At 41.0% G+C, this 277,896-nt stretch overlaps 17 protein-coding genes, 1 long non-coding RNA gene and 1 other non-coding gene across 23 annotated transcripts; 4 read left to right on the forward strand and 15 right to left on the reverse strand.

Annotated features, from left to right (window-relative positions):
- Positions 1-7,639: 7,639 nt before the first annotated feature.
- On the reverse strand, positions 7,640-20,717 carry atp6ap1lb (ATPase H+ transporting accessory protein 1 like b). Its single transcript, XM_051426260.1, has 7 exons — positions 20,489-20,717; positions 13,132-13,169; positions 12,462-12,544; positions 10,854-11,092; positions 10,489-10,539; positions 10,094-10,337; positions 7,640-9,736 (listed from the first exon to the last, which is right to left on the reverse strand). The coding sequence occupies exons 1-7, from the start codon at positions 20,623-20,625 to the stop codon at positions 9,500-9,502; spliced, it is 1,029 nt and encodes a 342-aa protein (XP_051282220.1). The 5' UTR covers positions 20,626-20,717; the 3' UTR covers positions 7,640-9,499.
- A 2,857-nt stretch (positions 20,718-23,574) lies between these two features.
- Positions 23,575-31,857, reverse strand: b4galt3 (UDP-Gal:betaGlcNAc beta 1,4- galactosyltransferase, polypeptide 3). The gene is made up of 8 exons (XM_051426240.1): positions 31,555-31,857; positions 30,866-30,959; positions 30,217-30,783; positions 29,846-30,081; positions 28,979-29,169; positions 28,765-28,887; positions 27,725-27,829; positions 23,575-26,887 (listed from the first exon to the last, which is right to left on the reverse strand). Exons 3-8 carry the CDS (start codon positions 30,497-30,499, stop codon positions 26,530-26,532), a joined length of 1,296 nt encoding a protein of 431 aa, XP_051282200.1. The 5' UTR covers positions 30,500-30,783; positions 30,866-30,959; positions 31,555-31,857; the 3' UTR covers positions 23,575-26,529.
- Positions 31,858-33,382: 1,525 nt separating this feature from the next.
- bgnb (biglycan b) lies at positions 33,383-48,055 on the reverse strand. Its single transcript, XM_051426257.1, has 8 exons — positions 47,802-48,055; positions 40,565-40,829; positions 37,546-37,658; positions 36,685-36,898; positions 36,425-36,535; positions 35,651-35,744; positions 34,950-35,088; positions 33,383-34,853 (listed from the first exon to the last, which is right to left on the reverse strand). The coding sequence occupies exons 2-8, from the start codon at positions 40,812-40,814 to the stop codon at positions 34,656-34,658; spliced, it is 1,119 nt and encodes a 372-aa protein (XP_051282217.1). The 5' UTR covers positions 40,815-40,829; positions 47,802-48,055; the 3' UTR covers positions 33,383-34,655.
- Positions 48,056-52,767: 4,712 nt separating this feature from the next.
- si:dkey-32e6.6 (extracellular matrix protein 2) lies at positions 52,768-68,034 on the reverse strand. The gene is made up of 10 exons (XM_051426221.1): positions 67,470-68,034; positions 67,150-67,304; positions 66,820-67,014; positions 66,445-66,715; positions 65,977-66,092; positions 64,148-64,280; positions 63,907-64,064; positions 63,646-63,785; positions 55,566-55,892; positions 52,768-54,620 (listed from the first exon to the last, which is right to left on the reverse strand). Exons 1-10 carry the CDS (start codon positions 67,675-67,677, stop codon positions 54,443-54,445), a joined length of 1,881 nt encoding a protein of 626 aa, XP_051282181.1. The 5' UTR covers positions 67,678-68,034; the 3' UTR covers positions 52,768-54,442.
- A 1,514-nt stretch (positions 68,035-69,548) lies between these two features.
- On the reverse strand, positions 69,549-77,274 carry tktb (transketolase b). The gene is made up of 14 exons (XM_051426219.1): positions 77,016-77,274; positions 74,737-74,854; positions 74,515-74,628; positions 74,281-74,378; positions 73,342-73,533; positions 72,810-72,937; positions 72,510-72,706; positions 72,172-72,336; positions 71,722-71,878; positions 71,505-71,635; positions 71,332-71,415; positions 71,150-71,246; positions 70,841-70,960; positions 69,549-70,507 (listed from the first exon to the last, which is right to left on the reverse strand). Exons 1-14 carry the CDS (start codon positions 77,120-77,122, stop codon positions 70,335-70,337), a joined length of 1,881 nt encoding a protein of 626 aa, XP_051282179.1. The 5' UTR covers positions 77,123-77,274; the 3' UTR covers positions 69,549-70,334.
- Positions 77,275-77,992: 718 nt separating this feature from the next.
- lrrc23 (leucine rich repeat containing 23) lies at positions 77,993-81,230 on the reverse strand. The gene is made up of 8 exons (XM_051426264.1): positions 81,083-81,230; positions 80,079-80,188; positions 79,819-79,939; positions 79,571-79,712; positions 79,213-79,340; positions 78,646-78,782; positions 78,342-78,546; positions 77,993-78,254 (listed from the first exon to the last, which is right to left on the reverse strand). Exons 1-8 carry the CDS (start codon positions 81,164-81,166, stop codon positions 78,222-78,224), a joined length of 960 nt encoding a protein of 319 aa, XP_051282224.1. The 5' UTR covers positions 81,167-81,230; the 3' UTR covers positions 77,993-78,221.
- Positions 81,231-81,748: 518 nt separating this feature from the next.
- On the reverse strand, positions 81,749-91,749 carry rbm10 (RNA binding motif protein 10). Its single transcript, XM_051426203.1, has 23 exons — positions 91,525-91,749; positions 90,975-91,055; positions 90,335-90,878; positions 90,085-90,255; positions 89,911-89,980; positions 88,340-88,413; positions 87,287-87,373; positions 87,072-87,132; positions 86,800-86,958; positions 86,350-86,510; positions 86,067-86,164; positions 85,708-85,795; positions 85,384-85,588; positions 85,158-85,267; positions 84,978-85,059; positions 84,561-84,652; positions 84,257-84,445; positions 83,718-83,912; positions 83,456-83,512; positions 83,114-83,308; positions 82,866-82,913; positions 82,723-82,778; positions 81,749-82,523 (listed from the first exon to the last, which is right to left on the reverse strand). Exons 2-23 carry the CDS (start codon positions 90,989-90,991, stop codon positions 82,433-82,435), a joined length of 2,850 nt encoding a protein of 949 aa, XP_051282163.1. The 5' UTR covers positions 90,992-91,055; positions 91,525-91,749; the 3' UTR covers positions 81,749-82,432.
- A 98-nt stretch (positions 91,750-91,847) lies between these two features.
- Positions 91,848-96,014, reverse strand: LOC127377935 (rho-related GTP-binding protein RhoA-C). The gene is made up of 5 exons (XM_051426274.1): positions 95,939-96,014; positions 95,155-95,310; positions 94,083-94,203; positions 93,839-93,969; positions 91,848-93,747 (listed from the first exon to the last, which is right to left on the reverse strand). The coding sequence occupies exons 1-5, from the start codon at positions 96,011-96,013 to the stop codon at positions 93,574-93,576; spliced, it is 657 nt and encodes a 218-aa protein (XP_051282234.1). The 5' UTR covers position 96,014; the 3' UTR covers positions 91,848-93,573.
- A 200-nt stretch (positions 96,015-96,214) lies between these two features.
- Positions 96,215-102,396, reverse strand: usp21 (ubiquitin specific peptidase 21). Of its 2 annotated transcripts, XM_051426245.1 has the most exons (12): positions 102,202-102,396; positions 101,382-101,582; positions 100,873-100,929; positions 100,628-100,745; positions 100,417-100,531; positions 99,438-99,557; positions 99,269-99,333; positions 98,983-99,170; positions 98,011-98,089; positions 97,804-97,911; positions 97,263-97,377; positions 96,215-97,097 (listed from the first exon to the last, which is right to left on the reverse strand). In XM_051426245.1, the coding sequence occupies exons 2-12, from the start codon at positions 101,535-101,537 to the stop codon at positions 96,995-96,997; spliced, it is 1,224 nt and encodes a 407-aa protein (XP_051282205.1). In that variant the 5' UTR covers positions 101,538-101,582; positions 102,202-102,396; the 3' UTR covers positions 96,215-96,994. The 2 variants fall into 2 exon arrangements, with proteins under 2 accessions (XP_051282205.1, XP_051282204.1); XM_051426244.1 differs by having other exon boundaries at positions 101,382-102,396.
- A 107-nt stretch (positions 102,397-102,503) lies between these two features.
- arhgef3l (Rho guanine nucleotide exchange factor (GEF) 3, like) lies at positions 102,504-108,725 on the reverse strand. The gene is made up of 13 exons (XM_051426234.1): positions 108,499-108,725; positions 108,031-108,079; positions 107,859-107,909; positions 107,175-107,231; positions 106,940-107,047; positions 106,693-106,851; positions 106,328-106,390; positions 106,092-106,188; positions 105,492-105,568; positions 105,033-105,290; positions 103,954-104,124; positions 103,421-103,610; positions 102,504-103,049 (listed from the first exon to the last, which is right to left on the reverse strand). The coding sequence occupies exons 1-13, from the start codon at positions 108,534-108,536 to the stop codon at positions 102,811-102,813; spliced, it is 1,557 nt and encodes a 518-aa protein (XP_051282194.1). The 5' UTR covers positions 108,537-108,725; the 3' UTR covers positions 102,504-102,810.
- Positions 108,726-109,163: 438 nt separating this feature from the next.
- uba1 (ubiquitin-like modifier activating enzyme 1) lies at positions 109,164-124,101 on the reverse strand. 2 transcript variants are annotated; one of them, XM_051426201.1, is made up of 26 exons: positions 123,896-124,101; positions 120,544-120,660; positions 120,404-120,462; positions 120,110-120,278; positions 118,603-118,737; positions 118,394-118,500; positions 118,209-118,299; positions 117,220-117,352; positions 117,035-117,132; positions 116,738-116,884; positions 116,337-116,513; positions 115,973-116,080; positions 115,780-115,860; positions 115,223-115,375; positions 114,455-114,620; positions 114,132-114,328; positions 113,811-113,875; positions 113,268-113,463; positions 112,388-112,462; positions 112,099-112,288; positions 111,840-111,925; positions 111,618-111,710; positions 111,217-111,408; positions 110,702-110,803; positions 110,509-110,609; positions 109,164-110,405 (listed from the first exon to the last, which is right to left on the reverse strand). In XM_051426201.1, the coding sequence occupies exons 2-26, from the start codon at positions 120,658-120,660 to the stop codon at positions 110,270-110,272; spliced, it is 3,174 nt and encodes a 1,057-aa protein (XP_051282161.1). In that variant the 5' UTR covers positions 123,896-124,101; the 3' UTR covers positions 109,164-110,269. The 2 variants fall into 2 exon arrangements, with proteins under 2 accessions (XP_051282161.1, XP_051282160.1); XM_051426200.1 differs by lacking the exon at positions 123,896-124,101 and adding an exon at positions 122,170-122,394.
- On the reverse strand, positions 110,941-111,061 carry LOC127378182 (small nucleolar RNA U6-53/MBII-28). The gene has a single exon (XR_007887881.1). It is a non-coding gene; the product is annotated as a small nucleolar RNA U6-53/MBII-28 (small nucleolar RNA).
- Positions 124,102-124,525: 424 nt separating the features above from the next.
- On the reverse strand, positions 124,526-159,435 carry camkvl (CaM kinase-like vesicle-associated, like). Of its 2 annotated transcripts, XM_051426204.1 has the most exons (12): positions 159,171-159,435; positions 154,055-154,107; positions 134,100-134,206; positions 132,850-132,981; positions 132,436-132,510; positions 131,415-131,553; positions 130,319-130,439; positions 129,584-129,659; positions 129,280-129,416; positions 128,973-129,051; positions 128,792-128,879; positions 124,526-127,175 (listed from the first exon to the last, which is right to left on the reverse strand). In XM_051426204.1, the coding sequence occupies exons 2-12, from the start codon at positions 154,091-154,093 to the stop codon at positions 125,688-125,690; spliced, it is 2,481 nt and encodes an 826-aa protein (XP_051282164.1). In that variant the 5' UTR covers positions 154,094-154,107; positions 159,171-159,435; the 3' UTR covers positions 124,526-125,687. The 2 variants fall into 2 exon arrangements, with proteins under 2 accessions (XP_051282164.1, XP_051282166.1); XM_051426206.1 differs by lacking the exon at positions 154,055-154,107 and having other exon boundaries at positions 159,171-159,434.
- An 11,500-nt stretch (positions 159,436-170,935) lies between these two features.
- On the forward strand, positions 170,936-172,581 carry LOC127377940 (thyrotropin subunit beta-like). The gene is made up of 2 exons (XM_051426281.1): positions 170,936-171,533; positions 171,903-172,581. Exons 1-2 carry the CDS (start codon positions 171,372-171,374, stop codon positions 172,179-172,181), a joined length of 441 nt encoding a protein of 146 aa, XP_051282241.1. The 5' UTR covers positions 170,936-171,371; the 3' UTR covers positions 172,182-172,581.
- An 85-nt stretch (positions 172,582-172,666) lies between these two features.
- On the forward strand, positions 172,667-178,076 carry LOC127377928 (mitochondrial glutamate carrier 1-like). Its single transcript, XM_051426262.1, has 10 exons — positions 172,667-172,794; positions 173,538-173,647; positions 174,135-174,260; positions 174,692-174,747; positions 175,306-175,396; positions 175,482-175,597; positions 175,705-175,900; positions 176,000-176,157; positions 176,304-176,379; positions 176,469-178,076. Exons 2-10 carry the CDS (start codon positions 173,625-173,627, stop codon positions 176,626-176,628), a joined length of 1,002 nt encoding a protein of 333 aa, XP_051282222.1. The 5' UTR covers positions 172,667-172,794; positions 173,538-173,624; the 3' UTR covers positions 176,629-178,076.
- Positions 178,077-179,405: 1,329 nt separating this feature from the next.
- LOC127377936 (tetraspanin-2-like) lies at positions 179,406-193,106 on the reverse strand. Its single transcript, XM_051426275.1, has 8 exons — positions 192,888-193,106; positions 185,606-185,708; positions 183,005-183,102; positions 182,812-182,886; positions 182,648-182,731; positions 182,383-182,439; positions 182,154-182,237; positions 179,406-182,066 (listed from the first exon to the last, which is right to left on the reverse strand). Exons 1-8 carry the CDS (start codon positions 192,954-192,956, stop codon positions 182,001-182,003), a joined length of 636 nt encoding a protein of 211 aa, XP_051282235.1. The 5' UTR covers positions 192,957-193,106; the 3' UTR covers positions 179,406-182,000.
- Positions 193,107-197,976: 4,870 nt separating this feature from the next.
- Positions 197,977-218,138, reverse strand: ngfa (nerve growth factor a (beta polypeptide)). Of its 2 annotated transcripts, XM_051426266.1 has the most exons (4): positions 217,940-218,138; positions 204,393-204,455; positions 200,009-200,116; positions 197,977-199,313 (listed from the first exon to the last, which is right to left on the reverse strand). In XM_051426266.1, exon 4 carries the CDS (start codon positions 199,300-199,302, stop codon positions 198,412-198,414), a length of 891 nt encoding a protein of 296 aa, XP_051282226.1. In that variant the 5' UTR covers positions 199,303-199,313; positions 200,009-200,116; positions 204,393-204,455; positions 217,940-218,138; the 3' UTR covers positions 197,977-198,411. The 2 variants fall into 2 exon arrangements, with proteins under 2 accessions (XP_051282226.1, XP_051282225.1); XM_051426265.1 differs by lacking the exon at positions 204,393-204,455.
- An 8,200-nt stretch (positions 218,139-226,338) lies between these two features.
- LOC127377943 (uncharacterized) lies at positions 226,339-228,575 on the forward strand. Its single transcript, XR_007887789.1, has 3 exons — positions 226,339-226,776; positions 227,085-227,203; positions 227,980-228,575. It is a non-coding gene; the product is annotated as an uncharacterized LOC127377943 (long non-coding RNA).
- Positions 228,576-266,339: 37,764 nt separating this feature from the next.
- LOC127377908 (potassium voltage-gated channel subfamily A member 3) lies at positions 266,340-273,551 on the forward strand. The gene is made up of 3 exons (XM_051426222.1): positions 266,340-270,523; positions 272,436-272,512; positions 272,650-273,551. Exon 1 carries the CDS (start codon positions 267,344-267,346, stop codon positions 269,213-269,215), a length of 1,872 nt encoding a protein of 623 aa, XP_051282182.1. The 5' UTR covers positions 266,340-267,343; the 3' UTR covers positions 269,216-270,523; positions 272,436-272,512; positions 272,650-273,551.
- The last annotated feature ends 4,345 nt before the right edge of the window (positions 273,552-277,896 follow it).

Raw genomic sequence — 277,896 nt, forward strand, 5'->3', positions numbered from 1 at the left:
CCTACTTGGATAAATGGTGCAAGAGACTATCAATCATGGCTGATGTTCCCATTTTCTCTAAAACTTTAAGACATTTGAGAATATCTGCATAGCTGGCCTAAGGCATAAGCAGAATACAGTTAGCAGCTGCTTAGGGCTCCAAAGCCTCCAACAACAGATTTTAAACTTGAAGTCCTCTATTCAGTTTTTTAAATAATTTAGGCATTTCAATTAATAATCTTTTTTACTGTTTTATATTTGTACTTTACTGAACAGATATTTCTCGGTTAAATCACTTCCTGCTTAGGAACCCAGTTGCTTGGGCCATGTTTAGATTGGAAGTCTTTTCATGAAACACATTGGTTTCTTCAAGCAGTGTAGCTGTGAAACAAGCACTTACTCAAAAAGTCTGTATAATATCTCAATACTTTAATATTCCTGATAACGACAAAGTAGTTTTATTTGTGAGCTCTTCTTCAAGGAACGTCTAAAGTGTTCACCCTATTTGAAGGTGGAAAGTAGTAAAATAAAAGAGACATGCAAAGCTGAAATATTAGATTTTAACTAACAATAATCCTTTAATTTGTATCAATGCATACTAAATATCACACATTCCAAAAATGATCAATTTCAACAAGAACATTTTAAGTGGAGTTTTCTCAGCTAAAGACGGAGTTACATGGGCGTTTAGGAGTAGCTCATCAGCAGTGCTGTACACAGGGTTTTAAAAATACCAAGGTCCAAAAATTAACTTGCTAGGGGGCATGCATCAAAGCATCAAAGTAAGTTCTTTTTATGCAAATATTCCACAAGTTTTATTGTATTAGCCCTTGGAAAAAATACCTCTGTTATCTCAGTGGTGGAAACGGTCAGGCTCACCAGAGGTGGCAGCATGCAATAAGAAGTAATGGTATGTGGACAAACATAAGTGCCAGTACTCAGTACCCGTGGGTACTGCTCCATTTCAGGCATTGATCCCAAGAACGCTGATTAAATGAACCAGTAAGTAAGTAAAAGTAAGGACAAGCTCCTGTACAGCAGACAGACTGGGAGGAGATGTAGATCTGCACGGTCCTGCATATGGTACCCTTCTTACAAACAGTCACAAGTGAAAGAATGAAACAGCTTGTTCAGCAAAATAATAGAAGAAAAGTGGGAAATGAAGAGGGGAAGATATCCTGTGAAAAGCAGGAGAAGAGAGTGAAATGAGCGCTTCAGGGTTTCTTAAAGATGAATTTGTCATCGAAAAAAATCTACAGAATGGGATGCATATTAGTGAACATAATTGTGTTTAAAAGCAATTATACACCAGTCATTTCCTTTGCTCAGAGATTAGAATCAGAACATTGAGCCATTTATGAAAGAGAAATGAGCTTCTGAAAGACTGCAAGTCCCATAATGGCCAACGAAAGTGTGGTAATGGTGATCAACTACACAGTAGTTGACACATCATCATGAAACCAAGAAGTACTAGCATGTCCTTTTGTTGAGACCAGGGATATGTGCCTTCTATGTGATTCAAAACTAAGTTACTTGTGTGGTCAGACAGTCATCGTACCTTTACCTGTGAACCATGCTGAGCATAAAGGGAGGATGGTCGGCAGACAATCACACTGACCATGATCTTCACGTACTGTAAAGGTGACCAGATACAGTTCCCCATCACCAAACTGTGTGGCAGCTACAAGAACCTCAATTAGCCAAGTAATTAGGTCATATATCAAAACAATTAAGCGCCTGGGTGAGGAGGGACAAAATGGTCAGAGAGGAGATGAAAGAAGCAGAAGAAAAAGAGGGTGGATAGAGTTTAATGAGAAAAGCAGAAAAACAAGGATGTATAGGGAAATGAAAAAACAATGTTGGAGTTGGAGAACAAAGGTAGGAAGGAAAGGAAGAGAGAGACTGGAAGAGACAGGAGGAAGTCGTTTGATTTTAAACGGCTAAAGCATAAATGAGAGAAAGAAGGTACGAAAGAAAGACAGGCCAAAACGAAAGCAGCTGAACCACAGTACAACAGAGGTATTTGTCAGGCCATAAAATCTGGTGTTTAGAGCGTGTCTAGTTGGTAATCAGTGAGTGTCACCCTGGCGTCAGTTCAGCATGGCTCTATACACTTGTGGTTTTCCGAGGAAATGCAAGAGCCAGGCTGACTTCTCCGCTATCTCACAGTGCACGCTGATAACACAGACAAATATTTTGCACATATTTTTGCACGACTTTTCATCTTGCTACTCTTTTGTTTTTCTCGGCATTAAAAACTGCAATAAGGATTAAGCGAGTCAAATATTTTAAAGAATCTGATGCACATTGAGTAACTTTTACAACAAATGTTCTAACTTTTTCAACAACAGAGAAAAAGATATTCCAAACACGCAATAGAGCACTGCAATAGGTCAGAAGGCACTAGGATGTCAGTGTGTCACTCTCATAATATGTTTGTGTACATATGCAGGCATTCGTTTTCCCGTTTTTGTCATGTCTGCCCCACTGGTCTCCTGAGGGCCAAAGCATCTCACAGCTTCCACTTTTACACCGTGTCCTCACATCGGGGTTATGTATATATGCAAAGCAAGCTGGGTAAACAAACAGAAAGAGGGGACTGCGCTGTGTGTATGAGAGATATACACATACACACACATCTTAAACGACAGTAATACTAAAAGCACTATGACAACATGCATAATTAAAAGCACTCTACCTAAAAATAGAAGGGTCGGGGGGAGAGGAGGGAGATAGAAACAAGAGATGAATGAGAAATGAGAGAAAGACAGAGCGGGGTAACGGAGGGCTGAGGGATGTCCACGGCAATAACAAATTGTGTGGCTAGTCTGACTTTTGCATTAAGGAGTAAACTTGTCAATTTTCTTTTCCATCTTCAAACGAACAGTGTGAAATGACTCAAGCAGCTGTCTGATTGCCTGAAAGAAAAGACTTGATGGGAGAGGTGGCTTCATTATGAGGAAAAAAAATAACAGGCAGCCGACAAAGACGTCTGGGATATTTGCATTATTTTGTGTAGCAGATTAAAAGTGGCGCTAAAGTGCTTTACATTCACAACATGTTCACAATTGATTTGCCCAAAGCATGCCATTCCATTTTACATTCCCTGGCCACTTCAATTAAAGAAAAAACACCTTGCTGTTACAAGTTCTCTCCTTACCCCCAATATTCTCTGACTCTCCTTTATTCCCCCACTCCCTCCCTCCCATCATCAGCTTATTTCAGATATGCAATCTCCTTTTTATCTTTTTCTTGTGTCTCGTTGGCCGTGCCTCAGTGCACCTTATTAAAATGTATATTTTCAAATCATTCTTCAAAGGCGAACTGTTTGCCTAGAGAACCAGAGCCATGCCTCATGTTACAGGAAATTACACTGAGACTGAGCAGAACCAGATAGCCCACCTCTTTCTTGCTGTCTGCTTTCTCTCTATTGGTTTGGCAACACTGAGCGACATGGCTGCGAATCAAGGGACAAAACACTGTATACTTTCAGTCATTATATCAGTTTATCATTGTTTTGTCAGATTCTGAAACACAGCCCAAGCACAACTGTCAGAGCCTTTTATAACAGCAAATGTTTATCTCCACAGCACTCAATCTGTATACAAAAACCAAAACAAATATACACATATCTATAAAACGACCAAGCACATCTTTAAACAAAATGATTGAGTTACTGTAGAGCAGCACATACAGTAGGGAAACTCCTCTGATCCTCCCTTGGACTGTTTATTTGTTTAGCCCAGGCTGTCTTGTTGATAACAAACTCATTTGCAATGATAACATGCCCAAGAGGCTAAAATGAGGCCATTCGCTGCGGCTGTGCTGATAGACGATGAGGAACTCGGAGGCTGTGATTGGCTTAACTGTGATGTTCAATTAATAGTCAACTCACCGAGTCCTAACGTACATCAAAGTGCCCCATTGGGCCAAATCAGTGATTGACAGTGCTGAATAATCCCCGGCACGGATGGGCTGAGCAATATTATCTCAAACTATTTACCACAGTGGATACGCCAAACAAGGAATATAAAAAAGAGAAATGGAATAACTGAAAGGGTTGAAGAATAAAAGAGGAAGAGTGCAGTTTTAGGCGTCTGCCAGTATTATTTTAAACAGGATGCCCCGGCCAGCTGCACAAAAAGCGCGTGAACGCGGATTCCTAAAAAGCTCCAACTTTACCCACCTACCATCTTTAGTGTCCTTCCCATCGCTTGTGCTCCCAGAATGCAAAGCAGCTTAGACAGTGGGACCCCGTCACAGTTTGGCTGCAACAAAGGAGTTGTGCGGAGTACCCTGCAGGCCTGTGCTTTCTGCCTGGCAGCTTTACATATAAAACAGGCAGGCCTATCTGTCTCTGCACAGGCTGCGGCCACAAAGTCCGAATCCCCAGCTTGGAACACTCTGAGGATCCTCGCTGTGGAGTTCTGCACAGGGAGAGATTAACAACAAACACTAAACATGACTCTTGTGTCCGTGTCTCAGAGAAGGAGGGAAACCATGGATCACGGAGGAAAAGTTTGGTCGAATAGTCTCCAGTTTCACTGTCAGTACAAAGAATCATTGCCCCTGTCGTTCAAAGCTGTTGTTAAATCTTCTTCTCCTTCAAAGTTTTTGTACACTATTAGTTCAATTTGATATGAAGCTTCTGAGCTGTCATGTTGCAAGCGGCAGCCGTTCAATTTGAGACAGAGTTTTAGTCACGTCACAAGTTATTGGCGCTGGCCATGGTACTCTCTGCAGCAAATGAAATACATCTGAATTCTGTCTTTATTTGGGCTTTTCATAATTTGTCACAGTAGATGCAAATCTTAATGTATTATAATTCATTTATCAGGAGTTACAACATATCCAGAGGTGGCCAACAGGAACTGTGACACAAGCAAACACTGACATCTACAGCATGTTATATGAAGTTACACTTTCTAAGTACAGATGTGACAGGATGTAATTATTTCAGGTACATTCGAAGCCTATGTGTTTAATCATGACTGGTTGAGAAACAGACAAAATGCAAATCAGACTCTTCTGATAATTTAGCCAAAATATATATGGTAAAGAAAGGACTGGACCATGACAGGGTGGAAAACACACAGCAGGTGTATCTGTTATTGTATGGCTTCTGTACTAAAGTACTATATCTGATGTTGAATTATTAAATAAAATAAAACACACAACAAACAGCATAAAAACAACAGGCCCTACTGTATCTGGAGAATATCCATCACACAGTGTCATAGTTACATTACTGAATAGCTATCCTGACCTCTAGTGGATGTATTATAAAATTACATCCTCAATGCATTCATCAGTTTCTCAAAAGCAATCACAACCATCCTTGTTCTGTTCCACTGTATCGGTGAGCAACTTGACGTGTACTACGTGTTTACAATACACCTGTATAACCTTGACAGACACAACAACAAATAAGTTACCCCAGAAAATGACTATTTCTGTTTCTCTGAAGTGTAAAACGAAGAAGTTCACATATTTGATAATTATATAGCCTCATTATTTGCATTAAACTATAGGCCATAGGACATTTCAGTGCTTTGGTCCACAGCAATATCAACCAGACCTGCTATATTGATCATTCAAGGTATCTAAAGGATCAATCCTAATAGTTTTCTGGTGAACCCCTGATCATCTATTCAGCACCAACCAAGACCAAAGCCTCCAATGTGAGAACACTTTTCATACTGTATACCCCCTGATATTTACTCTGTACACAATCCATCAAACACTAATGACCAGATTTCCATGAACTTTGCTGGAAGGGTATTCAAAATATCAGGCACACCAAACAATTATGTTACATTGATCACAATACATAAACGAAAAACAACACAGTTGACCACCTGAACACACCATACATTGCAGCAGTGGCTCCCAACCTGGGGATGGCCTAAGGTCATACACCGTAGGCCTATATCTCAGCATTTTAATCATTTCTGTGAATAAAACTAAATGAGATAATCCGTGTAGATGGTGGTTTAAAAAAAATTAAAATACATAATACAGGCAGAGGATTGTATAACACGGGAAAACTCATCTCTGATCCATATTCACAAGAAATAATCTGAATTCTTCCAAATCACTTGTTTTACACAAACCTGCTGCAGTTATTGTGTTCACTATTTGGGTTCATTGTACATTGTTTATCATGTATAGAATATTAAATATCAATAAACTTACTCACTTAGGGATCAACATACTTGTTACTTACAGAAATATAACCTAATATAGGCCTAATCTGTTAGTACTGAACATCAAAACTTTAAAAAAAAAGAAGACTTTCAACACCTTTATGACCTGTAAGATTCTGTGAGGTGATTAGAAATGTAAGTCTAAGATTGGGTTGGTAATAGGCAGGCTGTTTTGGGAAATACTCCATCACCCCAGGTATATATAATCTTAATAAATAAATAAATAAATAAATACTTTATCCGCTGTTTGACCAACAGGTCAGTTATAAAACATCTTGACGGGCCAACTGACGGCGTGCTGAGGTCACAAACTATCCTAATGCTTACGTTAGCAAGAAAGCACTGTGGGGTAGACACACCATTCAACTTCCTACAAAACTTGGGCGGACGAGTGGTTAACTATTTAGCTAAGAGGACACAAAAAGTGTCTAGCTGTAAGTATGATAACTCTGGGGTCACCTGGTAAGCGTCTTCCTCGTCTTTTGCCGCCTCTGCTCACTTCCGGCCTCTGTCAACTGAAGGCTTGAGGGAAACAATCTTCCAAACAAAGGCAGCAAACATTTCATCCCCCAGAAAATGTCAAAATAACGGAGCCTACTGTACTTATTAACTGTAATGTAATTCTGAATATTTAATGGAAAAACAAAGCACGTTACTAAAATGCGTTAGTAGACTGTGTACAGATGACATGAACCTAGATGCTATGACCCCTTTCAGCCACTAGGTGTCACTGTTGAAGCATGTCTGATTGGGTAAAGAAGGGCGTTCAAAATCCAATTACGACTTTGCCTTCTTGAGTTTTGCGTTGCTGTGAATGACACTGCTGTCTTGACTACTGTTTGCGATGACAGTATTTAAGGATTAACATGGCGGTGGCTCAGTGTTTGTATGTGGTGTCATGTAAGCCTTGGATACCAGCAGTCAGATTCAAACTTATCCGTAGATAGTTATTGCAAACTCTAGGGACAGGTATGACATTGAATAAGGTGAGTATATTAGTCTCAACTCCTTGAAAATCCAATTTGGTAATAAAACCATGTGTAGGTGAAACTGTAACTGCAACTCTGTGAGAGCATCTTATGACCAGCAGGAGATAAATTGTGGTTCTGGTTTGAGATACAACTTATCATATGGCCATGATTACCTATGAGGTATGCATGCAAGTGTTAGATTGGACAGGTGCCGCTGGGTAAACTGTCCTAGTCAGGGGTGGTGACATTTTAGGTCAGAGAGAGGTGAGAGCAGATGGCACTCAGGAGGTGAGACAGAGCTGGCAGAAGGGCTGGACACAGGATTGGAAAGCTGTGGGTCAAGTAACGATTAACAACATGATCAAATTTTTTGGGAACTGCATTATGCAATTAAAACAGGTTTGGTATTGGTTTGATTGTAAATAAAAATGTGCTCCTGTATGCACTGCAAAACAACTACTTAACATATAAACACAGCAGACCTTTTCCTCTGAATATCATTTATTGTTCAATCTACATCAGTCGGTTCTTGGACAAACCGCCTCCGCTCATTTCATAGTTTGTAGGATACATTTATGACCAAAGAACACATTTCACACTGCTACAGATTGACAGAACTGCCATATCGAATGTTAAGATATCTATTTACTGTCATGCTGAGTGTTTTTATCAGTAGTAATGACTCACTGATGCTGTTACTGCTGCTAGTGTGGCTTCTGGCATAATAATGGCATCTATAAGTCCCGGTGGGTGGACGGCATTCCATAGTATCGTCCTTCTATGGTAGGAATTTGTACTGTAATTTACAGTTAGATGAGACTGGACCTTACATTGTCTGGCCCAGCTTAAAACAAAAAGACAGACGGTGTAATATGTTAATACTTTGTAGAAAAAATCATATGCATTGATACTTTCACCAATCCTCATAGCACAATGTCTTACTTGTACCTATCTTTATTAGTTGTGCAATAGTTGAAGATAGTAAACAGCTATGATCGTATAGAGATCTTAATGTATCTACAGCTTTGTATATCCTTTTGGTTATGAGGATTAGCATAGTCATCCTGTACCTAATAGTATTTCATGATTACATTGTATATAAAAAAAAGACCTCCGCAGAGTGACACTTCTGTACATGTATGTATTTTTGTTTTGTACATAGCTGTAACAATTAGCTTTCATTTTCACATTGTCTCACTCTGTCTCTCACCATATTTTATGGCAACTCCTTTGTAGCTTCACTTTGGCAGTCAAACCCAGTGGTGTGGATGGAGGACCCATGGCCTCCCTTGTCCAAACGCTTGACTCTCAGAGAGCCAAGTCATCGCAAGACCCGCATTCCTGCCATGCCCTCAGACGGGCAGTCTTGTGCAGCATAGTTCCTTGTATAGTCTTTGATAGTTTGTTGTTAGTGCTTTCGCAGCTAACCAATGTTGTGCTAGTTTGTAGAACCCCCCTTTGTCTGGCTGGTCTGTAAAAGGCCGTTTCACAGTTAAGTCCCAAGCAGCAGTCTTGTTCAGGGGCGGGGTGAGAGACGCCAGAGGCTCTGAAGGGCCAGTGGTGCTGGTCCATTCACTCCAGCCAGATGCTAGACCAGTGGTTCCCAATATTTCCCTTTGCATACTCTCAAAAGCTTTTCAAGCTCCTTCTACTTTGTGCCATTTCGTTATTTTATTTAAAGCTGCAAGTCATGCAAGACTCTCTGTAATCCTTATTATTAGGAAACACTGTGCTAGCCCAGATTGACCAGCCTTTTATGGCATGCAGCTAATACGGCTATTTCAGTTATAAAACTGGCTGTTTGAAGTATATATTTCTTGCAGCAGTATTAGACAAAGTACACTGTAATGAAAGCTTGAAAGACAATGTGTGTGATGGAAGCTTGTAATATGACACTTGTGAGCATACGTATAATCGGGAGCATCTGATGTTAGCTGTATTAGCTACAGGTGCTAGCCTTTTGTGGTTTTAATGGCTGACTGGGGTAAAGGCCTGTAAATGCTGTTGCCCTTCAGGGCCCCGGGTCTGTCCTTGACCTTTGACATTAGGATCATGAACCATCTCCCAGGGAGAGGCTTGAACATCCAGAGGCCTTATTCAAAATATGGATGCCAAGATGCAGGTCAATGAGGAAAAAGTATCCAACCACGGTCTGCATTTACTTAAAGTAGTTAAGACTTAAAAGGTTTTCATATGAACAGGCAAAGTTGTCATTTTGTTGAACAAATATTCTGTGGAGGATACTTTTTCACTCTTGTATTCACCTGCACTCCCCTCAGCTATGCTTCTCAGCTTTCTCTCTCCCTCTCTCCCCCTGTCGTCCTCCAGCTCTTCTTTTTTCCTTCACAGGCTGTTCTTGTCTGGCAACTCAGCCTCTGGACTACGGGGAAAGTAGACGGTGGCTTTGTGCTCCTCATAGCGGTCGATGTGCTTGAGGTGTACCACCATGTGCAGGGCATAGGCTAAGACGAGGAGCAGGATCAAAGATGTCACCAAGCCCATCAGGATGGCCGGCGTCAGGAAAGTGGCACAGTCACTGGCCGACGCAAACTTGTCTGACTGCACATTGAAGGCCTGGATCTGTAAGAATACAGAGAGAAGGCGGAAAGATGAGATTAGACTAAACTAAAGAGGACAACTGGCTCTTACTGGGCTTACCAGGCACAGCGACACTGGGCAGATGGACAGGTTGAGACAGCCTAGCAGATGGCTAACTGTGTACAGACAGATTGACAGACTGCCAAACAGACGGTAAACAGATAGACTGACTGACTGACAGCCAAACAGGCGTAACACAAAAGGAAATAGCTGGCAAACATACAGACACATGCACACACGTAGAAAGAAAGGGGGAAAGGCTATGATATAACAGTGAATGTGCAGACATAACTAGAAGAGTTACACAATGAGGGCTGCGGCGCTTGTGCAATAGTGTACCTGGAAATCAGTGAAAGTGATGTGCCAGTTAGCAGATGTGTCAGTGTGGGAGCTGGGCACTAGCAGGGTGTCATATTTGTGCAGGCTGCTGACGTGCTGGCAATGGTAGGATGAGGTGGCAGGAGCGTAGACCTCGCTGGCGTTGAATGTAGCCTCCTGGGTCCAGTTGTAGTGGATGTGAACACTGTCTAGTGTGAACCAGTTTTGACCAGCTGCCTCATAAAAAGTGTTCGACATCTGAAGCCTGACAAAGAGACAATGCAGATAGTTACATGCACAGTGTCCACACAGGTGCACTTCTAAAACATCAATGGATTGCTCAGTGAGGTAAATGAAACATTTTAAGTAGATATAGATAAAATATTATAATATATAAGTAAGCATGCGGTTTTTACCTGATTACTAGACCTCGCAAGTCCTCGATATCACCAAACCTTAATGAAAGCCTGTGGCAAAACAACCACAAATATTAAAACATCTAATTTAACACAAATAGCAAATATTAAACTATTACTCTCTTCTAGATATATTACTTTACGTAGAATATGTTAATTCAAGTTCTGGGTCTAATAGAAAATAGTATCAACCTATACTGATGCCTTGGCTGATGCCGTGGCTGTATATGTAGATAAGTGAGCATATATTTTTCACACCATGTGTCCATCCTGTCTTGTAATGCATGTACAACAAGTCACTAAAAACCAAAACAAATGAATAAAAGTTTTACTTCTGACCCTGTCTGTTCACAGGTTTGACTTACGTAGCTTTCTCCTTGGTGCAGATGGAGCCTTTAGTGTCTACAGGTGAGCTGGGATTAAAGACCCTCTCAGTCAGGTCAATAAAGGTATGGTTCCTGTAGCGGATTGCCAGGCGCTTTGCCTTGAACAGAATGCAGGTCTTCCCATTATAAGACACACTCAGTGGGCCATAAGGCCCCATCAGAGACTGGAGCAGCTTCCTCTTACTGTGAGACATCCCTGGCTGATGCCAGTTAAAAGGCTGTAAACACACGAAGAAAGGAATTAAACACATGAGACATTAAGAAACTGCAGTGAACTGGCAAATAAAGTGTGGGCAGCAGCAGTTTTGCATTCTTTGACTGCCCTCTAGAGGGCAATCAGATTCTTTTTCAAAAACATATGTACTCGAACTCATACTCATAAGCTGTGTGCTCAGGGGCTGGATACTACAAAAGGCACATGTCCTAAAGGTTCCTCCTTAAATAAAAGTATTTTTAAGTAACATCACAAAGACCAAAACAACAACAAGTTAATCACCAGGAAGTTAACCTCACATGGCTAAAATGTGTAAAGACCAGTCATAAACTGCATACAAGTAGCAGAATTGGTTAGCTTTCAGGCTAGAAAATGTAGGCTTTGGATGATCCAGCCGTACACAGCCGTAGAGACCATACATTCAGGTTATCCCATTCCTTAATATATGCAGCCATTTCAGTTAGACCTTTCCTCTTCTATAACATGCGTCCGTACAATCTGTTTGTCACCTCTTTATTATTCTACACAACTGATCCAAAGTGAGCTTGTCTTGGTGCACAACCTACTGTTCCTCCCACTTATGCATGCTATGTTATTTCATTTCAAAGTGCAATTTAAAAAACCTTTCTTTTGAGTTTGTCATTCAGACCATAAAATGTCAGTAATGTGTTTGAGTTCAGTGCTCCAATCACCACTGAACCTCAAATGAGGGATGAGCAGTGTTCTCTTCTCCGTAGAAGACAGGAGCTTTCTGAATTTGCATTTAATAGTGGGGTAGCTGTTAGACTGCATTCCTGCACTGTGCAGATAGAGACTGCCCCCTCTAGCTGTTTAATCTCTGTGCTCAAAGGCCACATCTCATTGGAGGGCATTTGGGCTAATCCAGCACTGTTTTACACGACATGCAAGTGGCAGCCACAGTGGTTTTTGTTTGTTTTAATGGGAAATATTGTGAGGTATGGTAACTGAGATGACAATCTAAAACACATTTAAAAGCTAAGGTACTAAATAGAGTAGCTGTGGAGAGGTTAGTGCAAGTAAATGGTTAATCTTCAGTACATGAAAGAACTGTAACTGCGCCTGGATGCATTCGCTGATACAGCATATAGTTTCACAGAATTTTCAGTCAGAGTGGTCCTACATGTGTGTATGGCAAGGATGTTTTACCTCTAGTGACTGTGAGACCAACAGTATTCCCACATCCAAGGTCGAGCAGTGTGTCTAAGTGAGTATGCTCTGTTTTGTTTGAATGCGTCCCAGTGTGTGTGTGTGTGTGTGTGTGTGTGTGTTTTTATGTACAGATAAAGAAAGAGGGTGAGATAGATGGCGGAGATAGGGAGGGAGGGAGGGAGGGAGGAAGAGCGAGTGTATACCTGCAGTATTCTCCTGAGTGGGTTTTCATCTTCAGGCGTCAAAATAACCTCTTCACTTTCTAAGCCGTACCCACCATCTTGACCTGAAAACACGTACACAGTACACACATTACTGCACCGTGAAAGATTATATCAGTATACATATTAAGCTGATTGCAATGCTGCATTGCAGATTGCAACATAATCATAAAAGTTCAGCCGATTCCACACATGCTACACAGACACACACACGCACACACATAGGCACAACAAGATCCTGCGTACGCTCAGGCTCCTATCTATTTCCAGTTGTTTTGCGTCATCACAGTGACTCATCAGCAGTCTATCTCACAGTTACGGTAGTATTGTTCAGTGTTTACAAATACTGCTCATCTTGTTCCAGCAACATATGATTTGCAATCATATAATTTAAAGGAATGTCTCCATCATTTTATCTGCCTTTTTCTCAAAGGGCCTAAATATAGCCACACATCTGAATGCCACTGAGGTGTATGGATCTCACACACGCCACACTTCAAAATCTGTTTAGTATTACAAGGCAGCAAAGATGTCTCCAGCATTAGGAATGAAATGCATTTGTCAGGACTATCTATCCAACACATCAGCATCAAAATTAACATGACAGGTTTGATTGAATCAGGCCTTGTGTCACAGTAGATTTGTTACTTACTAGATGTGACTCTCGTTGCTTGTTTGGGGTTCTCTTTGCTGTGGAAAAGACAGAAGACACAATAAGATCTTGTGATTGCAATATGCAGGAAAATGTTGAAGGTTTTTCCTTTTTGGGGGGATAATGCTCCATAATATGTACAGGATGCTTATTTAGCATTTTTCCTTGAACAGTAAAGTTCATTGTCTACTGATGCAGATGCAGCAGACAAGGACAAATACAGATTTGCAGTTTAAATATAAAAATACCTCTAAGAATACAATATAATGTAATGTTGAATTTTATAGATATTTTTTGATAAAGTCAGTGTTTGTATGTTTAGTCAAAATAATTATACCCAATTGCATACACATTTTATGCAACATACTAGCAAACGTATGTGCTACTTCTTAACTTATGTGCAGACTTATTAAGTTACAAATTTGGGATCATAGATGATGCGTAAAAACTTGTATAGACAGTGCACAGCTGATGAGCACTCTAACTAAAAATACTTTGCCCATAGAATTTTATTACCAGTTCACAAAGTAATATAGGTTTGTTTGGCGTCTCTGTTACAGGAAGCTCTTTGTGTAGTGTGTTGCTTTCACTAAACCAATCTTTTAGGTATAGGGCTGACCTAAATAGTGCGAAGGGGGGACAGAGGACAAAGCACTTCCTTTTGCTTCACGTGTTTGCCCTAGCTGTTGTGCTCTCAGTCTAACTAAACCCAGCATAGCCTTGGACTAATTAAAGCTTAGCCTGATCCTTTTAACTGTCTAATCAAAGACGTAATACGCCAGCAATGGGCTTACAGAGCGACGCTGACATGGCCAGTTTTGCTTGTTGTGTAGTCTACCCAGTGCCCTGACTCTGTGGTCCGTCCTTGTCCGTCCCTAGTGATATTCTGGACTAGCTTACTAATCTCCACACAACAGCCAGTTATAACAGACTTGTGAAAGGTTTAAACCTGTAGGACTAGGAGCATGACAACTAGCGTGCGTCTATCGTGTGACATCACCAGGCATTACTTAAGTCTGTTTGTTTCGGTCACCAGTATTTGAAATCATTTTATGAATTGCAGCACAACAAAAGCAAGTCTGTAAAGACGTTCATCTGTGACTGATAGTGTCTTTGTTATCTGTAGTTGAATAGTAATGCTGTGATCTTGTAGGAAAAGCCTTTTAAGAAGATACACAAGATAGGATGACCTGAATATTTATACTAAATTTAAACACACAAAAGCCGGTCAATAGCTGTAACTACTGTTGTCAAGGACTGTTCACACTTTTGTTAGATGGTGAACCAGACACCAGTGGAACTACCCCATATACTGCTCCAACTTACATTTTTAAAGGGGTTAGAAATGGCAATTCAGCTGCTTAAAATTGACCAAAAATCTATCTTTTTACTACATTACTTCTTATTTGTACTAGTCATAGGACACAGATTTGTTAGGGGAGAGCAATCGCAGTTTGTAACATTATTAGGCCTGTTCAAATTTAAATTTGGTGGTTGCAAGAAAGTTACATTCTCATTAAGCTGTAGTCAGTGTCCTATTCTTCTTTCCATGATCATGTGAAGGGAGCATGGGGCTATGAATCTTAGGACATTTATTTTTTCATTTGCCTCTTATGCTCAAAATCTCAACTGGATTTTGGCCAGCAAGCAAATGAATGATGGACCTTTTCATGTCACTATGACATTTTCCCTGATTGGCTCAGGGGCCATATTGTTGGCTCATTCATCCATGCCATCCATGGATGCCATGCACAATATCTCAAACACAGCTTGTTCTAGGATGGCCAGTGTGATTAAAGATCAAACTGAGGTGAGCCGACCTGTGCAGCAGCTAACAAATGAAAAGGTATTAGTAGGTCCCATGTCTGATAGTTTTAGGCTAGAATGCCAGGCATATCAGTACCAGCAGCCTGGAGCAGTTATCTACCCGTCTGGTGCAGTTTCCACCTGGGCAATATTGTGTAGTTTAGTGCCAAATGGATTAGGATTAGTGGTAAGCACAGGCCAGGTCCACTGGAACCCAAATATGGAGAGGCGAAGGCCCTGAACAAGATGAAGAGATTAAAGCCTGATGTCAGAGCCGACGGCACTCTGGACAGTTCAAGTGCTAATTTATACGTCTGAACTGACCTCTGAAATTGTGACTTACTGATCACCAATCTAGTAAATTTGAACTTTGAGCCTAGGCATTACTGTCAGGTTAAGTTCCCCTGGCTGAATTTAGCAGAGGGTTATGGTTAGGGTTATTTAGTTACATTCGTGTAACTGGTATCCCCTAGTGAAATACTGTATAATCAAAGAAAAACATGTACTTTCCGTCTTTATTATAAGCCTTTGTGACTTATTTCTTTGACCTATATTCATTGAATGTATTACATTGGGTTTCCACCAGTATTTTGTTTGGGTCTTTTTAGAAATATTGTTAATAAAAATAGGTTGCTGATATTTTTTCCATAAAAGTGATGTCATACACAGGATCACAATCGGCAGTAATACAACCTCATGGTATGCAACATGTAGCAGGCTACTCTTTTGTTGTAAAGCATTGATTTTGACTTTGTTTCAGGTCACCTGTCACACAGCTGGAGAGTTATCAAGGGACAGCTGATGATGTCTGTGGAATGTCAGTGTGTAGGTGATCAGCAGGGAGATACTATGCTGTCATTTCCTGTATACGAGCTCTTCACCCTACATACTGGTGTGTTTGGGCAGGTGCCATCTCCGACGTCAGCGTCATGATTGGCTCCCTGGAATTTGTTTGTGTTTGTGTGAGCACATGGTCATGAGATATATGAACTTGCTTGTGTGTAATGTCTGCATCTACTATTTCACGGGTAATAATATGACAGTTTACTTATATGATAAATCCAAATATTTACATTCGCCCAGGTGAATGCTGGGTAAGCATGTTTGTATATGAAAGAGCTGCCAAAAGTACTATGCCTTTGGCAGCTGGGAGTTGTGACTGAAACCTCAGTAGCATGGCAGATACTTGGACGCTGCTCACTTATCACCTGCACTGATATGTGAAACCTTACGGGTCTTATAACAACATAAAGGTTAAAACCCCCCAAGACACAATTCCATGTCTGATTTACATATTTATGAATCCATGCTAACAGCACGCAGCTACGGTCCGCGATTAACAACTGTTTGTGCCACTGCAAACAAGCTGCATATGCGCCCCCTCCCCTCCCCTCACTCCAGCCCATCCCAAACACAAGTGAATAAGCACTCCTTCCTCTGCACCTACCCAGGCCTCAGCTGGCTGAAAGGAGCCAGAGGAGTCTGTGCAAGCATGAGTGTGTGAGTGCTAACTAAAGCCCAGTCGTTTGTTCCTGTGCCAGTTTCGCGAGGTCAGCAACCCAGAACTGCTGCGGCCTCGTCATTGGCTCAGCCTGTCACACGGTGCCTGGGTGCTGAACAGGCCCTTTATATAATCAAAGCCACGCCAGAGCCACTCCTTGGCTCACCTCCCTCCCTCCCGCATATATGCTTAAATATGTTTGCACTCAAGTGTATAAACATGTACCTACACTTAACATATGTCCAAATTAACAGTATGAGATTAACCTGAATGCATTATGATGATTGTTAGCCTGCTATGATGACAATTACTTTTAGATAAGTAAGTCTTGCTTTTAAATATTTACGACAATGAGAATCATCTGTGCAACTGATGGTATCTCGATCAATACATTTTCTATATTCACTGGACGTCCTTATTCAAGCACGTAGATGGAAAGCTGATTACCATCCCTCATCTGTGCCTCTGCTGTGTACTGCTGAGCAGAGAGAAGGTGTGGTACCTGCTCCCCAAACTTGTAAACAAATCCTCTTCGCCAATGCTACCATAGAGTGCTGAGCCACTGCACTCAGACTCTTTGTGAACTAGAATCAACCCATCCGAGCCTCTACATCCTACTACAGGAATACAGTGTTGGAAAGAGATGTTTGTTGGTTTGTTGGGTACAGTTGTTAACTATTTTGTATGTGGTTCATTTAGCTCACTGTAAACTACATTACAAGAACACAAAGGTAGCAATTGACTGGACCTTTTAGCCATTAGATTTTGGTTTCTCACCCTAGAACCATTGTCACTGTGTATATCAATAGTGTATCAGACTACAATGATGTGTTCTTGTACTCATATTTCCTTATATTATGCCTACATGAAATTTCAAACCAAGCTATGATAGTATTTCACAATGTACAGGGTAAACTACTTATGCAAAGTAATGTTAATCTCCATAAGAGTATTATTTTGGGGTATATGTAAAGTATATTCTAATTTCATTCATTAAAAAGTACTCAGTGGCTGTTAATTATTGTGTCTGTGACACATAAGACAAACATGTCTTGATCCCACACAGTGCAGGTGCTGACCTATTAATAGATTTATTAGAGCAGATTAAGCTTTAGGAATTTACGAAGATGCCACTCAGAGCCCTGCTGCCATTTCAGTGTAGCTTTGATTGAAGCTTTGAATTTGACCTCAGGTACTAAAGTTGTCTAAATCTTCCTACACCTCAGTGCTGGTGTGTACACCCTGAATTATGACTCATGACTGCATTCAAACTGAGAATTGCACACATATACTCATGATTATTTGCCTTTGACTTCTCACTCTGTTTGGTTTCTGAATGTGTGCAACATAAACAGTGTACGAAAAGTTACTTTATGAAGTTCATATGTGAATGCTGCTAAAGTTTTGGGGTAACCCTTTAATCTTTCTTGGAAAGGGGATCACTGCTCTATCTTCCACTTGAAATCCAATGCTTTGACTTCTAATCTGTGTCTATATTTGCGGCACTTGGTCAGTGTTTAACAGTTTTAAGAAAGATTTAAGTTCATGTTATTTTCAATTATGTTCATATATCATACACTGTGACAGAAAAACAACAAATATGGAGCAGATATGTTTGCAAGAGCATCTTTTACTTGTTACCTGCTGTTCCTAAATCCTACCAGCGTTTTTATTTTCAGAATTCCACTTGATTATATTGTAGTTTGAAAATGAATGAATGTTAATATGGAAAGATGCACAATCTTTGTACTGGTCTAATTGTGCTGACACCATTTAGTCTTTGTAAACACGTCAGTGGCCATTTTTTATTAAATAGTGTGAATGATGATGTCATTTGTAGCAACTCTAGGAATTAGATCATATTTAATTGACCTGTGTAAATGTCTGCCAGGTTAACTAAACACTGGTTTTCATTGAATGTTGTTTTTATTGTTGATAAAACATGTGACTTGTAGGCTATATATAAAACGTGATTAGTTTTTATATTTTATTCTGCTTTTTAAATCCTGCACCTTACTCATTTTCTGTTGACATGTTTTGCAATGAAAAGCTTGGAACAGCATTTTTTTTTCCATTTGCAAACAACTATAAATTACAGTTGCAAAATCTTATCTTGCAGTAGTTTTCCCTCTTATTTTCTATCTTCGCCTGTGACTCAGTCCAGATGAGTGAAGAGATATTTTCCAAAATTACAGTTTAGTCCCCAAACCCCTAATCTGTACCCATATTTGGACAATATTTATTTTCAGATGAAATGTTTTATGCTTAGATTGTTTTATAAATATTGCTACCATAGAGATTATTACAGTTATATAAAAATGTGTAAACGTGGTCAAATTTGTCGAATTATTTTCTGACCTTTGTTCTGCAGTTAGTTTTAAACATTGAAAAGTCCACTGAAGAGACATCACTATTTCTAAAATGTACTTCTAACACATTTCCTTGAATGTATTTGAATGATGATGAATGGGGTCGTTGAGGCAGAAAAATATGTAATCATCCAGTAGGTCCTTTCTGGCCAATACTTTTAATAATTTTGTAAAGCTCTTGGCGGTAAATCTTGGTTGAGATCTATTTTTGTCATAGTACTACACATTTCAGTTGCCACAGAAAATCACGCTTACTGAACAATTTCTCTTCATTAACTTCCTGCAACCCCACGTCTATTTGCAGCAGAGCCTTCTAACTCACTGTACCTTTCCTTCTGCATCTCCAGCCGATGTTATGCACCCTACAAGGCCTTTGAAATGAAAGCCATGAAAGGCTGCTCTTATATAACAGCATCTTGGAGTGTGTCAGAGCTGAGAACGGAGCTGCGACTGGGGACGGCAACTGTTACGTTGCAGAGTTACGTACAAAGTTTGATTCAGGGAATGGGTTCAAAACCCCAGGAGAGCCATTCTCTGTCAGGGTGACTGCAGTGAAAAGTTAAGATAGGGATCTGTCAGGGTTTCACAAACACTAGATTGAGTTCGAATGAGAGCAATCCCGTGAGACTTTGTATATTGAATTCTAAATCCAAGTTATCTGTGCCCTATAGCCTTGCAAACGTGTGTACAGATAAGATGAATAAAAGCATGACAATAATCTTTAATTCCCCAAAGTGTATTACTGTCCTGAAAGTGCAATAACAAGGCAAATCGTTTCAATAATGATTAAAGAGCATTGTGTAAGAAGCTGCAGCATGTTATGGCATTGAAGCATTTGCGCTATAGAGGATTGTGTGAGCCACCATGCATGGCATAGTTTCAAGAGCCTTACATGGCTTTGGCAAAATATTATTGCCTTGATGTCTGTAAGCAGACAGGAACTGGTGCTAGCAAAGGCCCTGGCTGCCGGCTCTGTCCCGTCCCTGTGACACTGTTGTGAGTGCCCCCAGGTTTGAAACCTGAATATTTTATCCAGACTTGACCTGCAGGACTGCATGTGCATTATGCAGACATGGCTGGCTAGAATTCCCTTCTCCACTATTTCTCTCTCTCTCTCTCTCTCTCTCTCTCTCTCTCTCTCTCTCTCTCTCTCTCTCTCTCTCTCTCTCTCTCCCTCTCTCTCTCTCTCTCAATGACTGCATCAGTAAACAGACCCTAACAGACCATCCCTGATGCATCCTCTCCTCTCCACCTTGTCCCATCCTTGTTTACCTTCCCTCCGTGCTGCTCCCCGTCTTCTATCCTCTCTCCTTTCCTCTCTCTCTCTGTACCTCTCCTGCAGGCCCACTGCCCCAGCCTTATTTAGCTCCCTTCTGCCAGACCAACACTACTGTACAGAGACAACAGCCCCATCCGTGATCGATGAGCAGCGTCTGATGCAGTCCCCAAGACTGAGACAAACAAAGCCTTGCAGCTCAGCTCTCTCTGATACAACAACACTGCCCCCATTCACGATTTGTGATACACCCATGGTGCGATGGGGAGAAGAGAAGGGAGGCAAAGTAGAGAAAGAAAGACCCTATGAGAGCACATCAGCATCCCAGCATCCCTGCATGCATCTCCCCGTTACCCCCCCCCGTTACCCCTCCTCTGTTCCCAGCCATAGAGAGGATGGATTTACCTTCTGTCCAGGATTTCAGGCACTTCTTCATAGGTGAGTCCTGGCTGCAGCTCGTCGTCCTCAGTGAAGGAGAGGCCAGGCCGGCTGAGAGCAGACAGCAAGGCGAGGGAGCAGAGGAGGAATGCGTGTGCAGCCATTGAGACAATGAAAGGAGACTGCCGCTGGTTGAGCTCCGCTTCATAATCTGCTCTCCTAGCAGTGCCTGGCTCCCAGCTCCTCTGACTGGCAGCCACCGCAGCCAATCAGTGGCAAGCAGAGCCGATCAGCGTGCGTCACAGTCCCCTTGCTGCACCCTCCCTCCTCCTCTCCCCTCCCTCCCGCCCTACTCCCTTCCTCTGTCATCCTCCCTCTGCCTCTCTCACTCTGCTCACCCTCCCACATCCACTCCTGTGCTCTCTATCTTCTCTTCCTCTCTTCCATGCACACATAGCCGCAGGCAAGCCCTAAGTATAGACAGCAGCTCATTCTTTTTCATAACCCAGCTCATCATACCTATGGTACCTACAGAAAAAAACACTCACAAACACATGTAGACACACACATACTCACACATGTATCCACAGACACGTTGGCACACACGCTTGCACGCACTCTGTCACAGGAGCAGGCTCACAGACACACACACACACACACACACACACACCTCTGTGGAAAATCACCTGGGAATGTCAAGGTCAGATCCTGGAGGAGGACAGGAGGATGTTGACATGACTTTAGGTGGCCACAATAAAAAAAAAAAACGGAGCCATGACTGCATGACCTAGATCTCCAGTGTGCTGCCACAATAGCAGAATTAATTCACTTGATCTATGTGTTGTTGTGAGCACTGAGAGGGCCTGCGGCTGAGGAAATTGTCCACTGAGGCTGCAAATATGGATGACAGGAACAGCTGAGCAGCCGTGGGATGAGACGGGAATGAGGGTCCAACCCTGACGACCCGGACGGCTGATCCCATTTCCTCCTCATTATTTAGCCCCCATGCGTGTGATGCCTCAGGATCTTGATACATCCTTTCATTTCTTTATTTCCATACCCGCTGATGTGATGATTTTCAGAGCAGAACATTAAGAGTGGTTATATAATCAAATGTTGTGACCTACTATCATGGATATTCACATTGATGCAATGATTCACACAAAAAGAGAGACGGCAGAGCAAAATGTGAGATTCCTCCCATCGTTCCTCTGTCATAAATCAGACTTTAAATTTCCTTTACATAGAAAGGTGTATCAGATAGGTGTGTCAGTGGTAAATACATGACAGTCTTTAAACAGTATGTAAGTTATCTGTTTTGTCGTTGAGATTTAATAGCTCTCATAGAAATGCACTCACACATATATACATAATAGATATATACACATACATGGTATTAGTATTTTGAGCATATTTGTTGCCCTGTTGCCATGACATATTTATTTTGTTTGGAAATGGATGCAGACTTTAGGTAAAGTGAACAATGCCAGGTGTCTCAACAATATTCCTTTGTAATAATTACCTGCCTGTGGGCCAGCATTTAAGTAGATAATGTATCTTGAAGCAATTATATCTCATCCATTTCACTGTGTCTATTTCTGTGTAACTAATATGCTGCATTATATGAGTATCCTTGTTTATATATACAGTATATAATTCTGTGTGTGTGTGTGTGTGTGTGTGTGTGTGTGTGTGTGTGTGTGTGTGTGTGTGTGTGTGTGTGTGTGTGTGTGTGTGTGTGTGTGTGTGTGTGTGTGTGTGAGCTCAGAGCACTGAAGTAATCCCGAGGGCATGAGAGGTCAGCTGTGTCTCCTAGGCCATACAGTAACAGGAGGTGACTAAAGGCTGTCTCAGCCCTCTGCGTCTGCCTGCCACGGTCACTTCAGAAGGCCAGTGTGTCAGTCTACTGGAGGGAAAGTGCAAACTAGACTGTCACTGCTGCCGTCACAGAGTGACAGCATCACAGGACAACCACAGAAAGACGTCCAGGTGTGATGACTTTAAAAGAAGATATTAAACTATGATGTCTCATTACATTAGGTCCAACCCCACAATGCTGGATACACTTCAGTATGGGTGGGTGGTTAGTATAGACAGTTAATGTCACAATTATCATGTAATTAAACTTTTGTCTCTTATTACATGCTGTTTAAGAACATGGGGTAACAATCATTCAGCTATTAGTGAAAGTGAGACTTAAAATAGGAAATAACTCACTTACAGATGAAAAGTTGAAAGTAGCTTATGATGGCTGACGTTAGCTAACTTGATAAATTGCTGCCTTTATGACTTTCCAATATTTGTGCTACTGTTACACATTTACTATTACATTTACTATTATCCCATCATTGTCACCTGTGGCCACGATGGTTGCTGTTCAACTCAAGTTACATAATCTATCTTTAAGCAATGTATTTTTCCTGAAGAAATTGTATTCAAAATAACAGGAAAATGTGTTAGTATTATCAGCTGCAATCGACCAACAGCGTCAACAGTATACTACATTTGTGAAGCTTGCAGATTTTGTTGAGTCTATCAGGGGTGTTATTTCATCTCTATGGTCCTATTTTGAGGCTGTAGTGTGTGTTGGCGTTGCACTGAGATCGGTTGTAAGGTGCTCTTTTTTGTTCACCCAGTTTATGAGATTGTGTTTTGCCCTCTCTTGGTGAGTCATACAGCATTTTAGATTACGAAACAGATCGAACGTACAGAGCTGGGGGTCACTGTCTATTTATAGGTATGATCTCATATCCAACTTTTTAATCCTGCTCTTTATGCCCACGTAGAACACTGGGGCCTGCAATACATGGGGTGATGTAACAGGTTAGTGCAGTTTTTGATTGCTCTACAGCATGTGTTGATGATGATATATGGCTGCTAATCTACCAGCTAGCATGAGCATCTGATCTCTACAGCGTTAAAGCTGTGGCAGTATTAATCAAAATGCTAAAGCCTGTATTCATTAAGAGGCCTCGAGTGTTGTGGGGGAGTAAGTGCATCGCTGTAAGTATTTATAGTACAGTGTATATTCAAATATGTGTTGCTCCACATTCATGTCATTGCATAAATGTGTTTGGTAAGGCTGGTCATGATAGAAAATGTGGAAAGAGACATTTTATGATTATGTGTTTTTATTGGTAGATATACGTATTTGCTTTCTGTCATAACACTGTCCATCCTAGTTCACTGCTTCTGTTGCCTTTTTTTGATGACCTTGCTCTCTACACACACACGAACACACACACACACACACACACACACACACACACACAATTTTTCATCTTCAAGACCAATGAGGCAACATATGATGACAACAGTTATCATCGTATGATACAAATATCATGGCCCTTTCATTATAAGTGATGTAATGTATTAATTACATCTCATTTACCGACACATAAACATCCCATCTTTCTAGTGAGGTGGTTCTTGGCAGTCACAAACATTTCTCAATCGTGTTTAATAAGGATAAAATCATGATCAAATGACCTCTTTAAATTAAAAAATTTTACTAAGAAGTTCCAATCCTGTTTACTGAATTTGCATTCAACTACACAGTATATATTTCCAACATTTATGCGAAAAACATCCTTTATAAAAACTAGCCTATTTATTAAATATAGAACAATCTCCAGGTAAGCACAGTTTGCTGATTAATCTGCTGAGATTACATAACATCCTTAAAAGCTTTCAGTTTGTCACTGCTTCATGTCATACAGGCGTTGTCCCAGGCAATACGATACATGGAGGATATATTATCTATTGATATGCAACTAAATTATTATGTAGTATAAAGAAGAAACTATACCTAATTTCTCAGTGAACTCTGTCAAGACAATCTGTGTGTACAGCACTCTTTGTTTGAAACAGTTAATAGTTTATCATAAATAAACGTAGACTCCTTCTATAAAACTATATCCATTCATAAAACACTCACCGTGTAGTTTTTGGTTCTATTGACAAGTAAAATTGCTCTACACCTTTAAGCTTGCAGGATCAATCATGTGACACTACGCAAACGAAAAACCCTCCACACAGAGCAATGCAAAGATTTGATTGGCTGAAACCTGTGAATGGCCAACATTAATGATTAACATTCATGTCACAACACTGCAGTTTCATTCAGTCCTTGGATCGTTCTTGGCTGGCGCTATGCCAGACTGTGCCACTTGAGGGCGCTCACATATAACCCAGAAGTATGCCTTCTTTCCTCCAGTAATATGGGCTTATTTCATGAGGCACGATGTTAACATAGGAAACATGGAGATATAGTATAAAGGGATAATAATCTGCTCTACAGTGGAGAAACACATACGCACTTAGCTCTATCAGTGACTCAATAAATAAATAATAAATTAAGTACATTCAAATTAGCATACATAATACATTACCACACCAGAAAAGTAGTGTTACAGTATGTCATTCTTCAAGAACATTAATTATACAGTTAACCGTTTCCCTAGTCAAATAGCAGCAAGAAATCTTATGCCCAACGAGTGATCAGATTTGAGTCCCTGTCCACAAAATAAGCTCACCTGTTAAACTCTCCCTCCACAAAAACTAGGATGAAAACTCAAAATAATACATTCCAAATGGCTGATATGGGGGGAAAAAAAGAAATGAAGTCACTTTTAGATCATAGAAGTAGATGATAAATGGATCTGTCAACACAAATTACCCACATGCATGTGCTAATTTGGCAGCCCTCAGAATAAAATTATATAATTTTCTAATATACACGTTTCCTTCTTTCTCTGCCTGCTTTCCTTCAAGACACACATTCTAGTGAATGACAGACAAGGAGAGGCAGACATTCTTATAGCTTTCAGATGCACCGGGGTCTTTCATAATACACAGAAAGACGTCAGGCCTTCTAGTAAAAAGCTGACCTAGATCTATACACAGTGCTTTATCGTAACTATAACCTTTTTTATTATTAAAACACAATCTGAAACTGGCAAATGTGTTGTCACGTGCCTACAATATTGTCTGCAAGTTTGCTTTTTTTCCATACCTGACTAATCCAAAAGAAAAATAATAAAATCACAGATAATATCAGAAGCACAGGTCTATCCATGTATTGAGAGTATAGTCGAACTAGACAACAACTATCATGCCAAGTCTATGTTTATCTGACAGGTGTAAAGATAGTCATGATAATATTTCCTCACTTTGTTATGTGTTTGGATACAAAGTTATCTTCCCATATGATTTGATTGTCTAGAAACAAAATGTCAGAGAGAGAGAGGCACCAGACTGTAAGGAAGGACGCGTAAAACAAACCAGTAAACAAATAAAGAAGTCTCTCTATATAAATATAAACTCTAAAATTGTCTGATAACTATGGAGCCAGTCAGCGCTTGATCAATGCACACAAATATAAAACGGCAGTCCTGGAACAAATCTTTTGTTCTGATCTCGGATCAACTTTAACCTCCCTGCTTTCTAATACTTGCTGCAACGCAGGAGAGGTAAAATGAACCCCAGGTCAGCGTCTAGAAGCAACTCTACCAGCTATACCAGTCTATAAAATGCGCATAAAAGAGAGAAGGCACAGAAACACAAACCCACCGTGGAGTGGGGTGGACTGACAGCAGCAGTTTTTTTGGGAGCAAACTGGATGAAGCTGCAGGTCTGCTGGCAGCAGATGGGTTGCTTACAACTTGCGATGTCTGGAAAAGAGCAGAGATTTATATATTTGCTGTCTCATTTTCATTTAGTTTGTTTTTGACCTCTATGTGGGTATGACTGAGTCCTTCATTCTTCTCCTGGCCCCAAACTGGTCGTGAGCTGGACCTCAGACTTGTTGTCTGTGACTAGAGCCAGAGTCACATTCAGCGGATGACAAACCAAGAGGTGACTCAGTCGTGTTCCTGAATGCACCCCTGTAGACAAAAGTGGCTTCTTTATTGGATCTATTGCATAACTGTCCCTAACCTGCACTGAGCATGAGCATTTACGTCCCACAACTACGCTGCTTTCCTTCATTTTGTCTTTCAGATCAAAACAAAGGTAGAAGCCACTTTATGCTACAGATGTGATGCAGTCTTTTTATTATAGACCTGATCCTATTTCATCACACCTGTCTTCTTCTGTGTTGTCTGATTCGCTGCCTTTGACTGGGCTGGTTCTGTCTTTTCACCAACTGGCTTCACAACAGTCAAATTTGCCGCCACAGGCCCTTTGCTCTCTTGCCCCTTCTCCTGTTTGGCTGGGCCTCCGGTCTTGCTGGTGCTGTGGTGGTGGACAGGGGTTGTTGTTTTCAAGTGGATGGGTGCTTTCCCCGGGGGCAGACGGGGGTCTTCTCCAATGTTGACGGTGAGGTTGGTGTAAAGAGGCTCCAGCTCTTTGGAAAGGAGGTCGTAGGTCAGAGAGTTGAGGCCGTCAGAGCGCCAGTTGAGTCTGGTCCTCTTCAGAAGGTCGAATCTAGAAAGACAAACATAATATCACTGTGTGTGTGTCAAAATATGAGGCTAGGAAACTGTTAGCTTAGCTTAGCATAAAGACTGGAGGCAGGTGGGAACAGCTAGCCTGGCTTTGTCCTGGAGTTTCTGCTTAAAGTCACTGTGCCCAGAGATAAATAACCCCAGCACATAAACCCTGTAAAAGCAAAACATGTCATTTCTACACTTTAGCACTTTTATACAGATTTTTAGATTAAGTGAGCTCTAGAGGTGCAGGTAGACGGGTCTTTTGTTACCTTTTGACGGAGCCAGGTTAGCTGTTTCCACCTGTTTCCAGTCTCTATGCTAAGCTAATCTAACAGACAGATATGTAGCATTGATCTTCTCATCTGATTCTCTGCAAGAAAGAAATGTCAAATTATTCCTTTAACGATACCATGTGAAAAAGACCTCTCCGTAAAAGTTAATAATGTGAATAAATGTGATTTGTGGCGCTGCAGCTGATTTACAGGCGCTTGTTTTTATAATCAATAATATGTTTCTGAAGCATCATGGACGAGGAAATTGTGTTTTTCTAATCTGAAAACAAATGCCAACACCACATCATAGTATGTAAATGAAAAAGAAATAGCCATAATTTAAAACTCAACATGTGACGGGTTGGAAGATAGGACAGGTTGGGGCAAAAAGGGGAAGACAACATAATTCTGATGCTTGTCCCCAGCAATGGAAGTGTTAGTGGTACAAAGTAAGTGTTTATGTGTGAAAATACTTCATCATTCAAAAATATATCCCCACAAAAAGTGTGAAAAATGTCCCTACATCATTTTCGTGTGTTTGAGAGTGTGTCTATCTGTACCTGCGTGGGTTTTGCTCATTGCCTCTGTCTCCTTTATGCTTGATCATCTTGTAATGACCAATGGCCACTGGAGGGCGCATGATCTTCATGCCAGACAGACGTACTCTGGATAGGCAGCACACAACAGGAGTCAACAGGAACAGCAGATTCTCATTCTCAGGCATTAAACTGGAAAACTAGACTCAGAGGATAATATTAGATCAAAAAAGCCTGGCACTTTACTATCCATTTTATTTTCTACAGCTTAAAACAACAGCAATTCTCAATCTGAGTAGATCTAGCCTCTAAGGGATTAATTTAAAACCATAAAAAGAAAGAAAACAAACAGAATTATGGGTGATGTATGAGAATAACACACCTTTATGGCTCATAGGTGGTAAAAAAAACCCACTGTGGTTCCCTTTTTCCATCTCTGATGCTTCTGTACCACCCTTATCTAAGTCAATCAAAACATAATGTGATAGATGTAGTTTAGTATATGATATATTTTAGGTTGCAACATGCACAAAAGTCAGTCTTACAGAACATAGGGAATAAATATTCTTGTAGTTTTGCCTCATGTAATAATTAGTGCAAGCTTTTTCTTGTTCCATTCAGTTTCTCTCACAACAGATTGGCAAATGCTAGAAGAGTCAGAGAGTGGAGAGAGAGGACCGCAGCACAGAATGTGATGGGCCTGAAAACTTTTAAGCACGCAGTCCAGCCCACAGCTGTGATCTAGTCCATGCAAACATACTCACTGAGCCCACTCCAAGAGATACACAGCAAAGCCACAGCAGTGGGAGGGGACGTGAAGATGAAAGATGAAAGATGAAAGATGATGTTAGGATGCATAAAATAAAAGTCAAAGAAAAGTAAAACATGTGGTACCGAAACAGTAAACACGAGAAATAAGATGAATCAGTAAAAAAAAGAGGATAAAGAAGAAGAAGAAGCGGAGATGCTGAAATGGGCATGCATGTAGTTCGGATGCTGAACACATGTATATCTCACATGCTGACACGCAGGATGTGGACCTCTGCGCCATTCACCCTCCTTACCTGGCAGCAATGTCATCATCCTCTCCGCCCCAGCCCCAGTACTGGTTAGGGAAGCCATTCATCTTCATGTACTGGTCCGGTGTCACTGCAGACACTCCACCAAAATACTGTGGGTACGGCAGCCTGGGAGGGTGAAATCGCCAGTGTGCAATCTTAAAAGTAAAGCCTCAGCACAATACGTCCATCCACGCACACATACACACCGTGCTTCTACCTGTATCTGAACTTGTCCATGGCCACAGACAGGTGTGTGGGAAACTGCTTGTGGCAGGTGTAGGTGTTGTGGTCGTTCTCAGGCAGCAGGTCAACATCATGAAGGAAGATGCAGCTCCAGTCTTCATCTCTGAGGGCCTCCCGCACCCCAACGTTCAGCAGCTTGGCTCGGTTAAAAGTACCGTTCCCCCACTGAAGTTAGAAACAGAGACAGATGTTAAAGGTCCATTGTGTAGGAGTTAGTGGCATCTAGCGGTGTAGTTACAGATTGCAAATTCCTCGCTTCACCCTCCCCTTCCATGTGCAGAGGAGAACCTATGGTGGACACAAAGTGCACGAAAAAAACCCAAACGGGCCTTTCTACTGCCAGTGTTTAGTTTTTTACATTCTGGGCTACTGTAGAAAAAAAATGCTCATTCTAAGGTAACAAACATAAGCATAACAACATGTTTATGTTGTTATGGGTGAACTGACCCTTTAAATCAGATGTTTGCCTCACTTCATTATTATATTCTGTATAACAGTATTAAACCAGTATATCTGGTACTGTACACCAATAATACAAAGGTGTTACAGCCACTATTATACAGTAATATACCAGTATTACACAATGATAAACTAGTTATATATATACATGAAATACACCAAACAAATAATACTTTAGTAGTACCAAAATATTACAATATTCATATACTGATAATACATTAGTATTATGTAATAATATAAAGTAGTTATACACTGGTAATATACCATAACAGTGTTAGACTGGTATTGTTACAGCATTAACACCATTATTATTACATAATGCTACTATTATCCTTGGAATATTTACACATGTAACACACCAGTTTTACACTCATAACCTAACCTGCTGTACTATATAGATGCTGTAGTGGATCTGTTGTCTTTGCAAGAAGGGGTGAAGGTGGTAGAGGAGGGCACGGAGATGAGTCTGCCGGTTCCGGTATGGTACCACTATCGCTGTGTGGTGGCGGGGTTCACAGTCTGGAGGTCGGTAGCGTCCGCCCGGCAACACCAACGGATTCCTCTGTCTGATCTCCTCCAGAGACAGAGGAGAGGAAAGATGGACAGACACAGGTCCGACTGGAGGAAAGAAATGGAAATTGATTGATTGACAAACAGCTTAGCAAAATCCCACACAGCTGTTCAAAGAGCATTTTACTGTATATGTATATGTTGCATAGAACAGCACACATTTAACCCCTCTGACTCTCTCACCCAGCAGTGGGGAGGGGATCTGGCAGTCTCTCAGCGGCGGTCCCGTGGCAGGGGGTCCAGTGCCAGAGTTGCGAGGCGGGGGAGGCGGAACTCCCAGATGACTGAGGTTGGTATAGACGTCATGAGGTCGGGAGTAATCAAACTCCGGCTCTGTGGTGTGCACCAGGACAGACACCAGGCCTCTGAAGCCCCCGAGGGAGAAATAGAGAACAAAGGCAAACTGGAAGCCCACCAGCAGGGCTAGTGTGCACGGGGAGTCCAGAGAGCGCCCAAAGCACGCCATAATAACGGGAGATTGTAGAGGTACAGTGAAATTCAATGTGGGGGAAATGGATGGGAGGAATGGGAGGAGAGATGTGTGGGGGAGGAAGAAAGCGGGCAGCTGGATGATGAGAGTGGAGGAAGAGGTGGGAAATGAGCAAGGAGAAGCAAAAGGAGAGGAGGGGAAGGAGGCAGCGCTGAGTGCAGACTCAGGCGTACAGGAGGGGGGCGTCCATCTGTAGGAATGGATAGCAGTGGTGGTGAAGCTCAGTCAGCACTGCCATCACCTCCTGACCACGGACGTCACTGAGAAGGAAGAAGAACGTTAGTTTATTTCATATATTGCTTATTATTATTATTGCATTACTTCAGTCTAAATGTAGGTTACCTGGATTTGCAAGGGCCTAACTAAAACCTGTCCTGGGCCAGGAAGGGCTCACTCCACATCTCTCCTCCTCTTCCTCCTTTCATCCTCAAACTTTCTGTTATTAAAAAAAAAGACTTGAATGAGTAGCAGCACAGCAGCAGATCTGTCTCAGCACGACTGTGTAGTCTACTGTAAGCTAAAAATAAGCTGGGGAATGACAAGCAGCTACAAACAAATGTCATGTTTGCTTCTTTATTTAGAAGGGCTTATTTTCAGCACTGACATTTCCATGGGGCATGCATGGGAAGAGACGCTTATGCCTGCAGATCTATTAATCCAACATCCCAGTTCCCTGTTAGCCCCAACAGTGCTACTGCAATGGACTGGATGCATCACTGGAGCTTAATTTTGTCAGACAGGAAACTCAAATTCATTCAAAAATAGATCAGCGTAGAGCAGGAACAACGGTTATCAGTACAGAAAGCCTTCAATCCAGATGATTAGCCTATCAGCATCCATCGTTAGGGCCTGTGTGTGTGTGTGGGGGGGGTGCAGGCTATCCTATCCTGTAGCTCCAATGTTTACATTTATTCGACAGGATCACTGGCTACAAGATTTATCCTCCTGCAACAAAGAGTGTTTCCTAATTTGCAGTTATTGTTGTTTTAATTAGAGGCTCCATGCGAGCTCTGCAGCACCAGCCGACTCACCAGCACATCCCTGCGACGTTTCAAATCCAGCCCCCGGCTTCCTCCGAGCGTCGACGGGCCGCCGCCACCGAGGAGTAGACGCGATGGACCAAAAGATACCGGGTGTTTCTTGGGGTTTTTTTTGCTGATGCTGGTCGCTCTTCCTCCCTCTCCTCCTCCTAATCTCTCATCCGATGCGAAATGTCTCCGTGGCTGCTTAAAGACCGCTGCAAACGCCTTCACACGCAAGAGCATCGCCGCATATCCGTCCGGTGTCAACACGGGCAAGTGCGCTCTGCCTCATCGCTGTATCATTGAATCAGATGGGCTGGGGCGCACGGCGGTGACGCGCCAAGCGGCATATTTGAAAATGAAATGATAGTTTTGACTCTGATTGATGAACGAACCAAAACTTGACCACACACAGTAAACGCCGATTAAAACGCTGGATGCAGTTATAAAAAAACAAAAAACGCTTGTGTGGATGTTGGATCGGCCATTATACAGCAAAATGTATTTTCTTTTAAGATATTGAGTGCGTTTATATGTGATCTAATATAAAAGGTTTTTACACTCCAGGTTTCTGATCATCTGTGTGCAGATGTGTCATAATGTCTCACCATCTCAGCCACATCTCAGCCTAAAAAACCTGTTTATTGCCACATTGCGTTTACATGCACACTAGTATCCTGCTAATACTGTCCTACTATATTCTGGATATTGAACATGAAAACCTGATTATTCATAATTTATATCCCTGTAGAAACCAGGATAAGGTGTTTACATGTCACAGTATCCTAGCTTCTAGGTTTCTCAAAACCTAGATTAGGTTTTATCCAGGTTTCTCAGACCAGGATATTAATGTAACCCTGACACTCCAAAAAACTTCAAACCCCATTTAGATCCACAACCTCCAATACAAAACTGCTTAAAAGGTCTAATTATGGAGTTAATAATATTAAACGTCAGCTGAATCAAAATGTTCATCAGAATTATAATGATTAATGTGCAGTCTGACTTATTACAATATCAGACTACATGATCTACATTATTTTAGTCTGCATGTTGATATGTGAATGTATATCATTTTGTCAGTGTGAAAATGTTCTGTAGTAGGCAGTGGGACTACTTTTTTTAAAAACATGTTTTTGTTTTCCTGTGCAGATTCATGAAGGAGAATTTTCTGTAGATTCCTCCTTCACTTTGCCATTCTTTTCTCTCTCTCTCTCTCTCTCTCTCTCTCTCTCTCTCTCTCTGTGTGTGTGTGTGCGTGTGTGCGTGTTCATCTGTGTTGAAGATAGTCTTGTGCAAAAGCACCACACAGAAGAGCTGTGGGAAAGAGCATGAAATTGTGGGCTTGAATCCAGCGCTGCAGAGACAAAGAAATCTCACAATACCGCGGGATGTAGTAAAGTAGTTGTGGCTAAAAACAATTCTGACACAAAAGCACATACAAAACTCTAAAAACCACAGAACATCAATTAAACACCGGTACATTTTTATGATTTTCATAAATTAAAAAGGCTTCTAGTCGAGATAAGTCACTGTTGAAGAAGCAAGAACTATTTTGACTTTATTTTCCCTTTAAAGATATCAGATGAAATTCTCTTATTGAAAATGATTTAAAATTCAGGACATTTTAAGGCATTTTAAGTACCTGATGACACCCTGCCCACAGTATCAAAATTATATTAACTATGTTTACCATTCCGGATTTGGGAGAATTCCACCTCCCAAAATCCCCTACAAAAGTTTAAAGGACCAGTTTTTGTCATACATTGAATGTAATCTGAACTTGTTTATATATGTTTGTATTATAAATTGTAAATTATAAAGTGTGGACTCAAACTTCCTCTACACAAAGTGATATTTCTTCTTTATTTCTCACACAGCATCCAACCCAGGGGCATCAGTTGTTCTCTGGCTTTATGCAGCAGGCTAAAAATGTCTTTATTCACATGCAGCAGTGGCTTGTCAGATTACAGAACAGGGACAGGACAGAATACTTATTGCTAGAGTAGTTCCACATAGGTCTACCAACATAAACAGCCTAAGCCTCCAATAACCCTGAAGCAGATAAAGCATAACAGAAAAACTGTGCAAAACAATGCATCAACACTAGTATTGTTTGTAGCACTACATAAAAACACTGCCCTCATTGTCTCAAAGCAAAGCGGATGTGTGTTTTCTCTAAATGACTCAGTGTCCCCTCAAGGAATACTGTTTTAAAGTATCATACAGACAGCATAATATTAGTCAAGGCACAGAATAGACTCCTTACACAGGCAGGCTGGTGGTTCAGGTCCCTCAGATCAATTAGAAAAGATGATGATGATGATGAATACCTGTTGCCGTTTTATCAATCAACTGCCATGATATATACAGAAAAGTTTGAACTGGTTAACTTGAATAATAGTTTAAACTTTTTGAGCAATTGTTTTTGTGTCTGTTAATGGTGGGAAATAGCCCCAAATCTGTGACTAGTTGTTTATTAATACAGTATAATTTAATCACAGAGTTCAGGGCTAAATGGCTTCGGACCAGTGAAATGTGATGCATCTCCCAGATCAGCACACACAGAAAGTCATACAGAGCACCTTTTCTATGTATATATATAAAAAAAAATCTATAATGCATTGCTTTTCTATTTAATCATGATCTTGAAGTGTTAATAAAACAAAAAATGACTTCTATCACAATAAGCACTATTGTGTAAAAAAAATGGAATGAAATGCTTCACAGGTTTTCAGTACTCATTTTTTCATCGGTTTAGGCTTGGGGAAAAACACTCTTCTCAGACAGTCTCATCCATTTCAGATGGTAAAACCTTCAAAACCTTCAATTGAAAAATGTGAAAACTCAGGTGAAGTACTGCAAGCGCTTTGCTTTCCACTCCCTTCAAGTTATGTGATTGTATTTCTCACTTCTCTTTCTATTTAATCAATGTATTGCCCATCATCTCCATCCTCTCTCCAATAATGATAATAATAATAATTATAATAATAACCTCAAATATGCAATCCTTTCCCTCTATCTCTCAAGTTTTTTATTATTTAAATTATCTGCTGCTCCTCCTCCATCCTCTTCCCCTCACTCTCTCCACCTCTCAGTATCCCCTTTCTTTACTTTTTGTAGTTGCCAAACTGAATGGCCAGCCGGTCGCTGACACAGCGGAACGTGGCAGGCTGCACCTCCCAGTAGTTGACAGGGTTAGCAAACAGGCTAATGCCGTTATAGAATGTCCTCTTCATCCCAAACCCTCGAGGGCAGAAGGCATCCACACCCACCTGGTTGATGTTGTTGGAATGGAGGTACACCACCTGGAAAGCAGGAGTGGCGACGGAGAGGGTGAGTAGAGCGTCGTGTTAGATATTCAGTCTCAGATGGCAAACAAAATGTGTGCAAGTTAGACTCACCTGTAGGTATTTCATATCTGGGAGGCCTTTGGGAACACGAGTGAGGCGGTTGTTGTCCAGATGTAGCTCTCTCAATCTGGGGAGGTAAGACAGACTGCCGTTCTCTATGTTACGGATATGGTTATAGCCAAGGCCCAACCTGGAAAAAGTAAGACAAGGAGAGAGACGTGAAATAGGCAGAAATTAGGCCGCTGCATGGTACATTAAGCTTAACCGTTTTACTAGTGTGAACTGGGGTAAATTCCCTGATAAATATCATTGCAACAAAAGGACATTAAGCAACATGAGGATTAGTGCCTCTGCAGCCTGCCAATACTCCTGTGACTATAAATAACCACATTATAGATTAGAGGTGTGATAAGGGAACAGAGAAGACAAGAATAACTTTTCCTACTATAACAAGTCAAAATATCTGCTGTGAAAAGGCCTAAGAGAAACCAATTTAAGGTATTTGTCGAAAAGTTTTCTCTCTACATTAGATGAGAGGGAGAGACTGCTATTATGACTAGAGTGGGAAAGCCCACACAAGCACAAACTATCATTTATCCTGCTATTTCTTATGGCATGTCAATGTAGTTCATATTATTACCCCTGAGGGGCACTGCTGACTGGAAATGAAAAACTCAGATAAGCAAATCCCTCGGGGTGCAAGAAATTAGTTTTGGTTAGTAATGAGTATGATGTTGAAGCTTTAAAGATACCTGTACAGGTTTTTGTAGCGGCTCAGGTCCTCCAGTTCCACAGCCTGGATCTCGTTGTGGTCCAGGTGAAGCTCATGGAGACTGTCTGGGAGATCTGAAAGAACACCATACCTCCACTTTAGTGTGAGATTGGATTTTGTCAATTTTTGTGTCCTATACCCCGTTGCCCTTTTTTTCCTGTATTGACCCTTTGGATTCTAATTAGAGGTATTTAAAGGAATAGCCATTTTGTGGAATGCGTCAGTTCTTAGAGTTAGAAGAGAAGATTGGTAGCATTGTTGTCTGTCAGTAACAGTAAATATAATAGCGGCCAATTAGCCTAGCTTAGCATAAATACTGGAAACAGGGTGATACAGCTAGCCTGTCCTTTCCAAAGGTTTTAACATTATGCATACCAGAACCTCTAATACTCACACATTGTATGTTGTTTGTTTAATGCATACAAAAGTGTAAAAATGACAATTTGTGGTTTTACGGTTGGATACATGTCGGACTATTTCTTGGGTGGGGACAGCAGTTGCCAGGCAGCCGGCGAAGACATCATTGTATGGATTAAACAAACAAATTACCTGTGGACAAAGCCAGCAAGTGGTTTCCCTTTGATTCTACTCTTTGTGCAAAGCAAATTGGCTGCTGGCTTCATATTTACAGACACGAAAGAGGTATCAATCTTCTCATCTCAGTGAATAAGAATATTTCCCAAAATGCTGAAGGTAGTCTCAAACAGTGTGATGCCCCATTGGAAATGTGTTAACCACACAGATGGCTTGTTACCTTTTGGCACCCCAGTAAGTTTGGCCTCTGATATACGCAGATAATTTAGTTTCAATCCCTTGAAGGCTCCAGGCTCAAAACCGCTGTTATGGATGGGGTTTGCTCCCATTTCTGCAAGATGAAGGGGATATTTGTGGCATGAAATAAAATACAGTCTCTTTAATCTTCAAAATCCAATGCCAATGCTATACAGTGGCAAAAGCAGTGGTGAGCACCACCGAATATAGCCTGAATTGGTTGAAGTCATCAGCGTTTCTGACCTATGCAGTTCATGGTGCCCAGCCCTGAGAAGGCTCCAGCTGCCACTTTCTTGATGCGGTTCTCGTGGATCCTCATCTCAACCAGAGAGGCAGGCAAGTTCTTGGGGATAGTGGTCAGCAAATTCTTGGAGAAGTAGAGCTTCTGCATGTGCTTCAAAGGCACGAATGCTCTGGGGTGGACTTTGGAAATAAGGTTATTCCTCAGAGACAAACCCTGAAAAACAATAGTAATCATGGAGAGGCAAAATTCAACACTCACTTTATTTGATTTGTGTGAAAACATCAGTCAGAAAATGAAAAGAAAGTGAAAATAATACCCAGAATGCACAAGAGCTTGTGTTTGCGTCTTCTGTCTCTACTGAATGTGTTTAAGTAAATTAAAACAGATCTAGGAACAGTTCACTGCACTCCAGACTGTCTCTCCACCTGCGCTGGCTGAAAGATGGAGACAGATGTAGGCTACAGTAAACAGACCCTAATAGAGATGCTATTGTATAATGTCATGTTGGGAGTTTCCTCTGCTGCCAGACTTAATATTGCTCTTGGTCAGCGCTCTTAAATGCTGGTCAGGAGTGAGCAAAGTTGTTCTGCTAAGAGAGGCAAGGATTTGAGCTTGAATACTCGCATTTGACTTTGGGCTCAAACTTAATACAATTAAAGCTCTCAGAGCAAAGGGCGGTGGAGGGCAAAAAAGAAAGGAAATGAACCTCTAAATCCCAGAGGAAACGGAGGTTTATAATGATATTTCACTCTACCAAAGCCAATACAAGCTGAGCTGAATCGGTTACACATCCTTGAGAGGTGCTTATCTTATGCTGAGAGGGACATTATGAATGTGACCAGCCTGTGTGTGTCTCTTACATATAAGTTAGTGAGGCCTTTGAAGTCATCCTCTTTGAGCTCAGTGATACGGTTGTTCTGCAGGTCCAGGAACTTGGTGTCCCGAGGAATATTCTTTGGCACCTCGGTCAGACCTGAGGAGAAAACCAATAAAAACACAGAGGGGAATCATACTCCATTAAATTCTTCCATGGATGACTGTGAACCAACACCCTAAAAAGCTGTTTGCTTTCAATGGGCAAACTCTTAGGACATCTTAGTCAGACATAGACCTTGGAAAATAAATAGTCACTGGGTTTTTTAAAACCTCCATCAGGCCTAAAAATGAACCCAATCACACTCCCACACAATCTCAAATGAGCACGTTGGGGCTCCTCGTCTATTATTTTAATGAGTGGTGAACATAGACACAACCATGTAGGTCACACGTCAACGCAGCACATAACTAACACTTTGGGACTGACAAAGACATGGACACACGTGCACTCTCACACACACACAAATGCAAATTCCCCTCACACCAGATGGGGACACCAGATGTGTTTCCCATCTGGTTTCCATTTGACAGAAGTCACAAAGGATGTGACTTAAACACCATGAGCAAAGTAAAAGGGAGACAAGGGGCACAACCCTGGCACACACAAACAGAGACATACTGGCTGTGTGTGTTAATGTGTGAGCGCTGAAGCTGTCATTACATGTGGAAACAAAAGTGTCCTAATTCTTTGTGACAGAAACACCTGCTACGAAGCAGCGAAAATGTGCAGTTAGCAACGTCAGTGACAAGCATAAACACCAAAAGCTGTTATGGTTAGTGTTTTTTATGAGTATTGTTTACTAAGCAGTAAATGCACAAAGTACTAAAAATGGGTTACAACAAGTGGATAGCGTTAAGAAATACACCTGCATTATTCCCCTCAGTGATCTCTCTGGAAAAATGACTCAGCACACGCACAAACACAGCAACCAGTGATCATTAACAAGACCACATCACAGAGCCACGTGGACAAGCACATCAGATGTGGTCAATGGCGCAGACAGGCCACGGTAAGCGAAGCTCGACCTCATCTGGAGCACGACCATGATGCAACCAGACTTGCTGGTGAAAGCGCCAGCTGTCCCACTGGGATCCAGTTTGCCACCAACCACATCTGACCCACAGGACTCTACCCAGAGCTGTCCATCTAGAGTTAAATTTAGATATATGGCTTTGGCTGTACTGTGCCACACCCTCTGTGTCACCACACAGGATCAAACCCTCAGCAGCTCCCTCTTACATTCAGCTCAAACCACGTCCTCGCAGTGCTGGGAGATCTGGAACTTTATAGCATAGCTTGATCCAAGAAATAAGCTTTTTGCCTTCAGGGAGCAAAGATACATTCATTAAAGTTACGGATGAAAGCTCAAGTTCCAATTATAAACCAAACTCAGTCTCTATGATTTACTTTTCTCAAATGTGATGAAGTTATTACAGCTGCTGTGAGAGAAATAGGACCTCAGAAAGTGCGGAATGTTACCAGGTGGATTCATGTGGTAGGAAATTTTTACCTTCCAGTCAACACCTGCAGCTTTCGACATGCATCCTGCCAGCTGGAAACCTTAAAATTTATATGCCTGCATCAAATGTAACAGACATGATAAACAGACCTGAAAAAACTTTCACCAACATCCTCATTAACTGAATCCCTTAACCCACTAAACCCCAAACCACAGCGCTTCACCATATCGGCCACAAATCTCAAAGCCTGTACCGCAAACTGACAAAACTAGCACCCTCTTAAACCCCAGCGCCCCTTCAACACAAATACCCGACATCATGCTGGGATGCTCTCTGAGAGGAGACAGACGCCACCGCTAAAATACATCTGCTCTAAATAAGCACTTGACATCTCGGAAATTATACGCTTCCACATTTACCCTCTGCAGAAAGACCAGGGACAGTAAATATATAGAGCCTGTAAAATGATGATTCGACAAAACCATTATGTCTAAACACAGACAGCTTATTAGAGTTATATAGCTAGTATAATGTGAGGAATCTTTATATCCACAAATACAACTGGATGCAGTTTCTTTGGTCCTGCGAGAATAAACAGAGGAAGAATAGCATGCACTTACAATATCCACAGGAAATTGTAGCGTATGCTTGTATGGAAACATGACTAAAATTAAGACAAAGACAGACTGTAAAAGCATCATGGAAATCATATTTTGATCATATGCAATGTTGATGTGTCAAGAAATAGCTGACTATTTTTATATGCTTGTCACTTCACTACAATAGCTTTATGTTTTTTTAGTGTAACTCATCACTGTGATTATTTGACATTCTCACGTCCTTATTTTTATTCAAAAACACCTCATCTGTACACATTAACACAACGTCTATCTGTTATCATCCTGTCCTTTTAATCATCTCCTTTATCTTAAACCTGTTTAAACTAACCCATCCTCCCCTCCATCCTCCTCCTCCTCCTCCTCCTCCTCCTCCTGTTTTGGCTTTCCTATTAAACATCCTTTCCACGTCCCAAAAACAACATGAAACAGTTCCTTTAAAGACAGTGAGGAAATTATAAACTTTTCATCTCCTCCCTTGAAAAGTGTCCCTTTTTTCATCCACTACTATGTCTTTCTCTCTCCCTCTCTTTCCGTCTGTCTTATTTTCTCTTCCTCCTTCCTTCTCCTGACTCAGTCTTCTCCACTCAAACCATCTCTCCCTTCCTTTCCCACCCAGTACACAAAGTCTGGGACACAAAATCCCTCAAAGACATGCCTCTCCTTGTCAAAATACACCAGCATTATCCCCGAGGAAGAAATTCCCCTCTTAGATAATACACCAAAGGGAGACTTTATTCTCTGGAGCTATCAAAGTCATAAAAGGCTTCGGGTCATGCTCACTCATTTGCTTTCCCTTCTGAACTTCTCCATACACACACATATTTAGAAATGATGACAAAGCATCACAGACATGCGTTTCTCTCTCTCTTTCTCTCCCTTTCTCTCTCTCTCTCTCTCTGTCATTTCACACACTTCCACTGACCGAGGTCAGAACACTGGACGACGCTGCGCTGACAGTGGCAGCCGAAGGGGCACATGTGTGTGTCAGGGGAGGGGATCTCCTCCACGGCTGAGCCTTCTTCCTCGTCCCTCATCATCGTCATCATCCCGCCGCTGTCCATGCTGTCCATGGCGAAATCCCAGAAGCCTTTCTGCTCAAAGGGCAGGGCCGAGGATGGGGAGAGGAGCCGGACCACGCATAGAAACAGCAGGAGGGAGCAATGTGGCAACATCTTTAACTTACACACCTGAGGAAACAAAAGGAGGAAGGAGAGCAGCTTTATTGTATATGAATGTTTACACTCAGTTGGTTTATTATACAATAAGCTAAAACTAGTGCAGTCTAATACAACAGCAGGACAATAAATCCTACATTCATGAAAGCTATAATGTTCAGTTTTTGTTGAAACAGTTTCATAGAGGTGTTGATTCAACTTTATAGTCATTTGGATGTATTTTGTTCAACCCCTTGAGAGTAGAAAGGAACAGTCATATGCACATGTCACATGTCTAAATGTCTGTGATAAATGTAAGGAAAGGAAGTGTATGAGCAAGGCTCAGTCAAAGCAGGTGACTGCACACATATCCCCAGATTCATGTGCATCAGTGGATATTTGGCATATTTACATGGCAGCATTATTACTTATTGTTTTATTTTATAGAGGAGCCTTGTGTTGAAATCTAGTTTGAAGAGCTTTATTATTATATTGTGCTTACGTGGCGCATATTCTTGAACAGAACTGTGTTTAACCCAAATGTCCTCATACTGACAGACACACAGAAAACCTGGGACCAGGTAGTTCTATTCCAGCATAAAAGTATACTGGTTGGTTTTTAGGGTAAATAATGAATAATGATGCTGCTATGTATTGTCTGTTCTTCTGTGTGCACTGTACTTAATGGGAACATGTGGGCATCAGAGTTAATACACAATGCGCAGAGAGTAGGAGGTGTGTGTGTGTGTGTGTGTGTGTGTGCGCGGTGTGGGGTGTCAACAGGGATCCAAAAGCAAACTTTTGCACAGGTTAATCCAGCCGTGTGCATGAGGGCTCTAAATTCATAGCTAAGGATAATGGATGATAAATGGACATTGAAATATTGTGAAATGGTCTGCTTATCCTTAATTACAAAGCACTACTGTTTATACCACACCTCACAGGCAGACCAGGAGCTGGAGGCTGGTGAGGAGAAATGAACTCATACCCCCAGGGAAATTTGCCAAGACTCGACTCTGGGAATGAAAGTCACTTAAACCACACTGACAAAATGTCACTGTCTGCTTCCCGCACACCGTTCTAAAGAGAGCATGTCTCTTCTCACTGGCCAATCAGATAGTCTAGAGGACATCACCTCAGCGGTGGAAAACTTTATTCCTACAACCAAGCAGTCAAACAAAGCCACCATTCATGTAGAGGGGAAACTGGGTGTGCAAATGCAAGTGCCTGTCTGTGTGCATGTACGTGTTTGAATGAGTATGCATGTCATGAAACACAGACTCCATGATGTCATAGCTGTGCACACACACACACGCACACACACACACACACACACACACACACACACACACACACACACACACACACACACACACTGCTAATTGAGGTCACCAGACATGTGAGCATATGTGTCTGTGTTTGTTTCCTTCCTTTATCCTGCCTGCACTGACCTAACTAAGACTCACACGCCCACTCAACAGAAAATCTAATTCCTAGAAAAACAAACTATTACCAGGCCAATTGATTCTTACCGCAGGAAATTGTGACCCTTGACTGAAGCTAATCCTATGAAGTCCAGTCCTACACGGGACCTTGGGGTGACCTAAAACCCTTTAATCTTTAACCCTGTTGTGTTAATTTCTTCTCTGATCCCTCAGCTCAGTAATCCTACAGCTGGAAAGTCTTGCTGCCAATGGTTAGCATGCAAATGGACTTTCCAGGGAAGTTTGAGGATCCTGTAGCAACTTGATCGTGCTCTCAGAAGAGAAGCAAAAGCAAATTTAGGCTGTCAGCATTTTCTGGACTGAGAGATAGACAATAGAGAAAAAGAAAGAGGGTGGGAGAGGGGGGGAATAACACAATAATAAATTAAAGTTGTCTTAGGGTTGGGTTTTTTTTGATATAATGGGAATTTGTACTATACTTCAAATATGACATAACATTTAATATCTCTTAACTTGAATCTTTATTTTGTCTCTTTGTGTGTTGCTTACTCCTTCTCCTAAATAGGACACCAGTCAAACACTTGATCTTGATCTCTGCCCTGCCTTTTTCACCTAATGTCCAAGGATATTTCTGGTAGCGCTGACTGTTCACAAGACTTTGAATGGCTTAGAAGGGAGACTACAATAATAAAGCTTGTGAGGGGGGTTTCAGGGGCTTTTTAATGTTGGGGGAAATGCTTCTCATTCCACATTTCATGAAAAAAATGTTCTCTAAACTGATACTGCCTTAACAAAAACACTCCACAAAGGAATGTGGTCAGAGTACATACATCACAGAGTGTGTGGGTGATGAATTAACAACACATGCTTATCAATTCAACTTCAAGACTTGCTGACTATTCCTAACCTCACATACAAACTGGGTTTAGAGTCCTGAATTATTTAAGACTATGCATGAGAAAAGGATCCATTTTCAGTCTGTTAAAGTTGCTTATGCAATCCACTGCAAGTGTTTTGCTCTATTCAAAGAAATAAAAGTATTATTTAGGGACATTAAAAAAAAGAAAAAAGGAAAAAGTAAAACAAAGAGCCTGTGCATGATGTGGACCTGGTCTGGGAGCATGAATAACTGGCCCCTGCAGTCTGCTCTCAGCAATAAAAATAGCTGCCAAATTATACCATTTTGCAGAAAAGAAAAAACACCACTAGCCTTGGCTTGGCCAGAAGAATGCAGCCAAAAGGACATAGCGAGGGCATATATGGTCAGCATCACACAATGACACGCAACACACAAAAGAACTGGGATACACACATTTTTTATACACCTACAATTTCTGCAGCTTTTTTTTTTTTTTATTTGCAACATTATGGGAGGTATAACAAGTATATATTGTAAATCTAAAAATGTGGCACCCAAGCTCTCGTCTGTGGAGCCATTTTTCATCCGTCCAACCAGTGATTTGTCAGCCATTTGCAGAGATGTGGTAGTGGATGGAGATTTGCAGACAGAGGTGTTGGATGATGGACGAGGGAGAAAAAAAAAGGGAGACAGGAACAAGAACAGCCTATCATCATCCAGGAATGACGTGTAAGGCTACTATAAACACAACATGACGATAAGACTAAACTACATCCCACAGTCAAGCTGCCTCTCTGACTCTAATAACCACTTTTATCTGGCCCTGGTGTGTGTACATATGGATTCCTCTCCTCTCCCTACAGTTAAGCTGTGAGCCATCAAACATCCGGTCTGATACGACAACAAACCGGAGGCTTCAATCTTAATTGTTATTGCCTCCGCTCTCCTCCCATCCAAAGGCCAAGAGTGGTTTAACGGATGGATGGTCGGGTGGCTATTCTCGTCTCGCTCACTGTGTTTGTCTCCAAGGTGCTGTGTGCTGTCCTGGGGGGGGGGCAGACAGAGAGACACCCCAGTAAAAATTTCAATTTAAATTTTGGTTCAAATTTACATAGCATCAGTGTCTGTTCTGTTCAAAAATCTTGCAAAACGCCTCCCGAGAAAAGTGGAGGCCGTTATAGCTGCAGATTAATGCCAATGCTTTTGAAATAATCTAGGTGTAATGCAGAGTTGTCCACATACTTTTGGCCATACAATCTTGCTTGTCCTACCTCAGTCTCATCTTAACATTGAATGAGATGGAGGCTTTTCTATCGTCTGCAGCAGCAATGATTACTTTCCTTCAGTCAAAAACAAAGAAGAGAAGAAACAGGAGGAAATTCCCTGTCTGTGTCAAAGGTGTGTCAGCTCATGTGAATCTCTCTCTCTCACACACACACACACACACACACACGCACACATAAACATGCTCATAATATAATTGTCTGAACCTCTGAAGGAGGTTGAAGCTGTCATAACAGGCACCAGAAGACACTTTTATTAAGATAAGAATTCCAGTAGTTTACGATTGGATTTGAAAGGTGAAAATAGGATTAGGGAAGACACAGATATGAGACAGGGTTCAGGGATGGCTATATGGATGGACCGATGCTGACTGCCAATAAAAGGCAGCAGTGTTTCTGAAAGCACCATCTGGTGAACACTCCATCCTACAAGTGTATCAGTTGTTTGAGTTTCCCACACCCGGTGTCTGAGATTAGCTTTGCATTTCCTATATGCACTATCCATCAAGTGGTGGGTACTTGTCAGCCATCACATCCACCGCAATTACTTTGAAGTGACGGGAGTTCCCACAAAGCATCCTTTTCCCTTGTCAAGCTATACAAACATATATTTAAGCTATATGCTCTCTGTATTGCCAAGAATAATCATCTACTCAAGATACTACACACAGTGTTTGGTCTCCCATGACCGCAGACGGGAGAAAGGCAATCAATGTTACCTCCCACCAAGACAGACACACACATCCCCTATTTTCTCTTGACTTATACAAATTGCTGCCACCTTTTCTCCACAGAGAAAGTTTTAATTGTTGACTGTAAAGTGTAAAATCATCAAATTATATATGCACACCACCTATTTCTTATTCACAGCTGCTGTTCTTGTCTGCCAATGCTGAAACCTTTTGGCATCGCCAAAGCCGGCAATGCCAAAATCCATTAAGCCTCTCAATATTGATCAAGACATAAAATGCTGCCTCATTTTGTCTTCGCATTCATATTTCGGAGCACATCAGCTCTGCTCTTCAGACTGTGGCAGTTGTGTGAACAGAGTTAAGGTGGGGCAGAGAGCTTACCAAAAGTGCCAGCTGGCACCACAACGTCGGTGTATTGGCTGCCGCCACGTCAACACTCAGTGTTGATTAGCATCACATGGTAGCTCAAAGTGATCAGAGTGCTGACTGAGCACAAAATATTTGACATGGCTTAGTATTGTGTTTCAGAGAATAAATCAAATTTTGGCAGGCGTTGCTCAATGGGATATTCATTTGTTTTCAGTTAAGAGTTTCATGTTTTTTTCCCAACCCATCATGTTATTCAAAGCAGGATCCAAGCAGCAATAAACTCTGACACCTAAAAAAAACACAAATGTAAAACTCACACAAATGTTTGCTTGTGGAAATGCAAGCTGGCCCAAACACATACTCACATGTACACATACAGTACTTAAACCCTCTATTTTGGTCTCAAAATCTGAAGTTCCACCTCCAAAATGATCTGGTCATTTGGCTGACCTCCCTCATTTCCTTGTGCCATGTCTCCTTCCTTCACCACACGTGAACACACAGACTGATAGGCACACACACACACACACACACACACACACACGCACACACGCACACACACAACCCAAATTCATGTACTCTTTAGACAGTAGAAGTTAGTGCTAGGCGGGTCTGGTAGGAGCATTCGGGTGGAGTTAACTGCCCCAGTGGCTGTAATTTGGTGACTGCTATCCCTAAAAAAAGGAACTGTTTGGCAGCTTCTCTGTTGCCGCCAAGCTTGGATGTGGTGGCAAGCTGCTCAACACTGCAGAGACGAAGCCTAACCAGAGAGGAACAGAGAGCAAAGCAATACAGGAAAACAAAAAAGGGCCAGATCAGTCAACATCTGACCTGAGGATCTGTGCCTGTGGGCAGATGAGCCTCATTCAAAGTATGTGGAGTATTCCAGAGATTGTGCCAGTTATAAGTGGGCTATGAATAGAGACTGTAAACAATGGCTGCTTTTTGAAAAACCAAAATGGAACAATCAGCAAAATTTTATTGGCAAAACATGGCAAAGACAAAATTTCCAGAGCCTGAATTTAAGTCTGACTTGAATTAAAAATTGTAAGAGTGAGGGAACATTTGACCACCGATTTGGCTGAACTGTAACTGATCAATGAGGGTACAAAGAACTCATCCCCCTTGGAACTTGAACAAGTTGTTTTATAAAACACAGACAGGAGGATGGACAGACAGGCAGAACAGACAGACTGGCAGGTGCAGGGTGGTCAACCCACAGGCTGGCTAATAGGCAGGCAGGCTAGAAGGTCAGGAAATAGACAGATTTAGACCATCATTTTGCCTGTCTGACCATTGACTCCACAGTCAGAAGCTCTCTTTGTACGGTAAGGTGACTCAGTTAACTACACTCGTACAATTGGCTCATACATGGTAGTTACGCATTGACTGGACAAGAAGTCATGAGCACAAGACAGAATGGGGCCAGAGATGGAGAAAAAAAGGACTGTATATTTGTTTGCATTATATTATGTGACAAAATATAACACTGCGAGGAAAAGAGCAGGCTATAATAATGTTCCTGCCAAATAAAGTTTCTCAGGCCACAGTTCTCTCAACACATTTCAATCTGAACACTGTGTGTGTGTGTGTGTGTGTGTGTGTGTGTGTGTGTGTGTGTGTGTGTGTGTGTGTGTGTGTGTTTGTGTGTGCAGAGGCTGAATTTGAGGGTAGTGCAGCCTGTGTACCAGAAGGGGTTGATTGGCACGTCTCACTATAATTATTCTTCCTAAATGATGATGCAGGGATGGACGTAAAAGACCCGCTATAAATGCCCTGTGTTACATTCCCAGTCTGATTAGAGCACAAGGGTGCATTGATTTGAGGGCGAAGTAAAAGGAAGGAACGGTTTTGCTTAAATTATTATCTCATCCACTAATGATAGCGCCAATCGCACATCCTGTGGAGAGTCGTTGCGCCATCTAGTGTAACCCTGGAGTACGAGCTGATCGAAATATCCCAGCATCAGATGCGCCATGCGCCAAAAGATGTAACAGGTTGTATGGATAATATACTTAATATAATAATCGAGAGGGGGGGAAAAACAAATAAATAACTTTTGACAGGTTATGTGGTGCAAAATATGTGTGAACAACATGACAACTTTAACTGAAAGTATAAAAGTTAAAATAAAGTCAATCAAAGTGCAAGTGTGAACTGTAGAGTTTGAAATCTACTAAAATCTAAATGATATGATGATATAAGTACAGTGTAAAAGTTTCTATAGGTCACATAGCCTAAACTTTATAATTCCTCATGCACACCTAGTGTTTGTATAAAATAATACTTATATAATATATGAAATAAACAAGTTGCCCCTGAATAGCACACATAATAAAATAACCGATCTCCCCTACCTTATGGACAGAAATTAGATATTAATTCCAAATTCCAAAAATAGTAGATTGAAGGGTGTTTTTCTCCCTCTGAGCGTCAGATTATCCTGAAGACTGTTGTCTTATATTTTCATCACATTTAGGGATTATTGCAGTATTTCCCCGAGGTCCTCTGACATCCAGCCGCAGCTCCTCCGCCACCGTGTGCCACTGCGAACCGTGTCAGGGTACCGTGTGTGCTCGTTCCAGTCCAAACCGAGGAAATGACTGCGAGCCGGGGGGGTCAAGCCCATAAAGTTAACAAGCCAGCCTCCTTTCTCCACTTTTTGTATGGAGAAAAGAAGAGGAAGAGGAGGAGGAGGAGGAGGAGGAGGAGGAGAAGGAGGAGGAGGAGGAGGAGGAGGAGAGGTACAGTACTTTTGTACTATTATAGCTGCAGTAATATGAGTTGTGTTACTTAAACTTAGTGGCACTCTTATGATAAAAGTGGCATCATAATATCATAGAAAACGTTATAAATGGGCTTATAGGAAGGACATAATATGTATTCATATTATGAATAGTCTAAATATTATGACAATAATATATTTTAAAAAAATTATATTTCATTACATTATTTGGTGTTATTTGGTGCATCCATAACTTATCCATGTATCCATATGTTTCCTAAAGAAGAAGAAAGAGAAGGAGGCGATGCTCTGTGTTTGAACTTTGTCTTAGAGGTCTGTAATTAATCGCTTTTGAAGACAATCTGGATAAAAGACATTGTAATTCTAGTACTGCCACTTAAAACACAAGCTAAAACATGGCATTGTCTGAAACATCTCAGCACTACAGTGCAATTGCAACATACAGTAGTACCATGGGGACCCACGGTAAGCCGATATTGTGGCTCCTGTAATGAAATCTTAAAGTTAAGAGCAACAGTAATGTTTCTTTAACATTCAACACATTTCAGTGGCATTAAAGGTCCAGTGTGTAACATGTAGGAGGCTCTATTGGCAGAAATGGAATATAATATATATGTTTTCATTAGTGTATAATCACCCGAATATAGGAATCATTGTTTTTCTTTTACCTAAAAATTAGTCATTTTAATCTCCAGATGTCATGTGTCGCCTTCCATGGAGTCAGCCATGTTTCTACACTAGCCCAGAAGGGAGAAACCAAACACTGTTTTGAGATAGGGGATTTTTTTTCTCATTTCGCAGCCACTGTAGTTTCTACTTCACACTTGGAAGCAGAGGGCGAAGCAAGTGAGTGGCAATCTGCAATAGATGAGAGCAGCCATAGGTCTCTTTCTTGTCTTCAGAATGACCACGCCCCCTTTTGGGTGAAACAGGAGCTGTAAAAGTGCCTAGTGGTAGGCTACTATATCTAAAAGCTTCTGCATCGCATTTTGCACATCAAACAGTAACAAAAAAAAAACTGTTTACGACTTTCTTTACTTCCCCAAAAAATGAAGGACAGTAAAAGAAGAGATGAAGAGTGGCTTTTAGCCATCTGCTGAGAGGATAAAGATGGTCAACTGTGGGACAGTTAATATCTGTTTGTGGCAAACAATGATGTTACTAAGTAAAGGACCTTTGTGCCGATTGTAACTGTGATGGTGGAACTAAAGTTTTTAATGTGAAAAAATACCATAAAACACTATTTGAATGGAGTTTGGGGGGCGCCCTGATAGCTCACCTAGTAGAGCCTGTGCCCCATGTACCAAGGCTGTGTCCTTGCTACAGCAGCCCAGGGTTTGAATCCAACCTGTGGCCCCCTTCCTAGGTATCATCGCCTCTCTCTCCCCCCTTTCCTGTCACTCTTTAGCTGACACTATCAATTAAAAGCAATAAAAGCCCCTAAAAAATTACAAAAAGAAATAAAAAAGAATGGAGAGTGGTTTGACAGTCTGGAGCAGAAGATCTTTTAACCTTAATAGTTCACATAAACTCAGCTGAGCAAGGTAGGAAATGGAGCTAAAACATGTTTTCCACTTCTGTTGGCTCGTCACTTAATAAACACAAACGGTGGTTCCGCTTCGCCACAGCGATGTAATTAGTTTACAGTAACATAACATTGGACAGACGACCAATCAGAAAAATAAAAAGTCTCACCGACAGAAACAATGTCAGATGTCAGAAATATGTGATTCAGTGAGGTAGTTGTGTATATCAGGTCTGTCAGTTTGATGGAGGCAGACTGGGCAGACCCTATTCAACACAATTGTTGAGGTAATGACATAAGATACTTGTTTGGCTTGCTGGCAAAAAGATTCTGGCTCCAAATAGTAATAATAATAAAAGTGATACGGTATTCTTATTTTATGCAATTAAATCGGCAAAGACTTCAGAGCTTGCATTTACCGCCAGTCAAATTAGAGGGGCTGCTTTTATTCAAAAGGGGGCAGGGGCTTGACTCAAGGCCAAAGTACCCAGATGGGCTGCTTTCATCTATTACCCTGCTAGATGCTACTAAATCCCAAACGCTGGACCTTTAAAACAGGTGGTAACACTTTATTTGAAAGGGTGCGCATGAGACAGACATGACACCTCCATAACCATGACGTGATACCTGTGAACATGAAGTCTTTATGAATGTTGTGAAGTGTCATTCATTTTCAATAGGGGTTAGGTTAGGTTTGATTAATTGACCAAAAGACACTTAATGAAACCCCAGTCATAAATATTTATAAAGATTCCTTCAATGTTATGATGGTGTAATATCAGTTTTATGTGCACCCCTTCAAATAAAGTGTTACCAAACAGGTTCTCCCCAGGACCTTTTTCTCCCAACATCACCTTAGTGACCAGGAGGTTTTGGAGGGTAAACCTACATAAAAATGTATTTAACTACCATTTTAATTTCTAGAAAATATTGTTGATGTACTTATTATGATGACAGAGATCGTAATGCTGTATATTTATTGCATACGTCCAAATTATTAACACACTGTTGGTCTGTAAGCCTAGAAAGACTCCCGGGTCATATTTCGTAAAGAGTTTTAGGGACCATCACATCACACACACTAACTTTAGTACTGGGAGAGAACATGGCGATACCACTAAGCTCTACCAAAATCATGCCGAAAACGTATTTCTAGCACTGTCATTATAAAACGTATGATTTTGTGTCTTCTCACGGTTTTCTATTAAATTTTGTTCTGGCAGGATGAAGTGTTTTTCTCACTGACTCTGATTTCCTCTCCGTATTGCCAGCACCCAGAGCGAGGCAGCGAGTTTGGCAAGCCACACCATCTGGGAACTTTTCCGACCCTATGCAAAATCAGCCCCACACAGACGTTTGTAGTTGTCTACACATTATCCTTGAGCTCTGCTGCTTCGGGAGCTTCAAATCCTAATCGCTTTCCTTATCATCTATATCAATATGAGAGGAGACTGACACTCCTGCCTGTCTTTTTATATGCATGTCATATGCCTTTCTTTCTTTCTTTCTTTCTTTCAAAGAGTGCCGTATCCACAGTAGTGGAGAAGGCATGCAGACCAGATCAATGCCCTGTAGGGGTGTTGGCAGGGAATAGAGTTTTGATAAAGGTCTTTGCAGATAACATTCCTCCCTTCTCTGCTTCCTCTCTCTCTCTCTCGGTTTTTAGATTCAGTCTTTCTCTCTGGTTCTCACTCTTTATTTCTCTGTCTACCCGTCGCTCCCTCTCTCTCTCTCGCTGTGGTTCAGTTGATTATGGTGTTGGTCTGTAGCTGGAGGGCTTGGCATCCAAATTAAACTCTTTTTGTCCTACGAGTGTTCAGCTAACGTGTCTCTAGAGATTAGCACACCCACTCGTTAGCTCTTGCGTAGGTGCTGCCATGCAGTTAATGTGTGTGTGCCTTCCTGTGCAGAAAGAGGAGAATAATATTAACCAAAGAGTTGTTTCTGTGTTTTTGGATTTGGAAGTCAGCCCAATAAAAATGTACTTCTTAGTCCTTAAAGTTGCCAGCTATCAAGGATGAGCACACCAAGGCTGATGGCCGAGTAGTTAGTTCTCCTACACACTGCAGGAAGAACATTGTTGTTGACCCCAAATAGTTGACCCTTAACACTGGAACCCATTATCATGTTCTAACAAAGGAAATGTCCTCTTTCTCCTTGCCTCTCTTTATCTGCTTGTGATGCCCATTTGACTCAGGAAAAGAAATTCTTTAACTGTTTTTCTCTGTGTGTACTGGTGCTTTTTATTTTATCAGCCAGCACTCCCCCGCTCCTCCAATAACAAACACAGGAAGCTGCTGTCGCCGGGTAGAACAGACAGAACATGGGAGAATAAAAGCACTACACCGCTCTACGGTCAACCTCTTACACACGGGCTCTGGCCTCAGCTCGACGGGATGCGAAACATCTGTTGGGAGTGATGGGATGTCGGTTTAACAGTTTGGTCATGTCACATGCAATATGATGGACGTCAGTGAAGTGGCAAATCTGTTAAATTTGAAGATGTGAAGGCATGATGGGAAACTGCAAAAAGAGGACTGATGAGTTTGGCTGTTTTTGTGCAGAGTTTCGGTTCTGCCTCTACGTGTAGGAACTGCAGTATAAATGTGAATGTGGAGTTTCTTAGACAGTAATGTGCTGTTTGTAAAATGACTGTACAATTATGGAGACTGCACCACATGCACAAGACTGAAAGCAGAAATCTAACATGTGATTACACGCCCAGGCTGAGAGAGTGAGACGTATAAAAACGCGCGTGTTCATATCACGTATTCAGACCATGCATGGTCTCTGTGCTCTCACAATCTTGTTCACTTTGTGTTTGCCTCTTAATAACCCAGCTCCATTCTCTCTCTTATTTACGGTCTATCTCTCTCTGCCTCAGTCCTTCTCCCTCCCTCTCTTGTAACTGTAGCGTTTGCAGGGGACCTTCTGTTCTTCATTTAGAGCCGCAGAAAACACTGCTTGCTGTGCAAAACTCATACCTGGAGCCAGCTAGTCACCAGAGCAAGTGCACTGTCTGTAAATAACGACTTCACACACTGAGCACGACTCAACATTTTATCATTTTAATTATATTCATTAGTCTAAGTGATATACTGTAAAGTCTAGGCCTATTGTGTCTTTGCATGGGCGGTTTAACCGATTAAAGAGACTACTTCAACAGTGAATTGCTCGCACTTGCATCAGCTCTCATAAAATATTTAGTTTGTAGTTTGTTTTTTCTGTGAGACTGCAAATACAGATATTATGTTTGTCGCAGCAGGATTTGGTGTAAAGTAGCTGACTACATTGTGAATCAAGGCAAGTTTCTGGGTAATAATACAGAATGGGAGGAATAAAAAGAGAGGGAGTTGATGTTTCAGAGAAAACAATAACTAGAGTGCAACAGGGTTTTGCTTTTTCCTCGGGCTCTGTTATGTTATCATCAGGATGGTACCTAGCCCAGAAATGTTATAGACAACAAGGCTCTCATTCACACCACACTCGTACCACAGAGCTCCAAGCATCTCTGAAGGGGCCCGAGATCATAGATATGTTGAGACAGAAGAATGGTGCATTGTTAGCTGATTTTGTACTTAGCTGTGCAGGAGGAGGTGAGAGAGAAAGGGCATAGGGAGAGGGATAAAGATGGGCAGTCAGATACAATACTGGCAATAGATACACAAAATGAGAATGAGAGAACATTTAGAAGTCATTTCGTCAATGAGGTTGGAAAGACACCAGAGCTCCAGTGCCTTTAGTTCCTGGGAAACAGGAAAAGGGCTCTGAACACAGCCCTCTGCCTTCCTGCATTCTCTGTTTTGAATCTCCTTTCCTGTCACTAGCTTTGTCTTATTGGACTCAACTAGACATGAACTGCTGCTCTTCTCATCTTTCACTGATCGGCTTTAGAACAATCCCTGTATTGTGTGTTAAAAGTCAGCTTGTTGTTTGTCCCATAACCCCACTCTGCGCTAACATGTTCCTCGCCTTCTTCCCTCCTGCTAACCCAAATACTGGGCTGCCCTGCTTCTCTCACGCACACATACCTGCACCCCAATCACTGTACATAATCCTACAGTGTCTGACGTCACCTCTACATGTTTGGAGGCCCTGACTGAGGCCCCCCCTAATAGTCAGAGTGACTCTGTATTTTTACTGAGCGGCTGGTGGTGGATGTTTATGTTGGACCTCATCTGGTGATAGAGAACCTGCGTGATGTTTATATTTTCCTTCCTAATGGGCCTCTGAGGTTCACACTGTGTCACCAGACATTTTCATTTTCTCTCAGGGACCCCCATGCTGCAGTCCCAAGATCTGACTGCTTCATGACCCGTCGTATCTCTGTCACATTTCTACTTACCCTGATTAAAGACTCCTACAAGCCCTAGACTTAGACTAGAGACATGGGTTAATCCATTTCAGTCTTAATTTTCTCAAAAGTATCTCTTTAATACCTTATACTTAATGAAAAGACAGATTTTTGCGCAGATCAAGATTGCACTTAAATGATCTTTTTACACTTCCAGGAGCATTTTATATGATTAGTTCCATTACAGTGTATATTAGACATTTGCCTTAATACATTAAAAAAAGCATTACAGTCATTTTCCTAATCAAAGACAATATGAGAAGGAAAATGATGGGTTTGGAGATGATAAAATGATAGCACTGACTGACTTTTTTCGGAGCTTTTCATGAGGATGCACATGCATATATTGTGGGTATGTGTCTGTCTGTGTGGTCTACTGGTCGTATGAGTAACCCTGCTGTGGGTACAGGACCAGTCCCTGAGCATCAGCGAGACAGGAGAAGGCATTTGGGGGAATCCTCTCCACATCCAGCAGATTATTTTCCAAATGGATCGAAGCCAAGGTGGAGCCAGAATTACGAGGGTGGCACACTCCCCATTTCCTCAGCAGCCTGCAACCACAACATACAGACACATACATTAAGACATACTACATCTTGAGGTTCACATCTGTGGGTCTGAGTGAAATGTATCAACAGCTATTGGACGGACTGACATAAAATTTTCTTCACACATTCATGTCTCCCCCCCAGGATGAATTGCAATAACTCATTTCAATGGTGGTGCCCTTCCCTCTAGCACCATCATCACATCAAAATTTAAATTTGTCCAATATTTTGGGTAATGTCTGAATACCTGCTAAACAAATGAAATGGGGTACCCAGGCCTAGTGGTTAAGATGCAAACCATATAATAACAATGCTGACAATCTGATTACAACTGGGGACTTTTCTGCATCATACCCCACTCTCACCTGGGACTTCCCATTGACGTACAGTCATTATGAGCATGTTAACATGCTAAAATTAGCATTTAGCTCAAAGTATAGTAGACTGAAGAGTAGACTCTTGTTGAGATCTCTCCTTTGTCTTTCATATGAGAATAATACTTCTCATGTTCATTTTAACTTAGCAATGTGATTGTATTTCAGGAAATCTCCCAAGTAAGGAAATCAACCTTCTAACACTTGATGTTCATTAATTGCTTTGGTCACCAGTCTAATTGTGTTACATTAAAGGGGACACAGAGTCTGGAACAGTTCACAGAAAGTAATTGGAAATGTTTGTGAAAACATTTGTAACTGTTTTCATATCTATACTGATGAGGACTATTGTGGAAATGTTGGTTAGAATAAATTAATTTCCATAAGACACTGAATGTGGCACAATATATTCTTTGCTTCTTTGCCAAGCTCCTTAGAGTAATTACCAAAGGGAGCTGCACTAGCAGAACTAATGCTATTAGGACAGGATTGGCTAACAAGCAAAATAGCATTTAGCTTATCCCTGCATTACGAAAATCACATTAAACTGACTTTATGGAAAGTGTGATTCTACCTGATCTGGTTGTTGTCCAGCCTCAGCACCTGCAGGTTCTTAAACTGTCGAACACAGCGAGGTACATCCTCCAAACGATTGTTGTCCAGTAAAAGCTCACTCAGTGAGCGGTATGTTCCGACAAAAGAGACTCTTTCCATACCCTCATTTCTCAAGTCATTGTGGGATAAGCAGAGGGACTGTAGGCCGGGCCGCAGGTGACGGAACGCAAAGGCGGGGATGTAACTAATGTTGTTGTGTTGGAGGGTCAGATTACGGAGACAGCGAGGCAAATTCATTGGGACAGAGGTTAATTGGTTGTAGGAGAGGTCCAAGGCTTCCAGTGACCTGAGGGGACACAGAATAGTCATGAATCTCAGTCAGATATCTGCAAGGAAATCAAAATGATGTGTTCAATGAGTTCAGTAGCAGTCTGTTGGACAGTTGCTTGATGCACAACTTTGGTCCGGACTGAAATATCTCAACTATTAAATGGATTTCCATGGGATTAACTCCAGACATGCATAGTGTCCAGGTGATAAATTACACTGAATCTGTCGATCCCGATAAGTTTTTTACTTATCCTGAGAAATATTTCAGTATGTACTGGATGGACTGGCACAAAATGTGATAAATTGTAAGAACTTTGGTGATCCCCTGACTTTTCATCCAGCACCATAATCAGGTCAAAATTACTTGTGGACAAAATAACAGCTCAATGAATGCATTCCCATCAGCCTCAGCTGTAGTGTTTAGTGCTGTAAAATGTTAACATGCCAACATGCTAACCTGGAGATCATGGTAATGTTACACTTAAATGTATTAATGGATACCCACTTCCTGCATGTTTTATAGCTGGTGGACTCCTGCATAGCGCTGTTGGGGACTCTGCGAGTCAAGAGTGCAGAGTGGGAGGCTAGGCTGCAGGGGAGAAAATAATGGGGCCTGGCGGGTACACAGTGGAAGAGAGCATGGCAGTTTGAGGGGAAATTTGTGGCTGAGTGGCGGATAAATGGGGGGGAGAGATTTCAGGGGTCTGGGGCGAAGTTGGAGTACAGGGGGTTCTATGTTTTTGTTGGAAGATCCCTCACAGCTGTTGTGAGTTTACAGCACAGCTCACAGCAGGGGAGGAACCTAATTTCCTGTCCTTCCACCATTCATAGACCACACTGAACAGCCAATGGGCCCAGAAGACCCTAAGGTGGCCAGCCAATGACCACACAATGAAGTGAAATACGGACCAATGGGGAGAGAGAGAGTGAAGGGTTATGGATGTCGGAGACGCTTGGACCAGCATCTGTTTGACCGATGTTCAGTGCCTCAGCATTTCTTCTACTCGTAAAGGTGACTTACAGTAAGACCCCTGCATTAACTCTCCTCCCTTGAACTTTACAACTTCTAGGTTACATTAATCATTGGTGTTTTCGTGGGGTTAGGGTTTCCATGTGATAGATAGATGATGTGTGACAATGAGAAGGGGTTAAAATCCCTAAATCAATCAAAATGTTGGTACATTAAGCAATGTCTAATCATTTGTCAGTATCACAGGCAAGGTCATGGTTAACTAGAGTCCTCCTTCCCCGAGTTCGATCAAGCAAGGTGAGGTTGGTTACATGCTTTCTGTTTAACAGAGGTGTCATAAAACATCACATTAATACAACCATAAATGTTTTACTGAAAACAAAGTTAAGACACAGGGGAGGGAAGACAGTGACAGATTTAACTCAAAACACACAAGCCAACACTGAGAACACAGCAGGCTTTTTGTTTTAACTGTACGTGTTGTGGGAGTTATAGATTGCTATGAAAATGTGGTTTCTGTTTGAAATTGTATCGCTCCATCCATTTCTCAGGACCAGTTCAGACCAGTTGTTTGCTGCTGATTTGTATTCCAAATCTTTGCCAGGGAGCTCAGCAGCAGTCCGCCGCTGCTTAGAGCTCCACATGGTATTAATGAGCGCAGGGACACACAGTCCTCTCTTCTCAGAGTCCTCCACCCTCTACACTCCCACCCACTGGCACCTACACACATACGCACACACCAACACACGTGTATATGCAACATGACATGAAGAAGAAACACTAACACATGCACAAAGAAATATGCATGTTCATAGACGAACACAAACGTATGAATCTGAAAACGCAAATTCACAAATAGATAATACATACTGAAGATTTAAATACAAATAAAACACAGCGAACACGCACTCTCTTTCCAGGGTTAATTTATTACTTCATTTCTGAAGCATTTATAGAGGCAAACAGCGCTTACATAAAAACCAAATGTGCTTGTGTGCACAATAGTGTAAGTGTCCATGTTTTTGTGCAAAGCATGGCCAGGAGTAATCAAGCTGATGGCCTGCTCATCCTCAGGGTGATGGGTTCTAATGGGAACCAGTACACAGAACGGTTAGTCTTGCTCTCCCAAACACAGATACAGAAGCACAAGTACAACAGTTACATATACACACAGTTCAATCTGTGCTGAGCCCACTGTGCCAGAACTACACAAGCTGGCTTATGCACTTGGTAACCTGGCCAGGATGGGTAATGTAGCCAGGCAGAGCAGCTGTGCTAAGCAGGCTAGACAGGCCAAGACTGAACTTTAAGAAAAACGGAATGATGGATGGATGATGGCAGGACGTGGCTTCAGCTACATCACGTCATTATGGTGCAGATTTCTGTCACTTTTTTCACATCTTTTCACACAATTTGTCACATCTGTTGAAAACAGACTGAAGCACATTGTGATAAAATCAAGCACAGAACATGTCACATATTTACTGCTGTGGTACATAGAGTTGTGAATACTGTTTATATGTAGTGAGATAGTGATATCTATATTTTATATAGATATAGACATACAAATAGTTTCTGATCCAACTCACATTCTCCACCCAGAGCTCTTTCAGGGTTCCCCAGAGCAGGGTTTGGCCTTATAAACATTAATTCGTGCCTATGTCCATTATGATTCTCATCTCAAACAGGTAATGTAGGATGGTGGCCATGTGGGTGGTGCGATATGCAATATATTGTATTTGTGTGTATTTATATGTACAAACTGTGACATGTAAGCTGCGTTGTTGAGATGTTGACGCTTGTTGCTGACTCAGCATTCACAACCATGTTCTTCTACTTTTTCTTCCATGTTTTTTTTAGCACTTAACTACTTCCACATTTTTCAATGTAGAAACTTCATTCAGACTTTTCTCATTGATCCCTATTTAATCCATATGGAGGATTCTCAGTTTTTCATGATTTTTCAACTCTTAACTACTCATTCATACTTTCAGCTAGAAAGTTCATTCGAACTCTCAAATATTCCACATCTTTCAGACATTCTAGCTATTATTAGACTTCCAACCCCTTTAAAACTACAAAATATTCAACTTATTTTAAAAACAAAAGTTACAATGGAATTCAATGAGAAAATTCTTCAAACCCACTCATCTTCAACCTCTTCCCACAAATTCATACACTGACATAGAAACTCCATTCAAACTTTTCCATTAGTGTGTATTCCGCGGAATGTTCAGAGCAAGAGTGGGTGACATCATCACTAGAGTGGACAGACAATTTGAAATCGTCTAAAAAAATGAGTAGCTATTAAACTTGCTCTCAGAACCATAATTTTCACTCCACATACATGATTTGTTCAACAAAACATAGGAAACTTTGTTGTGTATGTGGTCGCAGACATGAACTGTGGAAGCAGACGGAGTTACAGTTTTGTCTTTATGAGCTTTCAAACGACAGGAGCAACCATTTACTTCCATTATAAGATGGGAGAAGAAATTTCAGAGGTGAAGCAGAAACAGCTACTTCTTCCGACAGCTAGTGTGGTCACATTTTTAACCCTACAGACACAAATCTCAGACCATGTGGTGAGCAGGCTCTCGTCTCGCGGATAGTATCTCCATTTCGGTGATAGGAGTTACGGTCTGGGCCGTGGAAGCACAAACACAAGAGGTGTGCCTCAGCTAAAATCTCTATTTAATGAAGCATCTTAAGCCAGGAGACACACAGAGCAGGCAGCATCACCATGGCAACACACAGCTGATTGGGATGAGCTAATTAACCCAGTTTAACAGCAAAGAGAGAGACAGACAGACAGACAGACAGACAGAAGTATTCATCAAGTTTTTAACTAAATTCAAATGTTCTAATATTCAAGATCTTGACCACATTTAGTCAACTTTTCAGTTCCTTTCGAAGCAATTTGATTCTTTCTCACTTGTCTAACTACTTTTCATAGTGTTCAAACTCCGTTCTAAACTTTGTCAATTTATGTCTAATCATTCTGTTGGAAACAATATTAAACCTTATGAGATATATTCATGTTATTAGTCCCATTCATAGTTTCTTTTAACAGTTTTCCAACTACAATAGTCCTTTCAGTTACTTCCAACAAATTAGAGCCAGTGATTCAGTATATTGACAGGCCTTCAACACCCCAACAAATCTTCCACCTTTAACAGATTATTAATATCATTCAACTTTTAGAGCCAGCAATTCAGCGTACTGTAAACTGTTCAACGGATCTTCAAATATTCCACAAACACTTTCAAAGCCAGCGGTTCAGCATGGCGTCAGCATTCACACCCTCAATTGCTTCAGAAACTGCATTCTCTAGAACTGTATTCTCATTTTTCTACAATGCAGCATGTTGGGTTTTTTTTTAATATTCTGTGGAACTGGAGGATGGAGTCCAAAACCGATTTCCCTACGGGGACATTACAAGTATATCCTATCCTAGACTAGAAACACTGCCAATCCAAATATAATGTAACCAAAGAGGAGACATTTAAATGAAAGCCAAAGATCACTTAATTAAAGTTATGAGGCTTTAAGCATAGTTGGTGTGTTGTTGTGTGGTCGTGTGTGCATGTGTGCTCGTTCTCCAATTTATGCAAGTGTATTACAAAATCAATTTGTGCTGGCCCAAAGATGAAAGCGCTTTCGTAACAAGTCCTATCGGGCGCTGACACGTCATAACATAACACTACAGACACATATTTGGTGTGATGTTCACTGAACTTGTGCCTACATGCAGTCAGTCTGAGCCTGCAGCAATGATAAATCGACACGAAGATCCACTATAAAAACAGCCTTTCTCCCAAGATAACAACTAATAAAAAACAAATATTAAAATTAAAAATTATTCAGGCTCAGCCCAAACTACTATCTATTTATCCACAAAAGAAAATAAGACACTACTGTGTCAGTTATTAATTAATGCTCTCAGTGTAGTTTTTCTGGATAATCTTTAAACTAGTGACACATTTATGAGGCTATTTAGGCCTATGTTAAGCTGCAGAACACCCTGTAGTATTAGGTAATATAGGCAGAAAGTCCAGATTACGATCATTTTCCCAATAAAAATGTTTGATGGCATAAAATAAAAAATACAATTTAAAACATATTACCCATGAAATACTATAATCTTTTTTTATGTAGCTTTAATCCATGGATGTAATTCAAAACATGTTCTGGTTGTGTCAGTAAACATGTGGAGTTTGGCATCAGGTCTGTTGGGCTGGCAGCAGTGATGTGATCACTGTTACGCTTTGATCGACTGGAGGAAGAGCGGATATGGAAGCACGTAAGACTATTATTTGAGCTGACAAGTTTATAATGAAGAGCCAGGAGAAGACAGCAAACAGGCATGTGTGTGTCTTAGTGTGTGTGTGTGTGTGTGTGTGTGTGTGTGTGTGTGTGTGTGTGTCTATAGGGGCAGGGGGGTTTGTTTGTTTTTACATTTGCATCTGTTTGTTCAGAGATGAAAGCTGCTAGTTTTTCCCTTGAGGGATAGTTTTCATGTACAGTATTATGAGCAAAATGCCCCTTGTGATAGTTTTCATGATATATTTCATTATTTAATCATTATTACTGATACTTTATTGTATAAGCAGCATTTTATTGTCATAATCAGTTGAGGGAAACTACTACATTTCTATGTTATATTTGAGTGGAAATAAGTTTATTTTTGTACGTAAAATCTTTATAACAAGTAACGATGAAGATGAAGTGGAGTAAAAAGTATAGTAATTCCCTCTGAAATGTAATGGAGCCCAAGTATAAAGTACCATATAATGGTAATAGTCAAGTAAAGTACAAGAACATAAAAACTGGTTGTTAAGCATGTGTGTATGTTTAACATGAGGTCCACACATTGGCAGCAATTGTAAACACACCCAGAGGGACACAAAATAAAGACAGATCGGGGATAGATTCACTGAGTAAATAAAATGGATCTGGGAAAAAGAAAATCCAATTATCTATATTATATTAGCTTATAATAAATGTATCTAAACACAAATACACAATACTGACCATAGATGAGACATATTAACAAGGTAGATAATGAGGTGAAATGCTGGCAGTCAGCCTGGGTCCAAACTGCTTCTCCCCAGCTCCCTGTAACCTCCAGTATCCTCCACAGTAGCTTCCAATCACTGAACCCCAGCAGGAGGCTACCATAACACAGACTCCATGACATGGAACAGAGACGCTCCACTAACCAGAACCAGCACACTGCAGCTTATTTTATCATTAACCAATTTATTCTTCATTCTGTTTCTCAATTTTCACTAAATCCCTCTTTGTCTGTTTCTCCACACACTTTATACACACAGCTACATGATGAATACAGTTCTCCACAAGCAGTTCAATGTGGATTTAATTATTAAAGGTCTGCAGAATAACATATCATCCGGTTTATGGGGAGGAGTCTTGTTTTAGGCCACTTGGGACTCGCAAATGACCTTTATGGTATCATCTCCTGCTGTGTTGGCAGAGTTCAGGTCCAGTTGAGCGTGTCCGCACTCTGTTGTCTATGTGGTGCTGAAGGAGGCTTTTAAAATAGAGGACCAGCTAATAAGCCTGCAGTGCCAATGGGAAGACTGGTGCTCTCACCACTAATGAGGTCAAGTGTCAGATGTGGAACGAAGGCTAGAGAGCAGCCTAGCTGAATCTTCTCCATTTTAGCTTCACTCAAAGTCTTTCTTTTTTCTGTCCCTTTTTGAATAATGTGTTGTATTTTAATGAATTATATCTGTCATACAGTGCAATCCAAAGTTTCTACAATTGCCCTTTCCTGTCTCTCTTTCTTTCACATTTTCTTTTCCTCAGCGTTCCATGACGCTCCCACCGTGGTTCACAAGGATCCCAGGGAGCAAAGAAAAAACCCACTGGAATTCACTATATTTAAACAACAGTAACACACACAACACACACACACACACACACACACACACACACATCGAGACCTACTTGCACAAACACACCCATACAGTTGCCCTTGAGCTCTCCCTGACATGCCTGCTCATCTAAGTACACAAGGTCAGCTGTCATAACTTCTGTGATATGTGTGCATGCGTGCTGGGTGAGTGTGTGTGTGTGTGTGTGTGTGTGTGTGTGTGTGTGTGTGTGTGTGTGTGTGTGTCTGTGTGTGTCTGTGTGTCTGTGTGTGTGTGTGTGTGTGTGTGTGTGTGTGAGAGAGAGAGAGAGAGAGAGAAGAAAAAATAAAGAATAGGAAAATAGAAAAAGAATTATGATTGCTTGTGAATCAGTCAAGACATTGAAATAAACATGATAAAGGAGCTACAGGAACTCATCTGAATTGTGTGTGTGTGTGTGTGTGTGTGTGTGTGTGTGTTAATGTTAGTGCTCACAATCCCAAACAACACTAGTCTACCCTCTTGTGGCCGACAAAGGAACTGCAGAACATTAGGGTTTTTTTAAAGGTCCACTGTCTGACATGTAACAGGATCTATTGGCAGAAATTGAATATAATATACATTGTGTTTCTTTTTTTTTCATTAGTGTATAAAAATATTTTTAAAAAAGTGAAAATATATTTCTTTCATTACCTTAGAATGAGCCGTTTTTATCTACAAAAGGAGCGGGTCCTCTTCTACAGAGTCCGCCATGTTGAACTGCCATGTTTCTACAGTAGCCCTGAACAGACAAACCGAACACTGGATATAGACGGGGCCTTTTATGTTTTTTGTGAGTCTCATGGCCACCTGAGTTTCTCCTGTCACTAAATCCTACCCACTGGTCCTTTAAATCAATAGCTGTGGATGAATGGACATACTTGAGCCGGGTCCAGGCGTGGGTGCCGATGCCTTGCTCATGCAGCAGGTTGTGACTCAGGTCCAGCACTCTCAAATGGACGCAGCCCCTCAGAGCTTCATCTGTCACTTCCTCAATCAGATTCATATTCATCTCCAGCTCCTATATGAAAAGACAGGGATGTCTGACATTGGCCCTCAAGATAATTTTGCCTTTTAGTGGATCCTGACATTTAAGGGGGAGGATTTTCCCTACAGGCTTCAGTAAAGTGATATCAGTGCACCTGAAGAGAGGGAGGAAGGCCCAGAGGGAGGGAACTGAAGCGGTTGTTGTCCAGCTGGAGGTCCAGAAGTCTCTCTAGGGGTCGGAAGGCTAGTGGCGACACACTTCCCTCATGGAGAGTATTCTCCTCCAGCTCCAGATTCAACAGGTTCATCAAACCTAGAGAGGAAACCTAAATAATATTATCATTATTTTCATACAAGACACTTCTCGTCTCCCGTGTACACAGACATATGTCCTACCTTTGAAACAGTGAGGGGTGAGGGTAGTGAGCTTGTTGTTGTTAATCTTGAGCTCCTCCAGAGATGGCGGCAGTGCTGGGATCCTGGTCAGCTGGTTGCCATCTAGGTTCAGCTTCTTCAGAAAGGTCAGATTCTACATGGCACGCAGCAAAAAAGAGGGATGAACAGGCAGGATAAGATAAAACAGACAAACTGGATACTGGTCTCGAAATCCATAATTTTCTGTCCCGACTTACCAAGCAGGACACAATCACAGAGTTCACAGAAATACACCAAATGGGAGAATCTGAGCATCTCTTCCATGTCATCTATCATGTTGTATTTTTAGAAAAGCCACTCTGTGTGGCTCTTCAGTGAAAGCTGCTGCGGTCGATGTGTGTCAAGTAAAAGCAGTGGACTGAATCTTGTGCAGTATCCCTCCAGCCAGTCCATCAGTCCTCTGTCATTACCGGGATGTGAGGACAAAATGAAGAAAAATCTTCCCCTAAAAATAATTTCCTTTAATTCTCCACATCATTGGCTGCAGCTGTTTTCCAACAGGTCTGTCCAGCCAATACTGTGAGAGTATGCTGATGGTGGCGTGTAATGATTGGTCAGAGTGTGGTAGGCTGCCTCAGTGTGGTCAGGATCCGTGTTTGGCCTGTGGTCATTTAGAGGTTAGACCAGAAGTTATTCTTAGAGTTAAGATTAGTTAATGCAATTTTCAGCACTCTTTTATTACTGTAATGATACAGGATGCAACCTGCTTTTTATTTTAATTAGATGCAAAGTGACTTATAAAACTGGCCTGTAACTCACAAACTCACTCATTCACGTTAGGCAGCAGATTCTCCTCAAGGGGGAGTTTTTTGGCTCGATATTAGACCGATTCTGCACGTGCTAACATACGCCACCTAAAGGAAAGAAAACTAATAGCAACTGCAGATTAGACCTGCTGGTGTAGACACTAGTGTTGCCTCCTACTGGCAAAGAAATATCTGCTGCAGTTCTAACATTTGCGCCACCTGCAGGCAATGGGCTTTACTGCAGCGGTTATTTTTTATTGTTTCTATTTGTTTTTGTTTTTCTGTGTGTTCATTATTGTGTCGCTGTAACCACCAGTGGTCATTTAACACTCAATTAAATACTCAAAATACAAATACAATATTGTTATTATTATTATTATCATCATCATTATGGATGTTATTATTCCCATCATCATTGTTTTAATTGTCACCATCATCACTATCATTAGTCATTTTTCTAGTATTATAGCTGTTATTGATCAGATTGTTATTGTTGTTGCTATGCATCTCGATCTCAGTCTTTCTCTCTCTCTTCTTCTCTTTTTTTCCTTTTGGCCTCTCTGCCTCTACTGTTTGTTTTTTTCTCTTTTAGACAAATAAAGTCTAGTTAGGACCTTTTCTTTCCAGTTCTAGAGGAGAAAAGACACATGATGACAGTATTTATAGGAAAATAGGCTCAAGTTATCATTATATGTTGCAAGTATAAATATAAATGTAAAAGTAGAAAAAGAAACAAGCACACACACACAAGGAGAGCAGGCTGGGCTGGTACTTCAGGTCTGGAACTGCAGGTTTGAATAGCTCTGCAGTAAGGCGATTAAATTATATTCTTTGTGAATTTGTATAACATGGCCCCCAGAGAACAGGTAGAGCAAGAACAGGTATCCCTCAATTGAACCCTAACACAGTAGCAGGGTGTAAACCAACTTTATGTAATGTACTTGCAGATGAGAGTTACACTGGAATGCTGAGACTGACAGGGAAGAAGCGGTCAGCTGTGTTAGTTGGTGATTAATAACATGCACACAGAGCAGAGTTACTCACAGACAGTGGGTTTTGGCTGAAGGAATCATCAGCCAGTTGGTTTTTGCTCAGGTCCAGCGTGTCCAGGTTCAGCAGACCAGAGAAATCTTCTGGAGCAATGACTCTGATGTTGTTCTCTTTAAAGATAAATCAAGTACGCGTAGAGGAAGTATATAATATGGCTTGTAAAGTTTGTTTGTTGTCGATGTAAATAATATAATCAGTTAAATGTGTCATTATCTTGACCTATACTGTTTGTGCCAAATACTGTTAGGACAAGTGATTGTAACAGAAAACTACCAATAAACCTAAATGTATAATTGTAAAAAAAAAAAAAAAAAAAAAAAAAAAGGCCAATTACAGCCACTGGCAACCTTAATAAATAAGATTTATTACTAAAGTCATCTTACTCCTATTTTGTACCATACTACTAAGCACAAACACCACACTACCACTCCACAACATACACACACACAAACACACACACACCTGCCATGTCCAGGTTTGTGGCCATCAGGTTGTGGATGATTGGCAGGTGAGTCATGCCGATGCCCCTGCAGCTGATTTCTCTGTCCGCAGTCTGACACCCGCTGAGAGGAGACTCTGTAAAGCCGGAGTGTGTTTCTGTTTGATTGTTGGGAGACTCAGTTGCTTCTTCTTCTTCTTCTTCTTCTTCTTCTTCTTCTTCTTCTTCTTCTTCTTCTTCTTCTTCTTCTTCTTCTTCTTCTTCCTCCTCCTCTTCTTCTTCTTCTTCCTCTTCCTGACACAGAAAATTTTAAAATAATTACTCAACAGAAAATTGCTTCATAAACTCAACTGGGTGATTGAAAACAAAGCATCCTTATTTTTACAAAAAATGTAAACCTCTTCCTCCTCTTCATCATCATCATCATCATCGTCGTCGTCATCATCTTCATCCTCCTCCTCTTGTGCTTTCCCTTGATCCATCAGCCGCCGCTTTTCAGCATGCAGCTCCTTGAGTACAGCCATGAGAGCGCCGGCATCCTCCGCTCCTTTTCCACGCTTCCTCCAGCCCATCAGGGGTTGCCCCAACCCTGCCTACAATAAGCAGCAGGAAGTCACATACATGATCCACCAAAGGAGTGAACTAGCATTGTCTTAGACCACAGTATGACATGGGTGAAATATAAATATTGATTTCAGTATTCATTATATCAGAATCATATCCCATACTATTCTATATGCATTGGACTCCACTGTAGCTGCATGCTTCCTCTTCCCCCAGGCACCTCTCTTTCTTCTACCAGCCTCCAGCTTCCCGAAATCAACTCCTCGATGTCCCCTCTCCTCCTCTGCCTCCATGTGAAGAAGCTCATCCTCACTCTCTTCTTCACCAATCATAAGCAGAGCAGAAACAGTTTTAAAAAGTTAGTTTTTCACTCTGTTGTATAAGCTAAATAACTTCAAACCTTTTAAGTCATTAAGACACTTAATAGCCAATAATCATGCAGCAAAAAAAAACAGGCAGCATTTGAAAGACAAAAACATCTTACCAGCAGGGATGGCTGCACTTGAAATGTTTAACAAGATCACTCGCGTATCAATTCCTGGTGGATGAATGGCTGCTGTTTTTAATTCACGTGTCTCAAATGATGTGTCTTCCAAGTATGCATCCATGTCCCGTAAAGAGTTTAGGATTTGTCCTGATAAAACTGTGCCACACAGACAAATGAACATGATACATGTCCATAGCATCTGCATGGCTGGATATTCACTCAATTTAAGCTGCTTCAGTTGGTGAGAGAAGTCCAAAATGTTTAGATGTTCAAGGCCGAACTGAGGACGAAACCAATCCACAGAAAGTGCGGACAGTTATGCCCAAGGATAGAAACTCTGAGTTGCAGTCAAATGAGAGGATACATCTCCAGAAAGCCCTAGAATTTGAGATTACGAACACTTGTATGAAAGCTGTGGTGCAGTATCTCCGTTGTACTACACAATATTGCACTTGCCCCTGACTCAGAGTGAATGTTGAAATGAAGAAAGAGCAAGAGGTTGGGAATAAGTATCTAGGAGGCGGAGAGGTAAAAAAAATAAACTCTCACATTGTTAATAAAGGCCCTAGTTCATCGTACCATGAAATAAACAGACCCGCCTATCGTGCTCCTCCTTGTCTCCTCACCCTTTCATAACTGTCTGCTAACACAGGGTGGAAGGCAGATATTTGTGGAGGACATGAGAGACAGACAGGGAGCAAAAGATAGTAACTGGAACACAATAAGTTTCATACGCCTGTGATAGATTCTAGGTGGAGACAATTTGTGATCCACTGTCAGTTGTGTGTTTTTCTCTCTGACTGGATCAGACTGATCTTGGACATTTTCCAACAAGAGACAAGGTTGGTAGACAGTTCAGGTCGGAGACAACCTCGTTTGGCCGAACTCCAGTAGCATCTATGTATGAAAACCAACAGGACCACTGAGAAATGAACAATGAGCCTGTCTTTACATTCTGTACATACATACTGTCTGGATACACAGACACTGTTACGCTTACACGTGTAGTCTGGGGTGTGTAAGCAGCAGACTCACTGCTCAGCTAAGCAGGTGCCACTGGCTGGAGTGTTGAGCCAAACTGGGATTTTCGCTGTGGGGTGAAACCTGCTGACGGCCCCTCTTTATTTGCTCAGTAACCACACATACACCCACTAAATCTGTCAACGTGTGTGTGCATGTTGTCATGTTCCAGACAACAGCGTCTGTGATTAACAAGAACCATTGATGTGATCGTTTCTGATCAAACGTCTGTATTTATTGTTGGATGGTTTTGTTCTGATGCTCAGCTGATGAGACGGACCAGCAGTAGAAACCAGACATATCCCAAATGGCACGTCGGACAACTTAACACTAAACACTGAAACACGGGTACTGGTGTCTTCTTCCAAGATAAACAGTCATGTGTCCAAAGACTATTCATTTAAATCTTGACAGGAACATGCAGTAATCCACTGACCGCATTCATCCCCTACCTGAACCGCAGTCTAACAGATGAACTGTTTCCACTGCAGAGAATGGTTAATATTCATCCAACATAAATAACCCAGTCACTAGTTAGGAAAAAACCCACTCACTTTTTACCATCTCTTCTGAGCTGTCTCTGCCGTCGTAGTACAATTATGCTACTGTTTTTTCACTCAGAATGAAAGTGTCCTAGACAGTCCACCACTGCCAGCTCTACAACATGTAGCAAATATTCAATTAAAGTAAAACAAGAGCCCACAGCCAGACACAAGCAGCTCTGAGACTGTTCATTGTTGGTACAGTTGTACACTAATATTTGTACCAAATTTCACAGAACTACATCTGAAAGTCATCAAGACATTTCACTAAAAACCAAAAATGTTAAAACGTATAATGGTGCTAGAGTGAAAGTCTTGTTGTCAGAGAACAGCTCTACAATAACTGGTGCCAATCCATATAGTAGGCGTTGAGGTATTTTACTGGTCAAGTGAAAATGATGCCTGCTGATTGCACTAGAACAAAAGTCAGAGGATAACATCCTTTTGGGTGTCATGAGAGGAATGAATTGCTACCATAGAACCACAAAAATAAAACATAAAAACACGCCAATGCTAACTGGGTTAATTATTTTTTTTATTCAGCACGTCACAGCAATAACAGGATGACACCGGTGACCTGGAATGCCATTAACACTTTGTGATGCCCATGCGGCGAGGAATCATTAGAGGAACACTCAAGCAGTTCATAACTGAAAATGGGTTTAACTTTTCACACTTGGTCTGAAGGAAACGGTTCTCTACCACACTAAAGAGAGCAATAAGAGCTGTGACTGAACACAAAAAAAAAAAAAAAAAAGTGATCTAGTACATTGGATGTATGACAAACAGTAACAGTGCTTCTTTATGAATGCCAGCCAAGTGAGAAGACATGGGGCACGGTTGTAAGGAATGTAAAAGGAGAAATGATCATTGGGATGCGGAATAGAAGATGTGGACTGATGGTTCATAATGGACCAGAACCTAGAGGGGCTGCTGGTAAGGCAGGTTTTAAATGAAACTCAACTTAACACATTTAAGTATTCAGTGATGGTTTTTGTCTGAGCCATTTTTAAGAGACAGTTTTGAAAACACAAGGATACAAGAAAGGAATGTTGCAGAAGGACAGTAGAGGGTACTAAAAAGGTGCATACGGGGTAGTAATATTAACACTACAGGCTTTGACACCACCGCACTCCTATTCCCATCTCTCACCTGTGATAATAATGATAGGGTTAGTACACTACACTTGAGTCAAAGCCACAAGATGGCACTTGAGCACAGAAGTTCACAGGTCTTCACGTGGTCGTGCCAGGTAGCTGCAGGTGGAGCAGAAAGTTGAGTTGTGATGCAGCAGGGCAGCTTAGTTTGCAAAGGTCTGACGCACAGCGTCGGCAATGTGCTTGGCGCTGATGCCGAACATGTCGAGCAGCTCTTGGGGCTTTCCACTTCGGGGAACACCGCTCACTGCAAGCCGGGTCACAACAATGCCGGGCTCCTCGCCCACTGCTGACAGCACTGCTTCACCGAGACCACCTAGACAGAAGAGACAGACCAGAGGCCAACAATGCATCAGTTTTCAGCACATCCACAAAGCAGGAACCAGTTTGAAACACCAGGAAATTACATGAGATGGCCTCTTATTGGACCCTGGCAGATTTGTGGGGGGGACAAAAAAACAAAACAAAAACACACTTAAAATTTCACTACTGGTGGTCAATCTGTAGCACTTGAAGTGTTTATACAATTATGGTCTCTGGTGTACTCCGAAGAATCAAAGCCTGGCAACTCTAAAACCTCTCAGCACATAACCGGGGAACCCTGCAACAGCACACACACACACAAGCACAAAAACAGAAAACAACCCACCCTCCTTGTAGTGGTCCTCCACAGTGATGATCTTTCCCCCTGTGGCTCTGGCACTGGCAAGAATGGTAGAGGCGTCCAGGGGCTTGATGGTGAACGGGTCAATCACACGGATGTTCTTCCCTATAGGAATTCATTAGGAAATTAGTCATTTGGAAATGTTCATTGGGCCATACTAACAAACTGAGCAACTAAGGACTCCATAATTCTCCCTTGAATTACAAAAAAATAAAATGAAAAGTTGTGGATGGTGGCTACAAAATGTAGGCCTCAATATTTACATCTAGCCACTAGAGGGCAATGTGAGCTTACCTTCACTGGCCAACATATCAGCAGCAGCAAGGGCCTCATGCAGAGTAATACCAGCTCCAACCACAGTCACATGATCTTTGTCAGACTGGCGAACCACCTGGTGAAGGAGACATTTATCTATTTATCAATTTTTCTTGGTATACAAGATTAGCATGTTTATAATCATGGTAATGCTAATTTACCTTGGCTACGCCCACTTCAAACTTCTCATCTGGAGAGTAGAGGACCGCAGTTTCTGGTCTGCTGGTACGGATGAAACAGATACCCTGAGAAACAGTGAGGAGTTAAGAGTGTTACTCCCCCATCGCTGTGAAGACAACTTGCTGCACAAACTTCCACAACGTGGCCTACCAACCTTTGTGTTGGCCGCTAGCTCAATAGCTCTCTCCGCGGACACTGCTTCACTGGGGTAAAACACAGTGCATGTTGGGATAGCGCGGAACATGGCCAAGTCCTCTAGGGCCATCTGAGAAGGGCCGTCCTCACCTGAAGGCAAAGTAAGATCAGTCAGGGAATGGGGTGCACTTAATCTGCCCTTTAGGGAAAGAGTGACGCTTCAGCAGAGAGCTTACCGATGGAGACTCCGCAGTGGGACCCTACCAGGTTGACGTTTGACTGGGAGATGGCTCCCATGCGGATCTGGTCATAAGCTCTGGAGAAGAAGGCCGCAAACGTGCTGGCAAATGAAACCGTGCGGTCACGGGTGGCACAGCCAATGGCTACTCCTACCTGCAGCAGCAAGGAAAGACATCAGAAATATGGGTTAGTCTTCATGACAGCGGAGGTGACTAATCTGCTCACAAGTGACATGCAGCAGTGAGAGGCTGGGATTACTGTGCTAGAGAATGAATAGTAACAGATTAGACCAATTTGGAGCAGATTATGAGAATAGAGTTCATCCCTCTTTCATAACTTGGAGTTAATCCTGTCTGACTTTTGTAACTTAAAAATAAAAAAGGGGAAAAAAAAAAAAAAAAAGGAGGCTACAGCTTTTAAATAACCCATGAAGAAATATTACGCACCATGTTCTGTTCAGCGATGAAGCACTCAATGTAGCGTTCAGGGAAGGCCTTCTTGAAGGTCTCTGAGAAGGTGGAGTTTTTGGTGTCTCCATCCAGGGCCACCACTCTCTTGCTCGACTGGCCCAGCTTGGCCAGTGCCACACCATATGCACGCCTTGTTGCCATCTGACAGAGCAAAAAGGAAAAGAGTGTAAGTAAAGACAGTTTAACAAGGTAGATAAAGACATCTTAAAGTGCTGATATCAGTATGAGGAGAGGCAACCACCCACCAAGCAAACAAGAGACTTATGCTAAAACATGCTTCAAGTGTCCCTAAAAAGGAAAACAAAAACAAGTACCTTGTCTCCAATTTTGTATGCTGGGGGTGAAGACAGGGTGATGGGGCTGAGGTCGGCAGGTGCTGTGTCATCTTCAGGCATCTCAGGGGACAGGCTCTTATTGGGGACCTGGATCTGAGCCTGTAGGTCCTTCAGGACGTCACCCACCCTGTCCTTGGGGATGGGCTTTCCATGCCAGTTATCCAGATCCTCAATATCTACAGACAAGGTATGAAAAGCTCTCAATCAACTCACAGGACAGAAGAATAAAATAGTTCAGTAAATATAAAAATATTTCACCATGTGAAAAACCGCACTTACTTTTGAGTCCTTTGCCCTTGAATGTCTTCGCAACAATGCAAGTGGGTTTGCCCTTGACCTGCTTAGCCTGCCAGAAAGCTTTGCACAGCTCCTCCACATCATGTCCATCCACAACGTATGTGTTCCACCTACACAAGACATGGCTCGATTTTAACAGCATGTCACACAGTACAACAAATATTAACCCAAAACATGGGACGTATTAACTTGCTAACATATCAGGCATCAAACTTATTAACTGTGTGATGGGAGCAGCAGTAGAAGGGTCAATAGGCTTCAGGAGGATAGAGAAAAAGAAAACAGAAAGCATGTGAAAAAGATGCCTGAGAGATGGCCAAATGAAACTTCAACCCAAGAAGTTTGACAGTAAGATAAGACAATACTAAACCCCATAGAAACAGCTTTTGAAATAATAGGTCGACCTTGATTAGATACAAATACAATAAAAAAAAAGGGGTTACCATAAGATCAAAGTGTTTACTAGGATATTAGACAAAAGTGGAGCAATGGAAAGTCAACGTTTTGTACTGACCCAAAGCCTTCACAGCGCTTGCGGTAGGTCTCCATGTCATGCTTCAGGGGTGCCGCCTCACTCTGACCGAGCCGATTGACATCCATGATAGCCACCAAGTTGTCCAGCTGGTAGTAGGAGGCAAAGGCCATGGCCTCCCACACTGAGCCCTCTGAACATTCTCCATCACCCATCATGCAGTATACACGGTAGCTACAACACAATGTAGAAAGGGGGGGAAAAAATGGGGAATATTAGTGTTGTTGCTCTAAACAATGAGGCACGCAATGGTTGAGGTGGACTACTCAAAAAGGAAAAAAAGGTTGGATCATAAGACGAGAATCCTTATACTTACAATACAGGATACTTTACTGGAAGCAATGATTCATTATGTCTTTAAACTTATATTAGAGTTGGAAATTAACAGTTGCATCCTGTTGCCTTCAAAAACAAAGATTCAAAGAGATTTTAATTTGTAAAGTTTATACCCCTTTAGTGCCCCTATACATATGACTATGTGAGGTATAAACTACCTTAAATTCCTGGGGGACTCCTTAGAATCAACAGAATTATTGGCAATGAATATTCAATATTCCATGAATCATTCAGTAATACTTCCACTATCTTGACTAGTACTCTGTTGCAGCAATGCAAACACCTTTTGACCTCACTCCCTGGCTGAAGCCTGCAGTAATTTAAATCAATTACAACTACACTTCTCCCGATTTAGCCATCAGACACATTACGGTGCATCAGGCTCTACATTAAAAAGAAAGTAGCTCTCTGCCAACAGGTCAAGACATTACACAATTATTAAACACTGATTTGAACAGAGACCCCTGCCTTCAAAAAGGACGTTCTTCAGACTAATGACGAAGACAGAAACTGTACAAAAATGTTCCAGATTATATACCAGTTTTAAAAAGCGATAATGAATCCACACAGTTTTTGTAAACATACCTGGATTTGTCAAAGTGTTTGCCAGTGTAGGCCATCCCACAGGCAGCACCGAGACCCTGACCCAGAGATCCTGTAGCCACATCAACAAATTCCAGTTTCTGGTGGATAGGACAAAGGGCGAAAAAAAATGAACAAATATACATTCTACATTTAAAAAGTGACATGTACATCATATTCTGTCTGTTCTCCAGGGAAGCAGCAACACCAGAAAGGATCTCTGGATTTTTGACTTACTGGTGTGGGGTGGCCCTCCAGCTCACAGTCAATCTTGCGCAGGTTGAGCAGATCAGACTCCTTCACAAAACCTGCCTCTGCCCAGGCGGCATACAGGATAGGTGCAGCATGGCCCTAGAGACAGGCGGGAGAAAATCTTTATAGACAACGACATTACCAAATCTCAAGTGCCCAGACAAACTAAAGACTATCTACACATCTCATAAACAAAGAAATGCCGACCTTTGAGAGCACAAAGCGGTCGTTACACTGGTTGCGAGGGTCATCTGCTTTATAACGCATGGTGTTGAAGAAGAGCACGGACATGAGCTCTGCAGCGCTGCAGCATGATGTGGGGTGACTGAGGAGAGAAAAAAAAATGAAATAAGAACTTAAGTCACAGTAGAGACGCCATTATTTAAAAAATAAAATACATTCACACACCGTGCACATACATGCATGTGTTTGTACATTCAGGAATCCTTGCACTTTGTTTTAGTTTGAAAATAAAACCACTGAAGTATCAGTCATTCCAGGAGAACCATTCCAAGGGATAAATTTGTCCTATCTTTTGGGATTAGGAATATCACGAATCAGTAGATTGTTAATCTGCAACATGACCACATCAGTTATGTTACCACACTTCAGAAAACCTAAAAAACAAAACTAAAAACAATAAGCAAACTTGTGAAACTGTTAGTTGCTGCATAGTGGTCCAAGTATTGTAATAGACATGTTTAGAAATCCCACGTTACTCAACAGCATCTCAGCTTCCCTATGTGGGTTAAGTTACAAATGGCATCATTTAAAACCATGCTAGAAACACAGTTATCTTATTCAAACATACATCATGGTCACTGTTATTTAAAAACAAAAAAAAAAAAACCTAGTGCCTTGTTTACCCATTATCCTTTTGCTGAGCGATAACCTGCTGAGAAATAAACTGTAGTAAATTCATGAAAACCATAACAATGCAATCAGATGCTCAAGTGTAATGTTCCATAACCATCAAATAATGAGGAACAACGTGTGTTGAGAGTAGGGTGTCAAAACTCAAAGACACCCTTTGTTAAGGGGAGGCGGTAGTATCAGAACATCAGATGCCGGATAGCCATGGGCATTCAGGACAGAACCCATCCACTTCCTTGTCAGTTGACACAAGGAAGTGACAAATGGGGTTTGAAAACAAACCTTTATTTTGGGAGGTTGCAACTTGCCTCACGGCTGAGATTACATAAAACCGGATTTTCTGGAAGGATGCATTTCAAATACAATGAAAGTTTGTTTGTAACTATGTGGACAGTCTAAATGTAAAATTCTAGCCAGGTGATTGACAGATAACACAACGTAAAATGTTGTAGCATTTCAGTTCGTATTTAACAAACATGCTTATTTATTTTTGTTCTGGTTCAGATTCTGGACGTCCCCCCCAAAAAAGGTATATTATATTTATATTATATTATAGTTATATAGATATTTTGCATGAATTGTTTTCTTTGACAAGCTAAAAAAAAAAACAGTTAAAACCTTGTAGTCCACAGCAGTCCTCCCTGCTGCACAGATAAGACTGATGGTGCATGTGACAGAAGCATACAAAACGCATTTCAAATTAAAAACCTTTCTGATTCTTGCTGTGTAAACTTCGGTTTTAAGTTATGTACACATGTATTGACCTAATCGTAACCCTGACAGTAGGAAGACAAGGAAGGGGGGGAATGGCAGCAAGAATAATCTCTAGATCACATAAACTATAACCTGTCGAGGAGGAAACTGTGTAAACCATTTCCCGCTTGGACATTGCGTCAAGATACAGGTGACATTTCCTCCAGTGAGGAGGAAGACGGCAGGTTGCTTCTGGCAGTTATGATGAAACAATGCCACAGGTGGCGCTTTTGATGGCTCTCTCACTTGACACAGATTTTTTTTCTCCTTCCAGAGATCATCTCTCAACCGGTGTACATTGTGTACATTTTAAGATGCAGCTGCAACTTTAAAATCGGCGCGTCAAACCGACCACGAGATTCATCTTCTGGCGTGATCATGTGATTTCTTCTTGTTAGCTAGCAAAAGCAGCTCGTTGCTAATTAAGTTTCATTAAGCGACTACACCAATCAGAGCTATTATACAGAATGAATTACCAGCTAGCTTCCACTGACTTTAGCGACCAACTAACGTTACATACAGGCGCTGCAGTTTGTTTTAACTTATGTCAACGTCTTAAACACACACACACACACACACACACACACACACACACACACACACACACACACTGTTAGCTTATGCTAATCTGAGGAACTGTACACTCGACTCACAAAGCAACTTCTAACGTTTATGTAACGGTTGCTCGGCATTAGCTTAACGTCCACACCGCGTGAACACAATCTGCAGCACGTGCAACCGGGCCCCGCAGGTAAAAACGTGCGTGTGCTACAGTGAGGTTACAACCTGTGCCACATTTTCGTCCTATGGAGCCGACTTATAGTTAATAGTTCCGTCTAACATAACTTTGAATGACTTACCCAGAGTTAGAGGCGCACGTCGCCTTGATGGAGTGAATCCTGAGCTTGTTAGCGATGTCTTTCAGCCCCTGCAGGGTCTTCTCGTCGGGCTTGTGGTAGCTAGTCATGGTTTCTGGGTTATTTAGTGAGAATAACGACCGCTTCAATGGTTAATTTTGGTTATTTCAGTCACACAAGTCGTTTCCAGGTGTCGTAAGTTCAATGCTGCGCCACGCCGCTGCTAGCTGCCCGGTGAAAGTACAACCGAGGAGGAGGAGGAAGGACAGAGGATGGGGACTTATGTCTCTTCACAGCCACTCCCACCCAAGTTAATCCAATCATTTGCAGGGACATTATGGAGTTAAGTTGCGCAGGAGATGTTGCTTTCACAAATCCTGTTCAGCTCATGAAAGATAAAAATCTTATCATTGTAAATGATCAAATCTCTAATACATTGACATATGCAATACAATGTATAGAAATGTAGTTTTATGGCTCTGTTATGAATTTAATACAACGACAGAAATTGCATTCAGCACTTTTAACAATAGTGAGTAAGACTAAGAATAAAATGTTCAACCTAGTCAGTGAAATGGGTAGTTGACTTCCTGGTTGTGGCAACATTATAATGGTGAGGTGGAAATGGTTTTGACAACTTCAAACTATGTCTGACTACTAATGATCAGAATTAATTATACTATATGATATAATGTGCATAACTGGCCCTTAGGTGGACACCATAAGGTAACTGCACTGTTTCCCCACACACATACAGCTCATGTCACTGTCCCTTTAAAGCTACAGCTGGATGGCTGCCAATAGGGAAATGCCGCCTGCCGATTTTGCCCTCTCATTCTTACTCAGGGAAACACAGGACAGTTTGGCCAGAAACACAAGGTTCAATACTCCCTCATTTCTTATTCCTTAGTCACTGACACACTGTTTTGTAACGCCAGCTAATCACCTGCATTTGTACATGCCAACAGACGAATCAGAAATAACATTTTCATTTCATTTTATTGTTGACAAAAATAGATAATTGGTTTAAGAACATGACTTATGTACAAATGTATGTATGACACAAAGTGCATCCTACAAGTGAGGTGTATCTCTATCAACATATACATTACGTTTCATTAAACCAATCACAGTCACCCACCTATACACACCAGGCCTGTATTTTCAAGGAAGTAAAACACTTCCTCATTTGTTCCATCATTATAGATCTTAGGGCTCAGATATTTCCTCCTCTCTAAGTTCCTGAAATGAAATACATGACATTAGGACAAAGGAGCAGCTTTTGTCTGACCATGCCACACAGAGAATTAAGATGTTCCTCATCTTTACCTTGATTCTCTCCTGGGCCTCAACCCTCTCCTCAGGGGAGATGGGATCTTTTTCAAGTCGCTCCAGTTGTGGCAGGAGAATCAGTACACTCAGCCGGTAGTCTGTCGTTTCCACCAGAGGATTCTCAGAAAGCACCAAAGCTCGCAGCGTTTTTGACAAAAACCGGAGGCATTGCAGGGCATTCTCATCTAGGATGGCATTGCCTCTAAGACGGAGACATAAGTGTGTTCAGTGTTTTACTGAATTAAATGATGGGAACCACCACTGCGGCTCTCATCTCTCCTTTTGTGATTCAACTGTGTACCTGAGGTTGAGATATTGGAGACACTTCATGTTGGGGCTGAGGCCATCCAGAGAGTCTAGCTGGTTTTCTCGAAGGTGAAGGGTGGTGAGGCGCTCTAACTTCTCTAAACCCTCCAGACGTTTGATTGCATTTTGGGCCTGAATGGAGGGCAAGAATAGTTACAGGAGGCCTGATCTCTGGGTCATTTCATGGGTATTAAAGGACCAGTGTGTAGGATTTAGTGGCATGTAGCGGTGAGGTTGGAGGTTGCAACAAACTGATTACAGCTTGCTTGTCAAGTGTGTAGGTGGCCGTAAAACTTGTGCAACATGTGAAAGGCCCTCTTCAAGTGTTTGGTTTGTCTGTTGTGGGCTTCTGTAGAAACAAGGTGGTTCAACATGCTGGACTCTTTAGAAGAGGGCCCACGAAATGAAAAAAACACTTTTAATTATAATTAAACACTAATAAAACATACCTATGCATATTATATTCCACTACTGCCAATGGATCCTCCTAAATGTTACACACTGAACCTTTAATAATGGCATTAATGGATCAGCCTCTACCAAATCATGGTACTTTTATTACCAAATATAATTGCCGTAGGTTTGGAAGGTTGATGCCATCAGTGGTGTCCAACTGGTTTCCTCTCAGCTCTAGAGTTACCAGGTTGGCAAAACAGCCGCTCTGAAGATTAACTCTCTGAATACCGTTACCTGCCAGAGAGGTTTAAAACATCCTGTCAAGGCCTTATTCCAAATAATACATTAGGAACCAGATATTTGATTTTATGTCTTGTTATCACTTCTCTAAATTCAAATACCAGTGGTAGTTCCTCATTTGCCTGACATCACTTAAGGAAACTCCAGAGTAGCTTAATACATTATCAGTCATTCACATGGTATCATAAAAACCACTTATCCTGACATAAAACCAGCAGACCAACCTGTAAGATTCAGACTCTCCAAGGAAGGACCGACCAGCCCATCCAGGTCTGTTAGCCGGTTCACTGCCATACTCAACCACTGCAAGTAGGGTAACTGAGAGAAAGGTTGCCCTTTGAAGTATGCCACAGCATTATTGTCAACCTACAGAAGACAAGTTTCATTCAAGATTTACCACCAGTTAGTGTGAATGATATTGACAGCCCCAGAGATGTCCTTTTCTAAATGAGTAAATACGAGAGCTCCTTGCCTTCAGCCAGAGCAGCTGGGTCAGAGATGCCAGAGGAGAAAGATCAGTGAGGTGGTTGTTGGATAAATCCAGAAAACGTATGTGAATGAAACTGCTGATTGCAGCGATGTCATTCAGTCCTCTGAGGAGTAAAAGTGATGACAAAGGGTAAATTAGTATAAAATCAAAGACATAGCCACAATTAAAGGAGCATAAGCTGAACTTCAAGTTACAGAGCAAAGGCTGACAATTTGCTTTGAGTATATTTTTTGCCCCCTTACTTGTCTTTTAGGTCCAGTTTGACAAATGCATGTCCAAGTCCATTTCCTGTTCGGCACAGTAGTGAGAGTCCCTGACCTATGGTTTCTTGGGTCAAATGGCAAACCTGGACCTGTGAGATGGAACATATCAAAGGATTATTTTAGTCTGAATTATTGGTAGTATTAACTCAAAGGAGATTACTACAGGACCTCACCAATGTTTCTGTACGGGACCCAGCCCAAACAGTAGCCACCCGTGGAACTTTTTTGCCATAAAAGTGGAGCCTCACATGTAGAACATACTGTGAATTACTTACAAATTATGCTAACTCTAAACTTAAATGCCCATAATCTGAAGTTTTTTTTATTGTTTGTGGGTTTTTGGGAGCAAAATGCAGCTGTCAGGGGCAAAACAGTGGTTCGGTTTTAGGATTAGATAATGCAATCCCCCTTCCAGACACCCCATTTTTTCCTTAAATGTCATACTCCCAACTAACATATAATGCATTTTGTGACAATTTTTGAGACCTGAAGACTTCTGGGACCTTAAAGCCAAAGGAGGAGTGCGAGGGAATCAAGACTTGACCAAATCATGACCTTACTTATGATTAAGATAGGTCAGTGGTTTTCAAATTGGGGTCCATGGGGTGCAAAGCAAAAGAGAATCATTTATTTTCACTATAAGGACAAAATGTATGACTATTTTGGTCATGGGTTTAATACACTTTATGTCATGAATCATCTTAAAGGAAAAATCCTTTCTAATGGGGGACCCTGGAACAAAAAGTGGTTTAATTTGTGTCAGTTCATTGATGTGAAAGAGTTTAAAAAACCACTGTGGTAGGTAATGGGTTGAGACCAGGGATTTTAATGGGAAAGGGAGTGACTTTAATCACTCCACCTGTATAAACCTGTCCCCTGTGGTAATAGGCTGCACTACTGTAAAACAAGTGGGGCGAACACAGCTACTGCCATCGTGGTCGATATTTATTCAGAAGTAGTCTCCCACGTAATCTAAGTTATACCTTCTCGTCCTCTCCGACTCCCTGGTGGGCTTCTTCCTCTCCCTCTACATCCGACAAGACCACGTCTTCATCCATCTCGGACATCCTGGTCGGTTTGGCCAGTAGCGGTACGTTAGCTGTTAGCTGTTTGTTAGCGGGTTAAACTAATAATGGTTAACTGACTAGCGTTAGGTGAGCTAGTTAGGCTAGTAACGTTACTAACGTTAGTTACTTTAGGACGGTTGCCAGGCCTGCCGAGTTGCAGTAGCTAGCTAAGCTGTTCAGCTGAGTTAAGCTTCGTAACTTTACATTACAACCAGTATAAAGACCAACCAACATTAACTCACCACGTAAACTAAAGCAGTAACGTTAGCTAGTGTTTACTCTTTGATAAAGCTGACTGCAGTTTGTGTCTGACGATCCCCACGAGCAAACCGCGTTTGTGGTTGTTGTCATGGAAACTCATCAGCAGCAGGACAACTTGCAGGACAATCAAATGCGCTTTGTAAGAGCTGTACAATGTCTGCAGGTCAAGATGTTGCATTACACACCTCGCAGCAAGAGTTACATTATATTCCTCTTTTTTTTAACCACCGTTTTGCAAAAACACAGCTTTGGAAATTTCAAGTTAAATGTTGAAATATTAGCTACAGTTTACCGGCTTGCCCATACAAGACATCAGTCGTAGAGATTGCAGAAAATGTGTTATTCTGAATTAATTTACATGAGCTTGATGAAACAGTCACATTATTGAACACATACAGAAATAAAAAATAACTTTCTCCAGACATAACTATGTATTACATTGTGAATTCATACCTGCAATATGACAAACGGAGTCACTTTTCATCTACACACTAGTATTAGTGTGGCTCTGTACAGTTCATGAGGGCACAGTCTCTATTTAAAATGTATACACAGTTCATGCCCAGATCAGTCATTCACTGAATGACATGGCATATAGCATTAAATTAAAAAAACTCTATGGTGCATAGACATTAATATTAGAAAATCCCATTTGCTGCCATAAAGACCTATAACTGATCTTTCATTTTCCTACAGCAAATGTTTCCCAACCACATAAAGCTTGTTTATCACTCACACACACACGCTCTAAAGCAAGTGAAAACTCAAAACTGCATCATTCAGGAATAAAGCAAAAAAAGTGCATTCTGTGCAATATCCTGACATCCACTGCTACAGGATCAGTTCATATGAGTGTATTACCACTGTTGAGGTAATTGTAATGTCAAACCAAAATTAAGAGATTTATCTTTAGATATCTACACAATGTTAATGGTGAAGTGTTGCGTGCTAGGCTTCGTCATTGTCCTTTCTGGGTCAGGATGTTGAGACTTCAGGGTGACTTGATCACTCCACTTGCATATTGCGCAATAGAAGCCCCTTTTTCACTCCTCCCTGCAACATCCTGGCACCAAGACTAGTGCCTGTGATCCCATCACTAAAGAGACAAAAAGAGAATAAAACAATGTTGAAAATAAAGAAAATCACCATAAATAGCTCTCTATACAACCCTGATTTAAACAGTACATGAGGAACAATGCATGGTAGTATCCAATATTTTATAAATGAGCACTTCGGCACACCAAACACCGTCAACATGTAGAGTCTTGTTTGTTTGTTACTTTACTGTTGCTTACATTGGGTTAAACCTCCTCTTCTTAGGATCAGGAGTTTCAGGTCCATCAGAAAGTCTCTGCAACCAAAACAATGAAATCAATATTAACTGCATTCAATAACAAAATACCCAACTCCTACAGTCCAACTCTGAGGCTTGACCAACCTCTTTTCCTGCAGCTTCCTGCTGGACTCTTCTTTGTTCCAAGTTTTGCTGAGGGTAGACAGGTTTAGACATGATTACAAGAGGAATGAAATAAGGCTGCAACTGTGTCATTTATAGACACCTTTTAGATAACATATAGTAAAGAATGCATGAGACAATAAAAAAAATAAAAATACAGCCAGGAGTGAACACGTATTCCATATCCTTTATACAATGTAATACTATATTCAAAACGTTTTTATAACTACCTTATGTAGCTCAGAGAGCTGTTGGTGCCTGATGAGGGCCTCCTTGCTGGGGAACTGCCTCCTACACAGCAGACAGGCCAGTTTAACCCAGTCTGTCATTCTCCCTTCCCTCTCATCTCTCTCGCCTCCTTCTTCTTCGCTGTCAGTTTCTCCACTGTAGGCTGGGACCAGGCCCAACTGCTGAGGTGGGGAACGCTATAGAAAAAATATCAAAGATCGAGGAGTAAAAAGACACATAAATAATGATAGTATGCTTGAAAACATGCTTGTAACATCCTCTCTAAAAAGAAATCAGACAAACACAGATACATAACAAGCAGATCACTGTGACCAGGCCCTTACCTCTGCACTTTGTCGGATCTGGTCAAGAAACATCTGAGGCCGTTCAGACAGTGCCCCCTGCAGGACAGAAAAGCAAAATCAGTGGGATCACCAGGTCACTTAACAAGACCTCATCTTGCACTAGACAAGTGGTTATAGGTGCTTAAGTAAGAGTCCTCTGGTTGATGGACACCCCCCTCCCCAGCCACTATGATACCCTGCTGCCCTGAAGGTGCACAAGTGTTTATAGCTGAGCATGTGTGTCTGTGTAAGGGTCATGCACCTTTTTCTCCAGAACAGCATAGCCTGCGTCAGCACTAGCAGATTCTCGGCGGTCATCTAGGCGACTGTGGCCAGGTGCCCTAGTGTATCCAGGTGGCAGCACTGTGGAGCCGACAGCAGGGGAGGAGGAGACAGAACGCATGTTCTCCTTCTGTCTATTGAGACTCTTCGCCCAGCGCTCCATATCTTTGGCAATCTATTAATGTAAACCCCAAGAGATTCAAGTTAGGCATTTAAATTGACTGAACACAGGAAGATTTACAATTTTGAAATGTTGTTTTCCCAAGGGTGGCACAATATAAACAACACATGTACAACATAATGCATTAGCCCTTCAATAAATACTACCTTGGTGAAGTTTACATTTAAAATGTTTTGCTGAGAATGTGTAAGAGGTGTTAAATAACTACAGTAAATTTGGCCATACTATATTAATACTGAACGGAACTGTAGAATGTGTGTACAGGGGTGTTGAATCATACATACTGAAAGAGTTGGTCAAATGTCAGTACTTGAACTTGTATCTAGCATGTAGAGTACCTGTTGAGCAGTTTTATTCTTGGGTTTGTCTTTTTTCTCCTTGCTGCCAGGGGAAGCAAACAGTGAGTCTGAAGGGGCTGCACTCATGGGAGCACCTTCTGCGTTTGACTGGTCAGTAGCAGCAGGAATGTAGGTTTGCTTCTCTCCATCCCAGTACATGTACTGCTGAGTGTGAGGGTTGTAGTAGTACTGCAAAGAGGAGTGGCACACAAAACTAGAGTGAAATGCTGAATAAGAGAACACAAGGAAAAAGGAATTTCAAAAACTGTAGGCTTTATTATTTAGGTCACAGTACACTCTTTACCTGGGAGTTGGGGTCATAGTAGAGTCCTGTGAGTGGGTCGTAATAGTAGCCAGAGCTTTCGTCATAATGGTATGTGGACACATCTGGCACAGCTACAGTCATAGACAAAGGACATTTACCTCAAGTTTAGTGTCGCATTTAAATATTTAACTAACCATCAAAGATTAGACTGACCATTAATCAGCAGAATCATGATTCATACACATTCAAATGAGGACAGAATTAACACTTAGCAGTGACAGGTTTGTTAAGTTTGTAAGAGTGGCCTGACTAACACGTCTGTCAGAAAGCATCTATTTGCAGCTATTAGTGAAGATGTTAATTCAATGCTTTTTTAAAGTAAATTCTTATTTCTTAAAGTTGTTTTTGCCCTCCCCATTTGGGGTTGAATGCCACACTAGATACACAAAGCCTTACGGTATTGCTGAAGCTCGTGTTCAGTGCCCGGGGTAGCAGGTTGGCTGGGAGCAGCTGGTTGTGGTTTTCCCACTATCTCAACCTGTGGAGAGACAGAACTCTTAAAAACAAGAAAGTAATGGCATAAAACAATGCGAGAATACAAGGGTCAAAGAAGAAAATTAAACAGTAATATTGTACCTGTGTGACTGATGTGGTGGTAGCTGTGGTAATGAGAGCTGTCTGTGTATGAGTGAGAGGTTGCTGCACAACTGCTGATCCAGATGTCACTGCCTCAGATAAAAGGGCAGCTGCACGGGGGCAAGCACACAAACGGGTGGCTTGAGTTCTACTGCAGTTCAAGTTCATACAGCAATATAGATCATATGGGTAATATGTTCTGTATACTGGCATATGTGACACCAACCTGAGGCTGCTCCTCCTGCGTATGCCCCCATCAGGACTGCCCCTGCACCAGGCAAAGCGGAAACCCTGGCATCAACCTGGGTTTTGAAAGTCGTGCCGTCTAGCCCAGAGTATTCATTTCCTTCCTGACCGTAAGTTACTGCTGCCCCCTGCTGATACACTGCTGAATCTGTACTCTGGCCTCCACCTGATCCATTCTGAGTGGTCTGGGAATGAAAAGACTTTTAAAACTGAGGCAAAAACACAGTACAAGTACAATCATAAAAAGATGAGTTGCACCCTCGTGTTTTCTTTGCTGTACTGAGTAGTCATTCAGACATGTTACCTGCGTGACAGCCCATTGTGCAGCAGCTATAGCTGTGCTGGCTACTGTAGCAGCACTCACTCTGCTGCCATCCGTCAGGAACACATCACTAGCATGGAAAAGAGGTACAGAGAAGGTTTAAGTGGGTTTCTGGTGACATTTATTTGTGATGCTAGAATGTAACAGTCACTATTTTTAAGCTACTAATTTGTTTTAGGTATTCCAAAGCTGATTCATTTTATTCACATAACCAATATGAGTTTCAATGTGACATTTTGATTGCTGATTCGGACCTACAATATTATTATTGGTGCGATAGCAATGATGTACAGTACTCTTGTGTTTTCTTTGTGGCCAAGTTTGGGTGTGGGAGTGTTTACCGTTTGGAGCCTTTGGCAAACTCCACCACAATAGTTTTCCCGTCAATAGAGAGAGCTGGCTGGAGCGCCTGCAAGATCTGGAGCAGTTGAGATGCCTCCTGTTGATAAAACATACAGAGACCTGTGAGTTAGTGTGGGTGCATTTGTGTTTAATTGCCTATGTGTGTATGTTTTGCTATTTTAAATTGGAATACAGTTTTAGTTAAATATTGGTGAATCACAATTCTTAAAAACATCTGTCTGCACTTATGCATGTGTGTGTTGGTCTCATCATGTTTCTCACCACTATGGTAGAGAGCTGTAGAAAGGCAAAACCCCTGTTGAGATGTGTGTGCTTGTCCTTGATTAGGCGAACATTCGAAGGGGAGAGAGTGGCAAATGGTGCCAAAGCAGATAAAATGGCTTCCAATGAAGTATGCGGACCAAGATTTCTTAGTATCAGAGCTGGTGGAGGAGAGGATGAGAGAATAGTATAATTAACAATTCAGGTACCAGGTAATACAACCCCTTCTGGGTTTGCAAGCTATAGCTAGGTAACCAAAAACTGTTTAAAAACATGATTTAAGTGTATTTTTCATTATCTATAATAAGCAATACTTTCCAAAAGTATACGTAATTCAAACCCATACATAACAATTAAAAACAAAAAAAAGAAAGGTTATGTAAAAAGTAGGTCTGTCCTAACAGAAGAAGAGATTGCCATGGTGGGAAAAATGTGAAGAAATGGACTTACTATCATTGGCAACATCTGCCTGCTGTGTGGCCTGTCCTGGGTTGACAGTAGGGCCAGAAGAGTGGTAGGGTGCTGGCAAGGGCAATAAGCCCTGGGCTCCCTCTTTTTGAAGACCAATGGGCAAATCCCTCTGCAACTGGGGCAACTTTAGCTCAGCCTCTGGGGAAAGACAACATGTCACTTTCTTATTTATTTATAGGGCGATAGAGAACTTGTGTTATTGTAAAAGGGAGAATAGTTGTGATATTTACAGTAGATGGGTTAAACTTTACCTGATTTAGGCACACTGCATTTGAAGCACTTCTCTCTCCGTTTAAAGTTTTGCACACCACACTGTTGAAATGTTACATGACCTAATGTTAAAAGAATGTGCTACTACAGTGACTGATATACATGCATACACAACGCACATACAAATTTAGATTTTCAATGTAAGCATGCCACATAAAGCAAAACACACACACACACACACACACACACACACAACCTTGTTGCAGAGCCAGTCCTCATTGGCACGCGGTTTTGGGTCGCTGTAGTGCATCGACACTCTTTGTCCCAGAATCAGCAGCACACCCTGAAAGAAAAAGAAAGACAGGGAGGGGGAACAAAGAATGATTATCAGCAATAATTAGGCCACACATGCCAGAGAAAGGCCTCATCTCACAAGAGATGAGAGAGAATGAAAGGGACGAGAGGGAGAGGGAGAGGGGGACAGAGAGAAAGAGAGTAGAACTGAGGCTGAAAGAAAGAGGACACCAGAGAATTGCAACCTTCAGCTTTAGGAAATTGGGACGGACTGTGATGGTGTATGTGTAGTGTGTGGGTGTTCATTTTTAAAGGACACAATGTGTTTTGTTCAATTGTGTCATCCCTCCCCCCTTAAGGGGAAACCTTTTCACAGTTTTCCACACATCCCATCCCATCCCATCCCACTGTCACCACCTTCGCCCCCCAAATAGACAATAGCTCCATCCTAAAGATATAATAATGGTAGATGACCCAGATATGAAAGGTTCAAAAAACAAGAAAATGAAGTACTATAGTTGCTCTGATTCAACATACAATAGACCATGTGAGAAATTATATTCACACTGTCATACTATCCCAGAGGTGGTACTGTAGACTTAGGAGAGAGAGTGAGAGCATGTCACTGGAGAAAGAGGAGTCCTCTATAAAAAAAGAGGAGCTTGTTTTGGACAAATGATGAGCAAATGTGAGTGGGAGGGTCCAGTTATGAAAACTATGTCGTTGGGCCCCAGACAGACAGACATCAGCATGAAGTAACATGAATTTGCCTGTTTGTGGAATTCTGTATAAGTAGAAAGAAAAGATTAAATTTCCTTCGAAGTATAAAAACTTACCTACCTACCTCGGGGACAAAAAATATTTCTCCACTCTGTATGTCTATACCATACTGGAATGCATTGTGTGCGACAGGGCATGATGTGACTGTACATTTGTCCTGATATTAACCCATATGTCCCATTGTATGTGTATATACATATATGTGTGTATGTGTGTCTGTGTAGGGGAGAGTGACCTGGTTGGTCTCCATCCAGCGGGTGGCCTCCTGTATGACATTAAACTCGACGAAGGCGAATCCTCGGCTCTGACCTGGACACCGCCCAGCGCCATGGTAACCGAACAACAACAACAACAACAACATAACAACAACGCAGTGAGGGGTTAGTGCTTCATGTCCAGAGGAGAGAGAGAGACCCTGTATCAGCACTAATGAAATAAATCATTGCTTCCTCTCTCCCTTGGATATAACACACTTGAAGTGGAGAGCCACTGTCAAATTCTCTGCAAGGGTGGGAGGATGCAATGTCAAGTATCTCAACAGGGTCAAGGAAAGAGCGAGAGAGAGGGAGAATCCTACCCACTCATCAGTTTGAGTCTGAGCTCTTTGACTTTGAATGATGAAGCACCCAGGCAGAACACACACACACACACACACACACACACACCACACACACACACACACACACACACACACACACACACACACACACACACACACACACACACACACACACACACACACACACACACATCCCTGCTACTCTGAAAGTCAGAGTGCAGTCTGAACTATGTAGCACTGTGGTGGAATGCCTCATCTTAAACAACACTCCATATCCTGTCCATGCATTACTGTAACTGATTGGCAAAACATTATATAACATATTTAAAAAAACTTTTTTTAAACAACACTGTGCATTATATCACAAGGAGTGTAATCACAAAAGCATTTAAACATTTCAAACTGAGAGTGACTTGTCCTAAAAACAGAGAAACAATGATGAGAAAGACAGAGCAGTGCGGGGGACTGTAAGTGTGCCTGAGTCAGATAGGCACACCTTACAGACAACCAGTGAGTTAGCAAAGGGGTAGGGGGCAGTGAGACAATGGCCTTAATGGGAACCCTTAAGAAAAAGACGAGCTTTTCTGACTGGTTTGGATGATGCTTGAGAGGTAGCTGCACTGCACACTTATATCCCAACACTCACACATTCAAATATAGCTACAGTGACAAACACAAACACATTCTGCTTCCCGCTGCTAATTTCTCAGCTGACACTGTTAGTTTGTGAGCATTGTTCATCTACTCAGACACATGTCACTTCAAGATGGATGAGGCAGAATCATGAAAGGATAAAAGACATAAACAGAGCCAAGGTGAAAAGGAAAAATAAAAGCCATGGAGTGAAGATCTATGCATGAATTCTTGTCTAATGAGAAAATATGGATAGCTCTCCATTAAAGCATGCATGGATGTTTTGCTGTAGGCACTAGTGAGAATTCAGACACCAGCAGACCAAAGAATCAAAGCAGGAATCTAAGCAAAAGCCTGTGTGAGTATATAAATATGTGTTCTTTGCATCAGCTATCTATCCCGCTGTCAGAGAATGGAGAAAGACAGTGACAGGAAAAGAGAAGAAAAGGGAGGACGCTTATTAATAAGAGAGAGAAGAATGAGCAGCAGGGAAAGTCACCTGAAAGAGCCATGAAAATGAAAGGGCTGGTAATGGATGAGTGTGACACAAAGAGCGAAAGGGAGTAAAGAGTAAAGAACAGAAAACAAATTTTGGGCAATGGACAAGTTCTCACCTGAAGATTTGTTCCTCATGAGGCGAACCTCTCTCGGCTGGATTCCCTGCTCCTGAAGTTGTGCTCGGATCTATGAAAATGGAGGCGTTATTGCCATTTAAGCCTTCCAACAACAAGACCCATGCATCATCAGACCGCTGTAGAGACAAACTTGTCCGGGAGACATACACTTACCTCATTGGCTGTGGCATTGGGTGGCAGCATGCGAAGCATTATGATGTTGCTCGGCCTCTGGTTCTGGTCTAGATCTGCACGGTAGTCCTGGTCCCTCTGATCCAACTCCTCAAGGGACAGGTCTGGACCAGTGCTCCCGCAGCTATGCTCCTCTGCCGCCATTTGAAAAGCCTGCATAGAACAGTCACAAATTAGCAACAACAAAATAAAATTGTAGCAGCTATATAAAGATGTACTTGTTATGGCTTACCCTCCTCTTCATCGCGCCACGAGAGAACCGGTCTTCCTCTCTCTGTCTCACCGTATTGTATTCCATCTGTTCAGAATGTGCGCCATCACGACCCCAGTTGCCATCCCTACTCCCTGAATGAGGGGCACTGTTATCAGGAAAGCCCCTTCCAGCTTTCCCCCGACCCCTTTCCTGCAGGCCAGTCCGTAACGGCTCAAACTCCCGCCGGGATCCTTCCTCCTCTCTCTGGAGCATGGGGAGGGCTAGATCAGGCTGTGACTGAGAGCAAGGGGGCCACAGGAGCCCTTTCCCCTCACGCCCCATGTCCCCTCGCCCATCTCCCCTCTGGTGAAACCCTGGTCGGTCTTGGAGATGACCTGGTGAGAAGTCACGGACACCAAGTGGTTGCTCGTCACGGCCGTAGGGTCTGTCCCCCTCTGCTCTGACATCATATCCTGTTCCTGCCTCCTCATCCTCTTGGCCATAGCCTCGGTAGTCCATGTCCCGAAAGTTGTGATCATTGTGGGTGTTGCCATAGCGACCTGTGCGATCACCTCGCCCACCCCTGCTCACCATGAAAGTCAATGTTAGGGACTTGTGTTGACACATGGCACATCTTTATGGGGGGAGGGGGGAGGTGTAACATTAAAGTTTAACTCACCTCCGCTCATAGTCCATGCTGATCCACTGACTCTGCTCCTGGTCTCTGTTGTTTTACTATGTGGTTACAGCATTAGATACCCTGTAAGCACATCAGCACTTTACTCTTTTTGCAGTGTACACATACCTTGTCTTTAAGAAACAGAGGCAAACTACTTTTCGGTGGGGGTGGGGGGGGGAACCCAGAGGCAGGCTGCATTGTCTTAGTTTTGTCACCAGGTTAGCAGCATTTCTGAATACTGCAGACTTCTCCAACTTTGCATGATATCCCCTTTATCACTGCTTTACAAACTACTCACCAAAAGCTAGAGATAAACAGAGGCACGGCCCTGCATCACTAATAAACATGTGCGTACGCGGTGCACATGCTCATCCTTGCAAATCCAAAAAGGAGTATTCAACAATGACGTGTGGCGGTCATCTCGGTTAGCGGGCAAGCTAACTATTTTAGCCTGAGGTTGGCTAGCTAGTGCAGGCAGAGAGACGCTGCCTCCGCACGGCTGTCAAAACACAACAACTACAGTTGTATGTGAAATAAGACAAACACTTACCAGTGCCACATGTAACCAAAAAGTAGTTCTTTAAATGTCACGTTGAAGCCTAGCTGAGAAGGGTGTTTTATTTTTCAGTGGAACCAAGTGTAAAATGGCCACAGTAAGACAACATTTCAGAGTGGGCGGGACCAATACCTGACTCTGGTCTGTGATTGGTGCTTGGAGTGCGAACACGTAAATGTCGACGATGATTGGTCCAGACAAACGGCCAACCCGAAACTAGTGGCCCATCAACTGGGAGGACATGTGAGGCATTTTACTTGATGCGTTTATGTCATCTTATCAAATATAAAAATCATAGAATCAGATATTTTGACGGGTTATGTATGAGTGTTTTTATTTGGGGAAAAAGGGTAAATTAATGCCAGAAACATAGGGGAGACAGTCGTAATTATTAATGAATGAATGGACCAAAGAACACATAAATACCTTACAACAGAAAACCCTAATATCAGCTTTATTTGGGGGAAAAAAAAAAAAATCCAGATATCCTAATAAGTCACAGTACAAAAAAAAGAGAGAGAGAGAGAAAAGAAACAGCTGTAGCAGCCCACCCCCAAAACTTTCCAGTCTTGCACCCCAAGCTTGACCTTCAATTAATTAAACAAAACAATACTACGGTTACAATTTATCATTTAACTGACATAGGCTGATCATAACAGCAGGATTAAGTAAAATGATTAAAATATACAAAGGAAATTAGAGACATCAACAATAAAAAGTTATAGTACAATAATGACAGAATCATTAAAGGGGGGATGGGGAGAGTTGAGTAAAAGGCAAACTTGAAATACACATCAATAACATGTCCTTACAAAGCCTTGTAGGACATACAGTACATAATGGACATTATAGTAATAAGATAAGCCCATCATCTATCTGAAAGAATATTCAACTTATCAACTACACCACTCATGATTTGACCCACTGATTAACACGATCAAATGAATCTCTGGTACACAAAAAAAAAAAAAAAAAGGTCCTAAAAACTTATATGTTTAACCTGATTGTGCCTCTAGGTATAGTACAATGTCTTCCAGTAAATGAAGGTTTCTGTCACTCTGAGTAGCTGTTAATTCCATTACCCATTTGAGCCATAAAATGTGGCCATCAGGGGTAACTTTGGCATGGAAACAAGGGGTTAGGTCAGTGACGCAGAAGGCCTTTCCATGCATACAGTACGTAGACACATATGTTAATACACTCCCACACAAATATACACACATTCACTGCATGCAGACCTGCACTGGGAAAACAAACCACCATACAGTTGCACACTCGCACGCACACACACACACACACACACACACACACACACGCACGCACGCACACACACTTAAGTACAGGTAAGTAATTCGGTATGGGAAAATATCTCATACAATCTAGTTTAGGCATACCCCTGCATAGTGCCTGAGTCAGAATATGGGCCTGAAGGAGCCAAGCCAATGACAGGGAGAAAGCATTCATAAATGTGATGTGTGGACACTACAAATGACAAAATAATACCCCATCTAAGTTATGAATCCCTACCCCACAACTTACTCTTCTCGACCACTGCTCTCAAGGCACTACATGTAGGCGATACTGTGTAAAATTCACTTAGACATGGTCTTAATTCAAACCTATTGTATATTTATGTCTTTTTTCTTACTTTCCCTCTCTCAGGTCCCCAGTGTCTTTGGCCTGATGAGGACATTTTCTCTCCAATCATTCCAATCATGGCACATTTCATGTTTCAGTTTACATCTATGCAACTTCAAATCACCCCCCCCCACCACTTGCCCTACAGACGTAAAGATTTGAAAGTTTTCAATAGACGTAAGAAAAATGGCACAAAACCTAATGTACAGACCAAGGACCAAGGTGTAGAAGCCTATCAAATCGTTTAAGACCTGCTTTAATTTGCTAAGGATAATTGGGTGATCAGAAATTAAGCATCCGCAAAACTTTTCAGGGCCCTCCTCAATATTCTCCCCCTATGTCAAAACTCAGTGGAAACTGCCCTCTCCATCTGTGCTTGACGGCAGCTCCTTCTTCTCCCAGAACCTATAACAGAAGGCAGGGGGACTTCTTGACACGTTTCTTGGCCTGCAGTGCTGCCCTAGTCGCCATCTCAAAGACTTCCCTCACGCCATCTTTGGTTTTGGCAGAACACTCTTGGTAGCCGTAGGCACTGATGCGGTTCGCCATCTCTTTGCCATCTTCACATTTAACTGGCTCCTGGAGACACATGTCAGAGAGAGATCAACATTTTGACACGTACACCAACAAATGTGCACATACAAGCATGTTTTGACCAAAAAAAACTGACCTGTTTCATTTTGGCAAGCTCTCGTCTGGTGTGCTCATCGTTGCGCAGATCTTTTTTATTGCCCACCAGGATGATGGGAACATTTGGACAGAAGTGTTTCACTTCAGGTGTCCACTTTTCAGGAATATTCTCTACAGTGAGTGGAGGGAAAGAATGAGCAATTAGCAAACTATATCAACATATATCTATTTCACAATCACAAGGTGTTCAATACATAGTGGAGTGATTGTTGCAAAGACAATACCTAAACTGTCAGGGCTGTCTACTGAGAAGCACATGAGAATAACATCAGTGTCAGGATAGGAGAGAGGCCTCAGTCTGTCATAGTCTTCTTGGCCTGCTGTATCCCAAAGTGCTAGCTCTACCTGAAAAGAGAGAGAGAGATAGGTACATCATGTAAGGATGAATGCTAGATAATTAATATTATTTACATACATCTGAGCATTTAAGTTACATTATTGTACTTTTGTACTGCTGTTATACTCAATATCGATACCTATCACTGTATATATGCATGTTTAGAAAAATCATGTCTAGTTGATTGACAGAAATAATTTTGGAAAAAGTTATTTCAGAGCAGAAATGATTAATTGATTATGCAATTAGATAGATACAGAAATTAGATACAGAATTAATCCGCTAGTATTCTGATGATTTAATAAATGTAGTAATTTTTTAAGTAAAAGAAAGAAGAGAGAAATTAACTGTTCCACCTCACCAAATATAAATATTTGCTGATTTGCCTCTATGATAATAAACTAAATATCTTTGAGTTTTGTACCACAGGTAGGACAAAGCATGCAATGTGAAGTAGTGCAACAACGATTAGTCGATTGTCAATTCACAAGTAAATTAACTATTCTGACTATGAATTAATCATTTAAATAATCTTTTCAAGCATAAATTTCAAGCATGTGATAGTTTCAAATGTGAGTGTCAGTGTCCCGCATTATAGTAAAGTGAGTCTCTTGGGCTTTGGACTGTTGGTCAAAAAAAAACAAGACGTCTGATGACTTCACCTTAGGCTGTAGGAGATTCTGATACGCATTTTCACAATTATTTTTTGGTCTTCTACAGATTCAGGGATTTATCCAGAAAAATATTTAGCTGAATAATGAAAATAATTGTTGGTTGCGTCCCCATCCCTAATCTCTGGGGAAATTATGAGGACTTTTTAAAAAAATTTTTATAAGACATACAACAACTTATACAACGTGATAAGTATGTATAATTACGTTAAAACTATTATAACCAGGCCCCCGTACAGTGTACAGTGCCCCTAGTTTGCAGCCAGTGTTCTGTGTTTTGTGTCTCACCTGTTTCCCATCCACTTCAATGTCTGCCACATAGTTCTCAAACACAGTGGGGACGTAGACCTCTGGGAACTGGTCCTTACTGAAGACGATGAGCAGACAGGTCTTCCCACATGCACCATCCCCAACTATCACCAACTTCTTCCTGATAGCAGCCATCTGTAGAGAAGATCATACTTTAACACAAGGTTATCACAAGTCACTACTCTCCACTAATAATACATCCAAACAGGGGTTTTACTAAGAGTGCACTGATGTACAATCAGGATGAATAAAACTTTTTAAACTTGATGATGCAATTACAATGCGTGCTATGCTTCAACAACAAGTCGTCGTCGTCGTCGTCCCCCCCCCCAACCCTAAATTTACACATAATGTTAGAAGTAACTCAGCAGCTCAGACAACGTTACTGCCACTAGCACACCGGCTTCCTTATATCTCAGTTTCATTACAAAGATCCTGGTGAACGACACAAATCTAAACCAAAAACGACGCGTCTGGCAAACAGGGAGGCTGCCTCCTCGGAGGTAAAGGGTGTAAACATATAACATTTCCGTGCTGTGTTCCCATTCCTGCTCAAAGGCTGTGCAGTGTAGTCCGGGCCTGTCAAACCAGCTAACATTAAGCTAGCAAGAGAGCTAACGGTGTTTGCCCTGGTTTGGATTACTGTCACTCAGGGTTTTCTCTCTGAAATGGTAACAACAGCATTCACCGCACTACCGTGATACTTCTGTGGCTGAGACAAGAAACGGCGTAAAGTTTAAACGCTATAGCTGAATATGATTACCGCTTGATGTTTCTGTGTCCGCCTTTCTCCTCTTCCTGACCGACTGGAAAAACTCCGCCCACCGCTCACACGCATGCGCACAATAACGTAATTTGCCAACAGGCTGCTGCACCTTTTTTTTTTTTTTACCTTATCAAATATCTTTATATCCTTATCTGAAATATGAGCTATGAATACAGTTGTATCATTTATTACATATTCACAAGAGTGAAATATATGAGACAATACCACGACAATAATAATCATAATAATAAAGTCATTAACCCCATTAAAAGCTCAACTTCAGACAGTTTTACATTGATCTTTTATTGACTCTTTCACATATCAGTAACACAATACATTACATTGTGTAATTTGTCCATATGTACAACAGAAGTAGACACATGTAGAAAAAAAAATACATACATATATTAATATATACATACACATTATAATTCAGTTAGAGGTAAATCATAGCCCATTTTAATATTTTCAAGTTTCATGGTTTACTGTCCATGGGGAAGGAGATTAAGATAAAAAGACAGCATAGATATAGGCTACAGATAATTATATCTCAAATGAAAGGTTTAAAGATTAAATGTAGTCAGAGAATCAGGTGAATAAGTTCTATAAGTTACAAGTTCACAATTGAGTCATGAAATGTTTCCTTATTTCTATTCCACCCAGCATTTGTTTTTGTTTATATGGGTTTAAGTTAGCAAGCATGAATCACTTGTCTTAAGAGTTCTGCATCATGTGCAAGTACACTACTCACTCCTGCTTGAGGACTTGGGCACAGAGACTCTTAAGACTCTGCTGAGACTACCTCAGTCTGAGCTGTCTCACCTCTCCCACTGAGACTCTTCAAAAGCATCTCCATTATTTAGGAGGGAGAGATGAGCTCTTCAAGTCCACTTAAAGTGAGCATAGCTTCTCTCTTCTCCTCCTCAGAGTTTATTTGAGCTCACTGAGAAGTTCATAGGTGGCAGAGTTAGAGCACTGCTGCTTCTATTTGTTTCTATGGTCACTGGAGGTAAAGTTGCTCTGATTGGCTGCCTGGCTCAGCCAGTCTCTGATCTATTTCCTGACGGCGGTGGTTGTGGTGGTGCTGTTGCTGCGCTGGTAGAACAGCACATAGGCTTGATTGGTCTGAAGCTGGTTCTCTGAGACTGGAGTCACACTGTAGGTGGGTAGATGGAGAGTAATCATTAGGAACAGCTTCAGGTTTGTATAGAAAGCAGCTCAATACAGATGACCCATAGTCACAGAAGGCTTTTAGAAAAGACTGTCTATGACATGCAGTTGGCAGGGCATTGAACACAAAATGACTTAGATGCAGTCTCACCTGGAGTCATTGTAGAAGCACCAACCATTTTCATCTGAACAGCAGGCTGTGTAGTGACCCATGTTCACCGTCCCAGTGTGGTTACATATTGCGTATAAATCATACAGAACTGGACCTGTGGGGACATAGTAGTACAGCTGGAGACCTTTCCTCACAATAGTTCACATCTCTTTCTCCCAATGTCTCTTGTTTTGCTCAATTGTCAATTGTTTAAAATAAAAGGCTATTAAATAAAAGCTTTTAAATTAATTATATTATATAGTACTCAATACTGGTGTCAAAAGGTTAAAAGAGTTACTTTCACCTATGGATGACCCCTTTTATTTCTTTTGAAGGTGGCTGTGACAAGCCCCTTGTTTTTTAACCTTTCCTGCTTATTTATTATTTCAACATTTCACTGTATTCCTTTTGCCAAAAATAAATTAAACGTCTCACAGTAACACACTAAAGCACGCATGCAAAAGGAGATAATGTACAAAAGGAGGAATAAATGAGAAATGCACAAGGACAAACTGAAGAAAGAAAGGTTTGTTTGTGTTACCAGAGTCGACGGGTCCGTAGGGTCCAAGGTCCAGGTTAGTGAGTGGGAAGGACACATACACTGTGCTTTTACTGATAGACCACCGTGACATTGTAAAACGATTTAGATCTGACGGAGACTGTTAAGCATCATCATAACATCCTGCACAAAAATACATCAGTCGCTGATAAGGTTAATACACTAAGTTAAAGCTGTTGCCAAGGATACGGATCACAATAACCTGGGGAAACCTCTGGATGGACAGTCGCTTGGTGCACTCTGTATGCCTGTTACACCTCTCACACATCTGAAACACACACACATCATAACATCCTTAAAACACTTGCAAATACACAGGATCCATTGTAGGTAGCTAGTAAAAAAAAAAGGTTAATGGGATGAATTAAAACAGCTGGAATATTGAGGAACTCTTGTTATTTAACTCTGTATTACAGTTTTCCGTGTTTATACATTGTAATATTGTTTGGGGTGCTACTAAGTCATTTTACCTTAACAAGACACTTTTAATTCAGAAGAAGATTTTAATTATTCATAACGTTTTTAATGTATGTTTAAGTATTTCTTTGTGTCCAACAGTCTTCCTGACATAATTTCTCAGACCTTCATTTCTCTGTCTACAAGACTCAAATTAAAAAACAGCTAATTTACAGTGCCATATAACCGTTTATTTTTATTTTATCTTGTCATTGACTGTAAGTTATATATTTTATGTTTCTTTTATCTGCTTTGTTTCCTTTGTCTGGCATTGTCTGATGTTTATGATTATATTTTGTGTTGGTAGGACACTTTAAAAGACCTTTGGCTTCCTTCCTCCTCTGCACATATTTATTGATGCTCTGTTACTGTATTTATTATATCATTATCTTTAAATTGTGCAACGAAGTAAGAAAGATAAAAAGAAAACCCCTAACTACTTGAGTGTCTTTGCAGTCGGCTGCGGGAACAGTGAATAATGTTTAGTGTCGGCAGTGGGCATTTACAATAACTGTCTGTTTACAACAAACATATAAACATGGAATGATTTAAATAAATAGAAATAAAATATATAGGTTACGGCTGGATACAAAATTCAGTTCTGGACTCAAAAACAGTGTCCATGTTATTGACCTTTGACCCTAAAGTTAGAGACACATATTGATATATCACAATGCATTATTTTTGCACTCTGTGTTAACTCACTGGTGAATTCTCCTTGACCAGTTTCTCCTCCTGAGAGAAGAGGTCCAGGCACTGCCTCAGCGTGACCTCCCCAGTAAAGCTCCTCTTGGGTATGGGCAGCGACAGATCGCAGAACACGTCGAATGTGTTGGAGTAGTGGGAGCACACTGAGCAATGCAGCGAGCTCCGCAGCTGGCCTGAGAACAGGTCTGTGAGAAGGGTGGCAAGAATGATCAGTGGTTGCCCTCGTTGAACTTATGATACAGATGAGACTGACGGATCACCGTGACTGGACTGCTCTCCTCACCTACTATCCTGCTGTCATCTCTCTCCAAGTGCTTCTTCCACATGGCAGCTGCCTCTTCCGAAATCCTAAGGGAGGATGAGAGATGAGGGAAAGAGAGAGAACAAAATGTGGTCACATGAAGGACATCAAGGTTTTGACGATAGAATCTTTTCCACATCAACATACACACCTAAATCTGGCAAATTTTTGTTCGGGCTCCTTCCCTGTTCGTCGAACGTAGGGTCTGCGGTTGATTTCTGTGTGCAGCTTGTCCAATAGGAACCTGAGGAACTCCTGTGCATCCTGTTGACTGGGTTAAACACAGATATACAGGGAGAATTCTTCTTCATGTTACCGTTCCAGGCAACTATTTCTATTTCTAAGTCTCAACTTCAAAACCAAAAAGCAGCATCTGTACTGGTGGCAAAGTAGAAAACTAACTGAAATTATTTAGAGATAATCTCTAAATATACACACAATATCCAGTTAACATGGAATACAAGGTCAGGGACAAAAAACAATTATGATGTACAAACAGATCCAATTTACCAAAACAATTTCAGTGAAAGGTTAGAAGCAATCACACCGAGTACTACAGATCCTCTAAAATTGGCTTTAATTCTCCCAAAGTTTCAGTTCTGACAATTTCAGGTCCTTCTGTACATTATTCCAGGAAGAAGTGGCAGCACATTTAAAAGCATGTTTTCCAAGTTTTGTTCTAACTCTGGGAACCAACATCTGTAGAATATTGAGAGAGGGCAGGCCATATTTTGGTATACACAAAGATAAGAAGGAAGAGATTTATATATAAAAGCCAACCACTGAGAGAGTATGCAGATAATAAAACATAAGGCACAAGTTGCAGAAGTGGATATTGTGTTACATTGCATATATAGCATATTGTCTAAAAATCTCTCTGCCTTCATAAATATGCAAAGTAACTCGTGTTTGACTTTGCACAGCAGTGATTTTGCTTGCACAAAAGTCTCATGCATGCTTTTTCCTTGAGGAAAAGATGAACATCATCTACACTACTATTTTTTGTTTTTTAGGGGCCAAAAACATTTGGTGTCTGAATTAATACTGTTTTAGGTTAAAAATACCTCAATCAACATCACATCAATATAACAGGCGATTCCAAATATTTGAAGGGTAATGCGTATTCTCACCTGTAACCACTGAAATAAGGCACCGCTTCTTTAAAGAGATTGTAAAACTGTCTTGGATTTACAACTGTGTCTCCTTCATTTTCATCCCAAAGGCCTGACAGAACCTGAGAGAAAGCTGGCACAGGAAGACAAGGAACAATGAGAAAAGATAAAAACATAACATGGGAGGAATAATGGGAAGAGGAGGGAACAGCAGGAGAGAGGAACATACTCTCCATGAGCTTAGCATCCTCTTTGGAGAACTTCTCCTGCTTGTAGAGCTTGAGGAGGCAGTAGTCCCGCAGGCCACGCGTGTGAGACAAACACTGGACTATTGCATTCAGGAAACACTAAGTTGAAGATAAAGTGTAGGGGAAAGTGAGCATGTTTCTTCAAAAAAAACATATTCTGGTAATTATGGAAGTATTTCTTTAAAGGACTTTGCTTAAAGCGCATCCTGCATCATTAGACACTTACTGTGTTACCAATGTTTCTAAGGCCAACCCTTCCACTTCCTACGGTGAGCTGCTCTTTCTGGAAAACAAAGACAACACAGGAAGCTATTGACCCGAACATCTGCAAGCCTCTTTCGGTTTGTGTACACACGTGCATGTGTGCCCTACTATTTGACCCCTGGCTGTGTCTGTACGACATGATACTGTCCGTCTTAACCCCACCATGTCAGTGTGTGTCCAGCATTGGTAGGACAGATTTAGCCTTCTTATGTCATTAACATAACAAGGGAGGCTAAAAGGAGGTCAGCCTCAAGCATTCATCCTATTAGAGACCAAGGAGTGCTGACAGGTGCTTAAACACGTGTGTGTTGATGTGTACTCTCCTTTAATTCCGATTTCCCTGTCTGTGTTAATGTTGTTTCATGAGTGTCCTGTAACTTCCACATTAAGAACAAAAAGGCTTAAAGGCTACCGGACTAGATGATCTGAGCATAAATTAAAGGTTTATATACAATGTTGAGTTTTGCACACCTCGTGATCAGTGACCAGAAGCAGCCCCATCAGGGAGGTGTAGAGGACAGACTGGGAGATGTCGGCCGTCTCTCTCTGCAGGCCGTTATGAGACACCAAGGTCCGACACAGGGCCTCACAAGAGCCCTCCCCGTTGACGCCACTGGCTCCAGGCATCCTATTTTACTGGTAAACCCTCAGAAGTGTCTACCAAAAGGGGTCCTGAGACAGATAGAAGGTCTTCCAAGTAAATGAAAGCCAGGTGGTTTGCAGGCTCAGACTGGGTAGGTTCAGTTTTTCACATGCAGGGTTAAAGGTGAGCTTTCTGACAGAGAGAAAGAGTCCTCTTTTTTTCTAAACGCAGCAGATGAAAAAGTATTATCCTCTGTTTCCAGGAAAATATCATTCACAGCTGAAGGAAAAAGAACAGGATTCATTTGTGAATGAGCATCCCCTTAACGTAATTCCTTATCTTGAACAGATCGAGTTGATCCACTCTCTCTTGTAATTACAGCATGCGGAGCCGCTCGGAAAGTCAAGGTCTGACAGAGATCTCAGTGAATCCAGACATTAACAAATTAGCTTGACAGCACATGTTTACAAAAAGAGATGTTTTTTTGAGGCCTTACTTAGTGTTCATTAATTAAAGAATCAAGTATATAACCTGTAAAACAGAACTAGCCAATCTCCCAACCAATGTTCTTAGCTGTTATCAAACCCTAATCTATATAGACTTATTGCCGTTTTGTGCAGGTAAAGGGTAAAAATCTAAGGTTAGTTTGCAAATAATGCCATGCAAATATTGTAGCATTAGCAAATAAACACAGCGGCTTGGACTCACCTTATCACTTGGTCACTCTATCTGTGGACAAACTGTCCCAACCAAACTGTTCCCATCACCTGCTGAGCTGTTAAAAATGCATAAGGGGACGTCTACTGTTTCACTGTGTGTCTGTAGGCTAGAACTGAAAGTCTACCTCTCTCCTTTGCCCTGTCACTGGTGTCAGAAAGAGAAAGGGAGAGGGAGAGAGAGAGAAAGGGGGAGAGAGGGAGGGAGGATAATCATCACTAATCTTTTCTTTCTAGATCTTGTTGGCTATACTTAGACTTGTCTTTGTGTACTTGGCCATGAGTACCTCAACAAACTTTCAAGTGTCAGTTTATTAAAAAAAAAAAAAAAAACAGTAACAATGAAAACATTTTACACAGTACATTCACATTCAGTAATACTGTTCCCAAGATACACAGTACACATCACAACAATCACACAGTCCATCACCATCAAATGCAAGAACGTAAAATTATCCAACTAGGAAATGATATGTGTGTCTAAGCACAATTGTCTTTCAGAGATAGTCCATATTTAATTTTCTCCAATGTCAATGTACATTTATAGACATCTATAGTGTCTATAGACACTCCCCAGGCCTCCTGATGATCAGTCTAACAGTCAGCGACTGGTATGGTCTGCCATTTCTGTGTCCGAGCTGAGGCTGAGCTCGGCCATGTGATAGAGGGCGGGATCAGTGTGAGGGGAGAGCTGGGACTGACCCATCCTATCTCGCGACTGGACAATGGCCTGGCGCAGACAAGTGATCCACTGCTGCTTGCTGAAGGAGTCGTTGGCCTGCAGGCTGTAAGGGTGAAATTTGGAGCGCCCTCTGCTGCTCACACGGAAACAGTTCCTCACTGGGAGATGGAGAGACAGAGAGAGGAAGGGAATACATTGAGTGAAAGCAAGGTTGTGAATTTCACTTCAACTTATTGGGTGGCATGGCAATGCTTTCTCTCAATTGAAGTCTAAATTTAACTCCTTCATCCCTTATTTCACCAGCAGACGTGTAACAAAAAGTATAAATAAACCTAAACCATAAATGCTGGTCATGTATGCATTAATAAAGTATGTATACATTACTGTTTGTAATGGGTGCTTTTCACCTCACATTATTTAAAAAAATAAATAAAATAATCTAAATTAATTGTTAGCTGTAGCCCTATACCACTGAGTCCATATAATGTAGCAACTAATACAACATTTATATGCTGTATGTAGATGTTACCTTTATCGTTTCCAGTAAAGGCTCCCCTGAAGGTGCCGCCTCCACCAGCCTCCCCATCTGGGATCTCCTCCAGATTTAACAAGGCATTGGGTAGAGGCTGTCTGTACACATTGAACACCTGACCTCCATCTTTGTCCTCCGTCGGTCTGCTAAGCACCAAAGCCAGCTCAAACAGGAAGACATGCAGACGCTGACAGACGAGACAGGAACACACAAAGTCAGAGATATGGCTTCATGAGACTATTTATAACAAGACAATCATCTATTATTCAGATATTACAGTAACATCTTTGTTGGGATTACAACAAAAACAGCCCTTTCTATATGTGACAATTAGGATACAAGGAGATGATACAAAGTGCATTTTCAAAATACAGCTCATAAAAAGGGCCTAAGATCAAAATTTAGGACAGAGAGGAGCAAAGGTCTGTAAGTATATGGATCCACCCTGTCTTGGAGGACATGACCCCAGTCAGCTGAGATACAAACAAATCAACACTACTCAAAGGTCAATGACAACAGAGATTCACTACCTGGCCCTTGTTGTTCTTGAGCTCTCCGTGGCAGTAGAGGAAGCGGGACTGCTGGATCTCTGGTAGTCTCTGACTCTCTTCGAGGTAGCAAAGACCCCGCCTGTAGAACTGACACTCCGCCTCACCTGTTTTCTGGTTCACCTGTGCAACGATGCTCTGGATCTCCTCCAACTGAACAGAACCAAAGTGTTATACAGCATTAATGTATTGTATCTGGCATTTTGGTGATGAACAAAGTGGCACATCTGCTCCAACTGAGATCTTGGAGAGTTGAAATTAAATTTCTGGGCTGAGTTCTGAATAGAATACAACCCATACTGAATAGGTAAAATGTAAATGAACACATGAAGTATGTTTAGCATGACAACATCCTGTCCTACGTGAGCCTTTGATAAAACAATGATCTCTTGCTGCCATTTGGAGGCGCCAATGTGCAAACTATTATAGAATTAAAAAGGAAATATTAGGTGAAGCCAAATGTCTGGGCTGCCCATGATTGCAGACTGATGTATTTCATAATAAGGGAGAGGAAAAGAGTGTGAGAGAGTAACCTATAAAACTTTTAAAAACTTAGATATTTATTCACTACTGACTGACGATATTTCACACATGCATACCAGTCCTATGGGTTAATTATCTTGATTTTTGTGTATAAACCACAGATTATAGATTAGACAGACAACTGTTGGTTTTGATGCTACAAAGAAAAATCTGTACCACCTACAAGATAAGAAAAGAAAAGAAAATAACTGAATGAGAAGCAACAAATAATCTGATGTTTTACTGTGTATATGAAACATTAGCAGTTAGCAGCAACTATCTAAATATCTAAACCAGCAGACTCTTAAGGCATCATTTAGAAAAGCACTCAGGGATAAGAATTACAGGGTGCAGTTGTGGCGTTTGTTTTAACCATTTCAACAGGCCCCTTGCAGACTCGGGCATGTCACACTGTGTAATACTAAAGGCTGCAAGGCCGGAGGGTTAAGTAAGTGTATGTCAAAAGGAGAGTGTATGTGTGTGTATTCATGTTCACATTTGTATGCACATGTACATGAATGTGTAGGAAACAAACTCACAGCGTCAGGCAATGTGTCCTCATCCGGGTGGTCTGGAGGTGTGCACTTCTGTATCTCTTTCAACAGAAGGGGGTATTTGACTAAACGGCTCCGAGGGAGATCCAAGAAGTTCCACAGGTCCAGTTTCCTGCTGAATGAAGACTCCTGACACAGGCGCAGAAAGTGCTCCACTCTTTTCTCGTGCTTTTTCTGGTCCAGCAGGGCTTTAGCCCCCACCTGGTTACAGCAGTATGTAATATAGGCCTCCAGGCAAGGGAACTGTGGGGGGGAAGAGGCAGTGGAGCAAAGGAGTCAAATAAAGTCTGATAAAAGCAGAGATGCACACAGATTGAACTCTGCAATGCTGGTTTGGAGAGGAACATACTAGAGTAAATACAGGAACTGCAGAGAGACATAGTGGGTTGTGCTCTTTTATGTGCCTTTCTCTCAGGCTCTCTTGGTTTTCATGGACATACTCACCCAGTTCATCAGCGTAGGCCCCACCTCTCCGACTGTCTTCTCTGATCCTCTCAGCCGCTCAAGACGACCCAGAAGATCTGGTACGAAACAAAAACAGCAGAGTCAAACGGACTGAATCCTCCTTGATTTTTGCTCACTGAACGCAAGTGTTACTAGAGCTCAAAGACAGGGATGGCACATTCAACTCATTCAACTTCCTTTACTCAAAAAAGACATGGCATCAGCAAACTCTCAGTTAAAACATGGAAACTTAAATTAACCAACATTGTCCTTGTGTAGGTTTACACACCTGCTTTCAGAGCAGAATCAAAATTAATATCACTACATCAATTATATATACTATATATCACCATATGGCAAATTCTATTTTCTAGGTTAATGCAGTGAACTGTTAGACATTTAATCACAGACAATGCAAACCTCATGACTCATTTAGAAATATTTGAATTTATTTAGAATTCTTCAACAATTCTCCACCAAAAGTCACCATATTATAACATTTAATTATCACTCTGTTTGCCTTATACAAGATAAGGAAATGAGGGGGTTCTGTTGAAGCATTAAAGTGGAGGTTGCGTGCAAAGCAGAGAGGTGGTTTACCTTCATGGAGAGGAATGAGAGAGTCCAGTGTACCAAAGATCTGTCCAAGCTCACTCTCTGTCATGATATCCAACTTCAGCATGGGCTCATAGTACACCTGGTGGCACGCAGCAAAGGTACGGAACAAGTGTGTCAGCATGTGAAATGGGCATGAGGAAGTGGAAAGACACTTTCAAATATATTCGACTTTCATCAGAAGACTTTGGTAATAGTGGTGGTGTTGAGTGGAAAAGTACCTTCTTGACCAGACTGAGGTCATCAATGAGTTGCCTCTCTCCCTGAGTCAGCTCATAGATCACCTGCAGAATGACACAAAATTACTCAAAAATGGGACATGTGAACACCAACATGTGGTTAAAGACACACACTCGCATTTAAAGTAAAATACACAGATGAGCTCTCACAGCTGATTGTTTAATAAAGGAAGTTGAGCTGTGCCAGCTCACATCCTCTTTCATAATCGCTGTATAGAGCTGCTTCACAGAAATAGAGTAGTCACCCTGCTCACACAGCATCCACTGCCCCACAGCTTGACCCACAAACCCCAAAACACATTGTGTTATGTTTTTAATGTAGCTGAATTAAACCTAGCGAGCAGCACCTCTTGACGTTTTATCTCCTTTGCAGTGAGGTCATGACTCTCCACCGTGTCACTCCAGCACTGGCTGTTACGCCGACGGGGAAACGATGAGGCCTTTGTGCGTGAGCGCAGGGGGGCCGGGGGCAAAGGTCGAGCCTCTGTGCGAAAACTGATAGACCGCTGTGAAAAGAGCAGAGTGGTTAAACGTCCGCATGCAAAAGTAATTTGTAAGACAGAGGTGTGTGAGTGTACTTTGTGCAACTGTTACCGAAATGGACTGTCCGATGCGTTTCAGAGCGGGGGTCTTCACTGGGGTTATAACACCTGTTAGGCTGTTGGACTTCGTCACAGGTTTGACCCTTTTATTACTGGGCTCCTAAAACGAAATCAACCATAAAACTTAAGAATCAAACTACTTTTTTAAATTTTTTACATTACGACTTTTACATCACAAGACTTGCTGAACACACATCTGGGCCTCGGGCAAAAGAAGAACACCCCACCTCTGAATCCTTTGTGTGGTCGGACATCATTTCACCCTCCTCATCTTCCTCCTCATCCTGATAAAACAGCATTTAGCAAAGTTAGAGGTGAAGTTAGAGACATGAAAGAGCTGAGGAAAGTGGAAAGAGAGTGATGGTGAGATGGTGAGATGTTGCACGGTGCAGATCTCTCATTTCCTGTGTGACACTTTCAAAGAGGAAGAAGGTTGAAACTGTGCTTCTGTAGTAAAATACAAGATGTCTGCCTGTTTTTGCCACACTAACCACATCAGCTGTATATTCAGTGTAGTAACAGAGTGAGATGTATTTAAATACCGGCAATAAAAATGTATCTATAATGATGATAATAACATACGTGAAATGCTGGCAGTAAAAAGTAACTATTCATGATAATAATACACACAATGAAGATGGCAACAAAACAAACACAAAAAAACTTAAGTGAAAAATCACAGTGGGTGAAATTTGGCAGGATGTCACATTAAAAAAAAGACTGATTTAAAGTTTTGTGCGCACAGAGAGCTTCTGTGGCTACACAGCTGAATATGGTGTTCATGTCTGTCGCCAGCTCTGCACTCAGTTTTGTGGTCACAAAGGTAAGGTTGACTAACTTCCGTTAGTCACATAGAGACATGAATTTGAAGAAGAGGCACTGGAACACAGACTTTAATCTTTTATGCTCACCTCTATGATTCTGATCACAGGCTCAGGGGCCGGGTCTTGTTTTCTCTTCTTCTAAAAGCAGAAATGTATGTGAAAGTGAGTTTCTTGTTTGTTTGGGTTTTTTTTTTATGAGAGTGCCCACATAGATTTTTTGTAAAAAGTTTTTTTAAATAAAGTAGATGGTGTGACTTACCCCAGCATGGTCATAGGCGATGGAGTGTGTCTCTCCTGGCGCCATAGACCTAAAAAGGGCAAAATTGTTAAAGACTGCAAAAGAAAACAATCATATACAGTTATGCTTTTTTTTTCTTCTTTTACTTGAGATAAATGTAAAAACACCCTAAGGAGCTCAATGGAATCCTGTTAGTTTGTGTCTAAATGACTAATTTGACAGTTTCTCTTTGGTTCCAAGTTACATAAAAGTATCTTTTCACAGAAAGGTGAAGGTTTGATTATTTTGTACTTATAATATCAAAGGGTTAAGTTTTACCACCCTGATGCCAAATGTGTACCAACTTTAAATACCATTCATCAAGATATTTAAGTATAATTGATAGTATAGTATAATTGTCTAATGGTAATCCCTGCCCCAGTCAGCTTTAAATGGCATTGTGAGGCACACAAGGTAGAAACTTAATGATACATATAAAAGCCATCATACCAGGAAGTCCTCGTTTGACCAGTCTCCTCCACTTCCATCTTTTCTTTGTCTTCAGTGCATCTTTATGGAAACATTACACATTCTCAAAATGAGAAAGGTTGAAATAATCCAAATTCACACTGGTGTTTTGTCCGTTTCAGCAACACACAGCGAGTTGTTTGCAGGGAGCTTGTCAGAGTTCAGTGCACTCCTTCCTCCTCACTTTCTTCCTCATCTCACAATCGACCACATCCTTTAGAGTTGCACATACACATGTATCCGCTCTTCTCAGAGGAGGACCCAAAACTCAACTTATCACTCAAAGCTCTCAACTGATCGAACTTTTTTACTCTTTATTTTGCAGACCAAACGAACTGACTGAACTAATCAAAAGGATGTATTAATGTAACAGGAAAGTGTTCATTAAGTGCCCTTTTCTTATCTTGCACTCTGCATTAAAAAAAAAAAAAAAAAAAAAAAAAAGTGACACCTAATTAGGGTTTTCATTGTAACTTCACAAGTGGGCGTTTAGCTGAATCAGGCTTCCCGGATATGCTCTATAATGAAGCAGCAAGAGGCAGGTTAGACAGGAAAACCATTATTTATGACACTTTGCTTCAGCGACCTATTTAACCAGATGTGCAATTATATTTTTCAATAAAGTCAAATAACCACACAAAGTCAGGTATGTTTTTACATGTTTATTCACTATCACACTAAGTGCTCCCATTTCAAGATACATCTCATTGCCTTGTTCTTATACTGTAATGTCATTTGGAGTTAACAAAGTAGAAAGAAGACAGTTTATGATCTACAAGGTGTGCCAAAACTTTGTCCATCCCCCGCCCCCCCAAAAAAATAAAATAGTAATTAACAAAACACATGAAATATAAAGAAAATAAAAGAGAAAACTGATGTCATGTGCAAGAGCCCCACCAAAGCCACAAAGTGCTGGATGAGGTGGGTGCAGGGGTGCCTCAAACCGGCAAGGGTTGCTTCTTCTGCCCGGTTTGAGATACTCCGATTATTTTCCAGTCAGGAGAGGCTGTAGACTCAGATTTAGGCTTTGTCTTCAGGTGCTTGTACAGTTTCAAATTTAGGGTCTTGGGTAGAATTAAGGGCAGTGATATGACCTGGGGGCAAAATGGATTCTCAATACATCTGTAACTATTTCTGGGATTCTTGGCTTCTTTTATTTAATGAGGTGGATCTTAAAAAACAAAAAACACAACAAACAGAAGAAAAAAACAACATTAATGTGGGACCAGGTCTACGAGACAGGGGTTCGAGGAGGGAAGAGAGCAAGTAGAGTGGAGGGGAGACAGTTTGCTGGATTAAAAATCCCTCCTTTAGTGCTAATGGATAGTACGAGTGTGAGGATGTTTCAGAGGGACACTAGCTGGGCTATTGAGTGCCAAGAGAACACTAAGGCTTAGAATTAAGCGGAGAGGTTCTGCTACTGAGAAACTTCAGGAGGTCCAGTATACATGCTCCCTTCCTCCTGTGACACCCCTGTTCCCACAGCCGAGCACCAACTGGATCCCTAAACACACATACAGGTATCCTTAAATCAGCTTACTGGGGCTATGTACACTCAGGCACAGGTTTACACAAACCACAGGCCTAAAAAAAAACAAAAAACTGATTGATCCAATAGAGCTGACCTGGATCAACCAACCCCACCCCCCAATCCCCACCTCAACTCCTCACTAAGAACAACCACCCCGTCCCTACCCCCCCCTCCCCCTCCCCTGCAATCCCAACCCTCTTGTGGGCGGGTACAGTGTGGAGCTCAGCGGATGGTGTATCTGACATAGGGCACTTCCACGTCTTCGTCTGACAAGTCGTTACAGCATAGCTCAAACACCAGGGCTTTCACATGCTTGCCCAGCTTCTTTTTGGACACCTTAGTCACAATCTCCGTCATCCTACAGGAAATACAGAACAATACCATTATGACGATTATTAAAACACACCCTTAAATTTTATGTGTTAAAGAAGGAGGCATGCAAATGTGAACAATATACTCACGGCAGGTCCAGTCTCTCTTTGAGTTTGGCAGCAGGCATGAAGAAGGAATAGAGCATGGACACTCCCTGAGAAAGCATAGTGATCTCCAACTTATGCTCGTTCTGATGAAGAACAGGGGAGAACAAAATGTGGTTAGTTGCATGCCAGAAACCACATGGTGGAAAAGTGAAGTGGGGAGTTGATGAGAACTTACTTTAAAGTAGTCCAGGAACTGTCGGAGTGTCATCTCCTCCCCATTGGGCTGCAACCCTGTGACCTCGAAGCGATCCCACAACGACCAATCAATTTCATAGTACTGCAAAAACAAATTAAGAGCAAGGGTTAATGATAAGGGTCAGTCGCAGAGAGATGTCACATTGAGCACCCAGTTATTGTTGCTCTTTGTTAAAAAAAACACATTAACAGCAGGGCACAAGTAATTAAATGATGTTTTCTCCTCAGCACACACTGATAACATCAGTGTGAGAAGGTGAGTTGAACTCACTTGCACCCAGGCAGACAAACTGTGTCTACCTGGTGCATCAGTATTAGCATGGCTGGATCATCATTGGAGCTCAAAACATCTAATGACCACATTTGGGTCGCCTTTTAGGGAGGACACTTGACATGTTGGCTAAACATTTTCCTACAGCGGGGACACATTATGTGTCATCCTTTTGGACATCTAAGCAGCTCAAAACAAGCACTGCCACACGTGGAGCTACTCACCTTGTGTCGGGGAGCAGCGATGGGCTCAGAGAAGGCAAAGAAAGGCAGGGCCAAGTTCATGAAGCCATTCTTGAATGTCTCCAGCTTCTTGTGTCCTTGGACAATTTTGATAAGCTCCAGGCACACCAGGCCCACCACTGCGGCCGTGGTAGTGGCGATGGCAGGAATGATCTTGCCAGCTATCAGTTTGCTCTGGATTGGATGGTGAGAAGTAATGAAAGAAGAAAAGGATTTAAATTATTTTAAGGACTAGAACACATATGTAAAATAAATGTAGTAAAATATAATACGGAGTTTGGCTTGAAAGATTTCTTGCCAGAGAGCTACAGAATTTGCCATGAATGATCATGAGTCTGCAAGTCATTTCACTTAAAGTTAAAGTCTAAAAGGTTTTTCCCCACCTTGTGTCTGTCTGTGGGGGGAATGTCGTAGTTCTCTGCTCTCAGGTTGGATGCTGCTACAATGAAGTCCATGTGGAAGTTGGTGTCATCATCCTATTAATAGAGAGCCCACCACAATCACACAAATGGGACTACAATCAGTGCACGTTGATGTTATCTTGAGGACTAACAGCATAGTTGAGATAATTGCACAGAAATTTTGATAGGAAGAGGTGCGTGTACCTTCTCAAAGTCAATGGGGCTGAGTTTGAACTGGGAAGAATCAGCGGGAGGAAGTTGGGTCTTCAGTTCCTCCAGTCTGGAATCATCTATATACAAAGAGATCAGTTTTACATGTGTCAGCAGCATTAATAATTACCCATAATGAAGTTTTAACAATACATTATTCACATAAACACTATCTGAAGATCTAAAAAAAAAAAAAACCCTTGATTTATGACTTGAATGCTTTGTTGTACGAGAACAAATTTGCCAATCTTACCAACAGAGGAATTGCTATTCTGCAGGTCCTGATCAGACACGTGAATTTTAACCCCTGAACGAGGGGTAAATTGAGGCACCTTGACATCCTGCAAGATCTTGACCACACCTGCACGATCGGTGCTGCCTGGCACACCGTATGTCTGGGCATACAAGTTGGCTGCTGCCAATACATAGTCCATGTGCAGCTCCTACAAAAGAGCACCTTTGTCATTATCTTGAGTGGACAGATGAATTCAGAGCAGACAGTTGTCAAGGAAGTTAACATAACACAATTAACCCAGACTTACATTGCTAGTGCTGAAGTCTAGAGGGTGAGGACACCTCTTTGGGCCGGACCAGAAGGGGGCACCAGAGCTGGTGAGCTGAGACACACAAATAAATTAAAACCTTAGGACCACTAAATAACATTAAATATACATTTTATAATGATTGTAACAATTATCTTCACTTTGGGATGTATTTGGGCATTGTATGCCTTTATTCGATTGCCAATTACCGAAAAATGAAAGGAGATGACTGACAAGCAACAAATGCATTACATTAGCAGCATCTCAAGGAAAAAAGCAGAGCCAGTCAATCAACTATTTTGAAAGAAGTAAAAGGGCAGGAAAGCACCCATGACAGATCACTAGTCTATTTGCAGGCCAAAAGCCCTATTAGTACCATGGTGTCATCACTATTTCACAACAGCCATAATTCTAAAACACATAGCTTTATAACATGTGCAGTAGGCTGGAGATTTTGTGATGTATTAATGCAGATGGTGTTTTCTATCATTCCTTAAAGAATTTGGGTAAACTCAGTCTCTCAGCTGCAGCAGAGTCATGCATTCAATCTCCTCCAACACCTAGTTATTTCATTGTCATACAATTCAAACTGCAAGAGCAATGCTTAGGCATTGTTTAGAGCTTAACACACCTTAATCACCATGTTGGCTATGCCTCAGAGTCTATTACAGACAGCTGGGTTGAAATGAATAGGTAGCAAGAAGTTATGTGAAAATAAAACAGACAAATTATAATAGAACTAAAAAAAAAAAACAACGAAAGTCAAACCACTAACAATTCAATGTCGTGAATCCATATGAAAACATGGCGAAAACCCCAGAACAGACAGTAAGCATTCCACGACAACTGATATTCATCATGCAGTGAGCTGAATATGTACCTGATCTGGGGGGAAGTTGTGCAGTAGCTGGCGGATGTTGTTGCTGTACTGGCACTGCCAGTGATTGCGTGCCCAGGCTACACAGTCGGCCCAGCTGTGGGGGCAGTCTGTGACAAGACTCTTGTAAACAGCCTCCAGGACCTCCACAGGCTGAGCTCCGGGAAGTTTCAGAGTACGCTCCATGAACTTTGGATCTCTGCAAGGACAACGATAAAGCTTATAATCCGGTTTAAAAACATGTAAGAGCTGTCACTTTCTGTCCATCTGTTCATCACCCAGCAGTGTCAGTCAGTTAACCGTTTTAAGCATGGGATTTTGTTTCATCTAGGTTTAAATACAGTCTGTAAATACTTGAAGACCATCACCAGCTCCAACTATTAAATGAAGTGTCAAAAGTAGTGATTGTCTGTAAGCTTATTAATGCAAAACAGAAGTAATTTAGCCAATCTGAACAACTTTCATGATGAAAAAAAGCATGCCATATGTATCGTGACTACAGTGATGCAACATGGTTTCTTTAGAATGACAGGGAAGGCAACTCACGTGAGGTACTGCATGGCATTCTCTGGTGGCTGTTTGAATAATCCCTCAAACTCATCACGGGCCCACTGAACAGAAGACATTATTGAGAACAGGTCAATTACAATACTCTCAATTAACTACATCAAGTACAGTATGCATCTAAAACAAAACTATTTCAGAGTGAGGTAGTGCCATTAGACACAAAATACAGAATCCATTTTTACCAAAAGCTGTTACAACATGACATTTGTGTTCTAGTAAAAAACACAAAAGATTTAACATTATTTTGAATGTGGTCATATTACAAATTGCTCACCCCTGTGCATTTGCGCGCCTACTGACCTGCAGTGTGTGTTCAATGGCATTTGGAAAGTTCTTGAGGGTACAGATGGGGATGGACTTCTCAGGTGGGTCTTGGCTGGAGCTGTATGACTCTGTGAGGAACGGGATCACAACCTGGACATTGCCTTTGGTACCCAGAGTACCAGACTCCAGTAAGGGTTTACGGTAGTACACACACCTCCGATCCATGTACATACCTACACAATGGGCACAAACACAAGGCAGAGGACAGAGCTCACATAAAGAGGGAGATGCATTTGTTTTTCTAGTAAGTAAACACTGTTAAAAAGATTTATAGTAGTTGAAATATCTGCGTCTCTTACGTGCATCAACATTGTCAAGTGCATTGGCCACTCCATCAAGGCTTTCAAAGAAGTCGTCGTCATAGACTCTCTCTGTGTCAGGACCCACCCTGTTCTGGTGACCCGTGATTCTGATTGAGGGGTTCATCTGCTTCACTGCAGCGGCAGCTGTGTCACTCTTCATTTTCTGTTACCACATACAAATTATATTAATATTTATCATTTTAATGTTCTAATCCAATGCTAACACATGGAATTTCAAGAAGCAGAAAACTGGTATAGTGCTGAAACTTGTTGACAGATTTTTGTGAGACATCTACACAAAAATATGGTTTGTGCAGGATGTGTCGTCCTTAATATTAAAAAAGGTACCTTCAATAAAGACAATAATTGCAGCCTACCACACTAATGTCGGTTCCTCTGACCACAATTCTTTTGGAACATAATGGCCTTGAATAGACTGAGGCAAAAATGTTCATGTAACAATAACAGTGTTCCAATATCAATCTGTACTTTGAAATGTCAGTGTATTTAATTTATTACAGCATGAAAGAAACACACTAATACATCAACAATGAGCCATAATGACCTAAGGCATTCTGTTTCCTCCATCTAAATGTTGTACCATGACACCATCCATCATCAGCATTTGGATCAAATGCACTCAGCAGTTACAATGAACTGGAAATCCATTTGCATCACTGCTCGGAAATATCAAATTCAATCAATAAATGGCCAAATTACGTTCCCATCTACAAATAGACATGAATGAGTAAAATTAATACTGACCGTCACGTCTGAGGGTCTGAAAAGGAACTGTCTGTTGAGATTGGATTTCTCTATGGTGTCCATGTCTGTCACAATGACCTCACCCTCTCCACCTGCCAGTCCAATCATGGCAAAGTTTTTCAACAGCTCACAGCCAATGGCACCTGCTCCGACCTGGAATGATAAAACCTCTCTGTGACTAGAGCTTCCAAGTTGTACCGTATGTTCTGCGTTAAGACACCATTTAAGAAAAAAAAAAAACATCCATTCGTAGTGGTCAGTAGAGAAATACAAGCTAACAAAAGCATGCCTGCAGTACACCAAGTCAAAATTATTTTAATGTGGCAATGTTAGAGAAATGCAACTGTTGAAGGATAAGGCTGGGCAGGTTATGTTTTTACTGACAAAACAGAAAGAAAAACAGTGTCTGTTATTTTTCTGTCTCTGAATGCTTCTCCACCCAATTTAGTTTGTTCACAATATGAAAAATATAGAATTTCACTAGACTTATCCTCTAAATCTCCCTTAGCAACAGGGTGCCAGAGGAGGTGCTGGAAAGTTTTCTATGGCCGACTCACCAGGAAGTAGCGCTGTTTGCCAAGAATTTCCTGCAGCTTGGAACCAAACACTGCAATCTGCCCATCATATCGACAGTTCCTCTGGGAGGAAAAGGGAGATAGAAAAACAGGTTTAACACAGTTGTTTGTTGCCATCATGTGCGTCTGTCTTCAGTATTCAACATTCAGTTCAGAATTTGCAATGAAAACCTACAGGGGCACACTCTTCCTCTGTGAGTATGACTCCTTCCTCTTCAGCCAGGCACTCCAGGGCATCAAAGTACAGCCACTGCATTATGGGCATGAATTTTCCTGTGCATGCCTAAAAGAACAAAGCATGTAAAAAATGTAAATCAGCATTTATGACAGAAAGGTTGATTAGGTTTGAAAAGGTTAGTGCAGTACATCTTCAAACATCTAATCACAGATAACAGTAACACCATAAAGAAACTGATAACCCATTTCTTACCACAGTAATTTACCCAAAGCTGACTCAAAACATTAATTAAAAAAAACAAACAGTCATACAGATGATACTGTAGGACTGATTTAACATCAACACACAGTGTACCACTGACCTTCATCACTTCCTGTGCAGCCAGACCCCCGATGAAGGCATTGACAGGGGCCAGGTCACCAGCAGCAACAAATGACAATTTTTTGAGAAGAGCTTCATCCAACTGTTCCAATTTGGCTGACCCCGTCTGGGCATCGTTCACCTCTTTGACCAACGTCAGTAGCTCCTCACCATCAGCCTGGAAGATAAATTAAAAAATGTTAATGTACATTTTTCCCTGCAGTGTTGCACAATTGTTCATAAGGGAATTCTACAGTAGTTTTAGTTTTTGCACGTAATGAAAAGGGCTACAGTTAAATAGAAGCTAATGTTTCCAAATGATACGACTAGTGAGACTCATAAAAGTGATCCATAATCATTAAATCAAATCACAGTAATTTCAAGCCACTGAGGTATTTATACCTGGCTCCAAGGTACAGGAAGGTGGTTGTGTTTCTTCTGGAAGGCATGGATAGCCTGGAAGCCCACATGCAGCTGTCCCGGGCGCTCGAATTTTGCAAAGTCTGTCATCACGAACTCTGGCTCAGCCAAAGAGGAAGAGATGGATTTCTGCAAAAGAAAAAGCAAACAAGATAATGAGGTTGGGCTACACATTAAAATTTTGCACTGGAAAGAAAAATCGCTAATGTGGTGAAACCAGTTTTGTAGTGAGCTTAGACATGATGGCAATATTGCGGTGAGGGGGAGGCAGTCACTTACAAAAGCAATCTTCTTGGGCATCTTGACTTGGGAGACAATTCCTCCTCTTACATAATCTGTAAAGCCAGCTGTGTCACAGATGCTGAAGGTGTAGGGACCTGGACAGAGACAGAGTCATCAGTTTATAACAGTGATTACCACACAAATCAAAACTTGTCTTTTCCAAAACGGAAAACAGGTCTTACCCAGAACTTTAATTTCCACAGGCTGGCAGCCATTGAGCTCGGTCATACCCTGAATCTCAGTAAAGGTGACATAGTCTCCACTCTCAAAGCCATGGCGAGCCTCATCCAGACATGTCACAACCCCTTGACTGTCCTGGAAAAACCAAGAGAGTTTGGTGATTTAGTGCCAAAAGGATATCCAGGGTTGCCACTCTTTAAGAAATCTTTTTACAGGACCTTTCCAAGACATTTTCCAAGTGTTTCTATTGACAATACTGGACATCACTTGCAAACAAATGGTCATATAATTTACCAGTTGGCCCAGTATTGACACAATTAAACCCCAGTTGTATTCCTAATTTTTCAATGATGCGGGGTTTATGAGGAAGTGTCTCGTGCCGATCCCCTCAGCATATAGGTATTCGGCTGTTCGTCACAGCAGATATTTCTACTGCAGTCTCAGTGGAGCGGAGCCACGGTCTCCAGGGAATTTACTACAGATTACTACAGTTTTCCTCTAACGCAACATTTGTTCACAGCCCATAAGAAACAGTTCAAAAATAGATTATATTTTACAAACATTAAAAAAAAGTAAAAAGTGAAAGTGTTACACATACAATTAGCTTTGTGTGCTATGCATGTAATTTTCAAACCACAAAAATGTTGCATTTGTTTATTAATAGGCTGTATGCATGTAGATATGACCGCCTATAGCATTCCTACTGGGCTTCTCTGAGAATTCAGATTGCGGCTACATAAAATCATAGACTTCAAAACAGTAAAGATCGCTGCAAGTCCGTTCCACTTTGTGTCTGTAGTCTCAATCTCAGATTGACAATGTGACTATTTCATTTTAATCAATTTCCAGATGTATCCATGACTGGAAAACTAGTCTCCAAATGCCCAGGTTTCCCAGGACATGTGAAAACCGTTCCATCTTTAAGCTTTACCTTAATCCTAAAAGAAAAAAATTCTTTGAAAAACATTCTGGGACAGACGTAAAGACCAACCTTGGTGATCATGGAAATCATGGCACTCAGGGGCTGCTCTCCGTTAGTGTCGTACACTATCATCTCCTCACCAAAGTCACAAAAAAGTTGGCTACAAAACAGAACACATGAACATAAATGTTACACACTGACAAGTGGCTACACACTCCATTTGAGCCATAAATGAACAAGGGTGAGAATCTTACCCAAACAGACCACGTGTGTCTGCGATGATCAGCTTGATTCCTTTGCTGTGGCAGAACTCTCCAACATGCTGCTGCTCTTCCAGATCGGAGTTAGTCAGCACCACCACCTAGGTTGCAAAAAGAGACAAATTTAAACACCAATTTTTCTATCCTTTCTGAAAGTTGAATGAGAGTGGGAAACATCTTCTTAGTCTCTACGTAAGGCATACCTGGAACTTGGTCAGGTAGTCTTCAGCGAGGGCTCCAGTATAGGCGGTCACCGGGACATAGTTGTTGAGTTCGGCCAAACGGTGCTGGCTCACCTCCGCTCTGTTCTTCCCCAGGTCATCCTCACGCAGGTAAAACTAACCACATAAAAATACATACCATGTCAGGAATGGATACTAAAATCAAACAATAACTTCAGCTACTAGTGGATGAATGCCAAATATGGCAATAAAAAAGGAAAATAGACACCTTATCAGCACACCTAAAAATAAATCTGAAAATGCCATTGTGTGAAAACAAAGTTAAAACAACTTCTGACCATACTATAGTTATCATTTTGGATAAATTGCTCATCCATACTGAATTACGAAAACACAAAGACAGCATCAATATTCTAATCTCATCTTTCAGTTGGCTGACAAATTGGGGTTATCACAGCCATAATTCAGAAAGCAAAGAGTGACCAAGAATTTTGTCACACTACTGGGTCTCAGCAGTTTCAATCTCTGTCCTGTCACAGCCTAATCTATCAATTAATCATTTAGTATTTTAATATAGCCAAAACACTTTTAGTAGTCTGCTATACTGACATTCAAATGAGCAATCAAAGAGTTGGAGGTTACAGACAGTTTTTGTCCTCACAATTCTGCTGCACAATATCCGATCATGTCTGTGCAGGAATATGTCATTATTTTATAAACTGCAAAACAGGTTTATCCAGCTAGCAAATATTTCTGAACACCTTTTTCCAGATGTAATATCACTGGCTTAGTGTGGAAGAAAGGCCAAATTGGGAGGAAGAGAAGGTTTCAAATTCTAGCCTAGTGTGGACATTGCCTGAGATTCAGTGGTTGATTAAAGGCCACCACCTATAAAAGATGGATGACATGTCAAGGGGCAGAAATATAAATAGGCTATTTAATTCAGCTTGACGAAGTGAGGACACTGGGGGAAATGCCAGTGGTTGAAATAGAAATGTTTTAGAGCACAAGGTTAAAGTCAGACTGTCGCAAATGAAGAGTACACAAGGCTCTGGTCACAATCCTACAAATCTACAAAAAAAAAGTCTCTGCTGAGCCACCTGACTTAACAACCTGAGCTGTATTCACACATGTATCTGCCCGGCCTTAAATAGACACATCAGAATTCAGGGTCTGGGTCTGATAGACCTAAACAATCTCTCCAGTGTAATGATGTCCTAAAACAGGCTTTAGCTCTACTATGATTATGACCAAGGGAGAGGCCACCCACTGATAAATCTGGGTCAACCAATGGTTAGCAAGGTTGGGGGTTGTTGCAGTTCTTTTTGGATGGCAACAATACAACACAACGTGTGACTCATAAGAGAGCCACTGTGCACTTTGGAATCAGGCTAAAGATGCTGGAACACCAGATAAATCTCCAATAAAGTAAGTTGGCTGAGTGAACCAATGTCTGTATGACGGAATTAAAATAAATAAAATCATTGTACTAGTGTAAATGGGGACATCTGTGCATGCGTTTACACACCTGAGAGGAGAGATCTCTCCATTCTGCAACTCCTTGGTCGTGCACAGTGACACTTCTAACTCCTCCCAGGATGACGTTCTTGGCAATCTCCACTCCCAGACCTCTCATACCAGAGATGAGGACATTGGAGTTCTGCATGCGCTTCATAGCCTCATGGCCCAACACATAACTACAGGAGGAGAAAAAGCATCATCAGCTTAACTAGGCATTCTTTAACAATTGGTCCAATAATAAATACTGAAGTTTGGTATTTTTTCCTTTATTAGGACAAAAAAAAAAACAACTACGGCTTACAGCTGTCTGGAGTAGAGGCCTTCATCGATCTCAGCATCATTGCCATTCTTAGCCATGCCCTAGAAAGACACAACAGGGGTTACAATCAGTTTATGTTAAGTTTTACCAAATGTATAGAGTGTATAAATGTTAGTGCTTACGTTGGCAGGTGTGTGGGACAGATCAGTTCTGACAGAGTTAGAGGAGGAGCAGTGGGATCCCGTCTTCGTCTCTGTGTCTGACAAGCGACGCTTCTTGGACAGCGGCGAGCTGGACATCTGTGCATCAACAAACACTGTTAAAGACTGGTCATGTAAGGCACAACAAGATACCCTGTGTCAACCCAACAATTTCCCTTTAGAAGTTTATAAAAATGTTTTTATAGTGGATAACATAAAAGGAAGTCTAAAAGCTTCAACAATTAAATGATGTAGACAGAGGCAACACATTGATTACATGCTTGCATTTCATGTAAATGTTTTCAAAGACAATGGCTTCAAATTCAGATTCAAATAAGTGAAAACTATATAATTCAATGCTATGGTTCCATCATGTTGAGCATTCAAGCTAAATGCTACTGAATCCCCTTAATGTTGAGAGGATTTCTAGTCTAGGAAGCAGCTGGGCTGGCTGCAGGCCAAACACAAATCTGCTAGAAAACGAACTGCCTGGGAAGAGACATGAATAGCAGCATTATCAGTTCTTTTCATGCTCAGAGACAGCGCTGGCTTGTTTATGTACTTCTATTGTTTATTATACCGGTATTTAAGGACCGCCAGCATCCTTTCAACAAAAAGAGCTGAATCATTAAAACTTCACTGCGGTAAAGTGAGCAACACCTCACGGTAGCTTGCAGGTGTGGACACACTGACCACACAAAGCCGCTGGAGCTATTTTCGCTATGAAGAAACAAAAGGGCGTTTATAAGGAGAAATAAAAAAAATGTTTGGTTTTTTAAAATTGTTGATCGTGATTAACGGGAAAAAAATCCGGCCAAACGCAGCCACCCCGAGAAGTGAAACAGGCCGCAGTATCTCGCACACATTCCCACCCCACGACAAACATGATCCGCCACAATTTCCGCATCCAATGCAGCTAACTTACCAGCGTCCTCGAAGTCAACCGTAAACGTATATAAACCTTCATACAACTTCAAATGATTAAATTAGTCGGGCCCAGTCTTAAATAGCGTTATAACAGGCTAAAAATAACAATTTCACTGCAACCTGAACGGTCGCTGTTCGTCAAAAAGGAAAACGAAGGCATCCGGCATGATACAGCAAAGCACCGAGCCACCCGGTCAGTACTGTTAACTGTAGTTCATTTGCACAACCTAATCCATAGCTGGTAACAAATCACACCAAAGCTCGCAACCTTTACGAAAAGGTGGCTCAAATATCAGTTAACCACACCAAGAGGAAACCGATTAAGTAGGTTGCGTGCCACTAATCAGTTAAGTGATTTGGCAAGTGGACAGAGTGGAAACATTAATAACTTAGGAGGCAAGAAAACACCAGCCAGCCAGCCGATCCATTAGCAGCTCGGCCTAGGCCTGTATGCGGAACACAACTTTACAAGCTAGCAGCTGTAGCTATGTGCAACCTGCTCGCAAAAGAGAGCAACGGGTTTATTTTGACAACCAGCTATCACAGCTCCTCTACTTATGCGGCTTAATGTTACAGCACCAAACAAAAGACACCGTCTAACTTTGACGCTCAATATAAACGATTTTTACGAATGAAAGACTAGCCCTTACACTCGTGCTCCATTGATATCTCTTTCCTTACCAATAATCCTTCTCAGTCCCTTCCCAATGCGAACCCGCTCCTCTCCCGCAGTGTCTAGATGTCAGTAATATCGATGGTAGTAAATTCGACGGTTCGTACAAAAGAAAGAAACGCGATGCGGGATTGGGATGGTCTGCACTATATTGTCGAGTCACTATGTCGTTGTGCTGAGAGTCTCTTCTATGTAATTGCGTTGCTGGCTTTGCGACTGCAGACGGGAACAAAACCAAAATGGCAGATGGGGAGAAAGGGGCGGAGGAGCTGTGACGCATGGGCTAAAATATTCAACAGGAAAGGGTGGCTGCGAGCATGCTGCTCCGCCAGGAGCTCAGCTCATTGGCTGCTCAGACGAATCCAATGCGCTTTCATCCCGCCCCCTTGCTACCAGAAGATGCATGCCATGTATATTACTGTACAATGAACTACAGGAGCTCCAGCTATCCGTGTAAAAAACCTAACAATTATTCTAAAAAAAAAAAACCCAAAAAACCCGCACATAATAAGCCTGACACAAGTGCGAGAGAGAAAAGTTGAAAGTACGGACTATTGTGATTTTTCTTTTTAAAGTATAGACTCGTCTACCGGTGCTGAATGAAAACAGCATCTTTGTTCCAGTGCTTGCGAAAAGTCGTCTCGCTGTGGAGCTCAACTTCACACCAAACTTTCACCAGACATGCCACAAAGCATTATCAAATGAAATAACACACTCTCGGGTGTAATTTAATTGCATATATTCTCACTGCGACGCCAAATGAGGTTTGAAGATGCACTTTTCCCTGAGTTCAGCAAAACATCCCTAGTCAAGGCTGATGGTGCTTGTAATGGTAACTTAAGACAGGTACAACATTAGGTAGGCTATTTTGCTGGCTATAGTGATGCTGAGCGTCTGGGCCCTCAGTCACATTGAGGTTAGGGGTGAGCATTCCTTGCAGAGGAGGAGTATTGGGGGAGGGGGTGCCTGGCAAATGACAAAGGCCCAGGAAAGAGTGGGCCGCATATTCTCGGGTACACATGTCGAGGGGATCCCCATTCTCATCCTCTTGCTGCAAAATGATAAAAAAAACAAACAACAACACCTCTATTTCCCCCCCCACTCAATCTGAGCTGTAACGCACGAATATCATTCATGTCACGTTAACAGACTCCCCAACTTGACCATCTGAGAGGAGACACTAACGTTAGCCAACATCACGTTACTGTGGTAACATCGATTACCGTGCTATCGTTAACGTTCACCAAAACGCATCTATCGAGTTGAAATACTGCCAGCAGATCGTAGCAAACGTTGCGTGATGCAAGTTAGCTAGTGTCTCCCTCTTAACATTGCGTCCATCTTAACGTGTGTGTTTGTAGCCAACTAGCCTTTAAGCTACCGTTAACATTATTTATCACAGAACATTAATTAACTCAGCATTCTCGTGCACATAAAATGTGCAAATGCGTTAACGTTAACAGTTACGCGACAGTAGCTTGTTAGCTACGGCTAGCTGAGGTGGCCAGCTGAAATGGTTACGATAGCCGACGGCAACTAACGTTAACGAGTACCAATAACGCAGATCAAACGACTGCGTAGTTGTTAGCTTGTGTGCGCTAGCTTTCAAGCTATCTAGCCACCCAACGACTTTTTCCTACTTGTGCCGCTATGTGAGCTAACTAGCTACCGTTAGCCAACTAGCTCAGGCTAACATTACCCAGACTGGAGCTTACACAAGTGTACAGAACTTACCACATCCGATATTACTCGGCCTGATCTGTAGTATTAAAATCGGCTTGTATTTAAGCAAGAAAACCTAACAAACAACGTGACAATTCAACACTGCCGTTGATTGCAAACTGAAAAGTATGTCAGGGTGGCGGGCTCTGTGTGAGTTTTTCCGCTGGACGGTTGCCTGCCCGGCTGTTCCCGAACCGTTTCCCCTCACTCTATTTCAGTTGAAAGCAAAGCAAAGCAGCAACATGTGCACGTTACAGGCACAACCATCCTCCTGGTCCAGAGGGTTCGCCAAAAAGTGAATCTTATTGATTTATCGTAGGTACATGTTGTTATTCATCTTTATTGTTCAACCGCACCACTTTGAAGGTAATACGTATTGATTTCTACGCGACTACGCAGTTTAATCGTATGTTAACAGTTTAGAGCGGAGAATAATTTCTGCACCCCCGCGCCTTCTCACGTATAGACTAATCCGAAGGTCACGGAGGGCCAGATGGGATTTGTAGGCATGGCGTGATAATATAAAATCTCTGCGAGAAATGATTGGATGATGTTTCTTTCAGAACTAAAACTAAGAAAGCATATTTGTAATTTAATTCATATCAAAGAGAAAATAGTTTTTACCACTGACACAACTCGAAATCTTGCTGGATTTTGTTCTTTTATTGAAAGACTTGCAAACAGAGCACAGTTTACATATGGACAGAATAGTGTTTGTTTAGACTTGTTCAGGAGAAAATCACAGAACCTGGTATTACATAGAAAGCAGAATGACATTTAGAGAGACTTTTTTTTACATTTCAAAAAGGAGCAAATATAGACAGCACTGTCCAATTTACAGTACCAAATGAATGTGTCAACAAAACTGGAAAATGCAAACAAACGTTCTGGGCAAAACTTTTGGAGATCTTTGAAAAAAAAGAAGAGGTGTGTGTGTGTGTGTGTGTGTGTGTGTGTGTGTGTGTGTGTGTGTGTGTTACTGCAAAGCCTTTATACATTATCTTGTATATTAAGTTTTGTCTCCAGCCCTCCGACAGGTGTGGTGCAACTCACAAGAAGTGACAATTCAAATTTAAATACACTATATAATAAAACAAATATCTCCAGCAATCTCCAGCAGCCAATGGAAAGGCTAGATCAGTTAAGTTTCACACATTTCTGTACAACTGTGTGACTATAAGCTCATGATTTTGCAGCTTTGCTATGGAATAGCTACATAAATAAATAAAAGGAATGGAAAATAATGAAATGGGATGAGCTCACTTAAAATAAATGTCAGTTTGGATATGAGGAAGTTTACAATATGGGAGTAGAGCAAGAATTAGGAATCCAGTTCTTTGTATGTATTTACATTTAGTAGGGAATAATGCAAATAATAACACTTCCTCAGCTGTTAACTCTCACTAATAGCTGTTCCTTGTGTAGATTCATATTTCACATACTGCGTTACGTGCTTGGATTCGAGTATGAGGAGGTTGTATGGTGAGCATTCATGCGCAGAATCTGGATTTGAGATGCAAAAAAACCCCCAAAACGTTTGAGATCTTTCTTTTGGCAGCTGTCATACAGGGAAATACAGTGCACTAGTCCCCCTACAATCCGGTCATGAGTATTTGAATGCCATAGGGAGACTTCTCTATACCGGTATTCTCAATATGAACACACATCCAAACCAAACGACAATGTATGGTTACTTTTCTTCTTAGGAGCAAGTGGATGATACTTCTGGGTGTCTTTTAACCCTCAAGTTTAAACTATAATTCCAGCGTTCCAGGTGTTGTGTATTGCATCCTGCACACCTGCTTCAGAGACCCCTGCCCATCCCAGCTCTGGGTGACTGGCCGGAACGAGCAGCATCCCTGTCTTCCTGCTCTCCTGCAGCCTGGGGTGAGGACTGTGTGGGTGGGGAGGGTGGGGGGTAGGAAGGAGGCGGGATAGTAAGGCGAGGTAGAGACGGCAGCGCAGGCCTGGGAGAAGTTGGAAGAGGCGGAGGGGTGACCGAGGTCGCAGTTGAGGAGTGTTGTGAGGAGCGTGCACGGGAAGTGGCAGGTGAGGCGTGTGTGCTCCGGGCACGTGGTGGCTCAGCCGGGCAGTCACTGATTTGCTCTAGCAGTGAAGGCATGTCTCCCTCAATCTTCTCCAGCACGGCAGCCATTTGCTTTTCTATCTGCTCAATCACACTGTCCATTTGCCAGTCGCTTGTGGAGCTGCCACCTCCTCCATGCTGTAGCCCAGTACCGTACATGCCTATCCCTCCTCCACTCGTATACAGGGAGCTATACGGACTCCCATAGCTCCCTGCCATCCCCATCCCTACTGTGCCAACTTCTGGGCTGTATGGTGTGGCATGACGGCCCAAACTAGCAGAGCTGCCTACTGCATAACAACCCTGTCCTGTTGTAGGACCTGCCCTTGCTATGCTGAACTCAGCACTGTGTCTGTCGGTTCTCCTGGAATCCCTATCCCTTCTACCCACAGGGCTAGCATCCTCCCGTAGCCTAACTCCTAGTCCTACATCCACCCCAGCTGCAGGCCCAACTGCTGGGGTGACTGATGTTGCCACTGACCTCTCTGCCACTGCTTCAGGTAATTGTGTCTGACACCAGCTTCCGTCAGTCTCATCCTTCTGCTCCCTCTGCGTGGTTGGCCTCTTATCTGGTGAGGCGGTTGCAGCAGTAGAGCCTGTGGGTGGAGGGCCATGGAGCGTTGCAGCCATCTTACGTTTGCTGCTTGGATCAGGGCAAGTGGATGTGTGTTTCCGGTCAAGGTTAGAGCCTGAAGAACCATCTGACAACTTGGAGGCGTCAGGTGTCATCATGGGGCACGGTTTGGTTTCTGGAACAACTTTATTTTGACCGAAATTGGCAGCCATTTTCCTGGTTCCATCACCTGCTGCTTTCTTTGTACTAACCTTATCAGGCTGCTCCTGTGCGAGTTTGGGGGCTGCATTTGATTGGCTTTGCTGACAGAGAGGCTCTTGAATATCTGATGGGGAAGTTCCTACAGATGGGCCTATGTTCATCTTGGTCTCATCCGGTTTTTCTCCAACCTTACCCCTCCCCTCATCCTGGTCCATACCTGGTGGTGTATTTTCAACAGTAACCTCTAAAGACACACTACTTGACGTTATCCCTCCATCACTTGTCCCCTTGTCTCCCTCATCACTTGTCCCCTGGGACACACCCCCTTCACCATCTCCTGCCTCTTCACTGCCCTGAACCTCGGCTGAACTGTCAATCAGTGCCTCTGAATTCTTCAATCGTTGCATGAAGGTGGTGACACGGATCGCTTTCTGCAAAACAGACATAGGAAGAAAAAGGAGAAAAGGATAGTGGTGTAAAAAGAATTAGATTTACAGTATGCTGGGTTTTTTTTCAACACCCATATTGACTTGTTTCCCTAAAAGAAAAAAAAACTTTGATACTATATTTGGTTATGGCAAAGCATAAAATATAAGCCTCGAAGACAAGCATTTGACGAAAAGCCTGTCAAGGCACCATGATTTAGCATCATCATACTAAGCGCTGAGATGTGGTTTGTGCGAAGTGAACAGTGCAGTAAGATTAGTGCCAGTTGTTTACTTCCAGGAGGCTATGACATATTGTACCCTGGTTTAAATCAATCTCAAGACTCACTCCCCAAGCCACTCCTTAACTGCTTGTTGACTGGAAAAGGTAAGTGAACAGATATGTGTAAATCTCCTTTCCATTCTTTCTTACACCCATCTGACTCCTTTTGATCTGCAAACACTGAAGGAGTTAGGGGAAATGTGTGAGCTTAGAAGTTGTTTCTAAACCAGGGAATTGATACTCTGGAAGTGAAAAGCCATTTGAACACAGAAATGTCACTGAATACAACATGGCTTGACTGAGCAGCTTCTGTATAGCTTCAAGTATGACTTGAATGTAACACTGAAGAACAGTATGGGTCGATGAGCCAGGATTCACGTAAGAGGAATGACAGAGGGCCTTATAGTTCAAATCACTGCAGGTCATCAGTCCACAGTGGCCTATATCCCCTATATCCTTTCCATTTCTCCCCCTCCTTATCTACACAAATATAAAAACTAGACAAGCAATGAGCAAACCCTCTTCCCTGATCATTGCTGATAATTATCTTGTTTTTACCAATCTGGTTTCATAGACTAGTGCAGATGAGGAGTAAGAAAGGAGCAGAGCGGGCCACTTTGAACATCTGGGTCTAATCCAATGAAGAAAAGTGGGGCAGAGTGGATGGATCTCTTCTGGGACAGGCAGAGTGACAGTGGGCAGGAACAGAGCTTATGAGGAGAGTTTCACCAGCCCAAACATGATCAATACATCTCAAGGCTGACCGAGGTTTAACTGGAAGTGTTTCCTGATTGGCTGTGACTTTTATAGACAACTTCAGCAATTGAAACCTCCTTTTAATTCAAGAGGATGTTCCTCCATTAGAAAGATGTTTTGTTATTGAATCATGCCAGAGTGAAGGTGAGTTTCTGCCCATGCTGCTCTGTCCTTCCACTCTCCCTCATAATGAACTACAATACCTTCAACTCCTGGGAACCACATGGGGAAAGAGAGAAGAGGGTTATAACTGTTACTTATGTGGTTAAGTCGGCCTTGCCATCTCGACTTCCTCCATCTCGGTCTTCTGCAACCACACCCCAAGGACTTCCTTATGATCATCACCATATCATTCGTACATTTTAAACATCTCTGCAGAATTGTATACTGAGCTAAAGCACATTATGTGTGATCAATATTACAAATAAATTCATAATCACAATTGTCATTTCTCCTGTAGCCATCTTTATTATTGGCAACAGCCCTCATCCTGTTTTTCTTCCTTTTCCTCTGCTGCTTACTTAGCTATATTATAGCCAATTTCATTTCATGCCACAGAAAGAGAGTGAGAGTGAATCCATACCCGCCATTTGGCCTTTGCAAAGTTCTTCTCAAACTGGGCGCACACACCGTCCTTTAAGTTCTTCTCTGATGCACCATTTCCCGCAATCCTGGCACAGGTGACAGATAGCATACAAATGAGTACAAGCCTTTTAGATGTGTTCCAAATGTTTGTGCTCTTGTGGTTATTTGCACACAATTACCATTCATGCCAAAGTGCATCCTGCGCAGTGATTCTTAACATCTGGTCCACCTCCATGAGTCGACAGACAAGCTCCTTAGCTGAGAGAGAGAGAGAGAGACAGTGAAGACAAAAGGTCAATTCAAGTGGCATCATCTAGAAGAGGAAAATCAGGTATCAATAAGTAGTCTAAAAAAAATCAAAAATCATGGATGACAATAAACATTAGGTTGTGAAGAGACATTTTCTGATTACCAACACACTAAATGCTTCATGCTATTGAAAATTCAACTGGGTATTTATTGCCATCGTGTGGTGGAGCTAAGTACCTGCAGGTGAAATATCATCCCAGTAAGGAGAATCAAACTCAAAGTCACCAGCAACAATGCGACAGAAGATTATGCGATTATGTAGATCTGTGTTCTCCTCCTCTGTCTCATCATAAAAAGGAGGGTTACCTGATAAGCTGCAAAAAGGGGAACATTCATAAAGAGAACAGAGGATAGGGAAGTTATTTCAAAACCACAAAAATAACTCATTATGAATCAAACGAAGCAATTATTCCGCTACAGCTCAGTTTGTAATGCCCTGCTTGTTGAATTATAGCTTTGGTAATTACTGATGGAGACTCACAGTATGAACATAATGACACCCACAGCCCAACAGTCTACAGGACGACCATATCGGTGACGAGCCACCACTTCAGGAGCTGAGAGACAGGAAAGACAAAGAGAAAGAGTGAGAGTAAGAGAGATTCAAATGACTTCAGTTTTCATTTATAAACCATCATGCCACATTCATAATTCTACCCTGCACACAAGAGCTCCCTTTTGTACTCTCTCCTTCTCTCATTCATTTTCCGCCAGGGCCTCTGTTCCATTTCCTTATTTATTTGTCTAATTACTCAGTTCAGCATTATGAATAACTGTCCTGACCTTTCACTGGAGAGAACCAGGCCAAAGCACAGTTCTGCACTCCAAGTCGCCCTCGCATAAGTCTCACAGAGAGCCGAGAGAAGTGCGAGACAGTACACAGGAGATCAGTGGATATGAAAAGAGAGGAGGAGTGGGAGGACGAGGAGGAGGAGGGCGAGAGTTAGGTGCTTTCAATTCTGTGTATGTGTTTCACTGGTTTTCATGTCTGCTTTTCCCTATAACAGTTTACCTCTGACAGATTATGATCTTCAAAGGCAGAAGGAAGTAAAGAACTCAAAAAGGTAAAGCATGCCTGCAGGGCTATCTTCACAACAGAAGGTAAAGCTAATGGAAGGGCGTAGAAGGGGATGAGAGACAGAGAACCACGGAGGAGTAAGGGTATATACAGTATAAAAACAGAACCACAAATAGTGGTGAACAAAGAACATCCTACCCAGATATTCTGGTGTTCCACAAGGCTCGGTGATGGGTCCGTTCTCAAACCTGGACAGGTAGAAATCTCGCAGAACTACTTTGTTGTGATTGTTTTCTGTGTAGTACATCAGGTTTTCAAGCTAAACAAAATGACAGACAGTATAAGTATCCTCATACAAATGCACACAGAGTGAAGCCCTATTATATTCAGACCATCATTACAGATTATTACTTAAGTACATTGTATTATTGGAGCCTGTGGGAGTATTTGTTTTTTCTAAATCAATGTTATTATAGTTTATGTTCAGGCCAAAGTGTGTTCTTTTGTTTGACTTGGCTCAAAGACACATTTCCCTTTGGGGACCATAAAATTAAAGGTGGAAGTTCAAGTTTATTTGTTGTGAACAGAGGAGTGAGGTCAAGATGATAACAAGTCTCTAAAGTACAAACTTTCAGCAAGTAGTAATGGGTCATCAGATAAATCATTAACAGTAATAACAGTCATACTGTTATATGTCTTAAAAATAATAATATGTAATTTCTTAACAATGAAGGGTACAAAAGTGTGTATATTGGCCCCCCTTTATGAATTAATTTCTATTTCTACACTGATCTGAAAATGTAATTTTCATTCAGTTTCATGGGGTCACAGGATATTGTCCAGACCATATAGACCAAAAGACAATATCAGCTTCTACCAGTAGGGGGAGTCTGAAGCACAAGATATGCTGTAATTCCATCCTAATGGGTTGATAATAAGGGCTAAAGATATGAATCTGTCTGCATGTGTGTGTGTATCACTAGAGAGTGCATTAAGCCATAAAGACAGTGTTTATTCCCTTGCTAAAATGTTATCAAATGTTGAGTCATTAACTGAGATGACAATGAGTGCAATGCTTTTATGTCTCCATAGAGATTCTTCTAGACTATATACTGGAAATTGCTTTCTGGGGTGTGACGGCACTAACTCTGTAAATGTTTTTGTCACAATGCTTACTGTATTTTTAGTGGTAAGTCCCCTGTCTTCTTAAATCTGTTCATGGTAATGGCACTCACTGCACACACACAGCCACACATGCCATAATGTAGGGAGAGGGAGAAACCAGAGTGTGTACCTTGAGGTTCCTGTGAACTATGTTGAGGGAGTGTAAGTACGCTACAGCCTCCAGGACTTGTCTGATGACATTGGAGGCGTCTCTCTCTGTGTAATTCCCTTGGTCCAGAATCCAGTCGAACACATCCCCTCCTGTGGCACTGCATGCAGTCAAACACATCAGCAGACACGTCACAAAATCTGCTAATAAAAATTAATGCAAGTTGGTGTCACTGTTAACCACATGTTGCAACAAAATAATTTACTTTGAGCTTTCAGTAACACAGTTATCAAAAGCCCTGTGCTCTTGTTTTATTGTTCATTAGTAAGGCAATCTGCTTCAACAGGCCTAAAGCTAGCACTGCTGAGCAATTAACAATTAGAGTTTGGTCATTACTCTAAAGGACTTGGTTAACTTCCGAGAGAGTATAAATGAAGGGTGTGATCACATATCGCCCTCAGCAAGAGGACTATTGCCTGGGCAAAAGTGTGAGCTGTGAACAGACACCAACACATACACAGACTGATGCACACACACACACACACACACACACACACACACACACACACACATACACACACACACACACGACCGCAATCACTTTGAGTGCAGTTTGTCTCTCTGTAGTTCAGTAACAGAAGGGAACTACTTCACTCAGCTTCAATCAATGTTTTTGCTTTCAAATAAAGTTGCAAATGTTGAAACTGCACTCGTCTCAAGTGACGCAGATTGGGCCCGCTTTGGCGTATCGATCCCGAGCTCTCTGTAGAGACCCTATAAAGTAGTGCTTCAGGAGCACTGAGTAATGTTGAGTGTTACTAAGAGCAAATATCTCATAAAATCTAACACCTTCCTCTGTTGCTTAGGGGAGCAACAGAGCACACAGTAATAAGAGGGTAGACTCAACCCCTACCCTCTAGCTGATGGATTTGTGTGTGTTAAGGTACATGACGGCACATACACAATTAAGACACACACATTGATACATATTGTCTGGAGTGCTTACACAAGAAAGACAAATAGCGATAAATGAAACACTCACAGTTCCTGGATGATGAAGTACTCTTTCCGGGTCTCAAACGTGTCTATCAACTGAAGGATGTTTGGATGGTTGACCCTGGAACAGCAAAAAGGATTCACAGGCTGTAACCTTACAAGAGTGAAGGGTCTCAAATGCAATTGAAAGGTGCTAACCATTCTCTGACTTTTGAATTGTCTTATCTACAAAGACGACTATGTGGGGGCGTAAATCTCTTCAGCTAGGCAGATACTTCAAAAACAGTGCAAAGCAGAAGTTACAAACATCTGACCTTACATTATTAACCGGGGGATATTGTACGGACTGTGTTACTGGAAGTATGATCAGAAATGTCAAACAAGAAAACATTCTCTCCGTCTCTCCGCCTCTCTCAACCACTCAATCATACACCCATCTGTCCATGGACTGACTGCGTACAATTTCAGGATCATGATTTCGTTCTTGGCAGCCTTGCGGACTTTCCTGCCGTCTTTCTTGAGGAATTTCTTGCAGACAAACACCTTGTCTGTTTGTCGGTCCTTAGCCAGGCACAGCTCGCAGAACTCCTTCCTACACAAGAAAAAAAAAAATAGACAGACAGAAAGATGAAGGCAGAAAAGGCAAATATAATCAAAGAAGAGTGCCAAACAAGTGTGGATGCTTTCAAGAGGCGCAGCATAATATTCAAATTAGGGAGACAAAGTACACTGACTGTTTTGGTGAAATACAGTGAAATAATTTAATAGGGAGTAGAGTTGTTCTAAAATGGGTCTATTGCTGCCATCACCTGGTTTTGAACCTTTGGGGCATTCAGTCCTTCACCCAAATGGATTCTGAGAAGCTGCATGATGCAAAATTAAACTACAACTTTTTAACTTTTTAAATACTATCAGAAGATTCAATGAACATTTTTATGAAAATAAAATACAAAGCAATGACCACGCATTTTTATCTTTATAACCTTTATCTTCCTTGTTTCCTTTCTTTCTAAAATGAAAACGAGCACATATACAGCAAATGTGTGCACTTAATTCTGACTTAGTGTGTGTGTGTGTGTGTGTGTGTGTGTGTGTGTGTGTGTGTGTGTGTGTGTGTGTTATATAAAAGATGAGCAGAAATCTCTGAGGCCAGATGCTGATGTTGCCATATGGCCTCTTATACTGATTAGTGTGTGTGTGTGTGTGTGTGTGTGTGTGTGTGTGTGTGTGTGTGTGTGGTGTTTGTGTGTGCCTTCAATGTGTCAAGGAGAGGTGTTCAGGGAAAGAAAACGGCCAGTATTTGGCCATTCAAGCAGCAGAGTGATTTTCACAGCTCTTTGAAAATATGTCCAAAAGATTTTTTTTAGGCATGACTTAGAATATTTAAACTGAATAAAATACAGACCTTCCAACAGTGTGTTGGAATGGATGAATGGATCAAAAAATATACAGACAATTGGTTGAAATTTAAAAATGTGTCTCTGTCTGTCTGTTACACACTAGCCTCATGCTATTACCTTCTGTCATTTCTTCAGTGAGACTGTTTGATATGCCAAACCAAATCTGCAGGGGAAATGGGTCCAATTCAATTTGAAATAATTCATGAAGACAATAAAGACCGTTTGGGAATACTGGAATGTGCCCATGAATTCTACATGGGAGAGGGGGGGTGGCAACAGTGATGCATGCATTAAGCTTTATGGTACTTACGCTCGGAGAACCTGTCCAATCTCATATTTGTCCGTGACATCAGACATGCTATCATAAGTCCGCCCATCCCGCAGGGCAAGGCACCCAAATGGCATGACGGCATTCACCTAAGAAGTAAAGAAAAAGACGTTTCAATTGTACTACAAAGGGGAAAATAAAGCATAAATTATTTTGATGAAACCTTTAGGTAACAGACAGATGAAGGGATTTCAGAGCAGCATGGACGGGCATGTTAAAGAGGAAAAGAGGTACTGATGAAACATTTTGAAAGCCTCTAGTGGTTGAAGTCAAAGACACCAAGGGAGTGTCATTACTATTAGCCTTAAAAAAAAAAAATACAGTACACTGGAGAACAACAGATACAGCCAAGTCAACTTCTGAAATGAATCTGGATTCAAACGCTTCTGGCAGCCTGGTTGCGTGCCAGCCTTGTCAACAGATACTAAGCTACCCACTAAGCTTCTCTCTACTCTGCTAAAGTCTGCAGATTCTGTGCAACGTCTGTCAAGTTCAAGCTAAACTTTATTTATAAAGGGCAGTATCTCTGTGTCCCTAAAGCAGCTGGCTTCTCTAGCAATCACTGGAGCCCCCGAGTAACACTGACAGCACTGGGTTTTAATGACAGGAAAATTAGTTTTTTGTCTGTAGTCCACATGTATGTGTGTGTGTGTGTATGTGTAAGTTTTGGATTTATCTTCTGATCTAGATCAGTAGTTCATGACCTTTTAAACTTGCTCACTCAGAATGACTTTTAAACTCTTTAACCTCATACTAACTCTCACTGTTAGCATGGTGCCTGAAAATACACTTCACAAGGGGAAAAAACATCCACTCCAAGGATTACGTATAGTATATATATATGAATAGATATATGTTCTTCACGATTACATTCTTTCTATCATGTCCACCCTAAAATAGCTTGTGACCCCACAGGAGGTCCCAAACGCCCAGGTAGAAAATCAAGGATGTAGATAGTGAATCAGCAATCAATATACCATCTCACCACAGTCCTCAGGCAATCCTCACCCACATCCTTTAACACTCCATCTACTGTAGGAGACAGATTTCCCGAAAGCTTCAGCCATCTATCCTCAAGATCCTTTCTCCTCTCCTAAATACCTGACAAAACCTAATCTTGTTGGATGATTCATTTCTATTGTTTGGACTTTCTCTTAGTGGAGTTTAGTTTCTACCTATAGTTTATCTTATGTCTCTGTGGGGCTTGGGACCAGATCAGGACGTTTCCATGGAATTGACCAAGTCAGGAAATATGTGAAAGGAGGGAATAGGACATTTGAGAAGGAGCTTTTATTAATGTGAGTAATATCAGAGGCAGCTAGTAATGCTGTGACGATGGCTTCAGGGTTGTGTGTAAGTGGGGGAGAGAGACAGAAGAATAAAGGAAATGGAGAATATGATGTGAGTACAAGAACAGAAAGACAATAAAAACCCTCAGAGGTAATGACATTTTACGGGTGCTAATTTAGGATTAAGGAATGAATATCAGTGATGTAAATCCTCACTCTCTCTCTTTTTCTCTCTCTCTATGTGTGTGTGTGTGTGTGTGTGTGTGTGTGTGTGTGTGTGTGTATGTAGCATCGCCATTGTAGATGATAGGGCCAGAAGTGCTTCTGATCTATGGTGGAGGCGGGGCTGGAGAATACTGTGTAATCCCAGCGCTGGCCCTAATCTTTAATCTGTACCCCTAATCCAGAGCGCTGGTATACACTGTATGTGTGTATGTGCGTGCATGTATGACTGTGTGTGTAAGCAAGTGCAAAAGTTGATGCGGACATGTCACATGTGTGCAGTTATGAGTTCGAGCAGAAGGATGTGTGTTTGTGCAATTGTACATGTGTGTCCATATGTGCGACCTTGTGCGAGCATAATGCCCCAGTGAGACCAAGTGGAATTTAGTGGTGGATTGAAAAGGCCTAGTTTTGCCAGGAGATTATGTAAGCACAACAACATTCCCATAACAAGGTCCAGGACAGTGAAGGTGAAGGCCAGCTTAATGTGAATGGCGCACATCCATCCCTGTGGGAACACAGCGTCCCCACTGAAATGTAGTAACAACTGCTAAACAACAAATGTCATTTGTCAGCAAGGGTCAGCAGATACACTCACCAATAACTTAATGATATGATACAGCATGAGCATTGTGGCTCTCTGTCCCTGCTGCCCAGTTTGTACAGTCCCAAATCTCCACTGTTAATGCTCTCAATTGTAAAAGCTCACCATATAGGCCACAGTTGATTTTCCAAACATCAGCAGTAACCTGAGAACAAGGTGACTGAATGCATATTTAAAGGTCTAGTGGGTAACATTGTGGATGACCTTAAGGCAGAAATGGAATACAATATTCATAGGTATGTTTTCATTAGTGTAAATCTTTTCTGGCAGTTTGCAGACACCATAGTGAGGGAGTTTCAATCTGCCACTACATTGTAAATTGCCACTAAATCCTACACACTAGATCATAAAAGTCCTGTCACTGGTGTCAACTTTTTAACAAACTTTTCCTCCTGTCTCTCCGCAGTCAAGGTTAGTATAACTTTAGTTCTACTTCTCTTTTTAATATTAATTCCCCGAAGGCTTGAAAGGTTGCTGTGTTCATAAGGTCAGGTTTGAAGATGAGTTTATGGTCTGTCCTTTCTTTTAGATGTGTTTTCCATCTTCTCTTGTGTACTGGTGATTGTTGTCTTTCCCTTGAAAACTCAGATGCCTTAAAAACACCATACCTGCAGAATACTGAGTCAGTATACGAACGTTGAAGTTGACGGAGAGTAGGAGGCGATACAGGAGGATATGAGAAGCAAGGAGATGAGAAGGGAAGAGTGGGAAAGATTTGAGATGAGGAAAGAGGTGAGAAACAATGGGAAGAGAAAAGCAAGGAGAAAGGCACACTGTGACTAAGTGAAAAGGTGGATAGAGAAAATAGTGTACATGAGAACAAAGTGTACAACACAGAGCTGCAGAGGCAGATTGAGAGTACCTCTCAACCTCACGGCTTCACAACTATGTGCGTGTGAATGTTTGCACAGGTGAACGTGTGTGTGTCTGTATGCGAAGTGGGTGCACGTAGGTATGTGTCAACAGGCTATGTGTGATAATTTGCTGTATGACTCATGTTTATGAGCATTTGAAGGGCTGTCCCCAAAGTCAGAAAGCACTTGAAGGCATGCTGACAGGGAAAACTCTCTGCAAAACAAATTCATAGTACGCAGTCTGAATGTCTGCTGGATTAGTGAAGGTGGCATAATATCAGACACCAAATCAGCACCAGCACAGATCTCATAGCAGATCACAGCTGCTTTGAATCAACAATACTTGGCACTGTGCTCTGGGTGTTTGGACATTTCAACGGCAGAAATTCTTAATCTTTTCATAACACAATTTTTAAAATTTCTGTATCCCTATCCTTCTTTTTCATCTGTCCATTTTAAAGCTACAAACTGCAACTTTCCGCATATTCATGCCATGCAAATATGAGGTGTCATGTTTGTTAAGTTGTTTCATTCTTAGTGAAACTTTCACTGTATTTCTAAAATGATGAAGTATCTCCAACCAGTAAATATGCTGTTTTTACTGCTTAGTCAAATTACCGGTAGGCAAATATATCGTTTCAGGGTGAAAAAAATTAACCCCATTACACAGATAGAGCAAACATGATAGATTTCAGATTTAAAAACAGAGTTCATGTTTATGTCACTCAGCTTAAATCTTTGATCCATTTAAAGCTGTACTGTAAAAAAAAAAAAAAAGACCAAATGAGCTTTTTGCATTTTGTCCTCCCATTCCACCCTTAAAGGGAGTGAGGATGTCAAATTTAAATATTCACAAAATGAGTCGGTGTTTTTGAATGTGCAGGTACCTGTTTGTCAATGATTACCCATGTCATGTCATTGTGGGTCGCATCTGATCATAGAAGACACATTAAATAACAAAAGTAAAATTCTGCTCATATTGCTATTAAGTGTCAAAAGCGGTGCAGACAACTGGTCGCTCTGACATGATGAAACAAAACTGAAATGATTCATTTGTTTAACTCCTACAATTTGAATAAAAATATGTGTATGCTGGAATGCTGTTATGCAATACAAAATTAAGAATTATTGACAAAACATTATTCGTAGTACATTTTCCTTATGCCTTTGAAATGCACACCCATTACCACACGTGGGCACATGCAGACTCAGGTGTGAAGGCACACTGAGCTATCCGAGACATCACACTCTATCTTCGTTCCTTAAATCAAATTGCTAGTGCATGTCTGCATGTGTCTGAGTGTGTCTGTGTGTGTCTGTGTGCTTGTTCACAAGTGTTGTGTTTAGGCTGCAGCAAGGCTCAGAAATGAATCAAATGGAATAGAATATCTTTTTATCAGCTCAGAGGGGAAGTATTTCAGAGGTTCGTGGCGTCAAGGTTATTCTAAGAAAATCTGCTATTTACTGGCACAATCTCCTTAGCCACCCTCACTATTAAGCCCATGCTCCATCCAACAGGGGAAAAATAAAGAGAAAAATGGTGCATTTTGCAGCTCATCACTAAATACAATATGAATGACACACTGAAGAAAAGCAGCCTGTCACAGTTTATGTTCTGTGTGACAAGCTGCTGGGACTAGTTTGGCTTTTGATGCGCCCTCATTTACAGAAAGCCCAGAATAATTGCAAATGTATGTTATGTAAATATTTCATCAACTACTGTGCGGAGCCGCTTTTGCTGTCTTTGAGTCTTTCTGTGTTGTCAGTCAAGTGGTTAGGTGTGTCAGTGTGTCCTTGTCACTGTCGTACAGATGCAGCACAGCGATAAATCAGCAACATTGTCATTATCAGCATCACCACGACACAAATCCTGATGTCTGCACAATGTGATTAACTGATACCGCATCGGCTTTGTTAAGAGGTGACACTAGATCTATGGTATGATAGGATAAACTACAACAAGATGTGTGTAAAAAAAAATTATATATATACTATCAAGTATGTCAGTGTTTTCCTCAGGAGCAGCTGACCTCAGGTTATGTCTGCCTGTGTGAACAAGAGATGACAGGCTGTGCATGTCAGACTTCACGTGAGCACCAACCAGAGTTACACACGTGTACACACACACGCACACACACTACCTCCACGAAGAGCATGCATGTGCATCCATACATGTACATTTTATACAGCTCAGTGCACGTCACTATATGAGTGTCCCTGTGTGACAGAGAAGCACGCTGAATATATGTGTCCCTCATTAATGTCACTCCACCTATATCACAGCAGCATGGACACAGGTGTGTGCTTCCTCCCTTTCTTTCTTTTTTTTGTTCCCCCTCCTGCACCTTTCCCTGCCTCTGCATGGCTTTCATCTCATCATTTTGCCCTTGCCCGTCCCTGTTTCAGTAACTCTTATCCAAAAGGTTTAATCATGCCAATTCCTCACGGAGACAGAAGAGAAGAACATCAGGGGTGATGACTGATGTGGCAACCCCTGATGTTCTAACTGTTCAAACACTAATGGGCATAACACAGAGGAAGACTGTGGACATGTTAACCATTCCTGCACTCTACAGCCACTAATCCTACTGCACTAGCCCCTTGGCGTGTGTATGTGTGAGAAAGTAAATTATGAATATATATTTAAGAGACACTAACACATATACACACACCTTCAGTATAACGGAAGGGAATGGTCTGAGTGCCAAAGGCCCTCTTAGGGGTAATTAAGCCCACCATTACCATCCGCTTTCCCACCTTTAATAAGATTAGCAACAATATTTGCACACATATTTGCTCTCACCTTGATAATTATTCGTGTGCAAATCAGTGTGTCTTTTCATCTGTGTATAACAAGACGTGACAGTTGAAGCCTGTTCCTTATTGATCAATCAAAACCACTCATGATTTACTTGACTTAACACATAGAAAAACATGGCCAAAATTGACTTTTTACTTTAGAGCTAAAGGTTTCAGATTTCATTAGATTCACAACCTTATGTAAGAACTGCACTGGGTGTAGTTAGGAAAAAATAACACAATGAATATTCTAGACACAGCTGAAAGCCCTTTCATGTTGTCATTAATATAATTTGGCCAACAAAACTTATTTCCAGAAAGGATATAATGACATTAAGCAGAAATCAGTCCACTGATTCCTACTGAGCTCATCGCCTGATGATGTATGTGTGTTCGATATTGAGTGGAGCACGCAGACGCCCGAGGTTGGTCCCAGGCCTTATCAGAATGCTGTGACTGTGAAAGTGGGGCAGATAAAGGAGTGGTGAGGACGTGACAGAGTACACAGGAGAGAGGAGCTGAGAGAGATGAAGAGGAGAAGCAGATGAAGGGCCAATTATCAGCATTACTGTGCTTGTTAAAATCAAGTGTACTAAAGGATGCAAGGGTGAGAAAGAGGGTGAATGGATTACCATCCTAAATACATAGAAACATACACAAAAAGTACAATATTAAAGAGTTACGCATGAGTGGTTCCCATGTAATGGCTAGTGTGTGTGTGTGTGTGTGTGTGTGTGTGTGTGTTCCATCGATACCCATTACATCTGCTTCTTCCACTGAGTCCCCAGTATGGGGTCTTCTCCAAGCTTGTTATAAACACTAATTCCCTTATTGCTCAAAGAGCGGCTCTCATCTAAGGCCTGTGTGTGTGTGTGACTGCGAGGCATACACAAGGCCAGAAACAGGCTTAATAAGGAAATGCACTAATGAAAATTCATCACATCTGCCCAGAGAGAGAAAGAGAAAGAGAGAGCGAGATCCGTTTCCAAATGCAGACACATATAAAATCTACCTAAATTTATGTAGTCTCACACACACACACACACACACACACACACACACACACACACACACACACACACTCCTCACACACATGAATATACAGTATTGCCTTATTCTGAATAATACTGTTGGCTTCATCTGCTTCTAAACCTTACACTCTGTCAGAATACTTCCTTCCTCACCTTTTCACTGCCCCCCCTTCTTGCTCCCCTCCTGCGTGTCCTCTGTTTCCTGTCCCCTCATTAGGGAGAGTGGATCTGTGCAGGTCTTGCACAGTAAGTGTGTCCTCAGGGAGAAGGGCCACAGAGTGCCTTTTTTTTTGGACATACGTGTGTGTGTATGTGTGTCTGCAGCTTACGTAGAATGATGCAATGTCTGGCTGACAGGCTTGCTCTTTCTGACACCAGAATAGCCCGAGGCGAGACCTGCAGGCACATACATACACACTGTATGCATACAATACACAGACTGAATGATGGATAGTGTGCGGTTTTTGTGAGTGTGTGTGATTAACTTTTTGACTAAATCTAGGACTGTGCAGATAAGTTGGATTTACACTCATACGTACATAATTGCACAGACGGAGGCAGAAACAAGCATTTTTTCTCTCCAAGCTGGATGTAAATTCAAAATAGAAAATCTAATGGGGCTCAAAATGATCACGACTGAGAGAGAGAGAGAGAGAGAGAGAGAGAGAGAGAGAGAGAGATGGGAAGGAGAAACGGAAGACAGTCATAAATATATTACATAAATCTGTTGCATAAAGCATATACAGTACATGCATTTACATGTTTAGAGCATTTCTCTCCCATACTGTAGAAATATTTATGAACGATAGCATGTGGTCTCTTTCTCTTTCCCTCCTTTCACTCTAACATGTGGTTTTGTTCTGTTTCCTTGTTGTCCTGCCTTGCCTGTCTTACACTGTCTATCCTGTACAGTAAAAGCCATCTATTTGCACAGATCCCTACCTCCACACACCCTCCGTTTACTTATCCTGTAATGGTTTGTCCTCAACATGAGGATCAGATGGAAGAATTTAAGGCTGAAGGTTGCTACCTACTTAAATGCCAAATCAGCTATTAAAAAAATTCACAAATATAAACAATAAGTTTAAAGGAGTATTATAACTGATCACAATTCCAAATATAAGCCAGTTTTACGCTAGTGGTTACTAATCTTACTGAACATTTGATGTAGTACCTTTTACATTCTCTGAAAATATATCAGATTTAGTTCTAGTGCTGAAGACTACTGAGAGTCTACTGCCATCGGCACAGCGCTCACAATAACAATGCTAACATGTTGATATTTTCAAGTACCATTCATCATTTAGAATATTAGCATGCTAACATTTGCAACAACAACAAGTGCAGCCGAGGCCAATGGAAATGTTTTTAGTATTGCAGTATTGTTTAGTCTTAAAGTTTTTGACAAATAAACATGTTGAACTGATGACAGTGCTAGAAAAGTTAAGGGATCACCAAAGCGTCGATCCGATAGTTTTCGACACATTTAAAACCGCAAATGTCGACCTGCTGGTGACACACAAGAAAAAGTCACCAAAGTCAGTATGATTAATCCTCAGGGGACCATGAATGTCTGTACAACATTTCCTGCACATCCATGGCTATTGAGATATTTCAGTCTGGACCAAAGTGGTAGATAAAGTGACAGACAAATACTAATGTGCCAATCAACCTTAGAATGACGGGAGGCTCAAATGCTTTGCTCGGATTTTTGGTATTAGACATTACATTTGGACCAAGGATTATCATGACGCATTGATCACCTATTTGCTTTGACCAGTGGCAAAATAGTTTGTATCTGATTGACTCACAACCAAAAAAGTATTACTGTATACAAACAGGGAGTGAATGGAATAAAGGTATCAATCTAATACCATTTAATACCATGAGCCTGACACAAATCCCACATTTGTGAAGCTTCTAATGATCAGTTTTCCTTGAGGCTGTGTCAGAGAGGTGTTGATTTAACTTTATTTTTGAGGCCATAGTTTTTGTTGCAACAATCAACATTGATTGATTGATTGATTGATTGATTGATTAATGGATTAAACTGAAGGCTGTAACTGATGTTGTGTCGCAACCACAGGATATTACTTAGATGTAAAAGAAAAGGGTACCAAATATTTTGTTCTCAAATTGAATGTTAGGGGAAAGGGACTATCCAATAAAACAGTAAGGCTACTGTGTAGAACATTATATTGTATAACTTTGTACATGTGTTACAGGTGTTATTGTGTCCACATCCTGTATATGAACAACACTAATCATTGTTGAACTGTGAGCACATGTGCCCTCAGAGAATTGTGTTATTCTGCGTGGAGCAAGGAACCAGTGTACAGTACAACAGTGAATTTAATGAAATTAACAATCAATACGTTCCATTATTTTTAAGCCTGTATAACCCCAAGTGTGTAATAGCACAGCTTTCGATGCTTAACCGATCTTTCCGTGGATGTCTGCTACTGACTGAAGCAGCTTTGTCCTGTGCTGTCTCTTGCAGCAGCCAGCCTTTTGTTTGAGTTTTTTTCCTTGGCAGTTTGTCTTTTTGACTATGTTTACAATAATGTGGATTAAACCGAAAACACAACATTCTCTCTTGATTTTGGACGTAAAAAAATCCCTACTAAGCTGGCATCTTCTATCCCTGGAAATTAAGATTTCTGAAAATACCCTCCCGTGTGGGATTTGAAATTGCCAGCCTTGTGCTATAATGAGGATGGGGTAAAAAAAAGCGTTTTGAAAATGTTGATATGCAATTGTCAGCTTGTAAACCTGACATTAATGTAGCCATAGCATGTCTGCTTACAAACAATGTTTAGGTGCCACCTTGCTGTTGTCTCCAGTTATCTCTTTTTTAGTCAGTTAGTCCATCAGTTTCACCCAGAAATTATCATTATCCCTGGACAACAGGTCGTCATTTTGACTATCAATCACAAATCAGTGTTTCAAACTTGCAGTCATTTGATAAAGTGTGTGACTTTAAATATCTTGTTTGTTGTTGTTGTTATACTCAGTTTGCACTTAAAGCAAATTTAAAAACAGAAGACAATCCGATCTCTGAAGCTACAAATATATTACTGACTGTGATTTATTTATGCTTATACCACTATGCTTCCTCTTCATCCTGATGTATCTCTAGAGCGTGTCAGGAAAACAATGCTGCTCTTTCTCATTTGTCTTTATTGTGAATAAATATTGTATTTATACAACATACACAAGTAAACAAAAAACACACAAAAAATAATATTTCACGCTTCACTCACGCATGCAGATTTGGAAAAATAGACATGCAAAAAGTTTGTGGTGCAGAAACAATTGCCATGCCAGGCAGACACGACCATGGCTCACGTGTCAAATGTAAAACCACTGAATTAAACGGCTCTTGTCTGCTCTGTCACACGCTCACCTCACACACAATGCAACATACATGGCAGACATAGGAGGTGAGGACAGAGAGATGGAGGAAATTAAATGTTGCTAATGTTTCAAAAGTTAGAGATCAGTATAAAATATTCAGAGGATATGTGATACTCTGGGGAAGAAATGTAGAAAGCTGTGAAGGCTGTGTCTAGTGTGTGTGTGTGAGAGAGTGTATCTGTGTTTGTGACTGAGGGGTCAGTGGAGAGAAACAACATTCGTTGTCAAGTAGTCTCCAGAAATCTCCAGCATGGTGTTGAAGAGTGTGTGTGCACACAAATACACTCACACATACTAGGGAAGAACACAATCTATCAGTGACTTAAAATGCAGCTCCCTTCAGCACCATGAGCTGATGCTACTGTGTGTGTGTGTGTGTGTGTGTGTGTTCAGGGGGCACTTTTGGTTACACTTCATCCACTTTCAGATGATTGAGAAACACTCATGTGGAGGGAGAACTCACTCACACACACAAACGCACATGCACTCTGTTCACTTTCTATGTCACACACATACAGACCCACTAATGCACCTACCCACGATCCACCTACACACACACACACACACACACACACACACACACACACACACACACACACACACACACTTGTGCAAATTCAAATGGTTTGCCCTCTCTGGGGAATAAATTAAACTGTAAAACCTTCTTTCCCAGCATCCATTTGTGTGTGTGTGTGTGTGTGTGTGTGTGTGTGTGTGCGTGTGTGTGTGTGTGTGTCCATGCACACCTGAATTTGTGAGTGTGTATCTCCATTGATCACGACTGCATTAATTCATTCCTTTTGTGGCCAAACATGGCCTTTAGACACACCGCGCAGAGTGCCTCTCCAAAAACCCAGACTTCAATTGAGAGGCTCAATCCACACCTCAGTTTGCATGCACACACACACACACACACACACACACACACACACACACACACACACACACGTAAACAAAGTAAGAGATACATACAGACGCACACACAGACACAAGCTTTCACAGCTCGTGACACGCTGTCATTTAACCCTCTAGCGCTGTATGGCTAATCGGCAGCAAAGAAAACTCAACCGTCTCCCCTCTTTTACTCCATTCCTTCACTTAACATTCACAGCAAACCTCTCTCTCTCTTTTGTTTAGTCTGTATGTTACACCTCCGCTGGCCGAGATGCCAAGGAGTGCAGGAGTTCAACTTTATTCTTGTCTGTTCATGTTTGTCCTTCACACAGGTGTACAGAGATTCTTATTGACTGTGATGAAGAAAACCTCGGTCAATAAAAAGCTTGAGAAATGTGGAAGACCTCACGTCGTGAGCCTGAACTGCTCTGCCGACTGCTCTGCCGACTGCAAGACAAGAAAAAAATTAAAACAATATGAGCCGAGCTGTATCCTGGTGACTTTGTTTCTTCTGTTTTTATAAAACAGCAAACAGTATTTTGGTACTCGGTGCTATTCACCACTACCCGTTGCACTGCATATGCCTGTGAATGTGGATGTGAGCTTACTTTTCATTCCAGTTACCATTTTGTCAGAGTAAATTTCCAGTTTATCATATGGTAGATGTTGGACTTTTGAATAAAATTGCATAATATGTTACCTTTGGAAACCTATATACAAAAAACGTATTTCCACATTGAGTTTGAAGGCTGAAAGATAATAGACTTTTCAAAGTTGAGTATTTCAACATAAAAAAAAAAGCTATATAAGGGGCCGCTCTGCTATGTGAGGTTTTAGATTGTCAGTATGTGAGATGTGGTTGTTTCTTTTCCACCATGTCACATCTGCAGTAATGTGGACCCTGAAGGCTTCTGCCTCACACACACGTATGCACACTTCTGCTCTGAAAAGTGGAAAGCAGCTGTCACCATCATACATACATGTAGATGTTACAAATAGAAATGCATACTAGGAGTCACATCAGATTAGTGTAGGTGCTGGAATGTATGCTGTTGCCCAGACTATGAGGTGTCAAGCAGAAAGAGTCTAAGCAAAAGGCAAAAAACTTTTGTTACATTAGAGGCATTTGGAGAGATATTCATAATATGCACCTTACTGTGGCAAATTGTGCTACTTCTGCACTAGCACCTCTGAATGTGTGCATGTTTGTGTGTGTGATGAGAACAAGCCTGCTCAAGCACGAGTCATAAGATGAAAACCAGGTCATTTGGCCTCATGGGAAAGTTAGAGTGAGAGAGACAGAGAGAGGGGAGGTTAAGAAAAGGGACAAAAAGAGATGATAAAGACAGAAAAGAAAGAGATGGAGCGGTAAAGAAGAGGAGGATGATGGTATAATGGCTCTTGGGCATAATCCAGTTTGGGCATGTCAGCAGCACACACACGTAATCAGACACAGATGGCGCCTCCCCACACACACATACACAAACACACACACACACACACAGGTCAGAGAATTACTTTTTCAACCACCGTTTTGCACTAATGGTCAACTCATAACTGCTTCCTGTCAAGGATTTTCAATTTCCAAACTCTTCATCCAGACAGCCAAATTCTATTTGTCACAGAAAGTAACGCTTGATGAGTCCAAGTTTAACGTCAGTCTGAGGTGAAACCATTGCAAGATCACATAATAAAAATGAAGAAAAATATTTAAAAAAAATCATATTAAAACATTAAAACAGCTTTGAACATTGTGGCAAACTGATATCAGGACATATTTAGGTTCTGATTTTCCAAAATAATAACATACAGTTATGGAAATGTATTTTTATTTACAATTATTTATATTTTTACAATTTGTGCAATTGTACATTTTCACAATAAATAATTCTGCAGACTTTGTATCTGTGAATTATTTAGTTATTTAGAGAGTTAAAAAATGTGGAGATATTGTGACTATAGTGGCTATTTCACAATGATTTCACTTCAGAGGAACACAAATGTATTGATGTGGCTCGGTGGGTAGTTTGCATCTGTGATTACTCTCAAACAGACACAAAACAATAGCTGACAATGTTAATTTCACAGTCCCCATTCAGTGTTACATGTTCAGGAGGTTCACAGTGAGCGTAGACTCTGTTGTAATTAGCTTGAGCCTCCTGCAGGCGCCTGTACACTCTGGGCTGTTGTCTAGTATAACAGTATGCTGTTGTGTAGCATCTAACTTTGCATGAAATATTAACCAGCTCCTCTAATGGGACTTCTTTTCAAATGTCTCCAACTGCATTATACAACTGTCTTGTCATCACAGTCAGAGAGAGATGATGAATGGGAGGGAGGAGAAAGGAAATGGTAGTCCGGTCATTGTGGTCAGAATAACACCTGTTTTCTGTTTGAATTGCCTCTAAATGCTTTAGGGGGGATTTTGAGAAGCGATTGTGCTCTGTGGCTGGATTACAGCCTCCGAGGCATTGCCGAACACAAAAGCAGTAAGCACACCTTGACTAACAATGATGATAAAATGAAGAATCTAATTTTCGAGACAAAAAGCACATTATTAAAACTCTAGGCGCTGAATCAACGGGACACGCACACACACTGAGGCTATAAAACTGACTTAGCCTGCGTAATACATAAATAATTCATAGATGAGTAAAATTCCTAAGCAATCTTCAATGATGCACAGACTAATTTAACATTAGGAATGCACCCATATGAAAAGTTACAACAGCTGAGAAAATTGCTTGGGAGAACATGGCTGATTATATACACTTAAGTGGACTGCAGTTTCCTATAGTGGTGATCTGTGTTGTATAAAAGCTTCATAGTGTACGATATCAAAACAACAAATGTACGAGAAAGTAGCTGAATTGACCCGACAATCAATCAGTGTTGTCAGTATATGCTTCATTATAAAAAAACAACGCAGGAGGCTAGCATACGGGCCAAGCAGAAAGTGTATTGATTATAAAGTACTATATCCTTTTAAGGCTTATATATTTAAATGTATTCCCGGAAAAGTCATAAAAGGGAGGATGTAAGAAGGTAACCGTAGTAGAACGACTGGTAAAAATGAGAGGGTAAGGAGCAAAGAGGTTTGGTTTAGGGTGAGAGCAAGTGAGAAGGAGAGAGCAAAGTGGAGAGGGATAAAGAGTGAGCAGTGGTGCCAGACAAAGAGGAACATTCAGAGGAGAAACTAAGATTGAGATGAAGATGACAAGGGAAAGGAAGAATGAAAGACAGAGACAAAGCAGGGAAGATGACAGATGTGAAGAGTGTGAGGGAATGAAAGTGAGAACACTTCCGTGAGAAAGTCAGCAGCGTGTGTGTGTGTGTATGTGTGCTAGGAGAAAAAAAGTGCTTTTGTAAAATATTCAGTGTGATAGAAGACTTATAGAAGCAAAATCCCCTCCCTGGAGAGAGAGAGAAGAGAAGAAGAGAAGGGAGGAGGAGCAGAGAAGAGGAGGAGAAAGGAGCAGTGATTGAAGTTTTGGATAAGAGTCATAAGGCTAGAGACCATTTCAACAGAGAGGTCTCAGCTGTGAAGCTTCGTGTAGGACTGTCAGGGCCCTCTCTATTTTTAAACAGTGTGTGGGTATACAGCTCACACCTTATAGCATCCAGTATACCTGTGGAGCTTTCTGGAGGTGAGCTTCTGTAGAATTTTCAGCTGGGTTGCCATTTTAGAAGAGGAGAAAGCAGTCTCTGGCTATTAAATAATAATACAATGCATTTTTGGTCCTGAAATGGAAATTGTCTCTTCATTGGCCCCATTCCTCTGGGAGTCAATAGTGTAACTACAGCTCAGTATCTGCTAGGCTGGTGTTTTCACTGCCTCAAAGCCTAGATTTGGTTTTACTGCTTGCAGGTCCTAAAGCAAAGAAATACACATTTGGAAACTTGGCCAGCTGGTTTATATACTACTCATTTTCTTTGCTGAATACATTCAAACAGTTTCTATACTGGATTACATTTACATATTGGCAATATTTTTTTCATTTCAATAACTATGACATCCCTAAGATGCACAGAAGCCTGTTAGATTGCAACTCCCTCGCTTCCTCTCTTTCCAAGAGCGAAGGAGAAATAACAGTATGGAAACACACGAAAAACTCAGCCGCACTGATCTAGAGCCAGCGTTTGGTGTGTCCAATTTGGTCTGCATGGTGGTTTAACACTGTGATGTCTGTAGATATGAAAGGCTCTTTCTAAGGCAACAAAAACACAACAATTCTTATATTCAGGTGATTATGCACTAATTAAAACATGGTTATGCATATTATATTTTATTTCTGCCAATAGATCCTCTTTAATGTACACACCTACACACTAGGCCATTAATGGAACTGAGCCATTGTTAATGTTGGTCCATCAGTGTTTTTTTCTGCTGTGACAAGTCAAAATGTCTGCTGTGCAACCAGTCCATATCTCAGAAACTACTGGATATATTGGCATTTTGTACAGAAATTCATGGTACACCTACTATACTGACTTTGGTGATCTTCTGTCTCTTGTCCTCTATCTATCATCATCTCGAAAACTTAACACATTCATATCTACCTCAGGATGAATTGTAACAACTTTGGTGATCCCTTAACTTTAACATATGATTTCAAAATGTCTCCAATACTTTGTTTTATGACCAAATACCGAGCTTACCATTTAGGTCAAAGCACTGCTGCGCCTATGTACAGCCTCAAATAATTACTAACATGGTCTTATTCAAAATTAAACCACGCGCGATCCTTCACTAACCCTTAATAGGTTAACCTTGAAAATATCAATCTTTAGTTGCCAAGGAGCAGATATAGTGGAGAAAACAAATCCAATATATTAACACTAAACTAATTTGCAAATATGTCAAATATAAAAGTTTCATTATGTTTCTAATGTAAAAGTGTAAAAGAACATAGCGATTTTACTAAAGCTTTCCCTCTCTTTAAAGTTCAGTGTAGCAATAATGACATATGGCTGAGTAAATTACTGACATTGTGTTTCAAGAGAGAAGTTGAGAATTTCAAAAGAAAGTGAGTAATTTAAATGTAAATTTGTGGCCATCAGAGGAACTGTATCATATGATGCTTCCACAATCACTCCAACATTCATCCTTAAGGATTGCCACTTGTTGCAGACAGAGATTTAAACAGGGGGCCTTTATGTCCTCAAACAGACCCCCTGTCACTATATGACATGGACTAACTGCATTTACCCCACAATCATGGCCACACATTAAAAAAATCACATTCATATACACACCGGCTTACACACAAAAACACACACCAAAAAGGCTCTATAAATACAGTGTGGAGGTAACGTTCATCGTGTAAAGTAGGCGGATTAACTGGAACCAGGTCAGAGCAAAGGCAGAGCATGCTCTAGCTTTTCTCCTATTTAGCTGCTTTTCTCATATTTTTTTTTCTCGCTATTGGTTTTCTAGCTCTTTTTTTGATGAGGTAGACTGGAATGGTTATCTCCTCAAACCCCACACAATCCTGCTCCCCCACTGACCCTTGTTTCCCAACATCTCAGTACCATGTCTCTGCAGAGGCAAGCAAAGAGACCACTTGTCACTATTTCTGAGAGCTTTGCATTTTGTGGGCGGATTATCTATCAGGCATGCTGATAACTTCAATTACTTAACTGCTAGTGTGTACCAGTGTGTAATCATGTGTTTATATTAGTTACAAATGGTAATTTTACTGTAATAAGAGCACAAATCATGCAAGATTTCCTTGGCAACATTTGGAGGTTGGGGGGCAAAGTATAAAGTTTTTCAACTAAATTTGGGTGTTTCCAATTTCTCATCAGTGAAACCAACAAAACTATCCTGTGCTACACCAGATGGTAGTTCTATTTCGGTCTTTTCTTAAAAGATGGGATTTTCAGAAAAGACCATGTTTTCTGTCTTGGAAGAATTTTTAGATTCTACCTGGGGTGCGTAGGCTGGGCTGGTACTGTATGTACGAGCATCTGTTTTAAAGCGAGAGGATATGTGAAGGACTGAGTGAAAGACACTGAGACTGATGGAGGCCTAATGGAGGGAGATAAAGAGAGGAGAAGAGAGGGGAAGTAAAGAAAAGGCAAAGGCCAAAGGGTAAGGAAATGGAGGAGAGCGAGATCAGAGGAGGACGAGGAGGAGAGTCTTGATTTTTTATTCCACGAGTCAGACAGTAAAGAATGCACTTCAATGATGAAATCTGCCTTTGTTTCTAACCACCTCGGTATTAAACTCATCCATCCTGAGAGAGAGAGAAATATACAGAGAGGAGGAAGATGAGAGAGAGACAGAGAGACTGAGAGAATCTGTGTCTGCAGAGCAGTCATCTTTCACCTGTAGCTAGCAGAGATCTTGGCTTGCATAATGCAATGTGAGGATAAAGCCTCCTTTATGACCAGCTGAGCCAATAAATCCGGATCAGTTCTGACCTCTTTTTCTTCTACCCCTCCCTCCTATCTCCTCTTTACTGGTTGTCTTTGCTATAGACCGGGCAGGGAGTTTCAGCTGCCGAAACGCTCTACAGCCCAGAAACTCTTTTTCATTCCTCTTTCTGTCTCGAAGCAGCATCACAAAAGTAAAGTCTATATTCATCTCTTGAATCCATCCATGCATTCAACGAAAGTGGGGAAAGTGAAGACACTTAACACTTCCCCGCTAGTACAATGAAAAATGGATTTCAAATGTACCTTATTTTCCCAGTATGTTTAATTGCCTGTATCTGTCTCCCTCTACACTAACCACTCCCCCCGGTGCAAAGTCTTGACCAGAGTTGTTTTCAATTAAAAAGTGCTGTGCCGCAGCTGTCCTTAGCTTGCCTTAGCTATATTGCTATTCAGGGGAACGGCTACCAGAAGATGAGGGGTAGTAGTTTTGGCAGCCATCGTTATGATCGGATAGAGACCCACAGTTGAAGGACTGATAAAGCAGTGGCTTGTTGGATCCATCTTTACAACAGCTTGGGGTGTTGCGTAATTGGTGATGTAGCCGGGGCTGGTGGAGAAAGAACAAATCATAAATCCCAATGACAAATATAACGAGCAAGCAATAAGTGACTGCCACTCATAATGATAGCCTTGATACTTAAAGTTATAATTAGTGCTTCTATTTTTTTTATCTTCAGCAAAATAACAGTAAGCAGGTTTACACAAAATTGTGTGCGTAGTGTTCTTTGGGTTTCATTTGTACCTTTTCGTTTTTCCTGATCTGTGTCCCAGCTGCTGTATGCTGGCCCAGATTCTAGCCCAGTTTCGACAGTTTGTCACTGAACTCAAAGAAACGGTGAGCCAGCAGCACAGCCAAGTAATCCAAGTTTAGCTCTGTTCAGTATGGACCAGCATGAGGAAAAACCCCAATTAACAGGTGAGTGGACTTAGATAATGATAACTGGGCCAGGTAGAGTATGTTGGAGTATGCTGCTTGGCCTCCAGAGGGATTACATGGAGGGAGGAAAGCTACACCAGAACATTTGCACTGTCTCCTCTCTCTGTTCCTAATTCCTCTCTTACAAAAGGCTGCTGCAGTCCTTCACACAACAGTCTAATGACAGAGATAAATAACGAGAGGTGGAGAAAAGATGGCACGGGGAGGTGAGAGCTGGCCTGAGAGGAAAGAGAAAGGTGACAGAGAGAAAGAGAAGCTAAGAAATGAAGTATTAAGAAAAGCGGAAAGGGAAAAAAGGAGGAGGAGAGGAAGAGGAGATGGAGAAATGACAGATGAGGACAGCATATAGGCTCTGGTAATGAATGCCACTTTAATGAAGTACTCTCTCTGTCTCTCAATCTCCATTGCTCTTTCCCCCTCTAATCTATCTTTTCTTTCTGTCTCTTCTCTGTCACTTCCAATATCTCTCTCTCTCTTTCCTCCACCACTAGAGCCATGGGGATAGGATAACTCATTAGTAATTCATTGTTTCTTCCCCACATATGCATTTACAAGGCATTGAGTACTGGTTAATTCAGTATCCTGCAACAAAGCGCAGAAAAACACATCTTTTTATCTGTATGAGTCTTTCGCCTATCTTTTCAACTCTTTTACTTGAAAGGTTTTAGAGCAGAAGTCAGCCACTGAGTAAAGGTCAGCAATCAATAGCTATGTTTTCTTATCTGGCTGTCACAGTAATTTTAAGTGAACTTTTGAATCGCTGAAAAGAAATTCAGTGTAAATTAGATGTGTTGCTATCACCTGGGGTGAAATGAATAGACTTGATGAATGTAAAATGAAGCTACATATGTCTGAACACAGCACTACAAGAAAAATGGGGGAAGGTTCCATTGTGTTATCTACTTCATGTGCTATAACCTTTCAAGGGGAAAGAAAGCAATATTGTGGGGATTTTACTGACATTTACTTTCTCCTTTCACCCTCTATGAAACAAAACATTAGTTTGCATTCAAATGATTGGAAACCTAAGGTATTTTCGTAATAGCAAGAAGAGCTGCGACTCTCTGACTCAACACCACTCACTTTACATTACAGTAAATTGCGGTTGCATTTATGTAAGCGCATACCCATGTGTATGCTTTGTGAATCTTCCTCTGGCTTGATGTTAAGCTGTGATAATGAAGATTGCGTGAAGATTTCATGAGTTTAATTCCTCCCTTGCTGTGCCGTGTTGGTACATGTTGCTTGTTAGGCACTGGTAGAATTTGTTAGAATTTGATTCATTGCTTTAATCAGACTTTGTAGTTGTGTGGTTTTCTCTACAGTTCCCACTGCAACAGTACAAGTAAAAAAAACATTCATGGCGTGTGCGTTTGTGTGTGAGAGAGAGAGAGCTGCTGATGTCTCTGTGTGTTGGTGTAGTAACACATGCTGAAGCTCTTTCATTACCTCTGCCAGTGAAGTTGGTTGGTGCATGTGTTCTCCCATCTTTGTTTCTCTGTCTGCAAAATATTTCAAAAAGTTACAGGTGAATTTGGCTGAAATTTGGCAAACAGATCTCTGGCCCAAGGATCAGTTGATAAGATTTTTGGCAGTGACCTAGATATGGGATTTCTGCCATGTAAATGTTTTGTACTTTTTGTAGCTTTAACTGCGATATTGTTTTATGTAATACTGGGGAAGTCCACACAACCAGAGAGTTTAGCTTACAAATTCAAGTTACAACACAATATTATATAGCCTCCAACTACAATACAACTATGCATACAATGGCTACTCTATTGTGTAGTTGGGGATGGTGTAGCTCAATGTTTCTTCAATCAATCAATCAATCAAACTTTTTATTTAACACATTCCCTACAGTTTAGTGCAGTTCAAAGTGCTTCACAGACAAGACGACATAATGGAGTAAAAATGATTAAAAAATTAAATAAAATGCAATGATAAAAATGACAATAAAGTACAGCTAAAACAATAGTATTACCTTTCACTTTCTTTCAGTTGAAAATCTATGAAGCCCACCGCTATCAGTGAGTACTGCTAGTAACTGCTACTAGCTCAACTTGGCTAGTTAGCTTTCACAAGCTGCTATCATCTTGCTAGCCCTAACAGTGTGGGTGAACATGAGGTAAGGCTAGCAGTGATAGCTAGTATTTCTGTTACTGCCCAGGTATCCTTTTTTTTTTTTAAATTTGCCCTACGTATGTTCGGCTATCGTGTTGTTTTTATTTGTTTATGACTTAGACGTATACTTCAGTTTCTGAGATGATACAATAGATGATAAAAAGAAAAAGTTCCTTAGGCAACATAACAGACTTTCTGTAGCCTAAATTACACTTCCAGACAACTGCAGTGGGATTTCTTGTATTGCAATATTGGAGCATTATTGGGCTCATTTACATTTCTAATTAGCCGCATGCTCGTTTCCAGACCATTATTATAAATGCGAGTAATTTGCGTCTTCTGAAATTATGGTCATCTGATGAATTATGTCATGCTCTAATGAAAAGTATAGAGAAAGCTTTTTCTTTTTGCACAATGCACTACAATATATAATAATACAGCCAGTGGGGGAAATGAACTTTGAAATGCTAACTTAAACTTTTACTGATACTAGATAGATAGATAGATAGATAGATAGATAGATAGATAGATAGATTGGAGGTTAAGTAGGGGACAGAGGGCTCAGCTGGTGGAGACAGGGAGCAGATGAGATGGGAGAGTGCGAGAGCAAGAAGGCAGAAGATGAGCATGGAGGGCAGGACATGAGCAACCTCTGGCACCGAGCTCAGTTAAGGGAAAAAACAAACATATGCTGTGTGTGCGCAATTCATCCTGAAGCTCATCCTTATGTAACATAGGTGGCATATGTGCAGAAATAAGCAAAGAGTGTAGTGTTTGTGTTTATCTCCAAGACCCTAGGACACATAAGGATAATTACTGGCCACCATATTATATATTATACGGTTGCAGGGAGTGGTCACGATGTCACATTACACAGAGGGTTCAAAAAGTCATGCTGATAGATTGATGCACCTCTTAATCTCCTACAACCGCCATCTGTAACCTATCCTAGCTGCTGTGATGGAAAGTCTCTGTGGTTGTGGACACGGTGGTGCAGATTGCAGCAGAGATGGGATTCTGTTCCCTGAGCCTCAGCGGAAGAATCTCAGTGGGAAACATTCACATTCAACCACAGAGGGTGTTTACTACATCCACTGTTATCAGCTATTATGATATACCATTACATTATAATGGGATATTGATGCCCGCATTGCACCAGCATCTACACAAACCCGGTATTAGATTTCCTATTGATGAAATCATAAATCTGTAAAAAATGGCTTTTATCTGCCGGGTCAGGAGCGGATATGCTGTGCTCTTTGTTTCCAGCACTGACCTAATCTTCAATTGACCAATTGATCAGTAAGCAAGATTGACGTTCTTTATGTTTCCGTTTTTTTGTGTTTTAAATAGTACATTTCCTTCAACCTCTCAGTTCAGACTGCAGTGAGTCAACTCCAAGGAATATGTGGGCTGATCGATACCACCAATGTTACTGTAAACATCATCTCGTCCCTTCCATCATCAGCCTTTCCTCTGCTTTTCCATTATAAAGGCATTATTCGAAACCTACTCTATTTGCATTATATTAGTCTTGTAATAACTACATTCATCACCCTTGATGAACTGTTAATCTGTAATCAATACAAGCGACATTGTGAGGCTGGCACAAGCAGTCAAAACTCACTCTTCCATTTAATTGCATTCAAACCATGGAAATGTGAACACTTACAGAAATCAGGCACTGACAGGTCTTTGATTATATGACCGTGAAACCGTGTCAGCATTTTCCTATTTACTGAATAAAACCACCCTGCTGGTAAATTAAAACTATGTAAAACTGAGAAGCAAGTCAGCAGAATAACCTGCTATTGATGCTCAGCTTGATCAACAGCAAAACTAATCAGAAGCCAGAGAGTGAATACCTTCATCAAAGCTTCATCGCCTCTAGATTTGTTATTCTAATGGTAGGAAATGTTGGGAAATGCTGAAAATGCGCATAGTTACAAACAATCATGTGATGTTCCAGATCTTTCTGATTAGAGAAAGCACAGTAGTTCAAAACAGCAAAAATGTTCATGAAGTGCATAAAAGCTAAAAGAAAGTGTGGTTTCACACCTCGATCACACCAAAAAATAATCGCTGGCCGGTGGCTTATAGTAACTTTCCCCCCAAATTTAATTGAAATCTGTCTGTTCAGATATCCTGCTCCAAATCACAAAAGGCTTATTTGAGGTAAAAGCAGGTCAAAAGCAAGCAGATTTCAATTGTGACTCAAACGTTTTGCTCAACAAGTTACATAAAACAACAGACAGATCATGTAGAACTTACAAAACTGTTTCAGTGTAAGATGATTTACAACTCTATCCCTGCGTGCGTCAATATCCTGCTGATATATTTGTGTGTCTGACTAGTGAGTGCACATCAAAGGTCAGTCAGCTGAAAATCTCCAAACTGAAACCCAGATTTCTAAAAGGCAGCAGACCTCGCTGTGTAGACGAAGGTTATCACCTGAGCTGCATCTTCAATTCTCACAAAAAAGCAAGTTGAAGGCTACAAATCATAAAGTACTTGTACACACATACAGCATATCACTGAAAGCACATTTGTTTGACTATGTGCATGGTGTGTTAGCTTGTCAGTTATCTGACTTGTCCAGTGAAAATCAAGGACAGCAGATTTTTTTTTTGCCACAAACGATAAAGTACACAATGAAAAAGCACACAAATGATTTGAAAGCCTTTTGTCCTTTAGGCTGCAGCCTTTCCACAAACTCTAAATGAGGTCTCGAGAGATGAGTTCAAACATAAAATACTGCAGCTTACAGGTTGGCTTAAAGGACAGTGGCTGTGAAGAGGGAGGGGAGAGAGACTTATGGAAACTGTACAGGTAACATACAGATGGACTGATAGGGTTGAAACCATCATGTGACAGTGCATATTGTGAGGCTGACAGCTCAGCAGACAGGTGTGAACTGTGAGAGATGCGGCACCTGAAATGTTGTCTGATAGAAGGTCCTTCGCACCCTGTTACATAAAATCAGAGCAAGCTTTTCTTCACCCTCTGAAGGCTAAAAGCGAATGTGGTGAGAAACCCGGAGCAGCTCTCACAAGTCAAATGAGATGAATATGTGAGCAACCGTTTTTTTTTTTTGTTTTTTGTTTTTTTTCTCGCCTGCCCCCCTTTTGTCATCCCCAGCCTCTTCCCCTCAGACACTTTGCTCGCTTTCTTGGTTCAGCAACCTCCTTTAGTCTCTCTCTGGAGTGCAATAGTGTAGTAGCCTACACTAGATTTCCTGTGATGTTTTCTCTTCTCTCTTCTGCTCCCCTCTTTATCAAATTGCACAAGCTCATATAAAGCAAGTTAATGAGGCCAGTAGGGGGTGGACTCTGCTTGCATTGCAAAAAAAAAAAAAAAAAAAGATATACTCCCTGTTGTGGTTTTAATAAACAATTATTTTGTTTTATATGTTTATATAAAATTGTTAAAACTACATTTACCCCTGCTGCCACTTTTCAACTGCTCTACCACTAAAGCCATACTCTAAAAATGTATATTAACAGCAAAGCAGCTCACTGTGTTATTAGTTATTTCAAATGCCCACTTAAAACCAAATAGCACCAGGCTTGATTCAACATAAGCCTGCAGTCAATGTGCTGACCTAGAATGAAGAAAGTAAAGAGGCTGGTGCTTCTGGACTTTTTTAATGCATAATTAACAAAGGAATAACTGTAAAAGCTAAAGCCGGGCACGCAGCTTCACAGCACCACTTAGTGAAGGGAGAAGGTGTGAGGAGGAAAATGTAAATGCCTGACTTCGCTTTTACTTCAAAGAGGACTAGTTTTTCGTCTAAACTAATACAAAAACAGCCAATACCTTCATTTGGGAAAACTTCAAAATGGTACCAAATGACTTCCCTGCGTGGACCAGCTGTAATTGTAAAACGACTGTCTTTGACGAGGAGCCTTAAAAGCGCAAATGTGAGGTTTCAAATATCCTGAAGTTAAAACCTACCACTCAAGAGTGACTACTCTCATAAAAAGCATCTTTTTTTTAATTTCTGGAATGCCGCGCAGAGAGTCTGGAAATGAGAGACATATAGGCTACTGTTCCCATACCAAAGTACAATAAGTTCGCAACAAGCGCTCCATTGATACACAAAGCTTTGTCCTTTTGTCATGTGTAGCCTTAACACTTAACAATTCTACAAATCAGCTGCTACATACAGAGCCGACTGTATCTCGTTTAACTTTATTTTGACACGATGAGCAGCCTGACACTTTTTTCTGCTTTCTCTGTGCCAGTTGGAGATTTTCACTGCAGCTGTTTTACGCGCCGTGGCCGCACAGCGCGCATCCTCCTCATCATCAGCAACAGCAGCACGGCATAAAACAGAATGTTTTTTTTTTTTTAAATCTGCTTTCTGTCGCCAGCAGGGATTGAATCGAGTTGTTAACACGAAATGAATTCACCGCGCTTTGAGTTTTGCAGCGTGCCTTACCTTGAGTTGTCGCGGCTTGGAGAAGTGTGGGTGCGTGTGTTTGTCCGCCACCCCACCCCCCCCACCCCTCCAGTATCCAAAATGGAAACTCTGGTCCTACTTGGTACCTGGACTCGAGAGAAATAAAAACGCTAATAACGTTTCTTTGTTGGTGCACAAAGAGCGCCAGAGAGGTGAACTAACCGCAGCTCCTGCTCTGGCACGACTGTCTGTTCTTCGGTGAGAATTAGTTTGCTTGTTCCTGACTGCCGCCCTCCCTCCCACTCACTCTCACTCACTCACTGTCTCCCACCCATGAGAAATAAATAATCTTTCATCTCTCTCTCTCTCTCTCTCTCTCTCTCTCTCTCTCTCTCTCTCTCTCTCTCTTTCTCTCTGCCCCCCCTCCATCCCCCTCTCTCTTTCTGCCTAGCAGGTGGGCATCTTTGAATAATGTGAGATCATTATTAAAGGCTGCTGGAGGCCCAAATGTCTGTACTCTACCCCCTCCGAACCCTGCATGGTTTTTAGTTTTGTTTTTAGTTTTTTTTAATAATAATAATAAAAAAAACTATCTGTATGTGTGTCTGCCAGAATAGTTGCTCCGGCTGTCCGGTGTGCGCAGCAAGCAGCGGATTGGGAGTGGTCGGGATTAAACCGTGGGATTATAGTCTACCTCAACATTCATCATTTCATCTCACACACTGGAAGCACACTGGTGGACAATGACATCAGTCTTTGGCAGACGCGGACAACCAGACAGATTCATGTGGGTAGGGATGGAGAGAAAGACGAGAGGGAAAAGGAGAGAAAGAGAACAAGAAATGAGAGAACTAGGGAGAGGAAACCTTTCACCTCTTAGATTTATGATTGGTACACATAAATCTAATGCTTCATGCCAAATCCATCAGACTACTAGCAGGGCGAACAGGGCAGAAAGGGTCACCAGGGTGAAATACTTCCACTGTGAATGTGTGTGCTTGTGCATATGCAATGTGACTGCATGCAGCCCTGTGTGTGTGTGTAGTGGATGCATACACACAGCCAAGTCGGTGTATGTGTGTGCCTGCATACTGACAGATGGCTACTGTAATGACGCAGGAACTAACTACTGGGTTTCTATATGTGTCTGTGGGGTTGCATGAATGTGCACATGCTTGCTAGTGGATTGTGTGTGTGTGTGTGTGTGTGTGTGTGTGTGTGTGAGGATAGAGAGAGAGAGAGAGAGAGAGAGAGAGAGAGAGAGAGAGAGAGATGTTTGGTAGAATCTGTTGCTTCTGCATCAAACTCAACTTGCACTCTCTCTGACACACAGAAGCATTCTCTCTCTCTCTCTCTCTCTCTCTCTCTCGCTCTCTCTCGCTCTCTCTATCCCCCCCCACACACACACACATTCTGTGTGGCATTATGGTTTTTCCTTTTTACCCAGGTGCTTACAGTCCGAGAGACATTCACAAGAGACCTTGAGTCTGCTGCAGCTTCCATTTGCTGAAAATACATTCGTACAAAGGTGTGTGTGTGTGTGTGTGTGTGTGTGTGTGTGTGTGTGAGAGAGAGAGAGAGAGAGAGAGAGAGAGAGAGAGAGAAAGAGAAAGAGAAAGAGGCTAGGAAACAAATATTAGGAATAATAGAAATATCAGGATAAAGTCTCATCAGTGAAGGTTTCTACAGGTTCTGCACTGACTGCATCCACCATTACTGTGCACGTTTAGGCAAATTATTACATACATAAATTAGTATGTATGGGTGGTAGGTTGGGGGCTACTACAGCCTCAAAAAGTGCCATAAAGTTGGATTAACATTGACAGTCTGATAATACTATATTTAAGCTTCACAGTATGCAGGGACAGGGCTGGATTACATTCCGATATATATATATTTTTTTACCAATACCTCATTAAAGTTTTTGTTTTGATTTGTATCCATTTGTTTTGGACTAAATATTTTTCGTGAAATATTGTATTTTACATGTCTCTTTGGTGGAACTGATAACAAAATATAGAGATCTGAAACATGACAAGGGACCCCAGCTGGACACCATGGGTCTAATCTTTAACATTGCCATGCACTTTATAAACTTGTAATATGTTTCTTAATGTAAAATCTTAATTTGTAAATAAACAAGCGACTATATAGATGTAGTGAAGTTCAAAGAAGTTTCATTTTGAACAGTAGTGGAATAGAAGTATGAAGTAGCAGAAAATGTAAATACTCAAGTACAAGAACATTGAATCTGCACTTAAGTAGAGTACTTTCTGCCACTGGTATTTTTAATGGTCAAGCAGTGAACATTGTTGACAGTGGTGATATCCAGTATTTTCAACAACCCAGTAGGATCTAGTGGGTATGGCCAAGAGAACATCAATGCAGAAGTCGTAATTGGCAGTCACAGAGGTGTGAGATGACCATTGTTGTTTCATTATGAATCATTGCCATGAGTCACTGTTTTTGTAGCAATAATCTCTTACCTTCACTTCCATGGATGAATCAAAACTAAGCTAAAAAAACACAGTCAGTGTTAAAGAACCTCCACTTGACAAAGCTTGTTTTATATAGCGAGAGAGAGAGAGAAGAGGTCAACTAAATTGTGCCATTAAAGCACAACAGAGTGCACAGCTGTTGGGATAAAAGTGAAATGTATCGTAGCTTTGAGGACTCAGAGCAAACATCTCTGTGCCAAATGTGCCATTCGGAGCCGGCAGGCTTCAAGGCCGGCAGCCATCTAGAAGGAGGGCTCAGAGCTCTGGCTCTCCTTCACTCACTTTGTCACATTCTGCTTTCCCTTTCTCTCATGGACTCACACTGTTTTATCTCTATTCCTCTGCTTTCTCTGCTCTCCCTTTCTGTCACACTTGGCCTTAACTCAGTGAACGTTTGTAAGTTGAGCTACATATCAGTTATTACAAACCTTACAGGCTTGAATAGAGGTTGAAAAACAATTAATGTATTTTAATAATTATTATCCTGACACGAGCACACTTCTTTGTGCAAGCACATGTGTGCGCAGCTTTATGAGCTACCGTGGCACCCACTCAGTTGTCTTAACTCTCTGATTTAAATGCTTCTAATTGTTGTGCATACATAGAGTAATGGTTTGGTACATGGATTTACATGCAAATTTTCTCCTTAGAGGCTTAATTTAGAATTAAATCCCTAACAGCCTGCAATCTAGCCTTCTAGCATATATTTTAAATTTGGCATCAAGTAATATAATGCTATTAGGGCTGTGACCATCTAGTGCCTGCACTCCAATACCATGTTGTTGCTAAAGCATGTGCGAGAATGCATACACACACACACACACACACACACACACACACACACACACACACACACACACACACACACACACACACACACACACACACACACAAATACACTCTCTCACCATGTGTTTTGCTGGATTGTCTCCCACTTCCTTTTGTCGGAAGCATACCCTCCCTTTCTCCCTCTGCCATCCTGCTCGCCCCCTATCCTCTCATCTCGCCTCCCCTCTTCTACCTCGTCCTGTCACTCATCAGCATCCCTCACTCAGTCACTCTCCTCTCTATTTTTTCCCCCTCTGGTATTTCTTCTTCCTCTTTCCCTCCCATGTTTTCATCAGCGTGTCTCTTCATACATCTTTTTTACAGCGCCTTTTTCTCTTTTTGTGGCCCTCCACTGGCCCCCCTCATTGGGCTGCAGGCCAGTGTGGGTCAGAGGCAGGTTGTAATTACTTCACTCCTCCTCTGACAGCTAAAGTGAAGGAAGAAAGAGGGAGAAAAAACATAAACAGAATATTTATTTATTCCCACAATCAAGGCTAAACTAAGCCCTCTGATCCATTTCTTTTTGTTACCACTAAAGGGCAAATGAATATACGAATCAGATGCGTTTTTGTTATCTCTACAATCACGTTGCATGTGGAGAATCAAATTAAGTATGCTGTACCTTACCATAGTTCCAGCTGATTTCATCCACTGACAAGGTACAGTCCTGCACTGAAAGAAAAATACAGTAATATAGAATAATTTCTCCCACATGCTTAATGTAGCATAGGAGAGTTGGCCTTAATTGGTGCAGCTATATTTGAGTTGTAATGTAGGACGGGCAATGCCTCCTTGACTACAGCACTGAGAACAATTTGCATACCTTTAAAAATCAATAGCAGTCTGAAAAATATTTCACCAGACATAATGGAATTAGCACGAAAAGGAAAAAAAGAACACAAAGAAAAGAAAGGTAACTTCAGTGGATTGTATTTCATTAAATGTGTCTTTTGGCTCAGACCTGGGCCACGCTACAGTTATCCATTTTTTTTCTTATTGTGGCAGCTTAAATGGCAGGAGAACTCATTAGTTAAAGGTTGTAAAAGGCAGCGGTAGGGATTGTTTGAAGTTTCAGCTGGCTGGATCACTGTGAACGCTGTCGTTAATTACCCAAACTAGTGAGGAGGAGACGTTTTCAGTGTTGGCCATAGGCCAGCTTCGAGATGCTATTCTTATCCTGGGTGATCGATGATATTTCTTCAACTGTCTGGGGGTCACAACTTACTGAGACAGGGGTCACCAATTACGGAAGCACCAACAACCTTTATTTCCTTCCCTTTTCAGTTAATAGGCATAGTTAAAGTTTTATATGTTATGTTTATGTGTTTAGAATAATTAAATACTGAGCCGTAAAATAAAGTCTTCTAATATTCACCCCATGTCAGCATAACTATTGTGTAGTTGACAAGGTATATTAAAGTTTATCATGAAGTGTTGTGTGTTTTTAAGTTTTTCTTCTTTTCATGACATAGCTGTTGTAAAAAGGACACACAGGTCTGCTGGCAGCCTGTTTCTGGATAACTAAAAAAGTACTTACAGTTTAATTTAGTATTACATAGCCACAAGAAAATTTTTTTTACCCCCTTGACAAAAAAACAAACAAATATAATAAAACATACTTAAGGAAACAGTAAAATCAGAGAAGAGAAATGAAGGAAAATGTATGCACGCACATATATGAAATATATAAATAAATTAAATCAAATAAATGCCACTGAGGCCAATTGTGAAATAAAAGGAAGTGAGTCCTCAGGTGGCTGACAGTCCTCACACTTAGTGGAAGGAGTGAAACTACTGTACTGTACTTGTTACCGGTAAGCCCTCTTCCACAACTAGGTTGATTATTTTAAGCTCTGTGAGATTGATTTTGAGGCCCTGTGGGGGCCTGTGTGAGTGAAACTGAAGGTGCACACACAGACCAAAAAAGGAGGTGGGATAAAAGTGAGGACAGGGAAGATCACAGGGAGAGAAGGGGAGTGGTGGTCTCCAGATTCCTGAGGTTATTAATAAAAATCCGTCTTCAAGGACACCACTGATGATTTGGGTCAAACTATTTCCTCTTCCTCCTGAGGTCACTCAAAAAATGGCCCCAGAAATATCTCTCTCTCTCTCTACCAATGCGAAATAGGCTGCCATTGTTTTTAGGGAGCGATAAGACAGAACGCAGTAAAGTGTTTGATATCCTCATAAAACACTGGCAGGTTTTTAATCAATTTCAAGAGACGTCACCTTTCTTTTCCACATTGGCAGGAAAAACAAATGTTAGTGTTAGCAACCGGTGTGAGAAGAATCACAAAGACAAACAGAAAACTAGTTATGATACACTGTCCTTAGAGATGCTTGAAAGCTTGCAATCTACCAGTCCACAATTCTGTCAAGACAATCCTTTTTTCATTTGTCAAACAAGATGTACATCCACTCTATCTTTGCTGTCTGTGTGAAGAGGACCTTGCCTTAGCCACTCAATATCCAAACCAAGGAAGCAGGATGTTCAGTGCCGCCTACGGAGATGTCTGTCTGTGCATGTGTTTACAAAGCTATGCCGTTTAATGGCGTGAATTTCAGCCTGAATTTCTTCACATGAAAGGACAATAAATATGTTACCTCTGGGCTGAGGAACAAATGTGTTTTCTTGCCAGCTGTGACATCTGGCCATGTTCATTTTATACCAGTCCCACTGAGCTTTTAGCTAATGACATCTCCTCTGGGCCTGGGAATGTCATTAAACATTTCTGCACAGGTGAGTTAAATTGTTCAGTTTACATGATGCATGCGAAAAGCAAACTGATGACATCAAAAAATAGAAAAGCATTCCCAATCATGATTGAGAACCAAGTGTGAGATTATGATTGTCTGCCATCTACTGGACAAATTAGGTAATAGCAGGATGCATATGGGAGAAGTGATTGAAATGTAAGTGCAGTGATTCTGGAGGTAGGTGTTGCAAATTTTGTCTTTATTGTCTAAATGCTGACAGAATTATATAAAATTCTGTATTAAAAATTAGTAAATTCTATATATATCATATATATATATATTTTTTTTAATCTAAGTAACGTTATATGAACGTTTCTGGCACAATACAATATTAATGATGAGGCCTATCCCGGAAGAAAAAAATGATTTTGTAGAACAAACATGTAGGTTTCTTATTATCTTGCGTAAAAATACCATGAAAAACCAAACTGTTCCCTCACAATTCGCCCTTAGATTATATCCGTATTTAATATATTTAACTGCATTGCTATTGAAATAAAGGGTGAGTATAGTTAAAACAAAGCATTTTCTTTGTAGTTCACGAATAAGGTCGCCACATTTATAAGGTTTTAATCATTGGAAATGTAGTAAGAGCAAGTTACATGCAAAAGTGTGCGTGTTTATATGAAAGATTAGAAATAGACCAATGAAACCGGCCCCGTTTCCCAGCATGCAACGGGCGTCCAGCCACCGTTCACCTAGAATTACTTTTAAATACAAATGAGGAGAAACTATACATTTTACAATGCCCACACTTTATTTCTGTATCACTAACAGTCTCACTGTTAAAATACTATGTTTCTACTAAAACAATGTTTGGTATAATTTACACCATGACAAAGAGTATATGTGCACGAGCTGCTGTATTAATACACCGTAACCACTGTGTAGCTTCCTGTGGGCGGAAGCTCATTGTAGAGGTCACATGCTGAGTGCTCGTCACTCCACCAATCACCTCGGGGAAGGTCTGAGACAAGAGCCAATAGTTACCCTTGCAGGGTATCACCTGATTCGGGTGAGCGAGTGAACAGAAAATATGGGTTAACGTGAGCAGTCGTCGCAGGAGAAGCTTGGTGGCGCAGTTTCTCAGCACCACCGGCGGATGTGACTCTCACTGACTTGGAATCGCTCGCGGCTGGCGGATGAGTGCGATGTATGAGGTGGGGCACAGCTCCAGAACCCAATTCAGACTACTCTCCCCCCACATTTTAATTCATTTTCTTCCCTACACTACCTTATGATTTATGATTCAGCGTCAGTGGAGAATCAGAATAGTTTTGTTTTATTGCCTGACATACATACAAGAATTTTGCTTTGGTGTATTGGTGCACAACAATAATAAACATAGTGCTTGAAAAATATAAATAAAGATGAAAGCAAGTACTGCAAGAGAAGCATTTAAATAGAAAACAAAATCTGTACGTATATTTATTTTGGTAGCCTACTGTTATTTTGTCTTGCTTGTTAGACATTATTGTCAGATTCCTGTCCTGTTTTTGTGTTATTGGAAAAGGATTTGGGAAAGTGGTGTTGTTAGTGTTCTTGTCCTTGTTATTTGTACTAATAAAAAATAATAATAGAAAATTGTAAAATATGACCATAAAATAAAAGGGGTGTAACAGTTGTACAGGAATGTTAAAAATACTGTCCAGCTCACAGTGATAAATAAGGAATATTGTTCAGTGGGGCAGCCTTATTGATGGGGCCACAGATGGGAAGAAACAGTTTCTGTGGCATCTCCTGCCAGAGGGAAGTGTCTCAACAAGTTTGTGTCTGGGAGCGTGATGGGGACAGCCGCAATCTGGAGGAGAACAGGTCTCGGAGGGGTGGCACATTGCAGCCGATCACCTTCTCGGTGGAGGGAATGACACACTGCAGTCTGCCCTTGTCCTTGGCAGTGGCAGTGCCATATACCAGATGGTTGAACGTCTTCAGCTGCCACAGGAAGTACATCCGCTGCCATGTTTTTTTTTTTTTTGGTGAGCTCCAGCTTGAGGTCCTGGGTGATGATGGTGCCCAGCAGGCAGAAGGACTCCACAGTCAACATAGTCCACATGTCAACACTAGTATAAAGGTCAGAACCATGCCACTGTTCACACCTGGTTAATAAACAATAACAACAACCACATTGTCATTTAGCAACTTTATAAAAGCACCCCAATCATCACATGCCAACTCCTGCATGCACCATTGTGCAGAAAGTCGTGATGCATTTATGGTAAAAAGGGGGTGCGGAATTGTTTTAATGACACAGAAAGTATAACTACTACACCTCTATAATACACAGAAAACCATTAACTATATAACCATTTAGAGGCCAACTAATTTTCTGTCTAAAATGCTTGTAGATTGTTTGTGTTTACAAAAGGTGGAAGTATACTTAAGTAATGCTTGACTCATGATGATTTAATGCATTAATTAATGCAATGTGTTATCAATTCCTGTTTCTCATTATTAACAAATGATCAAGTGACTTTTGGTGTTAACATTAGTTAAGGAATGTTAATGCACACATTAATGGATATGTGACTAAAGGAGCAGGACTCCTGTTACATAAATGTAAACATATTATTTGCTCTATTCAGCCTCTCTGAAGAAAAAAATAGCTTCATATTTCAATGAGAATAAACCTAATGACATTTTTGACAGATTTAAAACATAAAGGACAGTTTAGAGGAGAATGATCAGACGTGGTTCAGCTCCACTGCTTTCAACAACACAAACACACAAAAAATTATTTTAATTCAGAGAAGCTGAGTGTGCAAGGTCCTGAAAAATAAATAAATACAGAAACCCATCTAATTTGTCACATATTATATATTATAAGTATATGATTTATACCCTTATTACCATTTATTTTATATTAGTTTAGTTTCATACAGAATGGCCCCAAGATAAATATATATTTTTTCATTTTTTAAATTGTATTGTTTTAATGTTAGATGTCATAATAGTTAAGCCAAATCAAATAAAAAAATAAAGATTTTTTATGTGTATTATCTGAAACATGACTTGATGGTGTTGTGACCTGTCGACCTGAGGTCATTACCAGGGCATGGCCCCTATAAAACAAAAGGGGTTCATGTTTCTTTCGGACCCAGTTCCAGGGCCTTATCGGAGAGTGTAGAGTTACCCGTACAGTATGATCTGAAACAAAGAGCCGCAGAATTAAAATCTTAGACATTACCTGCAGATGTCATGATTGTAAGAAAGACATGGAAAGAGTCAAACAATTGAAACGTGTCAATTCAGCTGGTTTATTCCTAAATTAATTCTGGATCTTTCTAATCTAGAGATTGAAGTTGACCACATTACACCACACCTGCCATCATTTATATTCTACAGATTAGTGTTAAATATTTCATGATTTATTGTGATTTTGAAGATTTATTTTAAAATGTTTCAACTTGTGTAGAACCAGTTGCTCTTTGAGGACAAATGACGTGATTGTTCATTGTTTCTGGGACACAGCATCATCACCATATAATGTCAAACAATATTAATATTTTTTTTCCTTTAAATTCAGGAATATGATTCGTAATGTGTACAACTCCTTTGCGGGGCCACTGTAGATTCATATTGCAAACAGCTGTCTTGCCTCATGAACCTCACACAAATAACAGTCCACCCATCTAAAAAAATCTAGATCTGTGTCAGGGCAGATAGTTAGTGAACTGTCCCCGACCCACTTTGTAGTAATTATCCGATGGATTTGTTACATAATTGTCACCCAACATGATCAATGTGAAGCAACAGAAACAGGGGCCAGGTCAGAAGCAGAAAATAGTGTCAATACCTGAAACTAATAATGTTATAAGTAGAGTCACTGTAATTCATTTATTTCAGTATAGATTTAAATTTCCACATTAAAATGTCTAAAAACAACAAGACCTATGTCGTATATTTTGTTGAGCTGTGTACTTATTATGCCAAATTATGTTCAAACCATAAGAAATCAGCAATTTTATTCATGGTAACGGTCATTTGGTCGCCTGTGATTGGCGTCAGTGTAAACCCACTGTGGTGTCACCCATAGGTTTGCAGACAACCGCTTCAAAGACTCGAGTTTGGCATCATGGCTGTTGCCATCTTAGTTTTTTGGAGCTAGAAGTGACCATATTTGGAGGAGAGCGTGGAGCTGGCGGGTGATGTCAAGCTTATTTGGTTAGGTTTACGTACCACAGCTACTCAGTTAGGATTAGATCACGATTTGGGTTATAATAAGTACTTTAATCCAGGGAGTTATCTCAGGGGGTGTGCCGTGTAGAAAAGTGTACCCTGTAGTCTGCAGATAGACCTATAGCTGCTACTTCTCAGGAAACACGGGAAATGTCAGAGAGTGAGGAAGGAAGTTGATGAATGTGACTAAACGTAACATGAATAAAACTTTAACACATTATCTCAGTCATGAACACGATTTCACGTCAGATTTTTATTGCCAGTGGTGGTTGCTTAAAGGTATTGTGTGTAACATTGGCAGAGGTAGAATATAATGGTGGTATGTTTTCATTAGTCACCTGAATAAAGCAATCACTGTGTTTTTGTTACCTTAGAATGAGACGTTTTTATCTACAGATACCGCTTGTCGCTTTCCGTGGAGTCCGCCATTTTGTCAAATACAGATGCAAGCCCTGTTCAGTTAGTTGTAATGTGCGACTTCACCGCTAGATGCCACTAAATCCTGCACACTGGTCCTTTAACAACAAAGACAACAACTTCCATGATCCCATGCTACCTCACGACATCATCCAGCTACATGTTTTGCTATTGTTTTGATGTGAGAGACCACTAACAGCAGAAATTACATACGTTTAAAGAGACCCCATCTGTATATTTGTTAACCATATAAAAGGCATATATCTTTTTAAACATGATTGAAGGATTTGACTTCTAGCTGAAAAGGGCATTTGAGGTTCTCCAATGATTTAATTTCCCTGTGTTTACAAACAGTACTGATGTAAACAAAGCTTAAATGTATTGTAATAACAATTACTAATAATCAATCAATATTTTTGTAATTATTATAACGATTTCGTTTTACAATTTTCAAACTTACATTTCTCAAGTCTCCGGTTTACCAGGAGGCTCTCAGGAGAATTATGAGCACTTCATCCTCAATTGTGTTTGGTAAACATGTTTAATGACCACTTTGTGAAGGAAAAATCTGAAGGCACATGGCCACTCAAATTACGAACAGATGGGAATAATGGGAGCATTAATGGCTTAGATAAGGAGGGCATAACCTTTTCACTCAGGTAGGACAGAAACATGAGTACTGACCCAGCATCAGCCAAATGAGATCACTCTTAAAAAATCTCATTTAATTCAAAATTATTTAATAGTAATTTAGCTGAATTAATTAACATAACTTCTGCTCCATTTCTTAAATTGCTTCTATAGTTTGGGTCATACCTCCTGTCCCAGAGGGAAGAAAGAAAAAGAAAAGTTCATTAATTAATAATCATCATTAATTATTGTTAGTTTGTCTAAATGTGAATCTTTAATAATTGTATTATGTGTTTGATGTTTTTATTATTTATTTGAGTATGAATCATAGATCATTGATTTATATTTTTATAACCGATTTGGCAATTGATTATTGATAAACGTATCATTAAATGGCACAAATAGGGCTACTTAATAAATGTCTTACAGTGCTCTGAGCACCACACTCATTTGGTTTCAAGATGTCACTTTTAAAAAGAAGACTTTTTGCTGCACCTTGCGACCGAAATCAAAATATGGTAGGCGGACTTCTCATGACCTAAAACGTGTGGAGTCACCCACATGGATCAGCAGCACACACACGTTTAAGGGCTGGAGTTGTATAACTTGTTGTTGTTTGTAGATTTTACCGCAAATTGTACATCCATGCACGGACGCGCACACACTAAACAGACCCACATGTGTGTTTTGAGACCAGTCTAAACATTGTAGACACTTGACATGTGATTTCTGGAATGATGCTGTAGACTGAAGGTGGATTAAGGTTTCCATAAAAGAGGATGGACACCGCTGATCTTCTCAGATATTCACAGAGGAGAGGAACAGGGGAGAGTTTGGGGAACTTAAATGGACAGAACGAGAGGAAAGAAGGAGCATCTCGTTTGAAAAAGAGAACACTCATTTATTGGATAATTGAAACACGCCATTCAACATGCCCTCGTTAGCGCTGAAATGCATGCTGCTGTGTACGTTGACGGGTTGGACGGTGTGTGCCTGCATGCTGAAGAATCACACCTTATGGATTGAGAGGCATGACTGTGCCCAGTGTGTGGCTGTGAACACTACTATCTGCAGCGGCTACTGTTACACACAGGTGACCACCGCCACACACTCTCTCACACACACTAGGAAACTCTTCATTTTGTTTTATGACGCAAAGAATGAGGCATTAGGGGTATGATTAGGCGATGTTAAGTGGCACATTTAGGCACAGAGGCAGAGACAGATGCGTTATGGCAAACACATCCTACCGCAATGATACAAATCAACATCTTAAATCTTCAGAACTGATTTTGCTCAGTTGTAAGCTCCTTGTTGTGGATCAAAAATGAAAATCATACTTTAGTGACAAGGAGGTGTCACAACCATCATTGTGTTAAACTGGTTGTGTGTTACCAGGACACCCTATTAGTATGAGGATCACCAAACCCCGCCTCTAACAGTCCTGTCTCCCCTCTCTCAGGACACCAATCTGAGGGGACGGTTCGGGAGGACTTTCCTGATCCAGCGTAGCTGCGTGCCTCTCTCATTGGTGTACCGACCCGCCCGCCTGCCGGGCTGCCCTCACGGTGTCGACCCACAGCTGTATTATCCCGCGGCGCGCCGGTGCAGCTGCAGGCGCTGTGACACGCGCACACACCACTGCGTCCGCACCAGCCGGATCTCAAGTTACTACCGATGCAGCACGGGCCTTAAAGGCAGCGTGGGGAGCCAGAAGCAGCCCCACGCTTTGGGAAACTGACAATAAGCACTGTGCGTTTGACTGCTTGTTGTTACTGTAGTGCATCTCCGCTGCTCCGCTGGTCATGCTGTTTTCTCTAGTTTGTTGGGCAAGATATTGCAATAAAACACTGTGTTAAGCATGCGTTAGGCAACAGCTTTATTGTGAATTGTATTGGCTGTGTACATGAATGAAATGAGCTCATGATCATTTTATTTCCATATTAAATAAAGTTTAATTTCTGCGCCAACAGAACACCAATAGTATACTTACATGTTATACTTGTGCCTTTCTCACAGAAGAGTGAGAGTAGTGTGTGTGTGTGTGTGTGTGTGTGTGTGTGTGTGTGTGTGTGTTCACCTGTGTTTGAAGTCTGTGAAAAAAAGTTCTCCCCTCTGCAATGGAACAACCTTGAGGAAATGTCGCATCATTCTCACTTAGTTTAGTGGTTTTCCTGAGACACGTTGGTCCATCCCACTTTACAAAGGAACCCCTTGCATTGGCCAAGAAGTCGCCCGAGAGCAGTTGCATGCGCTTTCTTCCTCTTTCCATTCATTTATTTCCATTCAGAGGTGCGGAGGAAGAGTCGGCAGTTAAACTTTGTTTCCGCAGCATTCTTTGACTTCAAGTAAAGGTAGGCTCCTCGTTTACACTTGTGCACATATTGGTTTACAGCAGACTTACCCATGTGAAACATCAGAATACTCACACACACACACACACACACACACACACACACACACAAACACACACACACACACACACACACACACACACACACACACACACACACACACATGCACACACATATATATATATAGCATTAGATGGTCACATTTCAGAAGCACAAGATTCTCTCTTCAGTTTTGGAACATTTTAGTTTCTTCTTGAAGACCTTTGTTATTAAGTCTAAATGTGTTTTAGATTATGGATGTGAACAATAATGACACCAAATGGGCAAAAATAGCCCTATTTATTGCTACATGAGTGAAATTATGTATATAATTGTATAACAACACCTTTTGCACAGCACTTGTGTGATTCTCTTCACCCGAATGGTCTGCTACAGATAGAAGAAGATACTAGATAAATAATGAATTGTGGGTTTTTTTGTGTATAGTTTTGTGATTATGCAGCTTTGGACATGGACCTGTTTGCTACTGGAACTAATTCCCTTGCACAGTAGGCAGGTATATCCTTGGAAGCTATTAGGATTGTGGTTGGATTTTGGTAGGGTGATGACTGACCATGGCTCCATTTTCTGGCTGGCCGTGCAGTGGGTGGAGAGTAATGTTGAATTTATATCTGGATCTGCAAGGCTGGGCTTCTCCTCTATATATATAACCCTGAGCTTCTTTCTACTCTTGCCTTGCTCAGTGTCTCTCAGGGACTCTCAGCCTGCTCTCCCTCTGCGGCCTCCTACTTTGTGCAGACCAACTTTTGCACTCACAACAACCAAGAACCATGGCCCAGCAACAACAGATTAGGTATGAACCTGCTCAGGACAATTCACCACAAATTCCATTTGTAGGCTGCTCAGAGAACAAAATAGGAATAAAGCATGCTTTGAATTTTTAACGTTAAGTAGAAGTTCAGGTTTTCCTTCTGTTGTTTCTTTTAGATGTAACTAGTCAAATCACAGAGGCCTTAGGATGTGTGCTGCCTCCCGCACATATGTGTATGTTGTTTGATTTGCTCTGTCGACAAGTTATTTTTAGATTCCCAGATTCGCAGAAACAGTTACTCTATACTCTGTTGCAGTGCTTATGCCTCACACACAGTAGACACACTCACTTTAAAAAGCATAATGACTAACTTTCCTATGTATATAATGCCTGTCAGCTTGTGCTTTAGATACCCAATCCTTATACTGCTTCAGAGGGTTATGTCACCTCACCTGATAGTGCCCCACCTTACTCCACTTATAGAAAAGGAATGATTGTCATGCACACGTTTTGACTTGTCGTTGAACAGCCTGCCGGCCAAACTGATCAATGGAGGGATTGCAGGTATGGTAGGAGTCACCTGTGTGTTCCCAATCGACCTCGCCAAGACCCGCCTGCAGAACCAACGCAGCGGGCAGCAACTTTACAAGAACATGTAAGACACATACCCGCCAGAAGAAAAGTTCAGTAGTTTGTCTCCACCCCCTGTTCCAAATGTACTGCCAAAAATCTGACAGTCTCTTGATTTGAAGTTGTTAACTTATTTAAATGGATAATAATTTAAAGCACTTTCTCACCGTGCAAGTTCTTTGTCTTTCTATTCATGTACACCCTTACAGCGAGGTGTCTCCCTGTGCTTAGAGACTCAGTGACAGTTTAGATTTATTTCAGAGCTCAGCAAAGGCTGATGATCTCAAGTTCAACAGTATTCCTTTTTTGTGGGAACACTCAAACCTATTTGGAGATAAAAGAACAGTATATGACTACCATCTCCTTGTATGAAGGCTCTTTCCATCACACATTTTCATTTCCAAGCCCTGGTTGTATTGTATTGTAACTAATCAGTTTCTTTTTGATTTACTTCAGGATGGATTGCCTAATAAAAACAGTTAAATCTGAAGGCTACTTTGGCATGTATAGAGGTAAGACTGATCACAACATCCATACTGATCTCTTTTAATATGTTTGTCAGTTGAAAAGTCTCCTTGAATAGAATATCAAACTTACCCTAAAGAAGTAGTTGAGATCTGTGATATAGGCCCACTTTGATTGTTTCGACCAAAAAGTTTGGCCCTTGACTCCCAAAGAAGGAAGCTTTTCTTATGCCAGGTTTTTCATTTTTTCATCCTCCATGATGTGTCTCAGTGCTAAGATCAAGTTACATGTAAATAGGCTAATCAGTAGGTCAGTGGTCCATCTTGTAAGACTGTGACCACAAGTCACTGAAGCTATGGCCATTTTGTGTCTCACGTGGACTTTTTCTGATCCTGACAACTTTTGTGATCCTGTGAGATAATTTCTGTCTTTCTTTCTGTATTAAGATTTGTTATAGTTCTACTTTATTATTAAATACATATTATAAAATATAGTATATACCTGCTATGCAAAAAGGCCTTTCAAACTACTGAATGTGTGGTTCAAGTATTGAAAATATATTTCATTAGAATTTAGTTTGTCATGAGCAATGCTTGTTATTGCAGGTGCTGCAGTAAATCTCACCCTGGTAACCCCTGAGAAGGCCATAAAACTAGCGGCTAATGACTTCTTCCGCCACCAGTTGAGCAAAGATGGGTGAGTAGTAGCGCTGAAAAAGACTCCTGCACCTCAATGTCATTCTTGGTTTTGAACCCTGTCCATGTGTCTGTGTCTTGAGTAGCAGGTTGACAGTGTTCAAGGAGATGTTGGCAGGATGCTGTGCAGGAATGTGCCAGGTCATTGTCACCACACCCATGGAAATGCTTAAGATCCAGCTGCAGGATGCTGGCAGGCTAGGTAATTACAAAGAAATCTGCAGAATAAATTACCAGCCTCAAATAATGGTTTGGGGTGTTACTTGTCCAGATTAAAAATGGTTACAATATGTTTCCTGTATCTTCCAGCGGCCCAGCAGAGGGTGATGCCTAGTGTAGTAACGACTCTGAAGATGGGAGGGACCAGTGCTGTCCTTAGCCGTTCCTACAACACCAGCCCAGCACCTCAAGTCATGCGAGTGTCCGCCACACAGATCACCAGAGAGCTGCTGAGGACAAAAGGAGTCACAGGACTGTACAGGGGACTCGGAGCCACGTTGATGAGGTGAGCTGGGATGCGATTCTTGCTCTTGCTTGAATGGTTTTCCATCTTTGGTCAACAGCCTCTGACTGTGCTGAATATGCTTGTTTGTTGCCTTTTCAGGGACATCCCGTTCTCCGTTGTGTACTTCCCTCTTTTTGCGCATCTGCACCAGCTCGGCCAGCGTTCTCCTGAAGACCCATCTGTACCCTTCTATTGGTCCTTCATGTCTGGCTGCTTGGCTGGATGCATTGCTGCTGTGACTGTCAGCCCTTGTGACGGTGAGTGACTCAGTCTATGCAGATAACTGGTAAATGTTTGGGGGACTAGGAACTGGACATCAGTTTTATTTTGAACTGAAACCTTTAGTTGTTTCACAGATTTTTTATAAATTCTCAATAAAATAAGATTTGTATGTCTTGTGCAGTGGTTAAGACAAGGCTACAATCACTCAAAAAAGGAGCTAACGAGGAGACCTACAACGGAGTGGTGGACTGTGTCAGGTAAATTAGTCATACAATCATCAAACATGCTTGTTTTGTATGAATGGCACTAGTTCGATGCTAACCTTGCTTTCTCTCTTCCACTGCAGAAAGATCATGAGAAAGGAGGGCCCCGGAGCGTTCCTCAAGGGGGCCAGTTGCCGGGCCTTGGTTATTGCCCCACTCTTTGGCATTGCCCAGGTTGTGTACTTTGTAGGAGTTGGAGAGTTCCTGCTGGGGTACACCCCCTACAACATCTACTCTGCATAAACAAGCTGTTTACTAGTCTTTCTGCCGCCTCATTAAATTACAGGCAGCTATGCCCTGGGCATAGCCATGGACCCAGATCTCTATTACTGTGTATCTTCTTTGTTGTTGGAGGGTTTTAGAGTAAAAAGCTAAAGGGACCAGAGAGATGCCATTTCATTTCAAAGTGGTTTCAAATTATGCCTTTAGCATGTCTTATTCAAGAGACTGAGACTGAAACTTGCCTGTCTATATGGGCTTCAGTTGAGCTTCTTATAAGAAAGGAATTGCTTCCCTCACTGAGGGACTTCATAGTCCAACATATATCAGCATTTCACCCAGATCAGACTTGACTCTACTCCTGTGGCACCAAACATTTTATCTGTTTCCTTAGATTTAGCCCCTATCCCTAAATGTGCCCCATATCAACTACCTTTCACTGTAACCCTAACCTATATGTCCCTTCTTGGTAATCTCCACATGATTACAGTCCCATGGTGTTGCACAAGATACCTTACTGTGCCAGGGAGTTTCTACTAAGTAATAACAAAGGAAGAACACTGAAACTTGAATAACTTCAATCCTGTTTTAAAGGGTTACATGTGAAAGAGGATTTTGGATGATGATTTCTGTCTATGTATATAGTGAATTTGTTTTTAAAGCAGAATTTGGTAAATTACTTCTCTTTCAAAAACTAAGCAATCCTAGCTCATGAACGAACAAAACATTTGGACTGCCTGTTCATTGGGATGCCTTACCGGGATTCTGTGTTGTATTACTTTATGTCTCTGAATTCTCTTGCCTCCTTATCCACACAGCTTTATTGTTGGTCACAAGTCTGAAGATGACCATAGGTGCTTCCTAGTGTTTATTTTTCAGAACAATTGTGGTTGAGGTGTGACTGGGCACTGTGAATCTTTCTGTGGCAGCCTACACAACTATGTTTATGTAATGTGCAAGCTTGAACTCTGCAGCGAAATGGCTGCTTTGTGGTGAAGGAAATGTTGTTTGATGGTCATAAACTAGACTGATAGACAAGACTTTATTGCTGTGCTTTTGGGACCAAGTCTTCTGAAAAAAGTGCAACATGACCTCCATATAGTCACTTTCTCTTAGTTGACTGTGGCTGTCTGTGACTGGTCAGAATTTCTTGTCAGTTAGAAATACAGGAGCCTGTATGAATGTTTCATGTCAGGCATTAAGAAGCAGAACAGAGTGCAACCTTGAGCTGCACTTTCTCTCTTCTGGAAAAGTTCATGGGTCAAAGTACTTTTAACAGGTTTACCAATGTAAATATTTATCCTGTATTTTTTCAATTTTCTCAAACTGTGCAAATTCATCTCAAATTGAGAACAGCTCTAATATTTTGAAAGTGTGTCAACCAGTTGAGAAGATAATTATTTTTAAGTTCATTTTGGAATTACGCATGTAAATACAGATTTCTAAATGCTGAATAAATATTTTTAAATGCAGTGTTTACTTGTGACGTCTGACTGTAACTATAACACGCAATACACAAATTAAACACATTCAGTCATCTATTCTCAGGTCGGGCTGTTGGAAATGGCAACAGGTTGACTAAAGACAGTATAATACTTTTTCTGATGCAAGCTTAAAAGCTGATACCCTATTCCTCTACACATGCATCACAGGCATGGATACGTTTGTGGCAGCAAAAATGCTCATGCTGCAATGTTGGGGTAACTCTACACTGGGTAGTCCTGAAGCCTCTGCTGCATCGCATGCATAACTATCCTGTTAACTAAATATTCAGCTGTCCTTTAAGCTCAAGTGCAGAAAGAAGAAACTGACATGAAACTCATGCGACTAAACCTGGAAACCTACTTAATCACTGAGGATATCAAATACAATCGACTGCAAAGAAATATACAATAAATCACTTAATGATGTGATAAGTCAGTTTGAACGTGTTTCTAAAACGAATTGTCATAAATGACTACATGGGTCATTTTTATTCTTCACATGCTGCCTTTAAGCAATGCTTCAGTATTCTCACATCTCTAGCCAGTATTTCTCATATTGTACATTTATACACTAGCTAGTATAGTCATCACATTCCTTCGAAATGTATATCTACAACTACAGTGTACGCTGCTACATTTGTATATAAACTACATATATAACTGTGATAGATGTATGCAGAGGGGATTCACTTTTATTGTTACAATGGATTTAAAGAGTTCTTTTTCCCTAATGTCGACACTGCACATTCTGTGATAACTCACACCATTTTCACACGACATCTGATGAAAGTATCAGCCTGTATAAATTACATTTGGTGGGGTATAGAGGTTGTATTGCAGCACTGGAAAGGACTGGAACTGTGTGGACTTACTGGTATATTGTCAGGGCCTGAAACCATGCAGCAAGCTGAGTATGTGACTATGTCTGTGCATGTAATGGCGGATTCTGATGCTGATATCACAATTAAGAGATGTCTTTTATGATAAGAGATTTCACAAATTCATTAACATGGATAAAGCCATATAAGCTACTAATCAGAATCAGAGACATACAGTATATGCAAAAATATTAAATCTGGAACATATATCGATATAAAAAGACCTGTTTGTTTTTTTAATCAGTAACCCAGTAAACTACTTGGCAAAGGCTGTCGGAAGTGGCCATTTAGTATGCTGTCACATGACTGTATTTATTACTAATCTGTTCTTCTTGTGTCCGTTTTTGTGAAACATTACCCATCATAAGGAAATAATTAGAAACTGATAATATAGATAAAACATGAAAACATCTGTGATGAAATACGACACAGGAAACTGTTTAAAACTTTAAAAGCTTTATTAAACTTCAAACACCTACCTTCCTGAGAAGCCTGGAATGGTATTAAAATAAATTAACACACAGTCAACTACGAAAGGCTCGACTGTGTACACAGCGTCTTTTTACGTGTACAGTACTACGTCTCCAGATTTGCTCAAACAAATATAACAGCACAGCAACAGCTTTGTGTACTGAGTTACACTACACTGTCCCTAGTTCATCCTTTTTTAACTCAGCAGAGCCTCTGAAGTGACAGTCTGACTCTGTTGTGTCACCTCACTCCTCAGAGTAAACACTGCCTACTGGCATCTCAACAGCCTGAAGTGGTAAGTAAGCTTTTGTTGTCTCCTCACTTGTGTCTCATTACACTGAAATGTAAAATGAAAGAAAAAAAACTGAAAGCAGGGCTAAATGGCTTGATCATTTGGACATAACAAACAGAAAAATCATTATATTAAGTCCTCAGAACAGATTTTTTTAGTACCAAGAAGCTTTTGAAATAGTTGGCAAAAAAACTGTTGCCTTCCCTACTTCAGCTCTCTTGGCAGAGACGACACAAGCTGCAAGTGCAACACTTTAAAACACAACAAGACAATAATGGCAAGTCGAGCCATATGTGCTACTCGTCGAATGTGTGTGACAATTAATTGCAGTCCAACTCTACAAACATATGTACAGTTTTGCTACGATCTTCTGCTACGTTCAGACAGCCTGTTGTTCAAAAATAGCTTGTTATCAAAGAAAGGCACGTTAAGAAGCTGCTTTACTGGTGTGGATTTGCTTTGACTATTGCAAACATTGTCAAGACTACGACACTGTACAACTACTACAAGCCTCTGTCTACACACAGCATGTTATATAGTAACACATCAGCCACAAATCATGTACAACTAGAAGAAAACTCACACATATTTACATACTGGAGTCCTGACACCTAAACACTACAGGATGAACAGTGGCCTGATTTAACCTGAATAAAGGGAAGTGATTTGATGGTGGGCATATCTTCTCAATCCTCTTATCTGCTGAGGCTGATGAGGTGAGGGGGATACAGGGGCTGGTTCTCAGTTTTGGTTTTGTTGTGGGTGGTGTACTTTTAAGGCACAGAGGGGAAACAAGATGGAAACGGGATGAGGTCAAAGGCCTGGCTTTCTCCTAGCCTATTCTCGATGACTGGCTGGTGTATGTTTAGCCTGTAAACATCTCCACATGATCTTCTTGACATGCCGTCAACAGAGACTCAAGGGTACTGTTACGTAAGAGAGCATAAATGAACAAGGAAAGGTTATAAAGTGGTATTTATATCACCTGGTCACTTAAACAGAAGAGGAACTTTTACTTTCTGACAAACTTTTTTTTTGCAGTGCCATACCAGTATGTTTTAGCTCCCTAACTACAAAGCATGTATACTCAACATTTTTGCTGACCATTGTCAAATGCAGGCTGTACAGTTGTAGATTTTTGGATGTGTTTATCCAGCAGCTCCAAGAAGCGTTTCTATTCAAATCTGTTCAGTAGAAAACTCTTCTTTTTATTTCTTACACATCAGCAAAAGTATGACTAAAGATAAAAACGTGCAAACCACTGGTATAGTTGCTTACAGGAATAGTTAGACATTTTGGGAAACATATCTTTTTCCTGATAAGAATTAGATGAGAATATTGATACCACTCTCAAGCACCCAGCTGTTTCCTGTGAACAGAACTAGGCTAGCTGTTTCCCCTGTTTCCAATCTCTGTCATATTTACCGTACAGACATGAGAGTGCTGTCAATCGTCTCATCTGACTCTCTGCAAGACAGTTAATAAGCATATTCCCCAAACTGATGAATTAGTCCTTAAAGATAACTGCAGACTATTTTCGTAGAGAGCAATCTTTGTTGATTGTACAGTTTATACTATATGTGTATATGAGCAAGAGCGCTCAGGCTGCATGATTCTCGAAATATTCACTGGCCATTCCCTCTCTTGACATCCCACTCTCATTCCACCAATCAGGATCCCCTATGAGTTTCCAGACAACCTTTCCTATGGCTGTGGTCTCACGTAACACAACATTGCTGTGCTTGTGTGTCTGTGCACATTTGTGTGTGTGTGCACAGATAAGCAAACTCAGCTGCTTTCACCTCAGATTGCTCTCTCGGGCTACAGTTTCCCACAGCCAAGGGGTCAGTGTCAAGGCTGTGTGAAAAAGCATTGACACTTCTGCGAGAGTATGCAGGTTAAAATTTGTAGTGGTAGCCAAAAGGCCAGGAGGAAAAAAACAACAACTATTTGACAGATTGTCAGGTCAACATCAGAAATCATACTGTTCCTGCTGGATATGTGAATGGTTTAAGTTTTATGAGAATGTTATGAAAGCTAGAGTTTGCTACTTTGCTTGTGACCGCAAATAAATATATAAAAATTCTGAGAAAATAGTGGAAGATCAGGCCAGGAGAGCTGGGTCGAGCACCATAGTTTAAAGGAACTTTTCGAACACAGTTTATTTCCTGGGTCCCTGGATGAATGGTGGGCAGACATTTGATCTGAAGGCTATACAGTCTTTTGGGGCTGGGTACAGGAGCGGTGAGGGGTAGAGGACAAGGGTCCAGCTTAGATGACTTCTCTGCTGTTGCGAATGGCACAGCAGAGCACCATACTGAAGATCATCCCAATGATCTGTTGAGAGGAAAAAAGATTTTTAATAAAATAATCCTCTCTCACAAAAAAGTGTGTATTTTCAACTCTTCTCAGATCTTGACTCACCATGACTCCAGCAATGCCGATGCCAACGTACCCAATGATGTAGAGTTTACCATTGAAGAAGTCCTTGATGCCTGTCTCACAGTCCTGCAGACCCAAGATAAGAGGAGTCAAGAAGCATCAAGTTGTAGTGAACCATGATGATTTGTGTGGCAACATGACTCATTCATTAGACAACAAAGGAGCAGAATTTAATTTCCGCCCTGAGTCTGGAGCTGGTGACAGATCTTACCTTGGTATCAGGTTTGGGATCAGGACAGGGGCTTGCTATGGTTCCACAACAGTTCAGCTGAAAGTGGGAAGAAAAACATGATATGATGGAAACATAAAACAAATAGCTTTAATATGCAAATTCTTCTACATTAGGAACATGAAATATTTTGCTTTCAGGACAGGTGATGATAGACAGGAAAGATAGAGAGAGGTTGGACGACATGCCTACAGCCTACATGGGGCGTGCGTTTTACCAAGTGAGCTACATTTAAGTTTTTACTTACTACTTTCTGGTATGAGATGATCAATGTGCCGTTGTTGTTTTCATTGTAGGTTGTTGTGTAGAAGTTCTGAACGTCTTCGATAATCTGCGTGAGAGAAGACAAGTGAGTCATCACACTCATTGCACTCTCATTGCACAAATCAAGCTGTAAAACAACAAATGTACCTTGTCTTTGTTTATGAATCCAAAGACCCCTGCTGCCACCTCAGCGCCAAAGATGATCAACAGACAGGCAAAGAACTGCAAAAAAATCCACAAATGACAATGAATGTACGGTTCTTGTAAATAGGATACAGGTGAAATATATGTCTATATATGTAAATGTTTTACTTTTGTGTTTGTATGCATTTATACTCACTGAACCCAGCAGGCATTGAGATTCCCGAACAGCTCCACAGCAGCCAAAGAAACCAACCAACATCACCAGACTGCCAGCTCCTATCAGGATATACACACCTGGAGGAACAGGGAAGAAGAAAGTTATCACTTACATGCAGGAATGGTAAAAAACAAAAAGGCAGGTAAATTAGACCTTTAGTCAAACAACCATCTGGATACCCTTTACTGTGATATATTCTAGTAATCAAAATAATGAAGATAAATCAACCAAAAAAGGTGCAAAAAATGTGCATTCACCGTGCTTATGTGGTTTGATTCCCCACTACATCTCTATTACAGTAACATGCTCAACTTCCCCCAGCTAGTTCATCTGGCAATTTTAATTTACAGCAGGGGGCAGCATAGAGCTTGGAATGTAAGTTGAAACAGTCACACACTAGGTTGCCAAACAGAGCTCAGACAGTGGCATTAACATTTCAGACTGTACTATTTCTGTGGTCAGCTGAGCAAATGGCAGCAAAGCGATCAGTGCTTCGTCAGATCCCTTTTCTAAGGGGTGGTCCCGCTTTTATTGTGCCTTTAATAGTGTCCTTGTATGAGATGGCTTGTAAAAAGCCTTCTTAGCAAGAGCTTGATTCGGGGGGGGGGCTCTGAGTGGGATGCTTAATTTCCTCTTAGATCCTGTGATCTCACATTAACCCTCTCATTAGGAAGGAATTCAACAACAGATTGGTTCCACCAGTGCACATGTACAGGTGGGGTCTGTTGCTACGCGACACCTCTGCAGAGAATGGGGTAAGAGAGGATGTATTAGCCCCCAGGTGATGTGGGCTCAGGGGGGGAACGAGAGAGGAAGTTCATAGGATCCCCGTGTTTCAACAAAAAGACTTGATGTGATACAATAATTGAGTTGGGTGTGTCCTTTCTTTTGTTTAATTGGCAGCTTAAGGAGTCAAAGGATCAGTTAGCATGCTGATCAGCTTTGAACTGCTGAGAAGTGATACCGCTGCGATTATTAAGTAAAACAGGCGCTGATTCTGTAATTGATTTCAGGTAGAACACTATGCTGGTTTTTCCTTTAGCACTTTAGTCTGAAGTTATTTTTATTTTCTAATAATACTTCATTTCAGCGTACGAAGAAAAGAGATGTTTTGTGTGGGCTTGATGCCATGGGAACGAGGCATAGCAACTGTTGAGCGCTCTCAGCTGTGTCTGTGGGGACATTGCTCTCACTGTCAAAGCCATGTGTAGCGTTATACTCCCAGAGGACCTGACCAAAGCCACCAGTCCTCAGTCAAACCACATGGACATCTGACACACAGACACTCATACACACACAAACAGAGGCAGAAGATATGAAATACCTTTACGGTATTATAGGCTTTTGTAAGAAAATAGCGCCTTGCAACATTTGTCTACTATTACACAACCGTATACGTCCTAAACAGGCTTCAGATAAGCAAATAAAGTAGCAATCAGAAGGAGAATAGTTTAGTCTGGAGATTGTTAAATAACTGACATTATCATAAGTGCCACACTGATTGTTGTGGGCAGAGAGTAGCAGAAGGTTAGTCTTAAATGGGACAGCTAAACACCTCTCTCCTCCTCTTTCCCATTCATTTCACGTCCCATTTTGTTTTTCCTTCAAATCTTGGATCCCCATCTGTTTCTATGATTGTCCTCTCCCATATGCCTATTTTACGGTCCCCACACTCAGTGTTCTCTCCCGTTCTATCTGGACTGGGGGCGACTTACTAATAGGTGGTGAGCGGCTGCTGGTTTCCCTTGTGCATGTATGCTCTATGTACAGCAGCATTTCCTGTTATTCATACTCATCTCCGGTGTGAACGAAGCACACATGCTTAATAAAAAAAAAAAAAGACGTTTCTCTGTGTGTGGCAAACTTGGTATTGGGACATCCATCAAATTATGACACTCACACACTCACACATTCACACCCAGAGAAAGAATGACTTGCATTAAAGCACTTTTTTTCCCATTTCTGCAAATGTGTGGGCTTTTATATGTGTTTGTGGAGTGTGTATTTGTGTGTGTCTGTGCCTGGAGGGAAGCCTGTGGTAGGCATCCACTCTAACATAGAGACAGACATTTATTTACAAGCAATGGGGGTTGTACTGAAACATGCAGATTAACAATTTTAAAGCTCCTCTCCAGACAGAGAATGGCAGGGATGAGAGTAATATGACTTTTTCATATGTATGTGGTACTAATGTGCGCAGCGAATATTATATTACATTACTAGATTATCATAATAGGCGATACATTCTATAGACTACTGAGGAATGTCAGAATTTGCAAAATGTATTATTTGATTTGAAAAGACACAATGGTGTCACTAGAACAATAAGGATAATGTGCATACATTTGCATTTATTATGAGTCAGCATATAAATCTAAGTGCTGAAATAGCTGAACTTTCCTTGACCCTCTTAGAGGGACACAAACGTGCAAACATTTCTTGCAACCACAACAGCACCTACCTGCGGGGAATCGTTCAATATATGTATTGAATCAATGGTCATGTGTTGAGTGTGATACAGCGTATTGTTGCACACCTACGTGGCTGTGGAAATTAGCCGAGGCGTGCTGCAGTACTCACCAATGAAGAACGTGTCTGGCGCCTTATCACCATTGAGCAGAGAGACAGTTTCTGGGTCAAAGCGCAGCCACAGTCCGACTGCCAGAACAAAGGATCCCATCAACTGCAGAGAGAGAGAGGACATGAAGACTTGTAATTAGCTTTAGCTACGTATGACTAGTTATTTCAGAAGAAACAACCAAGGATCAAGGAAATGTATCTATCATTGTACAACACAAGGTTGAAACAAAATTTAAGTGAGTTCCTTCATGCTACACATAGAAAAAAATAATGAAAGAAAAATTAATCAACACACAGTTTTTTTTTATACACTATACACTATTATACAATAGTGCATCTTTAGGGCCTGAGCAGCAACCGCTGCAAGGACCCTATTGAAATTCAAGGAATTATTTTTCTTCCAAAAGGATTTTTATAAAATTTAACGGTACAGCCCCCAATATACCCACAACCGACATGTAAAAAAATTGGTTCACACGTGTATCCAGACTATCAAAAAAGTTGGACCTATTGCCCCAAACCCAACAGGAAGTCGGCCATTTTGGATTTAGTAGCCATTTTTGGCGATTTGGACATGTTGTACTTCAACAAACTCTTCCCAGTGAATTTATCAGATTGTCTTTAGATTTGCTCGGTGCAATCAGAAGACCATGATGATGAAAAATGATCAAACATTTTTTGTCCGTGGCTATCGCTGTGAAACAGGAAGATGTCATAACGTCATTATACTTGCACCAAACTTCCCATGTGTGATAAGAGTCCTGCCCTGATCTAGGTGCCAATATTCAGTCACAGTTATAACGCCCCCTACTGGAAACAGGAAGTAAGGCGTGTGTGGCAATCATGATCTGATTCACAGTAAATTCTCACAGTTTGGTTTACACATGACATGCATGAGACGACTGCAGCAATCCCTGACGCACCCTGACCCGATCATCGCTGCTTGCAGCTTTAATTTTAATTTGTGTCTGGGGGAATGTAAAAGAGCAGCAACAAGATAGTGACGATAATATGGTTTTAATCCACCCATAAAAAGAAACTGACTGTATTTGAGAACCAAGCATCACTGTTGCAAACACAGAGTCGGTCTCCTCTCATCGGAACACGGTCTACCCATCGGGTGCTTGATCTGGGATGCTGAAAAATTTCAGGAAAAAATGCACAGAAAACTCTACCAAATAAAGGACCTCTGTAGACAAGTGGTCCACAGTCATGCTCTGTCGACACTCATATGTAGGCTTTAATTGTAACCGAACCCTAATAAAAAACAACTGTATTCCCTGACTCCCTCATGCTCCTTTCACCCCCTCTGGTTATAGATATAATAATCATTAAATGTCATATGGTTACAGACGATCATTATTTTGAAATATACAGTCAATGGCTATAAAGTAGAAAATCAATTATTTTTTGTTTCGTATATTTATAATGAAACATGGTTTTCTTATCATTTATATCCTGGTTTTTAGATCTGACAACATTGGTTTGAGTATTCATCCCAAACACAATGCTCTTTTCATCTAAAGCACAACAGTGGAAGTGCGTGTTTTTCAGGCCTTCAGGGGGCTTGTTCTTTTGGTCTCCCTAAATGTGATTTTCCACATAAATAAAGAAAATGTTGCTGTGGAGTTTCCACTCTGGCCCTCCACCCTTTGCACTTATGCAACAGAAGTATTATTTAGTAGTTAGTTTGGCTGATGTCAAAACAATATATATATATAATATCTGTTTGCATCATGGGTGAATCATCTAAGTGTTCTAAACTAATAGATCCCAGCAGAATTTAACTTACGTAACTTTGAAACACCCCGTGATTTCTGGCTTCTCAGTAGGGAGAAAATGACCCGCTTGGCTGTGGGCAGCAGTGTGGCACCTTGAGCTTTAACAGGCTCTCCTGTTTGTTTGGAAATGTGGTTACATGTTGCTCATATTTTCCTTCATCTAAACCACCATCAGTATACATCGACTGAAATCGTACCGCCGGCATTACTCCTCGTCTGCTTTGGGGTGAACTGACTACAGCGAAAAACTTTTATTCTCTACATGATCAGAAGACCTTTTTTTCCCCCTGAGATCTGAGATGCTCTCAAGGCCAGAGACTGTGGTGGGTGATCAGCTGACAGATCAATACGGAGAGGTTTTAATGATTCCTGAGCCAGTGCCCCCTGAGGATAATCCAGTCTAAAAACCATCTGAGCAGTGTGTATGTGCACAGAGAAATAAAATGATTTGTCTAAATGGAGAGTAATTTGGAGTGCTCGTCACATGGTCTCTCTGTGTCCTAGATCTCAGAATGTAGGTAGACCAGTGTTTGTGCGACTGTTTGTTTCTATGTCCTCAAGCTCTGTTAAGTGAGAGAGAAACAAACCCTGTTGCCAAGTTCAAGCGAAAACAAATCTGTAACAGATCTCTACCTTAATTTTACTCGGTGACTTCCTGTTTACCAAATCTCCTCTGTCTTTGTCTGGTTCTGCAAATTCTCTGGTTTCACCTCTTTCATCCTCCTGTATCTCATCCTCGCCCTCACTGTCTACACTCCTCTCTTCCTCCACTCCAGGTCCACAGGTTATATTTTATGGTGTTGGTCTGAAGTATAGCCAGCAGCTCAGTTATAAAGCATCAGAATAGGACAGGTGTTGGGAAGCCGGCTTCCTCCCAAACTGAGGATTTAGTGTCATGCGTGGTGATGTATGGGACAGCTGAACTCTTGGGGTTTTAGGATTAGCAGGTCCAAAGTGATAAAGCACACTGAAGTGAAGGCTGTAGATGTGTAGACTTACTGACCCAAGCTGGATTAGTGTGGAGAGGGGCTCTGGATCTATTTAACACTGGTATTTGTCGGAACACCTGATGGTGCTGATGGTGTTGTTGGAGGTGTGAGGTGAGGACTGCTGCCCACTGAATCATGTGGATATACACACAGAGCTAAGAGCTGGTATTGTCCCAAGCTAGATTGTGTCAATGCTATATGGAGGCGCAGGTGCTTGTTTCACAAAAGAACCTAGAGCTCAGCCAAACCTCATTACTATTACGGCTACATTTGAAAGCCTTTTCCAAACCAGATACATAGATGGATACCGCACTGAAAGGAATTTAGAGCAGGGGGGGTTCATCTAACATTGCAGTCAGTAGCTGATGTGCTAAGTACAATCTCAACCCTGGCACTCATGAGCCTGACTATCCCAAAGGTCCCATTAACCTCACTACTTACATACCTCCCTGCTTTACCCCCCACCACTTTGTCTGCCATCATTACCCCATCTGACACCAGACACACCCCTCCCTTTACCCAACGCCACTACCTCCCCAATCTACGCCACTACCTCCCCAATCTACACCCCCCCCAGTCCCTTGATTTATCTCCACGAATCCCCCTCCTCTACTCCACCTCATCCCGCCCGCTCCCTCCCAACCTCACCCAAAGCCAAAGGACAAAGACCCACTGTCTCCCTGTGACTATACGCTTTGGCACACAATAGGGGGAAGCAGACAGACACAATGAAAGAGGAATTGAAAGAAAAGGAAAAGAGAGAACAAGTGCTTAGAGGACCCATCATCTTTTTTTCTTCAGACTATAGAAGCATTTTATTGAGATAAAAGTGAGAATAGCAGAGTTCCCCTGTGTCCTCTTTCTTTCCTAACATCTCAGATGATAGTTTGTATGTCTGGAAATTTCTAGACAGGGATGGAAAGCTCTCTGTCGAAGCTTTATTGAGGTTCTTTTACAGTGTAAGGCTTACTTTTTTAACAGTGTAGTTAAATTGTGTTTTTGTGAGGGGAATTTCCATGAGAACAGGGGCTGAACCGACACAGGGCTGTGGTCTGTGGCATTATCCACTTTTTATGTTAGACCTTATTTTAAAGGGAAAAAAATGACTTAATTTTAAATTAAAACAAAAGTAATATATGAAAACAAAAGAACTGTAAATTACTTCTCCAGCAGTAATTGGTGAGGGATTTGAGCTTGTCAGAAATAGTCTTTTGCCTGGCATTTGTTTGGGAAAACCGATGTAAGCGCACATTAAAAATGATGGACAGAAGGAAAGTGTAAATAGGAGTGAGATAATTATGGGTGGAGTAAATCCCATTGTACAATGCCACATAGGGCGAGGGTGGGGGAGCGTAGCGGCACACACAGACCTCAACAACACAGATGAGCGTGTTTGTAGGGCTTGAGCAATATTTAGTGTCAATATTGATTTTTGAAGTGCATGTTACCAGGAATCTTCAAAAATTATGAAATTAGTTTTGCCAACACTTTCAAAGCCATACAGCCCCTCATATGGAATTATTCAAGATAACAATAACAGATAAAAACAGTGTTTATATGATATAATCTCCTACCCTCACTATAAACACAAAAAAACATGATTTCATTTTGAACCAATTTTACCTAAATGTAAAAAAAACACAACAGTGCAGCAATTTCAGCATAAAAAAAATAAATAATAAAATATATGGACAAGATGCTGGCCATGCAATTCCTTTATTAGAAAAAACAACTATGTTTCATTTGGACAACAGAATTGAATGTTTTGTGATGTCAAAAGCTTTTGGCCCTGCCATTACGTTTTCTAACCAAGACATGTAACATATATAAAATTGCCATCTTGTTCAAACCGGTGAATGTTTGTGATTGAAATCTTCGTATTTTATGACTGAAGTGATATTTATAGAAATTATTGCATGGAAATGTGCCAGTAGTTTGTAAATATGCATGTAGTTTTTTCACTTGTTTTGTTCTCCCTCTTTATTCTGCACCTTTTCTCTCCTGTGCTCTTTAAGTTTTAGTGAGGATAACCCAATTAAGTGGAATCATTTGTAAATCATCACTTACACTATAGTTGAAAGGTATAGTTATATTAGTACAATCTTTTTTTTTTACCATTTAATGGCAACTATAGTGCAGGATGCCATATCATGCTCCTAAAGAAGGGATTTAAACTAGCAAAAAAAGAAATACACGTGGCATTTATTGTTAGTTTGATAGCAAATGGAGAAAAAACACTGGTTTTCAAGACAAAAAGCTTTAAAAATGGACGAAGACATTGTTTTCTATTGGACATGCACTACTAACTAACTAACTATTAAGGTAATTATTTTTCATGTGTTATATCAGATGTTTTTGATGATAAGGAAGTAGACTGGAGGAATAGCTGTGGGAAAGACGCTCTGGGTCACTATGAAGCAATGTTTGCCCCACACTGTTTACCTTACAGGCTTAATTTTTGACTAAATACGGCAGTCAGTGAAGTATAGCACACAAGCACAGGCCAGACAAGCCAGCAAGGTATTGAAGCTCTGTTGCAAGCTGTTGCATTTGCAGCTATCAATGTAATATATACAAAAGCTTGGCCTGCATTATATTAATGACAGTTTAGTAATGGAGCCCTTCAAGAATCTCACTACATCACGATGCTGTGACATGAAGTCAGAGAGGTTTATAAACACAGAGCCACTTTGTAAGTATTGATTGATGACCATGTTTGTCAGATGAGGACGGTTATGAACTAAGTGTATATGACACTTTTCATCATTCAGGTACAAAAAAAAAGAAAAAGGTGTTTAAAGTGTATGAGTGTCAGTATGTCTCACATGTGTTGACTACATTCACAACCTGTCCAACAGAAGAGCGTGTCTCTGCTCTACTGTCCACTCGGATTTTGAAGGGAAAACTATCTGCCCCTCCTCCACCCACTTTCATCACACACACTCATCATCTCTCACTCTACCATCAACAGGGGGCTGATTATGAACTGTTCATTTGTAGCAGTGCAGGAAATTTGCATAACATGCATGCTTTGAGTCACCAAAAAGTGGAGGAGCGTTTGTTTAGGCGTTTCTGGTTCAGTATGACTTGTAACGCGCACAGACAGCACAGATTCACAGAATAACCCGTTATCCTCATACTGATCTATTTCCTATCTTTATCTGGGTCAAGTTCAGGCCAACTGTCCCTCTATTACCATGTGAGCGCGCACACGCACATGAATATCCCTCTCAATCTCCCAATGACCCTTTTCTCTCCTGTCACATTTGCTGTCTTCATTTCTCTATTTTCCTCTCTCTCCACCTGTCTGTCACCTCTCTCATCTTCACCCCTCTCTCTCTCTCTCTCTCTCTCTCTCTCTCTCTCTTCATGTGTCCACACTCAGTTGTATTCAAAATGAGATTTCAGCTACAGCCACACCCATCCTGGATGTGGGGAAGTGGAGATAGAACAACTTAATGGTGGGACCGGTGGGGCCACCTTGTTTAGGGCTCCAGCAGGCTCTGCTGTTTAGCCAGGCAGGAGCAGCAGACTGAAGTTATGCTATTGTCCCGCTGTCACAATGGATCCATTCACGCTGCACTCAGCGCCTGATCCACTCCACAGATGCTTGTTGGAAAATCTCTCTCTCTCTCTCTCTCTCTCTCTCTCTCAACTCACACAAAGGAACGTCCCCTTTGAGGAGTGAGAATGGTGGCACACATAAGCCAAAGTTTGCTTATACACACACACACACAAAAAAAAAAAAAAAAATGATCCACCAACTTCTTGCAGACTTGAAATTAGTGTGTTCATTTATAACATGCATTGTGAATGGAATTTAACAAGGATTGTTTGCAAAGCATGTGTGCAGGACACATACACACACAGACATACACAGACATACACACACCTTTCACATCCACCTGAAAGTTTGTCTTGGGTAAAGTGACTCTCTTGTGTCTCCTTCTGAGTGCCCAAGTGCTGCTTTTTAAAAATGTATAAGTGGAGGCAGTTGGGGCACCAGGGTGGGTGTAACTTCACTTTATCAATCAGCTCTGCGCCGTTTGTTAATGAAGCTGTGGCGCACGGAGCCAACTGCTGAGTTTGTTTTCCATGTTGTCTTTCAATCTCTCTCTCTCTCTCCCTCGCTCTCTGTCTTTTCATTCAGTCCTTCCTTTCAAAAACAGGCTTCCCCGGGAAAAAGGGGGCGGGTTTTTCCTCTGTGGAAAATCTGATTTGAGCCCGATGAGCCAAAAACTAAAAAGCCTCTCTGACTGTCACCCTTTCCGCGCCACGCACAGAGTAAACCCCACGCCGGACGGCAACTAAATAAAGCACACAAGAGATCCGACAAGAGGATGAATGCAAGAACCGTAAACAATCTCAGCATCATTACTAAAAATAACACGTGGGTTGTGAAAGTCGGCTGTGTGGAGTGAGTAGTCCGCTCCGCTGCACTTGCTACGCGTTCATTTACGCTCAACTTCGCATCCCATCGCCACACAAGCACAACGCCGAGCATGCACTTACCCAGAATATAAAGTTGAACACGAACAAAAGGTATTTCACGCATTTCATTCCTCCTTCCACCTTCCCCATCTCGGCTGGATGTCTTCGTGTTTTGCTTTTATCCCCGCAAAATGCTCTGACGGTTGTATTGGACCCGCACACTGTGACAATAACGGTCTGTCCCGGTCACAACACTTGAGCATCAGGAAGCGCCGTCTCTCTCTCTCTCTCTCTCTCTCTCTCTCTCTCTCACTCTCTCACCACACACACACACACACACACACGCACACAAAACACCGCAGGATCCGCTTAAACTCTTTCCAGACCGCCCATTTCAATAATACGGAGGGGAGGCTGAAGGGGGGGCCGAGACTACACGATGGGGACCTGGCAAATGTTCGGTCGCAGAGTTTTTTTTATTTTTCCTCCTGTAACAAAAACTCACTCTTCACCTAAATAAACTGATATTCACTGTATTTTCAGTATGTCCTTTTTATATTTAAGTTTGTAACCTCATGGCACCTTAAAATAATAGGCTAATAACAAACAATACGAAAGGAAACAAGCATAATTGTTTCTTATATTCTTTATATGTGACAACCTAATAATGAGTGAGTTCTGTTATTATTATTAGTGTCATTACACAGCGCACAATATCTGTTCCTGCTTGGCAATGATATACAGTATATCTTTGCTATAGGATATATTCATCAGTAATTTAGTGAGAACAGGATTAAATTAATTCCATAATATATGTAAAGGGATATTATTATTTGCTGTTGTTTCATATGCTGTATATTACCAACATATGCTGTTGCTATCCTTCACACACCTTCAATATATGGCAACAAAAAAAGGAGCCCTAAACTAAGACAGAGTGACTGTAGTGTTTTAACTTAAGCTTGAGATATTTTCCAGCTAGGATATAATTTCTATAGCATCCCATAATTTTACTGCTACACAGTGGGCTGTTTGTCATTAGATTAAGGCATATTAACAGCATTCATCATGCACATATGAAGTATGGGAACCAGACTAATTGATGACAGGATTATTACAAAATAAATCTCTACTAAGACAGCAGGCAAAGAAGAAATTTGTTGTTTCAAAATATGTGTTAAGTTTTGTAATCACATTGTCAGATAACAGGATTTACACAATTTCCTTTTACAAGATACACCGTGTTGCTGAGGTGTTACTGCAATAGCACCAACAACCTTTCCCAAGCCTTTCCTGTGCACTCAAACCAGTTGCTGGTGCAGCAATACAAGCCTCTTGTGGAAATACATAAATAAAAGTGTCAACATAAAAAAAAACAAAAGTTAATTTATCAATAATATTAGCTGACTAATTCTCAAAGGATCAACTGGGAGCACAAATAGTTTCTGATTCTTTCTGTTTACAGTAGATGACACTAAATTTAGTACTAGAGTCATGAGTTAAAGAGCTTCACTTCAAACACGTTTATCATCCGCTGTCCTCCTTATTCAACTTAATCTTTAAAAATGGAATATATATCTGTTCTTGGAAAAAGTAAGGCTTTTTATCACAGTAGAAGTCATGGTTTCTCTGAATGTCAAGCAATTCTTATTCTAAAATGCAACCTTGTGCAAAGCATCAGCTAAGCATAAACGAGATATACAAACTACATCCACTATTAATGAGTTGGAAAGAGTGGCCCCTCTGCTGGATTTCTTCCCTCAGTGACTGGGAGCATGTCAGCAGCAACACTGGGTTCAACATAAATATTTTCCCCACAACCATGGAGAGCAATGGGAACATCCAAAGAGCAGTTCATTTTATCACTGGGAAATTAGGCACTGGTTAGAAAATGTCCTTATAGAGGAACAAAGTGGTCTGCCAAGCTGAGGGAATGCAAGAGGGAAGAAGGACTCAGACAGGAATGATGGCGAGAGAGGGCTACAGCAAATGCTTTGATGATATATTTATGTGAATAATCACCAACATGTATCTCTTTTTAGTCATTTACACATGTGTCTGTCTCAGGACTGAACCGTCTAAAACTATCAGAGCAATAACGTTTGTGCTGTGAGACTCATTAAGGGAATTGTGGAGGACAGAAAGAAAACAAAAAAAGGTTTAACTTGGACGCTAACCAGCGCAGAGCCAAAAGAGGAAAGGCTGATAAGACTGGGACTAAGACCGCTGTGTCCCTGCTTGTTGTGGACTGTTGGAGGCTCAGTTGCTATGTGATTCCAAACATGTGAACATGAAAAATGTGCACAGGTCATAACCTCTATGAAAATAGATAACAAATAGCTGACTGGATCATTTTACAACTCAACATGATACTTAACAGGTCCATCTTGATGGCATGGTCATGGTATATCATTGTGACTAATGTAAACTGTTGGTTGGCTATTGTATGTATCTTTTTCTTTTTCTTTTCTCCTTCTCTCTTGAGCGGGTGGGATCAGTAATAGCTTCTTGTTGTTAGTATTATCTGTTACACCCATGTTTTGGTTGGGGCCTGGACATTTTCTTCTCTGCTCTGAGGTCATTATTGATGATGGCTGTGAGGGTCAACGATAGTCTCACTTTGTCAGAGGTTAAATTAAGCTGGAACAACAAACTGGCAGACTTTAGCAATGAGAAAGACTTCTATCTGTGGCAGCACAGCTCCATCTACTGGTCACACTGCAAACATTGACTATATTTTACATTTTCTGAAAAATTGTGCTCTGAGAAGTTAATGACTTGATTAAAGGGTCTTTGGCAGCAGCTGTTGAGGGGAGGGAGTGCTATTTATTCACAATTCATCCAGATCAACGTTTGTTGATCATGATCAATCATGAGAACAAGATAATGTAGGGACCACCCCTTGATTTAGAAGTCAGAAATCAACATAATCTTTACATACAGACTGCTGCCTTATACACAGTAACTTCACAGCTACTGCGGCAAAATGGTTAACAAAAAAACCTTTGATCAGAGAGCTTTGTGGTCAGCTGCTATGGTGAGTTTCCAGGCAACACATCAGGAACTGAAGAGCATCGTGTACTGTATGATCTGTGAAGCGGCAGCATTAGTAAAGGTGAGAGCACAGCCTGGCACCTGGGGAGATGTGAGGAGAGGTGCAAAACTCAGCTTTCAGTCAAAAGAGTGCAAAGAAGATAGATAGAGAGAGAGAGAGAGAGAGAGAGAGAGAGAGAGAGAGAGAGAGAGAGTTCTGTAACAGTCCATCTTTCCCTCTCCTATTCATTTAACACCAACATTTATCATGTATAGTTTTCAACCTGACCACAAGAGGGTAGCATATTCTTGCAGAATCTTGTCAGAGACATCCACTTTAAACTGTGAGGATTTGTGTGTTTGTACAGATTAAATACTCTTATTCTCATCTTTTGTGGATGTCTGTGATTGGCACCCATTCACCCGGGTTGACACAAAGATCCTCAGAGATCCCAAAGGCAACCTATAAACATTGTGTGTCAGATGTTTTGTTGTAATTTGATTAATTGCAAAGTTTAATAATTTAAGTTTAAGTTTAATAACCAAATCAACATAAATGATAAGCACAAGTCAGTGGGTTAATACCAGTTTTGTCTACATGTATTGTAGAGGAGCTCTCTGTCAGAATTGACCTATTTGTGCACATTCCTAAAATATTCTTTTGTTTATCAAATTACTACTAAAATTGAGACAATAGAGAGGCTAATGTTTGTCAATGGGCTTCTCTAGTAGGGTACTGTAAACTTCTATATAGTACCTTCACCATGTGCTGCAAACTTTTAAAATTTAAATTATGTTATTGTCAAACCAGCATATAGTTTCTGGATTGGATGAAATCTAAGTGATATACATTTCTCTTAGTCTCTACACTGCCCTTATTTTCAACCTTACCTCCAACCTCTTACAAATTGGTGACAAATTATAGGAATAACCAGAATAAGTGAGTGGAGGGGGGTGTACAGCACCTATGGGATATTTCAAATTTCCTATCTTTCCCTCACACACTGGCTCACAGGCATTTCCCACAGCTATGTTAACACCAATTTTCTAAGGTGACAGGAATTCTGCCACACTGCTGGGAACACCACAGCCAATCCATCTTCCTCTGTGTATAAAATGCAGAGCTGGACTCAACATTCCTTCACTCTGGGAAGAACCTTGATTGTGGATGTACAAGTATGAGAGGGATGGTCGGTATGTCTGTACTGTGTTCCTCTGAAGTCAACCCTGTTCTGCCACTGCCTCCCGAGCCCTCCTGGAATATTGCCGAGAACAGCCACTGGTAGTAAAAATATATTTGAAGAAATAAAGAGGAAAACTAAAGTTGATTAAATGTCTGATCTTGTAATTTTAGGCTACTTATAAAATTTGAGTTGCACTTAGGGAGTCTGGGATTTTGGTTAGTTAGGAACAGCGGTTCACAACCTTTTGTGCTTGCGAAATGTTTTTTGTGAATGAGTTTTTCCTTATTTCCTACCCCACTAATAATTTAATGACCCCTTAAATTTATCTTGCGACTCTTAATAGGGCTCTTATGGGTTTAGAGTACAACTGAAGTGCCATCCTTTTAGATCTTGCATTATAATTGTTGTTTTTTTTGGCCACTTGGGGGCGGTAAACACAATCACATTTTGTCACCTTGTAAAGTTGATATGGAGAGCTTGTTACCAAACACACTGAGCAAATACAGAGCAGCATTAGTATTAATTAGTCTGAAGTCGGGTCACTGGCCTCCATGAATCTAAGTCTAATTCACTTTCCTACTCTGGCTTGGCCTCAACAACTCCTGAGGGAAATATCTGGCTCTTAGTCACTAAATGTTCCACTATGTTCATCACTAACTTTGTCTGTCTGGTGCTGGAAAGATACGGTACGATGGGTTAATCAGAGCTTTTCAGTAAAAACTGCTGCTTGTTGTATGTGGAAACGCTGAGAGCACTGAGACCAGAACCAAAACAGTAAACTCCAAAACCATGATCTGAAAGATGAATAAATAAAAAATGATCTAGAGTTGAGGGGAACAGCAGAGGTGGGTGATTTGTCACTACAACTACATTCACTTATATAAAAATATTAATAAGGGCAGCTTTAAACACAAAATGTGAACATCTATCTTAAACTGACACAAGAAAACAAGGCAAGTACTGAGGTGTTTAATAAATAACAGCATGAACAACACAACAACAATAACAACAACATTAAAAGCTTGAATTCATTTTGTATATATACACATACTGTATATATTTTCATATTTGACTGTATAAACCATAAATATGACATGCAGTCCTCATAACTTAAAACAACCAGGACTTCTTGGACTGAGGTAGGGTCAGGGGCCAAGGGGTTGGATAGATGAAGCTGTTTGTGTATGTGTGTATGAGTGTGTGTGTGTGTGTGTGTGTGTGTGTGTGTGTGTGTATGTTGATGGATTGAATGCTATGGTCAGTATGTGTGTATGTTTGGAGGTGGGGAAGAGGAGGATTACAGTATTGGCAATAAAGCTGCAGTGGCTGTTTAGTAGAAATGTGTGTGCTTGATTCATAGTTCAGTGGTCAGGAGTCATCCTCCCCAGTCAGTGCCCCAGTCGTCCCGCCCAAGACTTCCGGCTGAGAACACACACACATGCAGCGTTGATGCGGATGAAACGCCAAGCTGTCCGTTCCTTGAAGATGGTCAGGGCACTTACGAATATGTGTGTGTTGGTGCAGTAGGAGTTCCAGTGGCGACTGTCGATGCCAAGACAGCCCGAGTTGCCTGATTTGGAGCCCTGTTTGCCACCCCGTCCCCCTGGCCTTCCCCCGTTTGCAGTCCCGGAGCCTCTGTGCGTGGGGGATCGGCAGGTGGTCTCATAGAAGAACTGTTTCTTCACCACGTTGTTGATTGTAACGTTGGGCAGCACTGTCACCTCATTCCCAGCTATGTCTGTGGCTCGTGTCAGGTTGCCCACCCAGGTATTTATGCTGTCACATACTGAGTACTCTCCTCGGTGCATGGTGTGCGATCCTGCTCTGCGCCTTACTCTCACCCCCCTCACCCCTTCAATGTCATAGCCCTCACCTTCCAGGGCATCATGTGATGGGGGCACCTCGCTGAAGACAACACGGGGCGAAGAGCGGTAACGCCTCTTGGAGAAGAGCTTGGGGTCCACCACTGGGATGGAGGGGTCACGGGGGGAATCTGAAGTAGAGTGCCCGACGGCAGGGCTCCTATCCTGGGTGTGGGAAGCTGCCCGATGGGGCCTCTTGGTCCTGTGGTGGCTGGTCCTACGATGCTCCTGTGAAGAATGGTGTTCAGAAAGGTGGTCCCCCGCTGCTGTCTGCTGCCGTCCTGCTCTGTGATTGGCTGCCGTCTGCTGTCCTACTTTGTGGTTGGCTGCCCCGGCGCTCCAGGCCAATCCACCTCCCATGTTCAGTACAGCCTGGACGCCGATCAGGAGGAGCAGGACCAGTGGTGACGACCTCATGGGCACAAGTCCTGAGCCGAACACAAGACAATAAAAAGTTCAGACTCTGTCATGTTTATATCTAAGGTAAATACATACAGCTTACATTATTAAGAAATAAATCATGAAGTCACGCTTGTATTAGCTGATTGGCATTAGCTGTTTGCAATATGCTTTACAATGATTAGCTCAGTCACAGCTGTGTGACTAGTAACATCCATCCAAGTCTACAGCAGACATTACAACCTTAGCCTTACTACTGTGTCCCTGCTGATTACACTCATGCCAACACTGTTTGTTGCTGCAGCCCTCCACAACCCCAACCTCTTACTTATGTGGTATTTTGTGTTGTTGATTTAACTTAGATGTAAAGAATCTTCTCAGGTTCTTTGAGAGCTCCCTCAAACAACAGAGCTGTTTCCGCCAAATCTAATTGTGTAATAATTTGCTATAAATGGCCAATTTGTTGATGTGTCTCTCAGTAAATTGATTTTTAAAAGCTAAATTATTGAAGAGAATATTCTTTGGTTCACTGATAATCAAAGTAATAATTAGTTGCAGCCCTATAAATACACCAGCAAGGAGGAGATATAGTTAGAGTTTTTCTGTCAGTTAAGTGCTTTGATTGAGAGACAAATGTTTTGTTCATTTTCACCCTTGCATGCTTGGTCCTTGAACTTGAATGTCTCCTGTTTTGTGTGTTGCCATGTTGAGTGTTTATGTGTACCTGTGGAATGTGTCCAGTTGAAGTGGGAGCCCCTGTGGACTCTAGATCCAGACTCCAGTGCAGGCCGGGCCCCTCATGCCTGCCATCTGGACCCCCTGAACCACAGCTCTGTAACATACACACACATACAGACCAAATACTTAACTTCAACATGAAATAATTTATTGTTTCAAATTATAAATACTGGTAATTTAACAGATATGTCTGCCTTCATCATTCAAAACTAAACTTTGATTCTCGGGCAGGACATACTTATGTGAACTATTCAAACAACTTTAACACTGTCTTGCTTTCTAATGAATGTACAGTTTGTGTCATGCCCATATATTCAGCCCATTACATACGGGATTACAAGACAATGCTGTATATTAAGCATCAAGAATACAGCAAGAAATCTTCTCCCAACAAAAATACAAAGACAAACATCAATCAGAACATCATATATAAATCGACATAATTTCAGGTAAGATATTGGAACCCAGTCTCCCAGTTCTTAGTAAAGAGACAAGAGATAACAAAATGGAACTCATTTTCTATCCTTGAGATAGTGTCAACATTTCTGTTTACATACCGTCCAGTACCAACAAGTGGTAAAAACCAAGTAATAAGGTGCAAGACGGAAAGCAGTAAATATGTAGCAGTGTAGATAAGATGATTTTGAGAGCACTGCAAAACTCTCATCACTTTCCCCTGACCACCACTGCTCTCAAAGACATACACAATTTATCATTATCTGACCTTATCTTATGCAAAGTACACACACACACTCACCATGTTTAACTCTTAGAGCTTAGACGTGCCACACATTGGAATGTGCAGTATTTCACACCTCATTAGTTGTTATATATATTGAATGTAACTCCAACATGCACCATGAAAATGGGACATGAACACATGTGCACACACAACAGCGTGTTTCTTAGACATACATACCACATATGTGCATATAGGAATGTATGTTAGGTTGTTTTTATGAATAGTTTACATGCTTAAATGCCGTGATGTGTATGAATACACACACCCTCCCACACAAACACTCACAGGTCACAGAGGTGAGTTGAAACTGGCGTGTCAGTATTTTTGACTTATCTACAATGTTGTGTAAAACCAATCTTGCTGGTACAGTCTTGGAAAGTTTAGTAGTCTTGTAAATGTTTAGCTGAACATTTACAACCTTGTTGTGAGATGTAGTTACAGCATTCTGGCTAGGTATGAAAAGAAGTGATTCATAGTTACATTTGCAAAAGTGAAACATGATATAGTTTTTATTTAATCTTTTGTGGCAGACAGGTCTGATAGATAAACGACTTGCAATGAAATCCTCCAAGTGTAGCAAATCCTCCAGGTGTAGCACATAATAACCATTAGAGGTCAGTGTTGCCTGCATTGCCTCCATAGACCAGAACTCAAAGACGAACGTCAAGCAGCTGAGTTATATCAAAATGTCACTGGCCCCGTTCCCATTAGAAATAGAAATTCACATGAATCACAGAAGTTTAGCATCATAAATCATTCACAAGCTAAGAATGCTCAAGGTCTTAAGTTTCTGTTCTTTGAAACACATTTTCTATACTTGTCTTTTATTGTCTACAAGGCAGGGGTGGAGAGTAACTATAGTATTTAGTAAAATTTTGAGGAACTTACCTATGTATTTCTATTTAATGCTACTTAATATTTATTTTCCACTACCCTTTTAACACAATTATGACTATTTTTACTAAGACCGGATTCAGCGTTTCACATTTATCCTGTTGTGACATATGTGCACAATTGGTATTTTACTACATATTAAAGTTTTTCATATTGTACAAATCATATTATGCACTTTAATAACTGACCCAAAAGCACATAAAGTAGTTACCTCCAACCACCACAAGATTAAATGCTGTTTATATGTTAATTAATCAGAAATAATAATTCAATAATATAATTTTATGTGACTCTAAAAGTGGCCATTCTACATAAAGAATACTTTTATCTTTTGCAGATAAATCTGATGCATTTACACTTTAGTAAGTAATTAAATACTTTAACATTGTGATATTGCTGCTTTTACTCAAATAAAAGGTCTAAATACTTCTTCAGTCCCTGCCTTACGGTCAGTTTGACATAGCATCTGCAAAACAATCCAGTAATCTTGCAGATGAAGAGTTATCATCTGAGAATTTAGCAAAAATGATCTACTGGTGATATCTTTTGGTTTCAGTAAACGCAATCACACACGCACACACCTACACACTCGCACACATATGGAGCTGGTCCAAACAGGCAGTGAGTTGATTGATCCCGGCTGACGGGCAGCACACTATTTACATGGCCCAGGGTGAGCTGGGAGGATCCTAATGTTAAAAATATGTGGCTTGTGTTTAATGCCAGTGGAGCCAGCGTAAACACTGCAGCGCAGGAGCACAGGGGTCAGAGCGGTTTAGAGAGCACCTCTGACTTATAGGATTACTTCAGCACTGAATCAGAATCTGTCTGGTCCCTCCGACCCTCTCACACAAATACTGTATGCAAAACAACAAACTCACGCACATGCATCACTATACAAGCTTGTGTGATGCCCCTGTTGTTTTCCTGTATTTCAGTGAATAGGGTTTGGATGTGCTCACAATGCTGTTTGTTTGCGTTGTAGTTTTACAGAAATAAAATCAAACTCTCCCCCCAAAATTTTGTACTGGTTTACTGAAAAGTTACCTATTTTTGCCACATTTGCAGGGTGTTGATGGGCCTGTTAAAGAAAATGTTAAATGAAATGATCCAATGGATTTTACATACTGACACACATCCTCTATCAGACTGTGGGGCAAAGGCGATCCATATGGCACTGATAAAACAGAGTGCGGTGTGAGTCTTCGTGCACTTTCATGCACAGGACAGTTTTCCTCTTTCGTATCCCAACTTAAAAAAAACAGAGTGCACAAACACAAATGGGAGATGCTATGAAGAAGAATAGAGCTAGCAGGAGATATGCCTGCTCACATGTGCCAGCCAAATAATGACAAAGGTATTCCAAAACCACAGATATGACAGACACAGTATGGTTCATATTTCCAGACACTCAACATACTGTATTAATACACATTGGTATAAACAAAGCAGTTGTTCAATATTATGATTCATGCCTCATACAGTTTTCACCAAGAAGGATGTTTATAAGAACAGACTTTGTAAAACATCCTCATGTGGCGTCCCCTGCTCTAAAGAGGTTCCCTTTCACACAATAGGCTGATTCCCCAGTTTTACCAAACTGTAAATCCAGACCATTTCTGTTGGCATGAGTGTTCAAGGCACCACATGGCACTGCCGTGTTAAAGGAGTTATATGTAAAGACTTTAGTTTACGCCATTAAAATTAATTGACATTATCAACAGAATGTGAAGAAATTACAGTTTTGTCTTTATGTGAAAAATGTCTATGTATTGTGGAGAAAGCCCTGGACCGTCCTGCCTTTTAATACCACTTTATACCTCAAGAGATGATAGTAAATACACTGTAGTGTCCAGTCTGCCTTCAGTCCAACATGAGAGGATGAAGATGTATCGCTGCCTCAAGGGCAAGAAACCACTTTTGGCAGTAAATAAAGAAACAGAAGCAGTTAACATTGGCATTGCTTTCTACTGCTGGACTCAAGGGAGGAACTCACAACTTGTCTTCTGGACTGATAGGTAAACAGCTATTTTAGATAGCAGATTATAAAGCTAATATGTCATCCGTATTAGTGTTAATATGTTTGTTAAATTAGCTGTTTGTTGAGCAAAAGAAAGACATATGGGAGGGTGCATTTCCTTGTTTCTTGTAAAAGAGGTGGACACCCCAACTCTGATGATAAGCTGCCCCCAATTTGTTTGGAGTATGAATTTGACAGGTGGCCTTAAATATAACTCCTTTGAACAAGATTGCCAAAGTTTGATGAAAGTATGTGGAAAGAAGACATAAGTCATGCAGCTGCTAGGTTGTGACCTGGAAAACTAGGCAGCATGCGAGTAAAACACTTCAGACAGAGACTAATTACTTAGCCCAAGGCAGTGGAGCCCAGCCACACATTTACTGGTACTGATTATGTAGTGTTAGGTAGTAAGACATTTTCATTGTGTCTGCCAGTCCACAAGATGCTCCATTGATCAGACTCTGGTACCTACAAGCTGCCAAATTACTGCATGTGGTTACAGTACAGTGTGTTGACCGTGATACAATGACAACAAGGCAGGTGGGCCAAAACATGAGCAGTTTAGGAGAGCGTTGACTGCCATCAATCCGAGGTTAGTTTACATTTAACAGGGGTTTCTTCCTATCTGTGTGACACATTAGTCATTAGATACAAGTCCTTGTTAAAAGATGTGCAGGAGGGTCATGTCAACAGCTCTCTCCAACAAACACATACCTCTCTCTTGGAGTGATGACAACAGCATCAGATTATGAGGGGGTGAGAAAGAGAGACTGACAGCTGCAGAGATGGAGAGAGGGAGAGAGAAAAGAGGCAGTGAAAGTGAAAACAGAAAAAGGTAAACAGTTTTTCTGTGTCTCTCATCAGTTCAGTGTAGTGCAGTTCCTCCTGCTGTCATCCACTGGAAATAATTATCAAGAGGGATAACTGCCAGGTCAACTTGCTCTCTTTTCACTTTTACAGGCATATAAATGTTTGAAGATATATCTATTTCTTATAAAGAAATGGTATCTAATACCCGTTAATCAATGTTTGATAAATGCAACTATAAGGATCAGTCTTTGAGGACTAAATAATTCTTACTTTTGGAGAATGAAACTCAGTTTTTATGGATAAATTGGATCAGATTAAATCAGATGTCTTTTCTCATGATGCCTTTTTACTTGACTCACAATTGCAATGCCTACGTTTCTCGTGTAGTCTCCGTTTTTCATTCACAATTGCAATCAAAGCTTGTCATTTACGGGAAGACGATCTGCTTGTCACAGCTTAGACAAGCCTGCATGTGAAACTAATACAACAGCCAAGATACTGCCGTAAATCAAGTTTTTGTCACGCAAAATGATGTCATGCAGCGTCTGTTAAAAGCAGAATGAAGGTTTACTCTCCAAACGTTCCTGAGAGGCTGTCAGTAAGCTGGCTATTCTTGGAATCACTTAAAAAAGTCTTTCATATAGGATACACAGCACATGTCTATACACTATAAAACAAAGTTTGGTAAATACATGTTTTTTCCAAAAGCCGGAAAATCTGTAATAAGCATTTAGATACAATATAATTCTACTTAATTTTAATGTTACACAGGCCGTGGTCCATTTACACAGACATCAATAATGAAGTATATTAAAATGGGATTTAATATATATTAAACCATTTGAAGAATCTCAATTTACTGTTAGTTATAGTTCCACAGAAAACATGTTTTTCTGTGGGTTAATAAACATTTCAATACAAGTGCACTTTATGTTTTTTCACTGTAGACAATTCTGTAGACAAAATCAAAAATTGTCCTGTAATTCAAACTTCACTCACAGCTTACAAATTTGGCACAGTGCAGCTCAGCGTATGGATGATAAAGACTAATTGTTCCCTATTACTTAACAACATGGCAGATATTGCTGTAGAGACATGTAAAAGTTATTAGCATTTAGTAACACTACTCTGCACCTCTGTTTCACCATCTGTCAATAGCTTAAATTCCAGGCTGGTAGAAAAAAAACCCCCAAAAAAACGCTATCAGACTTTAGACATGTAGCAGTTGTAATGTGAGTAGCAGAGAAGAAAGAGATCAGCTTCTGCCCTGTTCTTTTCCCCTCGTCTTCATGTTTAAAAGACATTTACTGTAAGAACCAAGGCACCTGTTGTGCATCAGGAATACTTCAAATAGTAAACTCTGCTGCTCTGGCCTCAGGACACAGGAAGAAAGAGACAGGCAGTGTCAAACTGACAGACACACTCAACCTGTTAAAGCACTTGACCCCTCAGTGCGATGACAAATGATGCAAGATATGCAGAACAAAAGAACATTTATTGTACAGATTGTTATAGTATGAACTGACCAAATGCTACAATATGGAAAAAAGAACATTTGTGCAGTTATTGACATCAGCTTGTATTAGGTTGATGGGTTTACTGGGTGCAGTATATGCCTGGTGTGTAGAACACATAGGTAAACATATTTTAGTAGCTTTCAAAAGACTGACCTTATATTCAACTTAGCTGGCTGTTACTGGCAAGTACTTCACACATCCACTGAATGTTTCTCAGCTCAGTAACACGCTGCCAGCAAGGCCTCAGGTTTTATGAGCAACCATTTCAAACAAATTTACCTGTAACAGAACACATAAGTGAACATGGTGCCATGCAGTGAGAGGTGGGATATTAAGCAGTCTGTATTTGATGCTTAATTTCTTGTTTTGATTAGCATGTGTACATTTATATGGATGGTTGGCGCCTGTAGGATTTAATATATATACCACAATTTTACACAGGTGTTTCCTTTTATCAGCTCTGGTAAAATAAAAGCTTTTGTATCCGTTCAGGGTATCTTGAGAATATCAGGGAAGTAGGGAGCCAAGGTGCGGAAACTAAAAGGAACAGACTTTGGCAATGAGCCAGCGTCTTCATCCTGCTGTTTCGTGACTTTCTCTGGTTTTCTTTCTCTCTGTCTGTCAGTCATTTATTCAGGTTCTCCCCTGTCTGCTCCTGGAATCTGACCTGATGTTCATCTTCTCTCTTACGATTAAAAGCCAGAGGTAACTTCCTGGATACATGGCCATTCTGTCTCTAACAGAGATAACAGATTTCAACACTGTGCAAGTGCATGTGTGCAAGTGCTCTTGTGGGTCTCGTGAATTCTTTCTATCGTTGCCTTGTGTTTTGGGAAAATTACACAACCATTTTCTGATCACATCCATGGACCCTCTCACTGAGATCTGATACTCCCGCCTCTTTTCCAACTCGGCCATCTCAAGCCTGGGCATGTCTTTTTGCTTTTTTTGTGTTGTGGGCTATACATAATTGGGTACTGCTTCAGAAGCTATAAAGTAATTTCTCTAAAGACATGCCAAAACCACAGACAATAGGATTTCACTTCCAAGTGAAAGGAATTTGTCTTGGAACTGGGATAATTAAAACAGTTGGACTTGTCTGCATACGGTTACACTTTTACTTTTTCATTAATGCAAACTGTCCAAGAAAAATACATGTCAAGAGGGAAAAGGTGTGCCAGTGCAGTTTAGCTGAATGTAAATACTAATTACATTTGGCCTGCCTACCTGTCCGACAATAGGTGAAATAACATATGTGATTTTAAGTCACCATACTTTGTCCTTGACGTAGTAATGCTCAAAGGCACTTCAACATTGACATGGCTCCAATTCCCATCCCAAGAAAATTAAACACAGTTCCAGGAACCACAAGCAATATGTTGTGCGTATACTGTATCTCTCTAGCCTGAGGGTGATCTTTTTATCAGCTGAGATTTCACACGTCTTTAGCTATGTATAATTCTTCATGTGGTAAAACTTTTAAGTCAGCTCTTGGCATCATATTTGTTCCAAAAGTTTTATTTGCAAGGGCAACCCTGAAACAAAGCAGAGACATGACTACAATGTAACCTCAGCCTTTCCGCTGTTGTAACACATTGTCCTACAGTAAGTCAGACAATGATTCACCATAATAGAAAGATTGAATCCTTGTGGTGTTTGTGATAGGAATCCAAAATAAATAACATTTTAGCTGAGAGCGAAATTTAGTAGTAATTACATTTGGAAGAAAGGGAAGAGTAGAAAATAGAAACTGTTAACAGAAACAATGCAGCTCTTTGTACACCAAGGGATATCATTGTGTTGTTGGTTTGTTTAAAAATATGGTTTGTAACACTTTTGCAGAATAAAAGTGCCCACTTGTTATGTAGTACAAATATTTCTGATCAATATTTATGAGCAGGGGGGCTATTTTAATGCATGTTCAGTATATCAAGTGTGAACTTATTGGGATGTCACCAAGTGGTTTGTGAAGCCTCAAGTTTGACATTATGGTCGATGACATGACAGTTTGTCTGAGTTGATCAATGGCGGTCTGGTCACACACGATCTCGTATTACAGCTAAACAGTACGCTTGAATATGTTTCTGTCGCAATTTTAGGTGAGAAATGGGCAATGCATCTTGATTCATATTTGATCAGCACTAGTTTGACAGTTTGATCTGAGTTTCGCACAGTGCGCTAGATGGACACACTGAGAATGACATGTCAATCACAAGGTAGCCACGCCCAGAAGCATACCCTGCTTTATCATCTCTTTTGCTCTAAATTTGACCATGATTTACAAAATGAGCATCATGCTGTATGGAAGAAGACTTGAAAGTAGCGACTGAGACCATGAACTCATTAGGAAACCATTTACTAAGTTAATAAATGAAGTGAGAAGTCAGATCATTCCTCCATAAGAGTGCATGGTATTGTTTTTTATTGCAGCCCATTGAGCTGCCCCTGCTGGCCATTACATGGAATGCAGGTTTACAACACTTTCAGGCTGCAACAGGAGTGAGCCCATTTCTCTAGCAATGCAATTGCATTTGGCTTGAAGTAATTTTATACCACAAATCAAGAACTACTGTGCTTTACTACAACTCTAGGCATATTGATATTACAGTGGGAAAAAAGGGTTTTGTGTTGCATGTTCCGTAGCTCTGTTTCAGAGACTGAGACAAATCTGGTACCTGCATCTACATGCTGATATTTTGCCAATCAAATATCTTTTCTGGTCCTGATATGAGAACATTTTATTCATGTTACTGTATAGTTCTGGAAATTAAGAAACACAATTAATTAATTTCTCTCATTTCAGGCAGTGGTCACAGAGATTGGCTGTGTACGGCTCGGGTTGGGACAATTCATTTCAGAAATGTGATGGAGAATGGTGGCTCTTCTGATTAATTTCTGCATCCCAAATGCCTCTTCTTGCACTTCACACACCGCCAACTACAGTATGTCGCTAATTTTGGTAAAGCTGAATCATATTTTATTGAGAGGATGTTTTATTGTTTTTCGTCTGATGGCCTCAGCTCTCTGTGATTTATGGAATTTCCTGATTGACATATACTTGTTGCTAAAGTGATCACTAACAGCTGCTAATGTAGGTGCTAGTTAGCTCAGTTAGCTAGGCCTGGAGTGGGAGCTCCAAGCACCGGGGGAGTGTTGCTGTTTACACCCCTAGCACAGGAGCTTTGGATCATCGGACAGAGGAGGTAAAATAAAAGGCTGAGATGCCAACAGATGCTAAGCTGACCTTCTTGCTGTTGGACTAGTAAGTGATATTAGCTGGCTTGCTATGTCCTATGTCAAATACCAATTCTTTCATAAAGTTGCTTTAATGTCCTCATAATGAACTCTCGGCTGCTGTCTTGGACCCCAGCAGAACTCCAGGCGTGAGGTTCCTTTGGCAATCAGGCAAAACCGCAGCCAGAGCACCATGACTGTGTTAGTGAAAAGTCTTCTACCCCATTTTTTTTACCCTCCCTACAACTGAGCCCAACCCCAGTCAACCCACCCTCTCCCTGCACCGGACTAGCAGACGTGGGAGGCCAGTCCTCAAGGCCTTGAAGGCAGGATGAAAACAATGATTAACATGTTTTCCAGACCTCTAGTTTTTATGACCTTGACATTCAACAATCTTCTCTTGACAAGTGGTTAATCTTTTGGCATCGTCGTGGTAATAACTCCCCCTTCCTGGTGAGAATCTAAGATCCCACAGCGGAGCAGTGAGAGGAGGAAGGCCAGAGGCAAGAATGTCTGTCTGGCCACGGAGAGCGATGTAGACAGGGATGGAGAGGAAGGAATCGAAGACATCAAGGGATGGGGAGAGGCAACAACTAATGGAGGGCGGGGTACAGATGGGCAATGAGATGTCTTGGGAATTTATCAAATAAAGGAACATTTGATAAAAAGAGACAAAGATGTTGTAGGGGAGCAGAAATGGACACAAAGAGGAGGTTCAAGGACAGGGAAGGAGGCAAGAATTAAGGCTATAGGGAGTTGCAAAGAGTTGAGGAGTACGAGACACACAAGAGTTTCATTGCTGTGTCTTTCCTCCCAATAGCTTTAACAGAAAAAAAAACATTTCTCCCATCTCTGCTCTAACAAGCAGAAAACCAACTGTCTCAGAGGTGCTGTAGCTCATGTTGCTCATTTACCATCCATCTGGCATCCACCAGAACAGAACTTGAAAAGCATCTATGTTGTCCAAGTCAAGTTTAACTCATGTCGATACATATCCTCCTGCAGAGTATAGCTATATTACTATATGTGATTTAAATCGCTAACACCGATTAGGTGAAATAAATCTGTCGTGTTTCTGATAAAGATCACTGATTAAAGTTAGAATGAGTCATTCAGTTCATCATCTTGAGTTTCATTTGACTCATCTTAGCGTCTGTCACAGCTTGTACCTTCAACGAAATCGAGCATATAGATTTGCATGTGACGCTCCGACTGCATGCTGTTGTAAACAAAACAGCAGAGGAGCAATTGTGAATGAGTCACCCAGGTAAATTTGCTACAGAACATAAAGTGAAACGTGGGCGTAAATCAACAGATGTGCTCACTCAGACACCAAAGTTTTCCATTACGCCCCATTTGTGCTGTGCTCTCGTCTGATGCCATAAGCATGGGTGTGGGCCCAAAACACAAATTGGGTATATGTTGCGTCAGACATTAGAATATGCATGTACGGCATTCTTTTAATGTTCTTACTTGTATTATGTAAACATAAATATTCTCTGATGAGCAGCTGGGGAGGAGAGCTTATCAATGAGAAAAAGGGTTCTGCCAATCCCTTCTTGAGGCATATTATGATAATAAGATAAATTTAACATAAAAGTGTAGACAGCATTTGAGAGGCTGTTACAGTACAGTGAAAGCTAGTGTTGAGCTATGCCTTCCACTTTAACAAATCAAATCCATGTTACATCAATTTAAACTTAATTCAATTTTCTTTTGTTGTTTGGGGCGAAAGGTCAACCAGCCAGCGTGGCCCCTCTGAAGCATGTAGAGATTAACTATCTCATTCCAGGATACTGAAGCAAAAGTACCCCACTTGCATGATGACATCCTGCGGCCATGTGGCCTTAGGCTAGAAGTATTGGTCAAATGACACTGGAACATCTCACATTTTGTGACTTAAAATAAATAAATGAAAGGTAAAGGATTCATTTTTCACTCACAGTAAGCTTACTGAAACCACTTTGAGTATTTGGCTGTGTTCTCTATGTAATAATATAAAACAGACTAGTATAATCCTCTTCGTTGCACTGTTATAGATGGCCTTGTCAGGTCTGTACTGAAAATGTGATGTTGTCGTCACTCCCAGTGTTTGTTTGATTACAGTCTCACCCCTCTAACTAAAGACTTGACCCGGTCATTTTCTGTTCTGTGTGGTCTCCACATCGTTCTGTCATCTCTCTCTCTCTCCCTCTGCTTCTGTGTCTCTGTGCATCCCATATCTCCCTCCCCTCCCTCTCTCCCTCCCTCTCTTTCCCCCCATCTTGCTGATGTCAACCACCTGTCTGCGTGGGACCTCCCAGGCCCATCCTCTGTCTGTTAGCAGCATGCCATGTTCAGCGTGTGAGCAGAGCTATGTTGAAAGAGATAGAGTAGCTACTTTCCAGTGTGTCTGTGTCTGTTTGTGTGTGTATGTAACCTGCAGCGGGGTTTTAGATGAATTAATATTTACTGTGGCGCTTGATGCAGAGGCTTAAAAGAGAATCCAGCGGAGAAAAATGGCTTCCTACAGCATCACCCTCCCTAAAACTACTTGTGACACACCATTACTCCTCAGGTTTAACTAAAACAAAACTTCATGACAGATAAAACGAATTGTTTGAAGCTAGAGGTGTAGAAAAGCCCCTCACGCCTCGGTAGTTCTTGGGATCCTGTCTGGCTAAAACAACTATTAATTTTCTGCTTATTGTGTAGGAGACCAATCTGTTATGACTAGCCAGTGGCTCATCCTCCTTCATACAGTGCATTCCCAAATCGGCATAATCCGAATAAGTGCATAATAAGTGGCTTCACTTGTATCCTTGGGGCTAAGGCGTGTGTGTGTGTGTGTGTGTGTGTGTGTGTGTGTGTGTGTGTGTGTGTGTGTGTGTGTGTTTGGTGAGTATCCAACACAAACACACATATACATACTCACGTACACACATGCACAATGCTCATACACATGTACAAACCACATTCCTCCAATGCTGGTGTGGTTTATGTATCTATTTCCTCTGTACTTTCTTTGTTGGAGTAAACGTCATCTTTTTAAATACATGGGAATTTGTTAGAACAGGTCATTGTATTGATAAAAAAAAAATACATATTTTTAACAAAGCATGTGACAACAAATACCAATTTGATCTTTTTTTAAGGGTTTAGACAGAATTTGAATATTTGATATGATCAAGTTTACTTTTTCTGTTGATGGCAACGCAGGAGAGTTTCATGTTCAGACAAGCTATAGTCAACCTTCCAATTGGGATAAAGGGGAAGGAAAGTGAGAGTGAGACAGTGTCATCACATCAATCCAAAAGTACACACACACACACACACACACACACACATAAAAAGGAGTTGTGGTGAAACAATTCAAAACACCAGACATGCACTTAGTCAACAGATTAAGACCACAACACTGTTATTCTTGCAGAAAGAAAAAGCTTGGTAATTTGGTGACTTATCAGCTACTGTGTGTTTGGGCTGCGTGCACATGCATGGAGAGCAATAGCTGAAAGTCATGGAGGCATTTAATGTGGAATGAGCAGGCATGTCTGCACATTTAGTTGCCATTTTTTAAAACATATACAGTGCAAACATGCACATGTGCGCAGACGCAGAAAGAGAAACACGCAGACACAGGCAAACATAACCCTTTGATGGAGCACCTGTCGAAATCAAACACAAAGACTGACTTGCATTAACAGTCCTGGATTCAGCTTTCAATGTATGGAAGAGTCTAAACACAGGAATGTATTATTCTTCATTTTGTACAGTGCAATGGAGCTGTAAACCAGGTCCATATGGGGAAAAAAGGTACTGGGACAAAAGAATCTTGGTCATGTCTGACAACAATTCTGTCCAAATCCAGTAAGTTACAAATGTCAAACAATGTTAGCTGTGATTTCTGTTGAATGCATTTTCTCCCAAACATTGTGAGAAGTTGTTTGTAAAGGAACTGTCAACAAGAATTACTGCAGAAAGAAACTTGGGAGGTGATGTTACATTTCCGTATTTTCCACTCTGCTCTGTGCTCTCTGCTCCGGTGCTACACGGTTCAGGATCCTGACCTGCAGTGACCTTCAGATCCCCCTTTTCATCCACAAACACAGACGTCACCCAGAGCCCGAACTCTGACCTCCTACCTCTCCCACTGATTTCAGACCGAACACTTCAGCTGGTTCACTTTACACCAGATGTTCTTGCCCCATTACGGTGCAGTGACCTGTGCCAGACTGCAGCTCTATTGACCCAAGAGATAACCAAAGCAGGACCACCGTTTACGTTTTGACTCATGAATTATCAGCTCCTCATTTTTCCCAAACAGGGAAAGTTTTGTTCTAGATGTTCAAATAACATTATTTCTCAAAGAGACAGAGATTATACGTATGTATGTAACTGCCATTTTAAGGTCGGACTGAAACTGAATGGTTGCTTATATTTTATACTAGTTGCTTTAACAAAACATACAGCAATATGCCTTAACTTCATTTAAAATGTATAAATCTCAAGTGTAAAATAACAGAAGATAATTGAAACTAATAAGATTGAAATTTTGTCTTTCTTTTATTGCATTACCTTCTTTGTTGAGTAACTACAACAAGTTAAATAATACAGCTCATCACACTGGGTCATATTTTGATTGACTCTGTGGCATACATACGGTCTTGACATTATTACCACTAGCAGGCACAGAATTACTCTACAAATATAAAAAGGATTATCCAGTGCAACAATACAGTAAGTCTGTGCTCAAGAAGTCAGTTTTCTTTGGACCTGATTCAAAAACAAATGGGATATTCTTTTGATAAGTCATAAGACATCCTGTAAGATGGAGACATCAAACATCATGTTTCTGTGTGAACCAAACCCTTAATTAATTTTTGGTTTCCAGCTGGCATTGTTCCAGATTGCACAGATTGAACAGTAGTCCTCGTGTCAAACTAAGTCTGGTGGTATTTTTAACGATATAAAGGACTTTTTTTGGCCTGGAACAAACGTTATGTGTGCAGCAGTGTAGCACTGTAGGAGACACTTTTTGGAAAAACAGCAGTAATGTAATTTAACATGTCAATTAAATCACGCCACATAGCTCCAATCATTACTGATCTCTCTTCTAAATTAGTGCCCATATTAAGCTGCAAGTGACCGGGGCTTTCCATTACATTAATGGTTAAACTGCAACTGATGGTTCAACCAAGATACACAAATGGACAAAGGATTTTTTTGTTTTTAGGGTTTCACAACAATGTTTGTGACTTTATGGGTTAGTGTGGTTGGTCTTAGGCCCTCAGGTAAAATAGCCGCAGTTAAATTGATAGTCCAGGTGTGCTGCCGCTCCCCTGTCCAGATTGTGTGCAGTCTAGACAGCTCACACTTTTGCATCATGTATGTGTTTCAGGGGTGGATCTTCTTCCTGTTATAATCTGTGTGAGTGCCATTTCAAAGATTTGCATGCCTGTTGAGATGGTGGCTTTATGTCACGTCTCTACACTGGAGAACAGCAAACAAAACAGAACGCAAATCCAAATTGAAATCTGACAGTAATGTGTTGACTACTGAGACGTTTTTCAACAAGTGCAACTTCTATTTACCAGATATTTGCAATTTTATGACGAAGATCAATTGAGAGACACAGGTAGGATTATAATGTATCAATGCAAATGCCTACATTCGTGCCATAAACTCTTGAGATTACATTTTTGAATGAAGTAAACAAAATCCCAAGATACCATGGAATGAGTAGGGGACAAATCTACCAACCACTCCTTTACCAGTTAACTAACAAACATCTAGCCAGGCTGTTTTATGGATGAGAATATTAACTGGCTCTAAATATGATATCTTTTTTTAATATGTATGCTGTTTCTGGCCTGCCTCATTAATGAATGAATGGAGCGTTTCCAGTTAAAACTCAGTAGCTACATTCACTGAGGATCTACTTGGCTTTAGACTAAAAATCACGGGGTCTACTGATGCAATGCCGGCTTAACTCTAACTAACCTAGTATGTGTTTTGACTCATTGTTAGCGTTATTCTTGTATTACTGTTGGGTTACTTATCTAAAATATTTTTATTTTCACAACTCAGGTTTTTCCAAAGAATACACATATTAATCAGGCCCAAAGAGCCAGAGTAGATTATAATAACTCATTGTCTTAGGTGATTTTCTAAGTTAGTTCAATATTTGTTGCATAGTAACAACTCATTATTTGTGTACCTAACGTTACAGTATTACCCTTTCTATTTCTTTTCTTTCTCTTTCTCTTTCTCTTTCTCTTTCTCTTTCTCTTTCTCTTCTCTCTCTCTCTCTCTCTGTCTCTACACACACACACACACACACACACACACACACACACACACACACATACATGCACACACAGGTGCTAACATAGGGAAAGCTGTAATTCAGCTTCAAAGGGAAACCTGAGAGGGTCATGAATAATCACAGACATCTTTGTCTGCAGGGGAAAACAGCACTGTCCATCTGCCCTCTATACACCTACATACACTAGTTTAAATGGCTGAAGCTGTTTTTAGCAATGCCATTGGGTGAACTTCTGGGTTAGAAGAATATATATAGTGTCTAACCGTTTCCATTTTTAACTTCAAACAACGTCACAGATATCATCCCTTTATGCAATTAAAAATATATAGAAAAATCTGTAGAAAATTATTGTTGATATCAATATTTTACAAAAGGTTGGCAAAACTGCCAGTGAAGCTATATCACAAATGCCCCTTTAGTCTGCTTCTGGATCATTCTGCATGACTGATGGACAGGTGAGCCAGCAGGGGAGCCAAGATACATTGTAAACAGACAGACTCAAATGTAGACTAAAAGCCAAGGGACAGACGAAAAAGGAGCTGCTCTGCATCTAAAATAAACAATCTTGGCAAACAGAAATGTTTAAACTGTTTATAGCTTACAAACTGACTACTTGTCTAGCCTGCAAAATTATGTTAGCAAGAGCACTCTATCTCGGTTGTTGACACTGTTATGCTTGAGGATCAAGTGTGAGACAAAATATATGTGATAGACCTACAGATAGAAATGCTGTATATTTGGTGTGGTTTACCATTCATGGTTATGTTGTTGGTGGTGTTACAGGCTGCTATCTGTCATTCAGTGTCAATGAAATGCTTTGATTGGCTAGTTGCTAGAACATTCTCCTTCTACGTAGATGGCTTAATTGAATGTGCAGAGCCCACTCCAAAGAGTAGACGGGTCAAAAATACATGCATTTTAATTTTAGTTGAACTTGGAATTATCTCGCGTTAACAAGATAGACAAAGTACAGTATCTGTTGAGATGTCATGTAAGATATATAGCCAGACTGCTGCAGCTTTCTCTTTCCACTTCCTCTGTGGACCAACAGAGAGGTGATGAAAACACAGTCAGCTCCCCTCCGGCACAAACTGACAGCAAAATTGAAGCTCGTAAACAATTTAGAAAATTTATTTTTGCACAGATCGAAGCACCTTTCTCTTGAGAGAGCTTTACTCGCTGGCATATGCGGAGAGTTTGGATACGTTTTCCTGTCCAGCACGGATGTACACACACACACACACACACACACACACACACACACACACACACACACAATGCTGGTGAAGCAGACAATCTACAGATATTTGTGTGTGTGTGTGTGTGTGTGTGTGTGTGTGTGACTTGTGACTTGTATTTGGGAATTTCTTAACTCAACAACACCTACATTTTTTTACATCTTCAGATTCGACTTAGATCAAAATAACACAACAGGTCTAACGTGACTGATCTAGTTACTGCACCTATAGGACATTGCTGAAGCCTTTGGAGTGTAATGTTTGTTTGTGTGCGTAAATGTTGGTCCGTGGTGACATTCCTCCCCTGTCAAAAGCCCGAAAGGAATTCCCTGGTAGGAGTGGCAGGCATGAGGTCTGTGTTTAGCACACATGCTTGCATACACACACACACACACACACACACACACACACACACACACACACACACACACACACACACACACGCAATTACACACAAATATAGATATCAGCATATTAAACATTGATCAGCTGCACACCCATACAAACTCCAGGCCCCACCCAGACGCAAGGTTAACCTCAGTAGCATACTTCATGTTGGACACTGGAGCTCATCAGAATCTACAAGTCCTTTAAGGGTTGTGTAACATGAGCAGAGAGACAGACAGATAGAAAAAGAGGGGGAGAGAGAGACAGACGGGAAAAAAAGGAGTGAGGGAGTAAGGAGAAAGAAGGTAACCTGATGTCCCAGGAGTTTTCTGAACAGTGAACTGGTTCCCATTGAAGTTTGGAGAACCCCCCTTTTTTCTAATCCTCACCTCCATTCTCTCTTTCTCTCTACACCCTCTCCTCTTCCACTCCCTCTCTCCATCCGAATATACCTGGAAAAACTATTCTATCTGACTGGAAGTGTTGAAAGAACTGGGACAACACAAACTTTACATTCATCACCCAACTAAACTTGTCTGTGTGTGGAAGTCAGCTGGAATTTTCTCCCCCCAACAGAGGACTAACTGGCTGCTGCTGAGCTCAATCTCAATTCAGAGGCTCCACTTTCACTTAATGACAGGTATGAAGAAAACTTCAGACAAATCTCCTGAGAGAGACTCTCTTCTGTTTCTCTGTTTCTCTCTCCTATATGCACACACACATTAACACCACTTAATTAGAGTTTTAAAAGAACAAGGTAGGACTCACCACCCTGTTAATGCTCCTTCCCTTCTCTCCCTCAGTGAGTGACAACTTCCAGATGAACTCTGCTATATTCCACCTCACTCTCTCCAGGCCAAGGGCAGAATTATCCCAAACTCCAAATCCCGCTCCTGCTTTTAAAGCTGTGAATCCAGGTCTCAGGCCATTCACTTCTGTCTCCCTCCCACACTCTTTGGGAAATGGATTGTTCTAAAAGTTTAGTAAGAGGAGTCCCAATGCTGCTCCCTCCCTCCTGTGTGGCTCACTGCAGGTCCTAGTGCCTACCCTTTCCACGTGCTCCGTGACAAAAAAAAAGAAGCACAGCTGCTCATAATTTACACCTAGCTGCTGTTATTCATTCTCTCCTTCCACTTTCATCCACGTGTTCGTCTCTTATACGCAAATCGGTGGAAATAAACTTTCACCCGGGGATGATTCAATTTTCTGTTCATTTGAGAATGTACGTCACCTAATAGTGAGGTCAGGCTTTGCCCTGAGCAGTGAAAGCTTCCCAAGATTGTCACTGTTGTTCCACACCTGAGTCATTGCTAGCTTGGAGCGGATACCCTTGGACACAGACTTGGCTATGTGTGTGGTTAAACCACCAACGTCCTTGGTGCAGATGATGATTGTGAAGACACGCTCAGTTAAACAACTCACTGACCATTTCAGAATTGTGGCACATTGCCATTTTCTGACAGATGATTTTGTATGCACAGTCTTTTGCAGTGCAAACACTGAAAATGTGTATAGTTCAATGAAATTCATGGAGTTACAAGAATAGAACTTTGATGGTCTGTTGCAACCAGGAATTCATCCCTGCTACTTGTCAATGGCAAATGAAGAGAAAATGGGAAATAGAGTCAAAACACGCAACTATAATATCCCCTCACCCTGCGTAGAGATCAGCCACACCCTGCATTCAGCAGGGCCTCCAGGCTCCAGTATCACAACAGTTCCTCTCTGACATTTCTCTCTTGTTTATGCATCTTTATTTTCCCGTCTCTCTGTCTTTCCTTCTCACCCTCTTTCTGGTTCTATGCGTTTCTCCCTTTCACAGCTTCTTTCTGACCTGAACCGTATCGTTGTCAGAGCCCCTGGCACTGAGCAGACAGACATCCCACCCTTTTTCTCCAACAGACAGAGAGAGGGGGAAAAAAGAAAGAGAAAAATGAGAGAAAGGAAGGATTGTGTGTCAGTGTCATCCCTTTCTCCTCCTCCTGGGAAAGTGGAAATTCCTTTTACTTTGAGTTGAAACACTGATGTTGTTTTGGTGTTAATGAGAAAACTTTATTGGGTGCAAATTGGCCCTGAAAGAAATAACACTGGCGAAAACTTGAGAGGGGTCTCCCTCTCTCTGCTCAAGAATTTTGACCCCCATTGATGAGTTCAAACCCAAGTAGGCATTTCCCTAAAGCTGGCGTGGCTCTTTTTGAAGCTCTGTGTGTGAGACTTTCTGATGTGTGTGTGTGCGTGTGTATGTGTGTACAAGCTTGTGTCACTGTCAAAACTGCCTTGGCCCTTGTTATCGAGGCTGAGTCTGAAAGGGGAAACCCCAGTCAGTGAACTCTGATCCTGCACCCCACTCTGGGGTTGGTTAAGGGTGAGAAATGCTGAGGAAGGGTAAGCACTTTTGGCTGGGAGGGTGGGAGGAGGTCAAGAGTGCACCAATATCCTCATATTTCAGACATTTTTGACGCTGGGTCTTCTTTGGAGGGTCTGTGTGCATGTGTTTGACCTTGTTTCAGGCCTAGACCTACCTGCAGGGGATTTAAAAATGATATTGTTGATCCGGTTTGTTAACCTTAGATAAAGTGTCTGAGTGTAGGTTTAAGGTAGGGGGCTGAAAGGGGGGGGTAAAACTTTATATTAAAATTTACGTTTTTGGGCAGTTTCATTTATGTATATCAATGAGATACAGCTGTTCAATAATGATGCCAAATTTGTTGTGTGTTTGTGTTTATTTAGTGAAATAATTAATTTAACACACCCTTCCCATGGACATGAAAACATAGCTGTTTGTGGTTTTGTCAGGGTTTGGTTTTGTAAAATGTGCTATTAATCCTTATTACAGTGCATGTGTGTGTGTGTTATAATAACTGGGATGAGTCACAATCCAGCCCTAATGTGTGGTCTCCAATTTACAGCTCTATAAATTCCAGTAAATGCCTGCAAAGACTTGAAGCCTTGTTCTTACACAGTGCATAACTATTGAGATGAATTCTACACAATACTACACCATCTTCATTATTTGCATTGTTTTAAACAATTTGTGAGTTAATTCATTTCTGATATGCAGCCTTAGGGCACCAGCATAATATCCTCATCCAAATCCAAATACCCACACTGTTTTCCCTCAAGGACTTAACAACAGTCTAATCCTTAGCCACGCTCGAAATGTATCTCAATCATATCTGAGGGAAGCGGTTGGACAGGTTTCTTCCTGGCACAAAGATGCTGTGCGGCGACACACAGGCCTACGAAAACAGAAAGACACGCACACACACACACACACATACACACACAGTCCACATTCCCATTCATCTCAATCAAGATCCAAGAATGATGACATTGTTCTCAGAAAATAAGTGTGTCAATGTGATGATTCTCAGTAATCCAGGTAATAGGACATCAAGTCATAGGCAACTGTAGTTCAGTTCACCCAATCTACAAAACATTTAGGGTTCAGGTGCTTAGGTTGCTTGAAGCATTTAAAATATACATTTGAAATTCCTAGACCACTGAAAAAGTAGTTCCTATTTGAAACCTGTGTGACTTATCCAGAGCTATAATTGCACTGTTTCTAGGGATGTAACGATACACTCAACTCACAATTCATGATTCAAAATAATGGGTTCATGACACAATTTTCTCTCTCTATTTTTATTTTTTTTAACAAAATAAGACTGAAGACATTTACTTCTCAGACAAAAATGTACCAAATGTATTTTCTCTTATATTTTCTTAAATTACTGAGTAGTTTTTTATTTCTGGGGTAAACTGCGCAGAACAAAGCATATTTACCTTTTCTGCCTTGATACCACGATTAACTTTTCACCTATTGGTTCTGTGATTTATCTTTCTTTCAATATATACTTAGATTCCTAATTGTTTCTGGAAAATATGTTTCTGTTGAAAACCTGTATTTCAAACCTGGCAAAATAAAAACAAAACTATCTCCATGGCAAGATTCAGCTAGAGGTGAGAGTAATGTGAGTGAACCAAATCTTTTAATGTGTGTCAACCGTTCTTTAGCCCAGTGGAAATCAAGTGAAGCTGATGTTTCTATGGTACAGGCTTCTATCACACATTGCCATATCATGGTCTTAAAACACTTCTAATGGTCACTTTCTTTACCTTTGCCCTCAATATGAATTGTAGAAATTATTCAAAAAACGAAATATTCATTGGTTTCCAGCATGGTCACATAAGCTACCTTTTAATTTCTTCACAATATACACTACATAATCTGATACGTGGCACATTTGTAAAGGTTATGATTTCAGCAAAATGTTCCTGCAGAATAAATGTACAAGCACACATTGTATGATAAAACTCCTTCATTACCCTAATACATCTGACATGACTCTTTATCCCTATTTTCCTCAATATTTAATGGGCATTATAAGATCATACACAAAGCACGCTCTTTTTTACATAAGCATTGGTCGGACTCAATAAATGATGACACATCTCTCCTCTAACATTTCCCATAGCATTCATTCTTTCTTTTCCTTAATGACCAGTGAAAACCTACGCCAAAGAATCAGTCATTGATTGAGGCTCTCTGGCCCAGTTATCCATATGTCACAGGGAAGGTGGATGAATAGCTTAATTTCACCTGCACCTTTGTTGACTGTGTGTGCCTATGGTTGTATGCGTGTCTTCCTGCGAGGCGACTGAATGGCTGTTCCTCTGCGCATTGTTGAGTTAGAGGGCTCGTCCTCCTACACCCTCATCATGGCCTTGCGCTGACGCATCCCAGAAGCCTCTTCACTCATTGACTCTTCTGTCCCCTTCCTCCCACGGCCTCGCTAGGCAGAATCCCGCTATTGTCCCACCACGCGGTGTACACAGGCTAGCAAACAGCCAGGCTCACACTCATATGCACTATGCACCATGCACAGTATCTACAGATGGATTCAGAGCAACAGCAAAGCAGACCTGAACTTAGAGAAAAAAACATACTGTACAGTATTTGTTCACATAATATCAAGAAACTGAATAGTTTTCCAGTTGTTCCCACAATTTGCCCTCCAACCCTAATCTCCTCTCAGTGGAAGCTGAGCACTTCATTAAACCCAAAGTCCCTGTGTGTGTTTATATGTGCTTGTGTCTGTTACTGTGGTTCTATGTGCTCGGTAAGTAAGTGTATTAACCTTTAGCCTCTCTCACCATTGTTTCTGTGACATGCCCCACTGCTACTGAAACCCGTTCCCAGAGATTTTGGCAAAATGTTGAATCTACCAACATCTTGTGTTCATTTTGCTTCTGGGTCTACGCCAAAGTTAAGGGATGAGAGCAAGTCTTGAGATAATATGCTGTTGTGTATCCCACCGCCGGACTGGATATGGGCTTGTTCTTGTCATATGACCATAACAATCACTAATTTTACATTGAACATTCAAGAATATTTAATATGAATTATACACTCTCCCATATAGTCAACATTTAAATTTATACAGCTTCTTGTCTTCTAAACTCCAGCATTTGTTACTATTTGTTCTGTTTTTTCCTCAGGATTTACGATGTATTAAGGAACCAATTTGTCTTTTTAATGTTCTTTTTCCTTTGGAAAAATAGATAAAGTAAGAAAAATGTTGGACATTTCATATATGACTATTTTAGAGTCTGACAAGGAAAATCCAAATCATTTGTCAGCTTCATTCTGTGACTATAGATTCATGTCTACCAATGTACTCTGTAGCAATGTTTTTTAGCGGCTGGCTGTTTCTTACACACAGAGGGCATTGTGTCCTGTAATGGAGCCCTGGCCTCAGTGTCTGTTGCTTCACAGCTCACAACTCATAGACATGTAGGCTTAGATCCCTGCCTCAAAACACATAGTCACAGTTGGGCACTCTTCTAAAGTGCATACAGTATATTACCAATACAGGCTGATAAAAGCAATCACAGACAGGAGCCAGTGATGGTTTTCATAAAGTCACATAAATCTGGGAGCAAACCCAGGATGCCATGGAGCTGCATACAGGACATCTCCCATGTGGAATAAATACAAAGAAATGGAACTAGGTATATGAGCAGGAAATCACTTGGCTTACGTCTTCACCCACATATCAAAATCAAGTTTGTGGTAATTTTTCCAGCAGCAACCGTTGAACCTTACACATCATTTTTGACAAAATCCAATTTCCATGTGTTCTTCCCATAAACTCCCCCAATCTGTTATTTTTTCCCAAAGAAATAATTTTCCCCGTTTTACATTAATTCCATGGATGTGAGCCACTGTCTGAAAAACCACCACTTTTCTCCAAAATGTGCGACTTCTGTGACTCACATCCTACCTCAGCACGTCAGAACATGTCCTCTGATGTCTACACATTACACTAATAATTATTTCCTCTCAATTTGTCAAAGAATTTTCCCCATTCTTTTGCACTCCATACTTGTGGTCATTAACGTAACTTATGACTGCAAGCACAAGTACCTGTTTCTTTGTGCTGTTGCCAACAAACACTCGGTACCAGACTAAATGTGTGACAACCATCAAAGCAGGACAGTTTGTGACTAGCTGGTGAATAGAGTGGAGCATTGAGCTGCTGGAGAAAAAGATATTTCCCTCAGGAGGTGGTGGAGACCAAAAGCAGAGCTAAAGGAAGAGTGCATTATGAATTGGCGCTATACAAATAAAATTGAATTGAAAATTGAATTGAATTGCAGAAGTCTCCATCTAATAAAGATGAAAATGTATTAAGATATTCGCTTGAGAGAAGTGGTCGTTAATTGAAGCCTTACAATGGCAAGATAAATGTTAAAATCCAGCACTGATGCAGCCTGTCAAAAAAGAGAAACAACTCATTCAACTTTTCAACTCACCACTGTTTTCCACCACTGACACCACTTCCTCTTATGCACCAGATGCTAACACGTGGCTTTGTATTTAAATATCAGTTATGTCTGAATAAAGCCACAAGGCACATTTAAAGTCAAATGTCTGAATGATAAAAAGCTGTCAGTTAAACAGATTGATGAAGCCAATAATGTTACTTTTTTATTGCTCCTGAAGGGCTTTGCTTTGTTCTCAAGCTTTCTCTCGTTGCTTCTCACATTCCAACAGTGCTTATTGTGTATTTCAGTATAGCTGATTACACATAGGCGTTGTCTCTTACATATCAGTTTTTGCTGCCAGATGACTGTGCAGGTGTCAAATTGGAATTTAAATGAGAGTCATAAATGCTTTGTGGTCACCAAGGTATATGGCAACAGTTGATTTAAAAAGGTGTTCATAAGGCTGGCATAAAAGTGTCAGAAACACTGACGTGAAAAAGAAATAAACTGCCTGAATGTTTATGACTGTTGTCATTAAATGAGATTTAGTTAATATTTAATAATAACTTAAACATGAACATTGCATGATGGGCCTTAAATAAATGTTAGTATACTGAGAAATCCAATAAAAACAGTGAATCCTTTCCTTGACCATGAGTTGTAAAGTTTCCTAAAGACATAATTACACTGTCAAATTTAATAAGAATGACATTTTTTCAGTGTTTGGTAACAATACTACGTTTGACAGCTTCGTTTGAAACTTTAATTTGAAAATGTAATGAAAAATCTTGTGAGATTGTTATGACAGTATTGTGCCAGCCTTAGGCACACCCAGTAAAGGTTAACAGCCGTTGTGTTAGAACCATTGATCCAATCATATTTTTATCTTCATGCAGTTATAATATCGCCACACCTATTGTTTGGTCAGGTAACCCAAAATAGGAGATTACTGAGACTTGTTGGAAGCAACAAAAAGTTGGGCGCTAAACATTGGTTGGTTCATCACATGATATCATCAATGTTTTAAAAAGGTGAATAATGTGTTTGCAGGGAGGACAGAAACAAGAGGAGTCAGGGTGAGTTGCAAAGTAGAGAGGACGGAGGCAGGGGGTTTAGGTGGATTGTAAAGGGTGAGGAGGGGAGAAGAAAGCAGTGTAAGTTGTGAGGGGTGAGTTAAAAGAGACACCTGGGAGAGGAACAAAGCAGCAGCTGGCTTGGCTTTACTCCTTGGAAACCCCACAGAGAGTCTTTTAAAGGGTTAAATGGGGTCACCATGTACACTCTTGCATACACACACACACACACAAGCACACACACACACACACACACACACACACACACACACACACACACACACACACACACACACACACACACACACACACACATACAAACAGCTAGGCATACACATGAGGTCCAAACACAACCTGTATAACAAGCGGTCATATTTCCTTATGTTGGAATAAAATATGTTTAATGTTTCTGTCTCCAGGATGATGACACTGAGATGGTCAGTTTCCAGTGTGAAGCATTTAAGTGTGACATAAATTAGGCTGCTGAGCTTGTCTTTACAGGCTGTCTTTAGCCATGTTCCCACCCAATGTACTGGGAACTTTTAGTCCCATGAACTACTTTTCAAAGAACTAAAAGGTGCCTTCAGACATTTGTTGTTGCCATTGCGGTTTAACGAGCCAGGAAGATTAGTAAATTAGTCCGGTGATGTATGAAAAAGCGACGGCTGTGTGCATGTTCTTTTTGTGAGCAACTATACAACAACAAGGCCTGGACATTGTCGTCTGTCCATCTGTCTTATGCTTTCCTCTGTAACTCCATATTCATATATAAAAGTGTAATAAACAAAAAACTGGGTTTCAGCTGTAGAATTAAAAAAAAATGATGGCTGAAATAAAATGCTGCATGTACTTGTCTTAACCCATCAGAAATGTTCAGCACAGCAAGCCCCAACTCCAAATTTCCTGTACTTATGAAAAGTACTGCCCCTGAGCAGGGATCTGGAGGGTAAAATAATGTCCTTGTCCCTGTGGTGGAAACACACTGCCTCCAAAGTTTCCTAGTCCCTGGGCAATCTGACATGGCAACCAGAGACACTATAACTGCTATAATAATTGGCCATCATGATGGGATTGTACCCCAGTATGTTACTGTGCACCTGTGATCACAGGTTACATAAAGAATAGCCTCCCTTACAAGGCAGAAGGCAGCCAGAATAGGGAAACTCTGTTTATACCCAACAGGTATAAAGTTATTTTATGACAACCTCATGACACCATGGAGATCCCAGGGTGTTTCCACCTCTGACTAATCTGAATACTTTTACAACCAGGTAAAAGCCGTGTGAGAGCCCTGAGGGTGATTACTGTGCTTTGTTGGGATGCATTGGTGAGAAAGTAAGATATACAAGAGTAACAAAGCGAATTGGGCGATGTGAATGGTGCAAACACGCACATTTCAGGGTTTTGCAGTGTTGTGTGGGGAGAAGCGTAGAGGCAGACTGCTGCTGGCCCACAGACAGCTGCTTGAGACCGGGGAGCTCTGCAGAAGAGAGCCGGGGACAGAGCCGGAGCTTCCGGAGGAATAAACACAATAGTCACATTGGATTCTGCTCTGATCTGGAGATGTTTACCAGCAAAAGGAGAGGAGCTTTTGGGATTCTCTTCTCAACCTGTCCGCTGTAAGCCACAGAGGTGCCACCCCGACTTGGCACAGCAGCTGTCTGTGTGCACCCAGAGCTCGATGATACTACTTCATATTTATACAGAAACCAGACAACAAAGGAAATTGCTTGGAGAAAAGTAAAAGAGGAAGACTACCTGGTAAGAGCTTAAATATATGTATCTGTTACTTGATTGCAGCTATCGGTTTTTACTTTAAAAGGTAACAAAAACATAAAGATTCTTATTTCCAGGTGGTTATACACTAATGGCAATATATGTATACATATTATATTTGATTTCTGCCAATACATCCTCCTAAATGTTACACACTGACCTGCAATGCCAGCTGGTAACTCCTGCGCCTCCAGTAAGAGTTATGGAAAATGAGAGTATGTGCAGGCATTACATTGAGATTGACTTGGAGATCTAAACAGTATTTGTTCCTAAAGCTGTCTGGTATTTACCAGGAACCTTGTAAATTCAACACAGAGTTCAACACAGAGACAGCAGAAGAGAGCCGACACAGCCACACTCAACGCGCCACTGCAAGTGCAACCAAAGCCCCACGAACAAAAAGCTGATAAGGGTAATTAATTCATGTAATCCACGCATAAGATGTACAGTGACAGTAATAAACAATATCTTCACCAAAGAATCAAACATTGGAGAGAGAAACTCGCTCCAGACAGCGTCAAAGCCAAAAAGATTACATTACAAGTAGTCCTCTTTCATGGCCAAAAGAAAAATTAAGAAAACGAAGAGACAGAGTGGAACCCAAAATTCAAGTATTTGCCAAATTTACAAGATTGGACAAACAATTACAAATTTGTCATCGTCAGTGTTTCACACAGTTGAGAAAGTTTCCCATAGCTCAACAAGTCACAAAACCCCAAAATTGTTAAGGGAATCTGGTACGTTCTCCTCAGGTGATGAAAGAGTATATTGCATACTCTTTAGATTGTGCCCCTGCTTCCCTTTTGGTGTGGTTTTACAGCCAATATAGTGTTTCTGTCTGTCTCTCTCTCTCTCTTCCTCTGTGTGTCTGTTTCTTCTATTAACAATGTCCACACGTGTTTAATTATTATGTTTTCTGCTTTTACATTGTATTGTTTGTGAGCCTATGTGTGATTATTTTGTTTGTGGATGTTGCTGAGACTTCTGATACAAAGTCTAATGGCATCATTCTATTGAATGAAGCAATGTTAAATGAGTGTTTTGTATACAGTAATGTCATGCAAGGATTATACCTTATGCCACTCACCCAATGCTCGTTATTTTGCTATTGATTTTATTGGTTCTTTTGCATGCCTCCTATTGTTGTTATTATTATATGAGAAAAGTAATAATAAAAAATGTTCTTAGGGCCATCTGTTGTCTAGAACCGGGGCTGCTGGGAAGGAATGGCATTGGACAAGAGTTTGACACGAGGATCCAGAATGGTTTTCGTCACTCATACAAACATACTGTATCAAAAATCAACAGTGTGTTTGATCTAAAGGTTTTATGAGCTTTTAGGCTTGTTCCTTTGTTCTGAGCTGTCCTTTGGTATGCTTAGACAAAAAGAGATCGGTGTCAGATTGAGTCTGGAAGGGGGATTATGGCAAATACCAGCATAACACACAATATGTAATGGAAATGAGCTCACCAGCTTGCTCTGGAGCCACCAAGGGACTGGGATAGATTGTGAGTAGGGACAAATAATTCACATACACACCACCACATTTATACACAATTAAGAGGGACACACACCAGATCTACCATGCCCAAGCTTCAAGACCATTTTTGTCATTGTTTAGATCTAACCAAAGCACAGAGTTTCCTGGAAAGGCCCTGGACATAGTGAATTACTGATATAAACACTAGCATGTGTAATATTAAGAATTCCTCCGAACTCTTTGGTTAGATGCACTTGTTGCTGCTGCTAGTTTAGAAAGATGTACTTCAGATAACTCTTAAGTGTTTGCAAATAAAACCGAAGAATAAACTTCTTATATTCCATAAGTCTTTTCTGCTGAAATAGTAATAGGTGATAGTCTTCTTGCAGATTCATGCAAAAATTATACTTTAGGTGTGTCTTGTCAGTATAACAAACCTTTTTTTCTTTCTGTTATAATATTACTTTCTTCATTTTAGCAGCATGAAATGGAATCAGGGTCTGCTTGCTTGATTTAAAGTACCATACGAGTGGTTTTGTATGTCTAAGCTCCAGTTGATCCAGTTGTATTGTCAAAAAAAACTCCTGGAAAATGTCCTGGAAAGGTCCTGGAAAATGATTTCTTGAAAAGAGTGGGGACCTTGTCCTGTTTGGACTCCCCTGTGGTGCACACCAAGTTTTTTAACTTTACTCTGTACTTGCAAGAGAGCGATGAAGTCAGAGATCAGCTAAATCATTTTTGTAGACAATTCAGTAGAACTACCTGTCAAATCTCTGAGTTTCTACAGCATTCATGTTTGATAATTGTTTATATTGTATAAATTTAAATTGTATTTCCAAACTGAATTTAATGATTTTAACAGTATTGAAACATTAAAATGTTATAACTTTTGGCAAAAAAAATGTTTAAATGTGTTTCATTATGATAAATTAGCTCTGTTGTGTAAGTTTCAAGTCTCAGTGGCCAATTAACAGAAAACAATGGGCCACTGGAAGGTAGGAAAAATGCATTCAAAATGTACAGCACCACTTGCATGAATTGGGAAATGCGTGTCAATAATGTAAGTTGAAAGCACACAGGATTTACTGGGCTGCTTGAGCAAACCGCTATGGTCTTTTAAGCTCCTCAGTTCCTCTGTGTGTGGTGGCCTACAGTAGATATCTGACAGACAGCAGGGCTGGTGCTGGCCTACAGGGCTTAGTTACAGCCATAAACAAAAACCCAGAACACAGGACACATCTACTGCCACACAGTAGCTACTATCTGCTACTTCAAAACAGTTTCTGCTAAAGTCATTACAGCTCCACAGTGAAGGATGGACAGAGTGAGAAGAGGTGAAAAGGGAACAGGAAGAAGTATGTAGTGAGAGAGCAATGAGCAAGAAGGACTACAGTGACAAGGTCTTTCACAAAGGGATAAAGGAATCTCTAAACCATAAAACACAAATTAAGAAAATGCAGTGTTTATGGGATTGGATTTAAACCAAATGTAATTTGTTTTGTGCTGTGGAGCATCATGGGAAGAGTTTCATTGGGTTCAAGGACTTTTCACAAAAGGTCTGGTAAAATCAGTTACAAAAGAGAAGAGATTGGCTGTGTCAGAAGGCAGTGCATGGAGAACATTTTACAGCATAACAGTACAAATCAAGAAGCATAAAGCTGAGGCTAATCCTGCTAAATTGGGATAAATAGGTTGATATAAATCATCAAATATTTTCACAGAATATCTTATGCAGCCAGTGTGTCAGCATGCAGGTGGAAATGGGTAAACTGCCCTCTAAACCACACATCTTGGTGTGGGGGACGAACATAGAACAAAACAGCAGTACAAAGTAAACAACCAGAATTGATCTTTTGCACAAAAAAAGTCATTTAAAGTGAGGCAGAACATTACTCAAAAAAGCCCCTGGTTTATAGTATCATTGGTTTAATCTGTCTGCATTGATAATATTGCAAGTACATTCAACACCTAGTGAATGTATTGTAGGCTCTGTTTTCTCCCCAGTTCATTACTTTCACTTTACTGACCAAACTATTTTCAAAAGGGCAGGATTATTGAACACAGACATTACCTCAGTAGTGATTAGTTTGCTATTTATTTGGTCATATCCTGGTTTGGAAGCACATGGGACTACTCACCTATACTGACCCCATTATTCATTCATATTCCCATTATATATCAGTAATAATGAATCATTCTTGTGCATTACAACTTGGGTCTCATGGCTTTGACCAATATTTCTGTTGGTTATAATACATTCCACATAGCATGTAACAAATAAATTAATTGCAGAGATCTGGGAAAGCGACAAAGCTTGTTTAACAAAATGTCTGATCATCTGACCCCTGGTGATCTTTGCCCTGTTAGACCCAGGGTCCAATATCTCATCACTTTGGTGAGAACCATGTTATCATAACCAATAGAAATGGTCAAAACCATAAAAAATAAGAGCCAAGATGTTATAACCCAGAATCGTCTTTTAAAAGCCAGCTGTGTTCAAGTGGAATGGAGCGATGGGATGTTTTCTGTCAGAACATAGCAATGTCTAAATGCTAACCTTTGAAGAAAATGTTGAAATGTCGTCCCTCGAGCCACCATTCACCTCTAACTCTGAAGTGCTGTTCAAAGTAATATCAAATACCTCATTTCTTTGTATTCCAGAAATCTTTCACCCTCTGGCCTTTTGATGGTTGGGGATCATGCTTGCACACTCAGCCAAAAAACACTCACACAGCATCCAAAGCTACTCTTGCTGCAGTTATTTGGGGCCAAAGTGCAGGAAATTCAGCCTTTTGAGAGGAAATGGGTGTCTAATTGTCTACTGAGAGAGCTCCTGACAAACATAAAGCCAAGTGATAAGATAAAAAGAATTGTATTCTCTTTTCAATCTTCTGAGAAAAACTTTCCTTGACTTTCATTGTACTTGGCACCTCATTTGACATGGGGATAGCTCTGGACAGATGCTCCCCTCAAACACATCTGTCTGGTTCTCCACTGAACTATTAGATGTACTTCTCCGCGGGTGGGAGAGTCAGGGTCAAACACTCATGAGGATAGTATACACTAAAGACTATGAAGGGCGGGGTGGCAGAAAACACTGCAATGGTGAAACAAAGAATGAAAAGAGTGCCAGATGATGAGTGAAATATCCATCTGCCATTATCCCAGCTTAGTGGTTTGGGATAAAGGCTGATTGGAATATATTTTAGAAACAATTGTCATCTCAGCAGAGGCTCAGTTGGAGTAATTTGTGGGATATGTCACACAGTGGTTCAATACAACAGTCTGCTTTGTGCTGCAGAAAATACTGATCAACTCTGATATCACAAAGTTTCACAGGATGCTACTCATCCCATCAAATCCCATGTAGAGTGAAGGAGACATCAGCACAATGGAATGAAGCACCTAATTCATCCTGAATGACTGGAAATGATGTCAAACCCAGACTTGCTCCAATCTGTGGTTTCCATTTTAGGTATGTGTTCCCAAAATTAGGGGAGTAGTTATATTTTCAGTAAGCTTTTTCTTGTTGGCGAAAAAAAAAATGTTTTATTTAATTTCAGTGTGTGTGTTTGTGGGTGTGTGGGTGTGTGTGTGTTGGTAACACTGTTCTTGGGTGGTTAGAGCTTGGCAGACACACCCTGCCTCTGTGCCAGACACTTCTCTAATCAACGCAGGTCACTGGAGCTAGATGGCTGCTCTCTAAGCCTTTAACTGGGAAAAGATGTCATGGCTTCACCCTCGGTTTGGCACAGAGCTCCATCACTTTACTCAAAGATGGGGACTGTTTCATAATCATTTCATCATGGACCCCAAACAGATTTCAATATCCTGTGTCAACACAATGAAGGTGGAGCTGCTTACCGTGTTACACTGAATGTTGCAGTAAGCATTTCCAGCCTCCATTTATGGCCAAGCTTAACTTTCACAGTAATTGCTGCTGTGTTTTTCCACTCACTCTTTGCCATAGAAAACATTCTTATTAGACGAAGACCAAGTCCTACGCTTGATTCTCTGAGATATAATGTGTTACAGTTACTTTATTTCTTTATCCCTTAGAGTTAATAGAAAATGACTGGAAGCGAACTTTTCAGCAATGGTTGCCCTTTCAAAATGTTTTCTTCTCAAAGTATGGGGAGTTGTAGATGGAATCTACTCTTAATGGAGGGGGCAACATGCACACACATTTAAATTCATACACGTCATGTTCTGGGGCTCAAAGCGGTCTACTCAACCGAGCTTTCCCGATGTTTAGTATTGTCTAGCGGTAGGAGAGGGCCTCAGAGCCATAAAGATGTCTCTTCCACTTCATTCAAAACCCTCTGACTAACTCCATCCTAACCCAGTGGGACCACACAAGACTACTTCTTAATCAGCCGGTGACCACAATATGCCGAAACATTACTACTCTTCACCAACTGCAAACTGTATTTTACAACCTTAGCACTCAGCCATACAAACCTTACCACATCTCAACTGCGAGGAAAAGGCAAGCCCAAAATAGTAAGAAGCGTTAATGCTTAGACACCAATCTTACCTTCAGAATTTATATATGTAAATAGGCATTTTTGCAATGTTTCAGATGTCAGTAGACCAGTCTGTAATTCGACTCTCCAGTCATCTAGAGTTCACCATGAGTTAGAGTTTCATGGCTGTAGACAGCTACTGTTTGAGGTCTGTGCTGAAGAGCAAAGAATATGGAGATAAGAATGTATCATCGTGCAGAGTCGTTTTGCCTGTGGACAAGATTTAAGGTTTCTTACCAACTTCCTGTTCTTTTATCTCCACAATCTAGACAAGCATGCAGCGCTGAATGTTTGTAAAGTGACATCACCAAAGACCAAACCACATATAAGAGATGCCTCTGTGTGTGTGTGTGTGTGTGTGTGTGTGTGTGTGTGTGTGTGTGAACACCCATGTGCATACGTGTGCGTATCACTGCGTGTGAAATAGGAATTGCAATGACCACAAATGATGCACGGGTGTGAGTCATATATTTATATGATCATCAGGTCTGGTGAACAATACAGACATGGACAAACCAGAAGTCTTTCTTGACCTACCTTATCAGACTCAATATCAGCACTATCAGCAATATCAGATGCAGAAAGATTTAACTTCTGTCACATTAGCTACCTTCAAAAAGCTTGTGGTCTGTGGTTTTAAATGCAATAATAATATCCCATATAAGTAATCCCCATTTGGACATTTATACTTTTTTACAATGTTGTTGTTGGGACGTTCAGAGCATGGGGTCAGCCCTTCAACAGCACCCCAGTCGCTAGTGAATCACTCCATCTTGCTCAAGCACACCATTGTTTGCCAAAACTGGGAGTTAAGTCCAGACTCTCCTTTGGAGGGATGAGATGAAATGAGCTTTGTGGTCTCAGAACATGGACAAGATACAAGATTGAAGTTTTAACTTTATGATGCCTTGGTTTCAGGCAGTGTTGTGTACAAAGGAATGTAAAGCATAAAAACAACACAAAGGAAACATAATGATGAATTAATCACAACAATACATGACGTTACAATGTCAACGTGAAAAACAAAAGCACAAGAAATGTCCTTCAGTCAGGTCCAGTTCACATCTGGCCTCTCAATTAATTGGGGTGAACAGGTTCACTTGTATATGCTCATGTACAGATATAAACTTCTTCAATGAAAAAGTGGGGGCTATATTTTAAGGAAGCAGGTTAGTAGCCCCGAAAGACAGAAAATAGTGAATGAAGTTCAGCCCATATTAACCTGACAAAACATTGTCTGAATGACAAATGCCCTGTTTGCATTATATCCTGCGACTCGTTGATGATGTCATGTGTTCCTGCTGCCACGTAGAGGGTCTGCAGAGTGTCGGCCACATGTCGAGGGGGATACAGCGAACAGCCTTGGCTTTCACACATTTATTTCTTTGTTTGTTGAGAGATGCTTATTGTAGCAACAACCTCCTGTTGCCGTTGGGGCCAGCTCTGTTTTACATCTTGACAGAAAAAAGGAGCTAGAAGAGAGAGGAAGAAATACAAGACAGAGAAAAAGGGAGAGTGAGAGACAGAAGACAGACAAAAAAAGAGAGAAACACTTTAGGAAAGAATGACATGGCACAGAGACAAGGCGGCCATTAAAACCAGCTGACAATCCCACTGATTGATTTGGCCACATCAGAGATGGCACTGAGTCTCTGGCAGAACGGAGTATGTAAGTACAGGATAAAACGCAGGGACTGACGGCTATTTTAAGCCAGCATCTTCCAGCTACTTCAGAAACTCTATGTAGTGCTGAAGGGAAGTGGGCAAACAAAAACAGAGTGATGGGTCTGCACTGTCAAACTGTTTAAAAAGCACAATTACCGTTAAGTGTCTAGAGAAACACACACCTACAGTCACTCTCAGATAATCAGGGTCCAAACTACACAACTAATCAGCACTGCTTCAGTGTGTAGACAAGAGATAAATGGTGAGAGGCAGGTGCTGTCAAAAACATTCCATGCACTGCCGAAAACCGTATGGACTCCATTGGCACTTGTCCGACCTTACAAGCACTTACAGTATCACAGAGCTGCAAAGAGAAAACATGTTACTCAAGACCGTTTGTTTTTCTTTGTCTTTGACAAGCTCCAGCTTTCACCTGGAGATTGACACGTTGCAGCATAAAGGGGGAGCACAGCCTCAGTAACAGGCCAGAGGTGGCAGGAAATGGCTGGCGTTGTTTGGATCAGCCCTGTGGTTGCCATCTTTTGTTCCACTGTCTGCTCTTGTCAGTGTCAGTGTCCGCCGGCTCACTCTTAAAACAGCTGGTTTGACCAAAAAAAAAGTTCCTATCTCTGTGTGTGTTTGTGGACAGCTGTGGACAATTACCTGGGCTCAGTAGTGTGTCATGGCAGCAGATACCACAGTCTGTGACATTAGCGTTACTTCCTGAGTTAAAGGTCTGAGGTAATATTTCAGACATTTTAAAAGCAAGTATCAGACAGCTTGGTGCCCAGTTAACCTTTGCCGATTTCTCACACAGGAAGCATTTAGTTCTTTGAAATGTGCGATCAATCCTATTTTGGGCCATAAAATTCCCTCCTGATCACAATTATTTCTGTGGTTTTGAAAAGACTTGAAAGTGTTGTTTTACAGTCACAGAATTGCTCCATATTTAAATCAGCATGACACAGTAACCACAGCCATCATGGCCGAATGCCTGGCAACTTTCAGAGGTAGATTTGACAAACAGATGAATACTTTTTTAAAGTGTTCAGGCTTGGTAAGTGTGGTTGCATCAGACTGTGTCAATTCCAACTCAATCCTCCTTCCTGCCTCGCCAATCCCTCCATGAGCCTTTTCCACCACACTAAAGACACAATGATTTTAACCCCTGGCCCTGACTGATTGTGACCAGGTGGTCTCCATCACCAGTCTGCAGGAGAGATTGTGTGTGTGTGAGCTTGCACACATATGGAGATGACTCACAAAGTACAATGCGCAAAGAATAATCACATGGAAAACCACCAACTTTCACTACATACACCCACTCTGACAGACACAGATGGGGTTTGGGCAGCTTCGAGGAGAGATATACTGTATAAATGTGTGTGTGTGTGTGAGAAAGAGAGAGAGAGAAAGAGGCCCTACAGTGAAGTATTCACAGGTGTCCATGGCCATTAACATGTGTTTATAGCTCTGTCTCACACTCACAAAAGTATGGAAGCTTATTCCTAATGTCTGCGGTTGGGTAGACAGCCATGGAAAATCACTGCCACAATGTTCTCAGAAGCAATCAATTAAATATAGCCTAATGAGGGCTGTCATCCATCTTGAGTGGGTAACTCACATATAACAGGACATACTATGTTAGATGTCAGTGCCTACACAGATTTGGCAATGATTAGAAAGAAGCAAATGTGTTTATCTATGCACTTGAAGTGGATGAGAGGGGGTTGTGTGCATGTTTCCTTTCTTGTGATTTATATTTTGTTAGGGTAATGGTCGTATCTATGTCCAAATCCCAGGCATTCTGGATTCTTGAGAATTAACTATCTTGTATAAAGCACTCCGGCCTTATCGTAAATGTGAAATTCGTGTTCTTAGTGGACTGAAAAACCATCACTGAACAACAAGTGGCTACTTTTAATTACAAAACACAGTCACAAAACTTTTCAGTGGAATTCTGTTACTAAAAAGATCCAGTTTGCTTCCTGTATCAAACACTGTGTGGGGAATATACTTGGAACCATTTAAAGTGTTTACATTTGAAAGGTAGGAGAAGTGTATACAGAACTCTAAGAGAGCCAGCATTAATGGCTTTCCATTGTCAATTGCATAATCCGGTTGCAGAACCCTTGCCAGAAAATGAACAGCGAAAACCAACTAAAGCAGAGGAAGCGGAACTGGAGTGAGGTTTTTTTTGTCAGAGAAAGAGCAAGAGAAAAAGAGTGAGTTCACGGATGAAAGGCAAAATGGTGATGGTGATGTAGAATTGAAAATCCCAGACATCTAACACACCAAGAGAGGTATATATTCAGGGACAAACATCCATCAGAGTCAATTTTGAAGTGGACGGTGAGATAAACAAAGATCAGAGCTAATGTAACCCAGAGATTCATCTCTGAGTAGCGTTTTGGCCAGAGAGCACAGCTTTCAGACCAAATGACTTCCTCCTTCTCCTCAAGTCGGCTCACAGGAGGATTCCTGCTCTGATTATGCTGGTCAACATTTTGGTGAAGAATGTGCTTATAAAACACATTTATGGCCGGATTACATCTTGAACTTGTTTTATTTATGTCTTCACATGGAGGCTGAATCAAATAGAAAAGCTTTCAAGTGATCTGCATAATCTCCATATTGTGCATACACTATAATTCAGACATCATACCTTAAAAACTGTCAAGACTATTTTGCAAAATTCCTTTCATAAAATTAACTATAATTACAATTATTAATTATTTTTTGGATAGAACAGAAGGTCTAACTATCGGCCATAGCCAAATACTCAATGCAGACCGTATGCAACGGAAGACAGACTCTAATAGGTGGTAATTGTCATGTTCCACTCTTTATTTTTAATGATGTCAGGGTTATTACAAGAGAGCCACCCAAGCCTGTAGTTTTAGGTTGCACCTGTGTGTCTTCTTGTTCAGATGAGTGTGACCAGGGGCAGTGACATCTGCTGAATAAAATATCATCCACATATGGATACACAGACATGGGCTTGCACACCGTGATCACACACACACACACACACACACACACACACACACACACACACACACACAAAAGCAATGTGGCCAATGCAAGTTTCGGCTGCAGTAGTCTGCCAAATCATCAATCACATTTGTAATAGACTGTTGATTAGTGTTCCTTGATGCTCCTTTAAACACACGGGTACATGCCCTCATGACTGACACACTCGCGCGCGCACACACACAACCACTTTGACACATGCTAAATAAAACATCGGACTCTAGTAAACCAATCCTGCCCACATATGCTGAGCACAGCATGGGCAGCGCTGCATTGTGCCGCTGTACGACATTCTGCGGGCTTGAGTTTCAGTTTGGAAACCATAACACAGGTCTGAGCTGAGAGGGGAAGTTACTGCTCAGTTAATCTAAATCACATGGATTTTTGTCACCACTGATTTTTCTGCCAGCGACATTATTGTTTATCCAGAAAGCCTATTTGACTGAACAGCACGATAATGTGAAGAAGATCATGTCTTTTGATATGCCAGGTGATCTGCTGAATTTGCACAAGATCTTGGAGTGCAGACTCAAACACACCCTGTCCCATCTGGAGGAATGCGGCTGGAGATGAGGGGAGATGATGAGGGCTTGCTCGCAAAAGTGAACATAAACATGTTCCTTAATGACAAATTATGAGATTAGTGTTGAAAAAAAGCAGTCCCAACTTACTCTTTGTTCAGTGTGGCTTGTTACCTTTAACTGGATAAATAAACTGTTTACAAGGCGTGATTATGCAGCACCATAAAACCCCAAAGAGAGACAGATCTGTTTGCCCTTACTGTTGATCATACTTTTATTAAGCCGCACTCAGTCCAAATGGTTTTAACACTGCTGTAATGAATGCACAGACTGTCATGCTCTTACCATTAGGCTCTCAGGCATGACTAGTGGTGATATGGTATATAGTACAACAATGCTAATGACACAGAGGGGGTCTTGTACAGCTATGGCATTTGCCCGCTCAGCCACAGTATTTCATTACTGCCCTATTTAGCTAAATAAGCAGAACTGTAAAAAAAAAAAAAAAAACACTGCTTTGTGGGTACTAAATTTGGGAAATTCTGCAGTGGAGACTACTAAAACCAGAATGCCTGAGCACAATGTAAATGACTGGGATGTTAATGTAATTACTTGAAATATAAATGTTGTAATTGCTTGGTGGGAGTTCAGATTAATTGATCTAACATAACTTTCACACTGCTTTATCACAGATAATCACTTAACCTTTCAGGAAACATGTTACAAATGTGTGTGTGTGTGTGTGTGTGTCTGCATGTAAAAGAGCATGCATACTGTACAAATGAAAGAACCTGCTGCTGACTATACCCATGTAGTAAAAGTCTCACATAATGAGTTGCTGTGTGTTTCATTAATTCACCTCATAAAGAAAAGGAAACAGACCACCATGGAGCCCAACATGCTGCCCTGTGTGAGTAAGCTACTTTCTCAACCATTAAGTTAACAAGTGGCTTTTCAGCCAAAATCAAATGTGTAATGCTGACTTCAGTCCTGCACATAAATATTGATAAAACTGAAGGGGAAAATCCTCTTTAGGTATAGCAATTTCCTGACTTGACAGCTGTGTGCAGATTACAGGCACAGCTCCAGACACAGGTGCATGTTTGGCGTCTCTGACTCTGTGACATAGTGGTGCAACCTGCCCCAGAGACACCTCTGTGTCTGACCCTGCATGATTTACCTTTTACAGACACACACATGCACACAAAAACATGTGCACATAGGATCTTACATCAGAGGGTTCCTCTTGATTGCCATCCAGAATTTTGGGTGATTTATGGGTCTACAGGAATCACAGTATAGCAGATTCTCAGGATACCTTTACAAACCAAAATCCAAAATCCAAACTCTAACAATGGCTAAAATATGTAAAATATGGTCATGTATAAAGGAGTGTATTATGTCCTCTGATTTCTAATTTAAAATAATTATTTGGCAGATAATATCAGGAGTTTCCTTTTTGGAATCCCAAAATTATTAGAACAGTAAGTTATGCACTAGTGGACTGGTCTTCCAGTGACTTGATTTCTCCATTGCTTTATTAGGAAAGGCAAGTTTATACTGTCTTTATGATTTAGGAGTTCAGTGAAGGTAGTGATGATTTTAGTAGAGTGCATGAGATAAACAATTTGTCTCTTTTTTTTCAAGTATGAAAATTTGCTTTAAGTTTCATAGCTGTCATGTTGTTTTACTTTGTGTGACTCAAACTTCCAGATGTCGATGTCAAAATAATGTACATGGACACAATAAATAATATGCTGTACTGTATAGTGTGCATTTATAGTATGTTTGTGTCTGAACAAACAAATGTTAATCATCTGTTTACATGTCTAACAGAGGAAGCCAGCACTTCAGATTACTGCCTTGCGTCAACAATCATGGCCAAGGTAGTCCTTTCACGTTCATAACACCCGAGTTCAAAAAAAGACATAAATTCCACCTGCTTGGAAGGCGATTGGGCCTGTTTCTAAACTGTAAAAATTCCTACCATTGCGCCACAACACATTACTCCCCTAGGGTCAACATTTATAACACATCCAACCTGACCTTCTGACTCAAGAATTTCATTAAAAACACTTTACACACACAATAAGAAATTGCTGTGAAAAGTTGCATTGGAAATAAAATAATGATATACAGGAAATCAGAGCTTTAATGTTTCTCGACCCAAACCTGGGGCCTCATATATCAAAGTGAACAAGTTCTAAATATGTGAGTGAGAACTGCCTATAGACAAGAAAGTTGTTATGCAGCATGCATACACACACCTGTATGCAATCAACAATGACGACTCACACTTATCCTACATTCAACTGCTTATGCATGTCTTAATGTAGATTAGCCATGTCCCCACAATGTTGTGTATGGTTAAGAACATCCTATTTAAAAGGTTCATGTCAAAAATGTTGCTGTTAAAAAGATCTATAGAGATTATTAAGTATAAGACGATAACATCTTGCATTAATAGTCTTCTTATCATTAATAATTGGTCAATGCTTGTTTTTTGATTAAAAACACTTATCTGTAATTTGCTTGCATCAATGCAATCCACCCTCTTGCTACTATCATTTTCTTCCACTGGGCATTGTGCAACACCCTCCATTGATGATGTAACCTTGATTACACCCAAAATGGGTGGAAACGTGGGCTGGTTTGCTAGAAAGCGCCAAGGTTCCAAGGATCCAAAAAGAAGAGTTTATGTGGTGGAATGACACCAAGGCATGACATGAGTCCCTCCCACTTCAAACCGAGAACAACACAGTTAAGTCAGCATGGACAGAAATCTCTCTTGTGAGAGAACCAAAACTGTAACCAAACTAAATTTAGCAGAACATTGCGCGGTCATGTAGGATCACGTCACCCATAAAAAGAAGACTCAAGAAAATGTGTTGTTCCGATCTTTAAAGTAATGACAAATTGCAGTTCACAAAAGAGACATTGAGTCACTAGCCAAAAGAACAAAGTTTCATCAGAAAAGACATTTATTTTCAAAGTAAACTGACGTGCCTGTGACCTTGTGAAAGTCTATTAAAGAAAGAAAGTTGGTTTTACCAGAAACTATCCACAAAATGTTGGATTGTCCAATGTTGAAATTGTACAGCAGCAGCAAATCTTAATCATATCTTGAACCACAATGAGGGTTTGTGTTCATAATTTGGAATTAATTTCCACATGATTACACTTGTTCTCTCAAGCACAAAAAGTAATTGATAAATCTTAAGCGTGGAACTAAGATCACACACTGTTTATACACAAAACGGTTGATAATTGAGGCCTCAGAAGATGTGACATATGAGAAGACCACCGGCTCAACTCCAACCCACCAGACTGCCTGTCCATCTTTACCTGCCCATTGAAACAAGATCCTGGGGAGAAAGAGGCAGACACAGAGAGAAAAAGGCAGAAAGAGGGGACCAAGATTCTGTCTATACCCATCTATTACATTATTGTACTCCCTGCCCACTGTCCTTCCCCATGCCCACCCCCCTGCTACCTCACCCACCTCACCCAGGGCGGAGATCAGGTGTCTCCCTTTGAAATCTAGGATGGGATCAAACAGGGCGCAGGCATTCGATAGGGCAGCCCCACTGCCACAAGGACCCTTAATGGAGGAGCAGCATGACTGGGACCTGGGCCAAATGGTGTGTATGAAAAGAAGAATGAGAGAGAGGGAAATTTACAGCTTGGATCCCTGCAGTGGGGCTGCTGGTGTGTGCTTTAAGCGTCAGGGGTATATCTGAGAGCTAATAGGCTGATAGGGAGGCAGGACAGGGATGCTGCTGTCTTCGCTGTTGAACTTTTGTGGCAACGCTCAACTTGCAGACACACATCTGGACCATATTGGCTAATCATGGATTTCACAGTTTAGAGCCATTCTAGGAATGCATTCAAAATGCTAAATTCAAAAAGGCAACATGCAACTTTGGAAATGTTACAAATCCCCACATAGTAAAAGAATTTGGAGTTTTTTTGTACTGTAGCCTTCATCAAAACCCAAAAGCTTTTGTCCAGCCAGTCGGCCTCATAGCTCAAACCAAATCAGTCGGCCTTTGCTTGGAGTTATATAAATGCACGCCATCAGGGGAATATGGGTGGTATGGACAGTGGCCAAAAAGTTACAAACCATATATTGAAACGCATATTGTTTCTGTTCTGGTCTCTCTGCTGCCCCCAGTAATTGTTTTCAGATTGATGTTCTGGGCTTTTTCAAAGATTTCTGCTGAACTAATGGTTCTGCTAGGCTATGTTGTAATTTAGTTATTGTTTTGTGGTCAATTACAGTGGCATGTTACATTCTAAATCATAGCTGTGGAAAGATGAAGAGATACATACGGATCATATTTTGTTTGTGTTTTATGTGGAGGTACAGTATTGTTGTTCTATGCGGCAAGAGTTGTACTTTGTGGAAAATGTCTTTACACGTTCTTATTATTTGGTAGACTGCCAAAGATTACCATTAATGCTTGTAATAGGTTGCTGATGTGTTATTTATTTTCCTTTTCAACACATTGATGCATGTCCAAAATACAATTTATAAAAAACAAAGATAGCTCACCTTATGGTGACCTTATAGAGTTCTAAAACCATGAAAACAGCAATTTTGGACTTCCTGTTCCTTCATCTGAAAGTCAGTAGGTTTTTGGTTAGATGCCTGAAATAACATTTTCTGGAACATAAAATACGTCAGTAAATACCCCTCTCTGAATTTTGAAGCTGTTATGTGTCTTAAAAATGGCGATTGCTAACAAGTAGAGATTGTCAGCGGCATTAAACGTAATCACGCTGAACACTTAAGGCTTAGTGGTGGTGAAGTTGAGTCACATGCAACCATGCTGTAGATTGTTTATCACCTAAGATTAGCTTCTGGATTGGCCTACAAAAATATGTCATCTCTGCAGCACTCTACTTTTGACCTTATATAGGAGGCAAGTCCCCACACATGACAATGGGAACAGCTTTAAGTTTTGTTTGTACTTCTTCTGTAGTTGTGGGGACCCTTCACATGGTGCTACACACCACATTAAACATCACAACCGCATGTCTCCAACCCTACCCATAACCTAAACCGAATTCTTGCTTTAACCTTAACACATATTCTTTAGCCCAATTCTCTTACTTTCCATAAATAAATAGTCTACAGCCATTCCAGCAGCCCTGTAAGACAGTACTTACTGTAGGCAGAGTGAACTTTGAGCTAAATGCTAATATCAGCATGCTAACATGTTCACAGTGACAATGGTATGTTTAACAGGTAATATTTTATCACCAGCATCCCAGTATTTGCTAATTATCACTAAACACAACACAGTGAGGCTGATATCCTCAGGTATTTGTTCACAAACCAATGTGTTAGACAAACTGAACAAATCAATAATCAGCCATGAAGGTCTGTACCAAATGTCATGGTGATCCATCCAATAGATTTCACTCAAAGCCCCAAATGTCCAGATTTTTTTAGAGAGACTGACGCCATCTGTGATTGGACGAGCTCCTCTGCTTTCCCCCTCTTGTACATTGTACTGACTGCTCTACTGAGTAGCACACAGAGAAAGAGAGAGAGAGAGAGAGAGAGAGAGAGAGAGAGAGAGAGAGAGAGAGAGAGAGTGAGAGCCCACTACATGTGGTTGACCTGCAGTTGTTAAAAAACAGAACCCCGGGTTAAAAAATCTAAGTTGTTGGGTGACACTGTCCCTGTATGGTACTACTAGAAAGAGAAATGGATAGCTGATTTTACACACATATATATATTTGCACTAATAAGAACAAGACTATAATATTGAATTAAAGGAGCAGTGTATAGGATTTAGAGGCATCTAGCAGTGTAGTTCCAGATTACAACCCCCTCGCCTCACCATCCTGTTCCAAGCATGTAGGAGAAACATGCCTGCAAAACGCAAAAGGTCCAATGTAGAGCCAGTGTTTGGGTTGTCTGCTCTGGACAATTGTATGAACAAGGCCATTCAATATTGGGTAGATGTAGATAAAAATGCTTCATTTTAAGGTAGTGAAAACACAACAACTCTTATTTTCAGGTGATTATACACTAATGAAAACATACCTATGAATGGTATATTCCATTTCTGCCAGTAGACCCTCAAAAATGTTACACACTGGACCTTTAAAGCAAGAGTGGTGGGGGCAATTGTAAAACGTGTAAAAATGTGTAAAACATCTAAATGGTCAAAAACTGTCCAGCCCTAATTCACAGTGATCATGTCCGCAGATCAATGTAGTGTTTATGTGGTTTATTTTCCTCTGGCTGTTATTGACGATGTCATAGCTGGAGAGAGAATGTATGCTGTTGCTGGCGAGTTCATGCATTATGTACGGAGAACTTGCTATCAGCTCCTATATCAAAGATAAGTGAATGTGTGATTTTCTCCAGTACACAATTAGTGTAAATGTTGTTGTTTGTTGATTAAATGTTATTTTGTTATTCCCAATAATAATCGACTAATCGAATAATGAATAAATAAATAATTGAATAAAAAATAAAAAAAAGTTTGAGAACCTCTGTGATAAGGTATCGCAAAAGTCATTAGGAGTCACCTCTGGACACTAAGAATATTTTTACCAAATTTTCTGACACGTAATAGCTGCTTAGATCTGTCTGGAGCAAAGTGGTGGACCAACCAACCAATACTGCTATTCCTATTTTTGTAAAAGAAAAAAATCAAATTCAAACTCAAATTAGTGCACATAAAGATAGATCTGCCCACATATGTGATGATGTAAACGGATTTTGTCTCCAAAATATAATGAATTGCACACAGTCTTCTTAGAAGTGCAATGGAAAGTGCCATGGCAAGAGGCAGGATAACCTTTTTTTTTTACCTCTTTCTCACAGGTCACATTTAAGTATTTCCTCCTTCATTAATTTAATTTAATTGTGTACATATAACGTTAATGTTGAAAAAGGCAAAGAGAAAGCAAGAGAGGGCCTGGGGGAAATAAAAAAGATAACTGTCATGTTTGGATTTTTACACAAAGTGAGCAGACTCTCCCTGTGATCCCTTCTGTTTTATGTTCATGTGGTCACCAGGAGCAACTAAAATCTTTGTAAAAACAAGTGAGGTAAACTTTGAGGTTTCAGACTACTCTCTCTCCCTCACACACACACACACACACACACACACACACACACACACACACACACACACACACGCACACACACACACACACACACACACACACAAGAACAAGCAGAGACCATAATGGTGCTTTGGACTGCACACAGAGTACAAGTCGCAGACAAGTTCTCACATTTCCCAAATGCTTACATTCCACTTGCTAGCTCGTTCTGCCTCAGTCTCAGTGTCAGTCTCCTGAGTTTACACAGTCAGACAACCAAGCCGGGGATGACAAGGTGACATCCAAGGCTTTACAGCTCTGATGGATACACACAGAGAGATGAATCAGGTGGTATTTGTGTCTCTAGACAAACACTTGTAAAGCTGGGACGGTAAAGCTCTCTGAGACATACACCTTAAGGGGGCAGAGAGGGAAACTTTAAAGCCTAAAGAGTCACTGCAGAATTCACATGGCTGGACTAATTTCACTAAAGGTCAGATTAACCAGTGTCGCTGTTGAATCTTCCATTATATCCCAGCCAGAAGGGCCGACTGTTTCATAAAGATGACAGCTCTCTAATTGACTGTGTATACATACAGAAAGTACACATGTATTATACAGTAAATCCCTCCTCACCTAGCTATTAACGTGTTTTTTTTTTCCACAGTGGCCTTTCAGCCTGTCAGATTAGGCAAAGTATACTGTTTGCATTATAGGGTTGTTTAGCTACTAAAGTGGAAGAGGAAGTTGCAGCTCTGTGTTACAGTAATACACACAAAGTGTTTGCATGCGTGCGTGCATGTGCGTATGTGTTTGTTATATTCATCAGTCTCAACTTTTCATTTATTCCCTTTAACCCTGGCATATTTGCATTTGTGTTCACTGTGTCATTCGCACATCAAGAGTAAAGGTGGTTATTTTCTGTCTGTGATGACTAATTTAAATTTTAGACATTAAGATTCGGGACATTTTAGAAAGTGAGGACATTTTGGCCAGTTCTCACATCTTTGAAAGACTTTTTGAGGTTTAGACAAGGCTTTAGGGTTACGATTAGGATTAGATATTGGTTAAAATTTGGCCGTGGTGGGATGTAACTAAGGCCCTGTTTACACCTGGCATGCGTCTTTGGGGATCGGATCTCAAGTGGATAGCTCTAAGTACAGGTGCGAATGTACCCAAGTTGCATTCAGGATGCATTAAGATCTGATCGCTTAGACCACATTCGAAGGTAGTCTGGGCAGCATATGGCCACAGTCTTTTAACAGTGTGTACGTGAATGTGTCCTGGACCACAGTGAAGCACCGCCCATATGACTGACATCACTTATTTTCATTTGGTTCACTATTATGCAAATGACGTGTTTGGGCTTTCTTACCTGCCAAGATAAGTAGCAGATGTTTGTGAACCTAATGTCGGTTTCAACTGATTTTACCATTTAACTAGTAGCCGCAATATGCCCAGACTGCCTTAAAAATACATGCAATTTTATGAGTGGATGAGTGAGGAGAAACTTGGGCTTTCTTGTAAGTTCGGGAAATGTTACACAATAAGTTATTTCTTTCTTTGTGTAAAAAACATTGTGCCCATTTCTACCAACATGTTGGCTACTGCTGTTGGGCTGCTGGTTTAAAACAACAATGACTTTGGTCTTTGCATAAGTAAATTAAGTATGTGTTTATTTGCATATGGAGCGGGGAAGTTAAATTCCAAACACAAGTGGTCACTCGAGATGTATGTGGAGACCCATTCTACTGCCAGGTGTGAACTGACGTACTTAGAGCTATCTACTTGTGATCAGATCACCCCAGACGTATGTTAGTGCCATGTATAAACAGAACCTAATTACATTTACTCAAGCACTTTAGCAGCTACAAGAAACTTTAATTTTGTGTTCATTCTGGCAGCCCCTGTGGACAAAAGCAGTAGTGTTTCCACCACCTCATTTCATCGAATTTCAGGGGCAATCCAACTGAATCCGACCCAGTGGCAGGCATTAAGAAAAACTAAACAGAAATGGCTAATTTTCTCGCTGATGGTCTTGTTTGTTTATGTAGGTCATATAGTGGCATTAGTATCAAATTGAGACAAATTGAGAAAGTTTCATAACCAGTTTAAAACTCCTACCACATTTAAATACATTATGTATTTAGTATGGTACTTTTCATTCTACTACATTCATAGGACCACTATTGTTAGTTACAATTACAATTTACATACAATGTGTATGATGAGCTTGTAAAGTGTGGTGCATTGCTATAGTTTACAGTACTTAAAATGAGCTAACCCACCTCAACCAGCTAGAACAGTAAAAGGCTGCTTACACATTATTGCATCATTAATAAAAATCAAATTTTACTCACTTTTGACGTTTTTACTACCATTTTGAGTACATGACTTTAACTCATCAAAAAATTTAAGTGCTTCTTCCACAGCTGAGTTTTGGTATAGGTTGGGGTAAGGCGTATAGTTGTGATGGTTATGGTTGGGGTGCACATATCAGTGGGGGTCCTCACAAGTATATATGTATGAATGTTTGCATATGCATATGTCTGCTTATCTGGTGGTAGGTCAATAAATAGTGTCATAAATATTGCAATAATTACCTGATAATGATGATGTTGCTGATAAAGATTCATCATAATATTTTCAGAGCTTAGGGGGACAGAGTGTAGTTTGCTTCCCCCAGGTGGTCAATAATAATACTACAGAGAAAAGCACAATGGACAAAAAAAAGAAAAGAAAGAAAAAAGCCCATCAAACCCAAAGTGGCAACATAATTTGCAGGAAGGATTCATTTTCAGATTTTACAAAAATATGCCAATATCAGTAGTTACCATGTAAACAATAAATAATAATAAATACATCCATTCAACATATTAAATAATAAGCATCCATTATCTTGTATTATCAAAATCCACAGTGTCATTTCTACTCCCTGTGTGGTAGTTTGAGACTGACGGCTGTTCACTGCTATCTAGATCAAGCTCCCATATCTTCATTGATACCCACCACCCCTCCTCTGCTCTCTCAGTCCCCTGGCTCTCTTGGGCCTAGCCATGGTGCACTTGTAATGGGCAGCTCTGGAAACCCAAACCCTCATTACTGCCCTCATTACTCCGTGCTGCACAATGGGGACCTGTTTCCTGGCTTTCACCCCTTCCCCAGATAAAACACACACACACACACACACACACACTTGCGCAGACACACACATATACTCAAATGCACCTCATGCCCTCGTCCGTCTCTCTCTTTATTGCTGCAGGCTCTCTCTCTGGTCCAAGGCCTTGGTGATCAGGTGTCTGTGGTTCTTTGTCTGCTCTTTTGTACAACAGTACAAAGGCAGGCTGTCTCCCTCTACATCTCTTTTCTTTTCTTTTTTTATCTACTCCCTTTACCTCTCCTCCCTCCCCTTTTGATGTCACAATTTAGTTTTTTTACCTCATCGCTCCTTATTCTCTCTTGTCTTATTATGATGGGGAGAATGTGCATCACTTTCTACTTCATTTTTTTGTAACATTTGCTGAAGTGTACCCTGTTCAGTCCCCTTTGCTAACCACTGGAGGGCAGCAGTGGTTATTACGTCAATCTCAGTGGAAAATGGTGTCTGGAACAAAATTTAGGCAACAACTCCTCTGGGTGTCAGTCTGAGCCCTTGTGGTTTATGAAGCCATAGATAAAGCTGCCTAAATCCATAAGGATCACACAATTAAGATTTTCAGTCTGAGCTTGTCTGTTATGGTGTTGTGCTGTATTTGGCCTACAGGTTTTAAATGATCTGTTTTGGATGTGGAGTTTCCAGTTGTGTGTTGTTTAGGGCTGCGGTGACTACAGTTGCTGATCTCTCTGGAGTCTCTTTAAGATACAGTACTAATAGTTTTAGTGATTTAAAAGGATTACTGCCTCAGCTTTACAGTAAATCTACACACAGACACATCCATGTGGTTTCTCAGAATACACTTGTGGATGTGTGTGTATTTGTGTCAGTCTGTCTTCATTGGGGACGCTCAGGCCACTCATGTGAAACCGGAGCTCGTCAACATTAATGCGCACATCAGGCTAAAGGCCAGCGATCTATATGTTCATCTGTTTTGTCCTGTTGTCATAACACGGCCTTCACTAATGGAGCCTCTTAACACTTTATTAATGGAAATATTCTTACAGGAGAGTGGTCAAGCCTGTAGAATCTGTTACAAGGTGGCACTTATGAAGCACAACAAACACATACATGTATGTGTTACTCAACATCAAAGTTGAGTACAGGCTTTCCTATAAATGTGCTCTCTTTGTTACTGACTGTACTGTTATTTGAGTAACGCAAGCAAGTAAAGCAAGCTGCTGTGGCTGTACAGACTTACTTATCTGATTATGGGTCTTTTTATCTTAAACACTGGCTCCTCTGCTTATAGGTAAAATACTAAAGGTCCATTATAAATCATGGCTCAGGAGATGATGGAACATGCTGGTTCCCAGACTGCAGTCATAAAGGCAAAGTGCATTTTTATCAATATCAGCTGTATGTGACAACAACAAAAAAGTATGAAAGAGGCTGAATTATATCAGGCCAAACACATCCAGCAACTGAAAGAGGAAGATGTTTGCATGATCTGTTAAATATGTCTCTTGGGTGAGTAAAGCTAGGTACTTGTTGCACTGATAATACCTATCCTGCACAAGTCAATTGTTACAATTAAATGTTAATAGTCCTAATAGTCCTCCCTTCTCTCTAGCCAACGTATTGTGCAAAGGACTTATGACACATATCTTCCCGCCCGTCTACACTGATGCTTTGGTGGGTTTAAACTGTGGCTTTTTAAGGGTTAAAAGTATAAAAACTCATGATCAGTTGTGTTCATCTTTGTCTGTTTCCAGATTTCCAGCTACTGTAAGTTGGACCTGAGGTTTGGTACATGGTGTATATATCCATCATGAAGATGATTAATACCCCAATAACTTTGCTGAGTAAAAGCAGTTTTAGGTTTTCTTTTCCCAGCTCCCCCTCACCACATCCCCATCAAGCAGTTCATTATGTTTCCTCGTCCTTTTTACCCAATTGTTTATTGACCATTTGATTTAGATACGTTTTTCCTGTCAAGACTTCTATTCTATCTATTAAAAAAGTGACTGCTTGATGGTCAGTTGCATTTCAGTGTCTCCATACTTACACAGTGAATAAATGGTGGACTGCAAAGACTAACTTGGTTGTGTAGCTCTCATACAGAAAGACTCCATCTGGTTGCCTGAGGCGTTATTCCACCATGTGTAATCATGACAAAAACAAATCTCAGCAACGTCTTACCACCCTCACACAAACACACACACACACACACACACACACACACACACAAACAGACACACACATACACACGTGCACATACAAACACAAAAACTCTTTCTATCTCACACATACACACACACACGCATGCACACACATGCCTGACATGTGGAGAGAGGATGTTCATCCAACAAAGCTCTATCACAGAGGGTCGCCCACAATCCTGGAAAAACAGTCACGAAGAAAAGACCACAGCAGCACATGTGGACTGTGTTTTTACACACATGCTGTTAGATACACAGTGCAGAGTTAACCAGAAATGTATACCTGGACAGGAATTACTGTTTTGTTGAATTATTCATAACCTGCCCACATTTGGGTTGAATGGTTTTTAGACAATTCATAATGCTAAAGTGCAAACCGAAATACCAAAACATACCCAAATTTAACCCAAAAGATTTTCTAGAATATTTACAATAATAAAAACAATTAAAATCATGTTTCCTACTTATGTCCATGGTTTCAAGCGCCACTCATAGTGGAGCAAACCTGGAGATCTGACAATGAAAAGAACTTGTTGAACCTTGTGTTTAAATGTACCTTTGCCTATGGAAAAATCTTGCATGTGTGTGTTCCTGCATGTCTGTCTTGTCTGCATGCACGTGTAAATGATTATGTGGCACATTTCCTTTTGTGCCACAGGCTTCTAATTACCAGCTTCTTTCCATCTCTGCATTGCCTTTGCTATGAAGTGATCATATAAAGGCTAAATTTATACATGAGCTCAATGTGTTTAAGTCGCTAATTGCATCCTAATGACTAAAGGTTTGCCAGGAAGTGTTGTGTTTCAAGCATTGCTAATTGAAAGGGCAGGAAGTAGTATTGTGTGTGAAGGAGGGAGACAGAGAGAAAGAGACAAACAGAGGAGAACAGGAGAGAAAATCTCATGTAATTTGTGACAAATTCAAATGAAAAGTGGAATCTTTTTTCCACTTTTATATCTTTTTGGGAATGAGATTCTTTAAGAAAACAATCTGTCTCACACACATCCTGTTACACACACACACACACACACACACACACACACACACACACACACACACACACACACACACACAGGCTACTGCCTCGTGCCTTTCAAACGAATGTGCTATGTGTCACTGTTCTCTACAGTGTTTGCAGCTGCTCGTCTGACATCTGCATTCCTATCAGTGACTAAAAGATGACATGTTGACATATACTTCCTTTGTGTGGGTTACTGCATATGTCCACCTTTGGATGATCAGCATTTGCTCACATCTTCAAGATTATGCAAAGGAAACAGGAAGAAGGAAGAAAACTGAGGCATGAAGGGCCGACGGGAGCAGTCAGGAAAAGGTTAACAGAGGTGAATCAGCTTGTTACTGTAAACTTGGCATCACAGTTTTAGCACAAAACAACAGGTTTTTACACAATGGGACACAAACGTTTCAGCAGAGCAGTACTATACCATGAGGTTGCCACCCTCTCTCTCAACAAGATTTTTATTTTGTTTTGAGCTGTTTGAAATGAGCCACAGCCCACTGCGCTCTCCTTTCAACTCCTGAGTTACATAACAAACGAATACCTTTCTTTCTTCCTCTCATCTGTTCTGTCTGTCTCTCCTCCTCCCCTTCGAGTCACAACACTTTCTTTTGTCACGCTCTCCACACCTTTGTCAGTCTCTTTTTCTCTCTCTCTCTCTCTCTCCCTGTTCTAATCAGTGCCTGTGGTGAATAATTCACTCAGAGCAGTGGGGACTGAAGCTCTTTGATTGGCAGCTTTATTCTCCTGACTGTTACATTATTAACATACCTCTATTGGGCATTGTTGCTATGGTAAAGGCCATTACAGGCCAGAGGAGAGTCAGCAGTTTAATGGAATGGCTGCCCCCTTCTAAACTCATCTCTTTCTCCTTTTATCCCTCCATCCTTCCTTCCATGTATCCTTTCTTTCGCTCTTTGGTTTGGTTTATCCTCCTGAAGGTCACTGCTTGCTAGTGGCAAACAGGGCTGAACAAATGAGTTTCAGGTGGCCTTTTGATGTGACTTTAGTTAGTCTGACTGACACATAACTCAAGTATATCTGCAGTGGCTTTGTTGGCTAGTCTGGAAAAGATACAATGTGTATAATTTTGGAAAGATAACATATTATTTACTTGCAAATAAAATAATAAAATAATATATAATAGGCTTATTAAAGCAGTTATAATCAAAATTTTAATATGAACAATGGATCACATAGCTATAGCCTGTCACTTGTAATTATAAACCCATAGAGATTTATCACCAAATTCTGCAGTTCCCATCAACTCTTATGAACTTTATAGCATTTTTCTGCTCATTTTACAGCCAACAACTTCAGACTCGCCACATTTCTGTCTGCAGACAGCTGTTCTGGATGAGAAAACCTCTAAAAACCAAAATGTATGCTACCTGCCCAGCACCAAACAACTAGCTAGCTGGTGAAAATAGTGGTGCATTTAGCCACTAAAGAGCCTGATATTTCCCTCAGAAGTTCATTAAGACATAAAACTGAGCTAAAAGGAGAGTGAATATTGGACTTATATTCACCAGATTGCCAGAAATAGGACTCCAAATGAATGCTAATGTTTCGCCATGTCTGCTGGAACTGTTTGCCAAATCATTGATGATAATATATGTTATATTATGTTGTGTCCATAGCCCGTTTCTGCAGCTCCCAAAATATCAGTTAACACATGTTAACTTGTAGCCCAAAGAAATTTGAGACATTTTATTCTTTTACTTGGTGAAAAAGATTAAGCATACTTGAAAATGAAAATTAATAAAAAAAAAAACAAACACTATGTGTAAAAAATAATAGACTTAGACTTCTCCTTTTGCAGAATACAACATCCCACCTGCCAAACAGATTAGGATTCACCTCAACACTGAACTTGCATCTCACAAGTCCCCAATCCTGTGTACCTCCCCGGAATTTCACTTAAAACCAGTTGGACTTCTTTCTCCCATGTGTACTTTCCCCCCATATAACCTATGTAATGAGTGATGGAGCCCTTTAGCCACTGTGTGATTATGCAAATGAGGTCAGACAGAAATATAACGGTGGGAGTTACAACTCTGAGGCCTCCGTTCCGCTACATGCGCCTAAAATTACTTCCCTGAGAAAAATCATAGTTCCTGCAGCTTCAGTTCCCCTGTGTCGCAGATTGCTTTTTTTAAATATTTCATACTTCCCTTAGAATAAACACCCGTATGAACACGTATGGATGCACAAAATCACGCGCATCCGAAAGAGCAGACCAAGATATGCATGCATCCAGCATAAGCCTGGAAAGGTAGGAAAGTGGATGAGTGGTGAGTAAATTGAAGGATGGAGAAGACGAAGGGTGAGAAATGGAGGAAGGGTGGAGAGGCATAATGGAGGACAAAATGACACTAGATCTCATAGAGATTGAGAACACCGTAGCTGCAATGTAATTGAGACTTAACTGTGCCAATGTCATTCTGTTTATGGTGTGTGGGTGTGTGTGCACTTCTATGCATTAGTGTGTGTGTATGTTGCCTTTTTTCCCCCCTTCAAAATTCAATTCACACTGTCTCACGTCCCCTAGATGCCCAAGGAAGTCATCTGTCAAGGTGGGTAGCCGGGGAGGTCTGTGGTGAGTGAGCATGTGTCTCTACAGAATGTATGTCTATGTGTCTCTGTGGGTCTTTGTGCAGACAATTTTGTTTGCTCTGATTCCTCCAGTTGCTCTGGCCTTCCGCAGTCTCAGTGCTATTAGCCCTTGTGCCCCGTTCTAAAGGGGAAGACAGAACAAAAATACCTTATGTACTGTACTTACGAAAACTTTTCTTCATACTTCTTGTCTCCCCTTCTTGCTTTTCTTTTCTTTTCTTCTCTCCTCCTCTCCTTCTCTGCTCCTCTCCTCCGCTCCTCCTCTTTCTCTGAATAGAAATAGCACTGGGTCCCAGGACAGCGGTCTTTACAGTAGTCTACCAGAGGTGAGTGAAAAGCACAGATGTACTGACTTTATGATCTCTGAATGATGGCACTAGCTAAAATAGTATGATGGACTCTTATCTTACAGTAAGTTCTTAGACTGTTTAGAAAGTTTCTCTGTTTCTTATAGAGGCAGTCATCTCTCAAATAATTCATCGGTTCATTAAAGTTTTTGAATATCTTTCTATACTTGGAGGGATAAATAATTGAACTGCAGTAGCTGGCAGTAATCATATGTGTGTTCATATATGTGTGCATGTGAGAATGTGTGTGTGTGCGCGCGTGTGTGTGTGTGTGTGTGTGTGTGTGTGTGTGTGTGTGTGTGTGTGTGTGTGTGTGTTTGAGATAACCATATCAACAGCTTTTTATGGGAAGCTGTGAGAAATTGGGTTAGTTCTTTCATCACATTGTCCTCTCTCACAACAGGGAATAGAAAGCTTGTGTGTCTAATTAACAAGCACAGAATCACAGGCACACAACGTGCCAAACGACAAAGAGAGTTTTAAAAAAGAGCAGTGACAAGAGAAATAAAAAAAATAAAAAAATTATAAAACAGGAAACAGGTTGGCAATCTGTTGATATATTTGTTGTAAAACTAACAAAGCAGTGACAGTGAATGGTGTGACAGTCATGAGACTTTATGGTGATGAAGTTATAGTAACAAAGACAGTCAGGCAATTGAAGAACAAGCTGGAGGGACATCTGCAGCATAAGATATGAGTTTATTCTCCAGTAAAACTCAAGTTGCATGACAACTATGTGAGGTGGGATTTAACGAAATTTCCCTGTTGAGTGTAAAAAATCCAGTTGGAAATCCAGTTTCCCTCAATATTCCCATTTTACTGTAATTAGTTCCAGGCCTTTCTCTTATATTCCCATACAGAAGGTATTGCTTTTGGAAATGGTCTGCTAGATGTGTCTCTCCTGTTATTGTGTCTCAATATTATTTCTAGAAGACAAAAAGGCTTTCTGTTCCTATACTGACATGTGGTTGATGGCAAGAACACTCAAGGCCACTGACCAGACTGGGCAAGCAATTCATTTGTATTAAGCATTTTACAATACAGTAAAAAAAAAAAAAAAGTAGATCTGCATGTTAATTGATTTTCCCATGTTAATGTGCTTTCATTCGCGGTCTATTGTACAATCGTTGGTTTTTGTGCTATTTGGAGCTTGATGTTAATGTTTTGTCAAATTGTCCTGATGTGTACATCTTCTCTTGTTCAGTGCAGTAATATTTCTACTGTGACCGTGTGGCATGGTCTGTAATCAGTGATGTTTTGTATTTAAATGTGCAATGAGCTGATTCAGCCTTACATGCTTCCGTGCCACTAAAATGAAATCCTTTGTGTTATCTTTCAACAGTGTTTGTATCGATTTGATCTCAGTTGTTTTTATTCTTTCAGTTTGTAAATCACTTTTTTAAATTGTGTTTTGAAAGCTGCAACATGCCACAATGTTACAAAGTCTATGTGTGGGGACATGCAGTGGGGTTTAACACATGCTGAGGGCAGGGTTTATATGACACACACATTTAAATGTGTGCTCTCTGTTCACAAGGGCAGAGACTTCTAAATGCCAAAACTGAATAATTTATCAAGGCAACACCTTTCAGAGAGGCCAGTGATGGGGGATGAAGACAGATTGATTCAAGATGAATCTGATGAATGAGTGAGTGGTGGTCAAAGGGACAGAAAGAATGATGGAGGAGAAAATAGTAGTGGACAGCATGCGTGCACACACACACGGACACACAAACAGGAACTGCTTATGTGTGCGTTATGTAGCTGCATATGTTCAGTGTGTGAATGTGTGTGTGACTGCACATTCATTGTGTTCACATGTATTGGCAGCTGAGGAGGAGAAGAGCTGCTATTTGGAGTGACTCCTCCTGAGTCAGTCCGGACATGCATGTTAATCTGCAGCAGTTGAAAGGAACTCATTGGTCGAAGACTCACAGCAGTTGCACCTTGTCTCACCACTTTTTTCTTATTTAAAGAGTCATTAATTCTGATATGATGGTATTGTATCGTAATTGTGAACAAAATAACTTCAAACTAACTTTGATGAACTGTGCCTGAAATAATTTTAATATGTACAGTAATGTTTTTTTTAAATTGATCCATTAAAATAAGACAGTGGAAACAAACACACTAAATTATATTAATATAATATTATAAAAGTATTCCAAACTTACATAACAGAATAAGATTCAAGTATATTCCTAACAGTCTCCTTTTCGTCTTAGTCAAGATTTGGGAATGATCTGGACGTGTCATGTCAAGAGACCTTCATTTGCACTGGACTGTATGCAGATAAGTGATGCCTGAACTGAGAAACTGTGATTTCTTTAATTAGCACCATTTAATATTCTAGTTCAAGTATTTGGCAGAATTAGTGTTACTGAAAATATGTGTGCATCAGTCATGAGAACAAGTGTGTGGAACACAGTGGTCCCTGTGTCATTGTATATGTGAGTGCAACTAGATGTTTCAGCAGTCGACCAGATGTGTGTGACCTCAGACCGGTAGTGGTGATACTGAGTCAAACAGTCAGCCACTGGACTAGCTGGAAAAATCACCATCCTGAATCCTGTAAAGACAAGAAACTTTCCTCTCAGCAAGCGTCTGGCAGCAGGATGGAATCCATGCTGCTTGCTATTGCAAGGCCCCGCGGCTATAATCCTCCCAGGTATGCAAGGCCACAACTGCAAGAGCAAACTTTACCAAATGAAGTAAGATTATTATGCAGCAAGAAACATAAAAAAGCCTTTAAGGGTATAAGGGATGAGGTAGGAGGCTCAACTAGTGAGTGGAGAATAAGCAGACCAACCATATAACAAACGGTAAATTATAGCAACTATCATGTTAACTTCATTACACTATTATAATCATATTAAAGTCGTAATCGAGTATGCATAACCAGATTAACAGATTAAGATTATTTGTATATTTTTTTAATCGCTTTGGCATCTCTACCCCTCAGCATGATTTAGTTCATGGACCACAAAACACATCTGAACAAGGGGGAGCATAATTTCAGGACACACTGAGGGGGTGGTGGGTACAGGCATTGAAACAGACACAGGCCTATGTTAGTAATGAATGAGCCACAACATCTATATGCATGATGAACATGCATGTATTAAAAAATACGTGCTCAGATCAACCCCTCCGATCTGACACTAACATTTACACACAACAGACAAAGCCTATTTACACATAAACATATAGATGAAACAGTAGTCAACAACCAGCTTCCAGACCACAAGCAAAACAAATCTTGCCTAAATCAGTCTAAATCAACATCATTATCATGAGTCAGCCCTCATGAGCTAAATTTCTCATTCACATGGAGACAAGCGGACTGTGCAGAGCCATAACGTTTTGATAAACAATGCAAATTACAATTTTTTAGAAAAAACACAGTCACAGTGCAGGCTTTTATTCATAAAAATATGATATCTTACTCCAAAGGTTACCCAGGCTGCAGCACCCATGTCCCCCCCAACTTCTGTGCTCCATGTTTTAGTTATCTGTAGGAGGCAGACAAGCTAATAGGTAATAAAAAGAAAAACAAAAAACAAATCAAAGTTTGTACATTTTCAGATTACTGGTAATATTAAAATGCTGTTAACAATGAATAAGCTTTAATGAATATGTAGTCATGCACTTTGGCTGCTACTGGCCCCTAATTAAATTGACTTGTAAAAACAATAATCAGTCTTTACCAACTGTGTACTTTCTATTCCATAATTTGTTTATTGTCTTACTTGAGTACATACTCTGTAGTGTTAGTCACTACAGCCATATGATGTTTTTTGAGCACAGTCAAAAACAGTTTGCCTTTTTCCCATTGGCAAGGTAATGAATGTGAGGTTAAATGAAATGAACTTTTTTAGTTTAACCTTCATTTGTATAAACAGGGTAATTACAGTGGGTGATACAAAGAACCTTGTCAAGCTATTTAGATGACAGTAAATCATGGGGGAGAAAGAGCTGACTCGTCATGTGTGTAGGTAATATGTTAATGAAAGTAAACTGTCATTAATAAATGCTGAATCTGCATGATAGTAGTGTTGCCTGTGGGACATTGTACTCAAGGGGATTAACAATTAGTTCATGGATTGCTGAAAATGTCCTCTACACACACTCACATGCAGCCGCATTTGTTGAACGCAGGTGAAGATGTACCAGAGAGGTCTGATCATTCTTGAGTTGATGGCGACTGTAAAAATAGACGAAACAAGATAAATATACACTGATGTGAAGCGGTGAAGAGTGTGATCGGAGGTGAAAGAGGCAAAAGAAAAATAAACTAAAGGAGAAAAGTGCATGTTCACACAGTTGCTGTTGGCAAAGACAGGCTGACCCACTTACCAAGGATGTACGGCCTGAGTGAGAGCGTACATGGAGGCCAGGGAGGCCACCAAGGAGCTCCAGCCACAAAGTGTGTGTGTGTGTATGTGTGTATGTGTGTATGTGTGTGTGTGTGTGTGTGTGTCAGCTTAGTTCTATTAATGACTTATTGCCTCTGCCTCTGTGGAGCCTAGGCAGCCTTTGAAAAGGTATTGAACCTCCCATGTTACCATCACTCAAGCACACACACACACACACACACACACACACACACACACACACACACACACACACACACACACACACACACACACACACTTCCTGGGGCTCAGACACCTTCCTTTTCCCTTTTCATCTATCTGTGAAACACACAGCGGGAGAAAGCCACAGAAGAGAAATATGGAAATAGGCCTGACGGGGGGGCCTACAGTGGAGGGCATCCTTCCCTGAAGTCCACCAGCATGCATTCATACAGCAGCCAGCCTCAGAGGCGGATCTGGACAAATATTCATAGTGTGGCAACAGGGTGGCATGGAGACTTTAAGGGGTGGTAGAAATCTATGCAGATTTAATTACAACAATCACCTATAGAAAGCAATCAATCAATTTCCAAATCTTAATACATTTTTCATTTAACTTAAGCCTATCACTTCATCTTAAATGTGGCTGTACCAGTACATTAAATAAATTTCATTTTTTTAACATTATTTTTAAAATGAATGTGTTAAATTTGACAGCATTTGACACCAAACTGGGGCAGCCAGGCATTTTTTCACCCCTTGCTAGTCTCTATTCATTCCATACAATATTGGATTAAATAGCTCTTTTACCTACTGATGCCATTATTGCACAATAAAAGTCTTGCAGAGAATGACAAGATCAACAGATTAGTCTGATATGTTTGCTGCACTGAAAGTAAAAGTGTTTTTTGTAGCAATGCATGCTAGCGGCGTGGCTCTATGGAAGTCAGTGTCGGTTTGTTGGTCATCCGTCTGTCAGTCCACCACTTTAGGCCAGACGGAAATATCTCAACAGCTGTTGAATGAATTGTGATGATCCAAAGAAGATCAAACCAGCAGGTCAACAGTTCCACTTATCCTTATCACACATTCTGTAAAATACATTAACATTGAATGATCACACAGTTTTGTACAGACATTCTTGGTCCCCAAAGGATGAAGCCTTTCGATGTTGGGCATCCGCTGAGTTTCCCTTTAGCTCTTTTGTTGTAAATATACTTTCACACATGGACCCCTCAGGAAACTGAGATAACTTTGGTGATCCCATTTTCACCTAGTGCCATCATCAGGCAAACATTTTAGTTTGTTCAGTAATGATAACCAACTATATATATATATATATATATAAATATATATACCACTAATCAAATTCCAATGTGATTAGTGCTAATTGGCAAATTTTAGAATTTTAACACGCTAAACTAAGATAGTGAACATGGACAACGTTATACTTGCTAAACATTCGTGTGTTAAGATTGTCTTTGTTAGCATGTTAGCATTTAGCCACTAGCATGACTGCAGACTCTTTCTCTTATGCATGTGGACAGGTGTATTATAGAGTAATATTAGCTACCTTAACATATAAAATATATAACAATCTCATCTGTGTACCTATTTGCGAAGACAATGCCAACAATTAATAGCCAGAACATTTTCAAGCAATGTTTTTAATTTGTGTATGAAATAGATTTATGTTGTAGCTGAGAGAAGAAACTGACTCGCAATGTGGAGGACAGTGTGTCTGTGGATGCACTCGAGCATACAATATTTCGCTGCATGTACCAACAACCATCTGGACCAACTGGGGAAACGGTGGCTTTCCTGAACAGTGGAAAGATCGAGTCAGACAACAGTGCAGAGAGGAACATGTCAAACAGATTTGTAAACACAGATGGACACAAATATGTTCCATTTACAAAAATATTCCATCAATAAATATATCAAAACAAGTACTTAATAATACATCCAGCCCATTTAATCAAATCAAAAAGATAAAACTTCTACCTTTAGTCCTCATGAAAGTAAGGGAAATTAAAATAAAGAGATGCAAACATACAGCCGAGTAAAAAAAGCTATGAATTATTTTGCCTCCAAGGTGAGGACCGAAATGTTAAAAAGTTAGGCAGATAAGAAAAAGATTATATGGTGTGGAAAGGGATGAGTGGAGGTGAGAGACATGGAGGCGGAGAAGATGATGTGAGAAATTAAAGTGTGAGCCACGTCAACGTGGAGAGGAGGAGGGGATGCGATGGGGGGTCACCCATTTCTGCTTTTTTAATCTCGAGTCTTCCACGAACATGTCGTACCTTGCTCTTTACAACCAGATCTGCCACCATGGGAAAGAATATGGACTCTGCTTTATATTTTGTAGACTGACATATGAAGTGTAACGCAATTATTCAGCATCTGTTCTCGTGGTTGTACTTCTTATTCAATCTGGCTCCCCAGTCTGAGAAAGATTTGGTTTCTAAGTAGGGTCTAAGTAGGGCAGAACACAAAGACAAACACTCTAATTAATAGATAATTACAAGGCTTTATAATTCATCAAAGTCCTGTGTGGTCTCCAGAGCTTCAATATGGATAACACAATAGTTCAATCATCTCCAGCCTTGCAGTATATTCTCCCCCGCAAATGTGAAAGTTTTTTTCTCTTTCTGTCCTCATTTTGTATCTAAATAGAACTGATGGTTGGTGTGTGAAGCAGGGAAGCCCCTATCTCTTGCTGCTACAGCTGATATGCTCTGGTGGGACTGTATCTATTATGCATACAGATCACCTGCCGCCACATCTTCATATTTGTGACACTTCAGTCATGCTGGAATCCTTCCTAGATCCAATATAACCTGAAAAGTTGATGCCTTTAAGTGGCAAAAGTCAGCTTCACGGTTAAAAAAAAGCAAAGACTGACCATGCCTGTAAATTTGTGCTCTTTCTGTGCTTGTGCAACCACGTGTGGTGGTCCACATGTATGCTGTACCTGTACGCCCACTGTATGTTTATCTCTTTGTCTCCACCCAGCGTGCAGAGATGACCATCGGGCTCAAACAATAACAGAGTGCCACAGCCAGCTGAGCTTCAGCCTTGTTCCTCCCTCCCCCCTTTCTTCCACATCCCTCTCTCCGTTGCCGGGGTTACAGCAGGACCTGATGCGGCTCCTGGCCAGTCAAGCTTTGTTTTACAGATGGCCCTGTCCTCTCTCCCTCTCTGCTTCTCCTTCTCCTCTGTGCCTCTCTCATGTGCAGCTGCACTCTGGCCCTAATATCTATAGTTATGCTAATATGAGCAGTTGATTAATTCGTCCACACACACACACACACACACACACACACACACACACACACACAAGTGCTTTGTCCATATGGGCCTCCTCTTCATTTGTGAATATTCACATTATAGCACCCCTGTGTGCTTTTAAGGTTTATTTGTCTGGGTAGAAAGAGGATGTGGCATGGCTGAGGGCATGTCATGGTCTGAGTAACAGGAAGACACTGCTGTAAAAAGTGGAGTGATTAGAATCTTGATCTAATCATATACTGAAGATTACTGGTGGATTTAATTAGTTGTCTGGGGGGGTAATAACAAAGACTCCTGACTATGGCTGTCATTGCATCTCACAATAGCACTTCAGTGCATTAGGTAGTCCAGTTATTTACTAATAACAGCAATTCTATGCAAGTCATTTTTTTTACTTGAATTAACTTTCGTCATTAGAAGTGCAAGTGCAACTGATTTTTCCTTGTAAATCCTGCATGACACGACTCAGTCACCATATAAATTAGACGGCTACTGCTGATCCCTTGTGAATAAAAGATGTCTGTCTGCTTGTCTCTTTCTTTCTCTGACATTAGTCCTCCTGTCATTCCCTAAGGCCTTTCCCGGGGAATATAACCAGAGAAGCACTTAAACTTTCTCCACAGCTCAAGGGAGATGTGATCAACCGACATTTATTTCCAGAGCCACACTGACGGGGTGTCTCAGCACCATCCCATCACCACTCCCACAAAGTTTTCCCATCATACAATAAAGCCCATCTTTTAGATTTAGATTTCACACATGCTTTGGCTTGTCATAACCATTTCACCCTTTTCCCCTCCCGTGACTATCCTTGTAGCTATAAAGCAAAAGCACAAAATATTAATAGTATTAAATGAAATAACAGAATTACATTTTTAGCCATGCTAACAGTTATAGGATTGATGATGATGATGCCATGAAACTGGCTGAATCCAACTGACTTTGGTGATCCCCTGACTTTTTAACTAGCAACATTTCTGATTTTTAGTGATATATCCATTTAGTATCTGATGGATTGCCATAAACTTTGAATGCCACAAATGAGGGATAAATTGTAATAACTAACTGATCTAATTTGATAACAAACATTTCATTTAGCGCCACCTTTAGGTCAAACATTTAATTTGTCCAATCAGCAAACTAACGACATTCCGATAAGCCTCAGATGTACGTTGTGTTTAGACCTAATAAGCAAATGTTAGCATGCTGACGTTATCATTTAGCTCAAAGCATCAGTGTACCCAGCCTCACAGAGCCACCAGCATGGCTGTACACTCTTGTTATTTGCTATTAGAACCAGCTTTGGAAGTTGGCATGGCACCAATGTTAGACCCATTGTGGAGAAACTGAAGAAACAATGGCTGGATCGGCAGTAGCATAACCTAATTAGATACGAGGAAAGCAAATAAGACAGACAAGGAAAAAACAGATATTCCATTACAGCAGTAGTGGTACTAGTGTGGTGGGTGGCAGTGAGGCAAATGTTCATATTTCCTGAGGAGATGTAGTCTACTTGTGAGGTCAGAGCTCACAACCACACATAAATGTTGACCGGTAGATGCCAGGTCAGGTTGCCAGATACGTGATCCCCATCCTTAGTTTTCTCTTAAAGACATTACCTTCACCCTTTTTCCAGGAACTAAGTGAATGGATGCTGCTGTGCATCCCTTGCAGAAGATCCAAACCAGCCCATTTTCTCAAGTGCAACCAGATGTCCATGACCTCAGCCAGCTGAGCTGTTCTTCCTGCAAAATGACCCACTTCCCCTTCACATGCTCTTTAGGCCTGTTTCAATGCCTTTGAGTCAGCCACATTCCAGTTTGAGGCATTCAAGTGCAATGTGCAAGGTAGCCTAATTTCGTAGGTTAATAAGGGAGTTGGGGTGGTCCTATATTTAACATAGAGAGTGGAAACCACATTAAAAGGCCTTCTGGCTGTCCCTGAGCTCTTTTCCCTTTGGACTGACTGGCCCTTTTATTGCAAGACAGCTTCAATGTGGCCTCAATAGAAAAACAGGCTCTAAACTGAATGTATCACTTACATTCAGTCCCTACCAATTGTTGTCATTATGCTTATTGGTGTAGAATTGTCAAGATTTTAACATGTAGAAGCAAAGCACAGATCTAACCATCACGGCAACCTTTTAACTTTAATTTTAATTCTAACTTTTTTAAATTGTTAATTTTATCTTCATGACAACCATAAAAACCTCAATTCAGTTTTAGTGCACTTTTGGAACCAATAGTTCAGTTGGGAGGTTGGTGGAAGAAGTATTCAGATCAATCATTACAAGCAAAAGTAGCAATACCTCAAACTGAGTAAAAGTAGAAAAATTCAAAGTATCAGAAGTAAAATGATTCATTGTGCAGAATGGTCTCTGTAAATGTTATATTATCACATATTGTAATAAAGGGTTATTATTATTAATGAGTCATAAATATGTCAGAAACGTTTAAATGTTGGAGCTAATTGTAACAACTTTATATTGTTAAGTAGTTTAATCTTTAACAGTGCATCATATTTTATAAACTGATAGGCATAAAATGTCATCTGAAAAGAAGTAACTAGTAACAGTATCACATTAAAAAGTACAATATTAATATATGTAATGTAGTGGAATAGACGAATGAAATACCAGAAAATGAAAAGTATGAGTAATTATATTGTATTTAACAAATAAGTTACATTCCATCACTGGTTGTTTGACCTTCTAATGAATCATTGACAGTAATGAATAAATCTAAATTATGAGCAACAGATTTCACTGATAACATTTTTTTAACCTGCGTCTGTTTTTGGACTGTTTCTCAGAGTTGATTAAATAGTATTTTTCTCTCTCTCTCTCTCTCTCTCTCTGGGGAATAAGTTCCCATCTGGACCAAAAGGCTGGTCCTTAGAAGGTAAACAATTTGTTTTAGGGTTTTTTTGTTTTTAGCACTATTGGTGCCCCCTAGAGGTAATATAAAAAAGACACTGTGGGCAAGTTTAACATTTCACTTAGAGCATTAGAGGGTTAAAGCTGGGGTCAGTCATGTCGCACATATGATTAAAGTTAGGGTAAGCCTGCAGGGAATAAATGTAAGTAAATACAATATCTTCACTAGTAGTGTGCAGGTTTGCACGTGAGGGTGGGGCTGCTGGTGTCAGGTTGGGTGTTGACACACATTGCCTATGTTGATGGGAGACTTCTCAGATTAGTCTAGTCATCTGATGCTCATTTAATGTAATCTAGAGGAAGCAGATGCTCATGAGCAGTAAACACAGGCATCCCTCATAATTAGCCCCATGTCTCTTTCCTCCTTCTCTGCCTTTTAGTATTGTGTTCCTACTACTTGTTGATATGTTGTCTGAGACTGTGTTTGCATGCATGACTATGCAGTGCAGAGTATGATGGCAAAATACAGTGCGAACATTAGCAGGGTCGTCTTCATCAGTGGAGCCGAAAGAGAGCACTCTTAATATTTGGCATTTTCTTTGTTGAGCAGATTCAGTTCAGTAACCAGTCAAATTTCAAGCTTTCTCTATTTCATTTTATTCTCAACTCACATATCCACCACCACCCACCCACCAGGGGAGCATACACAAGTGTTTGGCATTGGCAGTATTACTTATAAAGACCTTAAACTGACTACATTTATAACCAAACCCAGAGCAGAGGACCAGAACAGTGTCCTCACCTTGGGGGGTTGTCCTCATTTATGCTAACCTTGTGAAAATGTATTGAGCAAGTTTTGAGGAAAACCATCTCCACATACTCTCCAAACAGGTTACAATGTCTGTAATAAAGAAGCTGGCTAAATATACAGTAATGTGTTGTCTATATGAATTATTTCATCATTTTATCCTAATGGAAGGACATGCAACAAAGGTCTCCAGCTGGACTTGAACTGGCCACTAGTGCACCTGAAAATTAGCATATAACTAAGTTAAACTTAAATAAGTGGAGCCAATAAAACACAGATTTTTTTTGAACATTATTTAGCTATAGTGGCAAACGTGGAAAAAAGCACAATTGACATAAAAACATAAACCATGATGACTTTTTCCCAGTTCATTTATAACCTTTATGATCAGTTTGGCTAGATAGCTACAGGTACAGATGGAAGCTAGTGGCAGACCTCTCTGACCCTTTTTACCTTGCTGGTTACTGTAGATCTTTCTACCACAGAAATATTTTGGTAAAAAGAAAAAAAAACACAACTCTTGATCTCCGGTAACTTTCACTGGTTTTTAATTTCAGCACCTCGGACAGCAGCCCCAGGGACATGGCTTCAGAAAGTCCCTGCTATTTATGTCACTGGACAGTAATTAGAATTAGAAGGGAGGAATAACTGATCACTCAGAAAATATTTTGTTGTTTAACTGGTACTTCACCAACACAATATCTTTCCATATCGTTTGTGGAGAAACACTGTGATACACTGTCACACACAATAATTTCTATGATGATATGCCTCCTATTTCCTTGCTTATTCATAAATATCTAATGATAAAATGTGGCATCACTTGCCGAGTATTCACAGTTCCAGAGGATTCTAGGGTTTAATATCTTGATATTCAATACAATAATTCCAAAGTATAGGCTAAACATTACTGGTAAGGCACAACAGATCTGATAACCTGAGAGAGTCAAGATTGTTAAAGGGCAAGGATTACTCTCTCTCTCTCTCTCTCTCTCTCTCTCTCTTTTCTTTTTTTTTTTTACATAGTAACTGTTTTTTATGTATGCACCTATGTGATATTATTTATTATTTATTATTTTATTATTTAATTTTGATCATTTCTATTCTTTTTTTACAATTACTTGAACAACACATATCTCTCTCACACCTCGACCTGTTCGACCTTACTCTTTCCTAACCCCCCCTGCCTGTTTGCTCGTCTTCACTTAAACATTTACCACCGCCACTTTGGGAAGCAAGCATCAATTTTACTTTTCAGATGGGGTGCCAGTTATTCCACCCGTCATTTCTTTGTGCGTAATTTAGAAACTAACGACGGCAGAATTGTGTATAATGTGTCATTTTCAAATGCATTTAATTCTACCATGGCACACCCAAATTCGTTTCTTGGATGAACAAAAGGGGCAACCAAATGTAGCGCGTAATGCTGGTGCGTCTTTAAAGACTGTCCCGAAAAAAAATAGGCTCTGGTATATTTATGAGTAGCCTATTTGAAAATGTCCTATCTATGGGCAATGACCTTGTTTAAAAAGAAGACTGATTGGGCTCGCCTTGTGTGTGTGTGCTTGAGCGCGTGTCTACAAGGCATAGAGAGGGGCAGAGGGGGGCGGGCACGCCCAAACGATGGTGTTGAATGACGGCCGTCTGTTGCTTCTTGTGTATAATCTGTGCGTCCTGCGATTGGATGAGGACACGAAAAGGTACCCAGCGCTGGCGCGCCGTGGGCGGGTGGAAGGCCTGTTTATAAACCCAGATCTTTCCCCGTGGGCGGGAACAGCAACAGTAGAGAGTGAAAGTGAAGCGAAGGGAGAGAGTGAGAGAGACGGTGGAGGAGACGAGGCTGTGGCGGCGGCTGTGGTTGACCGGGGTTCGCAGAGGGGGCGAGGCGGCCGCCCCTGTATGCGTCTTCAACCGCGCATGGACGACCACCTCAGCCTCCTGCAATCACCGCCGCCGAGCACAACCAAAACCCGAGGCGACAATCTGGTGAACCACGGATACATCGAGACAGAGGCCGACGTGATGACGGTCGTGGCGTGTGACAACATGCTGGAAGAGTCGGCGGCTCTCCCGGGCCACCACTCTCTGGACCGATATGAACCGGACCACGAATGCTGCGAGAGGGTCGTCATCAACATCTCAGGGTTACGCTTCGAGACACAGCTCAAGACTCTCTCCCAGTTTCCAGAGACACTACTGGGGGACCCCAAGAAGAGGATGAGGTACTTTGATCCTCTCAGGAACGAGTACTTTTTCGATCGAAACCGACCCAGCTTTGATGCCATCCTGTATTACTACCAGTCTGGCGGGCGCATCAGAAGACCCGTTAACGTGCCCATTGACATTTTTTCTGAGGAGATCCGGTTCTATGAACTGGGTGAGGAAGCTATGGAGAAGTTTAGGGAGGATGAAGGTTTCATAAAGGAGGAGGAGCGGCCGTTACCAGAGAATGAATTTCAAAGACAAGTGTGGCTGCTTTTTGAATACCCAGAGAGTTCGGGTCCCGCACGGGGCATAGCGATAGTGTCTGTCCTGGTCATTCTCATCTCCATTGTCATCTTCTGCTTAGAGACATTGCCGGAGTTCAGGGACGACAACAGGGATCCGATCACCATTGCGCCTGTGATAAATGGCACACTCCCATATTTCATCAGCCCCTTCTCAGACCCGTTCTTTGTGGTGGAGACGTTGTGTATCATCTGGTTCTCCTTCGAGCTGCTGGTGCGCTTCTTTGCATGCCCGAGTAAAGCCACGTTCTCCAAAAACATCATGAACATCATTGACATTGTCGCCATCATTCCCTATTTTATCACCCTGGGCACGGAGCTGGCAGAGAGGCAAGGAAACGGACAGCAGGCCATGTCATTAGCCATTCTGCGCGTAATTAGGCTTGTTCGGGTGTTTCGCATCTTCAAACTCTCGCGTCACTCAAAGGGGCTTCAGATTTTAGGACAGACTCTGAAGGCCAGTATGCGTGAGCTAGGCCTGCTTATTTTCTTCCTCTTCATTGGCGTCATCCTCTTCTCCAGTGCTGTCTACTTTGCTGAAGCAGACGACCCAGATTCGGGTTTCAGCAGCATCCCGGACGCATTCTGGTGGGCTGTTGTCACCATGACAACCGTCGGCTACGGGGACATGCACCCCGTGACAATCGGGGGAAAGATAGTGGGGTCTCTGTGTGCCATCGCTGGTGTGTTGACCATTGCCCTGCCTGTACCCGTTATCGTCTCCAATTTCAACTACTTCTACCACAGAGAGACGGAGGGCGAGGAGCAGGCACAGTATCTGCACGTGGGGAGCTGTCAGCCTCTGGCAGACACAGAGGAGCTGAGGAAGACTCGCTCCTCTTCCTCACTCAGCAAGAGCGAGTATATGGTGATAGAGGAACACGGGATCAACAGCGCGTTCAAACAGCAGCCCAACTTCCCCACCACCGCGCAAAACAACTCGCAGAATTGTGTGAATATAAACAAAAAGATTTTCACCGACGTGTAGCCAATTTTAGAGTCATGGTCCTGAACGCAGGAGGGGGGTGGTGTGTCAACACACAGCTGGTTCTGTCGTTGCGCACCAGCGTGGCAGCGGTAGATCAGATGAAGAAAGAAATGCATAAAGAGGATAAAAAAGAAAGAGAGAGCAACCCCTGTCTGTTCAGAGACGCTGCTTTGTGCTCCATTCAAAGATTCAGGATTTTTCATTTCAGTGATCTGAGTACATAATTCTTTATGGTTCCATTCGCGCTTGGAGAGAAAGAGCTCCTTAAAGTATTAGGCCTACTATTCTTCTCTGACTGAGGGAATTGACCTGTTGTGCATTGTGCAATAGCCAGTATATTATCACAACAGGTAATAATAGAAGCTTTATAACTGTGAAAGATGAGTAAAAATGTATGATACTCGAAGGACACTCACATTGTATTAACATGCGTTATGAGTCGTGATTCGTCAGTCATAGCCTATGTATAATATTCAGAATCATTTAAATATGTGTGTGTGTTTAAACACATGTGATGTCTGAAAAACACAGTTCTGCATATATTATCTCAATTAGACCTTTCTGTGCTATGCCTTTATTGTGCGTTAAAGTCTAGTCCAAATGCTACTGTCTTTAAAAATAATCCCTTATAATTCCTTGGTATAAACTGTCCTGGTAGGCTATTTAATGCGTAAATGGCACCATATAAACACGGAGGCCAGCCGACTGTTAGTGTCTCATTATCGGTGCAAGACACACGTGAGAGAGGAAAACACAGCCCTCTTTCACGCACACACACAGCGATCAAAGATGGAGCGTGCTTCTATTTGGATGCCTCAAATATAGCCCGCTGTGATGCAGTCTCCATGGTGACGGTCGTTTCCTCGGTAACCCCGGTCACCGTTGCCATGGCACCCTTGTTTCCACAGTAACCTCCCAGATGGCTTGGAAGCTATATTGAAGATTCTCATAAAAAAAGCTTGTCTTCAGTCTCTAATAAGACCTTTTTGTCATTACGCTTCGCGTGCGTAAACACAAGCCCAAACATGCCCAGCGCCACTATCGCTAATCAACAAGCTCACCTAATGACTTTAACATTGACCAAAAAATAATAATAATAATTGGAGTGAGAAGGTCTGTTTTCAAATTGCCACCATGGACTGAAAATGAACCAGGTACAACTCAGAGAGGCGACGAGCAGGGAGAGGCGGAAGGAGAGGGAGCGCGTGAGGAATTATGAATGGACTGGGAGCACATTGTGTCTGGCTGTCTGGAGTGCACTACTGCAGGCGCTCAGCAGAGGCTGCTGTTCTCCCACTGATGAAACTGGTAAGTTCTGGGCACTGTCATGGCTCTGTCTCCTTGTGAACGATCCCTTTACCTTTGGCCATGAAAGCAGTGTTTTTACTGTTTGCAAATTGATGTGTTTTATAGACATGTCAATTCTGGCAGGTCAATTCAATCTGGAGAACAACCCTGAAGAGAATTATAGCTTCTTGAAATTACATCTCTACTTACAGTTCCTTACAAATCTTACATTGGTTTTATAGTTAATCTCACAACATAATGTAAGTGAGGGTTCAGTGGGTTTCTGTCATAGCCTGTATTCATGTTTAACAGCCTGTATTCATGTTTAACAATATATGTATACATTTAGACCTCCATCAGCCTGAGTGTGTGGGCTTTTGAATTTTGTGTAATGGGCGTGATGCTTCTGCAGTGTTCCCAGGTTGTCTTTAACCTTCAGCTGACTTTGTCAATGAAAGGAATAAGGGCACTAACAGCATGCACCCACCCAGTGTGTCTCAGTGGTGCCTCCTTGTGGCCAGCACCTCGTGCTAACAGAACAGGTGGATCGTACCCGCTTTGTGACCCCTGTCTTCTTTTCCCATTCATATCAAAGAGACACAGAGGTAAAATAACTATTAGATACCAGGCGGCAAGATCAAATAGAGAGCTGCTGGTTTGACACTGGTATTGCTGAATACATTCTGCAATAAAATCAAATGTTTGATGAATGGGGATTGTTTCTTAACACATGCGGTATATTCTGTATTTTATCTGTTAAAACTGAAAATTATCACTTGCAGGCTTATATCATTTAGTTTATATTGTAGACTCAGTGTGTGATTTTTTTGCTGTACCATCTACTTGTCTTTGAAACTGCAGCACTGCTATCCCTGCAGATTTATGTCTAGATTTATCTTCAGTGTCCTCCCTGAGTGTGATTACTCTAACTGAAACAGAGACAAGGGTGAGAGAGAAATAACATTTTAAAACAGGAAATTTATCAAGCAACCATGTTCCGAATCTATTAAGTGTGGCCATGTGTGAACACGTGTGTGGTAATACAGTAATAATATGTATACCCCATGGTTGAGTGATAATAAGGGCAGTCTCATTAGCTGTTTTGCCCTAAAGGCAGAGTGGGAGGTCCCATAGAATGATCTCTCCATTGATTATTCCTTTCCATTTTGACCTCTGACCTTGACTTCATATTTTTTCTGTGAAAACCTCCATATTGTTCATCAGTTAAATGACCTGCTCATTTCTCTGGTCACATAAAAGCTCGAGTGAGGAGAAACACTGGTCCATCGATCAGTGTGCGAGATATATTGTGGAGGAGACTGTTTATCATCTAACTAGATTGTTCAGACTAGAAGCTGTTCTCATGGGCATGGGATGGATTGTCAGAGACAGATACACAGACATAATACAATACTGTACCATGCACGCTCTACTAATGTGCATCTCCGCAGCTCACTCAAGTTTTACATTTGTATTTTTCACAGCCTCTAATTGCCTCTCCCTACCCAAGCTCCTCTTAGTTAAAGTTAACTACAGTGTAGACATGTAGCTGAAGCTCTTAGATGGGGTAAATGGCAGTAAGTGAGCTGTTAAGATTTCGATCAGCTTCAAGATTAGGTTTTTGGATACATTTTGCCCTTTGCATTACAGGACAGTCTCTTATGCAAAAATTTCTTGCTCCTCTCCTCTCCTCTCCCTCTGAAGTGACTGTGTTTACAGTTTGATTTTTTGCATGAGTGGTAATGAGACAGCAGGGAGAAAAAGAGCAGCCTTGCGTTGTTAATAAGACCACCGAGCTGTGTGATGGGTCTGGCTACGCTGTGTGGCTCTAACAATTTTGCTTTTCCTCCTCCTCACTCTCTTTCTTTCTCTCTCTCTCTCTCTCTCTCTCTCTCTCTCTCTCTCTCTCTCTCTCTCTGTCTCTCTCTCCCAGGTGAAAGTTATTCCACCAGTTGTTGCACAGACCTCCTGGAACCCCTGACGACCCCAATTAGACTGCTTCCTATTGAGGTAAATAGACTGTATTTGATTAGAAGACATGGGTGAGCTTCAACTAACATTCGCTGATAATTATTTAGAAAGTTTTTAACATTTTATAGCTGTATGGATTACCCATTAAGCTGCTGTAACCTTTTTTCCCCCTTTAGGAGCGCAATGACTGGTCTTCCTATTGGGCCAAAGTTAAGAGTTGAGACAGAACTCCCACTGGATCAATTTTTCTTCCCCTGCCCTCCTCCTCCTGACTGGTGTCCTCAAACCTGGACTCCTAACAAGCGGTGCCTAGCAGGTCTCCCCCTCTGGTGGATCACCACTCAACCCAAAATGCAATTGCAAGACGGAAGAAAACATATTACATATTCCACGTACAGTTTTGTAGCTGCAGTTTTACGACTGCTTCTGTTCTGGAGTAAACACACTGTGAGTGGAACCATCACAAGATCAAAAGTGATTCAGGCAGTGACAGAATTCAGCTGGAACTGTGTTACGGACTCTAGCATTTCTCCATACCGCTTTCTATATAAAATCCAAAAGGACAGATTCAGGAAACAGCCAGCAATTTTGCAAAGCACATTTCATTCCTGGACTTTCCACGGATTTCTACATTCTGTATTCATGTTTCTGGGTAATGATATTCATTACGGACAATAACTGACAAACAACTTTTGCTTCAAGTCAAAAGTGGCAAAAACTGAGGCCAACCGTCATTTGCTGATATGAAACTGTGATACAAATCAAAGACTGTTAGCCATATGCCTTTCTTAGCTCTGTGTGCTCTGTATTGCTAATATGTGAAACATACATACGTACGTTTGCTGGTTGCAGCCGTTCCTCTGACGTGGAGAACAATACAAAGGCATGCACATACACACAAACACAGACACGCAAACACGCACACACATATACACATGCCTGTGAATGGCTCTCTTTTATCCAAGAATGCACTGGTGTTTTTTGAGATGGGGCAGAATATTGTCAGGGGAAGGCTTTGTATACCAGTATTTGTTCTGTGTTATTATGTGCTGTCTTAAACATGACCCATATAAAGAGATTATGAGTTGTATTGTCTTGATTTGAGAGGGGCTGCTGCCTGCTTTGATTCAATTACTGAGAGAATGGCACTCATTTATGTCTGAGAAAATATCTTTGTTCAGTTACTGACCTTATTACCTATTCTGTGTGGGTACAGTATATTTCTATTATGTCAAGTATGACGAGAGACATTTGAAACAACATAACCCTCTCTGTGCTGATGTTTCCCTACAGTAAATCCACTTCTATCATTCACTCCATTATGTTGTTTTTTAGTATTGAAACCTGAAATAAGGGCAGAGCAAAAATATCACATAGTTGACAGTAGGGGACTAGAACAACTGATTACAGTACTTTTGCAATATAGAAAATGTGATTCTTTGTAGGATTAAAAAAAACAGTGACATATTCCATCATACAATGTTGCCCTATTTTAATAAGTTAGTCAGAGCATTAATATCCAGAATAATTCAGTTGACACACAGCTCTCCATTTAACAAGTGTTTCCCATGCAGAGCCTCATACAGTGAAAGTCTTTTAGAGGCGAACAACAGTGTTTGGCTCAAAGCCCTTTAGATGGCTGGTTCCAGAAAAGTCTCGTACAACAGAAATCACCACTGTAGTTGTGCTGAACAGACAGAACAAGGCAACTTCTCTGTAACAGGGTGACTGGGCCAGTCCTTCAAGAGAGTATACTCAACCTATTGGCAAACATCAACGAAATAGAAGGATAATATAAAAAGCAAGAGACTGTCTCACAGATTTAAGAACTGCAACATCAGAAGCAGTAGGGATTTATATCTGGCTTGGGAAAAGAGATTGTGAATCCCAGTATTAAAATGACTTTTTTTAACACTGCATATTCTTAGCGCAGGGAAGGATTGCCCTGGGATAGCAGTTGAGCCAGGAATAATTTAGCCACTTTCCACAAACACACTTTTAACCCAGGGTTGACCTAAGCCCAGGGCTATATGATGCTGCCACAAATTTGCTCCCTGAATTGCATGACTGGACTGTGTATGAGGGCAGTGGAAAACTTCATATCATCCCTGTGCAGAGGAGATAAATATTAACATTCTACCAGAGGTTTGCAGCCATCACACTGTCATCCTGTATATGAGCAGCTGTGCTTTATAGCTCCAGAGAGCCCACCGGCTTGCCAGTAACTCTGCTATCTCTCTAGGCTACTGTGTGTCCATGAGTAGCAAACCGTCTTTCTGTAAGGCTTATTGGAAAAGTATTGATCGTTCTGGACTAAATGTTTATCAGCACAGCACAATTATGGACACGTCTCCCTTAAACTCGTTCTCTTTCTGGCTCTTTGTCATTTTCTTTTTCTGGCTTTATTATTATTACGAAATATGTTAGCGAAGGATACAACTGAGATCACCAAATACCTATGATGTCATCAAAGCTCACCACCAGCCAAAGCACTACAGCAGGAAATCTCCATAGCAACAAGGGAGGGTTGCTGGTAAGATAAAGAGAATAGCCATATAGAACAGATTCAGCCCTCTACAGGTGCATTGACGCTGCCAGTATAAACTGTTGCAGCATTTATGTGTACAAGGCTACTGAGGGAGGAGGCAGGGTGTCTTTTTGTGTGTTTCTGTCTGTTTTACGGTATTGTGTGTGCTTGTGTGTGTGTCTGGCAGAGGATCAGAGTATTGCCCCACAGGCAGATTGAGTCTCACCATGCAGGGACTCCACAGCAGGTCTAAGTAATGTTAAGACAATACCAACACAACCCATTCATGAGCCAACATTAGATTGTATGCATACACAAACAACATAGATGATCACAGGGCTAATTGACAACAGCAGCTAATGATAAATGGATATTCCAACATCTCTTGGAAGATTAAATTACTTAAACCTCCAATAACAGGGGCAGCTGAAATAAGTTGTGAACACTTACATTGACATATTGTTACCTTTTAAGTTGATAATACTAACTAATTATTTATCCAGCAGTTATGGAGCAACATTATCATTAATTTGGAGTTGTGTTTATAGCAACCTGGCATATGTAAATGCTTATATAAACTCTCTTTTAGCTCTGTTGTTAGGTTCTACCAGCTACTGGGGAAAATGTCTTCCAAAGCTTCCAAATATTCACCAGCCAGTCGCTAAATGTGTCTGCTGAATTGGTGCTAAGCAGGTAGCACACAGTGGGTTTTTCGTTAAAAACAGCTGCCTGCTGTGGTCACAAACTGTGATGCTATGAGAACGGTGAGAGTGAACCGAAAGCGCAAGTCACAGGCCAGTCAGCCAAACAATAAGCTGAAACTCATTATAAAGTTTGGTAAAGCTGAGAGCATCTGCATATTCGGGAGCAAATTCTTGGTTGGTTCATCATTACGAGGGACCCCTTTCACGTTATCACTTTGTTTTCATTTTGGCATTTGAGTTTTATTTTAAAATATATTGATTACAACCATATAGAAGCTATCCAAACAAATGGTGTAATGTTGGAGGCTGTCAGATGTTGCTCAGATCGTAAAGCTCTCTGATGAAGCTGGTTTGACTTGACCTGAATTTATTTAGCACCCTTAAAAACAATTCGACATTTAAAAATTAGCACACCCATCACGGATTTCCCCAACATACATAACATGACATATACAAATATTCCACATTTTCATCCTTCACACCTGGTAAACATGGCTCACTTGTTTCTTTGTGACTTTTAATGGTCTGATATGTTCATGTTCACTGGCAGAGTCATCCCATTGACAGCTGGAAAAGATGGTTACTAAGGATGATGATGCTGTTGCTAGTGCTTCCAGAAAATCGAATTATTACTGGATGCTGATCAGTTCCAGTTTCCCGCCACCAGTACAGGAGACAAGGTGGGATTCCCTGTCCAAACATAATGTCCTATTTGCAAACACACTAAACTGTTTCAGACATCCATATGTAGACAACACATGCCAGCATACAAACATTTAAACCCAGATGTTAAGACGTATTGGAATTGTTTTCTAGCTGTTGGATTGGGTGATCGGCTGCCAGTCATCTCAGTTTTTGCTGTCAAAGCAAACAGACAGATGGTGGAGAGGGCGATGGTGTAAAACAGACAGAGAGAGAGAGATGTTGCTGAGCTCTACTGGATGACTCATCACTCTGTCACTGTGACCTTTATCTGCAACCCTTTCCACCTCTATTGTTCGATCCCTCCACTTCATTTTCATTTTCTGCACAACACCACACAACTACATTTCCTGCTGACTACCTTCTTCTACTTACTTTTCTTTTCTCCCAATTTGCGGGGGAAGATTTCCTTAGTCATTCCACAGTCAATGAACGCTTGCCAAATTCACGCTGCCAAGCCTCATTGTAAAAGAGATCTCTGCATATATCATATGTATTCAGCCGTGCATACGTAGTCATGCTGATATCATTACTCCAAAGTTTCTTCTCTAAGCTAAGCCACACATCCAGAGTTAGGTCATTGATTTTTCCTTGTTTTCGAAGGGCTGAAAAAACAACAGAAAGTGAAACCACATCCAGAATCAATAGTAGAGTACTCTACTCCGAAGGTAAGGACATATCTCATCATGAAAGTGATCATCATCAGCCTGGCTGCTCTCACCAGGCAGGTAGAGAACTTCCAAGGTCAATCTCTAAATATAGAGGGACCCCAGAGGGTGACATGCAGGGAGAGAGTCAAAATGAGGGGAAAAAATTAGGAAAAAAGAAGGATGAAGGGTCAAAATAAGCTAAGGTGGCAATTATGTTGCTTGGCTGGTTGTCATAGAGGAGAATGCATGTTGTGGAGTGCTATTTTGAGGCCTATATGCCATAATTAATTAGGAATACAAGGACTATTTCCTTGTGTCCAATTTTGGAATATTGACAGGAAAAGCATGTAATACACAGTCCACGGTGGTAGTGTCATGTTTTAACTTGTCTAGGTGTGGCCGTGTCCCATTTTCAACTATTGCTCATTCAAGTTAACAATAGGAAATGCGTCCAGTTGCAAAATCCAGTTACACTTTCAAAATAAAGCTTGCTGAGGTCACAGTTTGGTTAGTTTTAGGCTACAAAACTACTTGGATAGGTTTAGGAAAAGATCGTACCTGAAATCAGTGTAGACTTTTGGTCTCACATTGGACTCAAATAAACTTTGCTTTTTATACTACTGCCGGTACTGCACCTTCACACACATATGTGTACTTGTCATATTGTATCTAATCAAGACAAAATGTGACACAGGCATGATATCCTCTAGTGGACAGAGAGAAAGCAGAGCATGATTTATCATTAGTGCCATTATGTGCATGTGTGCGCGTTTGTGTATGTATATTTGGTTTAGCTTCTGCGTTATCCATTAAGGTTTCTTGTCTTGGAACTATTAAGAA

This window comes from Dicentrarchus labrax, unplaced genomic scaffold (genome assembly GCF_905237075.1).
Source record: "Dicentrarchus labrax unplaced genomic scaffold, dlabrax2021, whole genome shotgun sequence".
In the NCBI taxonomy this organism is placed as follows: Eukaryota; Metazoa; Chordata; class Actinopteri; family Moronidae; genus Dicentrarchus; species Dicentrarchus labrax.

What these genes read in the sequence shown, in the direction of transcription:
- atp6ap1lb (XM_051426260.1), bottom strand. Translation starts at nt 20,625, where the DNA reads ATGGCTGCACACGCATTCCTCCTCTGCTCCCTCGCCTTGCTGTCTGCT. An exon ending in CCTGAAATCCTGGACAGAAG is followed by an intron (nt 13,170 to 20,488) that starts GTAAATCCATCC and finishes TCTTTTCCACAG; the next exon opens with CAAAGAGAACCCCAAACAAG. An exon ending in TTGCGAGGTCTAGTAATCAG is followed by an intron (nt 10,338 to 10,488) that starts GTAAAAACCGCA and finishes TCTCTTTGTCAG; the next exon opens with GCTTCAGATGTCGAACACTT.
- b4galt3 (XM_051426240.1), bottom strand. Translation starts at nt 30,499, where the DNA reads ATGGCGTGCTTTGGGCGCTCTCTGGACTCCCCGTGCACACTAGCCCTG. An exon ending in ATGGACAAGTTCAGATACAG is followed by an intron (nt 28,888 to 28,978) that starts GTAGAAGCACGG and finishes TCACCCTCCCAG; the next exon opens with GCTGCCGTACCCACAGTATT. An exon ending in AATGAGCAAAACCCACGCAG is followed by an intron (nt 26,888 to 27,724) that starts GTACAGATAGAC and finishes TTGTCTTTCTAG; the next exon opens with ATTCGACCTTCTGAAGAGGA.
- bgnb (XM_051426257.1), bottom strand. Translation starts at nt 40,814, where the DNA reads ATGTTGCCACATTGCTCCCTCCTGCTGTTTCTATGCGTGGTCCGGCTC. An exon ending in CGTCCAGTGTTCTGACCTCG is followed by an intron (nt 37,659 to 40,564) that starts GTCAGTGGAAGT and finishes TTTTCTCCTCAG; the next exon opens with GTCTGACCGAGGTGCCAAAG. An exon ending in CGCTACAAAAACCTGTACAG is followed by an intron (nt 35,089 to 35,650) that starts GTATCTTTAAAG and finishes TACTTTTTCCAG; the next exon opens with GTTGGGCCTTGGCTATAACC.
- si:dkey-32e6.6 (XM_051426221.1), bottom strand. Translation starts at nt 67,677, where the DNA reads ATGCAGATGCTATGGACATGTATCATGTTCATTTGTCTGTGTGGCACA. An exon ending in ATGATGAAGAGGAGGAAGAG is followed by an intron (nt 66,716 to 66,819) that starts GTTTACATTTTT and finishes TTTCTGTGTCAG; the next exon opens with GAAGAGGAAGAAGAAGAAGA. An exon ending in CTGGACAACAACCAGATCAG is followed by an intron (nt 54,621 to 55,565) that starts GTAGAATCACAC and finishes TTGTGGTTGCAG; the next exon opens with GCTGCTGAGGAAATGGGGAG.
- tktb (XM_051426219.1), bottom strand. Translation starts at nt 77,122, where the DNA reads ATGACTAGCTACCACAAGCCCGACGAGAAGACCCTGCAGGGGCTGAAA. An exon ending in AAACACTTTGACAAATCCAG is followed by an intron (nt 73,534 to 74,280) that starts GTATGTTTACAA and finishes ATTGTGTTGTAG; the next exon opens with CTACCGTGTATACTGCATGA. An exon ending in TTGAAGTGGGCGTAGCCAAG is followed by an intron (nt 71,247 to 71,331) that starts GTAAATTAGCAT and finishes CTCCTTCACCAG; the next exon opens with GTGGTTCGCCAGTCTGACAA.
- lrrc23 (XM_051426264.1), bottom strand. Translation starts at nt 81,166, where the DNA reads ATGTCCGAGATGGATGAAGACGTGGTCTTGTCGGATGTAGAGGGAGAG. An exon ending in ACCTACGGCAATTATATTTG is followed by an intron (nt 78,783 to 79,212) that starts GTAATAAAAGTA and finishes CCCTCCATTCAG; the next exon opens with GCCCAAAATGCAATCAAACG. An exon ending in CTCCAATATCTCAACCTCAG is followed by an intron (nt 78,547 to 78,645) that starts GTACACAGTTGA and finishes TCTCCGTCTTAG; the next exon opens with AGGCAATGCCATCCTAGATG.
- rbm10 (XM_051426203.1), bottom strand. An exon ending in GTGGCGCGATGAAGAGGAGG is followed by an intron (nt 90,256 to 90,334) that starts GTAAGCCATAAC and finishes TGTTCTATGCAG; the next exon opens with GCTTTTCAAATGGCGGCAGA. An exon ending in TACAGCTCTCTACCATAGTG is followed by an intron (nt 86,165 to 86,349) that starts GTGAGAAACATG and finishes TTTTATCAACAG; the next exon opens with GAGGCATCTCAACTGCTCCA.
- LOC127377935 (XM_051426274.1), bottom strand. Translation starts at nt 96,013, where the DNA reads ATGCGTGTGAGCGGTGGGCGGAGTTTTTCCAGTCGGTCAGGAAGAGGA. An exon ending in GGACACAGAAACATCAAGCG is followed by an intron (nt 95,311 to 95,938) that starts GTAATCATATTC and finishes TCTTCTCTACAG; the next exon opens with ATGGCTGCTATCAGGAAGAA. An exon ending in TTGAAGTGGATGGGAAACAG is followed by an intron (nt 94,204 to 95,154) that starts GTGAGACACAAA and finishes CTCTCTTTTCAG; the next exon opens with GTAGAGCTAGCACTTTGGGA.
- usp21 (XM_051426245.1), bottom strand. Translation starts at nt 101,537, where the DNA reads ATGCCTGGAGCCAGTGGCGTCAACGGGGAGGGCTCTTGTGAGGCCCTG. An exon ending in GGATGCTAAGCTCATGGAGA is followed by an intron (nt 100,532 to 100,627) that starts GTATGTTCCTCT and finishes TTCCTGTGCCAG; the next exon opens with CTTTCTCTCAGGTTCTGTCA. An exon ending in CAAAAATTTGCCAGATTTAG is followed by an intron (nt 99,334 to 99,437) that starts GTGTGTATGTTG and finishes ATCCTCCCTTAG; the next exon opens with GATTTCGGAAGAGGCAGCTG.
- arhgef3l (XM_051426234.1), bottom strand. Translation starts at nt 108,536, where the DNA reads ATGGAAGTGGAGGAGACTGGTCAAACGAGGACTTCCTG. An exon ending in CTGTGATCAGAATCATAGAG is followed by an intron (nt 107,232 to 107,858) that starts GTGAGCATAAAA and finishes CTGTTTTATCAG; the next exon opens with GATGAGGAGGAAGATGAGGA. An exon ending in AGGACACATTGCCTGACGCT is followed by an intron (nt 104,125 to 105,032) that starts GTGAGTTTGTTT and finishes GGTTCTGTTCAG; the next exon opens with TTGGAGGAGATCCAGAGCAT.
- uba1 (XM_051426201.1), bottom strand. Translation starts at nt 120,660, where the DNA reads ATGTCCAGCTCGCCGCTGTCCAAGAAGCGTCGCTTGTCAGACACAGAG. An exon ending in GGCCTCTACTCCAGACAGCT is followed by an intron (nt 120,279 to 120,403) that starts GTAAGCCGTAGT and finishes CTCCTCCTGTAG; the next exon opens with TTATGTGTTGGGCCATGAGG. An exon ending in CAGAGGAAGAGTGTGCCCCT is followed by an intron (nt 115,861 to 115,972) that starts GTAGGTTTTCAT and finishes TTTTCCTCCCAG; the next exon opens with AGGAACTGTCGATATGATGG.
- camkvl (XM_051426204.1), bottom strand. Translation starts at nt 154,093, where the DNA reads ATGGGAGAACACATGCACCAACCAACTTCACTGGCAGAG. An exon ending in GATGCACTTTGGCATGAATG is followed by an intron (nt 128,880 to 128,972) that starts GTAATTGTGTGC and finishes CACCTGTGCCAG; the next exon opens with GATTGCGGGAAATGGTGCAT. An exon ending in TTGCAAAGGCCAAATGGCGG is followed by an intron (nt 127,176 to 128,791) that starts GTATGGATTCAC and finishes TCTGTTTTGCAG; the next exon opens with AAAGCGATCCGTGTCACCAC.
- LOC127377940 (XM_051426281.1), top strand. Translation starts at nt 171,372, where the DNA reads ATGCCCTCGTTAGCGCTGAAATGCATGCTGCTGTGTACGTTGACGGGT. An exon ending in GCGGCTACTGTTACACACAG is followed by an intron (nt 171,534 to 171,902) that starts GTGACCACCGCC and finishes CCCCTCTCTCAG; the next exon opens with GACACCAATCTGAGGGGACG.
- LOC127377928 (XM_051426262.1), top strand. Translation starts at nt 173,625, where the DNA reads ATGGCCCAGCAACAACAGATTAG. An exon ending in CTACTTTGGCATGTATAGAG is followed by an intron (nt 174,748 to 175,305) that starts GTAAGACTGATC and finishes TTGTTATTGCAG; the next exon opens with GTGCTGCAGTAAATCTCACC. An exon ending in CACCAGTTGAGCAAAGATGG is followed by an intron (nt 175,397 to 175,481) that starts GTGAGTAGTAGC and finishes TGTCTTGAGTAG; the next exon opens with CAGGTTGACAGTGTTCAAGG.
- LOC127377936 (XM_051426275.1), bottom strand. Translation starts at nt 192,956, where the DNA reads ATGGGGAAGGTGGAAGGAGGAATGAAATGCGTGAAATACCTTTTGTTC. An exon ending in GCCAGACACGTTCTTCATTG is followed by an intron (nt 183,103 to 185,605) that starts GTGAGTACTGCA and finishes CTGTTCCTCCAG; the next exon opens with GTGTGTATATCCTGATAGGA. An exon ending in TCATCTCATACCAGAAAGTA is followed by an intron (nt 182,440 to 182,647) that starts GTAAGTAAAAAC and finishes TCCCACTTTCAG; the next exon opens with CTGAACTGTTGTGGAACCAT.
- ngfa (XM_051426265.1), bottom strand. Translation starts at nt 199,302, where the DNA reads ATGAGGTCGTCACCACTGGTCCTGCTCCTCCTGATCGGCGTCCAGGCT.
- LOC127377908 (XM_051426222.1), top strand. Translation starts at nt 267,344, where the DNA reads ATGGTGTTGAATGACGGCCGTCTGTTGCTTCTTGTGTATAATCTGTGC.